Source organism: Amborella trichopoda, chromosome 3 (genome assembly GCF_054954075.1).
Source record: "Amborella trichopoda isolate Santa Cruz 75 chromosome 3, AtrichopodaSantaCruz75HAP2 v2.0, whole genome shotgun sequence".
Lineage (NCBI taxonomy): Eukaryota > Viridiplantae > Streptophyta > Magnoliopsida > Amborellales > Amborellaceae > Amborella > Amborella trichopoda.
In genome coordinates, this window is record NC_142338.1 from 1,064,903 (window position 1) to 1,319,397 (window position 254,495).

At 35.0% G+C, this 254,495-nt stretch overlaps 15 protein-coding genes and 1 long non-coding RNA gene across 33 annotated transcripts; 7 read left to right on the plus strand and 9 right to left on the minus strand.

The window, feature by feature from the left end:
* Positions 1 to 1,201: 1,201 nt before the first annotated feature.
* LOC110007752 (uncharacterized) lies at positions 1,202 to 10,215 on the plus strand. Of its 5 annotated transcripts, XM_088862708.1 has the most exons (5): positions 1,213 to 1,546; positions 3,091 to 3,251; positions 3,783 to 3,987; positions 4,806 to 4,915; positions 9,134 to 10,215. In XM_088862708.1, exons 1-5 carry the CDS (start codon positions 1,448 to 1,450, stop codon positions 9,147 to 9,149), a joined length of 591 nt encoding a protein of 196 aa, XP_088718834.1. In that variant the 5' UTR covers positions 1,213 to 1,447; the 3' UTR covers positions 9,150 to 10,215. The 5 variants fall into 5 exon arrangements, 4 of the variants coding, with proteins under 4 accessions (XP_088718836.1, XP_088718834.1, XP_088718833.1 ...); XM_088862707.1 differs by lacking the exon at positions 9,134 to 10,215 and having other exon boundaries at positions 1,215 to 1,546; positions 4,806 to 5,032; XM_088862709.1 differs by lacking the exon at positions 9,134 to 10,215 and having other exon boundaries at positions 1,216 to 1,546; positions 3,091 to 3,192; positions 3,784 to 3,987; positions 4,806 to 5,032.
* On the minus strand, positions 9,171 to 22,414 carry LOC18439668 (neurofilament light protein). Its single transcript, XM_006849826.4, has 4 exons — positions 21,029 to 22,414; positions 11,632 to 12,318; positions 10,597 to 11,200; positions 9,171 to 9,942 (listed from the first exon to the last, which is right to left on the minus strand). The coding sequence occupies exons 1-3, from the start codon at positions 22,181 to 22,183 to the stop codon at positions 10,613 to 10,615; spliced, it is 2,430 nt and encodes an 809-aa protein (XP_006849889.4). The 5' UTR covers positions 22,184 to 22,414; the 3' UTR covers positions 9,171 to 9,942; positions 10,597 to 10,612.
* A 20,965-nt stretch (positions 22,415 to 43,379) lies between these two features.
* On the minus strand, positions 43,380 to 50,662 carry LOC18439671 (UDP-rhamnose/UDP-galactose transporter 2). 6 transcript variants are annotated; one of them, XM_020670813.2, is made up of 7 exons: positions 50,602 to 50,662; positions 50,333 to 50,388; positions 49,882 to 50,184; positions 49,575 to 49,759; positions 48,866 to 49,066; positions 44,286 to 44,447; positions 43,380 to 44,106 (listed from the first exon to the last, which is right to left on the minus strand). In XM_020670813.2, exons 3-7 carry the CDS (start codon positions 50,009 to 50,011, stop codon positions 43,738 to 43,740), a joined length of 1,047 nt encoding a protein of 348 aa, XP_020526472.1. In that variant the 5' UTR covers positions 50,012 to 50,184; positions 50,333 to 50,388; positions 50,602 to 50,662; the 3' UTR covers positions 43,380 to 43,737. The 6 variants fall into 6 exon arrangements, 5 of the variants coding, with proteins under 5 accessions (XP_020526472.1, XP_088718837.1, XP_088718839.1 ...); XM_088862715.1 differs by lacking the exons at positions 43,380 to 44,106; positions 44,286 to 44,447 and adding an exon at positions 45,802 to 48,773; XM_088862711.1 differs by having other exon boundaries at positions 49,882 to 50,662.
* A 54,083-nt stretch (positions 50,663 to 104,745) lies between these two features.
* Positions 104,746 to 110,663, plus strand: LOC18439672 (potassium transporter 26). The gene is made up of 9 exons (XM_006849830.4): positions 104,746 to 104,865; positions 105,338 to 105,453; positions 105,565 to 105,787; positions 106,901 to 107,149; positions 107,270 to 107,320; positions 107,939 to 108,199; positions 108,519 to 108,571; positions 108,691 to 109,060; positions 109,486 to 110,663. Exons 2-9 carry the CDS (start codon positions 105,340 to 105,342, stop codon positions 110,328 to 110,330), a joined length of 2,166 nt encoding a protein of 721 aa, XP_006849893.1. The 5' UTR covers positions 104,746 to 104,865; positions 105,338 to 105,339; the 3' UTR covers positions 110,331 to 110,663.
* Positions 110,664 to 118,782: 8,119 nt separating this feature from the next.
* On the plus strand, positions 118,783 to 124,314 carry LOC18439673 (NAC domain-containing protein 16). Its single transcript, XM_006849831.4, has 5 exons — positions 118,783 to 119,370; positions 120,503 to 120,780; positions 120,917 to 121,279; positions 122,483 to 123,107; positions 123,633 to 124,314. Exons 1-5 carry the CDS (start codon positions 119,214 to 119,216, stop codon positions 124,049 to 124,051), a joined length of 1,842 nt encoding a protein of 613 aa, XP_006849894.1. The 5' UTR covers positions 118,783 to 119,213; the 3' UTR covers positions 124,052 to 124,314.
* An 8,820-nt stretch (positions 124,315 to 133,134) lies between these two features.
* On the plus strand, positions 133,135 to 138,876 carry LOC18439674 (uncharacterized). Its single transcript, XM_006849832.4, has 5 exons — positions 133,135 to 134,095; positions 136,026 to 136,068; positions 136,153 to 136,404; positions 137,896 to 138,005; positions 138,373 to 138,876. Exons 1-5 carry the CDS (start codon positions 133,946 to 133,948, stop codon positions 138,397 to 138,399), a joined length of 582 nt encoding a protein of 193 aa, XP_006849895.2. The 5' UTR covers positions 133,135 to 133,945; the 3' UTR covers positions 138,400 to 138,876.
* Positions 138,862 to 141,123, minus strand: LOC18439675 (UPF0496 protein At3g19330). The gene has a single exon (XM_006849833.4). The coding sequence runs from the start codon at positions 140,641 to 140,643 to the stop codon at positions 139,252 to 139,254; it is 1,392 nt and encodes a 463-aa protein (XP_006849896.2). The 5' UTR covers positions 140,644 to 141,123; the 3' UTR covers positions 138,862 to 139,251.
* Positions 141,124 to 144,399: 3,276 nt separating this feature from the next.
* LOC148782666 (uncharacterized) lies at positions 144,400 to 144,728 on the plus strand. Its single transcript, XR_016052672.1, has 2 exons — positions 144,400 to 144,478; positions 144,562 to 144,728. It is a non-coding gene; the product is annotated as an uncharacterized LOC148782666 (long non-coding RNA).
* Positions 144,729 to 145,808: 1,080 nt separating this feature from the next.
* On the minus strand, positions 145,809 to 147,575 carry LOC18439677 (UPF0496 protein At3g19330). The gene has a single exon (XM_006849835.4). The coding sequence runs from the start codon at positions 147,208 to 147,210 to the stop codon at positions 146,062 to 146,064; it is 1,149 nt and encodes a 382-aa protein (XP_006849898.1). The 5' UTR covers positions 147,211 to 147,575; the 3' UTR covers positions 145,809 to 146,061.
* Positions 147,576 to 152,035: 4,460 nt separating this feature from the next.
* Positions 152,036 to 154,987, minus strand: LOC18439678 (chitinase-like protein 1). 2 transcript variants are annotated; one of them, XM_088862716.1, is made up of 4 exons: positions 154,898 to 154,987; positions 154,054 to 154,406; positions 152,799 to 152,952; positions 152,036 to 152,688 (listed from the first exon to the last, which is right to left on the minus strand). In XM_088862716.1, exons 2-4 carry the CDS (start codon positions 154,391 to 154,393, stop codon positions 152,283 to 152,285), a joined length of 900 nt encoding a protein of 299 aa, XP_088718842.1. In that variant the 5' UTR covers positions 154,394 to 154,406; positions 154,898 to 154,987; the 3' UTR covers positions 152,036 to 152,282. The 2 variants fall into 2 exon arrangements, with proteins under 2 accessions (XP_088718842.1, XP_020526404.2); XM_020670745.2 differs by having other exon boundaries at positions 154,670 to 154,987.
* Positions 154,988 to 159,456: 4,469 nt separating this feature from the next.
* LOC18439679 (chaperone protein dnaJ 10) lies at positions 159,457 to 167,810 on the minus strand. 2 transcript variants are annotated; one of them, XR_016052673.1, is made up of 10 exons: positions 167,450 to 167,810; positions 165,329 to 165,388; positions 163,990 to 164,072; positions 163,385 to 163,544; positions 161,964 to 162,093; positions 161,467 to 161,625; positions 160,989 to 161,334; positions 160,731 to 160,811; positions 160,406 to 160,552; positions 159,457 to 159,905 (listed from the first exon to the last, which is right to left on the minus strand). XR_016052673.1 is itself a non-coding variant. In XM_006849837.4 (10 exons), the coding sequence occupies exons 1-10, from the start codon at positions 167,534 to 167,536 to the stop codon at positions 159,798 to 159,800; spliced, it is 1,194 nt and encodes a 397-aa protein (XP_006849900.1). In that variant the 5' UTR covers positions 167,537 to 167,810; the 3' UTR covers positions 159,457 to 159,797. The 2 variants fall into 2 exon arrangements, 1 of the variants encoding a protein (XP_006849900.1); XM_006849837.4 differs by having other exon boundaries at positions 161,156 to 161,334.
* Positions 167,811 to 178,798: 10,988 nt separating this feature from the next.
* Positions 178,799 to 191,842, plus strand: LOC18439680 (peroxisomal nicotinamide adenine dinucleotide carrier). Of its 3 annotated transcripts, XM_088862718.1 has the most exons (16): positions 178,799 to 178,895; positions 179,228 to 179,344; positions 179,491 to 179,565; positions 180,529 to 180,659; positions 180,916 to 180,970; positions 182,294 to 182,449; positions 183,091 to 183,159; positions 183,264 to 183,371; positions 184,031 to 184,099; positions 185,096 to 185,150; positions 185,541 to 185,722; positions 186,096 to 186,239; positions 186,329 to 186,438; positions 186,609 to 186,700; positions 189,371 to 189,498; positions 189,697 to 191,842. In XM_088862718.1, exons 1-12 carry the CDS (start codon positions 178,815 to 178,817, stop codon positions 186,135 to 186,137), a joined length of 1,140 nt encoding a protein of 379 aa, XP_088718844.1. In that variant the 5' UTR covers positions 178,799 to 178,814; the 3' UTR covers positions 186,138 to 186,239; positions 186,329 to 186,438; positions 186,609 to 186,700; positions 189,371 to 189,498; positions 189,697 to 191,842. The 3 variants fall into 3 exon arrangements, with proteins under 3 accessions (XP_088718844.1, XP_088718846.1, XP_088718845.1); XM_088862720.1 differs by lacking the exon at positions 180,916 to 180,970; XM_088862719.1 differs by lacking the exons at positions 178,799 to 178,895; positions 179,228 to 179,344; positions 179,491 to 179,565 and adding an exon at positions 180,119 to 180,415.
* Positions 187,179 to 191,797, minus strand: LOC110007750 (protein STICHEL-like 4). 3 transcript variants are annotated; one of them, XM_020670632.2, is made up of 6 exons: positions 189,950 to 191,797; positions 189,643 to 189,865; positions 189,365 to 189,544; positions 188,910 to 189,242; positions 188,059 to 188,773; positions 187,179 to 187,602 (listed from the first exon to the last, which is right to left on the minus strand). In XM_020670632.2, exons 1-6 carry the CDS (start codon positions 191,378 to 191,380, stop codon positions 187,542 to 187,544), a joined length of 2,943 nt encoding a protein of 980 aa, XP_020526291.2. In that variant the 5' UTR covers positions 191,381 to 191,797; the 3' UTR covers positions 187,179 to 187,541. The 3 variants fall into 3 exon arrangements, 2 of the variants coding, with proteins under 2 accessions (XP_020526291.2, XP_020526290.2); XR_016052674.1 differs by having other exon boundaries at positions 187,770 to 188,773; positions 189,643 to 191,380; XM_020670631.2 differs by having other exon boundaries at positions 189,643 to 191,380.
* Positions 191,843 to 196,578: 4,736 nt separating the features above from the next.
* LOC110007761 (wall-associated receptor kinase 2) lies at positions 196,579 to 203,485 on the minus strand. Of its 3 annotated transcripts, none has more exons than XM_020670852.2 (3): positions 202,165 to 203,485; positions 198,901 to 199,074; positions 196,579 to 198,146 (listed from the first exon to the last, which is right to left on the minus strand). In XM_020670852.2, the coding sequence occupies exons 1-3, from the start codon at positions 203,057 to 203,059 to the stop codon at positions 197,398 to 197,400; spliced, it is 1,818 nt and encodes a 605-aa protein (XP_020526511.2). In that variant the 5' UTR covers positions 203,060 to 203,485; the 3' UTR covers positions 196,579 to 197,397. The 3 variants fall into 3 exon arrangements, with proteins under 3 accessions (XP_020526511.2, XP_088718847.1, XP_088718848.1); XM_088862721.1 differs by having other exon boundaries at positions 196,579 to 198,207; XM_088862722.1 differs by having other exon boundaries at positions 196,579 to 198,254.
* Positions 203,486 to 214,843: 11,358 nt separating this feature from the next.
* Positions 214,844 to 220,574, plus strand: LOC18439686 (wall-associated receptor kinase 5). The gene is given in 6 exon segments (XM_006849844.4): positions 214,844 to 215,135; positions 215,137 to 215,977; positions 216,325 to 216,343; positions 219,328 to 219,658; positions 219,660 to 219,808; positions 219,811 to 220,574. Coding segments are annotated over 6 exon segments (1,911 nt in total). The 5' UTR covers positions 214,844 to 215,076; the 3' UTR covers positions 220,323 to 220,574.
* A 12,160-nt stretch (positions 220,575 to 232,734) lies between these two features.
* Positions 232,735 to 238,865, minus strand: LOC18439688 (wall-associated receptor kinase 2). Its single transcript, XM_006849846.4, has 3 exons — positions 237,813 to 238,865; positions 235,055 to 235,228; positions 232,735 to 234,301 (listed from the first exon to the last, which is right to left on the minus strand). Exons 1-3 carry the CDS (start codon positions 238,705 to 238,707, stop codon positions 233,130 to 233,132), a joined length of 2,241 nt encoding a protein of 746 aa, XP_006849909.4. The 5' UTR covers positions 238,708 to 238,865; the 3' UTR covers positions 232,735 to 233,129.
* Positions 238,866 to 254,495: the final 15,630 nt, after the last annotated feature.

Consider the following 254,495-nt stretch of genomic DNA (forward strand, 5'->3'; position numbering starts at 1 on the left):
TGCACCAAATTTAATTTTCATATTGAAAGGTCAATCTATGATTTTCAACAGACTTAAATATAGGAAAAGGTACCTCTTTGCAAAATTGAAAATTTTTGGATATTTTTTAATTTAGAAAAGGCAACATATATGTTAATATTTTATAAAATTTGACGCACCAAAAAGTGTAGGTCACACGTATATATAAAAAAAAATTGTTTCATACAGGCTAGACCACATTTCTACAATATGTCCAGAGGTATAAAGCATCTATTTGAAAGATGGATGCCAGTAGGTGGCCTATATAAAAACAAATGTAACTAATAGCCCAAATGTTTTTTTAATATAATTATTATTTCTAGTTTTATATATATATATATATATATATATAGAGAGAGAGAGAGAGAGAGAGAGAGAGAGAGAGAGAGAGAGAGAGAGAGAGAGAGAGAGGGTTTGTCTAGAGTAGTCAACCCTTCAAAATACCAAAGTTCATGTTAGAAGGGGTTGTGATGAGTTTATTTATCAAAACAATCATTATTTTTTTATTAAAAAATTATTTAAATATATAACTTTACTATTAAGCAAGGAAAATTTGAAAATTTAATAAAAATACAATGACATTTTGGAAGTTGGTGTCTTGGAACTTTATTTGTAGAGTGCTCTTATCTTTTAGTTAAAATTTCAATTTTATTCTTTATGGAGATGACAAAAGTACTATTTGTCTTGTACTAATATTTACAAAATTGCCTCACAAAAATAATTTTTTTTAAAAAATAGATTACAAAATTAATAAATCCACCCTTCATAACTCTCTCTATCTTGAACCTTTATAATTTGAAGGGTTGTGAAATTGAGAATATCATATATATATATATATATATATATATATATATATATATATATATATATTCATAATCTCCGCATTAAAGATATACATTATCTAAAAATTAGGATCAAAATATATATTAATGGCCAAGCCCGCATTTCTACCATATGCTAGCTGGCTGCATAGATACCGTGTCCATATATAAATATTTGAAAATAAAAACTCTAGATAACGCGTTACAAGATACACTAGTTTTGAAATTTATTAAGAGTATTCAAAAAGCGTTACAAGATACACTAGTTTTGAAATTTATTAAGAGTATTCAAAACTCTAGTTGCTCCATTTAGAGATTTCCTCGATTATTACTTTCAAAGAGGAAGAATTTAACACCAAAGGGAGAAAAAAGAGAGAAAAAGAGGGGGAAGGAACACAGGTGTGCAGCTGCACCAAATTTGCCTCCTGCATCTCAACAGATATCATGTTAGAGAGAGATAGACTCGGTCTCTCCAGATCTGGTCTTCATGGGACTCTCCATCATTTGTAGTCGAGTAATAGATTTGTTTGTAGTAGTTTCAGGGGAGAGAGAGAGAGTTCAACAATGGAAGCACCTCCTCTTTAGAAACCCAACAACAAATAGAACCCATGGACTTCAGGGTTCCCTACAGTTTGGATGGCTTGCACCAATCACCATCGTACCCCCATCTCTCCATTCTTGCTAGACTTGAGAGCCTTGATCTCAAGGTGAATCCTTCTTATTTCAAACTCAAATCTCTCTCTGGTTCCTCTGAATTATTATTTTTATTGTGTTTGTTTGTTGGTTCCTTTGCATTATTTTGTACTCTCTCTTTAGTCAATGACATACTTACAATCATTTTGATTTGAAATTTGACGGACAAGAATGATTGTGAACTTCTTGTAATAAAAATAAATGGTTTATACATATATATATATATATATAGTAATGATCTCCCTCCTACACCTATGTGTGAAGGATCTCAAAGGATCACCATTAAATTTGATACAAAAATCAAGTCCCACACCTATGTAAAAACTTTTCTAAAGATCTGTACTAAATTTAATGGTGATATTTTGAGGTCCTATACACGTGGGTGTGGGAGGGTCTCAAAGGATCATTACCCATATATATATATATAGGAAAACTCTTAAAAACACCATAGGGCGATCCGCCTGCAATAGCTCTTGCAGAGCCGTTGTGGTTTCGCGTGAAAATTGACTGCCTAGGATATACTATATCATAATATGCCTCGTGTGGTCAACTTATCCGTACCGTCTAAAAAAATTGGATGTTGCCTAGCCTATAGGCGAAATCACTATTCATTTCACACATAGGTATTGTGTAGTAGAAAAAAGTTTATGTAACATATCAACCTTATACTGTATAAGTAAGGTGCACCTAAAAATCCCACTAGAGAACGATGTTCCTATGATAGAAAACCCTCAAATCGATCATCTCGACCTCGAGATTTATCGATCATCTTGACCTCGAGATTTATCGATCATCTCGACTTCAAGATTTATCGATCATCTCGACTTCGAGATTTGTCGATCATCTCAACCTCGAGATTCATAGACATAAAAAAAAAAAAGGCTTTCTAGTACTAAAAATAGTTCATCTTCTAACACATTATTTGGACCATCCATTTTCAATATTTTCAAATTTTTATTGACTTGATCCTCACCATTTCAAGAACTTTAAATTTCATAATTGGGGGGACAACAATAGATTGTTATATCACCGAAACTACATTTTCAACATAGTTTTTGAGTTGCACCTTATTTTAATAGTATAAGGTTGACACTTTATATAAACCTCACCTCACATATATGGAAAATGTTTATATAAGGTTGCAACATTATACTATAGAAGTAAGGTGCACCTTAAAAATCCAATGGAAAATAGTATTTCAAAGTTAAAAAACTATCCAATTGATCATCATGACCTCGAGATGTAGAGATATAAAGAAAAAAAAAAGATGTAAGTCCTAAAAATAGTTCATCTTATGACAAATGATCTGAGCTGTCTATTTTCAAGATTTTCAAGTATTTATAGATCCATTCAATTTGCATCATTTTTCATATTTTGAATTTCATAATTAGGGTTGAACATAAATTTTCAAGTCAACAAAATGTTTCGGACACCAAAACTGCATCTTTCAATAAAATTTAGAGGTGCACCTTACGCGTATAGTACAAGGTCGGTGGCATCTTATAGAAGCCTCACCCTATATATATTGGATTACTGTTAATGATGGTGTATTGTGCAGCTGAATAGGATAGAAGAGAAGCGTAGCCTGTTAGAGAGGGAGAGTTGCTCAGAGGAGGTCTTGAATGGAAGATGCAGACCTTTGGCTTCAGTCTTACAAGAAGTTTGTTACCAAGGAACACTCATGGATCGGCTCCAAATGCTAGAAAACAGGATTTTAATGATGAAAATCATACTTAGATTATAAATCCAAGTTCATGCATTAAAGTCATAGTGTCCTTTCACCGGATTACATTGTACATTTACTCCTTTGGGAAAAAGAGCTACTTGGTCTGGCTTTTTGGATGACATTTACTCCCTTGGGTAAAAGACTTACTCAGTGGGACTTTTTCAATCTGAATTCTGGGGATCCACTGAAACACCGATTATTTAAACATAATTGGATTTTGACTTATTAAACAACCCGGGATTCAAAAATTTGGTAGGGCCTTTTTTTTTTTAATCTTACAACATAAAAACCCTTTTTTTTTTTCTTTTTTTTTTCTTTTTTTTTTGGAAATTGGTTGCGAGGTTGAGGAAGTCATTTTGCCCAAATTTGATGTCCTAAAAATACTCCTAGATAGTCGAACCAGAGGGAGTGAATGGTGAATGTGATCCCACAAGAGCATATGATACTTACCAAAAAAAAAGAAAAAGAGAGCATATGTTCTTTCCACTTTATTCTAAGTTATTTATTTCTTTTGATGTTTATTAGCTGAGCTATGAGATGGAGAATGATGGCTTGTTTCCCTCTCAAGAAGTGCCAAATTACCAATTAGCCCCTAATTATGGGCTAGGTGATGAGAAGAAGGACCTTGTAGTTTCACAATGGTTGAATAAGAGGAGAGAAAAAGAGGGTGAAGAAGAGCTTCCCATTTGTTCGCACGAACAATTCGATGGCAATGAGCCCACACCACAGGTTGGTCATGATATATTGTATATGAAAAAATTGCCAATCTGACTCAGAATCAAATTAGAGTTATTCAAAAGTCATCGATCTGACTTATAACTAAGTAGGATTGGAATAAAAATGGGGCATCGGTGGTCAAGGAAGCGGGTGTCTCAACATAACATCTCACTCTATAATCCTGCTATTACCATTTTAAAAAAAGGAAAATGTTGAGTCAACCACTTCAATGATTTTTTGAGGTGGTTTGACTATTAAATGATATTTACTCTACTTCCAAACATTAGCCCACCAATTGAGGCTCAATGTGAAGCTCTTGTTTGAGTGATTTACACAAAAAAAAATTTCCTCATAAAGTTTGATATATTATTCATACTTATTTTTTGAGATTTTTATTTTTAACATTGTTTTTTTTTTCTGATCATGAAAGTCTAAAGTTACTTTTATTTTATTTGATTTTATATCAAATCCTCAATGTCCCAAATTACTTCTTTTTTTGTCCTTGAAGGTCCAAAGTTTAAAACAAGTTTTGAAACCTTTTTTTTTTTCGAGCACGAGTCCATCAAGGTCCCAAATTGTGAAGGTCTCTCAGTGAAAAGAAAAAAGATTTTGGTCACTTCGGACCTTGAAGGGCTCATGTGCGAAAAAATAAAAAACAAAAATCAGATCTTTAAATTTCGAAATAGAAATAACTTACAAAAAAAAAGAAAACCAAAAACTAGATATGAACCGATTGCAATGGGGTTTTAAGATAAGGAAATGGGGATCTTAAATTTCTCTTTGGATCTTCCTTTTCTTAAAAAAATTTCTTCTTCCTTTTCTATTTGCAGGAAAAGAGTGTGAAAGAAGTGATTAATGGAAAGGGAGCAGAGAGTGGAAGAAAAGGGAGAAATGAGAAGAAGAGAAGGCATCATTATGGAAAGTGGCCTCATTATAGAAGGTGGTTCTCATTTGGGTGTTAAATACATCTTGTTTCCCAGTATTTTCTCACTAACATGCCTCAATTTTCTTGAATGACCAAGGAAAATCTATTGCAATAATCTCTCTCTTTCTCAAATTTATTTTTCTATTTGCTATAATCTTTCTCTCACTTATATTCATTTTCTATTTTGTAGAACAAAAAAATAGAACTTGTTGCAACCTTAAACAATCCAAATAAGGTGCAACCTCAAATTTTATCATGAGCTATTATTTTGGTGCCAAAAGTTTTTAGGATGGTCTTATGATCCATTTTTATCTCTACTTATAAATTTTTGAACTCCAATAAATAGTTCAAATCAAGTGAAATCAGACGGTCTAGATAATGTGTTATATGATTCACTATTTTTTGGAGTCGAAATCTTTAACTTTTCACATATTCATATATCTTAGTATCGAGATTATCAGTTAGAGGGTTTTCCAACATCAAAACTATATTTTCCAATGAATTTTTGATGTGCACCTTCATTCTATATTTTAAGGTTGCGACCTTATATAAGCTTTTTCAATAGTTAATAATCCCTCTCTCAAATTTAATTTTGTATTTGGCTGAATAAAATTAACTGCTTTACTAACTTTTATGTTGAGCTAAAAAAGGAATCACACCAAAACTTGAAACTTCAAAAAGGGCATAATAAAATATGAAAAAAGTTTATATGAGGATGCTACCTTATAACGTAGAACTACAAATGTCTTAAGAATCGATCAGAAAAGGTAGTTTTAATGTTGAAAAACCCTTTCATTGATCATCTCGACATCGAGATGTATGATCATGAAAAAAGAAGGTTTTAAGTCTAAAAAATAGTGCATTTTACAACGTATTATCTATACAGTCCATTTTCAAGATTTTTATATGTTTATAGATCTACTTGATTTTAACCATTTTTGAAATTTAAAATTTTACAATTAGATATAAAAATAGATTTTGAGATAATCCTAAAAACATTTTACATCAAAGTTATATACCTGATAAAATTTGAAAGTGCACCTTATCTCTACACCTATGGATGCATTTGTATGCAAAATTGCACCCATATATCTCTCTCAATCTCAAATTTAATTTTGTTATCTCTACTCCTATGGATGCATTTGTATGCAAAATTGCACCCATATATCTCTCTCAATCTCAAATTTAATTTTGTATTTGGTTGAATAAAATAACTGCAATGAAAAATTCAGACTTCCAAAAAGATATTGAAAAAATTCAGACTCTCTCAATCTCAAATTTAATTTTGTATTTGGTTGAATAAAATAACTGCAATGAAAAATTCAGACTTCCAAAAAGATATTGAAAAATTCAGACTCTCTCAATCTCAAATTTAATTTTGTATTTGGTTGAATAAAATAACCGCAATGAAAAATTCAGACTTCCAATAAGATATTGAAAAAATTCAGACTCTCTCAATCTCAAATTTAATTTTGTATTTGGTTGAATAAAATAACTGCAATGAAAAATTCAGACTTCCAAAAAGATATTGAAAAATTCAGACTCTCTCAATCTCAAATTTAATTTTGTATTTGGTTGAATAAAATAACCGCAATGAAAAATTCAGACTTCCAATAAGATATTGAAAAAATTCAGACTCTCTCAATCTCAAATTTAATTTTGTATTTGGTTGAATAAAATAACTGCAATGAAAAATTCAGACTTCCAATAAGATATTGAAAAAACTCAAATTTAATTTTGTATTTGGTTGAATAAAATAATTGCAATGAAAAATTCAGACTTTCATGAAATAATTGCCATGAAAAATTCAGACTTCCATAAAATAAAAAATTCAGACTTCCCAAAAGATATTGAAAAAATTCAGAAGTCCTTCCAAAAAGATATTGAAAAAAATTCAGACTTCCAAAACGATATTGAAAACGCCGTTGCCGTGATCGAAACTGGGTCACCCGCGTAACAGGCAGGAATACTCACCACTGTACTACAACGACTAGATGTGGTAGTGTAATGGATATTTTTAATTTATTAAAATATAATAAAATTTGCTTGAATCTTCTTAATGGGTGTTGTTTGCAAGAGGTTCCAACGATCGTATTACGGTACCCAAAACCTTTGTCATGATATGCAAATTTCGTGTCAAAATGTTTAAAGATTGTGCGAGAATATATGTTTATCTCTCGTTATAAAATTTTAAACTTCAAAAAAAGTTCAAAATATAAATACATGAAAATATTGAAAATAGACCGTACACATAATGTGTTGCAAGATGTAGACTTGAAATGTCTCATTTTTTTCATATCTATACATCTCGATGTCGAGATGATTAATTAATTTTTTTCACCAACAAAACAACATTTTTCAAAGGATTTTAGTGGTGCACCTTAATTCAACATTTGAAGGTGTCAACCTTATATAATTTCCTTTTCTTTATAAAATTTTTTGAGCTGAAATTTTTGGGAAGGGTTCACTGAACCTCATAGCACATGGAAAAAATATAAATATAACTATGTAAACTAATCAAACTGTGAGGTTTGCACACCTTATACTTTTTCCATACAAGTAAGGCGCACCTCTAATTTTTGGTCGAATGTGGTTCATGTATCAAAAACCTTAAGATGACTTGAAAATCTATGTTAAACTCTTATTATGAAATCCAAATTTCTAAAAACAATGCAGATAAAAAAGATATATAAATATTTGAAAATCATGAAAATAAATACTCTAGATAACCTTGTACAAGATGCATTATTTTTAAGAATTAATTAATTTTTTTTTTTTTATCTATATCCATACATCTCGAGGTCAAGATAATCAATTTGAAGATTTCCCAACTTCAAAACGTTCTTTTTTACTGGATTTTTAAGGTGCACATTACTTTTGTCGTGCATGGTTGCACCGTTATATAAACTTTTTTCTTTATCAAAATACATATAACATATCAATATTTAATGGGTGCAGCTTGTATAGAGCCTAGGCTTTAAACAATCAAATTAGAGCCTACATTCAAATAGTGTCAAGAAATGTGGTTTCAATACCGGAAATCTTTTTGATAGCCTTCAAATATAAGGAAATGTTTATGTAGAGCCGAGGCTCTAAACAATCAAATTAGAGCTTGCCTCAAAAATTTCATTAGAAGAGATTGGTTTGATGTCGAAATATCCTCAAATTGATTATCTCGACACTATTTTTGAAGCTTTAAACTTTATAAATAAAGATCAAAATATATTTTAAGGCTATCGCAAAGATTTTCAGAGTTGAAACCATATTTCTCGAAACTATTTGAAGGTAAGCTCTAATTTGATTGTTTAAAGCCTAAGCTCTATACAAACCGCACCCTAAAATATATCTTCATCTTTATTTATATAGTTTTAAAAACTAGTGTAAATTGAGAGACCTATAAAAACTTGAAAATCTTGAAAATTGACGATCCAAAAATGCGTTACAAAATACACTATTTCTAAAACTTGAAATCCATTTTTTCTCATGTCCATGCATCTTGATATCGAGATGATCAATTTGAAGAAATTTAGGTATCAAAATGACTTCTTTCAGTGAAATGTTTGAGGTAGGCTCTAATTTGATTTATTAGAACCTCAGCTCTATATAAACTTTTCCCATATTTAATATTTTATTTATATGTTTTGATTTAATTAAGAATACCCATCAAAATACATATCACCATGAGTTGCAATAGTTTAGAAAGGGAAAATTGTTAAGTTGTTAAAAAGTTCGATGAATTTTGATAAATGTTATAAAAAACTATACGCATGAAACAAAGATGAAAGCGCCACTGTCAATGAATGTGGGGCATGCATGAGATACTTCAGTTTGAGCCATTAGGCTTACTAACGGTTCTGGGGCAGGGGGACTCATATACCCTAATTACTGCGCGCACACACACACCTTGTTTAGGCACTCCAAATAATAAAAAAAAAAATTTGTTTCACATAAAAATGTAGGGTCAAATGAGCCTTACCCTAGAAGCTCTGTCTGTTCCCTCTAGTACAAAAAATTCATAATCACCTTCATCAGATAGATGTAAAATTAGGTGGCAAAAGATATACCACTACAGGCTCAAAGTCGAAACTCTTTTTCTCTCAAACTATACGAAGCTCCTAAATACTAATTTCACATCTGATGGTTAGAGGTAATTGTAACCTTCTTTGCGTTAAAAAGATGCCTCTTTGCATTATAGTGAGTTGGTCTCATTGATCTTTTCACATTTCTTACCAGGCTTGATGAGTGCTGAGGCCAAAGCGCAATCCACCAATTCAAAATTTAATATTTATTTACCACAAAAAAGAGGTTGTGCTTAGGTAGTACATGTTTCCTTATTACTTTCATTGTTCACAAGACTTACATCTTTACCTGTACATAAATCTCATCCATCACTATTATCATCATTTGAGCTTTATCCCAACTATTTGGAGTCAAGAATCTTATTTCGCCATTTCACTATATCAAAAATCGTACTCTTAATCAGACCATAAATCGCCATATCTCTTATCATCACTTCTATCCATTGTTCTTTTGAGCCTTCTCCTGACACTTTAAGAGCCTTCCACGTCATCCATCATGAGGGAACTTTTAGGGCACTCCCGTGCACAATTTAGTAGTGTTCAAAGAGTCACCTTCAACAATTAATCTTTCTTGAGCTCTTTGTATCAATCTTAATCCCAAAAAGCAAAACTTTTACCTCCGGATCGTTTGGCATATATATATCCCTCACTGGTCCTGAGTAGGTTAGTAGGAGCCCCATTTAGATCTCTCACCAACTGGGTTTTGTGCACTACCATCAAAGTTCAGTTTTTCTCTTTCCTAGTGGTGGTGTTTGTGGCCATCTCCATCGTCTTCTGGTCTCTTTCATTGTAGCAACCTTCCATCGTCTTCTGGTCTCCTTCATTGTAGCAACCTCCCTGAAGATATAAATAATGCCTCTAGCAGTGCCACATAATTCTTTCATCATTGATGCCCATTCTGCAGCAGTTGCTATTATCCTCAATTTCGGGTTTTCCCGATAGACAGAGATGCCCTCCAAGCTCCTGCAATTTCTCTCATTTGGTAAGTGCTAAAGTAAGGCAGTCATCGTGGTCCTCTGCAGCATTCTACCTGACTTAGGCAGCTAGGGGGTCTTTCGGTACTCATGTAGCTGACATGTAGACTGAGCTGCAAGCCAAAATCTCTCTCTCTCTCTCTCTCACACACAAACAAACATACACACACACAAGCCAATCTCTCTCACTCTCTGACCATGTACTGGCCCTTGAGATAAGTGCCAACATTTATGGATAGTATAAAATATGAACTTTACACAATCAAGTTTTGGTTGGAAGATAACATAAAATAATGTGCTCTGCTTTGTTGCTCAAAGTCTAAATCTCTGGTATTCTAAAAAACAGTCGCTCTATAATTAAACTTTTTTGAATACATGACTTGCAACCTTTTTTTTTTTTCCTTAAAAAAGAAAAAAGAAAGAAAATGATAAAGCTTTATTTCATCTCATGCACAACGCAGCTCTAAATCATACAAATAAAATACAATAGAGAACCCAAAAAAGGCCTGTACTATTTGAACTCAGGAGCAACCAAAAGAAAACAGCTCAAAGAGAAAAAAAAACGTATCCTACAAAAATGACGAAAGAGAAAGGGAGAGAGAAAAAACACCAAAAAAACAGGAAAGAGGAAACAAATACAAACCCGAATATTTTTTCTGTCACGATGAGAGAGAAGGCTGTATTGATATGGCTTTCTCAGCCAGTTGTTTGCCTGCAAGGCTTGTGATAACAGCCATGGAAACCAGGTGCTTTGAAACCTTCTCAAACTTCTCCCCTTCCAAATTAAATGTTTGTAGAAGCTCTGAAGCTTCAGAATCAGCAGCCTTTGCCTCTGCAAATAAGCTCTCAGCTTCTTCGATGTCTCCAAGCTCAAGTGCTGCTTCTCTCTCCACCATTGATGAAGCAGCGACAAGCCTTAGTCTCTCGCACCTGGACATGGCTGCCTCTCTCTCCTTTGATAGGACCAACACTTCCTTCTCATGCAATTTCTCAATTGTGTTTTGGATCTCCTCCTCCATCTTATCAAGCTCTGAAGAGGCTTCCTCCACTCTTGCTTGAATGGTTTCTCTCTCTAGACTAAGTGCCTTGGATTCAGCGGAGATTCGGCCTGCTTCCTTGAAGTTTCTAGCAGTGGCTGCGACTTTCTTCTCAGCTTCAAGATCTGGGATCCTTTGGTCAACAAAACTTAGTCTCTGATTGGATGAAGTGATCTCTTGTTGGATGCTTGCCCTTGAAGAAGAAAGTTCCTAAAGGAATTCTTGTAAATCAGTATCTAATGGATGTAGTGACTCTCCTGAACAATAAATGTTGTGGCATAAAATTCATAATAACTATTGGAAGTCAGATGAAAGCTGTAGAACGAACCCGGCAATACTTAGAAGTTAAAAGAAATATGCTCTCTCTCTCTCTGCTCCTGGGTATCTCTCTCGCTCTCTCTCTGCCCCCGGGTATCTCTCTCTATCTCTTTCTCTCTCTGTGACGCACAGAGACACAGAAACACGCATGCCGCTGAAGTCAAAACATTCTTAAGACGTGCAAATATCTTTCATTTACCCAAAACACAAAAACCAAGAACGAAAAAAAGAAGAAACCCCATTAACCACAAGTATTGCTGCAGGATATACAATTGTGTGAAAAAAGGAAGAATGATCACAAGGTCAAGCACCAGGTTACTAACCTGAAGAGAGGCCCTTGCAGCAGAAACCTCTTGTCTGAGTAATTGGATTTCCTCTGATATCTTCTCTTCAGTTTTTGCAAGCCTCAATTTGTCGTCCCTTGACTTCAAAATGGATGAAGCTAGTGCCTTTCGCAACCCAACCAACTCTTCACATGCTCTTGCCTCTCCAGCAGCCATACTTGCTATCTCACTAAGCTTCAACCTATTTTCCTCTGCAAGACACAGAAAGTCATCGACTTCCTTCTTTTTCTTGGTTAAAACTTCACTCTGGGATGATAACTCAGATAATGATGACTGCAACTCATCATACTTCACATTGATTTTTGGATGTGACACATGAAACTCGGAAACAACATTGACAATCCTTCTATCAACTTCTTGGATATGGGAATTATTTTTGGCAATCTCAGCTTCTTTCAGCCTCACTAATTCAAGTAGATTTTCGAGGTCTTTGAGAAGTGAGTTTCTCTTTTGTTGCAAAAGCTCTTTCTCTTTCCTGTCAATTTCAGTTAATTGATCTATGGAATTGCTCAATCCTGAGCGTGCCTCATCAATTAGATGAGATTCGAGGTCGAGTTCCATTTTTTTCATCTCTAAACACTCCATTTTAGAAAGCCATTCCTCCATTTCCTTTGATGAAAGTTCTTCTGCATCCTTCATAATGATATCTGCATTCTCTGAAGCATCCTAAGATAACAAGATTTGTTGTTATTAGATGGTCTTATTCTTTTTTTTTTTGGATGATTACCAAATAGAATATGAGAGAGAGAGAGATTTTGCCATGGTAACCAAAGAAAGAGAAGACAAAGACATGGTACGAAAATTCCCTATGGGTGTTGAGATTCAAGGTAGAGTCATTTGGGTTCTTCATGCATCCATAATAACTGAAAGATCAGGAACTATAAACAATGTTTTAAAAAACGGTCCGCCCGGCGCCCGCTTAGGCAGCCTGAACAAAAAGACTGAACAGCTCTACACAGGCGGTTGTACCTAGGTGGGCACCCAAGCAGGCTGAGCGGGCGCCCAGGACCATAAAGCCTTTTTCGATTTTTAAAATCGCCCAAAAGGGCAAAGGGGGTCATTTTGACCCCCAAGTTTATATGAAAACATTAGGGGGTTTATTTTTAACCCCCAAAGTGGACAAAAAAAAAAAAAAAGAATCCCTCAATCTCTAAACTTATTTATGATAATCTAAAGTAATTTTTAAGAATCGAAAGTAATTTTTGTGGATTGAAAAAAATTTCTTTTCTCATTGAAATTATTTTTAGGGTGCTATTGGTGGCATTATAAGATTTTTGAGTTGATTAGTAGCTCGATTGAGGTAACCAACATCGAAGATCAGAGATTGGGCAGAAAATGTCAGTTTGTAATCTTTATTTGAGTTTTATTTTTCCAATTTGAGATGGTCTTTTGCAGGGTCTACTAAGGGTGGAGATCCAGGATGGAAATATTGTGTTAACCCGGATAAGAATGATAGGAATAAAATTTATGTGCAATTTATGTGGACATGTTTCTAATGCCGGCCTAAATAGATTTAAAAAACATCTTGTCGGTATTAGAGGTGATGTTGCCCCATGTAAGAAAGTCCCAGAGCTTGTAAAGAAAGAAAATTTTGAATACATTGAAGGTGAAAAGAGTAAAAAAAATTTTTTAAAAAAAAGCTATAGCAGAATTAAAGTCAGGGGTCAATGTTTTTTATAACAATATTGACACTGAAGAAGAGGATGAAGAGGGGAAAGAAGAGGTAGCCATGGTTGGTACTCAGAGCTCTAAGAGCAAGAGGGCTTTTGGGTCTAAGTAGCCTTGTATGAGATGACCTATAAATAGTTTTTTTACACCTAGTCCTGAGACAGTAATTGAGAAAGAAAAGCGAGGAAAGGGGAAAAAATAAGTGACAATTGAAAATAGATTTAAGAAGGAAGCTAGAGGCAGGGTGATTCAATATATTGCTCGGTGGTTTTACCATGCGGGAATTTCTTTTAACACCGCTCGCTTGAATAGCTTCCATACGAAGCGATTGGGTAATTTGGGCCAAGTTTGAAAGCTCCAATTCCTTATGAGATTGGAGAGCCACTATTGAAGAAAGAAGTTGAGTATACTAACGAATCTCTCAAGACCCATAAGGAGGGATGGGCTAAATTTGAGGTTTCTTTAATGACAGATATGTAGAGTGATAGGAGAAGGAGGAGTAACATGAATTAGTTGGTAAATTGTCCCTCGGGTACAGTTTTTTTGCGATCAATTGATGCTTCCAATGATATTCATGATGCTCATTATATATATTTTTTAATTGATAAGGGCATTGAGGAGGTTGGGGAGAAACTTGTAATTCAAGTGGTCACAGATAATGCTGCTCTCAATCTAGCTGCAAGTCATTTGCTTCGACAGAAGAGGCCTCGCATATTTTAGACTCCTTGCGCTGCACATTGCGTAGATCTTATGCTTGAAGCCATTGGTGTTTAAAGGAATTCTTTTTAAGGCTAAGAAGGTTACAATCTTCATATACAATCACATATTTACCTTTAGCATGATGCGCAAGTTGACAAAAAAGAGAGAGCTAGTGAGGCCTGGGGTCACTAGATTTGCCACTGCTTACCTTAGTCTACAGAGCATGTATAGGAGAAGGATCGCATTAAAGTCTATGTTTGCTTAAGAGGAGTGGAGTAGGTGTAAGTGGTCTAGAGATGCCAAGGGAAAGAAAGCACAAGATATTGTTTTTTCGAAATATTTTTGTCGTGAGGTGAAGCATGCGATTTTAGTATTTTTTCCCTTGGTGAAGGTCTTGCGCTTGGTTGATGCTGATAAGCCCTCCATGGGTTTTATATATGATGTAATGGAAAGGGCTAAGAATGAGATTGCAGAGAATTTGAGCAATGATGTAGCCAAGTACGACCCAATTTGGGAGATTATAGCTGACAAATGGGATAGGCAGCTCCATTGACCAATGCATGCAGTGGGGTACTACTTGAACCACAAATTCTTTTATACAGATGTGCATATTGCGTCAAAAGGGATAATTATGGAAAGTTTTAATGAGTGCCTTGAGAAATTAGTTCTCGATCCACATATCCAAGATAAGATATCAACTGAAGATCTTATATCGTACAAGTATTCTTTGATGTCATTTGGGAAAGATATGGCATTAAGACAGAGAAATAAAGATGAACCAAGTAATATACTTTGGACTTTTGTTTTATAAATTGTAATTTTCTTTCAAGTTTCAACTTTTAAGTTCTGATAATATTAAATACAATTAATTATAAAGGTTGCCCACATATTGCAGCCCAATGGTGGAGACAACATGGGAGTAGCGCTCCAAACCTCCAGAAGATGGCTATACGGATCTTGAGTTTGACAACTACCTCTTCTGGTTGTGAGTGCAATTGGAGTTCATTTGAGATGATATTTTACTATTTTACAATTTTATATGCTTTTCTTTTTTATAAGTTCATTTTTCTAATATAGATTCATAGAAGGTAAGAAGATCATAGACTCATAGTAGTTAGTAGTTACTTATGCATTTTTTCATATAGGTGCATACAAAGAGAAGAAATAGGCTTGAGCAAAAGAAGCTCAATGACTTGGTTTTTGTTAAGGAGAATCAAAGGCTAAAGGAGAAGAAAAACCAGCCAAAGAAGGATCCTATCTCTTCGAAAGACATAGAGAATGCTTCAGATTGGTTAGTTGGTGACCCTGATACTAAGGAGGTCTTCCCTGGGGAGGGTTTGACATGGGAAATGGTCGAGGAGGCTTCAGGGCAAAACCTTCTGATCCTAGGAGGGCCACTCGAGCAACTTCTTCTGCTGGTACTTCACACTCACGGAGGGACATAGAGGAAGAGGAGGCAGATTTGAAAGAATCTTTGGAAGAAGAAGAATATGTTGAAGAGGGTGATGATTCTGATGATGACGGCCTCGATTTTGATGCAGATGGAAGCAATGAAAATGATGATTTTGATTCTTATTGATGTCTTCTCTCTTATTTTGTAGTAACTTTATTGCACCATCTTGGTTTGGGCTTTAGACATTTGGACTATTTTGTTATGTGCTTTATACTTTTTTTGCCTTTTTGGACTGTTTTGTTGTGTGGTTTAATGGTTTTTTATAGTTTTGGAAGCTAGTTTGTTGAAGGCTTGGAGAGTTGGAGACTTGGATGTTATTATGGTTTATTTTATGGATATGGAACATGGAGAATATGAGAGTTGGAGACCTTACAATAGCTTATTATACTTTTAAATGTTTTGTATGGTTTGAAATTTTGAATAAGTTTATTCTCAACCTGAGATATGTGATATGTTTGTATATAAAAACATATGTTGCGAACTTGCGATATGGAATAAATTACAAAATTTGACACAAATATATGCATATATGTGCATTTGGATAACAAATATATAAAAAAATGCTAAGAATTTATACTACAGGGCACCCAAGGTTCTAGGCGCCCGCCTAGGCGCTGGGTGCCAGGCAGGCCGCCTAGGGGCCGCCTGTTTTTTGAAACCTTGACTGTAAGCAAGCTGAAAACTGAATCTCTCAACTGAGTTTTGTGCAGGAAAATCCAAAATAACATACACCAACAACTCCCAGGGAAATGAGAAAATGTTCATGTTATTGAACATTTAGGCATTTTGATGGATAAGCAGCAATGTAAATCAAAATGCAGCATTGTCTACCTTCAGATGAATATTTGCAGAGGATCAAAAGATTCAAGACCTTATTTGTGAAATTCTGAACCAAAGAGAAAACCTAGCATAACAGTAACCAGATCTATTCAAAAGCCTTCCTCCAAGATATGGTCAAGAATAGTGTCAAGAAAATCTTTCTCTAACTCTAAATGCTATTCACAAAGCCTAGAAAACACTATATAGATTGCTTTCAGGTGGTTGACATTCCAAAATTAGGTCTACTTTGATTTTCTCTAATGTTCAATTATAGTTAGAAAGGCCACCTTCTGTACAGCAATTACTTCGAAATTGCTTGAAGAATATAATTACAACAGAAAAGGTTTAAAAGGAAACCTATACAATGGTAAGAACAAAATCAGCAATTCTCTTCTCCACATCCTTTCCTGGATTTGAAGTCTTCGACTGAACGAGAAGAATACATGACAAGAGTGACCAGCAGAAATTGTTATCCTATTCCTCAAAAAAAAGAGTGACCAGCAGAAATACCTGCCAAGAAAACACTTTCCCTCCCTCCTAGTAAGTGTGTATTATATATAGTTTATATGGTCAACTGAAACAAGACGCGAGTTAAGGTGCCAAAAATTCCCAATCAGCTATATTTAAGATTACTTTTCAGGGAATGTCAGTGGGGTTCACACCCTTGCCTTCAAGTCGCTGTGGGCTTGAACCCTAACAGTCTTCCTTAGGTACATTAAAACTCCCAGGCCTATCAGTAGTTTGATCTTTCTCTAAAGATATGGCATATATTCACCATGCACAAATCCTACATGAGGTATGGCACTTCATGAGAAATACCATCCAGCTTTCAGGGGATTTCTGCATCTCCTCTATACCCATTTAATGATGATCATAGAGTTCCCTTTCAACAAAAAGACACATTCTAGGAAAGACTTCTAGGGTTCTAATGTGAAGAACCTAGAAATCAATACAAGTAATTCACCGGCAAAAAGGAGCGAGGTCGACTTAAAATTAGGTCCAACTTAACAATACTACCCTTCTTCCAATAACCTGCATCAGACCAAGTTTGAATTCTATGTAGAACCCACTAAAAGTGTCAGGGGAGATTAAGAAATCACATATAAGATTGATTAACCAATCGAAATGCAGCTCACGTTGGGAAGAATGCAATGACGAACTCAGAACCCTAGGTGATTCATGAGGGGCCCCCAAGTGAAATGAATACCATATCAGATTTGCTTTTATCCATTTTGAACATTTTTGTCCTGAAACATTCTAGGAGCGAGGTCGACTGAAACACATGGCATGTGGAAAATCAATAAGAAAAGGACACTTGGCATATAAGATAGCAAAACGTTCACTTTCATTAAAAAAAAAAGGATGCTCAGTATGCACCATAAATACAAGGCAAGAGTCCATCTTTGAAATCCATAATGTGTTTCTGTCATTCCCAAATAGCACCACACAACTATAACATGAAAAGCTTGCAGTGCTGGAGTCCTCATAAAGACATCCCACAGCTAATAAGAAACATTTTACCAGAACCCTTACAAAGCCTCAAATGTTCCTAACTCAATTAAAGAATTGCACCAAGATGTACATCACAACTTATGGTGTTGAGAGAGTCAATGGACAAAAATAACGAGCTGCAACTCATAGCCAACACACTGTTGAGTTAGTATAACAAAATAGTGGCTCACGTTATATGCCTAAGGTGGGCTCATCTGCAGGCTATAAAAATGTCATATAAAAGCATATAGCATTTTCAACTTCAAAATTGCAATATGTAAATCCAACCCAATGCAAAACCCTCATGAAAATCCTATTCAATTCTTTCAATAAAATATTCAATAAAAGATGAAAGGCTGAAACGTCAGAATTCACCAGGAGTTCCTAATGGGGTAATAATAAGGGGCATGATTAAGTAACAATTTTTTTATAAATCTAAGAGAATGAGTCCTAAGTAGAGGTGGTCAGGGTCGCGGGTGCCACAACGCGATGTCTAGAGTTCCATTATAACCAGGTCCCAAGTTAATGTTAAAAAAAAAGGTTTGTAAATCTAAAGTTTGTTGGTCGCGGGGTTATGAGACAAAAGAATGGTGATAAGGACTTCAAGTAAGGGATAAGAGTTCCACACAGGTTTTTCAATGTCTCTACCATCTTTCATCTAAGCTAGAACTCCAGAGAGCAACCCTGGAACACAGTTCTGCATACCTGGAGCGGGAACAAGTTCTTGTCGCGCTTCTGTACTGTTGGGAACACATTCCCCATCTCCTTGGAAATTCTTTCTACGGACTTGTTCAGAAAGAGTCCCTTGTCATTTGACAGGCTCCACATTGGGATGCACAAGATGGATCTCAAGGTAAAATTTGGGTTTTTAATAAGGGGCATAAAATTTAAAAGAGAACTTGAGTATAAAGAGTTTGACAATTATATCTTTAATTCTGCCTAATATCACTTCAGCTCCCAAAAACTATGGTCTCTACAGCTTTGGAGGGGTAATTGTGCCAGGTTAGAGGCCAATAGGGATATTTGGTTCAGGATTGGGGATGGTTGAAGGGTTAGGATGATGTCTAAGATGTTAACAAGGCATTTCATATTTTTCCTAAAGGCTTTAGGGTTTGTTTTCCAATTCTGAACTGAACTCCTGGGGATTGGTACGCTGGTGTCCTTAATTAAGGCAGGTTCACAGAACCTAGAAGTTTTTTGAGTTGAGTAGCTTCTTAGCTGGGTTAGAAGAATCCCTTTGTAGTTATTGATGCTTAAAGTCAGAAGGATCTTTCATTCCAATAATTGGCAGAATTCTAGGTCATCGTAGTCAAATCATCAATAGTAAAGGTCTTGATAATCAAATCTTACAAATCCCAAGCCAAGCACTCTTCAAGTTGCTTGGTTTTTACCAGTGATTAAAAATCGCTGATCCATATCGGAAATCACCTATCCAGACTGAGGAATTGCTCCACACCGTGCCGATTCGTAGTCGAAATCGGCAATTCGTTGTATATACAATAATATAGACGTTTTTAATTAAACTAAGACGTCTGGTGGCTGCTTGCAGACTTTAACATCTAGGTCTGAGGTTCGAAGCCAGTAAAAAATCATTTTACCATACCAAAATCATATGCAAAAGAGCATATAATATATAGACGTATTTAACATAAAAAACTAGGCCGCTTGGTGACCAGAGCTTAACTTTAATCTCTATGTTCCAGGTCCAAACCCTGTCAAAATTTTCTTAATGTACCAAATGATTTATATACCATGTGAAAAAAAAAGGAAGATGGGGGTACATACATTTAACCTCAATGTCAATAACCACCACATTAACCGACTAGGCTATTTAAGGTATTTGCTATAAAATAGCTACAGTATTTATTATAAAATTTAATGTTTGCTTTGTTTTTTTCTAAATTTGTTGGATCGACGATCCAGTTTGGTGATCCAAATCAAGATCAGTGGGTAGGCGATCTGCCCCAATGATCCATTTTTTAAAACACTGGTTTCAGACCATCATGGCTAAAGCCTTTGGCTTGCTAATGAGACAAAGAACATTAAGTTTTAGATAAAGGTGTATTTTGTGCTGATATCAAAGAAAGCTCAAGGATTCAATCTCGTAGTTGCCTCGGTAAGGAGAGTTTCAAGGTGTGAGGGGGGAAACTATGATATAGGTAGACAGGAGAGTTACTTCCACAAAACCAATGATCTCTGGACCAGGCATGATGTTACAAGCCACCAAAGGAGTTTGAAGTTGGGTCTTGATGACACTTTATTTTTTAAAAGATCTTGATAAAAGAGTCTATTAGAAACCCTAATACATCCAGGGTGTGATACCTCTTCATAGATGGTGATGAGTGCCTCTTTATCTTTTTATGGGACCATTGTTCATTGCAACACCATTGAGTTAGTGGTTCTTGTGCTTCAATAAGGGCAAATCATGAAAAGGTGACTCACTGAAATTGCACAGATGGGTGAGCCACAAGTTTCCAATCTCCTGGAGTAATTCAGACAACATTCAAAAGAGATTTCTGAGCTTTGCGATCTATTAAAAGCTTATATGTTCACCACATACTTAGGGCAATGAAACTGCTCTCGCAGCAGTGGAGGTACATCTCATCCCACTTCCACAATGGGTGTTGACTAGTATTTGGTCTTGCACCCTTCAGTGCCTCTACTTGCAGGGTGTACAAGCCGGATGCCTTACGTGACCGACATCTATCACACCTCTCAAATATCTCTACTTTGTGTCAAAAACCAAATTCTACATTTCAACATGCTTTTGATATGGACTGTTCTAGTCAACAGTGAACATAATTGTAATATCACTAAAAGAATGTGCAATAAAAGCACAAAGGCAGGTCAAACTAAGAGGGTCAATTGTAAAACATGGATGCCTAGAACCACAACAGAAACTACAATTTAAAGAGCACGATGGAATTATTGATCGTTAGTTTCTTAACAAAGCAAAACGTCATATAATTCATAAGAAGAAGACCACTCCAATCACTGGATATTCTCTTAGGGGCCTAAATTACAAATACAATGAAGAAATGTGAAGCAAATTGCGAAATGGAAGTCTCAATTCATGTTTCCACTTCAAAGTTCCCTTCTTAACATGGAGTACAGAAATTCTTAAAGATGACTTATCACAAAATTTATAAAGAGGAATAGACGAAATATCATAAAACAAAACTATTAACTACTAATTTACTCATCAAATGCAGAAGGGGCTAGAGAGAGTAGGGGGATTAAGCTCACCTTTGCAAACTGTTGTAGCAGTAAGACACCCTCTTCCTCAGCAGCAACCTGAGACTCCAAAACCTCTTGCATTCTCAAATCCACTGAATCACACTCTGCCTCTGCTTCCCTCAAAGAAGTCAAAGCTGCCTCCTTTGCCTTCTCTGCAGCTGCTAGACTCTCACTAACTCTCTCTGCCCTCTCAAAATCCTCACTTTCACAGGCCTCCTCAAGCTCTGTCTCCATTTCCTTGTACTTCATCGAAGCCAAGTACACTTCCTCGGCTGCTTCTCTCCTCTTCCTAACAACTTCTTTTCGAGATGCTGACACAGAGGCAGCCATAGCCCTCATCCTCTCTAGCTTATCAGAAATCGTACCCTTAATGGACTCGAGTTTCTCCATGGCTGAAGCATCACCGGGTTTCGAGTTTTCAGTGACACACTCTTTCTTTGAACTGAATTCTTCTGGTTCCCCAATCGCCTGATCATCAAAAACTCCTTTTTCTTTGGAATCCAAAACCTCATCATTTGCGTCGACTGGTTTGTCCTCTGCAAAACTCGAGTGAACAGGTGTAAAACTCAATTGATTGCGGCTATCATTCAAGCTCGTGCTCGCATGATTCAACGAATCATCATCCAGAGCCCTAATTTCTTGATAATCAATAGCTTCACTTAATCGATCAGAATCCAGCGAATTCTCAATTGAATTTTCTGTGGAGAATTTGTCCAATTGATCTATGTCTAGCGAATTCACAGTAGACAAATCATGGAAAGAGATCGAAGAGCTCGATCGCGAATACGATTCGGAGGAGTTTGGAGGGGCAGAATAATCGAGGGCGGAGCTTTCTCTGGCATAACCGATCCTTATCCCTCTCTTCTTCTTCCGAGGGGCCTGCCTTGTCGTGGAGCTCTCATGTCCGTTGGATTTCAGGGGCTCGGGATCAATCGGGCGGACTGGATTTAGAGTGAGATCAGAGAAGAGGTTCTCATCAAGAGCCTGAGAGGAAGTGGAGGTCTCAGTAGGAGGAGAGAGAGAGGGTGGTTTCGACAGGGAAGGGGATGTTATCGTTGAGTCCTTCTGGTTATTGCTATCTTCTAGGTTTTCGAATTGAGAAATGGAAGAGGGAGTAATGAGAACCATTCCTTCGAAGAGAGATCCAAAGTCTTCCTCCGCCATGGCTACTGCTGGTTTTTGTGAGAGAAAGTCACATTAGTCAGTGATGATTGCAGTAATGGTTATTCACAAAGTGATGCTAGAGAGAGAGAGAGAGAGAGAGAGAGAGAGAGAGAGAGGCACCCCCAAGATGACAAACTTGTTCTGGACTCCCAGTGAGACAAATGTTTTCTGAGAAAGAGAGAGAAAATTAAAATTGGTCGCGAGATCATAACCTCTTATCTTTACGTGTTTGCAAGGACTCTACCGCGCGGTTTATTCTTTTTAAATATAAATTTAATAAAATAATACATAAAGGGCAAAGTTTATATAGAGCCGCGGCTCTAAACAATCAAATTTGAGCCTACCACAAAAATTGCACTTGAAGAGGTTGTGTTGATGCTGAAATATCTTCAAAGTGATCATCTCGACATCAAGATGCACGAACATGAGAAAAAAAATGGATCTCAAGTTTTGGAAATAGTGTATTTTGTGACGCATTTTTGGATCGTCAATTTTCAAGATTTTTAAGTTTTCATAGAAATGTCCATCTACATTATTTTTTAATCTTTAAACTTTATAAATGAATATAAAAATATATTTTAAAGCTTTCACAAACATTTCTAGTATTGAAACTACATTTCTCAATACTATTTGAAGGTAGGCTCTAATTTGATTGTTTAGAGCCTAGGCTCCTCTATATAAACCGCACCCATAAATAAATTAAAAAAAAAAAAAAACTACCTCTCTTATCTCTTAAAAACAAGTTTAACATATCATAATCAATCCAATCAATGCTAATCTCTATTTATATCCAGCTTCCTTAAAAAAAGTTAAATTTCTAATTCTATCTCCTGAATCTCTAAAACTAAGTAGAAAAAGTTTATATAGAGCCGAGGCTCTAAACAATCAAATTAGAGCCTTTCTCAAAATTTTACTAGAAAAGGTTGTTTGATACCCAAATATCCTCAAATTGATCATCTCCACATCAATATGTCTGGACAAGAGAGAAAAATAGATTTCAAGTAGTGCATCTTGTAATGCATTTTAGACCGTCAATTTTCAAGTTTTTCAAATTTTCATCGATAAGCTCTATCTACACTATTTTTTATGCTTTAAATTTTATAATTAAAAATAAAAATATATCTTAAGGATAACAAAAGGATTTCCATTATTGAAACCACATTTCTTGATACTATTTGAAGGTGGGCTCTACTTTGATTGTTTCGAGCCACGGCTTTATACAAACTGCACCAATTCTAAATTTGAAGGAATTTACGTGGAAATTTGTACACTTACGCCTGCAGGCAGACGAGCCCCTAACTTTTCAACAATTTTGTGAGAAATTTTTCATGGAGCCAAACGAGCCCCTAATTTTTCAACAATTTAACAATTTGTTGTTTTCCAACTATTCTAACTGAAGGTCATGCATTTTTTGATGCTTATTCTGAATTCAATCAAAAGATATGGGTAAGATGTTGAATATTTGATCTCTTAGGTGTATTTTGACAAAATTTTTCCGAGAAAGAAAAAAAAATCTCAAGGAAAAACATTACAAAATATTCCATGTCGAGTAGTTGAATAATCTCTTAAGGAAAAACATTAAAAAATGCAGAATAATCCAAGAAAAACAAAAAGGAATGCATAAAGAAAGAAACGATGTTGGTGTTTATGGTGAAATGTTTAGGACTTGATTTACTACAGTGTGAAAGTCATGTGTACATGATGAATGCACACCAAGACAAATATCCAAGCGGTCCTCAAGGTTCACTTTTGATTGCCCTTTCCCACCACTACCAACTTGTTAAGGAAAAAGTATATAGAAGGGTGAGGCCCTAAACAATCAATGTTAAATATTTCAAATATTAAGTATAATTTGATAAATTTCTCTTCTTTTTTTTTAGCAAAATAAAAAAGAAATCGTCCAAATTTCTATGTGGAAGGCCAAGGGTTGGGAGTTTCAATCTTTGAATTGCATTTTACTTAACTTAAGAAGAAAGAAAGCACAATAAACAATAGCTGACAATCCTAAATATTTTTCAAATGGGACTTGAAATAATATGATCATGTCAAATAAGTAAATCACGAATAGAGCTAATCAAAATTCTCATTGTACGTCTGTTTTTTATTTCTTCTATACAAGGTTTTAAAAATGGATCGTAACCCGGATCACCAATCCAGAAAATAGGTGTGGATCGGTGAATTGCCAGATCGGAGATCCAGCCAATAAAAAATTTAAAATAATTAGAGAACAGAAAATCGGAAAAGTTTACAAATTAAGGGTGGGGCAAGTTCTTTGAGGGACTATGCCAATTCTAGATATTTTGCGGCAAGCGGACCAGCCCCTCTCGCTCCCAATCGTCCGGTTCCGATATTTGTAAATCAAACACTAGCTAGAAGTTTTCATCTTTACAAGCATTATAACCTGTACAATATTTTTATGCCAAAGCAATATTTTAAAACCTAGTGATTTCGGATCCAGATTGCCAATTTGACTGGGAATTAGTAGGGACTGACGAAGTTACGAGATTGTATAGGTCGTGAACCGGTTCCCCCTTAAAACCCCTTTCATATATTTTTCCTTTTTTTTTAAGCTTATTTAACACTTTCATTGGTCACTTCTGAACCTACCCCTATATATCCCTACTTTAATTTTTATTTTATTTTATTCATTTTTAATATTTCTTGAATCATTGATTGGGACCGATCCAAACCCTATCTGAATCGCGATCCAGCAATCCGACCGGATCCGGATCAATTGGTGAACGATCTACGCCACCAATAAAAATTTTGAAACATTACGCAAAAGTATATATTTAGATTGTTTTCTTTTACTATAAAGAGGTCGAATCGCCGACAGGTATCGGATATGGAATCCATGGTACACTCGAAGTTTAATAAATTTTTCTCAAACTTTGTATCACACCCCTAGCCTTTTAATTTCGTATCAAACGGTTATGACCTCTTTATATTTAATATAAATTATCCTAAATCATCTTACAATTACATTCCCTAATGTTATAAGCTAGAAAAAGTTATGTACACTAATATTAAACAAAGGAAAATGAAAGACTAAGCAACCAGCAAATAATTCTAAACATGGTTGGGCACATGTTCATTGGGCATGCACAGGCATTCCTTTGGGAGTACCACACCTAACTTCTCTCTCTAAAAGATAATATGTCTCTATTCACAATCACAAGCTTCCTCAAATGGGGTTAATTGTTTGGTCTTTTATAGACCTACTCCATGATTTACAGGACACAAGTTTGTCTACGTATGTCTTCAAAATTATTTATTTTGGTAGGGTAATTTGGGTGGTTAACACCTCTAGTGGGACTCTAATGTTTTAATTTTTATTTTTATTTTTAGTCAAATGAGAGAATATGAACTATGAACTTAGTTTCATGTAGTTTTAAAAATTTTCACTTTTGAGATCCCTTGTAATTCCAAATTTCAGCTAATATAAGTCGATAACTATTTAACTTGGCTGCATTTGCATATGGTTTTTAGCGCTTGTTCACACGCTAATGACACGACATGTTTGATATTTAAAAAACTTAGAACAATTTTTTGCAACTTTTTTCTTGTTAACTTTTGTGTTGAAATAAGGCTATATAGATATATTAATGTCACTTGAGACCGCACCTCCGTTTTTATATAAAGGAAAAAGTTTATGTAAAGATGCTACTTTAACTACGGATGCCCCTCAAAAATCCATCGGAAAAGATTTTAATGTTGAAAAACCCTTTGATTGATCATCTCGACATCGAGATGCATGAATATAAAAAATAAAAAGATTTTGAAGTCTCAAAAATGGTGCATTTTACAATATATTATCTACACCGTCCATTTTCAAGATTTTCATATGTTTATATATCTACTTGATTTTAACCATTTTTGAAATTTAAAATTTTATAATTAGATATAAAAATAAATTTTGAGATAATCCTAAGAACATTTTACATCAAAATTATATATCATGATAAAATTTGAAGGTGCACCTTACCTCTACAATTATGGATGCATCTGTATGCCAGCTGCACCCTTACATAAATGATTTACAACATTTTGCCCAAAGGAAAAAGTTTATATAAGGATATAACCTTATAATGTAGAACTATGGATGCACCTAAAAAATCCATTGGAAAAAGTAGTTTTAATGTTGAAAAACCCTTTGATTGATCATCTCAACATCGAGATTTGTGACCATGAAAAATAAAAAGATTTTAAGTCTAAAAAATAATGCATTTTACAATATATTATCTACACCGTCCATTTTCAAGATTTTCATATGTTTATAGATCTACTTGATTTTAACCATTTTTAAAATTTAAAATTTTATAATTAGATATAAAAATAGATTTTGAGATAATGATATAAACATTTTACATCAAAATTATATACCATGATAAAATTTGAAGGTGCACCTTACCTCTACAACTATGGATGCATCTGTATGCCAGCTGCACCCTTACATAAATGATTTACAGCATTTTGCCCAAAGGAAAAAGTTTATATAAGGATACAACCTTATAATGTAGAACTATGGATGCACCTAAAAAATCCATTGGAAAAAGTAGTTTTAATGTTGAAAAACCCTTTGATTGATCATCTCAACATCGAGATTTGTGGCCATGAAAAATAAAAAGATTTTAAGTCTAAAAAATAGTGCATTTTACAATATATTATCTACATCGTCCATTTTCAAGATTTTCATATGTTTATAGATCTACTTGATTTTAACCATTTTTTAAATTTAAAATTTTATAATTAGAGATAAAAATAGATTTTGAGATAATGATAAAAACATTTTACATCAAAATTATATACCATGATAAAATTTGAAGGTGCACCTTACCTCTACAACTACATCTGCATCCGTATGCCAACTGCACCCTTGCCTAAAATGTCGATTTAAGAGTTGGCTTTTCTGACACTGACACTTCTGTCTAAGACTCTTATGTGTCCTTGTAACATACCTAAATAATGAAGTTACTGAGAGAGTTGGTTGGCACCCATTGTTAAGACTTGTCTGATGAAGATTATCTTACCCATTGATCCAACTAATGATTGAAAATTTTGTGATGTTGACGCAGGCTCGTCCGAGTTAATCAAACTTATTAGCTTATCACTTCTGGAGTTTGAAGCCAAATGTGAAAAACACATGACGAGTCCGGCAAATACCCATTATTTCACTTTTTTCTTGTTTAGATTTGGCCAAGTTTATCACAACCTACTCGAGTTCTAATTTTTAAGCACTCGATCCAACCATGGATAGCGCATAATGGGCTCCTCAACCAAAATTTGAAAATTCATGCCATTAACACAAACATTTGGCCAGTTAATATCAAGCTTTTCTCTCATTTATCTATCTATTTTGAAAGTCTTGAATTCTCCCCAAACTGCAAATGACATATACCATTAAAAGGCAGGGTTTCCAACCAATGTTCACTGTCATGGTTTTCTTTCATATTGTTCCTTATGGCTCATCTTTCTTCCACTTTTTCTTGTTTATGATCCTTTACAATTCTTTATCCATCAATTGGTAGACACTTGGATACATCAACATACCGGCAGGGAGACTCTCATATATTGATACATGTATAAGTGTTTTTGGCATAGATACAGAACGTCAAAAAAGCTAATACAAAAATTTACCTCTTAAACATGTTTATACACTATTTGAATTTAAATAAGATAGAGGTGGGATTTTAATGATATAGCAGAGTCCCTTGCTAAGAGGGGTGCGGTTGTATCGTAGATTGCTATATTTGAAAATATAATATCCACGTTTCATTAATAAAGTTTTGGATATTGTCAAAAAAAAGAAAAAAGTATCTTTAAATGAGACTTTAAGAAGTGTCTCAATTTCTAACCGATGTAGTAACATATCCTTGGTGTGTATACCTGTAAAAAAGAGTATCGTAGCCTTGGTGTGTATAAACGTAAAAAAGAGTATTGTAACCCTGGTGTATCGGCATATAAAGAAACCATCAAGACAGTTGCTACGTTGCAAAGATTTGGTAGTGCTCCCTTAGATCTACATGTACGAGTGCGTGCACACATGCATTCGTGCGCACACACACGCATATATATATATATATATATATATATATATATATATATATATATATATATATATATATATATATATATATATAAAAACACTACGTAACACCTATAGATGAAAATAAACAGTGATTTCGCCTACCCGCATCACCGTCCAAAGTTCATCGCGCGATTATGATTGTCCGGTAGTATTTTATTTTTTATTTTTTTCTACAAATCGGAATGACCTAAAATTTGGAGTGTGTATTAATCAAAAATAGAGGAATCTTTGAAAAATATAAAAAAAATATTTTACATTAAAACAATTGACTAAAATACCCCCAAAATTTTTCGAGGGTATTTTGGTAAAAAAAAATTTGTAGATAATTTTTATTAGATGCGCCTCAGTAATATACACAAACTCTCCAAATTTCAGGTCATTCTGATTTATAAAAAAAAATGAAAAATAAAATACTACTGGACAATCGTGACCGCGCGATGAAACTTGAACGGTGATGAGGGTAGGTGAATTCACTATTCATTTTCGCCTATAGGCATCAGGAATACTTTTATATATATATATGGAAGATACTAAGGTGAGCCCACTAGTTCATAGGAAAAAATAAGTCCAACGGGCCTGATTAAATCTAGGCTGATCTAACGTTCATTGATGTCTGATAGTGTTTGAATTTTTAATTTATTTTATACAAATTCAAATCACTTAAAATTTGGAGCTTGTCTACATCAAAAATAGGTGAATCTTTGAAAAATATCAAAAAAATATTTTACATGAAATAAATTAACCAAAATATTCCTGAAATGTTTCGAGGGAATTTTGGTCAATTTTCTTTTTCATGAATTATTATTTTTTTATATTTTTATTAGCTTCGGCTTGATGAGAAGAACATACACCTAAAATTTCAAGTGATTTAGATTTATAGAAAAATAATTAAAATTTAAACACTATCAAACATCTGTGTTCGTCAGATCAGCCCATTTTCAATCTGGGCTGTTGGGCTTATTCCATGAGCATAGCTCATATGAAAATATGAGTCCAACGCCCCAAATTGATTCTGGGTCGATCTGATGATCACAGATGTCTGGTAGTGTTTGAATTTTAATTTTTTTTTCTACAAATGCAAATGACTTAAAATTATAGACGTGTGTTCATAAAAAATAGGTGAATCTTCGAAAAATATTAAAGAAATATTTTACATGAAATAAATTGACCAACATACCTCTGAAAAGTTTCGGGAGTATTTTGGTTTTTTTTTTCAGGGATAATTGTTTTTATATTTTTATTAGGTACACCTTGATGGGAAAAACACACACCTAAAATTTCAAATAATTTGGATATGTAGAAAGATAAAATAAAATTCAAGTACTACCTGACATCCGTGATCGTCAGATTGGCCTTAGTAAGATATACATTCCTTCTAATTTCAAATCATTCCAATTTGTAGAAAATAAATGAAAAATAAAATACTAGCGGACAATCGTGACCACACGATAAATTTTAAACGGTGATGATGGTGGGCAAAATCACAATTCATTTTCACCTATAGGCGTTGGAAAAACTTTTCCTTTATATATATATATATATATATATATAGGTAATGATTTCATGCAACCTTTGTAAAATAATATGATGCAACAACCTTAAAATACCATCTTATGCCCATTTGTTTGATCCAAGTTTTAAAAGATACACTCTTTTTATTCTAATGAACAATCACAAAAAAAGAAAAAATTGAAAACACAACTTAGAAAGTATTTTTTAGCCCAATTGACATATGTCGTTCATTTTGGTGAGATGCTTAGATCTAGGCTTTAGAAAGATTTTTTTTTTCCCAATTTTTTTGAATGGTTTTATTATCATTAGATGAACAATGTTTAAAAAGAAAAAAATGATTTTGAGTTCATAAAAGCTAAGATATTGAAATTCACAAAATAAATGGTCAAGATTTGTTTTTGGAGGGGATTCATTTTGACCATATCTAGGGTACAAATTGAACTTTTTTTTTGGTGGGGGGTAGGGGATTGATTATTGAGATGAAGAGAGTGTGTGTGCAAAATTTGGGGTCATACAAATACCACAAACATGGTTTTCTAAAAGTGTCGTTGCATTATACTATCATACAACCATTGCATTGGATCATTGTTATATATATATATATATATATAAAAGTAATGATATTATGAGACCCTCCCATACCCATGTAAGTAGGACCCAAAAGACCACCATTAAATTTTGACACAGATCTCTAAAAAAGTTATCAATAAACCCATTCATCCAAGTCCCACACCCACGTCATAACTTTTCTATAGATCTGTGTCAATTTAATGATGATTCTTTGGAGTCCTACTCACATGAGTATGGAAGGTCTCATAGTGTCATTACTATATATATATATGGGGCAAGCTTTCTATTATTCCCCTACATCATAGAAGTTGTATCCACCCTCTTTTCCAACCATCCATTTTGAATAGAGGGTTAAGATTGCCCAATTAGAATGTCACGTCTTTACATTATTTTATTTTTTAATTTTTTTCTATAAACTATTTTGACACCAAATTTTGGACGTACATTCCTTTATTAAACTTGCGATAGGGTAAAATATATATAAAAAAATATTTTCAATAAAATAAAATAACCAAAATACCCCTAAAATTTTCAAGGGGTATTTTGGTTATTATATTTAATCGAAAAATTATGTTTAATATTTTTATAGGTGTGCCCCAATGAAAAAAAGGCACGTACTAAATTTTATATTCATACAATTTGTATAAAAAAACTAAAAATAAAATTCTTTGAGACGTCGAATCTAAGATCAAACGGTGAGTAGCTCTCTTAATCAAAATTGAACGGCTGGATGGTAGGGGGAGGATAGAACTTCTATGCTGTAGGGGAAGCATATAAACTTTTTTCATATATATATATATATACTTCACAACCCTTCAAATTACAAAGGTTGAAGAAAGATAGAGTTGTAAAGGGTGAATTTATTAATTTTATAGTCTATTTTTTTAAAAAAATTATTTTTATGGGCCAATTTTGTAAATATTACTACAAGACAAATGATACTTTGTCATCTCCATAGGGGGTAAAGTTGATATTTTTACTAAAAAAAGACAAAAACACTCAACACACCAGGGATAAAGTTGAAATTTTTATTTTTACTAAAAGATAAAGGCACTCCTCAAATAAAGTTCTAGAAAACTAAATTTTAAAATGTCATTATATTTTTGTGAAAATTTTAAATTTGCTATTTGATGATAAAATTACATATTTAAATAATTTTTTAATTAAAAATTAATGATTGTTTTAATAAATACACCCCTTCTAACTTGAAGTTTTTGTATTTTGAGGTGTTGTTATAAGCCCCTATATATATATATATATATATATATATATATATATATATATATATTTTTTTTTTTTTTTTTTTTTTTTTTTTTTTTTTTTTTTTTTTTTTTTTTTTGAGAGAGAACTTCCCATAAATCACCTTCCATCAATTCCATCCTATTACTAAAACAAATCACCTTGCCAATACCATCTTTTTATCAATTCCATCTTATTACTAAAACAAATCACCTTGCCAATACATGAACTCTCCCATTTTGGAGGATCACACAAATTAAAGAATTTTAAATCTGCTAAAAGAATGTGCCCAGCCTTTGTACAAAAATTCCAAGGACCAAGAACCCCACCAATCCCATCTCTCAATCTATACAATCTCTCTCTAAAAGGAAAGGAAAAAATGTCAGAATTTTGTGATGGGATGCTACAGGCTTTCTTTGGGGCCAGGACTACCAGGCTTGAACTTAGAGAGAAGGTCAGAGAGCTCCATGTAATGTGCAGATGGGTTCCTGGTCTTGAGAAGCTCTATCAAATAGACAAACACCTCCACTTCACAATCAATCCTCAGAGCTCCGTCATACGAGTACCCGTATTCTTCGACCGACAAATCGAGCAAGTTCTCAACGAGGGGGTGGTTCAGATAATTAGCCTCCAACACAAACTTGAAGGGGACCTGTTTCCCGACACAAACGTTGATGTATCCCTTGGGGATATCGATCGGAAAGCTCTTCCTCCTACAGCACCATAACTTCTTCACAAGGTTGGCCATGGGTCTAGGAACTACAGAACTCTCTCTCTCTCAAGAACACGCACTCTCTCTCGTGGAATGATAAGAGTGGAGATTGCTATTCTCTCGTCTTGGGGGTTGATGTGGTGCGAAGATATGACTCTTATCCCTTTCTCTTTCTTGGGTTGATAAGGACAGGGAAGTTGAAAGGCATGAAGAGCTTTGGGCTGAGAGAAGGGGTTAATATAGGGGGATGAAGGCAATAGAAAAATGAAGGTGAGGAATGGGAAGTTGCAGAGATATTAAAGAATTGAGGTGTTATTTAATATGGAATGAAGTTTGGGGAAGACTTTTTGGAGTGTACGGGAAGCGTGTTGAAGGGGATGGAATGTGGGGGGTCACATGGGAAGTGGAATCCTCTCAAAGTTAGAGAGAGAAAGTAGAGAGGAGAATTGATTGCATGGCAAGGGAATACAGCTAATGAAGCGCGTATAAGTGGGCGGTGCGGGTAAGGCTATGGATTCTCTTCCTTTCTTTTTCTCTCTCTCTCTCTCTCTCTCTCTATCTCTATATCGAAGCTTGTGGTGATGGCAAGAAGAAGGGGAAGAGCCTAAAAGATGGCTATTTCGTGAACAGGCAAAAGATGTTACATGGGGAAATAATCCCCAAGGGAAAATAAAGAAAGAAGAAGAGATTTCTCTCTGTTGTCGTTGATACCTTTCCTTAGTTATTGGGATGTTAACTTAAGGAGTTTGATTAATTTTTTTTTAATTAAAATTTTGGATAATTACTTAACCTTAATATGTGGGAAATTGAAGGGAAAGGTTTTTATACTTCCCCTACCGCATAAAAGTTCTATCTTCCCCCCACCATCCAGCCATTTAATTTTGATCAAGAGAGCTACTCACCGTTTGATCTTGGATCCGATGTCTCAAAGTATTTTATTTTTTAATTTTTTTTATATAAATTATATGAATATTAAATTTGGTACATGTCATCTTCTCATTGAGGCACACCTATAAAAAAGATTAAAAATAGTTTTTCAATAAAATATAAGGACCAAAATACCCCTTGAAACTTTCAAGGTATTTTGATCATTTTATTTTATTAAAAAATATTTTATTTATATTTTTTAGCTAGTGCGAGTTTAATAGAGGAATGAACGTCTAAAATTTGGTGTCAAAATATTTTACAAAAAAAACATTAAAAATAAAATAGTGCAGAGACGTGACATTGTGATTGGGGCAATTTTAGCCCTCCATTCAGAATGGACGGTTGGATAAGAAGAATGATAGTACTTCTATGTTGTAGGAAAAGCATAGAAAGCTTGCTCTTATCTGAGTATATGTGCACATAATTTATGTATGTTTGAGCGTAGATAACCATCTCATTTTGATTGGATGGCGGGTAGCAGGTAGACAATAATATAAAAAATGAGCATGTGTTAGTTTTAGGGTAAAGTTTATATAGAGCTTAGGCTGTAAACAACCATTAGAGCCTACATCAAAATTTTCACTAGAAGAGGTCGTTTTGATGCCCAAATATCATCAAATTGATCATCTCGACATCAAGATATATGGACATCAGAAAAAATAGATTTTAAGTTTTAAAAATAATATATCTTGTAAAGCATTTTTAGACCATTAATTTTCAAGATTTTCAAGTTTTCATAGATCGGCTCGATCTGTACTATTTTTAAATCTTTAAGTTTTATAATTAAAGATGAAAATATAATTTAAGGCTATCACAAAACTTTCTAGTATTAAAATTATATTTTTTAATACTATTTAAAAATGGGATCTAATTTGATTGTTTAGAGCCTCGGCTTTATACAAACCGCACGCTTATTTTTATTAGAAGGAAAAGTGTGCAATGAGACCATTTATTTTTGGTACAAAATAATCACAATTAATTTTGACCATGGGTGGTGAAATTGGATAGCTGCATTTATTCCATTGACCAAACTCAAAGTTTAAAAGATATTTTCGCGTACTTTGTGACACTCTCAAACTATCAAATTTCACATCATATGGTTATAAATAATTGTGATATATTTGTATCAAAGGTAAATGATCTCAATGTATACAATCTCTTATTAGAATGCAATTAACATGTATAATATTAATGACAATTTGTTGTCATTTATTCAATCAATGATTAGATGGTTATTGTTTTAAAAAGACATGTAAAATAAACATATACTATACAGGGACCCATGGAAATATGTATATACGTGTGTGTTTGTTCTTTTCATCATCATCATTTGAGCCTTATCCAAACTATTTGAGGTCAACTACATGAATCATATTATGTCATTCCACTCTATCAAGGCCTATATTTTTAGTCAAACTATTATATTATTTTTTTATGAAATAAAATAAGTTGGATTAGTAAATACAAATTCAAATTATACACAATTTAACAAATTAATATATTTAAAGGTTTGTAATTTATAAAGTTGACAAATTTTAATGTATAACAAAATTAAATTTTAAAAAATAATATCCACTAACGTCCTTTAACTTACATATCCATCATCAATTTATAGCAAATTGCTTCCATATGTCTAATTGATATTTTAGAATAATTTGTAGGCGAGTGAGACATGTTTCTTATCAAATTCAAATTGCCAATTATGCTGTCAAACTACATACAAGTTACTACCGTGAGAGTACTTAATTATGACAATAAAATATCATTAAAATCAAAACTAAAAAAAGAGGAAAAAATTCCTAATAGATTTGTATAAACCTTAGTAGCTTGAATAGTTATTTCTCTTTATTTCTTTATTTCATATGCAATAATTCATAATGTACTTGTGGGGAATAAAACTATGAGTATGTAGTACTCTCTAGTCCAAGTCCAGAGAGTAAGGAATTCAATTCATTTTTATTTTATTTCATAACAATTTAAAAAGAAAATCCCTGCTGTCATGTTGTAAGATTTTGACACGTGTCAAGGCCTACAGGGATTTCGTTGCGCGTTCTGTGGACTGCACATGCATGCAATTACTTTGGTTTTGAAAATTTTAATTTTTGTTCACACCACAAATGATGAGTGAACCATAAATAAATCCATGCAAAAATTGTTTTAAGTCGCATATCAAAATAATGAAAATTATTGCCAATGTAATTTAAACTGCAATAATAATGAGGGGAAGTCTAGATATCTTTCTCAAAATTAGGATGAGTGGGTGCAGTGTGCTCCTGTGGGAGTACACTCTGGACATGTGGTCACTTCGGTAAAGGATCTGCTCAGGAGTAGTTATCTATCTCAAATCGCATGATCCACTTGAGAATTACTAGATCAGTATTTTTTTTAAAAAAAAATAAATTACAAGAATTACCTGATGAGCACTTTTTTAAAAAAAAACTAGATTTTTGAGTTTCTAAACGCTTAAAATCTAAAGGTCCAATTGGGTGGTCTTTATTCAATCTTCTGGTGTTATTGAAATTTGTATTTGTGTCAAACACTGACATGTATAAGATGCTAACATACGTATCCATATTGTATAATATAGCCATGCATGTATAGGAGCTCGGCTTGTAGAAGCATCCCCAAGATATAGAAAGGTTTGCTTGTTTGATATGAAATTTATGCCACTTGCCACCTCTATTTCTATGAGACATGCACGCGCGCGCACACGCATAGGGCACATAGTTCAAAACATTTTTTTTTGAATTTTGAGTTTAGTCGATCACACACTTACAACCACCAAATTTAAAATCTAATGGAGTGCTTGTGACATCCTTATACTAAAAGTAAATAGTCTCTTTGTATACTTTTAATTGTTTATGTTGGTAAAATGTGAGGCCCCTTCTTATTGTTTTGGATAGCATAGTAGCCACACCAGAGAGTTATCTTCACTTTGCTTTAAGGTAGTCATGAAAATAGAAACTCTTAAATGCCATAAATATATGGAACAATGAATAGTTTTGGTCAATGCTAGGGAAAGAGCTTCTTTTTCTTGCTATCAACAAAAAATGACAATTTCACTAATAAATATGATCCATTTTAAAAGTGGCACACATGAATAGGAACATACCAAGTTAGCAAGCCGCCCATTTAAGCACAATATTAGAGTTTTTTTTTTTACCAATGAAAATGTTGGCATCTAGATGATGCCTAACCCTACATATACGATATGATTCTATTGAGGACTTATTTTACATAGAAGTGTCTAAAAATTCAGACCTAGGCTCCAATTTGCCAAGGTATTAAGCCCAAATCAGTCACAGAATGACCCAGTCAGTTTTCTAAGAAAATAGCAATAGGGACAGACTCAAGAGAAATCACTCAATTTTCCGACGATTCCTTTTCAAATGCATAGGGTCCTGAACTCACGATGACATGGGCGATTCCAAATCAACTGAGCAATTCTATATATATATATATATATATATATATATATATATATATAGAGAGAGAGAGAGAGAGAGAGAGAGAGAGAGAGAAAAGTTTATATATGTGTGTGTGGCTGAGAGTTTTAAGTTCTAGCATGACTTGACCTCAGTACTCAGGTAAACTTTGGGAAATAACAACAAATGGAGTCTCTAATGAGAAGAGTATATTGAAGCCTTCATTTATTTGTGCAACTGAAAGCACATGATATGCTTGACCAGAAAATTATAAGAATTCTTATGTACAATAAATATTAATGTGGCATGACATATAGTTCCAACTCCAAGAAAATTCTCTATCATTTTCAAGTGTTTATCGCTATTTATATGCTTAGTATTTTAATCTGCAATGATTGCTATTTTGGTTAGGGTTGTACCAAATATTTTATTGTTTTAATTTTAAAGAATGCTCTATAGGCTTGCACTTTATTTTTCACATCTAAAAAGGCCTTCTCTTTGTCAATAGGCATGACTCCTCTTCAGTTATGTATAAGTAATCACTTTAAGATAGGAACCACTCAAATAAATAAAAAAAAAAAAAAATCATATATTTTTTTGGGTGAAAAAAACAGTCAAGTTAAGATAGGAATATATGGGATGGGTTCACACTCTTGAACATGGTTTGCATGTAGTGCAAATCATTGTGACATTAAAAAGCATACGCAATAAATAATTATCAGAGGGGAAAAAAAAAAATTTAAGAGAGGGGGAAGGGGAAGAAGGTCATGACTAAGAGGATATCTTCATGGAATGCCTAGTTTGGGATGAGAATTTACTCGGTTCTGATCATAAACCCAAATTTTGAATCTGGGTATGGAACCAAGATTTAGATCCAACCATGTTATATATATATATATATATATATATATATATATATATATATATATATATATATATATATATATATATATATATATATATATATAGGGTGCAGTTGGCATTCAGATGCATCCGCAGCTGTAGAGGTAAGGTGCATCATCAAATTTGATCATGGTATATAATTTTGATGTAAAATGTTCTTAGGATTATCTCAAAATCTATTTTTATATCTAATTATAAAATTTAAAATTTTAAAAATGGTTAAAATCAAGTAGATCTATAAACATATGAAAATCTTGAAAATGGACGGTGTAGATAATATGTTGTAAAATGCACTATTTATGGGACTTAAAATCCTTTTTTTTTTCATGATCATATATCTTGATGTTGAGATGATCAATCAAAGGGTTTTTTCAGCATTAAAACTACATTTTCCGATGGATTTTTTACGTGCATCTGTAGTTCTACATTAGAAGGTTGCATCCTTATATAAACTTTTTCCATTAATTTATGTATATAATGTATACAATACTTTTAACTTTTAAAAACCTAATCCCCATTCTGGATCGGATTGTGGAACTGATTGGATCCGAATCCAAATCAGATTTGAATCCGGATCTTATGGATAATTTTTGGATTCAATTGGATACGAAGGATCTGGATCCGAGGTATACTTTCGGATCCAGATCCGAATGTGGATCCGGACTCGATCCGAAAAATTATCAGCCCTAGTCCTAGTCCCTTGGGGTTGGTTATGGTTAAGATAGACCAGATTTAGGTCTGGATCTAGGTCCCTCTTTTTGGACTTGTTGGTCAGGTCGGGTCTCGGTCTTAGTTTCTCTATTCAATTAGAAAAAAGGAGTTTATATCTCCTTTTCACTGCATCAGTTTTCTGTATAAGTGATATGTTTACTATTTCTATAATTTTAAGGCTAAAGAAATTTGCGCGTGCAAAACATACACCCATAGTGGCAAATTGTACATTTATTGCATGGGGCAAAACACCCACTTAGAAGGATTTGTTTGGTCTAGAATTTTGGAAATAACTTTAAAATCATTAGCTGAATATTTTCAAAAAAGAAAAAAAATGAGTTCCTATACATAGAATTGTCGATCAAGAAAATGGACGATCTCTAATCTATCTATCACTGTGATTTTCTCTCAGACAGATTTAGAGTGTGGGTTCAACTTCTTCTTTAAATTAGTGTTTTAAAACCTGGATCATCTAGGTGGATTCGCCCCTCCACTGTATTAATTTAAAAGAAGTTGGTTAAAAAACTAAAGAAAGTAAAACTAAGGGAATTCACAGGGGAGGGGACTCAGATTGTTCACCCACTGGTTTCAATCTAGATTGGCCATTCCCAATCCAGATTGCAGAGTTTTTGAAACTCTCCATGTAATTTTTTATGGAGTAAAAGAACAGTTCCATATTAACATTAAAAAGGAAACAATAGTTCCAGGATAGAATGCCACAGTTAACTACCTAAAGACAGCTCCTTGAATAGAGATGTAAAGCAAAACAAGAGATGACCTACAAGTAAATAGGAGAAAATGACAAGCAGTTTTGAAAAGTGTTTACTACATAGAATGGGATCATGACGAATTAAGTTCATAGAGATAGTCACCAGCCAATGAGATCGAGAGTGATCGATAGAGAGAGTGGGATCCTTCATTTGGCCTTGTCCCTCTCTCCAAGAGCATCTAACATTCTGCAACAATAGGTAGGCTTTTCTATTTTTAAAAATTATCTTATGTGCTTCTACATATATATAATTTATAGAAAAGTTTAAGCTCATGTTCCCTTAAATTATTATTGTTAAAAATATTATTTAATTTTTATTTTCATTTTTTGCTCTCATACTTCTTTTCTTTTCTTTTTTCAGAGTAGCCCCCTTCAGACCTAGAAGGTCCGAAATGGTAATTATACTGAACTGAAGTCCAGAAGAATTTTTTTCATTGTGACTTTGGATCTTCGAAGTTCGAAGTCTTTCACTTCGACAATTGAAAATCCAAAGTCCAAGCATTTTAGAAGTGAGAAGCTCCGAAGTTAGTGTACTTTGGACTTTAAAGATATAATGTGCTTGCTGGAGTAGTTTTAACCTTCAAAGTCCTAAGCGGGGGCAATTTGGAATAATAAATAAATAAATAAATAATAAGAAGAAAAAAAGTTGTACATGTGAAATACAAAATATTGAGGGGACTTCTGTAATAACAATACATGGGGACATGAGTGTTGATCTATCCATAATGCATATGTATTTGTAGATTAGTAGCCATTCTAATTTATTCAGATGGTGAGAATGAGTTGACAACAATATTACATATTAGTCATAACTCATAACATGATAATCTTTTTTTTTTTTTGGGTAATTCATTGGGAAGACAAGCCCTTATCATTTTTTTCAAAGATTTTAGGAGTTAGTTTTTTTAACGTGTTAGTATGGTGGTGTCAGTGAGAACAAAACCACAATATGGTAACTAAGGTGTGGAGGTGCTACTACCATGTGGAGGTGCTACTACACGACCCCAGCCCCTTTCCCAATATGATAAAATATAATTAGTAGAAGCTATAATATTATTCTTAACTCATTGTGATACAGTTTCCAAGTCACTCTCAGCAATCTCATCAAGATTGGACGAAAACCACCCACTATAGAAATGTACATCATGAAGTCATAGAAAGCTTTTCTTTTAATAAGCAAGTAATAGCTTCTCCCATTACAAAAAAAATCTATTTCTCCAACATCTTTATTGGTCCATAAGTCGGTCCAAATCAAATAGATAAGTGCGAGCATCATGCATGGTCAATTTTAAGAAGTTATCAATAGAGATATAGGGGTCAATTTTAATAAGATTGAGCGAGAGTAGGAGAGAGAAATGCAGCTTTTTAATGAGAGGTCATCCATCTTCATCCAACCACTAAGATAAAGGGATGAAATTTAATACCCTTATCACCCATATTAAACCCAAAGTAAGATCGTTTTACCCTTTTGTCTTTAAGTCAATATTTTTATTCCAAGTGAATTCAATTTGCACTTACACAAAAGCCCTTAATTTTAAATAATCAAATAGTATAAAGATCCATTAGGGCAATGAGCAATAAAGTAAATGGTAAAACTCACACAGGTGAAAACATACATTTTTATGAAAGTCAATTATTTTATAGATCTAATATTTCAAAGCAACTACAATGAGCGTAATGTCCTCTTCACATATGTGTGAATATATTTTTAAAATTCAAATGTATATAAACCATATTTTGTAGGCTGAAATATATGTATTATGATTTTTATATTGAGATATTCATGTATATAAACCCTTGAGTTTTAATACAATCAATTTTTTTTAAAAGATATGTTTCTACCATGGTGACGTATATGAACTTTAGTGAGAAGTGCACCTGTAGTACAACAACGGGGAAATAATTTGATAACAGGGAAATGCTTTTGACAGTGAGAAATAGAGACCTCAAATATGACATTTTGGGAAAGGGGTCAGGGTTACTGCATTCTGATTTTCATTCTTAAAGACGCTATACACCTTAAAAAAAACTAACTTCTAAATTATTTGAAGGAACGGATAGGGTTTGTCCCCACTGAATTACTTAAAATAAATAAATAAAAAAAAATATATATATATATATATATATATATATATATATATATATAGAGAGTTGTGTGGGCCAGGTGCATATACGTATGCGATGCTTTGGTGGGAGTATACTGTACAACGACTCCCTCATACAAAGAAACTACTTGGAAGGAACTTTTTGCTCCAAAATTTAGGAAGCCATCTAAATATCACTAAATGATTATTTTTAAGAAAAAAAAATTGGAGTTTTGAGTTCTAGAACATCTAGAAATTACCTTCCAAAAATTGGACGGTTCCTAATAAATCTTGAGACTTTATTTATTGGCCATTTATATCATGTTCATGCGGGAACATACTATACAACAACTCCCTCGGGAAAAAGAGTAAAATAGGAGGATTATTTTATCCAAAATTTTGAAATCCATCAAACTATCATCAGATGATTATTTTTAAAATAAAATTGCATTTCAAGTTCTTGAACACCTAGATCTTACCGTCTAAAAATTGAACAGTTCTTGCTCCACCTTAGGACATTAATTTTTTTTAGACACTCTAGAATGATTGTTAAGTTCTAGAGGCTACATCCCCCAAAATTGGGGTCTAAAAAAATATTCGTGGGTTGTCCCCTGAGGAGCAAATGCACAATATGTCCTTACAGCGTAGTAAATCAGTTTACTTTTTTTGTGGCAAATAGAGATTGAGATTTATTGATTTATTTATTTTCCTTTGGGTTTGGTTATTTGTTCCTAGAGGTTATATTCCTATAGTTTGGGTTCCAAAAAATGTGATTGAGCTTGAGTTTTACCCAAGAGAGAGAGAATGCACAGTACTTGCTCCCGTAAGATCATAAAATATTTTGAGTATATATCTATATATGTGTGTTGGTCTAATAAGGATGAGTACCTTAAACTTTCCTTTAACTTGTTCTAAGCCCATGTAAAGAGGTGAGTTGTGTTAAGTAGCTAGCCAACATAAAGCTTTGTCCCATCTTATCATGAATCTTGACAAAAAAAAATAGAGAAAAAAAATTCATGTAGCCAATCCTAAATCATTGAAATAAAACTTGGATGATGATGATGATAATATTTATATATGTGTGCGTGTTATTCTAAAAGATCACTCGAATGGCGAGCTTAAGAGAGAGGTTGCGAGAGAGATAGAGAGAATTGTGTTTGGGTTCCAAAAACTGCACTTGAACTTGAGTTTTATCCAAAAGAGAAAATGTTATCCAAGAGAGAAAATGCAGTAAATGCTCCTACAGGATCATCAAATATTTTTGATAAACTTTATATATGTGTGGGAAATTCCACTTTAAGGGTGAAATTAGAGAGAGAGACAGAGATTGTGTTGTTGTGATGGGCCAGAGAGAGAGAAAGAGATTGCTTGTTGTGATGGGCGAGAGAGAGAGAGAGAGAGAGAGAGAGAGAGCTGTGTGCTGCTGGACCGGCATGTATTAGGACCACACTGTCCACTCGTCATATGGTGGGAGACTTAAAAAGCAACAACAAAAAAATCTCCACCACATGTTTGATGAGGACGGGGGATCGCATCTATATACCAAACAATTATATACCAAAATGTGCATGCACATTATTCATTTCCCTTCAGACTTTCCTCCCCTGCTATTCTTTCTCAAATAAAGTCACAAACACCTAAAGCCATTGGATATAAAATCCGATGACCATTAGATATAAATCCGATGGCTAGAGTGTTATTTCTGCAAAGGTCACAACAATCACTTCAAGTTGTTAGATATGGCTGGAATCAGCCATTTCTCGAAAGGCCGTCGAAAAGATTAAAGTGAAGCCCACCATGTCTATATAAAATCAAAAACACCTCAAAAACTGTTAGATGTAAAATTAGATGTGAAATCCAATGGTCTAATATATCTTTATCCACACAATCTAAGGAACAATTTTGCAGACTGTCTTAGTACAGTCTATAATACACATTCCACCCACCCACTTGCAAATATGTGGAGAAAGTCATTCTTCTTAAAAAAAAAATTCTCAAACTTAGCCGTACAAGTTTGAATCAGTTGGATGTGTCAATTTTCTTGAGTAGGACATGATGCCTTTGAACACAATTGCAAATTTCAAATCTAACCGTCTTGGGTGATTGTAAATTTTTTTGTAAAACGATTTATTATACATCTTTCCTATATCGGTTCAGTGGGTAGATCGGATCTATTTGACCCACTCGTAAGTATGCAAATAAATGGTAATACAAGGAAGCATTAAACTGAACATTCATGGGGAACATGCAACGCCCTTGGCCTTCAAAAACGAATTATACCACATTTATGTAATGAAACAACCGTTATCATGAATGAAGCGAATACAATTTGGGCCCCCTGATATCCAACGCAAGGGAAACAAATCTAGGAGTTAAGAATCAGCTAAATGCCTTGTACAAATCTAGTAGCTTATAACTTCTAAGACCCCCATTACTGTCAAATCTTCACCACCTCTTGTGATTGTGACAAGTGGATCCATCTCCCTGAAAACCCCATTTCCAGTAAAGAATCCAATCAGATGCTCCTTGATCCTCAACAGAATCCATTTTCTCATTCAACTGGGGCAAGACTGTAAAGAGATATGATTTCAAAAGTCACCCAATTTCGAAAGCCTTAACTTTTCGACTCTCCGAGCTCGATATCCTTCAATGATGTTTTCTCGACTCCGTCTTTCCCCAGAAGCATTACTGCTTCTTCCTCTGTTAAACTATCTTTGGCATGGGGTGGTTTAACTGGAGCTTGTTTTTGCTTCTCGATTTCAACTGCCCAACTATAAATGACCATTCCAAGCACCGCAAGCATCATGCCCATTATATTCTTCGGGGTGAGGGCAGAGTCAAAAAGAACCCACCCTAAAATGAGAACACACACAGTTTTCATGTGACCCAACACTTGAAATGAGACAGCTGAGAAGCGTCCGATGCAAAGGTACTGGCTCATGTTGCAGAACACGGCCAGAGCACACGATAGCATAATGAAGAACTGCAATGTTTTCACAAAGAAAATCAATGAATTACATGTTTAAATATCATCAGTGCACAAAAATGGATACCATATTTTATTAAGGATTCATAACATGCTTTAAGAGAGATGGATGACGAAATGTGATTCTGAAATAGTAGAGCCATAGGCTCCATGATGAGAGAGAGAGAGAGTCTTACAATTGCACCAGAAGACAATGTGTAGTTCAGTATGAATCGACCATTGAGGTAATAATCAGCAAAGGGACCAAGGATGAGAAGGGAGAGAGCCTGAATGGGAGCAGTCTTGCTCAGCAACTCGAAAGACCCTATGGAGTACTTCTTCTGCAAGGAGCCAATTGACTGCATACCAAGACAAATGTCAGGATTGCAACATTGAGAGCTTTGGTAAAGCCATGGGAAACAAGAACACGAAGAATATGAGTAAAATCAAATCCTCAGGCACACTCTTGGGAGCTTCATTTCTGATAAATCCAGCAGAAAATACATATCAAATACAAAAGAAAAAATTTCATCAAGAGGGGCAATATTGGTACGCAAACTATTATAAAGATAAGTTTTAATAGTAGATTTTATTATTCAAATTAGTTACAAGCCTGTAGGTCCGGAAGCAATAAACTGGATGATGAGAAGTGCACTAACAAAACGAAATGGTCCTTGTTACTTAAAAGGAGAATCAATGGCAAGCTCAAAGCTCTATCGTTAAGAGCTGTGGTCTCACCATGATCAGTCCAAAAAGCATTATTTGAACCAACTGCATGTTCCTATCCATTTTTTGGCGTCCAGTCAAATCTTAATCCTTGATAACTTTGCAGCCAAAAAGTTATTTACAAATACCCCTTCCATAAAATAAATCGAAGAAGATGTTCCCGTCTTAAATACTTCCTATTTCATAAGATATGGGATCACTCTGCCCTTGAGTTATAAATAATGCTGCTAGTCTAGCATTTAAAGAACTCTATTACGTGCACCAAGACGATGCAATCCTGTCATTTTTCATTTATTTATGGGTATGACTACTGTCTATGCCATTGTGTGAAGATTTCACCACCCACAAAATGTATTATCCACTGGTTCTCAAGAAAAACCATTCTGTAAATTTGAACACATATCTTAAATTTGAACACATATCTTACACGGCTCAACCGATTTCAAGCAAACAGGACAAACCCTTTATTAAGATTATGGCATCTTCGGCAAGAGTTCATAAGTTGGGATAGAATATCAATGCCACCCACTTATTTAATTTTGATCAGCATCTGGTTCAAGGCAGTTGGGATAGAATATCATTGCCACCCACTTATTTAATTTTGATCAGATCTGGTTTGAGGCTATTCCACACCATAACTCAAACCGGTGCTAAGTTTAGTCTAAAAGTCCGGTCTTGTCATCTTTAAACAAAGCAGTATAATTTTCTACCATTATACCTCATTTTGAAAAAGGGATGCGCTATTCACGCTATTGGTGTATGACCTGAGCATTAGATCAGTCTTGCTCAGAATTAAGTGTTGACATGGAAGAAGGGTCTGGATTAAGAAGGGCTTCAATCCATCCTAGACTGGGTTCACCAAGAGTACCTGTGATAATACATATATAGGACACAATAAAGGCAAGTGTCACTTTCATACACAATCACAGAATAGAAGAGACAGTAAGTGGCTTGGGTAACCAGTATGTGTGAATATACCAAATTAAATTTCTTTTCTTTTTTTTCAAAATTTCTGACAAACTTTGTAGATTTTTTCCGCAAAACATCGAGTTATATTGTGCTCTTTGGAAGGGTTCAGGGCAAAGATTCTACGTTAGAATCTTTAGTGTTTGGCTATATGCTACAATGCGCTTTGTTGCTAAATGTTAGTTTATTTTGAAGTGCTTAGCTGTATAGTACATATTCTTGTGTTTTATTGAATTCAATGAATGAATTGGATCATTTTATTTTATATATTTATTATATTGGATAATAGCCCTAAATAGAGCAGAATGGCGGACCAGGATTTATGTAACCGACCGCAATTAGTTGGGAAAAGGCTCTGATGATGATGATGATGATGATGATGAAGACGATGATGATTATTATTATATTGGATAATAGAGAGAGAAAACGTCAATGTTACTCAATATCAGCAACTCAGATAATGCACGCATTAGGGACAAATACTAAATTAAAATGCCTGTAATCACTAAAATCACATGTTCTTATTATTATTTGTATAAATTCTACTATTTTTTTATAATTTTTAATAATTTTTGTCAGTATTGGAAGTGATGACACAATTAAGGTAACTAGTGATAATAGCCCTAAATAGAGCAAAATGGCGGACCAGGATTTGTGTAGCCGACCCCAATTAGTTGGGAAAAAGCTCTGATGATGATGATTATATTGGATAATAGAGAGAGAAAACGTCTATGTTACTAAATATCAGCAACTCCGATAATGCACGCATTAGGGACAAATACTAAATTAAAATGCATGTCATCACTAAAATCACATGTTCTTATTATTATTTGTATAAATTCTACTATTTTTTATAATTTTTGTTTGCATTGGAAGTGATGGCACAATTAAGGTAACCAGGTGCTTTCACATGGCACCTGATTTTGGGTTACGAAGCAGGTAGCATGACACTGTATTGTGTGACTCTAATTAGTTAACTGTCGGCATGTCAAAAAAACATGGTGATAATTAGTGCATGCGCTTCCATATTAACCACATGCTTCCATATCTCTATGATGTCTTGTAAACTCATTACAGAATACTTCTAACTTCTCCAGCTTCTAAAGATAAACTGAATCACCATGAAGAATAACAGAGTGGAAAATCATCAACTTGTAATTTCACAACCCAATTAATCCAAGCGCATAATGCCACTATGCAATGCACCTTCTCCAAACAATTTTTTTTTAAAATTGGTTTCCTTGTTATAAGGGATACATAAAACCAAATTAATACAAAAGAGGTTAATCATTTTAAGCCTCATCATGTGACCACATCCCAACACATTGACATCTTAAAGTATCCCCTCTTCAAAAATCAAGACTCAATAGACATCTTAAAATTATGAATAATCAATCAAACCTTCACAGCATTGGGAAAAAACAATCTAAAGATCATTGAAGCCACAAGAGTAAGAATAAATGATGCTTCCGGCTAGGAGAATAGGAGAATAATGGAAGATTGGCTATTCTTGTTTGGTAATAACTCAATTTCTGTAACTCATGTGATAAACAGTTCAGCTACAAGAGTTGATTGAGACAAGATTCGTGCTCAACCTGACAAGTAATTATACTTTGTAGTACCATGGAAAGCAACAAAAAAGTTACTTTCTTAAGAAAAACTGATGCAATAGATGTGAGATGGGTAGGCTTGTCACAAGTTTGGAAATCATGGATGGGAGACTGGTTGGCCTTACGAAGAAATAATTATAGGATGAATGAGGCGAGGCATGTTGGAGGCTCTTAAACAGTAATTGTTATACTGCTATGGACCTTTGTTACCAGTCCATAAAAATAAAAAATGAGAATCAATTATAAGGGACAAATGCCCATGAAATGAATAAATCTTCAAGATGTCTAAATAAAACATTAATAGGCCACATGGATCAAAGGTAAAATATCCTACAACAAATCATATGCCGACCAAACATCCTATTGATTTTTTACCATCCAACAATCTTGCATGACCTGAATAACAGAAGAAAATGAAGAGAACACTAGGAAATCAAATTAATAACAATGGGATGCAATTAACAATGAACTTTCAAATAGACAGTCCAAATACATGGTACTCAGTGACACAGTAGAGAGCAGTGTGACAAGTAAATGTCCTAAAAATTAGCGGAATATCAAGCTTCCAATAAATTTTGATAGCAGAGACTTATGGTCAATGAAGGACAAAATGTGAAACTCAAATTAGAGGCGCACATAATCTAGAACAGAGAGTAAATACCTTATCCAGAACAGAGAGTAAATACCTTATCCGAAACACAGACCAACCACCACCCACCTAAATCACCTACCCCACTAGAGAGAATAAGAATAGGAAGGGTGTCAAAGTTTTACCCCACAACATAAAAGATGCAACATATAAACTGAGTTCAGAAAGATTAAGAATACCTGAACATCCTCAAGCCAGAAAATCATAAAATAAGCGGTCTTAATCCAATTTTGGTTTATCAAATTAGCTTGTAGATATGACCCAACCAGCAGACCCCAAATAGGTGGGATAAGGTTCAAATGATGATGAGATAAACCCAATCCAAAAGCAAAAATGCCTGAAAGCAACATGCCACCCACATGATATGAAGAAATGCTTTGACTACAAGATCTTTCATTTTCTTGTAGTGTATAACCATCAACTGAGATCTATATTGTTTTCCCCTTCATCCAAACCTTTTGTCATTTGGTTAGCCATTTAATCATAATACCATATCATCAAAATCAGAATTGGCGGGGCACAACAGATACCCCCAACAAGCATATAATCAGAACAGCAAATACGGTAAGCAATGGAAGAAAACCCAGAATGCTTTTTAGGGAATAAAAACCCCAGAATTAGAACAAGAAAATGAGAATGCTCAATAGTAAGGACCCACAAATAAATAAATGAAGTGTAAAACCATGCTAGATACACATCAAGGATAGCAGACTTCATCAGCGTGCAGCATATACCTAAAAGTTAATAAAAAAACGAAATTAAGAAAAAAGCAATCACAAAACGAAAACAAAAGAGATATTGAGAAGAGAGGAATCAAATTACTCACAATTTGCTGCAAGGAGGTGGATATCACAGCGACACACGCACAAACGAAACCCTTGGCGTTAACCTTAACATCTGTGACCGTGCAAACCCCCACGCCCAACACGACAACAAAGACAGACATCTTCACCTCTCGGCTAAAATGCTTGCTGTGAAGAATCCATTCCATTACACACACTACTGGAATCATGCTCAACTTAGAAATCTGCATCACGCAATAGAACAATAAATCCTTCTACTTCACCAGATCTCAATTTCAAGATCGACCAACCCAATTTCTAAAAGAAAAAGAATTCGTAAAGCTTATTAAAATCTATAGCTACCACGGATAAAACCCTACAACGTTTCCATAAAAAAAAACCGGGGTAGTAATAATTTGAAGTAAATTTTTGAAATCAAATGGTGCCTGGTAAAATCCAACCAGTTATGCAGAAAAGAGAATTGTGGGTATGTTTTTCTTTTCTTTATTTTTTTGTTTCTTTGGGAGGGGGGGGGGGGGGGGGGGGGACGGGGGTGTTAGAGTTCAAAGAAAAAAAGAAGAAATATCTTGAAATCAATCGGTACCAATGATAAAAAGGCATCAACGATTTCCAAAAGGAAAAGTTGGGGAGCAATAACTCAGAGTAACTTTTTTTCAAATTTCAAGTTGAAATCAAACGGTCTCCGATGAATCCAGCAAGTAATTTCAGAGAAAAATATCTTGACAATGTTACCTGATAAAATCCGACAGAATTAAGCATTAGGCTCAAATTCATTCCTGTGATAGAAGTGTTAGCAACAATTGAGAACCAGAGAAGCTCCCACAAAGGCACATGCTTAGAAGTAGAGTAACCAGTCGCATTTGAGACGATTCCAACCAGTGCAGTAACCGCAAAATGAAATCCAGTTAAAGTGGTGGCTGCAAAAATGGCGGAAAAATGGATAAACCAGAGGAAAAACAGGGACCCAATGAACAAGATCAAGGATCAGAGAGCAGAATTGAGCAGATCTGTCAAAGAAGAGAGAGAAATGAAGACTCACCAAACCTGAAATCGTATCCACTTGATGACATGAGCTGCTTGTTCGCCATGATTATACCAACAGAGCTCACAACGTTCATGGCCCAAGCCCCAACATCTGAAACAGCGGATGCCTTCTTCTCCTGCTCCATTGAATAGCTTCTGTCTTTCCAGAAGACACCGTAGAAAAACCAGTCCCTTCTACAAGAACCCACAAAAAACCCCAGCAAGAACCGGCCTCTGTATCCGAAATCCGAAGAACTCAAGAAAACCAGTCCGTTGCCTTAAACCCAATTGGAAAGCTTAATCTTTTTCTTTGGAAAACCTAAAAAAGACAGAGCTTGGGTATCATTCTTTGCGGTCGGAGCATGTAAGGCATATCATGCAGGAAAAGAGATTTTTAAACAAAAAGAAAAAAAAAGAAAAGGAGCAGAAAGAGCGTGTATAGAGAGAGAGAGTTGTAGAGGCAGCACCCTGTAAAATGCAGGATAGAGAGAGAGTATGAATGAGTTGTGAAAGGGCAGGCCCCCTGTAAAACGCAAATGCAGAGAGAGAGAGTATGAATGAGAGTTATGGGGATGCAGTCCCCTGTGAAATACAGGGGTGCTTGTAAAGCAAAATGTGGAGAGAGAGATCGCCTTTCAGAAAGAGAGATAGAGGAGAGAGAGAGAGAGAGAGAGAGAGAGAGAGAGAGAGAGATAGAGTTATTTCCAGAAATAACAGAGAAAGAATGGAAAAGAACAACGGAATCCTCGTTGAGAGAAAGTTAACAGAAGAGGGCCTCGGTGACGTTTGAACGGAGCAAACCAGCAAAAAGGCAACACCCCTCGTTATCATCAGAGAGAGAGAGAGAGAGAGAGAGAGCTAGAGAGAGAAACGTTTCCTAGCGATGGGAGAGCGAGAGAGAGAGGGGAGTGTCGAGTGTGAAAGGGGTTTAGAATGATATGAAATGGGCTCGAAATACGGGCTGGGCCCAAATGGGGAGAGCCAGAGAAAGAACAAGGAGATCCGTGATTATAGTAAGGTTATGGTGTAAAAGAATTACATTATTCAACTAAAATAAATGAGGTGCGGTTTGTATAGAGCCTAGGCTCTAAATAATTAAATTAAAGCCTACCTTCAAATAGTATCGAGAAATGTGGTTTCAATATTGAAAATCATTGTGACAAGCTTAAAATATATTTCATATTTATTTATAAAGTTTAAAGCTTCAAAAATAATGTAGATCAATAGATCTATGAAAACTTGAAACTCTTACAAACTGATGGTCAAAAAATGCGTTACAAAATACATTACTTTGAAAACATGAAATCTATTTTTTTCCTTATATCCATATACCTTGATATCGAGATGATCAATTTGAAAATATTTGGGCATCAAAACAACATCTTCTAGTAAAATTTTTGAGGTAGGCTCAAATTTGATTGTTTAAAACCTCGGCTCTATAAAAACTTTTCCCAAATAAATAGTGTACAATATTAGGAAAAAGTTTATATAGAGCTTAAGCAATAAACAATTAAATTAGAGCCCACCGCAAAAATTTCACTAAGATGCCCAAAGATTCACAAATTGATCATCTTGACATCAAGATGCATGTCATAAAAAAAAATGGATTTCAAAATTTGAAAATAGTGCGTCTTGAAATACATTTTTGGACGGTCAATTTTTTAGATTTTAAAGTTTTCATAAATATGCACGATCTACATTATTTTTAAAGCTTTAAATTTTATAACTAAATATAAAATATATTTTAAGACTATCACAAAGTTTCCAGCATTGAAACCACAATTCTCGATACTATTTGAAGGTACGCTTTATTGTGATGGTTTAGAGCCTCAGTCTATACAATACTCTTTATGTATAAAAATTTTACCATCTAGTTAAAACGGACTTGTGTATAACATTGACATCTTACTTCTACAAATAAGATTGCAACCTTATACAAACTATAGTTTTTTTTATAAATTTTAAAAAATTAATATTTATCAACGTAAGCCTAACTTTACTCTATGGGGCGAAACATTGGGTGGTCAAAAAAAAAATACCCATAGAATAATTGTAGCGAAGAAGAGGACGTTGAGATGGATGAGTGACAACACAATAATGGATAAAATTCAAATTAACCCATTGGAAAGAAAATTAGGTACGGTACCAATAAGCGATAAGATAAGAGAGAGAGTAGACTTATATGGGCTGACCATATGTGGTGCAGACCCAATATAATACCTATTAAGAGGTGTAACTTAATTCAAGAGTAAGGCCGAAGAAAAACAAAGAGTAGCCCCAAAATGACATGGTTGATAGTAACGAGAAAAGATATAGAGACTTATGATATCACTAAAGATATGACATTTACTAGAGAAAAATGACGAATAAAGGGATTTATATAGCTGATCCAATTATTAAAAAAATATTATCATGATGATGATGAATTAACATTTTATTAGCCTAACCATGTTGATCAACACGAATAAGAAATTTGCATTGTGCCACTTTGATCAAAAGAGTACACCAGACTTGTCCCAAAACTTTGGCCCAAACTAAACTAGGCCAAAGCTTCACAAGTGGACCTAAGCTAGCAGACTGGCCCAGGCCCGATCCCTTGCCACATTTGCAGCATAGTTAGCAAGTCGTCGATTTAATCGTGACTTTTTAAAAAAATCGGCATGTTTTAAAAAAAAAACAATTTAGTTTGTGACTTTTTTAATAGATTGGTAAGAAAACGTGATTCTTTCAAGAAGAAGTTTAAAAGGTGAATTTTACAAAATTTGAAAAAATCATTTCAAAAAAACTTTTCTATTAATATACTCTTTTTTTTTAAAAAAAACTTTAATATCTTTTTCGTGTTTTATGAAATTTCTATTTCTATTATCCTGAAAACTTTATGTGGTTTTTTGCTATAGATATGGTGCATATATTTTTCGGGTGGTTATGAGTAGACCATAGTTAGCATGATAGGCTATTTCTTTCTAAAAAGATAAAAATTGAATTCACCTACCCAATATTTATCTTGACAAATAGAATAGATAATCATCTTATGATTTAAAGATATATCACATTGAATATTTGAAATTTATATTTATAAAGAGATCATTTTTATAGTAAGTGATATGTATGGAGTGAAAGCATTATTCCTCACTACTATTAATTTTTTTTATATTGAGTGAATACATATTTAGAGTTTCAAAATTTCTAATATTTTAAATATATATATTTTTTAATTTAATTGTTTTGAGTTTAATCCACTATATTCGTGATCTCTTTACCTGAACTATTTTTATCGATCTATATTTTTTACTTGATTTTTTCTTTTGTTTTTTCAAAATAAGAATGATTGGATTCCGATTTCATGCTGAACTGATTGATTGATATTCTCCGACTTGCTAAGTATGGTTTGGACTTTGGAGTGCCACCTGACTGGAAGGGTCGTGTACGTGTTGATACTGAGGTTAGAGAGGAGAGAGAAGAGAGGAGAGAGAATATTTTGTAGAGATTCATTGTTTTTAACTTTGTATTGATGCTGGGGTTAGAGAGAGAGAGAGAGAGAGATTAAGCGTGTATAGTTTCTGTGTAGTTGATGGGCATTTGTAGAGTGACGTGGCGATGGGAGGAAAGCCGACGAGACGCGTCACATGAAAAATCATCAAGCGGCGGAGAAGCCGAAATTTGGGGACACGGCAAAAAGAGTGAACATCACAAACTCCAGCGGGAGCATACGGTACATTTGCTCCCTCAGATAAAATTATCAGCTTTTTTTTTTTCTTTAGTAAATTCTAATTCTATGTTATGGGCCCCTGCTAGAGCATTGTCGGTAAGCCACTTACTATAATGGCACTTAAATACAGTGAAAAATAAGTATACATTAGTTAAGATATTGAACGGGGATAGTTTTTAAATAGTGGAACAACATTCACATAGTTAACCTTGAAAGATTAGGATAAAGGCCAGACGAAGATGATGAATTAAAAATTTGATATCATATTAGAATCATGAGATAGGTATTTAAAAGATATTTTTAAATTGCTAAACAGTTAACTCTCACCAAAAAATTAACTATCTTTGTTCAATTATACTAAAAATTTTTAAGGGTTTATTATTATTATTATTATTATTATTATAAGATCACTTACTTTTAATATAGAAAGGTCATAGGATATAAACTATGATAGATTGAAGTGCCTCAAAATATCGTAAATTTTTTATTTTAGACTCTGTACCTGAGATATCTTAATTACTTGATTTCACATCTAATGATCATTAATGCTTATATTCTCTTTGTACAAAAAATAAACGATATTTTTTATTTATTTTTATATTTTAAAACATGTCTAGAGTTTTATTTTAAAATTTTAAAGGTAAGTGTAAGTTGAAGAACTACATGCGGTAACATAAAATCTTTTGGCTCGAAAAGAGCTGGCAGAAAAAACCAAAATGGAAATAGATATTGGGTAAAATTGTTGTCTTTGCTATTAAAGTAATTGAGGGCTTATGCATGCATGAGAGGAAAATATGGTCTCTTTTAAGTCGTCATTACTCCTTTCTTTTCCTATATACCCCTCTCTGACCTTTTTCATTCCTCTTCGTCTTTTTCTTAATAAGTTAGTTACAGTTTGTCTCTCTCAAAGTGATCCTCTCTAAGTGAACCACGCACATGGTAATAAAAATAATATCCAATTTTAGTTTTTGGAAATACCACAATAGATTTTTTTTTTTTTTTTTGAGATGACAATGTAACAAGATAGGAAAGTGTATATTACATGGAACAAAATAAAAAAATGTTTATTACATAATTGTATTACCATTATATATACAATGAAAGAACCACTACAAATTATTTTTCTTAAAAGAGTTCATCTCTCTCTAAAAATTTCTATTTGGTATCAGAACATCACGATCCTCTCAGCAATTCATCTTGAAGTAGTTTCTCAATCTAAACCGGGCAACAACCTCATATTGACCACACAGTACTTAATTTCTTCCCCATCTTTTATTTTTATTAAGTCATTATCCATTTTTTACACCACTTTTCCTTCTCACATTGTAATTTTTTCCTTCTAGCCATTAAAAAGTCTCTCTTCACTTCATCGTTTCACCTTCTTGGCTTCTCTTGCATGCTTAAGCTTCATTCCTATGCCCAACTCGCTCTCTCTTTATCTCTCACATATTCAAACCTCACGTCCTTAATTATCCCACTCCCTCCATCACCATTAAAACCGACTCCACTCTCCATATTATTTCTTATCCTAATAACCAAGTCACGCACAACTCATATCACCCTCTCTTGCATACCAAATTTCTCCAACAAACCCTCAAATCCACTCTCTCACCCTCTGCCTTCAAAAACCTACTCCGCTCCAATAGATACTTTATCCTCTCTATCCCTCCACCTTTAATATAGGAAACTTTGTGTATATTAAATTGACATAGAACAACTATCTCTTATGGGAAACTCAAATGCTCTCTTTCATTGAGAATCATGAACTTTTTGGATTTATTAATGGTGATTGCCCTACACTAAGTCAAAAGATTTCATCTCCTGATGGTAAGAATGAAATTGAAAACTCAAATTACAAATCATAGTTAAAGTTCGACCGACTTCTTAAAGCCTGGATCACATGGACATTATCAGAAGAGCATTTTGTCCTTGTTGTTAGCTTTCAAACTTATGCAGAAATTTGAAAATACCTGAAAAATACCTATGCAGGTAATTCTTAAGTAGGGAGTTCCAACTTACCCAACAAGTCCAACTCTACAAGAAAGGGAATTCAACCCTATTAAAATACATATGCAAATTCAATAGTATATGTGATGATGTGGCGGCTATTGGAAAACCTGTACTAGATGAAAATAAGGTTTTTTGGCTTATTAATGGACTTGGTAAAAAATATGAGAATTTTGCTACCACTATGCTTATGCCTCCGGTTCCTTCTTATTCTGAAATTATATCACTTCTTCAAAACCATGAGATTAGAAATCAATCTCATGTCTTTAAAGAACACTCAAATCCAAATCGAAGTATGACCTTTGTGGGCAACAAATTTTTTTTGGACCCAACAGAGGTAGATGGAGGAACAAGTTTGCTGGTCAACGTTTCTTCAACTCTCAAGCATGTGGATTTGTTCAAACTAGCTAGATCAGTAATGGAGGTCGTGGGATGCCCCGAAAAAAATCAAGAAAGTGGTTGTACACTTCCTATGCGAGACATGGATCAAGGCTTCCAACAAGATTCTTAGATACAACAGTCAGCTCAGACACCTCGGGAAAATTGCCAAATTTGTGGGAAACTTGGACATATTGCATTGAAATGTTGGCATCGATTCAACCACATGAACTAAGGAGAAGATATTCCTCAAGCCCTTGCTGCAATGACTATAGTTGATTCACAAGATTCAGAATGGTCCCAAACACAGGTGCCGATCTAGGTAAGTTACAAAATCTTCGTCCCTATAGAAGCACATATAGAGTCATGATTGAGAATGATGAACAATTAACTATTTCATATGTTTGTGATACAAATATTGCTATTATCTCTGAAAAATTAAATGTTTCTAATGTCATCTTAGTGCCTGAAATGAAAAAGAACCTATTATGTGTTAGTCAATTTACAACAGATTTCTCTGGTATTTTTGAGTTCTCATCAAATAATTTTCTAATTAAGGAAATGAGTACAAGGGGAACTTTGGTCATCGAGAGTAGAAAGGGAGGATTGTATGCACTTGAAGAAGTAAAACAAACTTTATAATCTAATTGAAATAAAAGAACGTCTTGGAAATATATGGCATCAACGTCTTGAACATCTTCAAAATAAAGTTGTTAATTACTTAGAATCTAAATAATTGATTAATGTTGATGCATGAAATAAATCTCATTCTGCTTGTACTAGTTGTCAGATAAGAAAAAGTTGTAAGCTTCATTTCAGTGGTGTTAATAAAACCTCTATTGAAGCTTTCTTTAAGATTCATTCAGACTTATGGGATCTTGTTACAATTTTATCTAATCAGAGCTATCGATTTTATGTGGTATTTGTTGATTATTATACTCTTTTTACTTGGATTTATCCTTTCAAACGAAAATTTAAATTTTTCGATGCATTTATGAAATTTCATTGCATGGTTGAAAGGAGGTTTGATAAAAGAATTCAAGTTTTTCAATGTGATGGATGTAGTGATTTTGCTAAGAAAGAATTTATTGCTCATCTTAATGACAATGGAATCATGCAACGATTATTATGTCCGGAAACCCCTGAGCAAAATGGAATAGCTGAAAGGAAACATAGAAATATTATAGAATTGGGCCTTACAATGATGTTTCATGTAGGAAATCCTAAACATTTTTGGGTTGAAACATTTCATACTACAGTATTTGTTATTAATAGAATTCCTTCTAGCAATTTAAATAAGGATTCATTATACTCATTATTGTTTGAATGGTTACCAGACTACTCATCTCTTCGAGTATTTGGTTGTCGGTGTTTTCTATATCTTCGAGACTATGCTGGAAACAAAATTCATCGCTCTCTTCCATGTGTATTCTTGGGTTATAGTATCCAACATAATGGCTACAAATGTTTACATCCACCCATCGGCCGAGTCTATATCTCTAGACATGTCGTATTTGATGAAAATATTTAGCCTTATGTTAACCCAATTCTTTGTTTAATAATGCTCAGGTTCAGGGGGAGCTATCTACCTATGCAGAATGGTCAGATTGTTATGAGTCTGACATACAAATTCCTTCATCTTCTAATTCATCACCTCCACATAAACCACCTATGCAGGATGTCCTTGATGGATCTGGCTCTTCAAATCCTACTGTGCCCATCACCAATGATAGTCCTCCAACTTATCTTGAAGATGAAGATATGACTACTGCAACACCAATCCAAATTTTCTTGGATGATGCAACACACAATCATGGTGATGAACATGTTGCCACTAATGAAACCAACCAATCGAATCATATGGTCACAATATCTCAAGATAGTACTCGAAGACCTCGGATTCTCCCATCCATGGAAACAATTTCAAGTGTTTATACTTTTGAAGCTATCCATTCAGAGCTTAAAACTATTAAGTCTGCCTTGGGTCATCCAGGTTGGCATCATGCGATGGAAGTGAGAAATTGAAGCCCTACATGTTAATTCAACTTGGGAGCTAGTTCCACATCTTCCACGTATGAATGTTGTTGGTTATCGTTGGGTCTATAAGACTAAATGAAAATTTGATGGAAGTCTAAAGAGACTTAAGGCCAGATAAGTTGCTAAAGGATACAATCAAGTTTATGGAATTGATTTATCTGAAACATTAAGTCCTGTTATTATGCCTGTTAGTATTCTAATTGTGATCACTATAGCTACGGTGCACCACTGGCCTATCAAACAGCCTGATAGAAAAAATGCTTTCCTAGATGGCTTTCTTAAATAATCTTTATTTATAGAACAACCCCTGGATTTGTGAGCTCAAAACTATCCAAATCATGTTTGCCGATTAAAAAGAGCTTTATATGGTCTAAAGTATACATCTCGAGCCTGGTTTGATTGATTTAGTGCCTATTTATTATCATTGGTTTTTATTACAGCATAGGTGATTCATCTCTGTTTGTTTCTCGCACTATTCAAAGCACTATTATCCTTCTTCTTTATGCTGATGATACTATTGTTACTGGTGATGTTCAGATCTTCTAGAATTGTTTATTTCCCAACTTGGAAGGGAATTTGCAATGAAAGATCTTGGACGTCTTCACTACTTTCTTGGCATAGAGGTATCTTATTTTTTAGGTGGGATTTTTCTCTCACAAAGTAAATATGCTCGAGATCTTCTTGATCGTGCTCAAATGCTCGGTGTCAAACCTATTTCAACAACAATAGCAATAAAGAATAATATTTTTGGGAATTCTGATTCATTTCCTGATCATTCTCTTTATCGAAACATTGTTGGTGCACTCTAGTATAACACTATAACACAGCCAGACATTTCTATAGTGTTAATACAATGTGTCAATTTTTGCATGACCCTACGATTGCACATTTTCATGCAGTTAAGCGGATTCTTCGTTATCTCAATGGTACACAATCTTGTGGTTTATGAATATTATCTGCCAGTTCCCTTGAGTCATATGCCTTCTCTGATGTAGATTGGGCTGGGTGTCTAACCACTCGTTATTCAACTACTAGTTTATGCACCTATCTTAGTTTAATTGTATATCTTGGAGTGCTAAGAAACATTCGACTATGGCTCATTTTAATGCTGAAGCGGAATATCCTGTTGCAGAAGTAACATGGTTTTTTTTTATTCTTCGAGATATTGGGTTGCCTCTTCCTCAACTACTAATACTTTTTTGTGATAATATTAGTGCTTTAATCCTATTTTTCATGCACGGACAAATCACATTGAGTTAGACTATCATTTTATACATGAAAGGTCACTCTTGGATTACTTGTCACTCGTTTTGTTTGTTCTCGCAATCAAGTAGCCGATATCTTCACCAAGCCTTTGCCATGAGATGTTTTTCAAGATATTTGCTTCAAACTTAGGCTTAAAATTCCGCTTCAGCCGAGTTTGAGGGGGAGTAACACAAACAATAACCAATTCCAGTCTTTCCTTTTGAGATGAGAATGTAACAAGATAGGAAAATGTATATTGCATGTAACAAAATAGAAAAGTGTGTATTACACAATTGTGTTACCATTATATATACAATGAAAGAACCACCATAAAATAGAGTGGGGAACAATTATTTTCTTAAAAGAGTTCCTCTCCCTCTAAAAAATTTCTATACATAGATGTGGTTTCTTTTCACGTCCTTTTAGAAGAACCTCTCTACTCCCCTGTCTATCAATGTCTCCAATTTTTTAAAGCAATATTTCTTTTTTCATATTTTATTGGAGATAGGATTTCCACTCGAATCAAACAGCTAACCTAATCGAAAAGGGAAAAGATAGAAAAAGGCGTTGCACTCTCTCTTGTCTGAAACGGGACCATTGAAAAATCGGTTTAAAATTGTACGAGCTATGGCAAAATCGTTTGAGTTGTTTTTTATTATAAGATAATATCGAACTCAAGAGCCATATATATATGGGTGCAATTTGCATACGGATGCATCCATAATTGTAGAGGTAAGATGCACCTTTAAATTTTATCATGGTATATAATTTTGATATAAAATGTTCTTAAGATTATCTCAAAATCTATTTTTATATTTAATTATAAAATTTTAAATTTAAAAAATGATTAAAATCAATCTATTTTTATATTTAATTATAAAATTTTAAATTTAAAAAATGATTAAAATCAAGTAGTTCTATAAACATATGAAATTCTTGAAAATGGACGGTGCAGATAATATGTTGTAAAATGCACTATTTTTTAGATTTAAAATCTTTTTATTTTTCTTGTTCATACATCTCGATGTCGAGATGATCAATCAAAGAGTTTTTCAACATTAAAACTACCTTTTCAGATGGATTTTTGAGGTATATCCGTAGTTCTACATTATAAGGTTGCATCCTTATATAAACTTTTTCCCATAATCCGAAACTGGGCCAACCGCCAATTCATTGCAGGGATTGGCTAGAATTATTTTCGAGTCATCGTCTGAACTTTTTGTTTTCTATGCCTTTTTTCACTATACAAATCATCCCGCCCAATACGAACAACCCAACTTCACATGCGGTGAGCAAGTGCCTAAGTGAGTTTACAGCAATTCAAAAAACAAGGGTACAGAAGATAAATGGTCGACGATCTACTTCACTGATCCGTTTTTTTAATTGCTATATGATTATAATTTATCACCTTTCCTAAAAAGAGACGGTTTGTATGTAGCCAGCCCGCGTATTGTAGAAATGCGGGCTTGGTAATAAATATGTTTTTTAAATATGATTTGTTCTTAATTTTTAGAGAATGCATAATCTTTAACATGGAGATCATGGATATGAAGAAAAAAGCTTTTCTGAAAATGAAAAATAACAATTATATTAAGAAAACATTTGGACTGTTAATTACCATTGTTTTTAGATGGACCACCTTTTTGCGTCTATTTTTAAGATAAATGCTTTATACTTCTGGACAGCATATTGTAGAAATCCAATCCAGCCGGCATGATACAATTTTCCTTCTTTAAATGCACATTGCATTTTCATTTATTAACAAATGTACTTCTCGATACATTTTAGAGATAGATTTTGGATTCAAATTTTTGAGGAATGTGCATGACAGACGACTCATAAATTTTTGAGAAATGTATAATCTCAAGACATTCTATGTCTATGGCCATGCTTTGTAAATAAGAAAGAGTACTTGAGAACCCAAGGGTACAATATTCACAAAATATCGAGATCTGTGTCAAAATTTAATAATGATCCTTTAAAGTCCTATTCACATGGATGTGGGATGGTCTCATAGTGTTATTTCTCATGTTTTTAATGCCGAAAAGGGGACCAATTTATAAAGTTGAGAATAGTTCTGCACCAACGTGTTTTTAGCAATCCACCCAACGTTTTCCGGTTGACTAACGTTTGGGTGGATTATTGAAGACATTGGTGGGCCATTAGACCTTAATTTTTTTTAGATATTCGAAAGTATTAGCCAATAATTTTGTAGTTCAATTCCAACATTATTCAATTAGGATGAAGTTTCTATAAGGTTTGGGCTTTATGAAATCCAAATAAAGCCTCACCTTAAATCTGGAAGGCACTTTTGGTAACAAAAATCTTGGCTCTAAAATCAATTTTCGACACCGAAATTTGAAACAAAAAGAAGCGTATAGATCTTGCAAATCTTTGAACACTTATTTTTAGAGTGAAATAGATGATCTAGATCATTTGTTAAAATATACACCATTTTGTACTGTTTGAAATCCTTCTTTTTTTTTCACAACTATAATGTTCAAGTCGAGATGATCGATGTAAATTTTTTAATGCTCGAATTACAATTTTTCATGAATGGCTAGGTGAGATATTATTTATTTTGATAGGACGGCATCCCTATTAAACCATTTTCCTCCAACTATACCATAAACTTAAGCTCTTTTTTTTTTTTTCCGTTTTATAACAATACCCACAGCCCAACACTCATCCATCCAATTCAGACGCATATGATTCACAAACTCATCTCTTAAATCAACGGCCTGGATTTTAGTGATGGATGTCGCAACTAAAACGAAGGGCAAAGCCTAGGTCCACTATGATATTTTTTAAATTTATATTATTTTGTTTCTTGAATTCAGATATTTTAATTTCTCAATAAATTTTGTATTTTGTTTACACTATCTGGACTGGAGTCAATCAATGGGGTTCATAGAGAACGTGCACGCATGCCACTTGGATCCTTTCCAACTCCTTCTCTGTTCTACATATTTCGTTTTTATTTTTATAAAGAAATGGAGTTTATACAAGGTTGCAATCTCCCACATCAATAATGCTATTTTTCTATTATTTGGACAATTATTTATACGAATCGTCATATGATGTACAATTTTTATGCATGATTTTGAGGTTATTAAGGGTTGCAATGGATCCGGACCAAACCCAGAACCTAGGGGTAGACCCGATCCGGCCATGTGTAGGTCTAAAAAGGACCCAGCGGGTCGGGTCTAGATACAAATCTTGGACCTAACACTATTTGGGTTTGGGTCTAGGTTCGAGTCTGATAATATTTGTTCGGTCCTAATATATCAAATATATCTAGATATAGTTAAATACATAGATATTTTAATTTTTGGGTTGGGTTAGAGTCCTATATATTTTTTCAGGTTTGGGTCCGACTGAACCCAAGCCCGACACGACTCGATCCCACGCCTAGAGTTTATTAGCTATTGGGTTTTGATATGACAGGTAGTATTGAGATGTAACTAATGGTTTAATTTAGTATTAAACACTCTTATCATAATACTGTAAATAGTTAAAATGTAATATTGTTGTCAACTCACTATGAACTTATGAAATGGATATTAATATCAAGACATATATATAACGTTAAAAAACAATGTCCTAAAAAATAATACATACATTATATGTGCATGGCAAAAAAAAAAGAAAATCATTCAAATGGATTAGCACTCCAATGTATCGATCCAGATCAACCATATCAGGTGATTTGCATTGATTGAATCACTGATCCAATAAAAAAAAGCAAATAAGAAAGAGTTGAATGGAGCTTCTTCTCCATCCATATTATGCTTCTTCGGTGATTTAAATCATGAAACAAACACGAAGGAACCGATCTAGTGAATTACCAAATCCAATCCAAATACACGATTTTAATCACAATTTTTAAGGTTGTGATGTTAAACTTTAGTTGGAAATAGTGTTTCAAAACCCGAATTGGTGGGTGGATCGTCTAACCCTTATGTCCATGTCGGGTCGATATGGATCAATGATCCAGAAAAGTATTAAACAATAAAAGTGTCAAAATGGGGTTTATAAGGGATTTTGTTTTTGGGTGGGTTGGAAAAGTTTAAAAAAAAGAATTGATCCGGTACCAATACCTTCCTGGAACAGATTATATCTCGATTGATTTCCAATATGAATGGGAGTCTCCCTGTTAGATTCCAATTCTAGATCGGTAATTTTCAATCCGACTTGATGGGTATTAAAAAAATTGGTAGAAAAGAAAAACAATCACATGAATTGGGCTGCAATTTAATTCAATAAATTTACAAATGAAGCAGGAAATTTATGTGGAGCTTCTATGAATGACGGATTGCCTGCCCATGAAAAAGATAGGGGTTTGAATGTGGAATCTTCAGAGGCGTCCCTGGTACGTGGCACTGTGTGGATCGTTGGATATTGTGGTAGCGGTAGAATGCTCTGAACCATGGGCTGTCAACATGACAAGGCATTTCTGTCGGCCGATTTTGACGAAATTTTTGGAACTTTCGACGGAATTTAGCAACGCCACGAAACTTCGTTGCGATTACATTTCCCCAGCCAGGTACAGGCTAAGAAACTTCAGACATCGAGATGGCTCCACCCCGACTACATCATAGGGTTGGTGAGTCTGTTAGGGAGTTGATTGATCTAATTTTATTTATTTATTATTATTATTTATTTATTTTTAATTTTTTTGTAATTTTAAGATTGGTTCTTATAATGGAGAATCGATTTGATCCGGCAAGGATCGGCTATCAAGATAGATCTAATGGGCTCCCTTAAAAAAAAAAAAATTTGATTTAGTGGGCGACTGATTTACTAAGATAAACTTGTTAATATATCCAACTTGGTCTAATTTCTGGTTCCAATTATCAACAATCGATCCTCAATCTAAATCAAAGATTTTTTGACTGTGGCACGGAGAGAGAAGAGCTAACCCAATTCCTTATGTGAATTAACTGGAGAGATGAATTAATAGAGAGCAAAAAAAAATAGACTACGAGATTAACTAATGGAAAAAGTTCATATAAGGTTAGACCTCATAAACCCATTGAAAAAAAGCTATTTTAACATTATAAAAACTATACATGGAGATCGAAAAAAAAAAAAAGAAAAACCCATTTGAAAAAAGCTGTTTTAACATTATAAAAACTATCCGATTGAGATGTATGGAGATTGAGATGTATGGAGATTGAGAAAAAAGAAGAAGAGAGGTTGTCATTTGCATAAGGTTGTAACCTTAAACAATCAAAAAAAGGTTGAATCGATGGCTCTTTAAAAACTATGCATTTTTAGCTTTTGCTTTTGTCTTTTTGAAATTAAATAATACATAATTAACTGGTCCACTCTCTAGCCTTTTCAAATGTAAGAAACTCGGTTGTCCCTTCCACGTGTAAGAAAACTTGGCATAATTGACCTTGACCCCACTTTACCCACGTGTAAGAAACTTGGTTTTCCCTTCCACGTGTATAATAAACTTGGCTAAATAAAACTCTTCGTCTCGACTTTACCCCAAAATGTCCAAGGAATCCATGCGCAACAATGACGTGCAAAGGACAATCAATGTCTTTTATAGAACCCAATATTTCTCCAAATTTATAACGTGGGATAATTTTTTCTCTTCTTAACAAAAGCATATTATTTCACGTAGAACATTGTGATTGATATTTGCTAAAAGTATCAAATAAAAAACTATATAAAAGTAATAAATAATATACAAAATAAATAAATAATATATAAATATAAAAAAATCTTGATGTATTTAAATTTCTAAACTTGAAAAAACAACATTTAAATTTTCATGAAACTCAAACCGTTTTCAATATTACTTGGAGCTTGCAACCGCACATGTTTCTCTACTAAGGGCTATAACCAAACTTGATAGAGAGATTCTTTTCAATAGGAATTTTAGAGTTTGAGAACCTTAGAATATTCAATAATCAATAGACATCCAAACAAGCAACAATCTTTGACATAAGTAAGTCTTACCGCATCGGCCCAAAACCTCAATCATTGATCTTTATGGTGCTTACTCTATCAATTAGATCTTTTATCCATAAAATTGGTATATATGCCACATCCATTTCTTCATATCTCGATGTCATGCTCCTCCACATGTAGAAAATAAATAAATAAATGGATCAAATTATGGAAATTTTCGTAAAGTACCTCTTAGAATATCGAGAAACTCTATAATCTAATTTAGAATAGAACATCCTAAAGGTTCGGCAGATCACTTAGCCTCGTTCATCTTTGGCGCAAGAGGTCTTGATCAGTAATATTTTTACAAAAATAATGAAAGTACATAATACACTATCCCTAATATTTATTGAAAACTTAAAAAAAATACGATTTTTAGAGCTGTTTTAGTGATTTTTTTGAAAAAAAATTTATATGTCAAAACCGACTTATATAGCCAATTTTAAATCCGGATCACCGATCCAACCTGGTTTTTGAGATGACCGATCCAGGTCACCAATCCATTTTTTTTAAACCTTGACTGCAACATTACTTCTACCTACTACAAATAATATTGCAATCTTATATAATTTCAGTAAGTATTCAAATAAATAGAAATGTGGTATCATCCGAAGAGAAAATTCAAAAAAGTGGGCGGCTTTGAAGAACCCCCGTTCCCTCTCTTGGTTCCTCAATATAGTAAACAAATATGACTCAAAGTAATAAATACATTTATTATTGTCAAATATTCCCCAAGGCTATTTAAATGTATAAGTATAGGACCGAACACCCTATTGGTTATTTAAACAAGGTCAGTCTTTCTTTGATGTAATATTCAAAGAAATTCTTGATCTAGGGGTTTGATCTTGATTCACAAGACCTAGGGGTTTGAACCATACAAGCTCGAGAGAGAGAGAGAGAGAGAGAGAGAGAGAGAGAGAGAGAGAGATTTGGTTCAAGTCAATTATGTTAAAAAAAAAAAGAGAAGTCGATCTCTAATACTTGGATCTCACGATTCTGAATTAATTAAGATTTGAGTAGTATCTAAGCACTCTTTGCTTTGGACAGCTTATAGCAAGTTCCTCTAGGATCGCATTGTACACTTATTCCTTCAAGTAGAAGATTCAACAATATTTTCTCGATCATAAATATTGAGGTCCCTGTAGATTCAGATAAGTATTTTTATAAGGAAAAAGTTTATATACTTCCCCTATAGCATAGAAGATCTATGCTTCCCCGACCATCCAGCAGTCCAATTTTGATCAAGATAACCACTCACCATTTGATCTTAGATCCGATGTCTCAAAATATTTTATTTTTAATTTTTTTATACAAATTGTATAAATATGAAATTTGGTACGTGCCATATTCTCATTGGGGTGCACCTACAAAAAAATATTAAAAATAATTTATCGATAAAATATAATGACCAAAATACCCCTTGAAACTTTCAAGGGTATTTTGGTCATTTTATTTTATTGGAAATATTAGTTTTATATTTTTATCTGGTGCGAGTTTAATAGAGGATTGGACATACAAAATGTAGTGTCAAAATAGTTTAGAGAAAAAAAATTAAATATAAAATAGTGTAGAGACGTGACATTGTAATTGGGGCAATCTTAGCCCTCCATTCGGAATGAAGGGTGGATACAGAGAAGTATATAAGTTTTATGTTGTAGAGAAAGCATAGAAAGCCTGCCCTTTTCATAAAAGTAGAAAAGTTTCAGAGAAATTTATGCTAATATGCTCCAAATTAGTGCTATTAAAAAAATTTCTCTTTTTTCGTTTTTTCTTTATTTTTTTATTTTTATTTTTTACGAGTTTACCTTTTTTTGTATCTCTCTTTTTTTTCTTTTTTATTCTTAAATTGCTACCACTTTGAATCCTCAAAACTTAAAGTGGCAGAGCCATTTTATGACGTTGCATTCAAATGTGACACTTTTGCTCAAGGTCTTCAACATTGGAAATGAAAAAATCCTTCTAAGACCTAGATCTAAGCATCTCACCAAAATGAATGGCCTATGTTAATTGGGCTAAAAAAATACTTTCTAGGTGTTTTCAATTTTGTCTTTGTTTGTGATTGTTCATAAGAATGAAAAGAGTATATATTTCAAAACTTGGATCAAACAAATGGCCATAAGATGGTATTTTAAGGTTGTTGTATTATATTACTATACAACAGTTGCATGAAATCATTGCAATGTATATATAGGGTTTGTCTAGGTGTATTTATCAAAACAATCATTATTGTTTTATTAAAAAATTATTTAACTAAGTAAGTTTACCATCAAACAAAAGCAAATTTGAAATTTTCACAAAAGTATAATGGTATTTTAGAAGTTAGTGCCGTGGAACTTTATTTATAGATTGCCATTGTCCTTTAGTTAAACTTTCAACTTTATTCCTTATGGAGACGATAAAAGTACCATTTGTCTCGTAATATTTACAAAATTGCTCAACGAAAGTAAATTTTTTTAAAAAATAGACTACAAAATTAATAAATCCACCCTACACAACTCTCCCTATCTTGAACCTTTGTAATTTGAAGGGTTGATATATATATATGGTGCAGTTTGTATAGTCCCTAGGCTCTAAACAATCAATTTAGAGCCTACATTCAAATAGTGTTGAGAAATGCAATTTCAATATTGGAAATCTATGTGATAGCATTAAAATATATTTTTATATTTATTTATAAAATTTTAAAAATTCGAAAATAATGTAAATCGACATATCTATGAAAACTTGAAAAATGACGATCCAAAAATACGTTACAAAAAACACTATTTTCAAACTTGCAATCCATTCTTTTTCTCATGTCCATGCATCTTGATGTTGAGATGATTAATTTGAAGATATTTGAGCATCAAAACAATCACTTCTAGTGAAATTTTTGAGGTAGGCTCAAATTTGAATTTTTCCCATATATATAATAGATACCTACTTCTGTCATTATTAATCAAATAATGTATTGTTAAAAGCATATGGTTTTTTTTGAAAGGTTTTGGTATCAAATCCTGTTTATTCTAAGATGGCTTTTTTTTTTTTTGGCTCTTTAATAAAATGAAAAACGTTCATTTTTATTAAAAAAATTAGATTGCATAGGACAAGACTTGAACCCATGACGTGAGAGTGTAGTGGTATGCAAGATAACAAAAAAGCCACACCCATTTCATGATGAGATTTATTTTCTTGCTTTTTAATAAAATAAAAACATCTATTTTTTATTTTAAAAAATTAGATTGCTCATGAAAGGACTCAAACGCTTGATGTGAAAGTGGACATACTTGTATGATAACCAAAAGTTTAATTCAACTATGTTTAAGTACTTGGACATATATAATATTGATATTTAAAAAAAATCAGTTTTTAAAATCCGATTTTTCAAAAATCGAAAAAAAGTAATTTTATTTTTTAAAAAAAAAAAAAAATTGTGACGAAGTTGAAAAAATGAACGTTTGCGTGATATCATAAAGTTTGAAATATTTTCGTATATTTGCGTAACTTTTCTTTCTTTTAAAGTGGCATTAAAAACCACAACTTGCTAATTATGCTCTAGATGTCTTATTGTGCAACGCTGCCAATCCTCTCATTACTGGATGCGAACCGTACTACTGCATTAAGTTCAAAATATCAGCTCCTTACAACAAATTATGATAGTTGTCATGGTCTGGACCAGTACATTAAGTTCAAAATGTCAGCTCCTTACAACAAATTATGATAGTTGTCATGGTCCGGACTAGTACATTAAGTTCAAAATATCAGCTCCTTAAACAAAATATGATCGTTGTCATGGTCCGGACTTGTACATTAAGCTCAAAATATCAGCTCCTTACAACAAATTATGATACTTGTCAATGTCCGAACCTTCAATGGCTGTGTCACCCAAAGAGCTCTCTCCGTTATTGGAAAAGGAAAAGTCTTGCGTGTTGTGCATCTCCCAACAAAATATTATTTTCAATCTAAAATATTAGGAGTTCAATGATCTCAGCCATGGAAATGATATAAATTTGGAATATTTTTTTTCACAAAATATATATGTTATATTTTTTAATTCCTTTCTTCACCATCCATTTTGACTGTTAGTGGATGTAATATTTTTTTGACATCCAACGTAGAGATGTGCGTTAGATAGATAAGGGACCGTACCATAATAGGTGAGTTGGCGGACTCACCAAAACTATGCCATCGGAAAATTGGGGCCAAAAGGTTGTCTAGTTGTTTGGTGCAGTACGGTTACATGGACCACCCTAGCATGGGTGACCCTAGCATGGGTGGTTGATGAGCATACAGAAACATTGCTAAGAAGCTCAAGGAACAGTTACAGACAATGAAGTGTTTGCGGTTGTTATAGACATGGAAAGATAGAGGGGGTGACCTTTGTGATGGGAACAACTTGATATGAGGTTGAGGACCTAACAATCAAACTAAAGCACAACTAAAAAAGTCACTAGAAAAAGTAGTTTCAAGGCAAAAAAAAACCCTCAAATCTGATCATCTAGACCTTGAGATACATGAATGTAAAAAAAAAATGAGAACTTCAAGTCTTTGAAATATTGTATCTTGTAATGTATTACCTAGATCGTCAAATTTCAATAATATCAAATGGTCATAGATCTGTTGAATCCATGCTATTTTAAAATTTATGATTAGAGATGAAAATAAATTTTCAGACCATTATAAATATTTTCGCCTCTAAAATATATTTCAATAGTATTGGAAGGTGCGCTTTACTTTGATTATTTAGGGCATCAGCCTTATACAAGCCACACCCTTTGTGATGGGGAGGACAAGTGAAAAGACTGGTTTGTTTTAGCAGCTGGAGATTATGAAAGAAAGACCTATATGATCTTTTATCGGGGAATACATTTTTTTTTTTCCACCCCTTTTTTTGGGCAAAAGATCACTTATAGGTGGTCTTTATTATAATAAGATAAATTTCAAAATAAAATCAACATAACACTAAAACCAAGATCTTAACAACTTGGTGCCATTGAAACAACTATGCACTATGTTTGAGAATAAACGATAAGATTGCAAGAAACAAAAGGAAGAGTGTCGGCTTCGATCGGGCTTATTACACCCCACACTTAGTCACTACCATCCGATGGCACAGGATCAACGGTCCAGCTTCAATCTCGAACCGGGAAAGCAAATTTCGGCCAGGCCACACTAATGGAATATGAACCCCTTTGATCACAAACTCAAACCCTAGGTGAATTCTCTTAGCAACCTAGTTTGAAACAGATGAATTCTCTTCTGGCTAAACCCTAAAACCCTTAGCCATAAATCCATATTTGAGAGATGGGATAAAATAACTCCATAAGCTAAACCCTTAAGTTCTTTCACAATGTGTGAGAAAGAGATTAAATATGAGAGAGAGATGCGTGCCCCTTGTTGAGATATGAGAGAGAAAGATGAGAATTAGGTACAAGAGATAAGGTGTAAAGATTTTTGGGTAGAAACAATCCTTTTTTATAGGCTTTGAATAAGATTAGGATTTCTTAGGGTTTTCTTTGGTTTGTCTCTTCTTGTGAGATTGAACATAGACCGTCGATCAAGGGTGACTTGTGGGGTGAGAGATCTAAGCCATTTCTTAGGGTTTTTTTGGCTTGTCTCTTCTTGTGAGATTAAACATAGACCGTCGATCAAGGGTGACTTGTGGGGTGAGAGATCTGAGCCATCCATTCCATAGATGGGCCATGAATATTATGGAAGGTGCTTGGACCATTATCCCCATTTCCTTAAACCATTTTCCCATCAATATATTTAAATAAAATAAATATCATGCATTCTATAAAATTGCACGATCCATGTCACATTTTCCATAAGGATATGTCAAATAATATCAAATAGATAAATACTATCAAATATAAATAAGATAAGATCCATATTAATTCACATTGACATATCGCTTTAAAACAAACTTGCTACAAAATAGATAAAGCCATGGTCAATATATCCCGTTCAAGATTTGACCACATGCCACAAATCAAACTAACCTTATCTTAAAAGCAAACAAGAGAATCCAAAGAGGGTGGGGCATGCCACCCTTTTGTGACACATGTGGGCCCCCACCCACATGCTACATGGTGGACCCATGTGCACTATGGGCCCCCAAGGAAAAAAAATATTATTTTAACAATTTAATATATATATATATATATATATATATATATATATATATATATATATATATGTATATGAATTTTTTTTATACCTTTGTAAGAACAATAACTGTCTTTTTTTAAGTCCAAAAATCACAAATAAAATATTGAGAGATTCATAAAAATTCAAATAATAAAACTAAAATCATTTCAATAAAATGAACACAATTAAATTAATATGATGGGAAAATGATCCATATGGTTTTAGGAATCAAATCTATAATAACAGGGTACTCCACCTTCAACTGTGGACTACAGATCACACTAGCTTTATCGAACCGACCTAGTGTTTTCCATGACCCTTAGTTAAGCAGGGGCTCATTAGCAGGTCACCTAAGTCAGGTCGATGAATCAAGAAGTCGCAGTCCAAGCCTGTGGATTACAGGTCCTCCCCTAGAGACGCGTCAAGGTCATCACGACCTGATGCCACCACAGCTCTATGGCGCATAGGGGTATCTCTCGTACATGCATACGCTTCACACAAAGGTGGATATCTGGCTTTCCCGAACGATCTATCAATATGCAGGCCGTGTGATGGAACATGGATGAGGTTTTGACCCCCGTCTCAGTAGGCCACCATCACACACAAGGGTCACACAGTCCCTCGGCTTACTCATCCGCGCATGTTCTCTGACCTCATCAAGGGGTAACCCATAAACCCTCATCGATTTGTACTTCATGCCCAGGTAATATGGGTTTTTCCCAACCGACTGGCCTAGATCGTTAACCACAGATCGGTATCAGCAAACCATCGTTTGCTTAGTATGGTCCACGATAGACCACACTCCCACTGAGTTCATGTTCCACTACATCATTTCATTTTACAAGCACTCATAAGGCCTTTAAAGGCCACATAAACCTAACATCTCCCACTTCGCCTTTTAAGGCCTTACATTCTCATTCCCATCTCTCTCTCCCAATTACAATCACTCTCAAACATTTTTACTTATTCTTTCAATACATTAATCATGGCTTTCGCCATCAATCCTTTCACAAAAAGATTTATAGAGGCAACAATTTTCCTCTTTTCTGCTCGGATCTCATCCCAAAATTGGTCGTAGCGCATCTTTCACATCGCATAGCGAATTATGGACCTGTTGTTGTAAAAGACCATCACGTACCCTCATCGCATGGGGTCGTTTGTTCATGGGCTCAAAAGAGTTATTCAAATAAGCTGTTCCCTTTTGTAGCCATACAACCAGCACCAAACATTTGGGTTCCATGGGTGAACAACATTATAGTCTGTTGTTCCATTTGGTATGTCAAATACTAGCTGGTGCTCCAACTTGAATATTTATTTTATCTGAATCTCGATCTTTCTCAATATCACCTCATTCCTCAGGTGATAAAAATATGGTTTTATATGGTTGCAGTTGTTATGGAGTCGTGGCTCATTTGACACGCATATCATCACTGTGCTGTGGCAGAAAATTCTTACTGGTTCACAATGCACGGGGTGAAAGTTAAGTCGATTAAGAAATTTTTTAATCCATACGGCCTCCTCAATCACCAAACAGCACGTCACGTACTCTGCCTTCAAGGTGGACAATTTCGTCGCCTCTTTGATTTCATAAGAAACTGCATCCCCTCTAAGCATGAACACATATCCAGATGTAGATTTCACATTATTTAGATTTGTGAGATAGTTTGCACCTGTATATCTGAATATCCAAGGAACTAAAAAATGTGGGACTTTAGCAGCTCCCACTCAATTATTGCACATATAACATATCATTCTCAACATTCTTATGCATATATCATGAGATAGCATATTAAGTCTCATGCAATATGTAGTTCAATACCTATTGGTTTTACAATATGCAAAAACCTTCATGAACTACAAAGGTTCAACCACACTAGACATCTTGGTAGTAAATTCATACAAATCAAGTTATCTAATCAACACAACATGTGTCAGGGAAGCCCAGCATGATGGCATTCCTACAACATTCCCTATGATTTAAAGTCTTAGGTAATCGATGATTCTAAATAACTAGAAACATAGGTCAAAGTATGTAGGTATTTTAAAAAAAACATGACAGTTTTTCTCTCACTTTTATAAATACCTTCAAGACACAATGTTTTTCTTTTTAATAAAAAAAAAATTGACTTGGTATATATATATATATATATATATATATATATATATATATATTTGTATCCACAAGCAATAGTTATATAATAGTATGAAAGTTTAAAATGATCTTCATAAAGACTTAATGGACCTTGCAAGACTATGTGGTTTTCTCAAAACCATATCCATAGACTTAGGCCTTTTTTCAAATCATCCAATTTAATTTTAACATACATGCTTAGCCTTCATAAATCACTTTATCACATTCACCTTTAATTTCTTACCAAGTCAAGTTCATGGCCACAAAAACAAATTATATATACCATCTTATAATTTTATCCAAAATAAAGCATGACTAAATAATGTATATTAAAGCTTTGACAAAATATTTCTTTTTTGGCAATTATGGAGAATTTATCAAAAGATCATCATCACATGCAACACACCATATTATAGACATTATTGAGAGGATGGTCACCAAGACCAATTTCCATCAGAACACTCTATTTGTGCTTACATATTTGAATGAGCCACACCCATCTCTCATGTTTCATCCTTAGGGCTCAAAGCTTTTGATAAAATCACATCTCCATGTGTATCATTACCTTAACTAGTTCATACTCAAGCACAAGGAGGCACAAAAACACAAGGTATTCAAAACCGATACTTTCAAATTTATTAGCACTTATCACTTAATGTGTATACTCTTCATACATATTCATAAAACAATTAGCCAAAATATAACCAAAGCACATTAAAGAAAGTTATTGAATCATCTTTCCCTATATGACCTTAACATATAATGTGGGATAGATTTCATACCTTAAAACCATCTAGTGCAGTACCTGGGCTTTCTTGATTCATCGTTTTTATTTGTTTGACAAGCTTTTGTGATCTTGGAAGTGCACATAACTGATGGAGAATATATTGGTCATCGGTTTCACATGTCACGAAGTGTCCATCTGTTCGGCATTTGGATTCTTCTATCTTATATCATGAAAAAAATATTTTCTTCATCTCATTATTTCAAATATCACAATTTTGATTCTCCCACTGATCATTAGCGTTTCTATGCTACCACCAGGTTTCTCTATATATCCATTCATTTTGAAGAAACTAAGATGCTTTTATAGGTATTGTATTTCTTCTTCTTTCTGCTATTTTCAGATCGAATACTCTTCACATAGAGTCTCTTATCTTGCTAACTCTGCATTACATCTCTCTGAAGTTGTACTATAATAAACCATACTCATGGCACAGTATAAAACCTTTTAAAATGAGTCTTAAAGGTCTCCATAATTGGAAATTCAAGGACGTGTCTTAACATGTCACATCTTTTAATTTAGTGCAGCATAGAACATGAGCATCCATGATAAAATATGATATATGTCAACTCATAAAAAGTTTATCTCTGAATCCTTTTGAGTATTGAAATATACTCAAAAATATAAAATAATGATCAGTTCCATTCCTAAATCATACCATATAGTGAGTCTTCGTTTAAGTGACATTTAGGTTACAATGCAATTTTCTCAGCAGAAAATCAGATTGAGCACCTCGCAATAAAAAATTCTCTCTCAATTCTCAAAGAATTTCTTATTGAAATCCTTTGTGTTGAGAACTAGACTTAAAACAAAATCATAACATCATAGTTTAAGTCCTAAATAATACTTTCATTCAGAGAAATAAATAAGTGACATTCACGTCACAAAATAAATCATACTGCATAATTCCAAGATGAACATTATCTAGTAAAATTATCTTTTCTCTCTACCATCATGGAGTTTCTCTTTCAAACCAACTTTGTTTGAAATTAGACACATAATAGTCACACATATATTTCACAAGCCTTATATCACTCTCTTAAGTAGGCTTGATAAATATAGATAGTCATGTCTTTAATGAGTAACATACCAAATTACAGAAAATTCAGGATGACCTCTCTTCAATCCAAAATTTTTATTCTCCTTGTCCCCTAGATATTTCTCTTTCAAATAACTTTTATTAGAAAATAGACTCAGAATAGAAGTCTAAAAATTTAGTGTGGACCATAAAACATTATGTTAAGGATAGAAATAAAATCATGACTTCCAAGTCATGGAAATAGTTTTCGTTGCAGAAAACAGCACTTACGCTCCTTTTAATAAATTGATCATATCTTTTAAACCACAGGGAATTCTTGATAAAACATTTTTTGCTTGAAAGTAGACTCAATTTTGTGTGTTGCAATAAAATTTCAGCAAAAAATAAAATCATATGATCGGTCGAAATAATCACGGAACTCAGTGGACAGTTCTTAGATTTTGCAAGGTCAGAACTGACACCCTTCATTGATGAATCCATAACTCTCAATTCCCTTAGGATCTCCCACTGAAATTTTTCATGTAGATCCTACTCTTAAAGAAAAATACCTCATTATCTTATTCATATCACTACTCCAAAATAGTATAGAATATTTATTCTGCAGAGTGCCTTTTTGATGTTGGAGTATTTCAATAATTCTTAACCATGGGTATATTTTTTGACCACAAAGGTCATTAACTTTCTTATATCTCATTTCCAAGCTTCATCTAAACTCAATAAAGAGAAAAGATAACTAATGACATCAAGTATCAATAGCTCTGATACTAATGAAAGAAAGACCTATGTGATCTTTTACCGGGGAATACATTTTTTTTTTCCACCCATTTTTTTAGGCAAAAGATCACTCACAGGTGGTTTTTATTATAATAAGATAAATTTCAAAATAAAATCAACATAACAATAAAACCAAGAACTTAACAACTTGGTGTCATTGAAACAACTATGCATTATGCTTGAGAATAAACGATAAGATTGTAAGAAAGAAAAGAAAGAGTGTCGGAGATTACCTCAACTGGGCTTATTACACCCCACACTGAGTCACCACCATCCGATGGCTCGGGATCAACGGTCTAGCTTTAATCTCGAACCGAGAACGCAAATTTCGGCCAAGCCACACCAATGGAACATGAACCCCTTTGATCACAAACTCAAACCCTAGGTGAATTCTCTAAGCAACCTGGTTTGAGAGAGATGAATTCTCTTTTTGCTAAACCCTAAGGTTCTTTCACAATGTGGGAGAGAGAGATCAAACATGAGAGAGAGGTGCGTGCCCCCTTTTTGGGATATGAGAGGGAAAGATGAGAATTAGGTACAAGAGATAAGGTGTAGAGATTTTTGGGTAGAGACAATCCTTTTTTATGGACTTTGAATAAGATTAGGATTCTTAAGGTTTTCTTTAGCTTGCCTCTTCTTGTGAGATTGAACATAGATCGTCAATCAAGGGTGACTTGTGGGGTGAGAGACCTAAGTTATCCATTCCATAGATGGGTCATCAACATCTATCGCCCTGCATGTCGAGGCCCATCTATGGAATGGATAACTCAGATCTCTCACCCCACAAGTCACCCTTGATTGACGATCTATGTTCAATCTGAGTTATCCATTTCATAGATGGGTCATATGGGAAAATGATCCATATGGTTTTAGGAATCCAATCTATAATAATGGGGTAATCCACCTTCAACTATGGACTACAGACCACATTAGTTTTATCGAACTGACCCAGTGGTTTTCATGACCAACAGTCCAAGCAGGAGCTCATTAACGGGGCACCAAAGTCAGGTCGATGAATCAAGAGGTCGCAGTCCAAGCCTGTAGATTACAGGTCCTCCCCTAGAGACGAGTCAAGGTCACCACGACCTGATCCGACCACAGCTCTATGGCGCATAGGGGTATCTCTCGCACATGCATTGTTTTTCACCCAAAGGTGGATATCTGGTTTTCCCGAACGATCTATCAATATGCATACCGTGTGATGGAACATGGATCAGGTTTTGGCCCCCGTCTCAGTAGGCCACCATCACACACAAGGGTCACACAGTCCCTTGGCTCACTCATCCAGGCATGTTCTCTGACCTCATCAAGGGCTAACCCATAAACCCTTATCGATTTGTTCTTCATGCCCAGGTAGCATGGGGTTTTTCCAACCGATTGGCCTAGATCGTTAAGCACAGATCGGTATCAGCAAACCATCGTTTGTTTAGTATGGTCCATGAGGGACCACACTCCCACTGAGTTCATGTTCCACTATATCATTTTATTTTACAAGCACTCGTAAAGCCTTTAAAGGCCACATAAACCCAACAATTAATTGGATCTAATGATTGCAAATCTGCAGTCTTGACTTCGAGGATCTTGCAATCATTGGGGATGCAATATGAGATTTGAGAAGATGATGCTCAGTTTAGCTGTTTTGGTTATTAACTTGAAGCCTAAGCCTAAAATTTTGCTCCTTTTCCAAATTTAGGCTTTTTTTAATAGTAAATAATGCAAATTAAATGAAGTTTTTCCTAGTGGTAATAGACCTGATTTTAACTTGTTTGTCTCCCTATTTTGTTTTATTTTCTTTTAGTGGAATTTGTTTCTCAATTTTAAGTAGCAAAGTATGTCTATATCCCTTGTATGGTATTGGGGCACGTAACTTGAATGGAAGGAGCTCCTGTTACAACCTACATGTTGTGGGTGTTCACATAGAGGAAGTTAATGGTTGGCCCAATTAAAGTAAGGGACAAAAGTTTATATAAGGTAATAATGTTTGCTCACTATAGTAATGGTTGGCCCTTTTCTCTCCTCAAGTTGTATGGGCGGTCCGACAGTGTGCAGTTTCGGTTCGGTAGGTCTCTGTGGCGGTACGGCAGTAGAAGTTATTGGATCAAAAAGGGATCCGGTGATCATAGAGCCACTCCGGCAGTTTACATGTACGGTCTGCGATTGGGATGCTCGATCCAGTAGATGTTTTCTTGTCAATATGGGGTTCGACTGTTGACAAGTTCGGTCAGGCAGAAATGGCATGGGTCCGACAGTTTACTGGTGCGGTCTGACAATGTGCTACTGGGGTCGGTAAATCAATGTTAATATCAGGTCAAAATGCCTTTTTTTGTATACAAGAAGGATATTTTCGTCTAAGAAAATTAACTTTTTGACTTGGGGGGTATTTGTATAGAAAGTATAATTTGGGGAAAAAAGTTACGTTGGGGGTAAGTTGCATAGAGTGTAGTCTTGGAGTTTTTTTGTAATTTTCCCAAAAGAACTTCAAAAAAAGGGCAGAGACCTACTGGGGCTCTCAATTCCCTGGTTCATGTTGACCTCCTTCTGACAAAATCCTCACCGTCCAAAATAGTGGTCGGTGAGAAGGCTGCAGCTTTAGTTATTTTCATTGGGCTGCAGCCCTATCAAATCATTTTCCTTTATTTAATTATTATGTCATTTATACCTTTTTAACTTCTCACATTTAGTTTGGTACAAGGTGGTCACAATGAATCTTGACCATTGGATGGTTGCATATATTCCATTGACAATGCACAAGCTTCAAAAGAAATTTTTTTGAATTTTGTGACACATCCAAATTATCATATTTCACATCAGATGGTTATAAATAATTGTGACCTCCGTGCATCAAAGGTAATGGTCTCATTGTATACAATCCTTTCCGCATTTATTGAGATATTTAGTTTTGGGTTTTGTTATGATATACCCTTCATGGTGCATTCTTTTAAGGGTGCGGTTTATATAGAGCCTAGGCTCTAAACAATCAAATTAGAGCCTACATTTAAATGGTGTCGAGAAACGTGGTTTCAATACTAAAAATCTTTGTGATAGCCTTAAAATATATTTTCATCTTTATCTATAAAGTTTAATGCTTAAAAAATAGTATAGATCGACAAATCTATGAAAACTTGAAAATCTTGAAAATTGACGGTCAAAAAATGCGTTACAAAATACACTATTTCCAAAACTTGAAATCTATTTTTTTCCCGTGTCCATGCATCATGATGTCAAGATGATCAATTTGAGGTTATTTGGACATCAAAACAACATCTTTTAGTGAAATTTTTGAGGTAGGCTCTAGTTGATTGTTAGAGCCTTGGCTCTATAAAAACTTTTCCCTTCTTTTAAACCTACTCAAACATTTCTTAGGGGTGTAAGTCGGCCGGGATAGATTTGGGTCAACCCTGACCCTATTACTCGGTGTAGGGTCGGAGTGAGACTTGGACCCAGACTAGGACTAGGCCATCTAGACCCAATTGTTTAATGCTTACATGCATGCATTCATAGTGCTTGCATTAGTAAAAGGGGAATAGAGAGGGAAAAATAAATAAATATGAAGTTTTACATGTGTGATTTGGACAGGGGCTGCTGCGATTTAGGTCATCTCATAACCACATGCTTCATGACAATGGTGATGCTGCTTATAACAGGTCCTTTTGGGTCTTCATCTTCATTGAGAGTGTGTATATGACTCTCTTCTCGACAAGGTGGCCCAAGCTGGTCGGGTTCCTGTGCTATCTCTGTATTTGTCCTCATAATCATGCTCTTTTGGACCTAAGGGAAGAGCGAGAAGTACAATTATGAGGTTGAGCATAAGCTGAGCTTGGGCGATCTCCAACAACTTGTCTCTAACTCCAATGTCTCTTGTGTTCTCGTATTTGTTTCGTTTGCACTAATCTCATAAGTGGAATTTTGTCATTTACTTTACTTTTCTGGAATGTGGACTCGGATCATCGGTAGAAATAGAACTCTAGACTTCATGTTGTAGCACCCTGCCACTCTAACCACCCAGGTCTAGAGGTCATTGCTCTTGTTAGTGGAATCCCAAGCATAATTCGACATTACGTTCAAAATGTTGGCTCCTTGCACCAAATTATTACAGTAGTCACGGTCGAAACTCACCCTTAAACAAGGGTCTTACCCAAATAGCTCTCCCATATTGGAAAATTAGGGCCAAAATGGGGATGTATGTGCTATATAGATATATGGACCATCCTTACAAGCGGGATGATGAGTTTGAGAAAACTTGAGAAGCTTATGGAACACTTAAGAGATCAATGAGGAGTTGCAATTGTTACAGACATGGAAAGATGAAGGGGTGGCCTCTGTGATTGGATGGAGAATGTTGAGGTTGGTTTTGAGCAGCTGGTTTGATTGGATTTATTAATTCCTTAAGAAGAATTTCGCGTCAACGATTTCGACTTCGAGGTTCCTCCAATAAAAAATGTTGCAGGTTGGGAATGCAATAAAAGATATGAGAAGATGATGCTCAGTTCCTTGTTGTCTGCTCTCTTGGTTATCAACTTGATTACTTGAAGCCTAAAACCTAAATCTTTGCTCCTTTCCCAAACTTGGGTTTTTTTTTTTTTTTTGTTCTTTCCTTGTAGTAATTGATACAAGTTAAATGTAGTTTCTCCTGCTGGTAATAAACCTGATTTTATTATTGTTTGTCTCCCTTTTTAGATTTTTTTTTGTAGAATTTTTTTCTCAATTTTAAGTAGCTTAGTATATCTATATCACTTGGTTGGGGCACATAACTTAAAAAGTGCTCCTATTGCAACCTACATGAACTTATATATAAAAGAGACTTGTGACGCACTCACTCAGGGACTTGGTAATTTCATAAATTTAACATATTTATCATTTATTCTTATACACATTTTTATTCCAATTTTAAAAAATCTGGCCAACTTTTTAGAATCTTTTTCAGGCTAGGTACGTTGAAGGGGGCAAATTTGGTTGGTTCATCAAGCCTACTAGGAACCAGTGTTCACAAAATCGAACCAGAAAGGTTAACCGGATATGGGCCAGGAAGCGGCTTAACCGGCCTAACCAGTAAACCAGCCGATTCAACCGTTTTAACCGGGCAAGTCCCGAAAGGTCAAAAAAGTATTGAAAAAGTAAAAGAAGATACAAAAAAAATCTACTAAAATAAGAAAAGCATATAAAGAATGGTTAAAACGAAACACATTCCAATGAAGTTGAAAATTTTTTTTAAAAAATGGATTTTAACGAATTGATTTCTGGATTAAAATGAATATTAATGACCAAAACAATTTTTAATCTTTACAATAATGTAAAGAATATTAAAAAATATATTACAAATCAAATTCTTTATTTTTGAGAATTTATATACATTTTTTTATTTTTTTTAAAATATAGGTCAATCACTATTAAAAAAGATCGTCAGGTTTTTCCAACAGTGCTAGGAACTAGCAGGATACCGGTTCAATCGCTAGAGCTGATTTTTTAAACAGTTGTAACATCTGCCCTTTGATGTACACAGATACATACATACATATAATATGTGTATACATACATATAATGTGTGTACGTGTGTGTATGTGTGTTTGTAAATAGACGATCTTCTTTTGGTGTAAGGAAGTTACTCTTGTCTTTCAAATTTTAATTGGGTGGTTGTACAAGGGTTATTAACTAGACTCAAAATTGAGAAAACATTCTCGAAATTCGTTTTACACCATAAATGGTCTTGTAGTAAACAATCCCTTACTTTGGATATGTTAAAGAGAAGAGGAAATACTTTGGTAAACTGATGCATTATTTGTAAAGGTAATGAGGAAAACATTGATCATTTGTTTCTTGGATGTATGTTAAATCTGTTTGGAAATGTGCTATGGAAGAAACTGGTTTTTGTTAGTTAATTCCTACAAATATGGATGATTTACTTGGGGAATGGTTGCTTGGAGGTTTAAGTGAAAAAGGTAGAATTATATGGAAGATTATGAAAGCTGTTGTACTATGGGAAGTATGGAAGGAAAGAAATAGACGATGCTTTGATAATAAGAGGAAAACAGTGTTTGAGCTTAATGATAAAATGGGGAATGTGGTGGCTGATTGGTTATTGATTAAAGATAAATGGACGGGTGTTTCTCTGGTGGATTTGATGTACAATATGTATTCATTAAAGAAAAGTCTCACAGGAAAATTAGAATGGGTATATGGTCTAAACCAGAGATAGGGTGGATTAAGTTGAACTTTGATGAAAGTTTTATGGAAATCTTAGTTTAGCAGGGGTTGCAAATATATAGGGACGAAAAATGGTAGAATTTTACTGAAGCGTTTGGTCCCATTGGACACGCTACTTCCAATGAAGCTGAGTTATGTTCTGGCTGGCATAAAGTTGTTAAGAAGGTTTGAGAAACCAATTATTATTGAGGGTGATTCATTGAATATAATTAACTGGATTATGGGGAAAGCTAACTATCCATGGAGATTTCACAGCCTTATAAGTGAATTGATGGATTGTAGTAAAGCTTTGAATTGCAGATTTCTTCATGTGTTTAGAGAATGTAATATGTAAGCGGATGGTCTTGCAAAGAACATGGCTCATGCAACAGAGATGATTGTTTTGTAATGGTATAAGATGTGGATTTGTATTAGTTTAGTTTGTTTTTTTGTTTTTGTTTTTGTGTTTTTAATGCAGAGATGATTGTAATATGACTCTTTATGACTGAAATGAAAAACTAGTGACTGTTTCTAAAAAAAAAAAGAGTATATAATCCCGATATAATATGAGATTGTATACAATGAGACAATTTACTTTTTGATACAAGGTGGTCACAATTACTTACAACTATACGATGTGAAATTTGATAGCTTGAATTTATCATAAAGTTTAAGAATTTTTTTTTTGAAGTTTGAGCTTGGTCAATGGTTTAGATTAATGTAACCTCCTTATACTGAAGGTAAATGGTCTCATTCTTTACTTTTATCACCCTTCCAACAAAGTGAAGGGTGATAGTGTAGATCAATGTATTAACTGCATGACTTTTGTCAACTACATTTTCTTGGACCTGTCCAGGACTGACATCAGTTTTAATAATCCGTTGTTTAGTAGTATTTAGGCTTTGATACCATAACAATAACAACGGAGTAGAAATAACTAACTAATAGTAACAATAAAATGCAAAGCAACAAGAATATAATAAACAATGCAACATGAACAATAGAACCACGGCTAATAAAACATAGGAACATAAAACCTATACAAGATAAGCTTGATACATATAAGATAAGCTTGATACACCACCAAGGTAGTTCACTTCTACTCAAGCCAATAAATTCAACACACAAGTACTCAAACCAATACTGAAACTCTCGTACTCAAACTTACAACACTCTAACTCTTACTTAGGCAAACACTCAAATACTCAGACTCGCATTCCACGACTCAGCTTGCCTTCTAAGGTATGTGGCTTCCTCCTTTTATAGATGGGAAGTAACTAGATTTGAAATCCGCACCGACCTCTTTAATAATGCACCGACACCTTTTGAAAAAGTAAGATTCCATTTTTATAGTGGAAAGGTGCCACATATTCATGCTAGAATATAAAGCTTGTCGATAGATATAGTAAGATTCCATTTGCATAGTGGAAAGGTGCCACGTATTCTTGCTATAGTAGAAAGTTTATCGGTAGCTATAATACCCTTGTATTTTGTTGATGTTTTAGGAACACGTGTTTTGAGTAGATTTGGAGTCGTACCGTCCTTGCTTAAGAATTTATTTTAGTTCATTGGAGGAAAATTGATCCATGCACAATCATCACCATTTATGAGGCTATAATCTTCAATCTCTTCTTCTTCTTTTGTTGATGTAGACATTTTATCAACACCTTCTTCAAGTAATAATAGTAGCTTCCTTTTAAGTTATGCTTTTGATAATTTTGGATTCTTCTGTTGTATTATTTCAACATATTCTATTACATCGATGTTAGAATTTTGTGAGGAGGAAGGTATTGATTTCATATAAAATTTTTCCAGATCCAGGGAGTTATTTATAGCTATCCCACCATTTTATCGATATTTGTAGGCTTAACTCTAGGATATAATCCCATCTGTCCATATCGTCTTCTGAGAACTGAGATGTCCATTTAAGAATCCAAGGGACCTGATATAAGGCCATGAAGTATAATGATAGTATCTTTTTAAACAATGTTTATTGTAGTCTTAGAACTTTCTCTGTGATACTTGCATTTTTGTAGGAAGTATTTGGCTGCATAATCCCCATAAAAATAACCAATTTTTTAACCAGTTAGGGAATTCTACAAGCTCAGTTATTTTAAACTACACATACCAAACTATGTGAATTCTTGGTATTTGATAGGTAAATATTTCATTCTAAGCTTTTATATATTTGAAATAATGGCAGAATTTATTTTTAAATCCTCTGGTATTTAACATACTTGGTTTTAAAGGATCAAGTCCCCAATATTTATAAGAGATGATCTCATGAATTTGGAATCTTGAGTACGCAATTTCTGCGTCATTATTTCTATAGTGGTGAACTATAGTCACTGATCATGTTCCCATGAGTATGGCTTCATACCATTCTCTACATTTTTCTCCCATATTGGGATGCATATGGTTTTGTAAATATATTGCTACTATTGGTAGGATTTTTTGTTTTGTAATCATTTTCAACGACTATGAGTGGTATATAAGTCGTCTCAAGAAAAGAAGTTCTATTGGCACTCTGACCAGGACTACTAGTGCTTAAAGGAGATTGCTGGGGAGATATATCAATCTCTTGAACTTGCTTTCTTATTAAAGCCCTTGGAGATGTTGATGGTGTAGCCAGGCCTTTACCCGAACTGAGAACTATATCCATTGGGTGATTTTAATTTTGCTTTCTCATGCCTTCCCTGCAAAAATTCTCGGGTCAAAAAGTCAGGAAGATGGTTGCTTTTACCATTAATGTGTTCAATTGTAAATTCAAACGCTGAAAGGGTACCTTGCCATCGAGCAAATATTTGTTTTGAGCCGATATTTTTTACATCTTTTCCGGGATATCTTTAGCTGCCTTACAATCAGTACGAATAAGAAAACATTGATTTAGCAGGTCGCTTTGGAATTTAGTTACACAATGAACAATGGCAAGAATTTCTTTTTTAACAGTGGAATAGTTTTGTTGAGCTGGTTTCCAGGTTTTTGAAATATATCGAACCAATTGTTCTTGCTCATGAACGTTTTGTTTAAATACGCCACTAGACCTTGTTCAAAGGCTTTAGTTTCAATGATTTTAAAAGTTGTAGGATTAGATAATGTCAAGCAAGGTAATTTTTTGGCTTTCAATTTTAGTTTTCTGACTGCTCTACTAATTCTTTGGCTTTTTTAAACGTTGAAACAAAGGTTTAGCGTCTATAGCAATGTCCTTATAAAAATCAGAGATATAATTTAGGCAACCAAGAAATCGTTGAAGTTCGGTTTTATCCTTAATGATACCTGGGAATTTGACCCAAATTCAATTGCCCTATCAATGGGAATAATCCTTCCTTGATAAATGTTATGTCCAAGAAATCTTATTTTGTTTGGAAAAAAATTATCTTTTTTGTTGATACCACCAAACCCAGCATTTTTAACAGCTTTTAAAAATGTGCTTAGATGTTTCCAATGTTGATCAATGGATTTGGAAAAATCGAGAACATCATCAATGTATACAATCATGAATTTGGTATAGGGATTGAATATATCATTCATAATATTTTGAAATTCAGATTGTGTATTTTTTAAACCAAAAAGCATAACGTACCATTCATAATGTCTGAAACGGACATTAAATGTTGTTTTATACCTATCCTTTTCTATTATTTAGATTTGTTAATATCCAGATTTTAAGTCAAATTTTGAAAATACGCAGGCATTTACCAATCTATCTAAGAGATCTATTTTATTTAGAATTGGATACCGAATCCATCTTAATGCTTTATTTAATGGTTTATAATTTATAACCAATCTAGGGGCTCCTCTTTCTATTTCAGAAGCCTTCTCAACATAAAAGGCTGAGCAACTTCAGGGTGAGGAGTTTTTTCTGATAAGTTTTTTATCAAGTAATTCTTGTATTTCTTTTTTACAAATTTCAAGGAGCCTACTATTCATTTGAATAGGCATTGCTTTCGTAGGTATTTTTTGCTCATCGAAACCTGATGCATAGGGAAGTTCAACTATATGTTGTTTTCTATTCTAAAAAGTGCTAGGGACATCTGAGCGTATTTCTTTTTCAATGATTGTTTTGAAAGTACTGGAGATAGTAATTTTTTTTCAATGGTTTTATACTATCACCTCTTTTAGATAAAAAATGAATTTTTCCTTAGTAGAGACTTTATTCTTAATGTTATTTATTTCATGAACTCTAGGCTTATCTATGAAGGTAAATTTTACCTCATGTCCCTCAATGTTAGCCTCAATACTGGTACCATCAATTTTGATAGGGTAATGCATATTTAGGACTGGGTTCCAATAATAACTGGTTGGCTTTATCCTTTAACCATAATAAAAAACAAATTTAAAACATGCTCCATTATTGCAAATTGCCGTAGCAGATAGTTTATAGTCTATTAACATTTTACTTCCGTCAGCAGTGTTTAAAACTTTGGTAGTTTTACTAAAGTATTTTGTAGGGGCTAGGCCCTCATTTATACAATTTAGATCTGCTCCAGAGTCAATAAGAGCAGTGCTTTGGAAACTATATTCCTTTTGTACTACTGTTTTAACGATAGTAAACCATCATTGAGTTATGAATTTGTCTAAAAGGTTGACATATTCACAGTTTTGAAGTTTGCTTTTTTCCAGCATGTTACATTGGTTGAAGTTTCAGTGTCATTATTTTCTAGAACTTTAGGAAGTGTATCTTCCACTTCAGGTGGTAGAAGATTATGGTGATTTCATTCATCAAGTCATTGAATTCTACTTCAATATTTTCATCATAAATACCTTATGTTCTATTAAAAGTAGCAGTTGCCATTTCCAAGATTTGAACTCTAGTTTTCAGGGTTATCAATTCATTGCGAACTTCATTTATCTCATGTTTTAACTCAAGAATTGAAAGTTCCTTGATAGTTTGAGTTTTGTTTTGAACCATTTTTAGGATGTCGTGGAAACTGTATTATTCTCTTGTTGGTACGAGAGAAGGTTTTGGAGTAGTAAGTCTAGATGAATTTTTTGCCACGTCGATATATTAAACCAAGGCTTCCTTTTTAGCCTCTGGGTTACTAATTTTATCAATCAGGTCAATGATTAAACTTTCCTCTTTTGTAAGAGTCTTTAGATTTAAACCATTCATATTAATGATAGCCTTATAAAACTTACATTCGCAGGCATTACTAGGATTATCATCATCATCTAAATCAGAGTCAAAGCTAGTGAGGATCAAATCCTCATCATTTATTTCTCCAATTAAAATTTCTTCATCAGAGTTAGAAGAACTATCAGAATCATCTCTATTCACTAAGAGAATATGAAATAATTATTTTTTGATATCGTCGTTGATTTCGAGCACATTGATTTTCTTTTTAACTCTGCATTTATTTTTATAATGACCTACCTTCCCGCAGTTATAATAATAGGTATATTTCTTTTCCCTTTTGTTTGAAAGAGTGATCTTGCATAAATCTTTTAGGAAATATTTGTTTTCTTCTCTGCGATTGTTTAAATTTTGACTTTTGTAAATTCTTGTATTTTTCTTTGTGAGAGGATTTAAAAGAGGGTAAAGTATTATACCCAAATTATTCACAAAAGTCTCCTAGTTCTTTCTTCCCTGTCATTCTTTGTTTTTTTAATTGTCTTCCTAGTTCTTTCTTTCCTGTCATTCTTTGTTTTTCTAATTGTCTTCAGAGTTTCAGGTCTGTGCACAAAAAAAGACATTCAGCACAGATTTCTGCTGATCATTCGCCTAAGGTATAAAGGGAATAGGGAATAATTCCTCCATGCTTATTTTTCACCCCTGTTTTAACCTTTTCAGCAAAAGATGGGGAAGTCTAGCTATGAATTTTTACTTTTAATGATCTGCCTTACTATCTTTTCTATATAATAATCTAGAGTAGAAAACATCTTTATACCATTTAAAATGAGAAAGTATTGGGCAATGTAAATTTGAAAACAGATCTTCTGATTTATTGGCTAAGAGAGTCGTACTTCCAACAAAGTAAAGGGTGATAGTGTAGATCAATGTATTAACTGCATCACCCTCGTCGACCTGTCCAGGACCGACTTCAGTTTTAATAATCCATTGTTTAGTAACATTTAGGATTTGATCATTTGCAGTCTCATCCTAAGCCATCCTGTAAGGCCACATATGATAGTTTTGGCAATTTCATGATCTTTGTTTCACTTGCTTTACAAGCGGTGGCATACATTGTCATGTGTTTCATAAGATCAAGGATCTGATTTTCAGACAAGCCATCTATATTCCAATTTACAATTGACCTTCCTGAATATGACACAGAACTAGAAATAAGATCTTCTTCTATTTGGAGATCAACAGGAGTGGGTCTAGGATAACACATTCTAGTTTGGGCAACTGGCCTAGTTTTCCTCCCATAATCTATTCTGTTAAGATCGAAGCTTTCTATTTTAAAAGCATTTTCGATCTTAGAAATTTATTGGTTTGTATAATTCTGATCTTTTTTTAAGACTTGTAGCTCCTCGATGAGAGGTTTTCCCTTCTCATTAATATTCAGTTTTGCAAGTCTTTTGACTAACTCATCAACCAATTCTTTATTATCTTCTTTTTTCTTTATTCCTTGCAGACTGAATTTTCTTGCTTCTATACTGGGTGGTGGTTTGAATAATACTGCTTCCTTTTGAGATCCAGAATCCATATCAAAATATTGAGTTTTTAGATTCAAAGTTAAAACTTTCAAAAGATTTGGATCAGATAAGACTACCGAAAAAATCGAAAAGCAATTAAAATATATAAGACCACTTTAAATAGTTGATTCGACGATTCCTAATAAAGAATCGGTGAACCTTCTATGTCTGTTATCCCTTAAGCAAAGCAAAACATAGTTGTTTAACCATGTTTTGGTTAAGAGTTTGACAGTTATCTAGACTAAGTCACTATGTAGATAGTTAAAATATTTTCTTTTATGTTTTGCAACCATCCTTGATGATAGGAGATGGAAACTCTCTTGAGTTTCCATGACATAAATAAGTTTCTCAATAGTTTTAATTGAGAAGCTACTTTTGAAATCAAGAGTCCCCTTTTTATAAACATCTGTTATACAAACTTTTGGGATGTTTCAATTTTTGATTTGTTTTTCGATAATATCAATAGTAACTTCTTTTTTATTATTTACACGAAGTGTGCTGGTAGAAGCTATTTTATATATATATATATATATATATATATATATATGAATGGTAAAATATCCCTTTATCCCCTATTTTTAACTTTTATATCTAATAAGATCCAAGAAATGAAGATATTACTTGTAAATAAAAAGTCTTCATCTTTTCTTTCTTACAACTCCGTAGACCCTTTTAACCATAAATTTTTTATAAAAAAGAAATTAAAATGACACCCTATCCGATCTTTTTTTTCTCTCTCAAAACTCCATTTCTCTCTATCAATCCTAAAGTTACATAGAAATTCCCCTATGCATGATTTCTCTCATCTCTCTCTCCACTCCCTTGGAAATAGCCGTCTCTTTCTCCTCACTCTCTCTCTCCACTGGCTTGGAAGCACTAACTACTTCAATTCAGTACATGCGAACGTCGTGAGCTCTTAGGACCAGCAAGTCAATGATTCCATCACCACGTGTGAGACGGAGATCCTCTCTCTAAATACATGTGTGTTTTAAAGAGAGAAGAAACGCTAATCGAGTTGGTTTTGGAGAGAGAGAATATTTGTTGTTCTGGATAGAGAAAGAAGGTGTGACGCCAGCGCATTGGTGCAGACAGAAATTTTCGATTTTTAAAATTTTGGGGGTGAAAAAATGAGAACAGGGCAAAACCGGTAAGCCTCGCTGTTAAATCCGTAACTGAGATAAATTTCCCTACTTTTGATTTGTATCCATCCCCTTTGTTTATTTTGAAAGCCATGAGAGAGAAATTCGATTTTTTTGGGTGTAAGGTGGTAGGAAGGAATATCTAACCAATTTGTGCTTATGGTTAGGCATAGAGGAAGTTGCGGAGTGATGAGCTTCTACAACCCATTCCCACCAATAGAGAGAGTGGAACACTGGTGTCGTACAACTTCAAGAGAATTACGGCTGTGCCCTCTTCTCGACATCATCATCTTCCCTACCCAAAACCACCAATTTCCCATCTCTCAAACTTTTACCTTTTTTCTAGCATATGTGCCCAATGGTCCAGATTGAATATGGGCCGTAACGATCACAGAGGGCTAGATTGAATCAAGACCAATTTGACGATCACTGATGTCCAGTAGTACTTAAATTATTATTTTTTCTACAAATCCAAATCACTTAAAATTTTAGGTGTGTGTTCTTCTCATCGAGGCACACCTAATAAAAATATAAAAAAAATTATTCACGAAAATAACTAAAATACCCCCGAATCTTTTCGGGGGTATTTTGATCCATTTATTTCATGTAAAATATTTTTTTTATATTTTTCAAAGATTCACTTATTTTTTATAAACGCACACCTAAAATTTCAAGTGATTTAGATATGTAGAAAAATAAAATAAAATTCAAACACTACCGGACATCTGTGATCATCAAATCGGCCCAGATTGAATCTGGGTTGTATATATATATATATATATATATATATATATATATATATATATATATATATATATATATGAGAAAAGATGGGATTAGCCTTCTATCTCATATAAACATATGAGTCCAACGTCCCAGATTGATTCTGGGCCGATCTAACGATCATGGATGTCCAATAGTATTTTAATTTTAGTTTTTTTTATACAAATACAAATCAATTGAAATTTTAGGCGTATGTTCATCAAAATGGGTGAATTTTCAAAAAATATCAAACAAATATTTTACCTAAAATACCCTTGAAAAGATTCTAGGGGTATTTTGATCATTTTATTTTTCATGGATAATTTTTTTTTATATTTTTTATTAAGTGCGCCTTTATGAGAAGAACACAAACTTAAAATTTCAAGTAATTTGGATCTGTAGAAAAAAAAAAACTAAAATTTAAACACTATCAGATATCCGTGATCGTCAAATCGGTCCAGATTCAATCTGGATCTTTGAGCTCTTTTGTTCATATAAGCTAGAGGGCTAATCCTATCTTTTCCCTATATATATATATATATATATATATATATATATATATATATATATATATATATATATATATATATATATAAGTTAAAAATAAGGGGTATGGGGATATAGAAGTTAAAAATTGTTTGATGCGGCGAGGACTACATTTCTACATTTGCGGTCCCTGAGGTATAAGGCATCCATCTTAAAGATGGATGCAAATTGGTGGTCCATCTAAAACCAATTGAAACTACCGGTCCAAATGTTTTCTTAATAGAATAATTATTTTTAATTTTCATAATTTATGTATTTATTCATATTCATGATCTCCACGTTAGAGATTACATGTCCTTAAAAATTAGGTCAAAAAATCCATCTCAAAAATAGATTTTTAAGAGGTGACTCATTTCTACATGGACTCATAGAAACCGTGTCTTACACACACACTAGTGGTAGAAAGTGTGACTCGGACCGAGTAATCGGTCCTAGCCCAAGTCAATTACTCGGGACAAGTTTGAGTAACTCGGCCGATTAGTTTAGAAAACTGAAGCAGCAAAAAAAAAAAAAAACGGCTAAAAAACTTATTAAAAAACCAAAAAAAAAAGGAAATGTATGTTTAAAATAAGATTAAGGAAAACACTTCAAAATGATATTAAAAAAGTGGTAAAGAAATAGATTTCAAAAAAAATCAACTTCTAACTGGGGGATATTTTTGAAATAATCTAAGAAAAGGATGGAAAAATATAAAAATAAGGGCAAAATACTGTCTAATCTTTGCCAAAATGATATAAAACATTAAAAAATATCTAAAATAAATTCTTTTTAGTTTTTAAAATTTTTATGATTTTTTAAAATTTTGTTTAATATCTCCGTGTTGGATACCCAACTCGGAACTATTCGGCTCGGCAAGGGCCCGAGCCCAAGTAACTCGGGCAAGTAATTTGACTGCTATAGACACACGGACTTATAGACTCGTAATGATCATCCCATCTTTCCATGGCGAACAAGAATGGTATCAACTGACAATGCCATGGACTATATGGTGTACAAAGGGAACAAATACATCCACCATCCTTTCTTGACAATCAATAGTGGAGGATAAACGTAACATGTGGACCTCCATGGTATCCCATCGACCATGCGCGCTGTAAAATACTTCCACTCTATCATTCTTCTAAAAATCGCCACTACGGATCAGTCTAGTGGAGGCCGGACACTTAAACACTTCTCCTCTATTATTCAAACAGTGTTTTAAAAATGGGTGTGGTTTCTATAAGGTTGGAACCTTAAACAATTCAATTAAGCTAAATTTTATCACATCACATAATTTTGGGGTAAAAAATTCTTATGATTATTTCAGAATCTATTTTCATATCTAAATATAAAATTTTAAACTTCAATAAAATCAAGTAGATCTATAAACATATGAAATCCTTGAAAATGGATGATCTAGATAATGTGTTGCAAGATGCACGATTTCAGGTACTCAAAATCTTATATATGTATGGAAAATTATTCCCAACGACTAGGCGAAAATGAACAGTGATTTCGTTTACCATCATTACCGTCCAAAGTTTATCGCACGGTTACCATTGTTCGGTAGTATTTCATTTTCATTTTTTTTTTCTACAAATCAAAATGAACTGAAATTTAGAGTGTTGTACATCTTAGTTAGGCGCACCTAATAAAAATATATAAAAATAATAATTCATGAAAAAATTGACCAAAATACCTCCGAAACTTTTTAGGGGTATTTTGGTCAGTTTATTTTATGTAAATTATTTTTCTGATATTTTTCGTAGATTCACCTATTTTTGATGAACACACGCTCCAAAATCCAAATTTTTGATATATGGAAGATACTAAAAAAAGCCTATAGGTGAAAATGAATAGTGATTTCACCTACCCTAATCACAATCAAAGTTCATCGCATGGTCACGATTGTCTGGTAGTGTTTTATTTTTTATTGTTTTTCTATAAATCGGAATGATCTTAAATTTTGAGCGTGTGTTCATCAAAAATAGGTGAATCTATTAAAAATATCAAAAAAAATATTTTACGTGAAATAAATTAAAATACCCCCAAAAAGTTTCAGGGGTATTTTGGTTAATTTTTTTTTGGAATTATTATGTTTTTATGTTTTTATATTTTTATTAGGTGCGCCTCACTAAGATGTATACACGCTCCAAATTTTAGATCATTCTAATTTGTAGAAAAAAATAAAAAATTAAACACTACCGGACAATCGTGACCGTGCGATCAACTTTAGACGGTGATGAGGGTAAGCGAAATCACTATTTATTTTCGCCTATAGCCGTTGGGAAGACTTTTTCATATATATAGATAAATGGTCCTATAGGACCCTCTCCCACCCATGTGTGTAGGACCCCAAAAGATCACTATTAAATTAGTACGGATCTATAGAAAAGTGAAGTCCAACACCCATGTGATAACTTTTTTAGAGATCCGTGCCAACTTTAATGATGATTCTTTGAAGTCCTACACACATAGGTGGGAGAGGGTCCAATAGGATCATTACTTAAATATATATATATATTCATACATGTTAGAGGGTTTTTCAACATTAAAACAATATTTTCCGATGGATTTTTTATGTGCATCCTTAATTCTATATTTTTAAGGTTGCAATCTTATATAAACTTTTTCCTTTAAAAAATTGTTGATCCTTATTAGTCTAGTGGGCCAACGATCCAGCCTCCAATCCGAGTTATAAAACATTACATCTAGGATTTTAAAAAGTTAACTGGATTGAGAATATTACCTCAAATAGTTGGAATAAAGTTTAAAACACTGTTTTGAGATTCAACCATGACTATTCGGACTCGCCGAATGGGCAAGACGAGTTTGCCTTGAATACATTGTACACGCATTACTAATATGCCAATTTTTAACATGAACATTCAAGTAAGCTTTGGTTTGTATGCATTCTTATGGTTTATGATGGTGAGAGTTCGGATCCCTCTTTAATTATTTGCCTTCCCTTTGTCTAAAACTTTTTCTCTTTTTTTTTTTTGTTCTTTTTTTTTAAAAAGAAAAGAAAAACTGGGAGTCAAATGCATCTGCCTTCTTATTGTTTAAACTTAACATGAACATTCAAGTAAACTTTGGTTTGTGTGCATTCTTATGGTTCATGTTGGTCGGGGTTAGATCCCTCTTTAATCATCTACCTTCCATTTATTTAAACATTTTTTCTTTTTTTTTTCTTTTTTTCTTTTTTAAGAAAATCGGGAGATAAAAAGCATATGCCTTCCTTTGGTTTAAACAATTTATTTTTTTCCTAAGCCTGCTTACAAAATGGCATTTTAAGAGCTTACCACTTTAACCAACACACCACCAAAATTTATTTGTAAATAAAAGTATATTCTATTCCTGTATTATCTTTTTAAAAAGAAAAAATTTTGTATAAGTGTGAGGCTCTAAACAATCAAATTAGGGCACAACTCAAAAAATTGTACTAGAAAATGTCGTTTTGATGCTCAAATACCCTCATATTGACCATACCTCAAGATGCATGGACATAAGAAAAAAATGGATTTCAAGTTTTGGAAATAATGCATTTTGTAATGTATTTTTGGACCGTCAATTTTCAAGATTTTTATAGATCCACTCGATTTATACTATTTTCGAATTTTTAAATTTTATAATTAAAAATGAAAATATATTTTAAGGCTATCACAAGGTTTTTCAGCATTGAAACCATATTTCTCGATACTATTTGAAGGTGCTGTTTACTTTGATTGTTTTGAACAAAAATCGAAAATGAGAGGCTAAGGATTTGAACAAAAATCATCAATGTCGTAAAAACAAAAAAGCAAATATATATATATATATATATATATATATTTATTTATTTTATTTTATGTTGATTTTTTTTTTTTTAATTTAAACTGTACTAAAGCGAGTTATTCGCATTAGCCTGAATAACTCGGCTCGTATAAAGGCCGAGTAACGTGGCGAAGTGGATTTTTTTAACACCGGCTCAAAACGGATGACGAAGACGATGACCACGATGATGACGAAGATGAATATTTGCCGACCATTAAATGGGCACATGTCCCTTAATTTTCCACTCTCCCAAGACATAAGGGACTTCTAGTTTTGGCAGTCAAAATTGTTGGGCTTCAAGGGACGTGCTGGACACGAATGTTAAGTTTTTCATTTGATGGGATGGTAAGACTACGAGAGAGTGCTTGAAGTGGGCCTAGGAACAAGAGAAGCGCAAGGGGAGAAAAATGCTTTCACACTCAACACTCATTACAAAGAAAGAGAGGGAGAGAGAGTCTTTCTAAGTATGTGAGGACTGGGATCAGGTTTTTGAGTGTGTAGTGGTAGCAACGGGTCAGCTATGGATCAGGTCCGGCTAGACTCAGATCTGGATTCAGGCCTGAATAGATTTGAGTCTAGGTTTTGGACCTGAAATTTATATTTGTACCCATCGAGTCTCAGGTCCATTGTCACACTCACTATGAGTTCATTTTTTTTTTTTTTTATCATCATATACCTAAATTATTGGGAACAATGTCACAATCACCTGCTATTAGATTTCAAGCCATATGATTTGTCGTTTAATAGCTAAAGATGAATACTAGTTTTAATTATATACGACTTAGTACACCCAAATTAATAGGGCTTAAGTAAAGTATTTTATCTATAATGGTTTATGGGTACGAGTTGGGTCCAGTTGGACCGAGACCCATATAGTATTCTATTCGGGTTCAAGTTTTGAACCCTAACCCAACCTATCGGATCCAAATGCTAGACTCATACTCCCTGACGGGTTCAGGTTTGAGTCCATTGCCACCGCTGTGAGTGTGCGTTGTGTGCATGTGCGTGTGTGTGAGAAAGAGGAGAGAGAGATTTTCATTTGAAAGCTGGTTTTAGAGAGAGAGAGAGAGCTTTTCACTCCAAAAAATGTAAAGAGTTGAAAACTGGTTCTCAAGAGAGGTTTTCATTGCAAGAATGTGAGCATTGAAAAGTGGTGTGAGAGCTAGAGGGTTAGAGAGTCAAATAATTCCACTTTTCGAATCTCAAGAATACATGGTACCCGCCGAAGGAGGGCGAGGGCGGGATTTGGACCTACTATATAAGTCAACAATCAATAATGGAACAAAAATTAAATACAATTTTTTAAAATTCTACTAACCAATAATAATTTACTTAGGAAAATCATAACTACAATGAAAAACAATTCACGTGTTACAAGATAACAATAAAAGAGAGTAATAATTCACCTATAAGTTACTACAAAATAATCAGGATAAAATTTTGACGGTGTTTAGATGTGTTGATTATTATTGATAATATGTTGTTTCAATGAAGTTAATCAAGAATGAATTCATCTATGATAATGACAGATTTATACAATGAGATCGATTTATTTTTTATATAAGATGGTCACAATTAATCTTAACCATGGGATGTAAAATAAGGCAGCTGTATTTATTTTATTGATCAAGCTCAAAGTTCTTTTTTTTTTTTTAATTTTGTGATACACTAAGTTATCAAATTTCACATTGGATGGTTACGAGTAATCACATTTGATGGTTACAAGTAATTGTGACCTCGTTGTATCAAAGGTAAATAGTCTTATGTTATACAATCTCTTTAAATATTAGTTCATCTTTTCAAAATTTGTTTTTACTATATTCAAAGTAATTTTTTGAAAATCCTATATTTTAAAAATAGCCAAAAAAATACAAGAAAATTTTCAAAAAATTTAAAATATTCCTTGGAATTTATTTGTAAAATAATATATGCACCAAATAATTGTTATCTAGAGTATATTGATTTTAAACAAGACCATCAATATCAGATAAAATTAATTGTCATCCAAATAGATCTTTATTTGTAAAGTAATGAGAATAATAGATAAAAAATATCTCATATATTATTTTTTGAAGTCAGATAGAAATTACTGCCGCCAAGATGTCTTTTTCCATTTATATGCCAAATTATAGGCAAATTTGGTGATTTATTTGGGTTGAACAGGTAATTATTTTTTAGGTTTACATTATTTAAGGATCAAACTTCAGTCATTAAACATTTTTTATAATTATCTTTGGATAGTTCCAAATCATTCCTTTCTCTATTTGTTTGAGAAAATTCGAGCAATCCACCTAACCAACAATCCAAGTCGAAGTAAGCTCTCTCTCTCTCTCTCTCTCTAGTATTCGCCTATGTGTGTGATGATAAATCCAAGTCCAATTAGTTTAAAATGTGTCAAGATTAACTTTAAAATAATATAAGACATGCTTTCTTCTTCTTCTTTTTTGGCTAACTTTCTGAGTACAAGATATATGTATCAATCGGGGTGGTATATTATAAAACTATTCACTTTTGATATCATTAAATCTGACAACACAAAAGTTATATAGTTTGAGAAATTTTATTTCGGGCTTTATGCTAAGTGTATGACCTGTTCCTAACCAATCAATCTCACATTTAATAGTCTGTGACTTCCTTATATCAAATATCAAAATTGAATGATTTTATTATGTACATTTCTATATCAATTATTATTATTAATTTTGTCTTCATCAAAGATTAGAATACATCCCCTTCCCTCATTCTGTCTCCAATAATTGTCAAATCAAAGAACCTCTTCTATAAACAAATTATAAGAGCGATTATTTCTAAGCCAATTCATTGTACATAATATATTCTTAGTCGTTAAAGAATAGAAAAAAAACTATTAGCTTAAATATATAAGCGAGTCAACGTATCTTTAGATAATATTAGTGATCATGATGCTATCACTTTATTATGCAAGATCACCTGGACCATGCGAGAAAATGTTATAGTTGGTGAATAATAGATGTGTTTTAGCATCACTTTTTATAAACGTTGTACCTTTTTCTTTTTTCTTTTTTTTTTTTTTTTAATTTTTTAATTTTTTAATTTTATTTATTTTTTTAATTTATTATTATTATTATTTTTTAAGCTGACCCCAATTAATTGAAAAAATATTTTGGTGGTGATGTTGATGTATTTTTTTAAAAATAAAAATAAAAAGAGAAAAGTATCTCATGAGTCCGCACTCGTTTCAAGGGATTTAGGGCCTAAAACACATTTCAAATAAATGTGAATCCATTTTTTGCTTCAGTTCCATGATTTTGGAGTTCCAAAAATTGTGCATGTATAGTGATATTAGAAGAATTGAAATTCACAATCTTAAGAAAACTACAAAATAATGCACCTTCGGTCTTGAGAATTTTTTTTCTCTTTTAGATTGATGAGTGTAGTGATACATATGATATACATCTATAATTTTAGATCCAAAGTCCATCTTTGAGTTGATTTTTAAGAGGGGTGGACTTCAATAGTTGCCTCCTCATATGCACCTAAACCCTACTTAAAAAAATATTTTACAAAATAAACACTAAGGTTATCTTGCAAATAATGCCTCTATACTAAGGTTATCTTGCCAATAATGCCTCTATAGGGGTACTGTCAATTGTGGTTGTTTATGGGTGGACTTCAATAGTTGCCTCCTCATATACACCCAAACCCTACTTACAAAAATATTTTATGAAATAAACACAAAGGTTACCTAGCAAATAATGTAATGAGTGTAGCTAAATTTGTCTTTAGTCTAGTAATGACTCACATAGTAGGATGTTGTCCAAGAATTTTTATAATTTTATAAAAGATATTTAAAAATTAAATAAACTTTGTATATCTATACTATAGGAAAAACAATTTAAATAAGAAATCCAAACACAACAATGAGTGTTCCCTCTAATAACACTGGGTTTTCCCTCAGTGCAACATCCTAATAAAGCTTAAAATGATCCAAGTATATGGTTTTTGTATCATTATTGAAAAATAAATTTTCATAAAAAAATGGCTCGATAGGTCATATTTCTAACAAATAATGTCTCTATAGGGGAAATGCCATTTGTGGTTGTTTATTAATTTATTAGGGTTGATAATAGTCTCTTTTTTTATCTTCCTTTATAACCTAATCATTTATTTTTCTTCTTCTGCTTCTTGTTCTTCTTTAAATCATTTCTTTATCTTCATTTATAACTTATTATTTTGTAACAATTATATATACAAATCATATGTGAAAGAGAATTTTCTACAAAGCAAAGAGAGAAAAGACAATAAAAAAGTCAAATATGTCACGCCCTTTGCAGCTCAGCAACAAAAGCAAAGTCAAACCTTCTTTCTTTCCCCTTCAAGAGTTTTTAGTCAAGTTCACAGTTTCTTCACAATTTTGATTTTTGCAATTGATAAATTCCTTTACTTGCAGGGAAAATTTTATTAGAGGCCTAGGCTCTATAATCAAAAGCAAAACTAAGTATCAAAAAGCTCTCAAATGAATCATTTTTGCCTCGATAATTAGATTTGAAAAAAAAAAAGACATAAAGGCGTAATAATATATTTTATAACACTTTATTTGAACTATCTATTTTCAAGTGTTTATAGATCCACCAAATCCCCACCCTTTCTAGAACTTCAAAATATCATTATATGAAACAAACTTAGTTTTTTTAGAAAGTAGAGATTTATAATGTTGAAACTGCATTTACAACTCAGACGAATAGACACAAAAAATATTTCTCGGACTTCATGACTCACCCCAAGGTATTCGATTTGATATCTAATGAGTGAGAATGACTCCTCACTTTCATGCACAAGAGCTAAATGGTCTTTTTGTACACAACCCCTTTTTAATATGAGGCTTCAATCTTATGCTAACTGCCTTCTCTCTCTCTCCCTCTTCTCTCTCTACCCCTCTTCTTGTATAAACTTGGAACTTGGCAAGCATGGATTGTCAACTCATCGGCTCAAAAGGACTTGGCAACTTGCATGCTAATGGGCGGGTGGACCGCCCTAAAAAAGTAGGGCTAAATTGTGGCCTGAGGGCTGGGCTAGGCTTGTGCTGGTGTGATACCGATACAGCCGATTTGACCCTCTTTTTCTTTTTATTTTTTCTTTTCTTTTTTGAACGTCGGCTCAGCCATATTCGTCTGGGCCAGCCCGATGGGGATAAAGGCTGTGCCGGTATGACAATGTGCCTACTAATGATATGAATTTGTAAGGCTAAAAATGGGTTGGTTGGCCCAGCCCGGTCTTAAAAAACAAGGGTTTGGCCCACAAAATATGATTCAATGGCTAACCTGGGACCAGGCTACCACAACTCGAGGGCAAGGTCGAGTTGGGCTAGACCAAGGATTTGATAGGTTCGGCAAGTCTTTGCCTTTTTTTTTTTTTTTCTTTTGTTGTATTTAACCTAGCATTGAGCAAAGCTGAGCCTTGGCCAAGTCCAAACATGGATGGCCCTAAGATGACAAAGGCTGGGGCCTACCCAGCCCAACAGGGTGGCAACAGGTCGGGCCTACCCACCCTTTCTAATCTTAGACGTTGGGTCTCTTTCTTTTATGTGTTGACTATCTTTCTCTCTTGCATGGAATAATAATATAGCTTTGAATGGAAATTTACATTCAAATCCCGAAAGAGGGGGGCGTAATGTATGAGGAGAAACTCCTTGAAATGTTCACCTTCTATTTAAGGGGTGAAAAGAAGAAAAACCTTAAAAATCGAGGTCTAAATACGGCGTCTTAATCCTTAAAAAACGAGTTCTAAATGCAGTTTATTGTCTGCCTTAAACATTTAAAAAAATGAGTTATAAATGAGGTTAGACCGTTTTAAACTTAAAAAAAATGAGGTCTAAATAGGCAATTGATATTACCAAACCGTCTAATGATTAAAAAATTGGAACGGGGGTAAATTTTTCAACAAATAAAAAATTCAAGGGACTTGCCCTTCTGAGTAATAACAGCCTATCTTAGGCCCTTTTCGTTATAATAGTTTAAAGACAAAAATTTATACAAAAAAAAAAAGAAAAGAAAAAAGACTTTCTTGAGTCATAATATTTAAAAATAATACCATAAACTTGCAGTTTCAAATTGTTCCTAAATGAACAAAGTACGTAGATAACTGAAGAATAAGTAGAACTTTAGAACCCTTTGTTAATTGGATTAAAAAATTAAAAATAGAACCATCCACAATGCTATGTAATGGCCATTCTTAACATACGTGATTTGAACGTTTGGACCTTCAATCCGCTCAAAACCCCAAGAAAAATATGTTGATTAAGTTGTTCGAGGAAATAGCTTTTGAGTTCCTTACCACACTTTCTTTTGGGGTAGTTAAAGCGGTTTGAAGGTTGAGCGGTTCGAAAGTCGAAACTTTCAAACCGTTTTACAAGGTAGTTTATCTCTAAAGAGTCCTTTCTACAAAAAAAAAAAAAAAAAAGTCCCAAGTTTTAATTCGGATAAAAAAAAAAAGAAAAAAAAGTCCCTTTCACAAAAAAAAAAAAAAAAGTTTGAAAGTTTTTTTTTAGAGAAAAAAAAAAGGAAAAAGTAGTAGGTCGAGATTAAACCTTTTGAATAATGGTTAAAGATATAAATATAAAAACTCGATTTTGTACTATATAATGCCCTGAGATATAAACAAATTTTAACCATCCTATAAATACAAAATAAATAGGTAAATAAATAACTAGTTATTTCAAGTCTCTATATAAATTTTCTCTTTTATTATTAATTATCCTATAAATAAATACTAAATAAATCAAAAAAATATATACGATGAGATAATTTCTTTTCAACAAGAAAGTCACAATCTCTATTTACTATTAGATATAAAATCACGTGGTTGAAGATGTATCATTAATTGGGCACAAAGTTCATTATAAAATTTATTGATTGTTGTGAGACACTTCAATTTATGTTATTTTTTTTTTTAAGAGATTCCACATAACAAACTCACCCTTGCTCTCTCACGGATCTCTACTTTTTAGCGCCTTCCCACGCTCACACTTCCTCTCTTGAACTTTGCTGCTTTCTCTCTCTCAAATTTTTCTTTCTCATGTATTTCCCTCTCTACTCTAATGCAAATTCTTCAAAAATTTTGCTAAGAAACAAGGTTGTAACCTAATATAAACTTTAAAGAGGTCAGAACTCTAATTCCAATTTTTTCTATGTATCTGTTCATGACTTGAAATTTTGAACCATTTTTTAGAAATTAAAGCCATTTTGAACCCGAAAAATACACACACGGCCATGAAGCCAAAAGATATCATGCTCTTGTAGATGTGTACTGTGAATTTACTCCCTTGAATAAAACCCGATGTGAGAGTAATTTTAGCATCCAAAATTTTGGGAATGTAATATCTTCAACTATTCACTAACCTTAATAAGAAACTATTGGCTAACCATAATCGGAAAGTTTCCAAATTTTACTCTTTATGTACTGGAAAAAAAGGAATAAATTACACACGGACCCTAAATAATTATTTAAAATACGAAATGATTCGATTATAGGTGAAAATTATAAAGAGGGTCGGTCAACTGTATTTTTTTATTTTTTTTCAAAATTGCTCCTTAGTCAAAGTATTCCATCATCAGAAAGCATTTTATTTTTTTTTAATTTGTTTAATTTTTTCATTAGTAGTCCAGTACTTGAAGCTTTAGGGGCGGTGCACAGGTGGTCCGAGGTTAAAATCCTAAGACCGACCTATGAACACAACAAAACCTTAATAGAGCAGTCCGATGTCCCCATCATCAGCCATTGTTTTTCTTAAAAATAAGAAATAAAGAGCGGTTTGAGGAAGAGGACCTCGGATTGCCATGGAACTAAGTTTCTGCTCTGTCTAGAGAGCAGTCTGAGGTCCCCATCCTCATACTGATGTTTTTCTTAATAAATAATAAATACTTTGCGGTTCGAGGATGGGACCTCAAACCACTCAAGAACTGAGGCCTACTTATAGTCCACAGGGCGGTCCGAGGATTCTAATCTTAGAACAATCCTAAGATCGTGTGGATGTTGGTCCTAAAGCTTGGGGCATTAGCCTACTAACAAAAAAAATTAAAATTAAAATTAAAATAGGGTTTGAAGATGCCATTCTCATGAGAGGTATTGAAAAAATAAAAAAACGAGGGTCGACCGATCTTCTGTATAATTGCATTCCAAAATAGCATTATTTTGTATTTTAGATAAAGTTTCAGGATTTATTCACTCAAAATTAATAATGGTCCATAAAAATCAAGAGCCATTAATGTTAATTAATAACTTGATAAACAAGTACGAGTTCTGCTGCTATGCCGCTTTATTCTACAATATAAGACGAGTAAAACAAACGGTGTGTTTTAGCGTCGCGAAGCTAGAAGTAGGAACATGAAGTCCAAAGATTATGCGAAGCCGCTGATTAATTTTTTATCTTATCACGTGCAAGTACAATTTACATATATAATATATATCATTAAGATTATGCCGCTGATTAATTTTCTATCTTATCATGTACACTTAATTTTCTATCTTATCATGTACACGAACAATTTACATATATAATATTTATCATTATCATGTTATTATTGAAAACTCAAATAAAAGGATCAGAATCGGAATTTCCCTTCCAACTCGTCCTAGAATCGACGTTATGTCAAAGAACGTGAAGAAAACTACTTGAGGAATTTGTCCAATAGTAAAAAATGGACTTAGTAGTAAACGATCCGCTAAAAGCATTAAGTGAAAGAAAAACACACATTCTTTTTCTTTTTGATGAAGGAGAAAATAAAACCCAAAAAAAAAAAAAATTTGAAAAAATATACCATCTCTTTTCGGGAGAAAAAAAAAAAAACAAAAAAAATCATCTCTCAAGGTGTAAAAAAGAATCCATCTCAAAAATATTCTTTTCATCAACCCAAATTCTATTCAACTCATTCACTATTTTACCATGAAGTGACTTCTTCCCTTTAAATAAACTTTACAAAAAAATAAACAAATAAAAAACCCATAATAAATAAACCATCTTATCTCTCTAAAAAGTTTTATACCATTGTCCCTTATCTCTTTCTCTTTTCAACTTCTACATAAATCTCATCCCCTTATCTCCCTATTTTTTTTCTAAATCTCAACAACCTCTCCAAAACATCTATCTCATTTTTACATAATCTTTGATTATTCCTGATCTATTTTATAAAATCCGCACGCTTAACAATACGTACCAAAATCTTCCATCCCTTTAATTATCCTAGTTAATTTTTTATTTTTTAGAAAAAATAAATTAAAATAATAAAAAATTAAAAAAACTCTAATATTATTTGCATATTCGACGATGGTGAAAGAGAAGATGTTTTCTCTACCTCGAAAAGAGGGATGAGTTGGCCGTAATAGTGGTTGCCCGGGTAAGATTTATTACCATTGACGGCCGAATTTAGCGTATCTCTTTCTTGTCCGACTCTAAGAAACGAGAATATCTTTCTCTTTCTAAGGGAAAGAGAGATATCTTTATCTTGGAAAACCGTAAATAGATAAGGTTGAAACGCGGCAAACGAGAATATATCTCTCTCTAGGAAAACCATAAATAGAAGGTTGAAACGCGGCAAAGGAGAACATCTCTCTCTTGGAAAACCATAAATAGAAGGTCGAAACGCTGCAAGGGCAGGGTATTAGAATTAGAAGACGGTTTGAAAGAGAGTCGGAAGAGTTGGCGCTTGAGAGAAGTTTGAGGATCTTGGGGGTTGGACCAGGCCTCTCTCTCCTCGTTTCTCTCAACCAGGTGACTATCTCTCTCCCCATTCTGTGTGCCTTCATTGTTTGTGAAATTCTTAAGTTTTTTTTTTTTATGATTTTGATTGTTTGGGAGGGGGAGAGAGACACAGAGAAAAGGTTTTCAGTAGGAACCTTTGCTTATTTACTCACTCCTTCTTCCTTGTGCTTTCATTCTTGGTGAAGTGCTTGGCTTATTTCCTTAGTGTTTGTTCAGGCTTTGTTACTGTTTTGAGAGAGAGAGAGAGAGAGAGAGAGAGAGAGAGTTTTGAAGAATTATAGGTTGGTTTTTTCATTCTTGACAGTTTCGTAATTGGTATTTATCCTCTTGTTGTGTGTGTAAGAGAGAGAAGGTTTTGAAGAAGAGATTCGATGGTTTACTCGCTCTTGAGAGCTTCATATTTTGTGTTCATCTTTTCTTTGAGAGAGAGAGAGAGAGAGAGACAGGGGTTTGGGTTCATGAGTTTTTGATGGTGTAGCAGATATGGCGTCGGACTCAGAGGACTTGGAAGCAGGAGAAACCAATGTCACGGACAAAGCTGTAGGCCGTACGTTGAGCTTCTCAAATGATTATAAACCTCATCCAAGAAAACCCAAGGTATTTTCAAATCTCACTCTCTAGGGTTTTAAGGATTGGCCCTGTTTGTTCCTTAGATCATTAAGGAATTGTGTGGTAATTATTAAATGAAGTATTTGTTTAAAATTACAGGAGTTCGCGTCCTTGCAACACCTGTTCTTGGCTTATCAATCACTTGGGGTGGTGTACGGAGATATCGGAACTTCTCCTCTTTATGTTTTCTCATCTGTTTCTCTCTCGAACCCTGGAGAGAAGGACATCTTGGGTATCTTCAGCCTGATTTTCTGGACCTTAACCATGATCGGTTTGCTCAAATACGTGTTCATCGTTCTCCATGCGGACGACCATGGAGAAGGTAAGAGATTGAGAGAGAGGGCAGAGGTCCACCAGACCCAATTTGTACCCTTAGATAACACGAATTTGGGTTGGGTCCCAGGACAATTGGGTCCAGGTCATTGGGTTAACAAGTCGATTTTCGGTCCCGGGCCCCAACTCCTGCCCTATTGGGCTGCCGAACACTTGCCCTATAGCTCGGGTCCGAGCCCAGTAGGGTGAGAATTGACCCACGCCGGATGCCAAACTCAAATTTTGTATCTGTTTTGTACCCAAAACGTCCGAATTAAAATTTGGATTGGATTTGGATAATCGATCCAAATCCAGATCGGGATCCTACCTGGATTCAGATCCAGATCCAATCCAATTTTTTAAATAGTAATCTGAATCCCAATCTGATGTTACTATTTGGATCTAGATCCAATTTGGATCCAGATCCAATTGATATAATTCAGATCCAGATTGAATTTAGATCCAGATCCAATTGGTATTATTTGGATCCAGATCCGGATTTGATCCGATCCACTCACCCCTAGAGCCTTGGTCCCTACCGGGTGCATTGGCCTTAACCCAACACCTTGCCTAGGCCGAGGGCAAGCCCGAGCCCGCAAACCACAAGACCCAGGCCCAGCACATAGTTAGCTCCAACAATTGGTTCATTTGAATCTAATCTTATTTTTGTGGGTGTGGTTTGTATGAGGCTGAGGCCTGAAACAATTTCTTTAAAGCTCATCTTCAAATAGTACCGTAATATGTTGTTTCAATATCAGAAATTCTTGTGATAGCCTTAAAATTTTATTTATTCTCTAATTATAAAATTTAAGAATAAAAATAATGTAGATCGAGCAGATCTATGAACACTTGAAAAATTTTGAAACTTGACGATTTAGATAATATATTACAAGACGTGCTATTTTCAAGGATTAAAATTTATTTTTGCTCATGTTCGTACATATTGAGGCCGAGATGTTCGGATTTAAGGTTTTTCAACATTGAAAGAACCTCCTATGATGAATTTTTTATATGCGCCTTAATCTGATTGTTTAGGGCTGCACCCTTATAAGCTTTTTCCTATTTTTATTTCATTTTGGAGCATCTAATTATTGCGCCTTCTTTTTTTTTGTGATTTTTGTAGGAGGAACGTTTGCTCTGTATTCCTTGTTGAACCAGCACATTAACTTCAAGAACAGGAGGATCAGTGGCCAAACCCAGAGGCTTGATACTGATTCCAATTTGAAGTATTACAGTGGAGGATCGTTGCAGTCCAAGATGGCCAAGAAGTTGTTGGAGAAGAGCTCCATGGCTCAATCCTTTCTCACATTCATTGTCTTGCTCGGTACCTGCATGGTGATCGGTGATGGAGCGCTAACTCCCGCAATTTCTGGTTCGAGACTTCTCTTACTAAACCTCTACAAATTTAACCAAGTCATATGTCTCTTATTTCTCTGTTTAAATTTTCAACAATTTGACTGTCATCTATTAACACATTGTGTTTACCTTGCAGTGCTCTCTGCTGTGCAAGGCATACAGTTAAGGTCTCCAAAGATTGATACAAGTGAGTTTTTCTCTTTAATTTGGTATTTAGTATTATCTGCACAACTATTTGCTTTTAAGAGAGATATTCAATTTCAAAACAAGGGAAAAAGATTATATAAACCTTTGGTGTTTAGTATTATCTACACAACTCTGTGTTTTTTAATGAGATTTTCAGTTTTAAAACAAGCGAAAAAGATTATAGCCAACTGGCCTATAGTGCAGCATAAGCCACTTTGAAACAGTAGTGATTCTTCTCAATAAACTAGAATAGAAGTTAAAGAAGGTATTTATCCTCGTCATGTCCTTTCTTTTATTGAAAAGAGAAATAAGAGATACTTTATCTTGACTCATACCTATGAAATTTCACTCCACGAGAAATTGAGAAGAATGGCTGATTGGACAGTGGATCTAGGCAGTCATGAACTTGAAATCAAATTTTGTTAAAGTATTATTTTTTCAGCCGAAATAGTGTCAACTCAGAGATTATTTTCCTAGAATAACTAATCTTGAGTCTTTTACAACGAAATAAATACATGTATGAAATTCAAAATTTGTTTGACACAAACTCTTAAGATTGTGGATTAAAATAAAACTCGTCATGTTATTTAATTTGATTTTTTTTTTCCTGGTTTGGCAGATGATGTGGTCCTCCTCTCTGTGGTCATCTTGGTTTTGCTCTTTTTGTTCCAAAGGTTTGGGACAAGCAAAGTTAGCATCTCTTTCTCACCCATCATGCTTTTGTGGTTTGGATCAACGGCTGCAATTGGAGTTTACAATATAGTCACATACTATCCTATGGTATTCAAGGCTTTGTCTCCACACTACATTTACTATTTCTTTACTAGAAACCATAAGCATGGATGGGAGATGCTTGGAGGAGCTGTCTTGTGTATAACAGGTCAGTGAAACTTCCCTTGTGATAGAGAGAGAGAGATTGACTTCGCAGTAGAGGTGGTTTTGCATTTTATTAGAAAAGTATAAGTTAAGTGCCAGGGTTATGTGCTGTAACTTTTGTTTGATTAAAGCTTCCAAGTTCACTTTTTCACCCATTTATCTTAAAAAACTGGAGAAACAAATGAAAAAATAAAAATAAATTGAATTCAGAGGTTTCATCACATTTATCTGAGTTAATTGCATACTGTCTAATACCCAAATAATTAGGAAAGAGGGAATTCAAAAAAAAAAATGTTCTTATGTTTACTCAATTTTGCCCCTAGGTGCTGAGGCTATGTTTGCTGATCTGGGTCACTTCAACAAACGAGGAATTCAGGTAAGAATAACACCAAGCTTAAGTATGTGTGTATGAGAGAGAGAGAGAGAGAGAGAGAGAGTGAGAGAGAGAGTTTAAGGTTTCGTTCTTGGGGTTTGATTGATGGTTGATTTATGCAGATTGCCTTCTCTTGCATTGTGTATCCTTGCCTCCTCCTAACTTACGGAGGAGAGGCAGCGTATTTGATAAAGAACCCACAGAACTTAAGCACCACCTTCTACAGTTCCGTGCCAAGCCCTGTGTTTTGGCCCATGTTTGTGATAGGGACGTTGGCGGCTATAGTGGCGAGCCAGGCCTTGATATCAGCCAGCTTCTCCATCATAAGGCAATCCATGGCTCTAGGGTGCTTCCCTCGAGTTAACATGTTCCACACTTCTTCAAAGCACGAGGGGCAGGTCTACTCCCCTGAGGTGAACTACTTCCTCATGGTCATCTGCATCCTAATCGTCGTTGGATTCAAGGGAGGTGTCGAAATAGGAAATGCATACGGTAATTCATCTCGTTCTCTCTATCTCTTTGTTTCTAACCTTGTAATACAGTTTTTCTTCTCTTTTGCCTTAAATTTTTTTATTCCTTTCTAATTCTTATGTTTTGTTTCTCAAGATATTTGTTAAAATTGAAAAATTGTGTAATTGATAGAAGGATTTTTTTAATTCTCACTTTCCCATATTGTAAATTGTGTAATTTGATAGGAAGCCTTTTTTATTTTGAAATTCCCCATTTTCCCATATTGTCTAAGTATTTTGACGTGATATCTCACTTAATTCACTTCACTTCAGGGGAATCCAAATAAATCCGTTTCCCTTCCTCTTCTTACTGCTTTACTTCTATAACAATTAACAAAAACAAAAAAGAGAAGGAAAAAAAAGGTTGAATTGTATCTATAGATTATGAATTTCTTGTATTTTTTGCAGGGGTTGCTGTGATTTGGGTCATGCTCATCACCACATGCTTGATGACAGTGGTGATGTTGGTCATATGGGACACCAACATCATGCTCATCAGCATCTTTTTCTTTGTCTTTGTTTCCATTGAGGGTGTCTACATGACATCTCTTCTCAACAAGGTGCCGCAGGGCGGTTGGGTTCCTTTTGCTGTATCTGCATTTTTTCTCATAATCATGTTGTCATGGACCTATGGGAGGAGCAAAAAACATGAATATGAGGTTGAGCACAAGTTGAGCTTGGTCGATCTCCAAGAACTCGCCTCCAATCTCAATAGTTCTCGTGTTTCGGGTGTCTGTTTCTTTTGCACGGATCTCATGAATGGTATCCCACCCATAATTCGACACTACGTTCAAAATGTAGGCTCTTTGCACCAAATCATGGTATTAGTCACGGTCCGAATTCTCCCTATAACTACAGTCTTACCTGAGGAGCGCTTCCTTATTGGAAAGTTAGGGCCAAAAGGGGTTTATAGGTGCTTGGTGCAATATGGATACATGGACCATCCTAACATGGAGGGTGATGAGTATGTGGCAACCGTCCTTGAGAAGCTCAAGGACCTGGCAGAGAGCCATGAGGAGTTACAATTGTTAGAGTCAGGAAAAGATAGAGCAGTGACCTTTGTGATGGGGAGGACAATTTTGAGGACAAGTGAGAAGACGGGTTGGTTTCAGCAGCTCGTGATTGGTTGGTGTCAACGGCTTGTGATTGATGGGATTTATCGATTCCTTCAGAATAACTTCAGGTCCTCAATCTCAACTCTGAGGATACCGCCATCGAAGACGCTGCAAGTTGGGATGCAATATGAGATATGAGAAGATGATGCTTAGTTTCCTTGTGGATATTTCCTTCTACATTGGCTTCCACTTGAAGCCTAAGCCTATGCTCTTTTTTCAAACTTGGGTTTTTGTTGTTATTTTTTTTTTTTTTTTTTCTGTTTTTGGATCTTCCTTGCAGTATTGCCTTCTACATTTGCTGTCCACTTGAAGCCTAAGCCTAAAGTATTGCTCTTTTACCGAACTTGGGTTTTTGTTATTCTTTTTTTTTTTTCTATTTTTGTTTCTTCCTTGTAGTAAGTTGTGGTAGAATGGAACTGGTTAATTGTAGTTTTTCCTTTTGGTAATAGCATAGCTTATTTTTCTTCTTTTTATCCCCCCTTTTTTTAAATTTTGTGCACGAATTATTTTTCTTAATTTTCAGTGGCAAAGTTTATACATATCGCTTATTTGGGATTGGGGGGCATCACATAAAGGAACGCACTCCAATTGCAACCTGCAAGATATGTAAAAGAAGTTCATGGTTGATCTTATGCAATTGCAGCCAGCCATTGAAGTTGACATGACAGTCGGGGTGCTGTGTTTTCATATAGTAGATTCACAACTCTCATTCCCTCTTTGCATTAGACTTTGGGTGCTATAACCCCAAAGATTAATATAATTGATTGGTTGTTGGAGCTACAATATTCAAAAGTTGTTAGCTAAGATGTCAAATTTTAGCAACCTAAAGGAAAAAGAAAAGAAAAGAAAAAAGTCAAATTTTAGCAATTTAACACTTTAAACATTGAGGATGTGAAAAATTAGACATATGTATCTTTTCTCTCTAAACTTCATCGGGAATAAGTTTCCAATTTAACTCTACCAAAAAAATACTATTTAAAAAAAAATTCTATGTTAAAGTAAAAGTTATGCTCTCCCCCACCCCAAAAAAAAGCATCCCCTGTTTTGTTTTAAAACCTGAATTGGTTGCATGAACTGGCCATCTGGGAATCTAATCCAGATCGGGAAATCACCAATTTAGATTGGCCGTCCAATTGATTCTCCTCGGAATCAGTAAAAAAAAAAACAGAAGGATAAAATATATGCATGGGAATACCAAAAAATGAAAATATGTGCGAACCAGGTGACCTTGCTACTTCGGATCGCTTAGTTCCCTGATAGAATCGGCCGGTTCTATGGGAATTGAACCAATTCTTAGTTCCAATTGGGAATTTGTTTGGTTACCAATGGTTCTTGGTTCAGATCGGGCTATTCCCATCATCCAATCTAGATCACTGGTTTTTAAATCCTTCATTTGAAAAACATCGATGAAGGAAAAGAGCCCGGGCTTACTTGGCTACCGCTTAGACGATCCCTATAAAGCAAAGCCGGTCCACTGCTGTCCAATAAAACTTCTCATTCAGCTTCATTTGTATGTGGTGAACACATAAAACTTCGGTCCAACTCTAATTCTAAGTGCAACATCTTCCTCAATCTCTCCATTTTCCAAGACTATTGTCTAAAGATATCAAAAGTGTGCTCTTTTTTATTTTTTATTTATTGTTAATCTTAATTACTTCCTTGTCTCTACTTTTATTATTATTAAACTTGCATTCCATGTGATTGGTATATAGTTTACATAAATGAAACAGATGTTTAAATATCTCCTAATTTAACAAAACTTAGTATTTTTAACTATTTTATTATTATGAATTTATTCCTTTTTAATATCTATTATTTATTTATTCTTGAGAATTGTGAAAATTCAAAGTAGCATTTGATAGAAGTCCTTAATTTGCATTGCCACTATTCCATATAGAAGGGTTTTCACACGGTAGTTTCAATGGGGATTGAAAATAAAATAAATTGTTTACTTAATTGGCATTGTAGTTTCAATAATTATGGATTTGCTCTCTTGTAGTGTTTAATAAATTTTTCATATAGAAGTATTTTCTTTCCATGGCTTGCTTGTACTCTTTTCTTTCCATTGCTCAATAAAAAATAATAGATCAATTTAGCATGTGGATATAGTGATATAGTCACATCTGTGATGGACCGTATAAAATATTGTCGTTGTTTCCATTATTTCTTGCATTGCTCTATTTGCTCGTTGTTTGTTTGTGACAGAGTTTTAGAGCTTCCGCGACTACAAGTGGTATTGGAGCTTGGTTTCGGGTTGTCATGATGGCGGTAAAAGTCTTGAATGCGAGGTTTGAGGTGGAGAAATTCGATGATGGAAACAATTTTGGAATTTGTCATGTCAATGTTCAGATTTGCTAATGCAACAAGGATTTACACAAATTGTTTAAAGCTAATGTGATGAAACTAGAGTCTATGTCGAATTAATCCTGGGAAGACTTTGATCTGAGCGCTATGAGCACTATTCAATTGTGCCTATCAAGTGAAATGCTATTTGATATCATCAATGAAGATTCAACAAGAAGCCTTTCGTCAAAGCTTGAGAACTTGTATACAACAAGGACCTTCACAAATAAGTTGTTTTGGAAGTCATGGCTATAGTCCCTATAGCGGAATGAAGGCATAGATATTCATAAGCGCTTGAATGTAATAAAATTATTTATCAATTATTGAGCATCAATGTTAAGATGAAAGATGAGGTTAAGGCGATGATCTTGTAGTCCCTGCTCTCTCATTTATAGGAGCATCTTATCATGATATTGCTCTGTGAAAAAGTTATCATAGAGATGGATGATACGGTTTCTCTCGAATGATTTGCAGAAGAGGCAATGTGATGCTCTGGCACATGCTGAAGATTCAGTGGCTAGAGGGAGGTTGCTTGATAGAAATAAAAAGGAGTTTGAAAGTCAAGGCAAGTCTAGATTGAAATCCAAATTAAGAAAAATGAGCACATCAAGAATGATTTTCAAAAGCTCAAAAAAAGGGAAAATAAATCCTCTTATGGAGCTTGTTCATAAAAGCTTGAAAAGTTGAACGTATAATGTATTATTAGTCTTGACAAGTGTTGATTAATCTAAATACCCATGGATTCTTGACTCATGATATTTATATCATATGTGCCATCATCGATATTGACTCACCACATATAAGGGCCTTGATGGTGGCTCAATTTGATGGGGAATGACTCAACTTATAAAACCACCATTGTAGGGATAATTAACATTAGGATGTAGGATGGAGTTTGAGAATATTGACCGATGCAAAACACATTCTAGATCTGAAAAGTAATCTTATCTCTTTATGTGCCTTAGATTCCAAAGGCTGCAAATTTGTTAGAGAATGTAAAGTCTTGAAAGTTCTCAAGGATGCTTGGTTGTGTTGAAAGGCAAGAAGATTTGACCAAATAAATATGCTACTCCGTAGTATTGTCACATATAGAGTAGTGATTTTTATATTTGAGAGTGGTAATTGTGACTTGACTTTGTTGTGGCATATGTGGGTGGGTCACATGAGTGAGCGAGGTTTAGCAGAAATAAGCAAATATCTGATGACCTTTGGCTTGAAGAAGTGCAAGTTTAACTTTTATGAGCAATGTGTTTATGGCAAGCAATGCATATAAAGTTTTATATGTTAGTATATAATACAAAAGATATCCTTGAGTATGTTCATTCAAATTTATAGGGCTCTGCGTTGGTTGTCTCAAAGGAAGATCTCTTTACTTTATTTCCTTCATATATTTTTTATCAAACGATGTGTGGATTTACATATTAAAGAAGAAATAATGTGTATTTAACGCATTCAACATTAAAAAAAACCTAAAGGTGAAAGATAGACCAAAATGAAGGTATAGCGTTTGAGGATTGATGAAGGCAGATAGTACATTTAAATGGAGTTTCTGAATTATAGCAACAACAGAAGAATTAATTGGCCGTACACCACCCGGAAGATGCCACAACATTAATGAAGTTGCCGATTGCATGAACACTATATTACTAGAGAAAGCCCGTAACATGTTGAATAACACTTGTTTGTCAAAGGTCTTTTGAGCAACAGCCGGTCAATACGTTGCATTACCTTATCAAATATTAACATCCAAGGCAATAGAGTGCAAAACACTATAAGAGGCATGGAACAGTTCGAAGTTTTAAGTTCCAAATATATTAAAATTACATAACTCCACCTTAAAAAGGTACAATATAATAGTTTAATCCGCTCATATAAATGGCTTGTTTGCATTCAAAATCTATCTTTTAAAGAGGTACAATTTGTATAAGATGGCAACCTTAAACGATCAAGGTAGCGCATGCCTCCAAAGTCCAAACTATGCCTAAAAGATGTTAGTACAAACACTGAAAACCCTGTGATGTCCTGAAATTCTATTTTCATCCCTATTATGAAATTTGAAGCTTTGACAATAATGTAGACAGAATGGTGCTATAAACAGTGAATATCTTGAACATAGGGTGGTCCGAATAATATGTTATAAGATGTATTATTTCATGACTTAAAATCTTTCTTCTAAATTGGGAAAATGATGATGATGATGATGATGATATATCCAGACATCTCGAGATTGAAATAATTAATTGAAAGGTTTTCCAGCATCAAAACTTCTTGTTTTTTTTTTTTTTTGGGTTTTTGAGATGCACCTTACTACTAAAGTTCCTTATTCAGACTTTTTCGTTTTAAAAAAATGATGCATTATATATAAAGTGGAAAGATTGTAATGTTCTACACCATCTATTTTAATTGGATATTGCCGACTTGTGATTTTTTAAAACAAGGTCAGAAAATAACACATCTTTCAAGATAACATCAAATTTATATCGTTTAAATAAAATAGATAGTACATATTAATACGACTTATTTCTACAAAAAAAGATTGCAACCTTATATGAACTTCTTCCTTAATAAAAATACAGTGGATACTGAAAACTTCAAAAAACTTAAAAAAAAAAAAGTTTATATAGAGCCGAGGCTCTAAACAATCATATTAGAACTCACCACAAAATCTTCACTAGAAGAGGTTATTTTGGTGCCTAAATATTTTCAGATTGACCATCTTGACATCAGAATGCATGATGGACATGAGAAAAAGATAGATTTCAAGTTTTGAAAATAGTGCATCTTGGAACGCATTTTTGAACCGTCAATTTTCAAAATTTTCAAACTTTCATAGATCTAGTTTATCTAAACTATTTTTGAAGCTTTAACTTTTATAATTGAAGATGAAAATATATTTTAAGGCTATAACAAAGATTTTCAGTATTGAAACCACATTTCTTGACACTATTCGAAGGTGGGCTCTAATTTGATTGTTTAGAGCCTCGGCTCTATACAAACTGCACCCAAAGATTAATGCCTAAGGTAACCGTTTACAGTATGCACCTAGAGGAGCACAGAAGTTAAAAAGTAAGATTGCAGTAGGGTCTCCTTTCTTCGGCTATTCTTCGCTAAAGTGCGATCCCTAAGGTGCATAGTGCACATTGCGCACCTGACTTTATGGGTATTCGCATTCTAATTTTCAAACTGAATAAAAAATTATTTCACTTCCAAATTAAGCCAAAAATAGAAAAATTACAAACAAAACCCAAATAAGTTTGGGTATTAATAAAGAGTGGTCAATATTTTTTGACATTTTAAATGGTAAGGCCCCAAACTTTTGAAGTTTTATACTTCATTTTACCCTATTTTGAAACTCCCAAATTTTAAATCACCCAAAACCCTAAAAAACTAAAATGATGGACCCATTTGATCCAATTTCTTTTTCCAGTTTCAAACTCTCTCTCTCACTTAATTAGAGAATAAGGAATCACAGTCAAATGGGGAAGGTGAACAGGAGATCTCACCTGCTCATGCTACTCACCCAATCCGATTCTCCCACGTATACCACTGACCGGTTCATCCAGTAGAAATCGTACGGTCAACCGGTTCCACCCTACTTCCTCAATTTTTTTTTGTCTGTTTGATGAGATGTTGAATGGATGAAGGGTTAGGTTTGTGTAGGCCTCAACCTAAACGTATAAACAAGACACAGAAGTAATTCTTAATTATTTTTTTTTCGAAAGATGTAGTTCCGGTGTTGAAAATTTTAGTATGGCGAAAAATTTATGGTCAATCTCATTCTTAAATTTTAAAATTTAAAAAATATTGAAGATTAAGCAAATTTATAAATATTTAAAAATCTTGAAAATATAGTCTAGATAATTTGTTACAAAATATATTATTTTTAATATTTGAATTTATTTTATTTTATTTTTTATCGACCCATCTTAAAGTCGGGATGATCAATTGGAAAATTTTGAAATTTTGAAAACCTATTTTCCAATGGATTTTTGAGGTATGGAAGTTACTTCTAACGTGAGGTCGCGACCTTGTTTTGACTTTTTCAACGAATAAAAAGTAGGGAAATAAATAAATCAATAGTAGGCATTTTTTTGTTTTTTTTTATTATTTTACAAAAGGGTGATATGATCTCAGAATAAAGGCGCCCAATTGCGGACTGAGACCAGTGGGAAGATGTTGTGAAGGTTCCAAATTTATTATTTACCATTACTCCCTCAGTTGCCTAAACTTTGGATTAGTCATATGAAAGAGAGTCCTATCTCTTTCTTTCTCCATATGACTTAACTCAACTATACTTATCAATTACTAACTACTGTTCTTTTAACAACAAAGTTCAGGACTAATTGAATGTAAAGCAATACAAAGGAAAATGAACTTTGATTCAGCATGAAATTTTTGGAGTTAACTTTTATCTCGGGTGACATTTCCAAAAACAAAATAATAAAATTGAGTTTTGAGTTTTAAACACTTATAATTGACTATCCAAAAATTGATAATACCTTTGTTTGGTTTTAATTCAAAAAATGGAGAAAATAAACCCCTCCTTATTTTTTTATATGGTTTAAGAGTTAGTTTTTAAAAGATATTAGTAGGGCGGTGTCAGTAAAAATAAAAATCGCAATGTGGTGATTAGGGTGTAGGGGTGTTACTAACCCCAACCCAATTCCCAAAATGCAGAAAGTGTTTGGGAACGGGCAATGAGTAGGACAAATAAGTGGTGAGCAACTCTGGACAACAATAAATTTTCTTGTTTTTAGACACTCTAAATGTAATATCTCGAGAAGATATCTACTTCAATTGATAATAATCAAAGTGCATTGAGGTTAACACGGCATATTTATCGTTGGGATGCTTGAAAACAAACATTCAAATGCTTTTTAATACTTTCCAATGTCCTGGAACATCAAGATTTCACATCATCAAAATTACATTCTTCTTTAAATAGGGAAAGTGACATGTGCTTATCGAGTTAAAAGCACCTCCACGGTAATGCGAGCATGTAAAGTGTAATGTTGGAGATAAATTTTTTTTTTTTTTTATTCTATGAATCAAGGTTTTAAAAAGAGGATAGGCAACTCGAATTGGTCACACCCATACTTATGTCGGATCGGAGGAAACGGTGGATCGGATTAGAAGAATCGGCAGAATCAATAATTTTTATTTCAATTTTTTTAAAAAAATAATTCGAGTAAAAACTGTTCATCGTTTTTTTTTCGCTTGACATGGTGAAGAATTGGTCAGACTCAGTGAAGAATCGTCGAAATCGGTAGTTCCCGAAAAAAATCGGAGATTCTACTATTTCAAACGGCTTGAATCCTAGTTTTGGCCTAATCTAAAAGATCTTGAATGATTTTCGATCCGGATCGCCTAATTCGGAATTGGGTCACCGATTTTTTAAACCTTGACATGAACATAATAAGGGTGTCCTAGTCACTCTTTCGTGTTCTTCAATGCCTTACAAAACCCACATATTTTTCTTTCCAAAACATGACAAAAAATCAGATTTTACAGCCAATGACATTTGTTTTTCAAAGACAAAAATAGTGAATTAATTTTGGAAATCATACGCTCGTGCATCTGCTCACAAAAAAAAAATATCCTGTATTTGTTAGTACAAAAATATTCTTAAAGAACTTCAAATATCTCATCTGTATCAGCTCACAAAAAATGTCCTTTTTTTTTAGTGTAAAAATATTCTTAAATTTTCATGTTCATACATGAAAATTTTCCAACATCAAAACAATACCCTGATTTCTACATTTTAACGTTGCAACCTTATATAAACTCTCTTTTTTTTCTTTTTCTTTCTGTTTCTTTTTTCTTTTTTTTTTAAACACTATTAAGCGGATCACTTGGCCAAAAAGAAAACCTCTAATATGGCTAATCTGCTTGTGAGTTTGATCCCTCAGGACTACCTTATACACATTTTTAATTGTTAGAGTGAGGTTGCGAGCGATTTCCATGGGCGAAATTTTCACTCCGAATGCCGAAAAGCAATGACTGAAATTTCAGCGCGTGATAGTTAGTGGTAACGCCAAGCTAACCATGGTTAAGTCAACTTAGAGATTAGAGAGAGAAACCTCTCTCTCTCTAGACGATACCCTTTGATTTTGATTCTAGTCTAGACTCTAGAGAGAGAAACACGGAAGGTCTCTTTTGGTCTAGAGAGAGAAACACAGAAGTTCTCTCTCTCTCTTCTCTCTCTCTAACTTGCTTTATAGACCTAAGGACAACCCGACGCGTTTCTGCTATCATTTGTGATTTTACGCGGAGGTGAGAGTGGGGTGCGGCTCCTTCTCTCTCTACGTTTTCCGATCTTTGATCGTTCTTTGTTATTGCTGATATCTCCGGCATATGAGGCTCAATTCCGGCGACTATTCAATCTGTCTTGGAATCGATCGAACCCTCCCCGTTCCTTTTTCTTTTAATCGCCACTTTCGTGAAATTTTCTCGATTCCTTTTTCAGGTCGATTCCCTGAACGGTGAAGTTCACTGTAATTCACTTTTGAGGGTCCATTTTTGGGGCTTATTACTCCTCAATTTGATTGGTTTTTGGGGGTTCCTTTTTGGGTATAATTCTTCTCATCCCGCTTAGAGATTTGTGGCTTTTTGGGGTTTAGGGTTTATTCTAGTCCGTGATTCATTCTTCAAATTGGGGGAATTTTTGATCAGTTCGAGATGGGTCCTGTTTCTTTGCCACCTGGTTTTCGATTCCACCCCACAGATGAGGAGCTCGTCCTTTTCTATCTGAAAAGGAGAATCTGCGGTCGCCCTGTTCCGCTTGATGTCATTGCAGATATTGATATCTATAAATGCGAGCCATGGGATCTTCCTGGTATGAAAAAATCCACTCCTTTTCAACCCTTTAATTTTAGCTGTTCCGTTTGTGTAAATTTTATCTCTATTTATTCCTAATTCCTATTTAAGCTGGATATTATCAGCTCCGATCTTAGGCTCGTAGCTTTGTTATTTCTTTATCGTCATGCTGCCTTTTTTGTTGGTGAACTCGTTATTCAGTATATATTATCTGAATTATTGGTATTTTGTACTCTTTTTTAATGGTTTCATTTTCTGTGAAAGCTGTTTAATTTTGTGTTCATATATTTTTATCATTCATTTTGTTGGTAACTTATTTGTGGGGCGCTCTTTGGTCTCATTTAATTAAATTATTTGTTGGCCTCTTTAACTATTTGACCTGCTGATATTACTGGGTTTTATGCATTTGTTGATAAGAGGGAAATTGTTTGCTTCTTCTAGATCCGATACATTCTCCATATTTTGGTCAATTGAGTCATGATATTGATGATCGCCTTGCAGTTTCATAATTCATCTGTATGTGGATTGAACCTAGTGCTTACATTTTCTAATTTTTCTTCTCTCCACTACTTTTGATCCTTAGATCCTTTTATAGTTGAATTTTGTACGGGAAAAGTGGTCATTTCTTTGTAGACATTCATATTATTGATTCTTTGCATGATATTGCCCGTGATATTGATGATCATCATGCTTCTCTTCACTAAAAATAAACTCTTCTGTCCTTTTCTCTTTTCTAAAATGAGTTTTATATTTTTGTAGCAATGCATGGGCTTCATACTTCGCCTGTCTCAACCCTTTACATCTACTATTTTGTCGATGAATCACTGTTTAAGTACTTGTAAATTTTTTTTGGCGTTGTTACATTAATTGCTTATGGATATTATATACCTCAGCTTACTGGTATCCAAAAAAATATATATATACCGCAGCATACGTATTGTAAGTATTTGACTGTTTTTCTATATGAAACTGATGATTTCGATGCATTCATTTGGTGAGAGATATGTATGTTTAACCCCGTCGCTGACGTTAGTTGGACAATGAAACTATTTACCAGCACATGTGGTGTTATTGATCCTGCTTTTTAATTAGCTTATTTAGTATGGTATTGTATTAGAGTTCTGATTTGATTGTCTTAATTTGTGTAACAGATAAATCTCTGTTACAGAGCAGAGATAGAGAGTGGTATTTCTTCAGTCCAAAAGATAGGAAATACCCAAAAGGAGTTCGAATAAATAGGGCTACTCAAGCTGGGTATTGGAAAGCAACAGGAAAGGATCGGTGTATTTGTTCAAACTCCCACACTGTGGGCATTAAGAAAACATTGATATATCACATGGGCAGAGCGCCAAGAGGGGAGCGTACTGATTGGGTGATGCATGAGTATAGGTTAGAAGATGATGAGCTTAAGAAGGATAACATTGCACAGGTATGTCAAGGAATCGGTCTTTTTTCCTCCAAGATTCATTAAACCAAATGAGGAAAACAAAGTTACTCTGCTTTTATGCTGCCCATGTTTCTTTTATGCTTTCCTTTTCACTGAATACTGATTACATTGCTTGCAGGATTCATATGCGCTGTGCAAAGTATACAGAAAGAGTGGACCTGGTCCCAAAAATGGGGAGCAGTATGGTGCCCCCTTCAAGGAGGAGGAGTGGTCCGAAGAAGCAAATGATGAGAGGCTGGAAGGTCTTATGGATGGTGCTGGTGCATGTCTTAAAGAGCAGATCACGCCTGAGGTCACAGTTAGAGGTAGCAGTGATTCTTTTGAAAACTTATTGTGCCATGTCCCAGATCAAACGACACCTGTGGAGCCTCCTTCAGACCCAGACCAGGGGGCTAAAGATTTGGATCATATCTTGAGGTGCATTTTAGGTGACGATGAAGAGGATAAACAATATTTGCAAGATCATGCTAATGGATCCAAGGTATCCAGGCTTTATTTTATTTATTAAAGCATATTTGTAGGGAAGCAATTGTGCAAATCCTGTTGCATTGAGACTGCTATGAGCATGCTACCTACATCATGTGGACATGATCTTTTATTCTCTTCATGGCTAAGTAATAACAGTAGTTATACATTTATATCTGTATTGTTCTCCATCATATTCAATATATCAAACAAGCACATCACTGTATTTGGTTGAACAAGTTAAAAGAAGTTTCTCTATAATTGAGTAACCTGTGTTTATTAGAAGTGATCACTGCATAAAAAAAGGAAAGCAAAAGAATCTGTTCCAGTTTGTTTATCACAAATTCTTCATGCTATAACATATACCCAGCTTGCTTTCTCAGCAAATAGTTTGTTAAAAAATGATCATAAAGAGTATTATGTAGCTTTATTTTATAGTTTATAAATACAATACAGACAACTTTAGAATCACAAAGAAGAGTAAAGATACAAATCTTTATGCAGGCCTATAATATGGCACATGGAAACCTCCCTGTTTGCATGAGTATCTAATACCCTTTAGTCCTTTACATGAAATCCCTTTTTTAGTGTGGATCTTATATGCTTATAATTTCAGGTGTGCTTGTCCCAGATTTGATTCGTATTTCAGTTTGATGGTCATTGTTCAAACTCCACAAGGTATAGGACTTGGGTTCTTAATGCTTTGTCCTTGGGGTCTATCATGTTTGGTTGGCTCTTCATTTATGCCTTATGCATGCTTGACCTAGTTAAAGAATGATTTTACTGGATGGTTCTTCATTCTTTCTATTGCATTGTCTGGGTATAGAATTATGTAGCCCAAAAAACAAAGAGGTGGTTTGGTTATAGAATCAGTTCTCTTCATTATTTACAGAAGCAAGGTGTCTAGATATCCCCTACTAAATGTTAAGTTTGGAATTTTATTCGCTATGTTCTTATCTTAAACTTCAATTCCCAAGCATGGCACTTTCTCATTTCATTTAGGATTACATAAAATATCTGATCTTGGGATATATCATTTCTTTTATACGGTGTCTTCCCATATTCGTTGCATTGAGATTCCTGAAATTGCATTAATAGATCACGTGAGTTTTATTTGAGAACTTGATGCATCTCTTTCCCCCTCCCTTCTCTCTCTCTCTCTATCTCACACACACACACTAAACAGAATATCTCACTCTCTTTCTCCCCCTATGTTCAGGTTGTTGGTGAAGATGAAAGCCATGGTCATGTAGTGGATCCATCTGGCAACGAAGATTGGCTCCTGTGTGACTTACGGGATGGAACCGAGACAAGCTTTCAGAGCGAGCATTCGGTTCCAGGGCCCTGTCAACCTTCCCAATATCCAGTGGCGACCGAAGTCCAAGGCTTTGAACCAGACATCCAAATACATGATGAAGATTTCTTGGAAATTAGAGATCTAATTGATCCAGAGTATCCAGAGCCCAGCATCCCAGTCCAACAATTCAACATCACAGAAAACCCATATCCTCCGTTGGATGGATTAAATGATCTTGATCTTTATTTCGACCCATCTTTGTTATTGCATGAAGTAGGTAATCCAGACAACTCTCATTGGACGACACCACTTGTTAACCAAATCGACCCACAAAATGTCCAATTTAATGGCTCTAATTTGGAGAACCAGTTGGATTTCTACCCACCATCTTCCTTTGTAAATGAGTATAGAGAGCCTGCCACTAACTTGGGATGTGACTTATGGGATGGGGAGCTAGAGCAGCATCAAGTTCTGGATAGTAGTAGATTGAGCGTGTTTGCATCCACCGAGCTTAGCCAACAAATGGTCATGGATCCGCCTTCTTCAGGTAAGCTCAGATTCTCAGGGTGGTGACTAGTTCCTGTTCTTTCCTTGTCTATAAGAGTGCACAACTTTCTGTTTGATGAAAAATTGTAACTTTTTATGTGCACGCCAAAGGGAAATGTGAATGTAATTTGTGGTGCCATAAGTATTATTGCGGCAGTTGGTTGCGTGAAAACTAATCTGGTATCCAACAACAAAAACCCGTATGCGTGCTTCTGAATATACAAAAATTATCAATATGGCATCTTGGAGGCTTTTAAGATGGGCCATGATGACTGCTTTCAGTGTGCAAAATCAGTCATTTTGGCCCTTCGTATGTGTCTTAGCAGATGCAGTACGATGTGGGATGATTAATGTTTTCATGGACTCAGGCATCAGGCAAAAGTCACGTTTGTATCTTCGCAAGACCCCAACAATAACATATATTTACTTTCTTGTGTCTCTATCTTTCTTGGATCTTAACAGTAACTACATACCTCTCCAGCGACTTATTCTCACTCTTTTAATTCATTTATGGTTGTATATATAGGCATTGTGTATAATAGTGGCTCTTCTATCAATCCAAGTGGTGGTATGGTGGTGGTGCAAGGGGGTGGAGGAGGGTCATCTTCTTGGATCATGTCAAGGGTTTCAAACATGTTAGAATCAGTGCCGGCTTTAAATGCATCGGCAGCTGAGCACCCATTGATAGAGAAGGCCATAAAGCGCATGTCGAGCTTTGGAGGAAGGGCTTCAACCCCTTCACAGCATGCTTCTTGCTCCTCTTCGAGCAAATGCAGCGAGTGTGGTGGCCGAGCTTTGGGAGGGAGGAGGAGAGAGGAGAGAGCAAGTGGGGGTCTGGTGTTTGTCTTCTCATTGGGGGCCATGTGGGCTGCTCTCTGGGTGTTACTGATTGCTGTCTTTGTGAAGTTCTTGAAGGTGCTCTTTGATCGATTCCTGAGACATTAGGGATTGTGTATTAACTTTATTTTGATAGGTCTAGGTGAGATCAAATATAGTATATGCATATATAATTATATATATAAATATGTTGGTTTAAATAGCAAAACATGGTAATGTGTTTATATTAAGTATAGCTTATCATGGTAGTCAAAATTGAAAGGGCCCTTCAAGCACCCAATGTGTAATTTTGTATAGATTGTAGATGATTATTGGAATTCATTGATATGATAATATAATCGCACGCTTGTATTTGAGGTTGCTTTGACAAATCTCTCTCTCTCTCTCTCTCTCAGTGTTTCACAAGGTGGAATTGGGTGCTGACATGCACGTTTGATTGTGATCCTATCGAAGTCGGCGATTTTGAGCCCGAAGTCAATATGTAATGAAAAATTTAAAAATAAGAAATTAGGTAATCGGGGAATTCTGTGGTCCTAGAACTGAAATTAGCTTCTGTTGATTATGATTTGATTCAGTGTCGGATGAACAATTTTTAAAACCCTGTTGTGTGCCCAATGTTGATCAAAGTCAGCCTCCGGACTTATTAGTAATTCGCAGGCTATTGTTTCAAGGGGAAGGGTTTCTATACTTTCCCTATAGCTTAGAAGAACTATGGTTTTCTTTTCATCAAGCCGCTCAATTTTGATCAAGAAAGCTACTCACCGTTTGATTTTAGATCCGATGTTTTAAAGTAGTTTATTTTTAATTTTTTTTATGCAAATTATATGAATATAAAATTTAATGTTGTCATTTTATCATTAAGGTGCATTTATAAAAAATATTAAATATAATTTTTGGATAAAATGTAATGATCAAAATACCTCTTGAAACTTTTAAGGGTATTCTGGTTATTTTATTTTATTGGAAATAGTTTTTTTTATATGTTTTGTTAGTGCAAGTTTAATAGAGGGTTGGAGGTCCTAAATTTAGTGTAAAAATGGTTTATAGAAAAAATATTAAAAATAAAATAGTGTTAGTGTCAAAATGGTTTATAAAAAAAAATATTAAAAATAAAATAGTGTAGAGAGGTGACATTCTGATTGAGACAATCTTAACTTTTCATTCAGAATGGACGGTTGGATAAGGGAAAGTATATAAGTTTTATGCTATAGACGAAGCATAAAAAGCTTGCCTTTGTTTTAGTTACCACATATATAACCAAAACAAGTATAATTTAGGCATAAGTTTTGTGCTGTAGGGGCAGCATAGAAAGCTTGCCTTTGTTCCACATTTGTAACCAAAACAGGTGTAACTTAGGCATACTCCTCTTAAAGTCCCATCATTTATAGGGTGCGGTTTTTATAGAGCCTAGGCTCTAAATAATCAAATTAGAGCCGACTTTCAAGTAGTGTTGAGAAATGTGGTTTCAATATTGAAAATCTTTGTGATAGCCTCAAAATATATATTCATCTTTATTTATGAAGTTTAAAGCTTCAAAAATAGTGTGGATCGATAGATCTATAAAAACGTGAAAATCTTGAAAATTGACGGCCCAAAAATGCGTTACAAAATACACTATTGCCAAAACTTGAAATCTAGTTTTTTCTTATGTCCATGCATCTTGATGGCGAGATGATCAATTTGATGATAGTTAGACATCAAAACAACCTCTTCTATTTAAATTTTTGAGGTAGGCTATATAAAAACTTTTCCCTTCTCTAAAAGGTCTCCAATTTTTAAGGGTTGTGGTTTCTTTAAGGTTGCAACTTTAAACCATCCACACCTCCAATTTTTATTATAAGATGTAATTTTGGTGTAAAGAAGTTTTAAAATTATCTCAAAATCTTTTTAAACGCCAAAAATGGTTAAAATCAATTAGATCTATAAATATATGAAAATCTTGAAATGAACGGTGTATATGATGTACTCCAAGATGTACTATTTCTAGAACTTAAAGACTTTTTATATATATATATATTCATACATATCGATGTCAAGATGATCAATTAGAGGGCTTTTTAACATTAAAACAACTTTTTTCTATGAATTTTTTAGGTGCATCTATAATCCTACATTTTAAGGTTGCAATCTTATATAAACTTTTTTTGTTTTTAAGTTATTATGTTTTGACCCAATTTTTTGTATGTTTTTAAAATGACGATGTTGCCCCTATTGTGCAATGTGAGAATGTGAAGTTCAATATTTATATCAAGGTTAGATAGTCAAGACGATGGGCCGCCACAATGTAACACCTTTGAGCTTTATTTCTACAACGCGTAGGGAACCATTTGCCCACTGAACCACTTAAAATAAAATATATATACTAAAGAAAAAAAAAGGAGGCCTAAAATACTTTGGCTTTAAATTTTGAAGAATTTTAATTGAGCAATTACTTTGAAACTTGAAAATTTGAAGTATTTTAGAGGAGCAAATACTTTGGAATTATTTAAGTTTGATAAAGAATCCTTGAGAATTTCTTCAAAATATTTGTTCAATTAAAATACTTTGAATTTTCAAATTTCAAAATATTCTTCGGCCTCATTGCTGGCATGGTTTATATGGATGTTAAAGTTCAGATTCTTAACATCTAAAGCAGGGGCAATATTGTCTTTTAAAAAATTCAAGGACAAATTAGATACATATGTAATAATATTGAAGGTTTGAGAAATTTCAAATGACGGTTTAGGGTATATACACGTGAATTAATTATAGGATTGATACATGAGACCATCTATCTTTGTTATTAAAAGTTCGTAATTACTCCTAACCATTAGATGTTAGATTGGATGGCTTGAGATGTGTCACGAAGTTCAAATTTTTTTTTTTTTTAACCGTCAATCTACTCAATAATACTCTTACAACCACTAGATTTGAAATCTGACAAATAAAAATAACTGCCATCTCTTCGTACTAAAAATAAATGGCCTTTTTATATACTTCTCGATTAAGTAAACCAATCAGGGTCTCTCACACATCCATTCCCCTAAAGATTGTTTGGGCCAATGCAGTTCCAGTATAACATTTTTGTCTTCTGTACACAACGCGAACATGAATACTGTGCAATCTTGGCATAAATTACTTTGAACTTTCGTAGATTAATAGAGTAATTTGATAATAATTTGATAATGCTTGACTTGGAACCATTCCAAATAGACTCGAGAATATTGTTTTTTACATGATTAAATCCTTTTTAGTGTTAATAAGTACGACTTTCTATGTGCCTCAAAAATTCAACATCCAAACATTGAATAAGAACCGACCAACTTTTGGAAGTCAAGATCTATGTGTTCAAGAACTATAAAACCTTTTTTTTTTTCTCTTGAAAATAACTATTTTGTAATATTTAGATTTCAAATTTTTGGATAAAAAAAAATTCTTTTGTCCGAGGAAAGTTACTCCTCTTTTGTCCGAGGGAAGTTACTCTTTTTCCTAAGGGAGTTGTTGTACAATACCAGAGCATGCTGCTATACGTGTTGGCTAATGCATTAACCAAGTTTTAAAAATCATCAATTCAGATCAAAATCGCCTCGTTCCGGATTGAAAATAAGAGGAACCGTTCCAGATAAAGCCGCCAATTTGTTAGTGACCGGACATTACTGTCAAAAATGAACTGGTAGGTTCTAAGGTGAATCGGGCCATGTTTATTTTAGTTCTAAAAATAAATAAATTTCACTTGGCCCGACCCTGCTAGTGCACAGGGTTCCTTTGGTCACACGAGTTCACCACTCATTTTACAAATATTTCATTTCGTCAAAATCGATTTAAAGCTTTTTGGGTCCTGGTTCTTGGGTATATCAACTATCAAGTTGGATTTATGCTCCTAAATCTCCATCTATTTTGGGATTCCTAGTTACCATTTTTGTTTACTTATACCATTGATTTCAAAAGAAACATTTTGAAATTTGAGTTTTCCAATATTTAGATCTCACCATTTGAAAATTGCACGTTTCCTATTCGATCTCAATACATCATTTTTCAAGTGCATAGAGAGGTCATTTAGGAAATTATTTTGATTGAGGTTAATCTATAAGCTGAAGGGTTCTAAAATTAGTTCTAAGTAAGGTTTTACATGATGGAGTAAATGGACACTATACTCCCATAGAAGAATAATATCTTTTAGTTTTGAATAAATTTAAATAATATGATTTACCTTTAACATTCAAAAAGAAGAAAAAAAAAAAACTTCAAATGATATTATTATTGTTATTATTTTTTTTTTTTGAAAGACGTCCAAAATTTTTATTAATCACAAGAAAGAGAGATCACATCATTAAAAATAGTAAGAGAGGCAAGAAAAACTTCAAATGATATGATTTGGTGAGTGTGTCATGAGTCCCTCCATCAAAAGAATAATATACATTCGAAATATGCATAAAACAAAATCATGCTCTACAGTATATGAATAATATACATTCGAAACATGCATAAAACAAAATCATGCTCTACAATATATGGAACATCATGATTGTGTGTGAGAGAGATACGTTGCTAATTCTTGTCTCTCTCATATCTTTCTTAATTTGATAAATCTCTTTCCATTAAGTTCGAAAATGGATATATGGTAATTCAAATTACCACATTGTACCAAAATAGAAAGTACCAATACGTATCCTAAATTTAAATTATATAACCTTGACAGATATTTATAAAGAGAGACTAGATCTATACCAATTCAAATTAGAATATGTCTCCAATTATCTCTCGAATCTCTTTTCTGAGATATCTCCTCAATTTTCTCGTTTCCCAGATTTTATGAGATTTTAAAAAAAGAAAATTCCCTCTCTCTCATGTCCTCTCTCTATACCATATATATCTTCCGTTGTCATCATAAGAGCCTTATCCCATACCATATCTCTCTCTTCCTATTAAATTTAAGAGTTTATGTTATTTTTTTAGTAACTTTTCTTAATAGGGTCTTTTATTTTCTATTTGAAAAGCACCAATACCGTATAATCTCTTTAGATATAAAGTCCCTTCTTATTCTTACAAGACATGTCTACCCCTTAATTCTACTTTAATAATATAGTATAGTATAGATAAATATAAATAATAAAATAGAAACATGAAATTTAATTTAATAATCTAGTATAGTATAGATAAATATAGATAATAAAATAGAAACATGAAAATTAAGAGAGAGATAACTGGTAAGATTCGAGAGAGCAAATATGAGAATGAAAAAAAAAAAGAGAAGAGAAAACATGAGAATGGAATAAAGAAAGAAGAAGAGAGATAACACAAGATTCTTATATCCAAAGCCCAATAACTACATCTTCACTATTTGGATAAAGATTACACAAATATGTGCCTCTATATATATATAGAAAACAATCACAATGAATCTTGCAGATGATTTACAGATCCAAAGCCCAATAGCTACATCTTCACTATTTGGATAAATATTACATAAATATGTGCCTCTATATATATATATATATGAAAAACAATCACAATAGCTACATCTTCATTATTTAGATAAAAATTACATAAATATGTGCTTCTATATATATATATATATATAGAAAACAATCGCAATGAATCTTAGAAATAAAAGTAAAGCCCAATAGCTGCATCTTCACTATTTGGATAAAGATTATATATATATATATATATATGAAAAACAATCACAATGAATCTTGGGTATAAAAATAAATCGTAAGAGGTTTATCACCAATAACAAACTTGATGAATATGACTAAGCAATTTAACTGATCTCTTCTTATCTTTAAGGCTGAAATTGGAACTAAGACCCTCAATTGCTTGGTCTAAGACCCTCAATTGCTTGGTCTATTCCTCTCAAGTTAGGCTCACTCTTGCCAAAGAGAAATTGGAACTAGATGAAATTGGAAGTGGAAGGTTTTTTTTTTTTTCTGGGAGGTTTTCTTTTTTGGAAGTAAAGAAAACAAAATGCCCAACTTGCCCACTCGAAAGAACGAAACTGAAATTAGAACTGAAATGTTTTTTTGCTTGGCTCTTTAGAGCGGGCCAAACTGAACTGAAATTAGATGCTTTTTAGCTCTGAAATTAGATGTTTTTTTCCTCAGCTCTTTCAAGCCGCTTTTACGGCGCACTAGGGCCGGAGGTTTTCTTGCACGCAAAAGAACTCTGCGCGGTTGCTATGCTCTTTTGAGCAGGCCAAACTGAAATTAGAACATAAATGTTTTTATGCTCGGCTCGATGGCCAAACTGAAATTACAATTGAATTGTCTTTCGAGCGGGCCAAACTGAAATTAGAACTAAAATATTTTTTTGCTCGGCTTGATGGCCAAACTGAAATTAGAATTGAAATGTTTTTTGCTCGGCTCTCTGCTTTTGCGGAGGAGCTGTGCGTCGGAGGTTGGTTTTCTTGTGCGCCGGAGGTTTTCTTCTGCACAGCACTTAGGCCGGAGGGAGGTTTTCTTTTGCACGGGTCGGAGGTTTTCTAGTCTCTAGTCTCACAGGTTGGCCGGAGGGAGGCTTTCTTTTGCAAGGGTCGGAGGTTTTCTAGTCTCTAGTCCCACAGGTGGCCTCACAGGTTTTCTTTTATGGCCGGAGGGAGGCTTTCTTTTGCACGGGTCGGAGGTTTTCTAGTCTCTCGTCTCACAGATTTCTGGCCTCACAGGTTTTCTTTTATGCCTCTTTGCGCGTCACAGCACTTGAGGCTGGAGTCTCTTTGCGCGTCACAGCACTTGAGGCTGGAGGTTTTCTGCACGGTACGTACATAGATCGAAAGCCCAATAACTACCTCTTCACTATTTGGATAAAGATTACACAAAATAAAATTACACATGCATCTATATATATATATATATAGAACAATCACAATGAATATTGAAGATAAAAGTAATATATATAGAACAATCCCAATGAATGTTAGAGATAAAAGTAAATCTAAGTAAATCGTAAAAGTCTTTATCACCAATAACAAACTTAATGATAACAAACTTGATGACTAAGCAATTGGATTTGGTTACTTCTTATCTTGACGACTTCCAATTGCTTGGTTCATTCTTATCTTTATGAATAACTCATGAAAATATAAAATATGTTGACCAATAATAACCTAAAATAATCCATAAAAGAAGGGATGATCTAAGAACCCTAGACTTGCTAAAATAAAATTTTAAATACATTAAAAAGAAAAAATATGAAGAAAAGTTGAAAAATGCCATTCATTCTTCCCAATTTGTAAATATGCAAAAATCTCAATTTTAATATCTTCATGTTTCACTTTTAAAGCGCTTCCTTGGATTTCATCAGTCTTCTAAATCATAGGGAGCTTAGAACAATAAAAAACTAAAAAAGACAGAAAATTACCAATACACCCTTCCCCTTCTCTATTTTGGACCCCCAAAACCACCACAATACCAAAATGAAAACCAGAGAATAGACTTGATTTATTCATCAATTAATTTAATGATATTATAATAAAGGAAAATTAACATAGAAACAAGGCGATTTGGAAAGGTATTTTGAAAAAATAATAAAAGAGATACTGATCAATTTTAGGAACTAAGGGACTTGAAATCTTTTTCTTTCCATATCGAGATAATGAATTAGATGGTTTTTCAACATCAAAATAGTTTTACAATGCACTTTAATTCTATCATTATCAACCTTGTATAAACTTTAAAAAAACAAAAGACCAAAAAAAAAAAAAAAAGCATTCCAAACCAAGGCCTTTAAGAAGAAATAAAATAAAAAAGAGACGTTGGAAATTTTGGGGACTCTTCAATGCCCTAAAAAACAAAAAGGTATTTACAAATTAAAAAATAAAAACATCTTTACATTGGGTAATTTTGGTTATTTTATTTTATTGAATATTATATATATAGTTGGAGTGGCCGCTCAAAATTTGATGTCAAAATATTTTGCAGAAAAAACTTTAAAACAAAACAGTATGGCATTGTGATTGGGTACATTTGATCAGTCCATCAAGATAAAGAGGAATATATAATTCCTATATTGTAGGAGAATGATAAAGAGGAATATATAATTCCTATATTGTAGGAGAATTATGGAAGTATATAATTCCCATATTCCATTGTAGAAATTTTATCGAATATGATATCTAATTTATCGGTTTTTGGGAAAATAAATAGCCATAGTTTAATGTAAATATGCTCGATAGTTCATTATATAAATTAACGATCTATTAAATACTTCATGGCAATAGTTAATCCCAACTCTCGCCGGAAATCTGAAGACCACAGAGTGTCAGGTGCGTTATATTCCCCGGGAATGTTTTAACATTCTAACTTTCCGGCCGGTTATCGCCGGAAAACCTTTTAAGCTTTTAAAAATCCGGTCACTTTGGCCGGGAAAATTTCGTTTCAGAATGGAAAGTAGGTTACAGTGACAGTTCGAGATGGCATTCCCATTATGAACAGTGTTTTGATACTTTTCTTTGTTATTGGGTTCTTAAAACCGGTCTTTTTATTGTGGGTTTTGTACCTTATTTGGCATCGTGTGCTGAGTTTTTGTAGAGAATCTGATCCTGCTTTATCTATAGTCTTTTTCAGTTATTTGGGTTTCAAATTCTGAATCCAAATTCGTTTACCACCTTCTCTGTTTCGCTTTTCTATAATGGCTCTCTACCCCCTCTCTCTCTCGGCAAGTGGTTTTTTAAATAGAACAAACATGGGTTTTTTTATGCATCAAGTGTTTCAGTTTTTATTTTTTTATTTTTTATTTTGAGAAAAGGAGGTGTTTTTTATGCATTGCAAAGTTGAATGAAAGCTCTCTTTCTCTCTTACTAAAATAGGTTTTTAATGCGTTTGAGTGTTTCTGGTTTTTTTTTTTTGTGAGAGAGAAAGAGAGAGGTTTTCTTTGCATGGAAAACTTGAACGAAATCTGTCTCTCTAGAGTGTTTTTTTATAGAAAAAACATGTTTTTTATGTGTCGATTGTTTCTGTTTTTGTTCTTTACTTTGTAGAGGGAAAGACATGGGTTTTTGATGCATTGCAAAATTGAATGATTTATCTCTCTCTCTCGCTAAAGTTAAAATATCTCCAAGCTTTGCCCGTTTCTCTCTCTTCTCCGGTTTATTCGAGGCGCAGGAATGAAGCTAGAGAGAGATAGAGAGAAACTAGGCACCGAAAAACAAAAGAGGTTGGGTTGAGTTAGGCGGCCAATAAAAAGTAAAAAACAAAAAGAGTCATATTCCATTACTTGTTGCGTTGGGAGTTGGGACTTCTACTTAGTCCCTCTCTCATCTTTACTTCCCCAATCCATATCTTTTTGAAAACTATAAATTCTTCTATTTTTATTAGATTTTTCAATTCCTTTCAGACTTGGGTCCCTTTAAAATATACTCACCCTTCTGTTTTTGTTTGTTTGATTCTTTGGTCTACTGAAAATATAAACTCACCCCTCTGTTTTTGTTTGATTTTTTATGGAATTGGGTTTCCTCCCTTTTAACTTATTTCAAGCTACAGTAAATCATGGGTTTCCATCAATTGGGGTCTCTTTAAATGGGGCTTATTTCTGGTTATTTGCAGGTTAGAAGTTGATCGCAGATGTTTGGTGGGTTTCCATCACTTGGGGCTCTTTCATATTTGAATTGTTGGTGAGGTTGTCGTTTGCTGAATTTTAAGTAGGTTTTGTGGAAATTTGGATGGGATTTATGGTGGGTTTTTGTTGAGATATGGATGGGATTTTTGGTGGATTTTTTCCTGAAATTTGGATGGGATGCTCAGAAGAAGCCTAGAAATCGTTTAGGCTGAGAAGAAGCATAGAAATCAAAGCAAGTTATTTTCTTTTTTTAATTATAAAGGAGCTTGGTTAAGAAGCATGGATTTTAGGCTCTGAGAAGAAGCATGGAGATTGCAGCGATTTAAGTCTGAAAAACAAGAAAATTCAGCAAGATTCTCTTCTTTTTTTTTGAAAGAGTTAAAAGAAGCTATTCGATTGTTTTGAGTTAAGACTGACAAACAAGATAATTAAGCAAGTTAAAGAAGCCTGGTTATTTGGGTTTTTTGAGTAATGGGGTCTTTTTGTTGCTGCTTCCGAAGAGGTGGCTGCTTCGGAGGAGGTGACGAAAGCAGCTACCCTGATGTGTCAACTGCTACTTTGGGAGCTACTTTGGGAGGCTTCTCTTCCCTTCAATTTCGAGAATCAACAAGCTCAACACTGGTAAATAAAAATAAGAATATTGGTAACTGAATATAAGAATATTTCTTTCACGCGTAGTAGTTGCATAGTCACTCTATTTCAATCATTTTTTTTAAAATGGATGACAATCTACGTTTGTTTACTCAAAATGAGGTTTTCTCAAAAGGATTTTTCTCTTCCTTTTCACTTTTTTTAGTTGCATACTCACTGCTTTATTCAATTATTATTATTATTATTTATTATGGATGTTATATTCACTAACTTTCTTAGACCAATTGATAAACTTTGTTTTAGATGAATATCAATTACCAATTGTGTTCCTCTTCATCATCTCTTCTTCATTTCCTGTTATTGGGTTTGTTTTGTTAATTATTATTATTATTATTATTTATTATGGATGTTATATTCACTAAAATTTACTACTTTACAGGCTGAATCATCCTGTTATTGGGCTGTTATTTCATTTCCTGTTATTGGGTTTAGTTTGTAAATTTTTGAGGGGGGAGAGCCTGATTGAATCATCCTGTTATTGGGTTTATTTTGTTAATTTTTGAGGGGGCAGAGCCTGATTCTTTACGGTACTGTTGTGGTAATCCGTTTTTAGTTCTGATCATGTATCCTAGCATTTTAAAATTGTTAGTGTAAATTAGTTCTAATTTACACTAACAACCTGTTTACAATAATTTGAATTTCAGTTAATTGGCTACTGAGCTTGTTAACTATAGCAGGCTCTAAGAACTGGTGAGAATGCTAGAAATAATGACTGGACTATGGATATTCGCTCTTTTCTTTCAGCATGTATTAAGAAATGTGAAGCCTTCTGAGCACATCTGCACATGAGGCTTTTAATAACAGGGATCTTCAAAATTACCAATAAGTACTAAGAACTACAGAACTCAAAATATGATAAGAAAATACATATTGCTTGCACAAGTTGGCTTCAAGCTAATACCTAAGCATCCTGATGTCAACATGCAAACCCATAAATAGAAATTGGTAGATAACACTTGCAGAGAAGAAAAAGAGATAAGATACTGTTTCAGTCACTAGTCAAATTTCTTCAATAAAGAGTTGCAACATTGTTAATCTTAACATGAATTTTGTTGCCATTTACATATTCCTTCTTTCATCTGTGGGACTCCGTTCGCTCCATAAATCTTTTGACTTGACTTGCTTCACTGAAATTCAAGAAAGCGTTCCATTTCACAGAATTATCATCTGCTTCACTTGGTATAGAGGTAAGGGAAAGCTCAAAAGAACTGTGATATGACTCCTTGGATGGTCATAGAAGTTGCCTTCTTCCATAGACACCTCTAAAAATCCTTAGTGTTCCAGTTTATCCCTGCTTTTTCTGTTGTCTGGAAAATTAAGGATTCAAGAAATTCCAATTTCAACTCAACGAACCACGTGTTTGGGTTGTTCTGCTGCATAGCCTATCTATTGGAACTTCAGTATCAAATCACGCGCTCAAATCAACGGTTATTAATAAAAAATGAAAAAAAAAATTCATATCAGATGCCTTGAACGTGTAACAGCACAAACCATCACTTACTGAAAATTTGAGAATTTTTTTTTTTTTTTATAGTACTTTTTGGTGGTAATTTCTTTGTGAGTAGTGCTGAGTAGAGTCTACTTTTTTGAAGTTCACAACTCTTGGCATGGCATAAGCCTTGAAAGAAACAACTATGGACACGTTTTGTGCTTTCTTTTCTTTCCTTCGTAACTCTTCCATTCTCTAGTGATTGAATCATGTGCAAATACTTTGCTATTTCAAATACATGGCTGGTATTTCATATTGAGTGGTGGATTTTAGTATCATTGTTTTTTATGATTTTCTCTGGTTGAACAGTGTATGAGTTCTTTGGTACTCTGGTTTTAGGAACTCATGCCTGTGTAACCATCAGTATTCAAGTCATTTTCTCTTGATCATTCAACCTGAATCTTTGTGCAGTCTTCTCAAGCAGCAGTGAATCAGCTCATACCACCTAGCAGAGGTTTGTAGTTCTTAGCCTTTAATACTTTGATACTTTAGACCGAAGCTTTCAGGAATTAAAACTCAGATAAATAGTATGTTACAGATTTTCAGCCCATGCAAAGAAGAAGAAGGAAGTCACAGATAAATGACACTAATGAAGCTAGGGTGGCAGAAAATACTGGTATGGAAGCTCCTCTAGGAGTTGACTCGTTTCAGGTTCTCAAAGTTCAAGGAGATAAGAATTCATTGGGAGATGGCAAATTTCAACATCATAATGCATGCAAAGAACCAAGGAAAATCAATGCACTTTTGCTGGCAGATGAGGATGAGGACTGCTGCCCTACCTGCCTTGAAGGTAAGTATAGGGACTTCTGTTTCACATCTTTTTTCATTTTGATATTTGTGTCTTTTTGTTTTAACCTGGCAGCTTTGCCAACTGAACTCGCACACCTGCTTTTGGTTATCTTGATAAACAATTCTTTAGAGCCAGTAATATGTCAATATCGAAGGTTCAGTGCATAAATCATGATGCCCTTGTTTCCAAAAGAGTCAAATTTCATGACCTTATAACAGATATGAACATATTAGTTGGCTAAGTATCATCATCATCCAAGCCTCATTCGAACTATGGAACATATCAGTTGGCCAAGTATAAACAAATTCGAACACCATCTCTAGTGTTGTTTCTAACAGGTTTGTTGCATGAAAATTGCAGAAATACGTAAAAGAAGTGAGTGAAAAAAATAAATAAATTAGGAGATACAGAGATTAGAAAAACAAAAAATTAGAAAAACTATAAAGAAAATCATCATCATCATCGTCATCAGAGCCTTATCCCAACTATTTGGGGTTAGATAAAAATTATCGAGAAAATAAAAGACATAATACAATAAATAAAGCTGAAAGATAAGCTTAAGTGAAACCAAACAGGACATACATAGAGGAAAATAATCTATGATTACCTGGAGAATATAAGAGTAAGAAAATAAGGGGGTGAGAGAGAGAGAGAGAGAGAGAGAGATATTTCTTGAGTCAACCTGTGGTTGTTGGTTAGTTATGTTGATACTGTTTGCTGCATTTTATGAAAGGAAGTTTCACTTGGATAGCACATTTCATGTGTCCCAAATATGACAATGTAGTTTCCGTAATCCAGAAGATTCTAGTGCGCATGAATTCAGAAAGCATCAAGGGTTATGATTAGAAGTTTCATGTTGAATCTTCTGATTGGCCAGGTTTATAAGCTTCAAAAGAAGACCATTTTTTATGCAAGTGAATTGCTAAAAACTCTTGCAGAAACCACCAGTGATATGAGGATCTTATCTTTATATCATAATATCAGTACAACATAACAGAAGCGAGAAAAAAAGAGATCTCTTCTTACACTCAAGAATAGTTTGCAGATACTACTAACAAGCGGAACCAATCAGAATATATTTCTCTTTTTTTTTGTTAACTGTATTGTATTAAGATAAGTGAATTACAAGTAACGACTGTAATCCAAAAAATAAGCCCCCCAAAACAGTGGGGGGGCCAATACAAACCCACAGGGGGCCCAAAAATCCAATCAGAATATATTTCTGTATATTGTTAAAGGTTGTTGTTGCATTGAGCTTTCTTTCTTTGGGACTACATTCATGAAAATTTACTTCCCCCAATCATGGGGTCTGTGATGATTCAGGTCTCTTAACTTCCTTCCCTGTTAGTGCTTGAATTTTCTTATGCGAACAAAGAAACAACTCAATGCAAGCAACCCATTTCGGTGTCATTTTTCTTTTCTTTGCCTATACGTTTATGGCTAACAAGGTCTGGTCCTAACTTTATGACTAACAAGGTCTGGTCATAGCAGGCTATAATGCAGATAATCCCAAGATTATGACCAAATGCAAGCACCATTATCACCTTTCCTGCATATATGAATGGATGGAGAGAAGCAATACATGCCCCTTATGTGAACAGGTTTCGGCCTTCTCCTTCCCCCTGTGATAATTGGGATTTAGTTTGTATTTGGTTGAATTGTTTGACATTGATCAGCTATACAACCTTTTGTTAAAACATGTAATGATGGAACCTTTTTAAACAATGGAAAAAAACAAGGACTCGACAAGGTCCCAAGCATCCTGAGTCAGGAAACTCGGACTGGGCCAAGTCTCCCAGAGAATTGGCCCAGTCCTGAAAAAGAAATAAAGATAATATTGGGAACCTGCGAGACTTGGCCAGTTTCCATGGTTTTGGTTCAGGACTTAGCAGCCTGCCAGGTCTGAGTACTGGTTTATGGTCTTTCAACAAGTTACTTCATGTGATCTCTTTGATGTTGGTCATGCAGGTAATGGAATTCAATGAGACATCTTGACACATAGGATGAGCAAACAATGCAAAGCTTGAGCTTGGCAAAGGACAGGAGGGATTCACCTTCGAGTGCTCTCGAACCTTTTTTTGGTTTCTGTGAAAGCATCGCATTCACTCCATCATGGAGAAGACCCAAATTTTGTTAAATGCTTGCGAGGAGAAACTCAGGTCGTTGTGCAGGAAGAGTGTGTCATTTTCTTTTTGGTTTTTTATTTCTTCTTCTTTTATGTTGTTTTCTCTTTCCTTCTTGATTGATGATCATGCAACATTCTAATCCAGGTCCTTGTGAAGGAAGAGAGTGTCATTTTCTTTTTGGTTTCTTATTTCTTCTTCTTTTATGTTGTTTTCTCTTTCCTTCTTGATTGATGATCATGCAACATTTTAATGTGTGCAAGTTATTTTTGTTCTGGGTTCATGTAGTACTGCAAAATTTTAAAGACTGAAATGTATGCAATGGAAAATATCCTTTTGAGAACGTTAACATCGAATTGCTATAATTTTTTAATACAAGCAGTACCCCCTAATCAAGGGTAAACAACTGGATAGATACAGCCAGAACTAAAGCAAAAGGCTCCCATCAGGTAAGAGAGCCAAGGGGACCCCCCACCTCTAGGGGCCAGGGCCAATTCATCTCAATGGAAAATATCAATGCATCGGATTTAAATACTGGGAAAAAATGACTAATACAATACATCTCAATTAGAATTGCATGGAATTTTGGGGGGAGATAGAGGTGTCTAATTGTAGGTAGGGGTTTGATGATTTGGATAGAGAAGCAACTTGTATACCTCATTTTCATTTGAGCCTCTCTTTCATTGTTTGTGTGAGAGAGAGAAATGCGTTTGAGTCAAGTTAGTCAGAGTGAGGAAGGAGAATGAGGTGGTCTGGTATTGGAGGAGGGTGAGGGTGCATTGAGGGAGATTTGGTGGAGGAGCTGGGACCTTGCCCTGTTGAGGGTGGCGAGGCAGAGGCAGAGGTGCTCCTCCAGGTCCCTCAGCTGCTGTGTTAGCTTAGGCTGGCTCCTTCTCAGCTGCCTCACCACCTCTCCAACCACCACAGTAGAGTTCTCCCCCCTCTCCACCCCCATTCTCACGAGTGCCGTGTCACTCTCCACTGTCTCGTGAACCCTCGTCACCAGCCTCTCTATGGTGTCGAGATCGCTGCTGAGGACATAGACTCCTTTGGCGGTGGTGTCGAGCTGGGCCACACGCCACCTAACCATCCGAAAGGATGTCTTTGCAAAGTTGGCCGGCAGTAGAGAGAAGAAGCAAGATGGCCCTGTTGATGCAGCAGCGGCCATCACTGTGGCACCTCCAATAACGTGAGTGAAGAGCACGATGGCAGTTGCCGTGACGGCCAAGGTGGCGCCAACGAGGCAGAGGGCGGCGGTTCTGGTGGTTCGGCGGAGGAAGCTGAGCTTGCGGCGGGTCCTGTGCAGGTTGCGGTCGAGGTCACGGCGTAGGTTGGAGAAATGCTGACGGAGTTGGGAGAAGGGCTCAACTGGAGGGTGTGGGAACGGGTTTTCAAATGATTCGTGGAAGGCGAGGAATTGGCGATTGGCGAATTTGAGTTGTGGGGGAGAGAGGTGGACGTGGTTGCTGCTGTTGTTATCAAGAGTAGGATGAGGCAAAATTTCAAGGAGTTGGCGGAGGGGGGAGTAGAGCTGGAAAGTGCACGTCGTCGAGGAATGGAGGGAGAGGCAGAGGGAGGAGGCTTCTTCACTGACGTTAAAGTAGTGGGAGGCGAGGGTGGCTGCAGAGGAGGACGAGGGCTTGGCGTTGTGCAGGGCCTCCGCTATGGCGTCATGGCCTGGCTGGAGGAGCTCGGAGTGGGTCGCGACGTGGGTGGGGGAATGGATCTTCGTCCATATGTCGTTGTAGGAGTTGGTCTGCGTGGCGATGGTGAACTCTCGCTTGAGGTTGATGGTGGTGGTGGTGGTGGTGGTGGCGGTGGGGGTCGAGAGAGGCGTGTGGTTCGTTGAGGTAGAATTGGAGCGAGGCGTGTTATCTCTTGTCGTCGAAGTCGACGTCAGGTGGCCGTCGGATTTAATGAATGGTCGAGGAGGAGGGTGGAGGGGCGGCGGAGGCAGAAACCGCTTTCTATTGCTCTTATTCTTATTGTTGTGGCTGGCATCAACAGAATTAGCCATGGTGGAAGCAGTGACATGAGAAGGAGAAGTAGGAGATGATGATGAAGAAGAAGCAAGTTGCTGGTCCACTGTGGATTTGGATTTGAGAGAGAAACGCATCTTTTCTCTCGGAGAGTGGAAGTGAGAGGGAGGCGCTGATCATGGCTTTATATTTAAGTCAACAGATAGATGGGTCTCTATATATAGAGATTTATTTTGAGGAGACACCTGCCAACTGCTTGATTTTATTTTTGTACACAATGGAGACTGGATTCTTGGTGGGGTGGGGTGGGGTTGGGTTGGGGGAGAGAGAGATAAGGGGGAGTGAACAAAAATGCGGATACCGCAGCCGACCTCGGCACCATTTCTCTTCTCCCAAATTAGAAATTGAACCATTTTATCTCCACTTCTCACACGCATTCTAATAGGCCCTAGCAGGTTGGCCTCGGGCTCGAGCTCGAGCTCACTTGACCTGGACTCAACCGGATACCATGTGTGTGAGAACCTGGGGCTTATGGAACACTTCTGATTTCAAAAGCCTAAATTGATCTAGAGGATAGGTATCGTCCACCGAAGAGGATATCTTGTTCAACTTTATCTAGTGTATTATTTTAAATTTAGTTTAAAAGTTTTATCTTTGGTCAACTGTATCTAGTGTATTTTTTTGTGCACTTAGTATTTTTACTTATCTTGCCACATTTTTGTTAAAAAGTTTTATTGAAGAAAATATTTTAAGGTGCACATCAAAAATTCACTAGAAGATGTTATTTCGATGTCCAAAAATGTTCAAATTGATCATCTCGACTTCAAGATGCATGGATACGAAAAAAAAAAAAAGATTTCAAGTCCTGGGAATAGCGTACTTGTAATGGATTTTTTGGCTGCCAATTTTCAAAATTTTCAAGTGTTCGTGCTTGATCTATACTATTTTTGAGTTTTTAAATTCTATATTATTTAGGCCATTGCAAAGATTTTCGGTATTGAAACAACATCTTTTGACACTATTTGAAGGTGCACCTTACGATAGTTGTTTAGGGCCTCACCTTATACAAACCACACCTTTAAGAATAATATAAAGCACGGATATTAGATGTGCCTATGTTGTTCCATAGACGGAGGGGCTCACAAATATACGTGTCTGTAGCTAACAACCCTTCAAAATATAAAAGTTAGTATTTGATTAGGTTGTGATTTGTTAAAAAATCATTATATTTTAAATTTTATTTTTTATAGGTAATTTAATTCTTAAAGATTGGTATATTTGAAAATCTCACAAAAATACAATAGTATTTTGGAAGATAGTGTTCAAAAATTTTATTAATATAATACCCTTATCTTTTAGTAAAATTTCAACAATATGACAAAAGTATCCATTATCTTTTAACGGTAATTATACATACATCATTATTTAATGAGCAAATAACCATAAAAAATAACTTTTTTAAGAAAAACATTTCATATTCAATAAATCTACCCTTCACAACCCTTTCTAACATTAAGACTTATATTTTTAAGAGTTATATGAATGACATTGCTTGCAAGAAGCTGTGCTTCTTCAAGTTTTGGGTCATCAAGAAATTGATTATTGATAACCCTCTATGAATATAAACATATCGTTTTTGTCATTTTATTTGCTTCTAAATCATTGTGTCATTATAATATAGTGAAACCACACTAGTAGAAAATTATTTATATGACCCCAGATTTTGCGTATACACTCTCATCGTCATCATTCAAGTTTTATTCCAACTATTTGGTATTAGCTACATGAGTCTTGTTTTTCCATTCTTCTAAATCAATGGTCATGTCCTCATAGCATATGTTTAGGATTCATGGTAATATGTGGCAAAATTTTAAGCTTATTAGCTATCTAACACAACCCACCTTGTTTACCCAGACTTAAGATGGGAAAGTTCAAGGCCCTCAATAATTAACCCCAATAAAAGAAAATATTAGTTTGCACCTTAGATCAGATCAAAATGAGGCCCCAATAATGAATTTAGACCTTTAGAATTCAATTTTTTTTTAACATTGTACATTTCATAATAATAAAGCAGCTTACATGGACACCAATACGAGTGTTCGAATTTAGTACTAGTACAAGAGGCTAAAAACCCAATACTTTAAGATACATCCATACAATAAATATTTTAAAATATATATAATATAAGGGATTGTTTAGAAAAAGACCATTTATCCGTTTTAAAAGGATGTTACAATCACTCGCCCCTCAAATTTCAAAATGGGTAGTTGTAAGGTTGTCAATAAATAGACACAAGGTTCTAAAAAAAATTCTCGAACTTTGTGACATCTCAAACTATCCAATTTGACATCTAATGAGTGGGAATGATTGTGACTTGCAAGTACAAAAGATAATTAGCCTCTTTGTAGACAATCTCATAATATAAAGGGTGTGGATTGTAAAAGATTGCAACCTTAAACAATCAAAGTAAGACGCTCCTCAAAACTCTATTATAAGATGTAATTTTGGCATCAAAAAATTTTAGGATGGTCCAAGAATCTATTTTTATCTCTAATTATAAAATTTTACATTCCAAAATGGTTTAAAGCAAACATATCTATAAATACATAAAAATCTTAAAAGTGAACAATCCAAATAATGTGTTGCAAGATACACTATGTACTCGAAACATTTTTTTGCATACATCTCCATGTTGAGATGATCAATTATAAGGTTTTCCAACATCAAGAGAACCTTTATCCATAGATTTTTTAGGTGCCCCTTAATTCTACAATTTAAGATTGCAACCTTATATAAACTTTTTTCTACTATAAATCCTAATACACGAGTTGCCTAAAACATAATGGTGTATTGGTAGCGCTGAAGGCAGAGAGAGAGAGAGAGAGAGAGAGAGAAACTACTGAATTCAAAATATGATAACAAAATACATATTGCTTGCACAAGTTGGTTTCAAGCTAATATCCATGCAGCCTGATGTCAACATACAAACCCAAAAATAGAAATTTGTAGAAAACACTTGCACAGAAGAAAAACAGAACAGATAAGATACTGGTTCAGTAACCAGTCAAATTTCTTCAATAAAGAGTTGCAACATTGTCAATCTTAACGTGGATTTTATTGCCAATTACATATCAATAGGACTCCATTCGCTCCATAAATCTTTTGACTTGACTTGCTCCGCTGAAATTCAAGAAAGCGTTCCATTTCATAGAATTGTCATCTGCTTCACTTGGTATACGGATATGGGTAAGCTCCAAAGACCTGAGATACGACTCCTTGGAGGATCATAGAAATTGCCTTCTATCCATAGACTACAACCTCTTAAAATCCTTAGTGTTTCAGTTTATCCATGCTTTTGGAAAATTGAGGATTCATGAAATTGAAATTTAAACTCAACAGACCACGTGTTTGGGTTGTTCTGTTGCATAACCTGTCTATTGGAGGTCAAGTATCAAATCATAGGCTCAAATTTGACTCTTATTCAAATTCAGATGGCTTGAACATGTTACAGCACGAACCATCACTTACAGGAAAATAGAAAGTTTTTCTTCTTTTTATATTACTAATTTAGTGGTAATTTCTTTGTGATTTGTGCTGAATAAGGTCTATTTTTTTTAGGTCGACAACTCTTGGCACGCCATGAGCCTTAGAAGAAAGAAATATGGGCACGTTTTCTGCTTTATTTTCTTTCCTTCTTAACTCTTCCATTCTCTAGTGTGATTGAATCATGTGCAAATACTTTGCTAATTCAAATACATTGCTGGTATTACATATTGGGTGTTGAATTTTAGTATCATTGTTTTTGATGATTTACCCAGGTTGAACACTGTACGAGTCCTTTGGTACGCTTGTTTTAGGAACTAATGCATGTGTAACCATCAGAATTCAAGTCCTTTTCTCCTGAACATTCAACCTGAATCTTTGTGCAGTATTATCAAGCAGCAGTGAATCAGCTTGTACCACCTAGCAGAGGTCTGTAGTGCTTAGCGGATAATACTTTGGTACTTTAGACCGAAGCTTTCAGGAATAAAACTCAGATAAATAGCATCTTACAGATTTTCAGCCCATACAAAGAACAACAAGGAAGTCGCAGAAAAATGAAACTACGGAAGCTAGGGCGGCAGCAAGTACTGGTATGGAAGCTCCTCAAGGAGTTGACTTATTTCAGGTTCTCAAAGCTCAAGGAGAGAAGAATTCATTGGGAGATGGCAAACTACAATATTAGAATGCATGCGAAGAACGAAGTAAAAGCAATGCACTTTTGCCGGCTGATGAGGATGAGGACTGCTGCCCTACCTGTCTTGAAGGTAAGTATAGGGTTGAGAAGAATTCATTGGGAGATGGCAAACTTCAATATCATAATGCATGCGAAGAATGAAGTAAGCGCAATGCACTTTTGCTGGCTGATGAGGATGAGGACTGCTGCCCTAGCTGACTTGAAGGTAAGTATAGGGGCTTCTGTTTCATTTTTTTTTTTTCTTTTTCTTTTTTAATTTTCATTGTGATATTTGTATCATTTTTGTTTTAACCTGGCAGCTTTGCAAACTGAACTCAATGCTTGATATGGTGCACACCTGTTTTTGACAATTCTTCAGAAACAGTAACAAGTTAATATCGAAGGGTCAGTGCATAAATCGAGATGCTCCTGTTTCCAAATGAGTAAAATTTCATGGCCTTATAACAGATACGAAACGTATAGTTTGCTAAGAATCATCATCATTCAAGCCTCATCCCAAATATGGAACATATTAGTTGGCTAAGTATAAATAAATAAATAAATTGGAACACCATAAATTGGATCACCACCTGTAGTGTTGTTTGCTGACAGGTTTGTTGCATGAAAATTGCAGAAATAAGTAAAAGAAGTGGGTGGAAAAAATAAATAAATTACGCGATATAGATATTACAAAAACAGAAAATTATAAAAATATCAAGAAAAATTAGGAAGAAAGTTATAAAAATATCACCACCTGTAGGGTTGTTTGCTGACAGGTTTGTTGCATGAAAATTGCAGAAATAAGTAAAAGAAGTGGGTGGAAAAAATAAATAAATTACGCGATATAGATATTACAAAAACAGAAAATTATAAAAATATCAAGAAAAATTAGGAAGAAAGTTATAAAAATATCACCACCTGTAGTGTTGTTTGCTGACAGGTTTGTTGCATGAAAATTGCAGAAATAAGTAAAAGAAGTGGGTGGAAAAAATAAATAAATTACGCGATATAGATATTACAAAAACAGAAAATTATAAAAATATCAAGAAAAATTAGGAAGAAAGTCAACATCATCATTATCCAAGCTTTATCCCAACTATTTGGGGTCAGGTAAAAATTATCAAAAAAATGAGAGACATAATACAATAAGAAAGAAAAGCATAAGTGAAACCAAACAGGGTATACATGGAGGGGGGGGGGGGAGGAAGGAGAGAGAGAGAGAGAGAGAGAGAGAGAGAGAAAGAGAGCTATTTCTTGAATCAACCTATGGTTGATAGTCAGTTATGTTGATACTGTTTGCTGCATTTTATGAAAGGTAGTTTCACCTGGATAGCACATGTCACGTGTCCCAAATATGACAATGTTGATACTGTAATCCAGAAGATTTTAGTGCGCATGAATTCACCAAGTCACAGAGTGAGGACCTTGCCCTATTGAGGGTGGCCATGAAGAGGCAGAGGTGCTCCTCCAGGTCCCTCAGCTGCTGTGTTAGCTTGCGCTGGCTCCTCCTCAGCCGCCTCACCACCTCTCCAATCACCATGGAAGAGTGCTCCCCCCTCTCCACCCCCATTCTGACGAGCGTCCTGTCGCCTTCCACAGTCTCATAAACCCCTATCACCAACCTCTCTATGGTGTGGAGGTCGTAGCTGAGGACGTAGACCCCTTTGGCGGCAGTGTCGAGCTGGGCCACGTTCCGCCTCACCGTCCAGAACGATCTATTTGCAAAGCTGGCTGACCGTCGAGAGAAGCAAGACGGTCCTGTGGATGCAGCAGCAGCCGTCAATGCGGCACCTCCAATTACGTGAGTGAAGAGCACGACGGCGGCTGCCGTGACCGCCAAGGTGATGCCAATGAGGCAGAGGGCAGAGGTTCGGGTAGTTCGGTGGATGAGGCTGAGCTTGCGGCGTGCCCTGCGTAGGTCACGGTCGAGGTCACGACGTAGGTCGGAGAAATGCTGACAGAGGCAGGAGAAGGGCTTGGTCCCAGGGTGCGGGAATGGGTTCTCGAATGATTCACGGAAGGCGAGGAATTGGCAATTGGCGAATATGAGTTGTGGGGGAGAGAGGTTAATGCTGTTGTTGTCAAGAGCAGGATGAGGCAAAATGTCGAGGAGTTGGCGGAGGGGAGCGTAGAGCAGGGCAGTGCAGGTGGCCGAGGACTGGAGGGAAAGGCAGAGGGAGAAGGCTTCTTCAGTGACGCGAAAGTAGTGGGAGGCAAGGGTGGCCATGGAGGAGGATAAGGGCTTGGTGTTGTGCAGGGCCTCGTTGATGGCGTCGCGGCCTGGCTGGAGGAGCTCAGAGGGGGTCGCAACGTGGGTGGCGGAATGTATCTTTGTCCATATGTCATGGTAGGAGCTGGTCTGGGTGGCAAGTGCGAACTCTCGCTTGAGGTTGATGGTGGTGGTGCCAGCCACGGATGCAGTGGGTGTGGAGAGAGGCGTATGGTTCGTGGAGGTGGAATTGGAGCGAGGCGTGGTATCTCTCGTCATCGAAGTCGGGTGGCTGTCGGGTTTAGATGATGATAATGATGAAGCAAATTGCCGGTCCGGTGTGGATTTAAGAGAGGACGGCAGTCTTCTCTCCCTGAGAGTGGCAGTGAGAGGGGGTCGCTGGTCGTGGCATCAGAACAGGGTTCTATACATATCTCAACCAGCTAGAGAGAGAAGAGGTGTGTTTACAGAGAGAGAGAGAGAGAGAGAGGTGTATAGATTTATGTTCAGCCGAAACCTGCCAACTGCTTGATTTTTTGACACAATGGAAACTGGATTTTTTGGTGGGGGCAACCTGCGTGCAGTGTTATAAAATGCGAAATGGAACGAGTAATCGGTCGTGGCCAGAGCTGAGTAACTTTTGGTCAATTAGTGCTCACCAGTAAATAAAATAAAATTTTTTATAGAATAAAAAATATATGTTTAAAAATAAATTATGTAAAATATTTCAAAATAATATTATGAAATAGTAAAAATAAATTCTAAAAAATAAACTTGTGACTGGAGATATTTCTTATGCGGGCTGGACCACATTTCTACGTATGCAAATTAGAAAGTGTAGGGATGCAAGTAGGTGTTCCATCTAAAAAAAAGAAACTAACCGTTCAAATGTTTTTTTACTAAAATTATTATTCCTAGCTTTTAAAAATTATTTATTTTTTCATATTCTTGATCTCCATGTTAGAGATTACATGTCTTTAAAAATTAAGTCTTAAAATCCATCCAAATAGATTTATTAAGAGGCCGACATTTCTACATATGTGAGCTTAACCGCATGGAAACCGGATCCATTTTTAAAAAAGGATTGTATATTACTATGAGACCGTTTATTTTTGTTACAAGGAGGTCGCAACTATTTCTAGTCATTAGATGTCAAATTCAATGGTTTGAAATGTTTCACAAAGTTTCGAGATTTTATTTTTTTTTGAATTTTGAGTCTAGTCAATGACACTTTTACAACTATTCGATTTGAGATCTGATGGACAAGAATAATTGTGACCTATTTGTATGAAAAGTAAATTGTCTTTTTGTATACTTTTTAATTTAAAATAATCTAAAAAATATCAAAATATTATTTACAACCAAAATACTTTTTAATTTATGTCAAAATAATTTAAAATATAAAACTATATATTCTAAATAAATTTATTTATTTAAAAAAAAATTATTACCTTTCATATCTTTTTTAACATTTACGACTTAGACAAACTCAACCGACTTAAAACTACGAGGCCGATTTTGGTAATAAAGAAAGTGGCTGGGCGGTCGACATGGGCCAATGAGAGGGAAGATTCGGCCTCCGTTTAATTTGGAGCGGTAGGACCCGAGCCTGTAGAGAGAGCAGAAATACCTACGAGCGATGGAGTATTTTATATTTTATCATAGTTTATACGAGTAAAGAATTATTTTATATTTGAAAAATATTTATAAAAAATTGTAATTTTATTTAAAAATAATATATTGCAACACATCATCTAGAAAGTCTATTTTCAAGATTTTCATATGCTTATAGACCTACTTAATTTGAGCTAGTTTTGTAGTCTATAATTAGAGATAAATATAAATTCTCAAGTCATCTTGGAATTTGTTTTAGCAATTTTAGGATAAAATTTGAAAGTACACCTTATTTTGATTGTTTAAAGTTGCATCCTTGTACAAATTGCACCCCTAACATTTTACTTATATTGATTGATGTAATTTCAAAATACAGATCTAAATGCACATGATCACCTGTTGAATAATACATCTCTCATGAATATCTTCTTGATAAATTTTCTAAAGAAAGAGACTAGACCAGTAGGTTGGGTTCGAGTCCACTTGACCCAAGATATCTCTATTGATATCAAAAAGATTTGCTAAAATATTGTTACATGGGTTCGAGTCCACTTTAGGCCAGGTACTTATCTCGCCAAGAAATTCTAAGTCAAAAAGATTTGCCAAAAAAATATCAAAAATAATATAAAGCGCAGATATTAGATATTAACTATTGAGTTGTCAGGCCTATGTTTGGCCAATAAATATATATTTGTTTGTAGTTAACAACTCTTCAAAATACAAAAGTTAGTATTTGAATAAGTTACAAAAGTTAGTATTTGAATAGGTTGTGATTCATCAAAAAAAGTCATTATGTTTAAAAATTTATTTCCTAGGGGTAACTTGGTTATTAAGGGTGTATTTGAAATTCTCACATAAGTATAATGCTAATTTGAAAATCAGTGTCCAAGAACTTTATCAGTATAATACCGTTATCTTTCAGTAAAATTTCATCATAAAGATGACAAAATCACTCAATGTCTCTTAATTATAATAATGTGTACACCATTTTTTAGTTAGAAAGTTGCTAAAAAAGCAAGCTTTTTTAAATCTACCTTTTACATTACTTTTTCACATGAACTTTTATAAATTCAAGGGTTGGGCTTGCAGATTATATATTTATATATATGAATATCATTGCCTGCTAGAGGCTGTGCCTCAAGTTTCAGGTCATCTAGAAATAGATTATTGCTAACCTTTTATAAATCTAAGCATATGTTTTATTTGCTTTCGACTAATTCATGTCATTATAATATAATAAAACCATATTTTTAGAAAACTATATTTATAGTATTTTTATAAGATCAAATTTTGTATATACACTCTTTTCATCTTAATAATTAATCAAAAAAAAAAAATCAGTTCGTACTTTAGATATGGTCAAAATGAGGCACCTTGGACAATGAATTTAGACAGTCCATTTGATAAATATTAAATTTTAAGTATTCAGGAATTCAAAATTACTTTTTATTTTTTAATATTATTCATCTAATGCTAGCAAGACCCTCCAAAACTTTGGAAAAGAAAAAAGATTCCCTTTTAAGGTCTATCTCACCAAATAGATGACCTATGTACAGTGAGTCACAAAATCACTTTTTGGGGTGCCTTTTTCTTATCTTCAAAATGAAAAGTATTTAAAAATTGAACCCAAACAAATGACCCTAATATTTTTTCGTTATATTACTATAGAACTGTTTTGTAAAATCACTCTCCATGCATATACAACAATCATTTTTTTTTGATGATCCGAACTTGAAGATGCACGGCCCATGACATGCATTGGCGTTCATTGATTTGACAAAGAGGGTAAAGAAGCAATCAGAGCTTAACCTTGGTTTCTCCATGGATGTTACTTGTGAAGGAAGAGTGATTTATTTATTTTTAATTTATTGTCCTTCTTCTTTTCTCTTTTCTCTTTCAGGCTGCATTGATGATCATGCACCATTTTTATGTGTAAAAAGTATTTCTTGATATGGGGTTCTTTCGCAATGTTAAGGAGTGAGCAATGGCAAGAATGAGTGTTTCTCATTTAAACCTGGGTAAAATTGGACAATATATCTCGTTTAGAATTGCATAGAATTTTTAATAGAGAGAATAGGCATCAACCATATACTTTTGAAGTAAGGGGTGCCTAAAAAATTTATCTTAAAAAATATAAAAAAATAAAAAGGGATTTCAAGTCCTAAACATAGCCCCTCTTTTAATATTTTATATGGCCCCTCTTTTAACATTCTATACGGTAAGTGTTTATAGATCCACTTGATCAGCATCCACTTTTAAGCTTTAAATTTCATAATTAGCGTTGTAAATAGGTTTTCAATCCGCCATAAGTTTTCACCAGACATAACTGCATTTGAAGTGCACTTTAATTTGATTATTTAATGGATTCCGTCAGCCCACGGGCTGACAGCTACAGTATCAATCAATGGTCCTGATTGAATCTGGACCGATAAAACAGTACAACCTCATTTTCGTATTTGAAATTTTTTTTTTTTTTTCTACAAATCCAAATCACTTGAAATTTAGACGTTCATTTTTCTCATCAAGACACACCTAAATAATTTGTAAAATAATAATTGATCACAATGCCCCAAAACGTTTTGGAGGTATTTTGGTCAATTTATATTTTACAAATTATTTGTTTTATATTTTTATTAGATTATCCTATCTTTAAAACAAAGATGCTCAAAATTTCAAGTGATTTAAATTTGTATAAAAATTAAAACACGAAATGAAGTCGTAACTATTGGATCGGGCCCAAATTTGATCTAGGCCGTTGGCTAACACATTGTCAGCTCGTGGGCTGATAGGATCCTTTCCCTATATATATATATATATATATATATATATATATACACTAAAAAGCAAATAGAATGAAATGTTAGGTATTTTATTAATATAAATGCTATTGTCTTTTAATAAAAATTTCAAAAATTTTAACGAGATAATAAAAATTTATCTTTTAATACAAATATCAACGATGCCCTTTCTAATGACAAATATGCCCTTAATTATTTTGCAACCACATAATATTGAAAGGGGCAATTAAAACAATTTTGATGGTTCACAAGTTCTAAAATATAATTTATAGAATTCTATGGGATGTTAACAATAGAAAAATCCATATATACACAATATATGTACAACCCGGACCTGACTCAATAGGTCTAATCTAGGTCCAATCAACAAATGGTGTCCGGATCAAGGCCGAGTCTACTATGGACCAGACGGACCCGTCTAGCTTACACCCCAGAAGGGCAGAGGAAATAACAAAGCCCACATTCGGGATTTAGAGATGATCAGCATTAGTCCGGTTTCTCGAAGACTAGAGACGCGAAGATGCAGATCCTCCCCATCATTCTAATATACCAATTCAGAAGTCTTAATATAAAAAAGACAGTATTGAGGCAAAAACTTTTCATGCCACAGCACAATAACAGATCCACAGGACAAACATTTTTCTACACAAGGCAAAACAGCAAATTTCCCAACATAGAGAGAGAGAAGGGGAGGGCTCATAAAAAACTATAAATTTAAAGAGTCTTTTTCCATATCCAACAATCTGGCAATGGACATGGTAATCACCATTCCATAGCACAGAAAATAAATCCTATGAACACACAAACTACTACATACAAAACAACACTGACATCAAACTGATATGCATCCAGAGAGAGTGTATCCAATATAGCATACAGAAACCAATAATTTGCATGTATCCAATTGCTCACTGCTTATTGCCCATGCACGAGGTATGCTTAAGAAGTTGCAGATTTGACGGATGGATTGAAAGGAACCTGCTCTGCACAGTCGAGATTTTCACCAGAGTATTGCTGGCCAACACCCATGAGATCGAGGTAATAGAGATTGTGGGAGACAATATTGTTCATGGAATCAACTGACCCCTGCCCACAAACCTGATCGCCATAGAGAATGTTCATGGTGATCCCAAGACCCGGAAGCCTTTTGGACAATGTATCGTTCTTGGTTGGCTTCCAGTTCCCGACGTAAGCATCATGGGCTGAAGGCTGGTTCTTCTTCTTTGGGGTCATCCATTCATGCATAGCGGCCATGAAGGCAAGGGTGGCATTCTGTTCCAAATACTCAGGGTGGTTCAATATATCTACCTTCAATGCATCACCAATGCGCCCATAGTTGTAGTTCCTGGTTGTCAAAATAAAATGTCATCACAACACATACACAACCCATTAACAAAATTCATCGCATACAATTCATGTTCAAAATTTTTCAGATTTGTGATGTTGCTCGCATACCAGTAGACAGGAATGGCACCTCGGCCATAATAATCGACTCCAGGTGCACAAGGATAGAGGTAGTTTGGATCACAGTAGGACTGGCTCGGGCTCATTTCGTGGTTATAACAAAGGCCCCAAGCATATGGACCTCCTGTCGCCACATTGTACCCACCTGAAAGGATTTGAAATGGTAATAGGCTGCTAGCTTTTAAAACTAGGACTGATAACTGTTTCTAATCTCCGGAGGAGAAGGAAACAATTCCACGATTATTTTCCTCTTTGCATAGTTCAGTGGTAGGAATTGAACTTGGGATGTAGCATTGCAATCATCAACATCAAGCCTAGGCCCAATTCTTAATTTCGAGTTCCGTCCATAAAAAAAAAATTCAATACCAAGCCCCATTCCTAATTTCAGCAACAATTCCAAAGACTGGATATACAAATATTGGAGCAGAATATGAGTGAACAAATTTACAAGATAATTAAGATCTAGAATTCGACCATGGATACTAGGCTTGGGTTTATTGCACATTCACCATTATGCCAATATCCCAAATACCTTAAGGGCAACAGGGTTTCGTGATTCTTGATCCGATCAAAACCAGGTCAAATTTTCTTATGATTAGTGCGACAAAATTAAGTGCAAGTGACAAACTAAATAATTTGAGAAAGTAAATAATTTGGTTTCAATAAAGCCAATCGTGAAAAGAATACAAGACATTTCTAATCTCTTAATTGTGAAAGAGCAGCCAGAGCATATGCATAAGCCAGAGAAAATACAGATCACGGAGCAGAAAGATCCCTAAAACATAAAATATCACATTTGCGATCTCTTGCACAGTTAAAAAAGCCAAAAGAACGATTCATTCTACATCCCCATCCCAAATCTCTTTAGGAAAATGTCAAGGAGCAAATAGATTAGAAAGCAATCCTACACATTCCTTCCCCACTCCAATCCTTGGAGATTTTCAAAAGAATAAAGAAGAATGAGAGATGCAGTCTGGTTGCATATGGGTCTCTGAACTTCAGTCAGAGAAAGGTGAAGCCTCAGGCTGCAAACCGGCAGTGGGGGTCCCCTTGCAGTGCAAATCCCATCATGCGGAAAGCATAATCGTTTGCAGAAGACTTGAATACAGGTTATACAACTTAAATACAGATTAATGTTAAGTGTAAAATTAGCATTGCTGCCACAATTTACTGAGATCCAGCCCCACATCGCACCGATTCATAATTATTAAAAAATTGAATGGAGGAAGGGAGAAATTTTACATACAGGAAGTCTTGCTGCCAACATGGCTGAGAAAAGCAGAGACCTCTTTCATCTGCATTTTCTTGCCGCCAGAGGTGCCGAAGCCGAGGGGCTGGTACTGGGTCGACGCCAGAATGAATGATTTGTAATCCCAGAATCCAACAGCATGGGCAACGGGGGCATTCCTCTTGGAGAAGAGGTTCTCAAACTGGTACGCTTGAAAGAAGTCTGAGATGGTATCATTGCAGCAATATATGGAGCCCTTGCACTCCCACCCCTTATCACATGTCTTCTTCTTAGCGCCTGAGCTCAGGCCCAACAATAAGCCCAAAGTGACTAAAACAAGCATCCATTTCATCCCCATTCCAATTCTCTCCCTGTCAAAAATACCAAAACAAGAAGAAGAAGGAATTTAGTTATAAGATGGGGAGAGAGAGAGAGGGGGTGGAAAAACTTAAAACTCTTGGAAAGGGAAATGTGGGGGTTGCTAGATTAGAAGATAACAGACTATGGACATGTAATGGAGATTTTTTATGCTATGAATCTGGTAAATCAGGAGAGAAAATGGGAATTTTCAAAGGTAATAATGGGGTTCAAAATGTCTGGGAGAGAGAGGCGATGAGGTCCTGATATGGCTTACCTTGCAGAAATTTACAATTGGGCAAGCTTAATGAGAGAGAAACTAGAAAATGGGGTTCAAGAGTTTTAGAGAGAGAAGAATGAGAATATGGGGTTCAATAGATTGGTTCAGTAAAGAAAGAAATTGGCCCAAAAGCTCAAAAGAAAAAGCTGAAATGTGACTGTGGGATGAGAGAGAGTGAGGGAGGGGGTTGATATAAAGACCAGAGAGATCTAGGCAACAGCTTACCTTCAATGAAGAGATTTGAGAAGAGAGAGAGATGATGAAAGATCCGAAAGACCACCCCACTGGTGCGTGGATTACAAGGCAAGCCCTCCCTCCTCTCTACCTCCTTCACAGGCAAGATGTTGCTTTCTCTCTAGATCCAACGGCTCAGAATGCACGTGGTGGGTGGATATATGGGTCCATAAAGATGCCTCCTCTCTCCCTCTCTCTCTTGTTTTTGGGGTTCACAAGCAAAAGAACTCAGCTCAACTCTCAACTCTCAACTCAACACAGGCTGGACAGGCCCACAGTCACCATTATTATTATTATTATTATTATTATTTTTTTTTTTTTTTTTTTGAATGTTACAATCACTATTAATTGTTCATTTTAATTTCATTTTATTTACAGATGGCTTATTTTATTTGTCTGTTAGGTCTAATTCCTTGTCATGAGCTCCTTCTCATTACTTAATGACACAATTGAAGACTCATTGAGCAAATTACACACTAAGAAAAAATAAGTAACTCAGTGATCAATACCCAAGCTTTCCAAAAGCTCTTTCTCTCTCTAAACTTTTACTCTGATTTTGTCAAGGACCCGGTTTTCATGCGACCAAGCCCGCATATGTAAAAATGTGGGCCTATTAATAAATCTACTTTTTGAGATGGATTTTAAGATTTAATTTCTAAGAATATGTAATCATTAACACGGAAATAATAAATTTGAAAATATAAATAAATTTTAAAAGCTAAAAATAATAATTTTAATAAAAAAACATTTAGACAGTTAGTTTTTATTGTTTTTAGATAGAACACCCGCTTGCATTCATCTTTAAGATGGATGCTTTACGCTTTCTAGACTGCTTATGTAGAAATGCAATCCAACCCTCATCAAACAATTTACCTTTTGTCAACGTTCAATCTTCATAGCTTTTATTTATGGGTAAAAGATTTTTTAAATCTGAAATTTTGGATTTTATTTAAGAATAGCTACATGTTATATAGAAAAAAAGCTAGGTTTTGAGCTCTTTGATACTTAGATCTTACTGTCAAAAATTTGGGCAATGATTGGACATTAGTTTTTTGAAATACATAAAAAATATGGTTTAAACTTTCTTTTAATGGTTGGGTTTGAGAAGTTACATCCTTGAAATGGTCTTAGCTTGAGTTTTATCTGAAAGAGTAGATAGATATTATACTCCTGTAGGAGCAAGAAATCATTTGAAATATCTTATTTGTTTTTGAGGTTAGGGGTTCTCTTGAATAAAGGCATGAATGAGAGAGAGAAGGTGAGAGGGCAAAATCATGGCAGGTGGGGACATGGAACCCTCGACCGACAACCCAATTTGAGTGTCGGTAGAGAGAGAGAGTCTCTCTCTCTATACTTCACAAATGTTCTATTCAAAACCCACCTCTTACACATTCGGTAGGGAGATTTATTTATTTATTTATTTATTTATTTATTTATTTATTTATTTACGGTAGTGAAACTCATACGGAAGTTTTTGCTATTTGGGAAATTTGCTATAGGATGGAATTTTTATCTTAAATTACCTAAAAAATAAAAATAAAAATTCGGTAGATATAAAGAGAAACAGTGAACTTGATTTTCCTTATGTAAAGTCACCGCTTAGTTTTTTCGGGAAATTTATGCTCATGTCCTTCTAAACTTTGTGTTATTGGAAAAAAAAATTCCCACATAATATTATGTTTACCTCTTTTTTGAATTTTTAATTTTAAATTTTTGTTTTAAAATACGAATCACTTCAGATATTCAAAATTTGAAGCCATAACTTATGTGATGACTTTAGATCTTGAATACTAAAAGTACATATTTTAAAATTATGACTTCAAACTTTCATGATCTGAAGTCATCTCCTGGCTTCAAATCTTTTTTTCGCGATATAATTCTCAGCTCCAAAACTAGTGGTCCAAAGCCAAAGATTCAAAAAAAGACTTTGGTTGTTCTAGGATAGAGGTCAATGTTATTGAAGTCTTTGATTTAAAACTTTATTGTTTGAAGCTTAGAGATGACTTTAGATCTTGAAGATCGATTGTCGTAGTTTGGAAAATAAAATAAAATGCCTCAGATCTTCAATATCCGAAATCATCATATAAATTATGGCTTCAAATTTAGATCTTGTAAAAAAGGCACACATCTTAGAAAAAATAAAAAATTGTAGTTTGATATGTATAATGTTTCAAAGAGATTTTCCACGACCAGTTACCACATCGTGGTATCTACTCCTTCCGCTTACACCCCCAATTAACACCTTCAAAATGTAACTCCCTAATTTATTAAAAAAACGGACAGGGTCTGTCTTCCCCACTTAATTACCCAAGAAAAAAAAAATATATTCAATAATATTTTTTAAAAAATAAAAATTAGGAGGATATGAATATACATTTCTCTTCTTTTTTTTTTGTCTTTTTTCCTAATTTTAAATCTTGGACTTTCCCATGGTGGGTCAATAAACAAATTACCAGAGGAGACATATTTCAAAGTTTCCCGTGTCTAATGAAAGCATTCCCTTGCTTGTCAATATCTCACGCTAAACACTTACAATACATTCTCATTTCTAAACAACACTTCAAAAGGATTCTATTATTTTTAACGTAAATGTCTCACCTTAGCCTTCCCCACAACCCTCATATTCCCTCCCGGAATCTACCGTTTAATCAATTTTTATATAATGTTACACCTCATAGAATTAAAATGCACTAATCTACAATATTTAGACACGTCACTTGACACTTTCTTAAAAGACATATCAAATTTACACTATCCAATTAAAATAGATGATGTAGAACATCTCAATCATACTTCTACAAATAAAGTTGTAACTTTATATAAACAACACATTCTATATATTTTTGGCTTGTTTGTGTGAAAAGAAAGTGTATATTATGTATCGGGTTAATATAGAAAGTATATATTGCAATCAGTATTTATGAAAAGGGTTGATAGAGTATCTATACTTTATTATAAGTTTAGGTATGGTTTAGGTATCTACGATTTAGTTTCTATTATTGTCAATTTTCAAGACGAATATGTTACTCATCTAGTCGGTGCAATTTATGTCTGAGTCGTGTTTCGACTCTATGATCTGTCATCTCTACTTAGTCATGTTTCGACTCTCTGATCTGTCATCTCTACCGAGTCGTGTTTCGGCTCTCTGATTTGTCTCTCTATCGAGTCGTATTTCAATTCTCTTATCTGTCTCTATGCTAAGTTGTATTTCGACTCTCTGATCTGCTTGATCTTTTCCAAAAGTTCCTAAAGCCATCTGTTCTCGAGGCTTGTTGATTCGGCTTTTGATGCTTATTGATCAAGCAATCTGTGTATGCACTTGAAGATCCAACTGCTAATTTCCGCAATTAGTGTTCAAACTCTAGCTGCTCTGCTAGTTTCCGCAATTAGTGTTCAAACTCCAACTGCTCTCTACATCTTGAATTTGAAGGGGAGTGTGAAAAAAAAGTGTATATTGTGTATCGGGTTAAAATAAAAAGCATATATTGCGATCAGTATTTATGGGAAGGTTTGATAGAGTATCTATGAAGAGACTCAGGTTTTTCTAAAAAGACTCTTTATGTCCATTAATAAAATAATGATACTCTATCAACCCTTCCCATGAAGGGAAAAGTTTACATAAAGCCGAAGCTCTAAACAATCAAATTTGAACCTACCTCAAATATTTCATTAGAAGAGGTTGTTTGATGCTCAAATATCCTCAAATTGATCATCTCGACATCAAGATGCATGGACATGAAAAAAAAATAGATTTTCAGTTTTGAAAATAAAATATTTTGTAACACATTTTTGGACCATCAAATTTCAAGATTATCAAGTTTTCATAGATCTATCGATCTACACTGTTTTTTGAACTTTAAACTTTGTTAATAAAGATGAAAATAAATTTTAAGGCTATTACAAATATTCTCAATATTGAAACTACATTTCTTGATACTATTTGAAGGCAAACTCTAATTTGATTGTTTAGAGCCTAAGCTCTCTATACAAACCGCACCCTCCCATAAATAATAATTGCAATATATACTTTCTATATTACTTTCCTTTCACAGTTTGGTCGTTATATTAATTTCTTAAGATATTATTTTCCTATAAATAAGACATCTCTATACATTTCCAATTGAAGGTTAAATCTTCCCCTCGTCCTCTTTTTTACCTCAAGTTTTAAAAAAATTATTCCAACTAAACGCGTAAAAAATTCTCTTGGAGAGAATCTTCACCCCCCAATCATCTCTCTCCTGCAATCCCATGTTCTCTGTACCCCACAAACCCTTACTCATCTCTATGGACTTCTCAAGAAATTTTTCACTTAATAAAATTGAAGCACTGAAGATCTACTGCAGGCCCTCTCTCTCTCTCTCTCTCTCTCTCTCTCTCTCTCTCACATATTGACTGTATTGTCCTTCTTGACAAATCCCATTTTCTTCTCCCAATTAATTTCGTTCTTGAGTAAGAAATGGAAAATGGGAAAAATGACTCTTCAAACACTTCTTATGCTCTTTAGACATATGCATAGGAAAAAGGTGTCAAATGAGAACAGACAATACTTATAAACAAAAATCACATGAGAACCTAAATAGTCAATAAATGTACAAATATATGGACTGAATGCTAGCTAATAAAATACACATATAAATATGAAGCCCCTGCTCTACCAAAAGGCCAACCATACATCTCAAATGTCATGCATTTCTTCACAAAATGTGCTCCAACTCAAAACTCTCTCTCTCTCTCTCTTACATACACATTACCCCACGGGAAGAGCAATCTCACCTAATTTTCTCAAAAAACCAACACATAACGAATATACATACACATCAAACAGGGCCCCATGAGGAAGCTGAGGTATCATTATGAGAAGGAAGAAGAAGAACCCTTGCACTCAGCTCACTCAAGACGGTTGCTGCTGCCTCTGAGCACCGTGTGGCGCCACTGGCCTTGGGAAGTTCGGGAACTCATTGGGCATGCTTGTAAACTGCGGCACCTCCACATATGGGCTCTGAAAATATAGCACATTAATCACTCTAGAGGTCCCCGGACTTCATAATGAACAATAAAGGGAAATATAAAATATCTATAGAACTTCCAAAGATGCATTATGTGAAGGTAAAATAGAAAATTGAATGCCAAAAAGAAACAAAAAAACAACACGAGAGGGGAGAGGGGAGAGGAGCGGCGAGGTGGATCGATCCTAGCTATGAAATCAAGACATTCATCAGGATAGAAAAGTAACCAAAATACATTCAATATTATTTCCAAAGTATCACAATTAAGTTGAGTATATTGACACAAGGTGGTCATAATTAATCTTGACCATTGGATGGGTGCATTTATTCCATTGACAAAGCTCAAACTTCAAACGAAATTTTCTCGAACTTTGTGACATACCCAAGCTATCAGATTTCACATCAGATAGTTGTAACTAATTGTGACCTTGTATTAAAGATAACTGGTCTCATTGTATACAATCCTTTTAAGTTACTTAGAAAGGAGCAATACCTGGGACGTAAGAGGAGATGCAAAAGTTCCAGGTGGAGACTTTGGTGATGTATCGGGGGAACTGCCCTCATTGGTGTGTCCGTTCAGCTTAGGGACACTATTACTCAGTGTAGCATCTCCATCGCTTCCACTGGCTGATTTTGCCCCCTGAAAAGTAGAACATCTTTAGAGGTTCCATAAAAGTACATTAGTATAAAAAGCACATAACTACAGGAGAGAAAAGTTTCTTATTTGTAAGGTCTTTCTTCTTTGGGTGAAAAGCTATGGGATGGGGCCAGTTAATTAGTTTGTCAAAAAGACAACATAAAAGTTAGGGAAAAGACACCTGAAATATCTTTCCAAGAGTTTTCAAGCCCTTTGCACGAGCTCGAAGGTCCTCTTTCTTGACCGAGTTGTCTTGAAGCACCTGCAATCAGACAATACTTTTTTATTTTGCTTTTTTTTCTTTTATTTTAGTTCATTTCGCGCAATCCAACAATATTCACTGCCACATTTAGCAACAATCTGCTCAACTCAGAATGGGGAAGAATACCACAACCCAAGAGAGTATTATGGCATATCGAACTCCAAAAGAGCCATTTACCGCTTATGATGGTGGACAGTGGAGATTAACTTTAGTGGTGCCCATGAGAACAGTCGAAAAGGCCCATTTAATCTGGACTGGAGTACCTTGACTCTAAATCAAACGCGGTATAATTTCCCTTTTAAGCAATTTGCTGCAAAAGTAAAAGAATGAAGAATGAGACACACCATTTGACAAACACGGGATAGAGTAGCTTCTATATCAGCAACATTGAGCTTCCACAAAGAATCTATCATCAGTTTCTTATTAGACTGCAAATATGCTTCGAGTTCTTCCTCCGTATAGTTCCCTTCTGCACTAAGCTGCCGCTTCATGTCCTCTTGAAGCTGAAGCAGAGCAAAGGCACCTGTACCAATGCCACACACCAAAGCTCTTTGATATCAGAATAAGCTTCGTGCTGATCATTTGGTCATCATGATCCAGTACTGCAGCCTCTTCCTACACACCATTCTGAAACAAATGAGCAACACAAGCATACCTGTTGCAGCTGTCACTTGAGATTTGATGAAGTGGCCCTTATTTCTGAACCATTCAGCAACAAATGGAACCCCTAAATATATGGCTTTCTTCCCAAGTTCTTTTGCTGCCTGTCTGACATATATGTAGCCAATTGTGTTCAACATATCACCGCCATAAGCTGTTTAAAGAATGAATTTATATTATTCGATTATACCAGTAAGGGACAGAACATGTGAAACCATGTAAAACGATAATAAATGGCACGAGAATATTGACAAACTGTTAAAACAGATATGACAGCGAAGTGCCAAATCGGGTGAGGAATACACCACAATAGGAAGAGCCCATCTACTATGTTTTTAGAAATGAACTATCCATCTTCTGAATTAGGTCAAACTAGAAGAACTCAGATCCCAGATCTCCAAATATGTACATAAACTCTCTGCAACTACTAGGATATCAGGCTGATTGACAACCATCCATCATAACATAGTGAAAGGAAGATGTGTATTTTACCTGCATTAGAGAGCCTTGTTACTTCAGACTGGGCATGACTAATAAAACCATCCTTGTCACCTTGGACATACTGATTAAGTCGGTCTTTCAATATTTGTGCAAGTTTTTCTTCTCTTTCTTTTTGTACAACCTGATTTGCAAAAAGAAATAGTCAAGACAAACAAAAGGACTGAGAAACAAAAGAAGATGCAATGCACTTCCAAAACCTAAAATAAAAGAGCAAAGCAATAAAACAACCAGCAGGATGACCAAAAAAAATATGATAGAATCTGTCGTTGATTTCCTTAAAGATCCATGTTGAAGTAAAGGGGTCTCAAAGCTGTGTTCCGGGTATTTCTTTCAAAAATTTATTTAAAAGAGAGAGAGAGAGAGAGAGAGAGAGAGAGAGAGAGAGAGAGAGACGAGGAAAAAAGTGGACGGTTCTAACCCTCACCATCAATTCGGTGAAAGAATTACATACAAGATTTCAGGTTACAACATTCATCAGCAGAAGAAGATAATAAAAAAGAATAGATCTGTTGCTTCCGATTTTGCTCGTGATAAAAGACAACAACACATAATTTCATAATAATTTTGCTCGTGATAAAAGACAACACAGAATTTCATAATAAGCCACCCATGCTGCAATAGAATATTGAATATGTTTCACAAAAAAAAAGACAAATATACGAAGTTTTTCATTCCTAACACAAAAATTCAGTATGTTTATCAGTTGGGCCTCCAAAACATTACATTGCCAAGTTTGGTCCATTCATCAATGCTGTTTTTGAGTCATAACAGCATATGAAGGGACATAAAAATAAAACAAGCAAAGATAAAAGCAATAAGCAACTATATTTAATCAAATGCAAGATAAAAGCCAGGAAAAACTGGAATTTTAAAAGCCCTGTGGTACTAATACAGCAATTTGTAGGGTCAAGTTTCAAAAAACCACAAATCCGAGGAATCAAGGAATCATTCTAATGAACCAGGGCAAACGGTTCAACTCCTTACTGTCATAAATGAGCAACTATTATCAGATCTTCAACATTTGATCTAAGGGAGAAGACTTATATTGCGAGTGCTCAAACAGAGCATATACACATGTATCACATGCATATGTATATCAATATATGTGCATATATCAATATGCACTGCATGCACAAGGTGAAATAACATAGAAAAAGAAAACACCAAACTCCTATATGTGCATGTGGGTGCATAGTTATTCTCAAATGGTATCATTATAGCACAAAACAAATGCTATCAACACTAAATCCATGTACATGAACATCTATTGATATAAACTCACAGTCTAATACATCAATTAATCCCTGAAACATCCAAACTGTGCTTCCAACTATAAAAGCCAATGAATGACACTAAATCAAGTCAGATGACAAAATGACATATTAAAAGGAGAAAATCCCCAAGAACAATACCCTCATTTTCTCTTGAATTTTTTTGGCATCGACTTGTTCACCCTCTACGAACAGATCAAGTGAGGCCATTGAAGCCATTGCAAGCTGCCCTATGTAGTCCTCAAAAAGCTCACTCCCAAAGAGCATCGCAAACACTGCTGCCGGATCAATAATTGCTTCCCTGTATCACAAGAAGACAATATCTGAGGTCTTTTATAATCCTTGTAATCAGAAGAACATTGGGCATACTTCCAAATGTCAAAATTTCACAAAACGTCACACACACATGTGACTAACCATCGTCATCATCATGCAAGCCCGCCCTATCCCAACTATTTGGGGTCGGCTTCACAAATCTTGTTACGCCAATCCGCTCTATCAAGGGCCATGCCTCAATCAGACCCTTAAGGACACATGCCCTTGCATGTCCATAATGCATTAGTTTAAAGTTTTGAACAAGATCTCCATTTAATTGGGATAAGGCTTGGATGATGATGATGATGGTACTCTGTTTAAAATTTTGAACAAGAAAATAGTAGTTCATAATCCAAAATAAAAAGAAGGGATATTAAGTTCCTTAAAAGACCAGTTTGCCAGAAACAATCAAATAAGAGCAGAAGACTTACTGTGAAATGCCTGATTTCCCATAAGCATCATAAGCTACTCTCTGATTTGGATCACTGAGAACTTGGTAAGCCTCGCCCAGAACCTGAATCCACAACATGGCCAGTTAGCTTGAGCCTTTTAAAATAGAGCTTCTATATGAATGTTAGTGTGAGAAGACCAATGCTTCACTACACATATGTAAAGAATCATAACATTGTAAACATACACCCTCAATCAAATCATACCTTCCTGTAAACCAAAGAAGAAATTTTTTAAAATATATATTGTTAACCCAAAAAAACCATATGTATAAATCTTATTCATAACTATATGAAATGCAAGATTTTCGCTTTCATTTTTCACTTCATTCAGCTGACTTTCATTAAAAATGAAAATAACCAGCCACATTTAACAATTCCTCTAGTCATATTGTCTTCTCCAACCGAGCAAAGATAGTTTAAGGCAGTAAAAATTAGAATAGTATCTCCAATTCCTCTAGTCATATTGTCTTCTCCAACCGAAAGGCAGCAAAAATTAGAATATTATTCCAACTTGAGATAATTACACATGGTAATTTTGCTATTAAAGACACAATGCCAAAAACATTCAAAACTAAAACTAAACAGTTTGTTCATGACCCAAAGAAGAGATCATCTTTTTGCTCACAATTAAAATTCACAAAGAATGGGAGAATCCATGAAACAGAACAAGGATAGTTGCATGCTACCAGCAATGGAATTAAATGGTACAATGGTATTTGATATAAATTTGGGAACCAAATAAGAGGTCCTTTATGGTGACTCATACTACAACTGCATGAAGGTGCCCAAAAATATGTAAGTTGACAGTGGCAAAACATGAATAATGAAATTGGCAACCAACCATAGATCATGTGCATGATAGTGACTCCACATTTAAGAGAATCCGTAAATGATCAATCACCAATATCCAACAAAGAAGGTTTCTTTTTATTCCACAAAAATATCAAATATAGAAAATTTCAGCATTTTAAGCTAGAAACAGGTTCATCACAAAGAAAATATCAAGGAAACAAAAGTATCATTTCAAGTGCTTCCAATTATACCAATATTATATCAGGCATGAATAAAACTGGAACAATTAGATTTCCCAATTTAAAAACAAAAAAAAAACAAAATGCAGATTCCATAAGTTGGAACAAAATGAAATTAAGGATGAGATACTTTACTGCAGGGCATTAAAAGTTCTAAGCAAGTTCTAGTGCTAACCATTCAGACCTCAGACTAGTGCTAAACCATTCAGAAGTCATTCGCTCAAGTTATATGATAATTATTGCATATACTCGTTTAATTAGCACAATATTTTAAAAGCGAGATATACCTGAAAGTTTTGTGCAGAGAGAGGATCATTTGGATTTTTATCTGGATGGACCTGCCTTGCCTGCACAAAGAAAAATGAGCTCATGTACAAGATAAATCGAGACTATAATAAGCATGAAATCACAATGATAGCAAGTAGATACAACTTTGAAATGCAGATAGAGAATCCTTTAGATATACCAAAAAAAAAATCCTACATCAGTCCCTGAGGGTTTAATACCCAAATATTGCACTAACCTAAACCTGCTAAACTTCTAGTCATGGGTACTTGCATATGCCTAATGTATTGGTGTCGTAGTGTGTTGATACCGATAGTAATACTGGATACTGTTAGGATACTTGAAAATATAAACTGTATAACTATAAAGGATATAGCACATAAAATAAATAATATGCATTCTGCTATAGCATATCGATGTACATCCACATGTTGGATGCATATATTTCTGTATCATACAAGCTATAATATGTAGTTATATTCATATCACATGCTACACTTTGAGAAAGGTAGAGTTCTATCCCTGCTCTCCATATCCATCGCCACATCCACATCTCTATCAGGTCACCAGTGCTTCTAATACTAAAGAACTTGGAATTGATCTCAAAAAGTATTCCAAAACATCATTTAAAAAGTATGAAGGCCATTTTAGCAATTGGATTTAATGTATCATCAATGTAAATCAGAGAGGCTTATGGTATCTGAAAATTTCTCATCCAGTCAACTAAGTATCCAACCAAAATCATGTAAGATCACTTACCATATTCTACTACTTTTGAAATTTTAATTTAACATCTTGAATCAAACAGGTCCTAGACCATGAAGGTCACTCCCAAATTTGAAGCTGCCCATACTCTGCCAGATTTTTACAGTAATTCTTCAACCAGTTCAATTGCTACTCCACAAAAACCATACTGTTCAACAAATTCTGTAATGCTAGCATTAAAACCAAACGAACTCATTGAACTTCTCTAAAATAGAACATCTCGTCAACCCATATTTTTTACCAGGAGAAAAAACAAAAACTAGCATAAGACAAAAAAGTAGTTTCTTAAATTGTAAAACCATTAAATCACTGAACATATTCAGTAGATGCCAGAGAATATATCAAATTAATCAGGATCAGGGCTCTTGGCACAGTGATGAGGGTGGCGGGGCCATAACGTTATCTCAAGAATTCCAGTCCTACACCGTTAACATTGAAGTAATTTAGAAACTAATCAGAATCATAACCATCTTGGCCGAATTCAACCAGAGATATAGAGCAACTAGTAATTTTATAAATAGTTTTACACTTTTACTGCTCCATTGGGGAAAAAATATATACATAAAAACACCTAACCAAATTGCTTTTAACACACATAACTACCACCATCAAACAGGTGGACCCATCCTAGCTGTTCCTGATCAACACAGATACCTGCTCCATGTTCCATGGGCTCCAATACTCCATCATAAATTAGGGAAAAAAATTAATTTGACGTAGTCTTAATGCCCTAAGGGATCCAATGCTTCATCTTAAATTTAAAAAGTAAATAAATAAATAAAACGAAAGCAAAATAAATAAATAAAAAAGCAAATTTGACAGAGCATCAGACCATCCAGAAAAGAAAAATACCGTCTTTCCTCCACCAAATAATCTCAATGGTTTAGTTATCACTACTGGACCAGTTCTAGTCGTAATCCCTAACCCTAGGGGTTCAATATCCTCTTTCTCTATCGATATATAATGAATTGCTCATCTAACACAATAGAATTATGGATTACTCCAATAAGCTCAAGATCCTTTAAAATTAAGTTGAAATATAACTTGTGCCAAAATAAATAAGGAGAGAAACTTGCATAAAAGTTTACTGAGTCTCTATCGATAGACAATGAATTGCTCATATAACAAAATAGAATTACAAATTACTCGAACAAGCTCAAGATCCCTTAAAATTAAGATGAAATTTAACTTGTGCCAAAATAAGTAAGGAGAGAATCTGGCCTAAAAGACTACTGACTCATTCTAATTGAAAATGGAACCAGAAAAAGACGAATTTGAAATCCCCCGGTATTTCACGATCTGGAACTATTAGGAGAAATGAGAGAGAAAATTCACAGAAACTGAGTAGGCATTGATACCTTGATGTAGTAAGCTTTCTTGATATCTGCTTCTGTAGCGGTTGGGCTAATTCCCAGCACATCGTAATACTCTGTTTCCTTTACCATTTCTCTAAGATGCCCTTCCCTTTCAATCCCTGAATCGAAACCCTAAACCACAGAGTAACCCTAGAAGAAGAGGAAGAAGAAATGGTTCAAAGAAGAGAGAGGCAACGGACTAGTTGATGATTCGAAGCTAGCCGTTCCTGTGCCGCAGGTAAAAATAGGCGTAGAATTTAGAGAGAGAGAGAGAGAGAGAGAGAGAGAGACGAGAAAGAGAGAAAATAAAAGGATTAAAAAGAAGAGCCGCGTTTCATTTATCGGCGCTCTCCACGCTGACGACCCGTGCCGCCTCTCTCTCTCCCCTTCTCTCTCTGAACATATTCCAGATGTTCATTTGATTTGATATTTTATGAAATGAGTTTATGCTTTCACGGTGGAGCATATTGTTCATTTCGGCGATATTCATAGGTTCTCAAATTTTCAGGACGTACTAAAGGTTTATATATATGCGTTCTCGATTGGAGATGGTTTGATGGGCATGCAGCCCTATCAAAATAAGTAAAGCCCCACTACAAAACTCTTTCGAAATCGAATAGAAAACCTTTAAATCGATCCTGGCTTGGTCGTAAAAAAAAAAAAATAGTATTATTCCAAACTCTAAAAAATGTATATATTTTAACAAATTCTTTAGAATGTTTATTTTTTCTTAAAAATAAGTATTCAAAGATCCACAAGATCTGTTATTTTTTTTAGTCTTAAATTTATTGCCGGACTTAAAAATTGATTTTAGAGCCTAAATATTTATGTTAGTGAAAGTGCGTTGTGGACAAGAATTTGAGATGAGATTTTATTTGGTTTTTATAAAACTTGGGTCTTATAGAGACTTCATCTTTTAAAAAAATGTGAAATGATATCATGCTCTAAGGGGTATGCTTCTTATAATAAATGCTAAGCTAGGAGTATTTTTGGAACTTAGGAATTTCAGGGATGCAATCTCTTGAACCTAGCAACTAGCCGCGACAGAAAAATAAATAAATCAAATTGCTAGTTTAATGGCTGCAAAAATAACCCATGATTGCGCAAGGAGCACATAACTCTTGGAGAGTAAGATCCAAGTATTCCACAACTCAAAAGCCAAATTCCTTTCTGAAAAGGGAAATAATTATAATTTCCCGTTAGATGAACTGTTTTTTGAAATACTCATCAAACGCTAGATGATCGTATGTTGGTATAGTTCCACGTAAAATGTTGAATAGATCATCTCTTACAAGTATTTTCATAAATTTTCAAAAATTTTTCTTTTTGAACATAACCATTCCGACATGGATCTCAAAAAAAATAAGAAAGAAGGGGAATCTCCCACTTGGCTCTTTTGCCCAAGGGGGTTAATGTACAGTTTGCTCCTGCAAGAGCGATATATGCCAATCCTCAAAAAAGTGAAGGGAGATGCACATACGTTGCCGACCTTTTATCAAATACACGCAACTTTTAAATAATTTAACATTCATCAGTTTTCAACATTTTTTTTTTTTTTTTCTTTTGACAAATACTGATAATTGAAAAAGGTTCACGGCTAAATCATTCAAAAGTCCGGTACATTTTCAACTCTTTCCAACCCATGGTCGTGTATATTTTGACAGGTATTTAAAAATTACGTCATAAGAGAAAGTAAAATGTTAAAGGACATAGGTTTCTGTAAGTCCATGTAGAAATGAGTCACCTATTAAAAATCTATTTTTGAGATGGCTTTTTGGATTTTACGACATGTAATTTGTTACATCGAGATCATGAATATGAAAAAACAAATAAATTTTATAAATTTAAAATAATAATTCTGTTAAAAAAACATTTGGACAGTTGATTTCAACTATTTTTAGATTGACCACCTATTTGCACCCATCTTACAAAATGGATGCTTTACACCTCGGGACCGCAAATGTAGAAATGTGGTCCCGCTGCATGAAATAATTTTCCAAATGTTACATAGGGTGGACCGCATCTTAAAAATGAGAAATTTATAGTTATTTTGTGAAGAAGCAAATGTGCAATATGATCCTGATTGAGGTGATAACACGATTTGTATTTGAAGAGGTGTGGACCCACCATAGAGTTCTTCTTTTATTTATTTAAGTTCTTGTACTTTTTTTCCTTAAAAGAAAAATCTTGCTTATTATGTTGTGCTTTTTACGACCCAAGTGCCGGGTCAATGGCATAATATATGATATACCCTCTATAATCTTATGCCTTGCTCTTCGAATACAAAATTTAAATGGCTTAATATATCTTCTATAGTCTATCATTGTTATTATTATTATCGTTGTAGTTGTTGTTGTTTTTTTATTATTTTTTATCTATTAACGTTGGGAGTGGAGTGTGGGACGTTATGTTGAGGCATCAGCTCCAACTACCCAAAATAAGTTAAGGCCAGTTAAATAAGACTAAGACACCACTCACAAATGTAGACTATTATAGATTCTAGGTCATAAAATAGAAGACTTAACTAAGAAGCATTTTAAAAAAGATGAGCGGCTCGGAATTGCTGAAATAGCTCGGAACTGGTGGGGTACTTGTCTGGGCTTGAAGCCTCCCCGGTTTTGCCCAAATTGTTGCTAGTATTTCTATTTTTTATAATGTTTTTTCTTTTGTGGAATAAAACTTACAGAATTGGCGAACTGGCTCTCGCAGTTCTAAACTTATAGAACTGACAAACTGGCTCTCGCAGTTCTAAACCTGCTTAAAACTTGTGGTGACCGGTTCATCCCACTAATCCGGTTTCTAAAACACTATAACTAAAAAACTAGAAAGGCCTTTACAATATGGTGCATTTTTTGTATTTAAGGTGGTTTCACGATATTCAATAAAACTACATACGATAACCATGTCAGAAAATTCAGCCTTAGCATCACATACCCTTGTACTGGACTGGCCAAAAGTAGTGCAGATTTGATAAATATGTAAATATTTCAAATGAATGGTAACCTAATTTTTTGAGTTTTGCTTCAAAAACATTCTCTGGATCTCATGGATTTGATTTTTATCACAAAAAATAATTGAATTTCTTTTTTTTTTTAGAGTATTTGGATTGATATATACTAATCATCTTCTAAATAAATTATTATTGCTATTCAAGTCGGACTTTTGTCAGACTCACAGTTAATCAGGGACTCTCAATTTGGGTCTGGCTTTTCGAATTCTTGTTCCATCAAACTGGGTTTCATCATGCAAACATTTACAAAATGTTTATTTTGATTGATGGATTTTATCGTCATATCTCATATGGAAATTTATTAAAAATACGTAACTTCTAAAAAATTCAACATTTTACCCATTTTCAACTATTCCAACTTGTTATCATGTGTATTTTGATGAGTATTTTGTAATTAAATCAAACGATATGATGAACATGTTAAATAGTTGATATCTTTGGTGTATTTTGATACCCTTATAAGATATGTTAATATTTTCAAAATCATTCACGGTTTCAAAAATTCAACGGATACGTAGATTCGTTTAAGTATGCATGTACATGGATGCCCTGCATCATCCTCTTAACCAATTTATCCAGCATTTGGCTTAAAAGTAGAAACCCTACCCATAATAAGGTCATTTACCTTTGATAAAAGGTGGTCACAATTATTTACAACCATCGGAAGTGAAATTTGATACAAATTCGAAAAAATTTCTATTGAAGTTTTAGCTTAGTCAATAGAACAATTTGCAGCCTCCCAATTTCATATCCAATGGTAAAGATTTATGTGACCATATTGTACTCAAGGTAAATGGTATCAGTCTATACTTTCTTGTTGATTATTGTATCATAATAGGAATTTATACTTTTGCCGATTTTAAGGTTTATGGATAGTTGGGATGTCTCTTTTCCTCAATGGGTGTGCCATCGTGGGTAAGTAATTTTCATTTGGGAAAATTATTGACTTCGATACAAACTATTTAATATTTTTACCAAATTGTTTGTTTTTATTCAAAATACACATGAAAAGGCACATGATCACGAGTTGAAATAGTTGCAATTGTGTGAAATGTTAAATAACGTATCCCTCATGGATATTTTGATAATTTTTCCTTTTTATTTTATAAAATAAAGTAACTGGCAGAAAAATATTACTTACATGATTTTAAAAACTGTCGATCAGGATTAGAATAATCGCTCCACATCACGATCGCCAGTTGACTCATTTGTTTCCCTCCTAGAATCAATAATCCTCCTTCATCTCTCTAATTTTTCAAATATTCCATGCGTGATGCGTAATTAATTTTTTGATGATTTAGAGTTCATTTCACCAAAGAAATATGTGAAAGGTTGTTTTATACAAATTATTTTTTTCTTTCGTTTTAAAAAATTGCGCTGGATCACCGATTTGGCCCAACTGAATCACCTTATTCGGTCTATCGGAACCTGTCCAGACCAGGCCGATCCGAGTTAAAACGTTGGGTTTTGATAAATCATTGCCTAATGAGATTTTAATAAGCAGTACGAACCTTACAAACATTTAAATTTATGGAATGTGTATCCAAATCAATATCTGTCCTTTTTTTTTATTACTAAAAGAACATTGGGTTTCACTCATTTGACTTCTTGTTCTTATTTTCCATTTTCCCGTGTTTTATGTGGACTCTTCATGCTTGGACTGTAACTTCATATTTGGAGTCATCATACTTCGTGTTTCCTGTGTAAATTCCACTTGGAATCTTAACTTTGGACTATGATGGATTAGGTGAGAGGGACATGAAGGACTTCCTCTTCTTTCTCTTTTTTTTTTTTTTTTTTTAAGGTAATTCAGTGGGGGAGAGCGGCCCCTACCCCTTTTTCTTCGTCCCTTCTCTTTGAATTTATGTAAAAAGATATTATGCTTTTGGTGGATCATATTGTCCATTCATTTGTTCGAGTAAAAATCGGGATGTGTATTCCTCACCTAAAAAAAATAAAAAAATCGTTCGTACTTGGTAAAATATTTTGTACCCAGTTAGTATTTTGAAAGTCATAGATTTGGATTGGGAATCATTGATCTGGATTGGGAATCACTGATCTGGATAAGAAATTGGTGGAGACTTACCCTTTTCCTAGTTGGAACTAGGAATCAATCCTATTTTGATAGAACCCCTCTGTTTTGTTAGAGAACAAGCTAGTCTGTATGGGAATCAGGAGATCTAGATTGGCTGAATTATTGAACACCACCTATTTTATTTATCTAATATTATCTTTGTAATTTTTAATGTTTTCAATTTTTATTATTTAACTTTTTTTTGAAGCGATTCTCACACTAGAGAATTGGTCCAATCTGATTTGAATCAACAATCGGGATCAGTCGAGCAGGCCACCCCCCCGCCCACGCCCCCGCCCCCGCCCCCGCCCCCAATTTTTTGTTTAAAATATGATTATCAACCGATAACAATAAGCGATTGTATACAATGAGAGTATTTACCATTGGTACAAAGAGGTCACAATTACTTGTAAGTTGTAACCAACTAATGTGAAATCTGATAGCTTGCATGTGTCACAATATTTGCAAAAAAATATTTTAACCTTTGAAATTGGTCAATGAAATAAATGAAGCCACCCAATTTCAAATAGTCAAGCTTAATGGTGACTACCCTTGTATAAAAAATAAACGGTCTCATTGTATAATTATTTCCCTAATAATAAACCATTTAAGAATGAACATAGTTCAATTTTTGGATGGTGTGATTTAAAATCAGTTTTTTTTTGGACATAACCGCCAAACTTTTAATATGGATTCTGAAATTTGTGATTGAAAAAAGTGAGCTCTAGCTCCTTTGACTAAGGAAATACGTGCACAGTATGCTCCCCGGAACACGCATAGTCGTGACTTTAACTGTCCCTGGTGCACATAGCTCATGAGTCATGAGAACAAAATTCCAAACCCTAACCACCAACACAAAACATGACCCGCTCCATATAATGGTGTCATCCCATCGAAGGCCCACCCATGGAACTGTCTTTTAAAAAGACACATCCACGACATATATAATGGATCCCCCAGAATAAATGGTTATTTAGTGTGATAAAATCTTCTTCCTTTTTTTTTTTTTTTTAAGGAGTGTTCTCGTAATAGTTTCACAACTTGATCGAACAGTTGGTCTAAATGTTTCATTTGCTAGTATGAACAAAAGAAAAAGTTGAAAATTGCTCAAGATATTTGATTAATTTTGATTTATCTGATGAGCCAGTGTTTACCGATATGTTTGGTGAATAAAGTTGGGCAAATTTTTAAATTGTATTATATATGTTTTTATACTTTTAAGATCTAGTCCGATTAGTTTGATTAGCAGTCCGGCCGATTTCAATTGAATTAAATCCCTCACCAATTTGTCCGGCCGATTTCAATTGAACTAAATCCCTCATTGGTTTGATTGCCGCTTTATCCGGCCGATTTCAATTGAACTAAATCCCTCACTGGTTCGATTGCCGATTTCAATTGAACTAAGAGTCTTGGTTCTTAATTGCTCGGTCTTTGTACAATCTTAAAACATTATTTTTTCACGTGTTTTTGTCTAAATTGAGGTATTAGTTTTTCACCTGTTTTTTCTAATTGGGGTTGGTACACTGGTATGAGGAGGCCATGTCCCTGAAATTTGGAGTCTTCATGGTACTCCAAAAAAAAATACTCTTGCCGATCTACCAAAGGGACTGAATACCGGACCCGCGGGAGCATATAGCTTTTTACTACATAAGTTACGAAGCGTTAAGGGAAATTATTCCTTCATTTGGTTAACATGAAATTACCTCAATAGTCTGGATGGCAATGGACCGGGTAGCCCGGGTCTAAAAATGTAGGGCTTGGGCTACAAACTGCGGCCCAAAAGTTAGACTAGGGCTAGTATTGACCCGAAGCCCAGCCTCATCTTCTTTTTTTATTATTTTTTCTTCATTTTGTTTTGGCCTGGACCTATGAGGACAAGGGCTGGGCTTGGGCCAAGGTCCCCGGCCATTGCCGCCCTTGCTGGATGGGCCATTTCCCACCATTTATAAGCAGGTAGAGCGCTTATTACATGTCATCAAACTAAGATAATATTTATAGATAAAATATTTTATGCCCCTATGGGAGCATACTGTCCAATTACTCCATCAAGTAAAACCCACTCTAAAAGTGTTTTTCGGACCCTAAATTTTGGGTGTGAAATTTCTTAATAGGATAATCTCAATTGAAAGAATCTCCAAGTAAAATTATTTGTGGGTCTTAAAAAGCTAATGTTATGAGATTCAATAGAGACGATTTAATTTTTGAACGGTGAGATTAAAATGTTGAAAAACTCAAAATCCAAATTATTTTATTTAAAAAAAAATTACTTTTCCCTAGTAAGTGTTCTGTTCGAGGGAGTAAGTATATGTATGCTCCTAGGGGATCACCACATACAAACTCATATTTATATTCTCAAGTAAAAAAAAAAAGATCTGCTCGAACTTCGAACTGGCTTGAGGCAATGGATGTACTAAAAGCCTTTTGTTGTACGTGGAAAGTGCAGGTTCCAAGTCATACAAGATAAACCAAACACAAAGGAACCAACACATATACCCCCTCCACTGAAAAATAAAAAGGACTATAATTAACTTAGGCGTGTCTACTACAATGTGGGACCCTTAAATGTTGGAGAAATAGCAATACTCTTTCCAAGAGATAGAAATGGGGAGGGGAAGAGTTTGGTTTTAACTTGTTTGATTTATGGACGATGTGGTTTTAGAACTCATGTCTTCTATGGAAGTGGATATGCCGAGTTCTATGCTCCCCTATGAAATTCACTGATATCCACTTTTTAGTCTTAAATGTAAAAGCAAGTGGATAGTGCGATATACAGTTTATGATAAAATTTCCTTGTTATCAAACAAGGAGGTGTTTCATTATTGAAAGATGCGACTTCTGAAATCGTATCTTCTAGAAATAAAAAATGCTCATCAAATTCTCTCCCTGGTTAGAAATAGAGAATTTTTGTTATCCATAGCATTGTATGAAAAATCAGTGTTGTCTTGAGTTGGGGGTACAACTTGAGGATATTAAAAAATTTAAAAAAATCTGTAAAAAAGCACAAAAAATAAGAAATCTATTTGTAATATCTTTTTTTATATTTTCTATCATTTTGACAAATATTAGAAAGTATTTTAGCCATGAATATTTATTTTTTATATTTTGTCATCTTTTTTGAAAAATATTGAAAATACGTTTAGTCACAAACTGATTTTTGGAAATCTATTTTGTTTTCGTATCACATAAGTAGATTAAGGAGTTACATTTTGAAAGTGTTAATTGAAAGATGTCAGCAGTAGAAATGGTTCTTCAGCGGTAGAAATGGATACCACGACGTGGTAACTGGGTGTGGGGATGCTACCACCAAGACCCCAACCCTTTTTCTAAAAAAATCTGTGGTATGTCAGTGGGGATTTGAGCCTTTTTGATGAAAGGGGAAGTACTTCATCTTTAGAATATAATGAATTGAGAAATAAGAAAGTGTTTTTGATATTGCGAAAAAATCTTTAAGACATGTGGTAGATTGACAGACGGGAAAAAGAGGATGAAGATAGTGCCTGTAGGACTCTTGCTTTATGTTTGTGTTATGTCGAGCAACAACAGGGTCCAGAGTCGCATATACAGAGGAGATTTGCAGCGGAGTTCATCGTATGATGCAGAGCTCGGAGGAACCCACAAGCCTTTTACCCAACGAGAAGAAGTCATGAAGGGAAAAGCCATTGGATTGAATGAAGCCCACAAATCTATAACTAGCCTTTTTTTTCTTTTATTCTTATGGAAATGATTTGTTTCCCGGAACAATTAAAAAATTTGGTCATGGAGAATCACACCCTTGAAGACTGTATTTTTGTTTTTGAATGTTAACTTCAAATTTTATACAACTCTAGAAAATATAAAAAGGGTTTGAGTGATGAAGGAAAGGAGAAGAGAGGAATTCCATGGGGCCAGAGCAGCCTACGTGAGGAAACACATACTTCGGTTAGAGAAGAAGTATAAAAAGAAATAGGGGAGAATGAGTAGAGATCGGTGTTCAATAAAAATCGAACCGGATTTTGGAAACTGACCAAGAGCCGGGTCCAAGTAACTGATAAATTGGCAGGTTCATACTGGGCAAGATCAAAAAGTATTAAAAAAGTAAAAGAAAAATATATAAAATTTTATAAAAAATGTAAAAATTATATTTGAAGCATAATTAAATAAAACACATCCAAATGAAATTAGAAAGTAGTGAAGAATGTATTTTAAAAAATTGAATGCGCCCAGGGGTATCTTAGAAATAATTCCAAAAACAATAAAAAATCTCGGTCGGACCACCTAATCCGACCAAAACCTGATCGACCAGTGCCCGGTTCCAGTTTGACTGGCCGGTTTCGAGTTGGACCAGCCGAATTTGTCAACACTTATAGAGATATCGATTTTCTTTCTGAAAGAAAAAGTTTGAGATAGGCCTTTACACTCCTTGCTTGGCTAATAAATCTACATCTGAGTTTCATTCTCTGTTGAAACTTGAAAGTATAGTCTTTAGAGGTCAATGCTCTTGAGATCCCATTAAGAATAGGCCCAAATCTATAATGAGGCCTCCAATTCTGGAGGCTAGGGTTCTTTTGGACTCCCATCAAAATTCAATTTGCACGTGGTGGAAACCAATTGCGAGGCTTCTAGATTTACTTGGGATTGAGTCATTTGAGCCCACTTTCGTGTAAGGGCCACACTAGATTCAATTCTAATCTAGTGAGGCGCCCAAATTGGAAACTAATATTCTTTCTTAATACTTTAAGAAAAACATTTTTCCAAACTGTTTTCATTGCAGAAATTCAAAATCTATGTTCCCATTTATTCATTTACAATTGGAAAATCAAATAAGTTGTCAATTTTGTACTGTAGAGATGAGTTGCACCTAAAAAATCCACTCGAAAATGTTTTTTTGATGTCAACAAACTTTACATTTGATCATGTCTATCTCCAAATATACGGATATGAGAAAAAAAGATTTTAAGTCTTAAAAATAATGTATATTGTAACATATTATCTTCAAGTTCGTATGCAAATTTTTCAAATGTTCATGGATCTATTTGATCTACACTGGTAGAGTTTTAAATTTTAATTAAAAATAAAATTTTAAGTCATCATAAATTTTTTTAATACCAAAACAATATAAGAGTTTAAAATTTTATAATCAGAGGTAAAAATTAAATTTTAAGTCATCGTAAAGTTTTTCAACACCAAACAATATCTTTTACCAAGATTAATAGGTGTGCCTTACATTGCCTCTATCTAAAACAACACCCTTCACAATTTAAACTAAAGAAGTCAACAAACAAAATAAAAGCGTTTCTTACAAACAGAATGCAAAAATTTATCAAATTTACTATTTGATCTATATGTTTGGTAATTTTACCATGTGGTCTAATTCTGCTTTTTTTTTTTAATATATACATATATAGAAAAAATATCTTTATACCTTCTATTTTTAGGTTTCATTTCATAATAGACACAAGGTTTTGAAAAATATCTTCGAATATAAAAATTGTTTCTTAAACTTATTTTTTTAAACCAAACAAATCTAACAAGATATACTTTTTTCTAAAAACCATCCTCTCAAAACTTCTATAGAGAGAATGGCTTCGTGGAGGTGAGAGGTGGAGGTGAGAGGTTATTGGGCATAGAGAGAGATGCGATTGGAGAAATATGAGAAGAGAGAGAGAGTGAGAGACTCACGAAGAGAAAGAAAGAGAAAAATTTGCTGCGTACATAAGTGAAGAAAGAGAAACGATTAGGTTTAAAAAAAAAATGTATTTCTCACATTTGTTAAAGTTAAAAAATATGTTTAAAGTGACCAATGAGTTAAAAAATATATTTTGAAATTTTAGGTTTAACTAGAAATAAAATTTTAAAACAAGAGATATAAAGATTTTTTTTTTTTCTTGATTTTGCCCATTTTGATATTTTGGGTAGCCCGATGTTTTATGCATCAAACTGCTATTTGTAGGGTGGTCTTGTACAAGGAACATCATATAGTCCTATTTTTGACTAATGTTGTCTATGTAAACAAAAAATTAAAATTTTGGATGGCATGTTTAAAACGTCAAACTAAAAAAGATAATAATAATAACGTCAAACTAAAGGCAAAATTAGAAAAAATAAGTACCGGAAGGATAACACCTTGCAGTGAAATTACGGAACTTACAGACAAAAAATTAATTTCTATAACTTTAAATGAACAAAAAAATGCACCCATGGCCACATATATCATGTGTTTAATTCACAATTTCATAATCGCAAAGTTTTATTTTTCTAATATTAAAAGTTTGTGGTGCGAAATTATAATGTGAAAGTAGCTCACAATGTCGAATGCGCTCCTCAATGGCTTGGCCGGAGCCGGAGGAGGCATCATAGCTCAGATCATCACTTATCCTTTGCAGACCGTACTCTCTCTCTATCTTGATTTTCTCTCTCTTCATTTTAATTTTGCAGAAAAGTTCTCTCTCGCCACCTTTATTTTTCTCTTTTTTATTTCAGTGTGATTATTTTTGCAGAAATGTTCTCTCTCTTCGACTTGATTTTCTTTCTTTTCATTTCAATGTGTTTATTTTTGCCGTTCTTCTCATCTTGGTTTTCTCTCTCTTCATTTCAAGGTGATTATTGTTGCCGATTGCATAAATGCTCTCTCTCTATTCATCTTGGTTTTCTCTCTCTTCATTTCAATGTGGTAATTGTTGCTAGTTGATAACAGTGTTTGGGTGGTTTTCTTTCGCAGGTGAACACGCGGCAACAGACTGAGAGAATTGCCAAAAATAGGAAGAATAGTGATTCTGCCTCAGAAAGCAAACCACCTAAGAGGGTTTCACCTGGAACTCTATATCAGATTATTGAGGTAATTTTACTTTTTTTTTTTTGGGTCAAAATTTTGTCTTCTAATTTCTAAACTTATGAAGATTGGGTTTCTTAAAATTACTCTTTCGAAACCGAATTTCAAGTTTATTTGTTTATTGATTTATATGAACAGGCATTTATTTGTAGGTTATAAGAAATGAAGGGTGGGGAGGGCTATACAGTGGCCTTAAGCCTTCGCTGCTCGGAACCGCGGCATCTCAGGTCATTGCCATTTTATTCTCTTTTTCTGTTTGTTTTAAGAATTTGTAAAATTGGGGCTTTGATTTTCTCTTAGTAAACTTACATGGGCTAGAAAATTTGTTATTGATTGCAACTTGCAAGTGACCTACACTAAAATGGATGGAGGAGCTCATCACCAAATTTAAAGGGATGGTTTTGCGTGTAGGGATGTTACAGTAAACTCATTCATTGATGTAGGGAAGGAAACCAATGTTCTTGGACTTTTTTTTTAGTGGGTTGGGGCTTCAATGGTTAGTGTACATGGATACTAGTCACTATTGCTTTTTAAGTGGGTTGGGCTTCAATGGTTAGTGCGCATGCATCACTACAAGCACTACTCTCCACCACTACCACCACCATCATCACTACAAGCACTACTCTCCACCACTACCACCACCACTACCACCATTACTATCGTATCACCACCACCACCACCACCACCACCGTCACATCACTGCCACCATCACCACCTCTACTCACCCACTTCAGCAGAACTACTACTATCCTTACCCCTGTCACCACACCATCAGAATTCACACCACATAGTCACATTATAGTTTAGAACTTCAGATTGGAACAATCAAATACCCCTTGAGAGCAAATGCAATTGACTAAATTGCCATTTGGTTAATTACAAATCAAAAAAAGGGATTGTGTACTATGAGACTATTTTACTCCTAGCCATTAGATGTCAAATTGGATGGCCTGGGGTGTATTACGAAGTTTGAGAAGATTTTTTTTATTGACTTTTGAGTTTAGTCAATGACATGCTTACAACCACCCAATTTGAAATCTAAAGAACAAGAGTGATTGCGACCTCTTTGTGCTAAAAGTAAATGGCCTCGTTGTATACATTTCCTAGAAAAAAACACCATTTGACAAAAATTGCTGCTAGTTTGATTGTGGTTAAGATTCCATACGTAATTATTTGATTTGTTTGTGCAGGGCATATATTACTATTTCTATCAGTTTTTCAGGAACAAAGCAGAGGCTATTGCGGTGGCCCGTAAAAAGAAAGGAGTAGGTGATGGAACACCTGGAATGTTTTCTTGGCTTGTGGTGGCAGCTATTGCTGGGTACGTTTTGTGGTTAGCAGAAGAACTGCAATGTCCGTGAATTTGCATTTCTTGAAACATAGATTGTGAGCATATGTTTATAGTGATTAAATTTACTCTTACTTTTAAATTTATCTGAATATGTTATGTTGTTGTTAAGGAAATTTACGATATAGTGTATCATCTTTTTGAGGTTTGGGCATGGGGGTGCTATACTTCTCATCTGTTCATTTCCTGCCGAGTTCCATTTAATTATTCCACCTATCTCTTGATGCAGGTGCCTGAATGTGTTGTTTACGAATCCAATATGGGTTATTGTGACGCGTATGCAGGTATTCTGGAAATGAGAATCAAGAGATGCATTTTAGTTGTTCTATTTGATGTTAATAACTGTCATGTGAAGTTTTCTGTACATGGATCCACACCCACTTACCTGCCCGTGCGCATGCATGAGTATGCGCAGTCACACACGGGAATGACGTGCAGTAGAGCCATTTCACAGTAACTTGGGGTGTTTCTACTCAACCATTCGATCTCCTTATTATCTCCATTCTATGGGTTCTTTAAGCTTCCATCCCTAAACATGAGAGTCACTCTCAATGGAACTCACATTTGAACTCAAAATTTGGGACATTGACCCTATCTGATGGAGAGTTTGATATGCATCCATTAGAACCTATTCCGAATTTCATTTTAGGTCCAAGAGGAATTGATCTGTTTCTCGAACTGAAAGGCTGAGAAACAAGCAATATGTCAATTGTTCAGCGAGTTGGATTCATCTGATGCATTTAACATTCTTGACGAACTCTCGTGCTTAAGTCTTAGGATAAGCGGACATGCTTTAGACTGTGATAACCAAGAACCTAAGCATCTAATAGAAGGTTGAGAAAGGATCTGTGCCTTGTAAGTAGCATCATAAATGATAAGTTGACACAAGATAAAATTGTCACGATACAAGGATGGGTGCTAATGTGCAACCTATGTCGCCTCACTTTTACTGCTCTGTATATCTGTTACATTCTTCCTGGACCTTGCTAATAATGATTCCTGATTTCATTCTATTTGAAATTCCTATCCTTCAGCTTGAACTATGCAAAAAATACGAATATTTCTGGCGTGTGTTATGTTCTAGCTTACAGTAAATCATACCAATGGTATGTGGAAGGAGAGAAGTCTTTTGTGGACAACTGGACATCGAAACAACTGCCATGCAGTGTACATTAATTTCTGTTCTGATTCTTTTGGAATTTCTAGATTCATCTAAAGATTGACTTTGTTGGTCCATGAATAGTTCTTTAGAGCCTTGTGCTTTAGAGGGTCTCCATCCTCATTTTATTTAATTTTGCAAAATAGAATTCCTGGTTAACACTAATCAAGACTTACAACTGTCCTACAGCAACCAGTATATCTGCCCAGGATAAATTCTTACCTAGAAATAGCAGCCTGATTTGGTGATCATCCTCTTGATGTACAGTCAGATGTCTTCTTGTTTACTGACTTAGAAATTTAGTTGTTTCGATTCGGACACCTTGCCACTTTTGCTGATGCTCTGCTTTCACTGCTGCAATAATTGGAATTGACTTAAGCATTTTTTTTACATCCAAGGAAATTGGCAATAGACCTGTTAATTTTTTACTATATTGTTGCTTTTGTAGACACATACTCAAGCACAAAGAAAAATCATGGAGGCAAGGAGGGATGCTATAATAAGTGAGTATTCTGGGAGTAGTTCTACTGATCAGACTATTCTCCAAAAGAAGTTGGCAGAAATTGAGTTGATGAAACCTTGTCCTTATGGAGCACGGAATGCGGTTTGTATAAATGGCTCTTATTCTCAACTTTCTACACTTGATGCATGCATATAAAAGTCTTTCTTAATTCTAGATGCTGGTTGAAATGTTGTATTGGGTGGTGGGCACGCCTTTATATGCTGGCATGTTTGGGCATGGGTATATATTTTCTTGAAGTTTGTTTTTGCATGGAATTCGTATAAAGCGTGCATTGATTGGGTGTCATGGAATGTCAAAGCTTTCCCATTCTTTTCTTTCTGGGTGAGTAGAGGGGTCTTTTCTATTATGTAACAGAGCATGCGGGCTACCCTGCATATGAATGGAAAATTAGGAATTTACTTCCTTTGGCTCACTTGGATTATGAAGACTTATGTCTAGAGATTTGATCATATGAGCACTGGCCACCATAATTTAACTTATTCTTTTCATTCAATCGGATATGCTTTAACTTAGGTTAAATAGTACTTCATGATGCTAAATACTATTTGTGGTCCTTCTGTTAAAGTTTTCATTTTCTTAATTTTTTTTCCCTTTTCCTTTTGCTTTACATTTCTTGTTTTTGTTTCCTTGGATTTGGTTTACCCCAATGTTTTTTTTCCGATATGTTTACCCATTTGTTTACCCATATGTTCTCAACCCTCAGTGCCATCTCTCTTTGATAGGTAGGAGAGGTTTATAGGGAAGCAGGCATATCAGGTTTCTGGAAAGGCATCATTCCAACACTTATCATGGTTTGTGTATTCTTCATTGATAATTAGGACTATCCATTAAAAACTTTGTTGAAGTGAATCTTTACAGAAGGTGATAATATTATTTCATATTGCTGGGGTGGCAGGTGTGCAATCCATCAATTCAATTTATGATTTATGAAAGTTCATTGAAACATCTTAGAGCCAAGCGTGCCACAAATAAGCATGGGTTGAAAAATGCGACTGCATTGGAGGTATATCAGCTTTTTCCATGGCAAACCTTTGCAAGGCTCTTGAGGCGTAGTTTGTTGTAGCATACCTCATACCCTCGCTGCTTTTTTCCGATTCATGTTTAGGTTGTGTGTGTGTGTGTGTGTGTGTGTGTGTGTGGTATATCAGCTTTTTGCATGGGCAAGCATTTGCAAGGCTCTTGCGGCGTAGGTTGTTTCAGCATACTTCATATCCTTGCTGTTTTATCCGATTCATGTTTAGTTTGTGCGCTTGCGCATATGTGTATGCCCAACAGTTTAAAATGGAGAAAAATGGAAACCTACTGCTTTTTTTCTATGAATTGGATTTACATGAAAATTTGAGGGTGTGTTCACCCCCCATGGGTGCACCTGAAAAAATATAAAAAAATATTTTACATGAGGTAAATTGACCAAAATACCCCTGAATGTTTGGTATATTGGTCAATTTATTTTGTGTAAAGATGTTTTTTTTATATTTTTAGGCATGCCTCATTTAGTGGATGAAGTTCATTGGATTTGTAGGAAAAATTTAAAATTCAAATTTTAAATTTTGTGGATTTGTGGAGAGAGAGAGAGAGAGAGAGAGAGAGAGAGAGAGAGAGAGAGAGAGAGAGAGAGAGAGAGAATCATCTCTTTCTTTTACATTTGTTTTTGGCCTCCAGGTCTTTTTATTTGGTGCCTTGGCTAAACTGGGAGCAACTATTTCTACATATCCGTTGTTGGTTGTTAAGGTAAGCAACTGGTCTGGCTGTGCATTAAATATGTTCTCAGACACTTGGACTTTACTGTGGCTCCAACTCTTTTCGACCTCTTAGTTGTGATATTGCTGTTTTTCAAACAATCATGGTTAGCCCTTGATTTTTCTTTCTTTTAATTGCTGTATGTGGACATGTTTTTGGTTGAAAAGGTCTGTGGAAAAAAGGACCTCGCAATATCTACTGTAGAACCCAAAATTTGATTAGGATCTAAACCACACACAGAGCAGCCTAAGTGCAGAATGCAATGAAAAATGGGCTTTAGTTTGATAATCAGTTTATTTGTGCTGGGAACAACTAATTCACATCAATGTGTGCATGTGACCAACTTCCTGATATTAGTCTTCTTAGATGAATATATCATCTTATGATGCCACTATACCACCATAGTAATACCGAAATCAATGCTAAAAAAGATCAATACAAGGAACATGATATTAGTGGGTGTCAATCAATTCCAACCGCCCCTGATGAGAGAAAGTAAACGTAATCAGTTACTGAGATATTCAAAACGTTGAAGTGGAGAAAACCATCTCCCATTGGAAATAAGGATGTTTGCTCCATCCTTGGGCTGAAAATGGCAGGATTTACAAGAAAAACATGCTATCGTTTTCTGTGGTATGATAGTTCTTGGTTATGCTCCTGGTTGACATTAGTTACTTGCAGATAAAATCTGAAGTAACTCTAAAATGTGGTCTCGACGGCTGTTGACATTAGTTACTTGCAGATAAAATCTGAAGTAACTCTAAAATGTGGTCTTAGAGGCTAGAACAAATTTCCTAGCAGTCTATCAGTGTTCTTTATCTGTTCTATACTTTTGTCTATAACAGTTATTTCTATGTATATGCAGTGCTTAAAAAAAAAAAAAAAAGCTCCTTTTGTGAAGTTTAAAAATCTTGTTCTGAACTTCTCCTACTTGTTTATCTCTATAGTGACAGTTCAACTAAATCATTGGTTGCATTGCCATTGCAGTCAAGGCTTCAAGCGAAGCAGGAAATTGGTGGTAACATTGCATTTAGATATACAGGTAGTTATTTGGGAGTATCTGAATGTTTGTTTTTCAAGTTTAAATTTGTATCTACATTGTGCATTTACTTGATAAGTAATCAGCACTTTTTGTTTAGACTTAGAATTTCATGAATGATTTCTGAAGTTCTTATTGACCGATGCTGGCAAGATGGCACACAAACGCGCACATATTTTTGAGAGCATGTGTGCAACAAGCATGGGGATTTTTAGGAGTTGCTCGTCAAGAAAAAAAGGAACTGATAAAATAGCAGAAAGCTTAAATATTAGGGAATGTTCTAATCTGGGAAGTTAAGCAATCTGCATGGCTATTGCTGGATGTAATGCTTTATTGTCATTGTTGGAACATATAAGCATGACATTCTCATAATTGGCATTTCTTACTGTGCAGGTACTTTGGATGCTATTGTGAAGATGATACGTTATGAAGGATTGCCTGGTTTTTATAAGGGCATGGGAACAAAGATAGTGCAGAGCGTTTTTGCAGCCTCAGTCCTTTTCATGGTGAAGGAAGAACTGGTTAAGGCATATGTCTTGATAGCACACCAGAGCAAAAGAGTTCTGAGAAATGTGGTAAAATAGTATTCTTCATGATCAACAAGGGGGCATTGAGTTACCAATATTTATGATCTATTATTTGAAAGTGGTGTAACTGGCACTGTGTGTGCCCCTAGATGGACCTCGATATGTATATTGAATTTTTATATACCTTAATATCTCCTGTTTCCTGCCTATTTGTCTTGCATAAATTGAGAAACTTTGGTATGCTACATAGGGGGTTCATATATTAATTCATGTTGGTTCATGACAGGACTTGCTTTGTATTTGGGTTTGATTATCAGCCATCATTTCAACTGTATTAAGTCAAACGCTAATTTCCTTTTAATTTTTAAGTAATTTGTTGGATCGTGTGATTATGTTCATGGTTTGTTGGGTCCTCGCATAGGTGACTTTTGAAGAGAAGGATCTTTTGGGGTTTGTGCTCTAGGATCCTATGGGATAACAGCATAGCTGTGTGTTGATCACAAGTTGAGTTTATGTGGCTGATGGAAAAACCTTGATTCATTCAGGTTGCAGCAATATAATAATGGTCAGACGAAGGGAAGGTTTTGAATTCCATTTTATGTTCCTGAATCTGCAGTTGCTTTCTTCTCATGTTTGGGTTACCTATCTGTGCAGAAAAAAGATTGTCAATCACTTGAGAATTCAGATGATATGTGCATTCTTTTTAGTCCATTGATCCACTTGGATGAGCACAGATGTACAGCTTCCTAACCTGTCCTTTAAAGGTACATCATTTTTTTTGTTTTGAAATGCTGGACATTATTGGTTTTATTTCTTTGGCAGATGGCCTTTCTATTCTTTTCATTTTCTGTCTGACAGATTTAATTTTCTATCTGACTATTTCTTTACTATGTTTCATGTGGATATAATAAATATGTTGTTGGTTGGCATCCAGGGGGCAAGTCATGTTGGGGCTTCGATAAAATTGCAGTCCAGCCCAGAAAAAAACATTCCCTGTTGAGAAACCACATTTGTGGTCAATCACAGGTAGTGACCCATTAAGTATCTGCAGTTTCAGATTGTTCCATTTATTTTCCCTTGTTGGAAAGATCATGTACATTTAGTGGCAAGAAAGGTTAACTGTGGGAACCAGTTTGCTTTGAAAACTTGCTATTGCTTCAGTGCTTGCTATTACTATGAAAGTTTCCTATCTTTTGCTTGCTTGCTTGCTTTGGCGAAGAATGTGGAGGCATTGGATCCGCATGCATTATAGTCTATTTGGAAGGTCATTGGAATAATTGAGTGCAATCAAATGTGTCTTGAGTGGATTTCATGTGTATCATCAACAACCCGGTATCTTCCATATATTTGTCCGTCAACTTTTCGTAACTTTATGCTTCAAAGTAATCAGCTTTAATAGATGAAAAACAAATTGAGTAACAACAATTGTGGGGTTTTAGGATCTTAAGGGCAGATGGTATTGGCTTTTCTATATCTAGTATAGACTTGAAGTGGGGAAACAATCTTCTGTTTGAGTAGGCGTTTTTTCTTATTATGGAATCTGAACAAGGTGCTGCCTTAATAGACAGTTTAAATGAACAGAATGGGACCGGGGCTCACCATAGCCCTGAGCCAAGTAGGCTTGTTGAGACTCATATGAGTCTTTTAAAAAAACTACATAACGGATATAATACTTGTGCAAGTCCCTTCAGGCTTGTCTGAAACTTGGAGGCTACCGCAGCCAGGTCGACTCCGGTCTTAGGCGAGTCTTACATCAGTCTCCTTGCATCCATGCATCATTTTGCTTCAACTTCATTGCTATCTAGCTGGTTAGATGTCGAGATTGAGATGGAGATGGATATTCATCATTGTCTTGGGCTACATAACATTAGGGGTTGACCCTTGCCTCTCCACCACAGAACAATTCAGTACAGCTGGAAGAGATTTCCCTGCATGATAAAGAAATGTAGTTAGTCGCCTGAAACAAAAATTAAGTATTTGTGTATGCCGACCTAAGCAATTTTATCATTATCATCATCATCATCTGAGTCTTATTCCAACTATTTGGGGTTGACTATGAATCCTCTCCGCTATTCTGCTCTATCAAGGGTCATACCCTCAGTAAGATCATATGTCACCATATCTTTTCTCACTACTTTCATCAATGTTCTTTTGAGCCTTCCTTTTTCCCTTTTTGAGCCTTCTACTTGTACCAAATTGCGCTCTTAACGGGTGTTGTATCAGGTCTATGCCGCACATGGTCAGCCTACTAAGTCAACTTTCTCTCATCTTATCACCCCTTGAAGCTACACATAAATTCCCTTGACCTAAGCAATTTCATGTCAACAATTCGTTAGGCAAATATGGGTATTTCCACTTCTGTTTGCAGGTGGGTTGTTACTTACAGGCATGCTCGATGTTGCTGATGATCTCTTGTTTTGGGTGAGTCGGCCTGAAGGTTTGAAGTTCTTCTCTTTAGTAGTGTTATGTCTTGATTTTTGTTTTCAAACATTAAATCTTGGCTATAAGGCTCTATGCTTGCATCTGCCTGCTGAATTGAAGTAAGAGAGAGCATGCCCAAAGATCTACGCTTGAGCTGAGTATTTGTGTTCATTGTGATCATATCCAGAGCTCTGTCTTTTGGATCTGGATCCTTTAAGGCTCTATCTTGCCTGTTTCTTTGAAGCAAACTACCAGAGAAATCTTGGCTATGTCTGTGATGCCCATCTCTCCTTTCATGTTCTTCAGAGAGTATATCTCTGACTTGAACTTTCTTCACAGATTCCCGAGAACTTGTGGATCTAAGGAGCATTTCAGATGTACCAGTTGTTTTGGAGCTTCGACTGTGGTTGAGAACCACTTCTCTTGCATTTGTGTTCTGTTGCTCCTCAGTCTTTGAGTTAAACCTTCTGTGTTGTCTTTGCTTAGTGTGCCCTAGTTGTTCATCAGTCAATGGGACACTGGTCCTGAAAATACTAAATTCGGATGGTTCCAAGCTCATTGTCACTGTCACTGGGCAGCCAAGGGCAGCTTCGAATGCTTTGGAGATGGTTGCCTCGGAAGTTTCAGCTGTTAGTTTGTCTTCTGGAGTTTTAAACATCAGATGAACGATTGCATTGGCTGTAGAAATCATCCAAGATCACTGATCAGTTATCTATCAAACACAAATGGACCAAATACGCTTTGTATGATTATACAAATGTAGCACTGGTAGGAATGAGCTAAAAGGAATTAAATCATTAAGTTGGGGTTTTACCTTTGGACACAGTCAGTGACATGAGCTTTCCATTCTGGTTCAAAAATTCCTTGAGATACTTATTCTGAATCCTTTCTACTATGTTATTCCAGACTTCCTCCATATTTCTCATCTGTGCTAAGTTGGGTTTCATCTCAACCATCGCAAGACAACCTATTCCAGATTTTGTACCATTATCACCACTAATAGCAGTTGCGTCTATATCATTCACTTTGACATCAAGTTTCTCCAGATTTCCTACACTGAAATGGGTTCTTTCGTCAGTGTACTCAGTAAATGTCTTCCAATTTGTAACTGATGGAGCTGGTCTTGCTCCATTTGTGGATTTGTTTCCTGCAAGAATTAAAGTCAGACTTGTTGGTACAATGTTGAATTCTATCAAGTGCTTTTTCTGATATTCATCTACCTGTTACACAAATATTCTTCTCACCCATTCTTTTTCTCTTCTGGAATACCTGTAGAGATGATTCCTTTGGGCAAGACAACATTCGTGGAATGTGAATCGGAGACTGGTGGTGCAAGCTGCAGAAGAGCAGCCACAACCCATGTGGCATGCTCAGTGGATGACCTCAACTGCTTCTCTGTTTCAGTGAGTATCGTTAATGCTTGGCACAATCTCTCAGGGCGATTCTTTGCTGGCAGTACGGTAGGACAAAAATGTTATTTTATTAGCTATTACTATCATCGACAACCATTAGGAACGGTCATTTGAGTTTGAATCATGAGGACTTACTTAGTGATTGGCTTCTTAATAATAACTCATCTTTGGAAGGTGTGGTTGTTGCAGATTTTCCTGCTAGGATATCTGTGATGAGAGATGCTAATTGGGATATTAGTGCAACTGGTTCGACACCTGAGCCGATGAGCTCCCTCGTGCAGCACACTGTCCTGGCGGTATCTCCAGCTAGGGCCATATTGAGTAACTCCGTAAGTTTACTGTCTGGCACAAGACCCACCTGTAAATTAATGACTGTAAGAAGTTGGTGAATGCAATTGCAATGCATAATTAATGGGATAAGGTTGTAGAGAGGAGCACAAACCAGTTGTTGAACCATTGCATTTGTGATTCTTGACCCAAGGAGAGATAACTGGTCGAGTATGTTCTCGGCGTCTCTCAAGGAGCCATCAGCTTTCACTGTTATCAATTTAAGTGCCTCCCCATCAATCCTAATGTTCTCTAAAGTGACAATTCGTGTCAGTTTTGAGGCTATGTCTTGGTCTCTGAGCTTTGTGAAGCAGAACTTATGACATCTCGAAGATACCACTCTTGGCACCATGCTTGCGTCCTCTGTTATCATGACAAAAACCACCGACTTAGGTACTCTTTGCACCATGCTCAGAAGCTCATACCATGCTTCGTCAGTGAGCGTATGTGACTCCTCTATGATGAACACTTTGTAACCCGGAACAGTCTGAGAGAATGCGGTGCTCTGAATTAGAGTTCTGATCCTCTCAAACCCAGTCCTCCTACTCCCCGAACACAACTCTGCGATGTATAGGCTCCTCGAACATCCTCTGCAACTCCAACAGGGCTTGTTGGCTGAAGCAATTTCACAGTTGGAAGCCATTGCAAATATCCTTGCAGTGGACGTCTTTCCTGTACCTCTTGATCCATGGAAGAGATACAGGGGTGCTACCTTCTTCTTCCCGATCGCATTTTCTAGAGCTTGAACTGTGATTTCATGGCCGATGATGTCCTGGAAAAGCTTCGGTTGATACTTGAGCGACAAGCTTCTGCATGTAGACGACTCCTTGGTTCTATGGTATCTCTCATTCTCACCTTCCTGTTTGGAGCCATGGTGATTTGCTTCATGGGTAAAGTGTGGGAAGTAGCATTGCCCTTCTACCGGAGCGGAGTTGAAGCTCAAGTCCATGATCTCATAGCTGGTGGGTTCTGCTTCTTCTATTGAATATTCATCGGAGGAGAGCGATTCACCATCACTAGACACTTGGGTCCCGAAAATTTTGCGAGCTGTTCTCGTGTTAAGACTTGAGGACTTTCTACCTGTGAAGTCCTTAATTTGTCCTCTCAGGTGCCTCTTGTGTTTCTTTGACCAGCGCCAAGGAATGCCACAGCCATTCCTCCGAGGTTTTGATCGGCTTGTACCTTCCTCTCCTTGAATATTGGTCCTCTCTTTATTTGGGTCTGGAATTGCGAGAGTATAGAGTGACTCACCTTGAGAATCAAGCTGCAAAGATTCATTCTCTTGCTCCAAAACTTCTTTCAGGGCCTTGTCAAGCTCAGCAAGAGAGTAAGCCAGGGACATGGATGAGCAGCGTTTGGAAATTCTTCTGCTTCGGATTTTTTTTTTCCTATTGGGTTGCTCAGAAAATGTGCCGAAAGGGTACTGTATCGTATTCTCGTTAGCTGCACAATTTGCACTCTCACTGCTTTGTAGCTTATCTCTAGAGAGGGTTCTCTCTGGGCCAATGCCTAGTTGGGGCATTGCTGCTCCTTTATGCGTCGCCATTTTCTCTGCAAAACAAGGGAACTTTCTTCAGCAGGCCAAAGAATGAAAACCAGGATTGTTATTCAGTGTTGGAGATGACTCAGATCGTGATCACTTTTAAGGAAACAAGGGCATCTCAAGGGTGATCAAATTTTGGTTCACCTTTTATTCTCCACCCAAAATTAGTTGATTTATGCCTTGAGCGAAGAGAGATGACCAGCCGGCCTGTTGCTATGCCCAAGGTTTCTGCCGGCCGAGCGAAAAGGAAGGTTTTCTATGAGTTTAGTATTGAAACTTCTTTGATTTATAATTTGTTCTGTGTCAACCCAGTTTTGGTTGAACTCTGATGGGGATTGCTTTACCTTTTTTTTGGGTAATTTATTTCAGCTGGGGCCAGTACCTATTTTTCAAAGAATGTAAAGGGAGCATTTTTGCAAGGAAAAGAAGAGTGAGGAAAGAGAGAGTTGTTTGGTTGTATGATTATGAAGTGGGCCACTACAAACAGGAGGATGATGCTTTTGGATTATCTGAGGGAGAATCAAGAGGAGCTGGAAACTCAATGAGAGATACTACTTATACTCCCAAAAAAAAACAAAAAAGAAAAAATAACTCTTTATTTTTTTTTTTGTGGAATATAACATAAAATATACAATGGGTTGCTGCAATGACACCCTCATTTTGGATTGTGCAATTTGTCTTGTCCTCCCTTATCTTGACTTGCTATAAACAAACCATGGAGTGACAAAGTACCAGTAAACTATATACGAGGGAGCTTACTGCACATGAACTCCCTCTGGTGAAAGAGCTGAGGAGTATATTTTTTATCATGAGTTTTGGGATCTACCTAACAATCACGAGATATGGTTCTTTCCAAGAAAAAATATTGGTGGATTTACTGCTCTTCGACACTTGATCTTGTCTGGGCAAATGAACAGCATGCTCCTTTGGGAGCAGTAAATGTTTTTGCACCAAAAGTAAGCATGCTTGTGCCCGCAGCGGTGCAAACAAAGTCTGTTAATAGTTTGTTATTGAAAGAAGAATGCTTGTACTACTGTGAGAAGTTGAAATTGAAGAGAGACTGATATCACATGCTATACTATTATATCCAGAGGTCCAATTTTCAATATCTGGTAGATCAGGTTTGGGCCGGGCCGGGGCCTTTTAATGAGCTGCTAGACCTGAGCCATGAGTTGCGTGGCTCAGACTTGGCAAGAAGGGCAAGTACTTGCTTATCTGGGTTATCATCCATGGTTTACTCACCCTGAGCCTGCCATATGTTGGTCCTGACCCATTAGCAACTAATGCCATAATTTGCATGGCCTGGCCCTAGCGGCATATAGTCGTTGGCCCGAGCTAACAGTCTGGCCCAGCCCATTGCCACCCCTAATTTTAAATTGGCTTGTAGCCGTGCTGACTGTCTGGCCCGTTGTCTCCCCTAATTTTAAATTGGCCTGTGTGATGATGTACAACTAAGATCATGAATTCCAAATCTATGTGGTGCCGGCTACGGCGTACATAGGAGTGGCATGTGGCATTGGCATTGGCATTGGCATTGGCATTAGGCTCTAGGAAATGGGAGATCACTATCTAATTATGCAAATGCCATTGCTCTGATGCATCAATGCAACCTTTAAAAATCTCATTTGTGGGTGATTTAATTTGACTGATTATTTATCGCTTAATATGGATTTAAGGTTGCATAATTCGATTTTTTTTACCCACTAATGCCATAATCCCAAAGAAAAAGAAGGTAGCTTACTCGGATTTTCAGGTCTGAGACTAGTGGATTATGGGATATGCCTTAAGGTGAGGCCTATGAGTTCTTATTAGCCTATTTTGGCTAAGTGAAGAGGGATAAAAGAAATTTAAATGAATAGCTATTGATGTACTTATTGGTGAAATTTGAAGATCACCTTCTAAATTGTTCCATCAAAGTACTTGATAAAGTCAGGGATTATAAAGCTGCACCTCATGTGTCATTAGAAAATATAGTTCTTGCATCATAAAATTTACCAAATGATAATCTCGATCTCGACAATCATATATTTGAAAAGATAATTGATTTCAAGCTTAAAAAAAAAAAAGTCTACCTTGCAACACTTACGGACTGTCCATTTCAACTTTTCAGATCCACAAATTTTTTACCACTTTAAGAACGTCAAATTCCACTTGTTTCTGAACATCGATATGTAGTACTGCTGAATAACTAAAAATAAATACAACTAAACACAAATCTATCAAATTCTTTCTAATTTTTTTTTTTTAAAAAGCTATTTTTATCAAATTTTTTAATTAGAACATTGTCAAAGCAAAGGACGGGCATCAACTAGTTGTACGAAATAAGTAAACAATTTCTAGTTGCAAGTATCAATCTTTTAGTTAGAGGTATAGAGGACACGCATCAGCCTTATAAACCTTTCATATAACAATTTATCGTTTCAAATTGCAAGATTTTTAAGTGTTTATATATTTCAATTTGAAGCTTTAAATCTCATAATTAGAAATAGAAGTAACAGAAGGATTTCAAGCCATTTTAGGGGTTTATGATGCCTGGAGTACATCTTTCCATGGGATTTGAATGCCCTTTACATTAATTATTTACATTAATTATTTAAGATTGACACCTTATATAAACCTCACCCATATGTGTATTGGCTACTCAAGAAGGTCAGGGGCACTGAGAGAGCAACTTGTGTATTGAACTTACCACGCAATCAACATGCGTATAAGTAATTAGTAACTCCAATTCTTTGTTCCTCATGAAGGTATTTATTTGGTGGTTCTAAAGTGTATTTCAATTATTTTTTTAAAAAATCCTCTTAATTAGGTCTTTTTCCTCTATTGAATAAGTGTATAGTATGCTCCTATAGGAATACACACTCATAATATTAACATCCAAATGTTAACAGTTAACTCCCTTTTAGAGCGAAATATTAATATCAATTTATTAGTTACTACTAATATTTTGAACTAATATTCATTGTTTCAGTGGAAAGTTAATATAATCAAGTCTTTTCCTCTTGCACATATGTACACACTACACACCAAATTGTATGCATAATATTATTTATGTTTGGTACCAGGTCACAATCACTTTTTGTCGTTGAAGTAAAACATGGTACTTATAGTTTCGAATATGTCAAAAAAAAGAGAGTAAGTCAGCAGGTCAGTAGGGATTTGGGACCCTACCTTTTAGTGAGAATGGATTCCATGACTTCATCATGGGGCTCAACGGTACCACTACCAAGGTTTCTGCCTATTTTCTTGAGGTGTGTCACAAAGTAGGATAATTCTTTTTAAGACTGTGAGCCGAGTAAAAGGGGTCACTCTTGGCTATTCGAGTTCATATTTATAGTTGCTAAATGTGATGATGACTTTCCTGCAATGAAGACAATCTTAATGTAAATTTTGTATATAAAATTAGGGATTGTAAGCTATGAAACCATTTACCTACAAGGAGGTCACAAATATCTTTAGCCATTCAATTTTAAATTGGACAAACTTGAATTGTGTCATGAAGTTCGAGAAATTTCTATTTGAATTTTTGAACCAAGTAAATGGCACATTCACAATCACCCAATTTAAAATCGAACAAACAAGAATGATTGTGACATCCTTGTACCAAAAATAATAGTCTCTTTATATACTTTCTCATGTATTATACATGTACACACTTATTTGTAGATGCGATTTTGATGTGTTAGCCGGGCACCTATTCAAACGTAGTCTCCTTTAAAAATAATCCCAGTGATGGACTTTGAAAAAAACTTTGAATCTTACGAGTAGGTTATTTCAAATATTATTTTCGAACAGTTCATCACTATGCATTTTATATTATAACATGTACTTCTTGGACCTTCACTATGAAACCACAGAGCCTCAAATATGACATAAATATGCATGTCCATGGTTTTTTGGACTGTCGACGCAACTGATCTCTTTGGGCGCTGCTTTATCGATCTACTAGCTAACTTCTTTTAAGAAAGATAAAAGTCTGATTCTATTATATACAACAAAAGAAGTCAAAATCCGAATATCTGCGAAAGCCAACCAAATCGGAGCTGCAAGTTTACCCCGACCCCCCTTTACCACCCAATGGAATGGCACGGGAGGTCTATGAAACCGACCACCTCCTAGGTTCCTTACTTCGACAGGGTGCAAATATATCAATTTCATGGAAGCCTTCAGGGAATTGGTTCAAAAGTGTTTCACGCATTAGAAACCTAGACACTTGTTCTTAACCATGAAATCTTTGAAAAGATCAATTTTTAGTTTGATATTCATGAAACGTGACATACATATAACTTGTCTGTATAACATTATTCATAATTTATTCGAAACCGCTCAAAACTTCATCATGGTTTTTTGCAATGTCTGTATAATTTTTCTTTGTTTCAAGATCATCAGGTAATGAAATGAGAAGCTGCTGTGGACAATACCGTCTGGGCTATGAGATGCCACGAAAAGTGCATATCATTCTAGATATTGTTAACAATATTTGATGGACCTGATTTTTTTCACCAAACACTCGAGAACAAGAGCAATGCCTTCGAAATTGGCTCGGACCTCTGCCCTGGCCTGAACCAAGTTACTCAGGTGTGTCAGAGTGAACTTGGCTGAGCAGCATATAGGGTCACAAAATCTCTAAAAAAACAACCTAAACCAAAAACAATATAAAACGTCCAAATAAGCTGAAAAATATATAAAAATACATCGATTTACAAAAATTTAATATACAAATGGAGGAATTTTGGAAAATCCAAAAAAAAAAAGGGAGGAAAACATAAAACAGTGCGTATTACAAGAAAACTCATAAGCCATTGACAAAAACATCCAAATTACATTGATTCTACAATTTTATGATATTTTTGTGATTTTTTATCTTTTCGATTGGCCGGAGTTTTGCTCGAGTACTCTTCTTGAAAAATACACCGAGTCTGAGTAACTCGGCCAGGTCCAAATGGAATCGACCTAGTTTCCAAATATTAAAGGCACTAACAGACTTACTAAAACTTAACAATAAGCAATGTTATCAAATTCTCTTCGGACATAGCATCATTTCAAATGATTTTCAATTGCCGGTGTAATCCGGTTCATCCATTAATAGAATTCATAGCAGTTTACAAAATATTTTGTGGCTGGCAACAGCTTTTTTAGGAGAACGTCGAAAAGTCTCTCTGATATATGGATGCATACATTGAGGTAATTGAAGAAACAAATTTAAGCAAATCGTATATCTTATTCGCAAGAGGAACCCTATCTACAGGCTAAAGAAGATACAAGTAGTCACCTGTTTCCATGAATTTAGTATTTCAACAACATGAGAATTAGAGAGATTCTTATGACTGCAAACTGCAAACTGAAAAACTGCAAAACTGCAAATAGGGAAATCGTAGAATCATGAATTTCATACCTTGCAAGGTATGAAGCTGTTTTCCCATGAAACCAAATATTTTGTACAACTGTGAAAAAATTTCATATTTTCTGATCGCTGTTTTTCCATGAAACAAACATGAGATAGCAGCTTGGACAATGGAATCTCTCTAGGAGAGAAATTTCCCATGAACCAAACCTGGCCGTAGTCATTTCCATCAACAGTAAGATGCAAGTGAGTCTCAACGGCCGGATTCTAAGGCAAGGACCCCTACATTGATGTGCAAGCTTCCTGTTACTTCGTCGCTCGGAAAGGGTGGATCGTGTCCGAGTAAATGCTCTGTCTCTTCGATGTTTTTCTGTAGCCATGCATGTTGCGTTGAACCTTTGAGCCACATAAGCTCTTGCACTACCTCTTTCATTGTAGGCCTTTTCTCCCCATTCAGTCTCTGGCATTTCACAGCCAGGTCCGCAACACCTCGCAGTTGCTGAATGTTGCCTTCTCTTAGAACATCTTTCTCCAAAATCTCCTCAAGATGCCCATTTTTCACAGTCATTAGGAAGTAATTCGCGAGGTTGGCTTCCTCTTTGGACCTTTCAAAGGAAAATGGCCGCTCCCCAGTAAGGAGTTCGAGTAAAATGACCCCAAAACTATAAACGTCACTCTATGCTGTCAGTTGTCCAGTTTGAAAGTATTCCGGATCTAGGTACCCTAAAGTCCCTTGTACCAATGTGGATAATTGGGTTTTATCTATGGGAACCATACGGGAGATCCCGAAATCTCCAACTTTTGCAGTGCCGTTATTGTCCAGCAAAATGTTTGCAGACTTAACGTCCCTATGGAAAATCGGCATGGAAGCAGCCGAGTGTAGGTAGGCAAGTGCTTCTGCAGTTTCTAGGGCTATCCTTAAGCGGTCCGGCCATGAAATTCGTTTCAAAAGATCCTTACCATGGATATGATGCTCGAGTGTGCCATTGGGGATATACTCGTAGATCAACATTGGAACAGAGGTTTCCAAACAACAACCCAATAGCTTCACTACATTCCTGTGATTGACTTGTGTGAGTATGAGTACCTCATTTATGAACTGATCAATTTGGACTTTATCCACCACATTAGCCTTCTTAATAGCAACCACTGTGCTGTCTTCCAGTGTTCCCTTGTAAACAGTTCCATAGCCACCTGCACCCAAGATTTTCGATTTGTCGTAGTTGTTTGTGGCCTTTTTGAGGTCATCGCTGGTGAATATCCGTGCGGCAGTGCTGTCTTCGTGAGAAGAGATCTGTCGCCTTAGCAATAAGCCACCATTTTGCTTGAAGTAGTGCTCTCTAAGTTTTACCAGCTTTATCTTCTTCATTGATAGGTAGCTTCCGAAACCGAATGCAAGAAGAAAGCCCAGACCCAAACCAGCACCTGCCCATTAGGTTGCATCTGCGTAATTAGATATGATATTTCGTTGCAGGTGTTGTGTCGTCTGTTGAAAAAATTATCACCTTATGATTTTGTTGATTGGGTTATCTCCTATATTTTCGACAATAACAGAAATAAGAATCATTAAAACTTTTGACTTAAAAGTTTGAGAAAGAACAAGAAATTTATTTACTATCTAAGGCCATTGGCTTGGGTGGTCTGAGTGGAGCTCATGTCAAGAACTCTATTCCTACCCCTTAACATGGAAAAAAGAAAAAGAAATAAGAAGATACCAACCCAAAGACCATCTCTCCCGTACATATATACAATTCATTAAAGGAGTGAGATTTTGGGGCCTTAATTGTTCATGAGAAAGGGCCATGTCTCTTCCCCACTTATTAGGAAAGTACCAAATTTAAATTTGAGTTCTTACATAAGGGAAGACATATTCAATTACAAGTGACCCAACTTATCAGCCAATCGATCTGAACGAACAGATCGCACGTGTCACACCAAAATATTCTGTAATGAAAATGACCAGAATTTTCTTGAAAGTTCTAGATGCATGCATGTTCTAAATTTTGTTGCAAAAATAATTTACAGGATAAAAATTAGAAATAGCACACTCTGAGCCGTTGGATCAAGATCTGATACTTGAAAAGCAGCTCTACTATGTGGGGTCACACGTATAACCTTTCCCCTATATAAACTGTTTGTAATCTTTTGAGAGAGAGAGAGAGAGAGTATTATTTCGAACCTAGAATAAGTTTGAAGATAGGAAATGCGTCGGGTCTGCATTGGCTTCCATTTTGAAGTCCATCTCCTCTGTGTCCCTTTGGACAAATGCAACTATAGTTTCCACCAATGTTTTCACATGTGGCTTCCTGAAAGCATTTGTAGTCCGGGCCTCTGCTCAAGCACTCATTGATATCTGCCATCCATTTGGGGGTCAGTAGGGTAAATACAAAGTTCTAAAACTCAGCTCAGGCAACTCGGACTCGGCCCATGGGCACGACGAGTTTTGGATGAGTTAGTTGTACACAATATTTTCAAACTTCAAACGTTAAGTATAACATTACCGTAAATTCATATATGCTTTGTTAGAATAGTTCATTGCATTTTTTTTTCAAAAAAGTTGTATAACATTACCACATTCATATTGGATTTGTATTCATTACCCATTTGAATCTTGCCCATGACATTTTTTTCAAAAAAAGCTGCCGTTGATACCTTTGATGAAGAGGTCATATTTATTATATAAGGTGCACTAACCATCACAGCCTCAATCAGTTTATTGATAAAAGAGACACCTATAATATATATAAAAGGGAGCTGGACTTAGGGGTTAATTTGACTCCCATGTGTAACTCGTGCTCGACCAAGTCGCAAACACTTTGTCCAAGTTGATGTTTTTAATATTGGCTAAATTAAAATTCCCATTAGAAGTCTAAATAGTCTCCATTAATGGTTTAAAAAGCGGATCGGTACAGATCGGGCACTTCAAAAACCAATCCGGATCGACGAATCGGCTATCCGGATCGGGAAATTGATTGAATCGGTCGGATTAAAGCTTCAAAAAAATCCGAAAAAATTATTAAAATTAATTATAAATGTTAATTTTTAGGAATCCAATAAGAAATGAGGTTACTACATTATTAACTTTTATTTTTTTCATCAATTTATGAATATTGAGATGCTCGTGTATAAACTTAAGTATTAAATTTGCATCACATAAAAGAAAAATCATAGAATTATCATGGATAAAATATATAATTATACATGGACTATAGTAAAGAGTAGACTAAATCAATGAAAGAATGGCCATTAAAATCTCGTTTTGGCGAAAAACGCTAATCCGCTAAAAAAACCCAAATTATTACAGCCTAACTAACTATAATCCAAAATTAGTACAACCTAACTAATTATAATATTATATATTGAAATTATAATTATTAGTTTACATTTTATAATTATTTTATTAGACAAATAATATAAAATTAAAAATATTTTATAATATTATCTAATTTAAAATGTATTATTGACAACTGTAAGAAAAATAGTACATTACATGATTTATAATGTAAAATTTAATAAATAAAATAAAAGATTTGGTTATCAATGTAAAAATTAATAAAATGCGTACAAATTTTGGAAATAACATTTCAATATTTCAAAAATTTATTTTTTTAGGTTTTTATAATAAATTTAGTGAAAGAGATTGTTAGTAGAAAGATGGAGATTTCAAATAGAATAAAATTTTTATTTTTTATTTTTTTATGCCTTTCATATTATTTACAAAAATAATTATACCACTATATACAACAAAAATTAACTGCTATACAAAAAATTAACTTTTTTATTTTTCATTTTTTTATGCCTTTTATATTAAAATATTTTTTTATGCCTTTTATATTATTTAAAAAATTATTTATACCACTATATACATCAAAAATGCAACGCCCATGGGGATTCGACCTTGGGAGGTCAAGTGAAGTAGCAAATGTCATAATCATCCCGTTATCTCGCCGCATGTGATCATAAGTTGCTGATTAATAGAATATATTTACATTCCGTTTTCGTTTAATGATGTTTGGGAATTATCCCATATCGAAAGATGAGTATTTAACTTTGGTCTATAAATACCTATGTAAAATGAACTAAGGTATTCGTGCGGAAATATTGGGGCAACCTCACACGTGTCTGCTTGTTGCACGTGTCAGAGTGGTGACGTCAGAACTGCCGGTTGATGACGTCAGAACTTGACATCAGAACCGCCAATTGATGATGTCATAACTGTCGGTTTACTGTTTAAAACCGCCCGATTCTCTCTAAACACGGGCGGGATGTGCAACCGGCGGTTGATGATGTCATTGGGCGGTTTACGGTTTAAAACCTCCCGTTTCTCTCTAAACACGAGCGGAAAACGGTAAATCGTCTGTTTCTCTCTAAACACGGGCGAGATGTGTCGGAGTGGTGAAGTCAGAACCGCCGATTGATGATGTCATCGGGCGGTTTATTGTTTAAAACCGCCCGTTTCTCTCTAAACACGGGCGGGATGTGTCGGAGTGGTGACGTCAAAACCGCCGGTTGATGATGTCATCGGGCGGTTTACTGTTTAAACCGTCCGGTTCTCTCTAAACACGGGCAGGATGTGCAACCGGCGGTTGATGATGTCATCGGGCGGTTTATCGTTTAAAACCGCTCGTTTCTCTCTGAACACTGGCGGGAAACGATAAACCGCCCGTTTCTCTCTAAACACGGGCGGGATGTGTCGGAGTGGTGATGTCAGAACCGCCGGTTGATGATGTCATCGGGATGTTTACTATTTAAAACCGCCTGGTTCTCTCTGAATACGGGCGATTCCCGTTTTATGTGTGGAAGAGGATCGTTCTCTCTAAACACGAGCGGTTCCCGTTTTATATGTGGAACCGGCTCGTTCTGTGGCGATTCTCAAGTCGAACCGAGCGAGTCCGGCTCGATTCGACGTTTTTTAAAACCCTAGTCTCCACATTTACTTTCTTAGTCTCCTAATACAAAACAAGATCAATAGCGACATTTTTTGATCTAAAATATATTTTTGGAAAATTTGGGCTATTATCTGGTGATGGCTGAGGTGAATTCTAGGGCACCCTAGAACTTTTTCTCCCTCTCTCACTAGAAGGGGGTAGATCCACCCTATTTTTCCCTCTCTTTAAAAGAGGGGCAGATCTGCCCCTCCTTTCATCTCTCTCTAAGGGTCCAATTCTACGCAATTTTTTTCGTCTCTATTCATATCTTTCTCTCTAAAGCGAGTGGAAATTCACTCTTCCCGAATGCTCTCTCCCCAACCTAATTTATCTTTTACCAATTTTTTTTCCCATTTGTTGGGATTTTTTTGCAGTTTTTCTTAAAAATAATCTATTAGGCCGAGTCCACTTAGACTCGACCAAGTATCTGAGATTCGGGCTTAGCCGCGGGTCGAGCAGAGTTGGGTTTTAGTTTGGAAAGGGAGGGGGAGGAGGAAGAGAGAGTGAGTCCATACCTTGGCATCCTCCACTGAGGTATGGGTTCCCCTCATAGCCCCTGATGCAACGACACACATACCCGATGCCCCTCTCGGAATCAAAGCACTCCGCATTCTCCCCACACACATGTGGAATACTTGAAGAATTCGCAGTCGACAGGCAGCTTCCGTTCCTTATTTCCCAATCCAGCACAATTGCAAGATCTGCTTTGCTCAGGAATAGTCGAAGATCCGTTCCTCTGAAATTGTAGCTCTCTCGCTCTGCGAGGAAGGCATAGGAGCACCAACTGTACTCCTTACTCAATGTGTAGTCGTCCAAACTAGTAGCAGACACACGGAGGTAGTTCTTGTGCTTGGGCAACGTTGTTTGGCAACACCCGATTCCATTACACGACCCGTTCACCACGGTGCTTTGGTTCATACACTTAGAAACGCACCCGCTGGTGAAGCTATCATTATCTGTAACATAGCCCACGGTGTCGCACCCGATGGCTGTGAACACAGTCTTATTTGAAAAAGTGTATGGTCCACTTTTCGAGAGTGTCACATAGCCGCTATCTCTGTTTCCATTGCGACAGCTGTAGGAAAGTGACATAGTGTTGTTCACTCGGACCTCAGCGTTCGCGAGCGATATGTTGAGCACTTGAAGGTTTCCTTTTCCTAAGAGGACCTTTGGGGGCACGACGGAGCGATTGCAGGTTATGTCGAGGCCCTCCACGAAGCAACCCTCGTCACCCATCCCGAAAGGGTATGGAATTTCCATATCTCCACATCGCTCCTCGCAGCCCGGCTTTGCCATGCTCGCCAACGCAAAGAGACCAAAGGCTCTGAGATGAAGCACCACCACGGCCCACAGCCACACACCATTTTTCGAATGCTCCCTCCATGTGCAGCTGCAGCCTAGAGACTTCATATTTAGTGGGCACCCGCACTTTAAATCCGCTTGGAATCTGTAATAACTTTTGCCTGCTAAAACTGGTTTGCTTTTAGCAAAATAAAATTTTTGTTGAGCGGTAGGAATGCTACTAACTACTCATGCCCAATTCTCATTTACCATCAAAGCTTCCCATGTTCTTGATCCTGCAATGGGTCTATTTATAGGGCGACTAGCAAGTCAATTGTGCTCTTGCTAAAAGAGAGAATGAGTCGGTCAAGAAGACAGGGTCTCTCTCTCTCTGTTACTTTTCCACACGTTTTGTTCTTGTCCTTTTTCGTTTTTTTTTTCCTTCACCTGCTAGTTATCATGCGTACGAGTTTTTCCTCTTTGCTTTTGAGAATCGCCCTTTCATCATCATCGCCATCCAACCACGTGTGTGGGCACAAAAATGAAGGACTATATTTATTTTATGCTTTTAATGATCAACTAAGTCAAATTTGACAAACCATATAAGTCTTGATAATTTTCAGTATTATTTTTTTTTCCTTAAGATTATTGTTCGTCCGGGTATTTCTGTATAGAGTAATGATCCTATGAGACATTTCTATACCCATGTGTGTAGGATCTCAAAAGATCACCATTAAATATTGCACAGATCTTTAGAAAAGTTATCACGGGTGTGAGACTTGACTTTTCTAGAGATCTTAACCAAATTTAATGGGATGGGATCATTTGAGATCCTACACACATGGGTTTGGGAGGGTCTCATAGGATCATTACTCTTTCTGTATATGCCAGCTCGATGCAAATGCTTCAAACACTGCCATCGACTGTTGCAGTAAACACACCGAGCCTAAGCAGACCCAATCTCGGCACCTTAACCTAGCAGGCCTTGGACACTAGTGAGATCCAATAGGACCCGGGTTGGTTTAGGTAAACCGGGTCTTAAGAATTATTATCTACAGAGAAGGAACGAGAACGAGAACGAGAAGACAAATTACTTTTCAACATTATGAACCCTATTTACATGCTAAAGAAATACAAGTAGTCACCTGTTTCCATGAATTTAGTTTTTCAACAAACATGAGATAGCAGGTTGGTTAATGAAATCTGTCTCGGAGAGAAATTTCCCATGAACCAAACCTGGCCGTAGTCATTTCCATCAACAGTAAGATGGTCATCGGCCAGATTCTATGGCAAGGGCCCCTACATTGATGTGCAAGCATCCTGTTACTCCGTCGCACGGGAAGGATGGATCGTATCCGAGTAAATGCTCTGTCTCTTGGACGTTTTGTTGTAGCCATGCATGCATGTTGTGTTGAACCTTTGAGCCAGAGAAGCTCTTGCACTACCTCTTTCATTGTAGGCCTTTTTTCCCACTTCAGTCTCAGGCATTTCACAGCCAGGTCTGCAACACCTCGCAGTTGCTGAATGTTGCCTTCTCTTAGAACATCGTTCTCCAAAATCTCCTCAAGATGCCCATTTTTCACAGTCATTAGGAAGTAATTCGCAAGGTTGGCTTCCGCTTTTTGATCTTTCAAAGGAAATCGGCCGCTCCCCAGTAAGGAGTGCGAGTAAAATGACCCCAAAACTATAAACGTCACTCTTTGCTGTCAGTTGGGTCCTGGAAATAAAGGTTAGGTTTCACTCGAGGGAGTAAATATATATAGTATGCTCCTATGGAAATAAAGAACAATATTATTTTAACTTCTACCCAACCCATGAGAAAAATCACTCCACCTCTTTATGTTCTTCACCTATAAATATTGGGTAAGTTTGGTATAAAAAAATTGGGCATGATGTAGAAAAATTTCACTATTGCATGCATGTATGGAAGCCTCATAACGCCCTCCCATTCCGAGTAGGTGGAATGAATGCATCAAGGAGAAGTTGCACAGTCTCAAGTTTTTATCACTTTTTCTCCTTTTTATGGATCAGGAAGTCAATGAAAAGTCATTTACATTTCATTTAAATTACTTTAATTGAGTATATGCCAAAAACTATTACACTTCATGAGAAGTATACTGTTCATTTACTCCCACAGATAAAATTTGCCTTAGGATTAGTCTTAGGACCAAGTATTTTGGGGTTGTCACCTTTTTTACCACAGAGTAACCTCAATAAATATAAAAAGAATACCGAATTGCACCCGTTTGTATTTGAAAAAAATAATGTCTCAAGATTGAATAGGAACCATTAAGTTTTTAGAGGATGAGATCTAAGTGCTATAGAAAAAAAATAGTCTGGAGTTGGTTTGACCAAGGGAGTAGATTTATACTATCTTCTCGAGGGAGCATAATATTAGCATTTTATGTACTTAACATTTGGAGTGGGGCAACATAAGGCAACCAAGGGTTGCACGCCCCACTCAAGGCTACCAACTCTTTCTATTTTATTCAAACCAACATTGGCTTGATAATCAAGATAGTGTTTTGGTAATGTTTTTAAGATTTAAGGAATTTTGATTATTCAATTTGAATAAATAAGGAATGGACATTTTCATGAAGAAAGTATGAGCGATATTTTTCTTATTTAAATATTTGATAGGAAATTGAGAATAAGGTTTTAGCACTTTTTTTTTAATTTTGATGGTGAATCAAAAGAATGGATGACTTACATCTCTCACCCCACAAGTCTCCCTAAATCGACGGTCAATATTTGATCATAAAAATCATGGCAAACCCTAAGGCACAGAAAATCTATAAAATGAGGCTCTTCCACTTCATAAATCTTACACCAATTCTCTTTTCTCTATCTAAGAATTATCTCTCTCTCTCTCTCTCTCTCTCAGAATTCTAAAAAAGGCACGCCCCAACCTAGGACTTCATCTCTCTCTCTCCCTAAGTTTCAAGAGGAGGCATGCCCCAACCAAGACTACTCTCTTCGAATTCCCAAGGGGCCACACCCAAGCTATCTTCTCTCTCTCTCTTGTGGGTCCTAAGGGGCACGCTCTAACTTGGGATTGGTTATTGATTTATGAATGGCTAAGGGGAGCACCTCCTAGCTAATAGATCCCTCCCTTTCTATTTGATTTTTATTTCTCATCTCTCTAAAGATCAAGCCAAAGTGGCTTGAGTAAGACTAAAGCATTGAAACCTTAGGTTGTTGGTTCTAGATCAAGATCTATATGCTTTTGAGAGGGTTTTCCCACGAATAGGAGAATCAAGAGACCGATCATTAATCTCAAGCACTAAAGAAGAAGACTCGACGTGGGTTGTACTAAGCCCAGTTGAGATAATCTCCGGCAATTTTACTTCGTTAAATTTTACTTTGTGTTGAGCTCTTCTATTCGCATAAAGCAATGAGTTAAAGTTTTGATTTAATGAGTTGTATTCAATAGTGGTAGCAAAGTGAGAACTGTGTTTCTATTTTGTTTTATTTATTCGAGTTATTTATTTGTAATTAGACATTGTGAGTGGTTTTGCCGGTGTAAGAATAAGAAAAATAAGAAAAATTTTAATTTACAGACACCGTACTTGATCACATAGTCCAACTTTCAGTCCAACCCATCCTTGAGTAGCACCTCGGAGCTGGGGGAAGCTGAACTCGGCCAATGCCTGATTTTGGTTAACTTGGTCGGTTTCGAGTTCGACCAGCCAATTCTTCCTATACTACTACAAAACCTTCTCATTATTCAAATGAATTATAGATAAAAAACATTTATTTCTGATATTTACAGCCTGGTTGGATGTATTCGTTTTTACCGATAGTTCACAGTTTCAGTAAAATTAATTATGATATTGCGTTACGTGTTGCTTGGCTATGTCGATCATAAAATTATGTGAGGTAAATTCATAGGTAGTTTTATATAGAGGTTAATTATTTTGAGAAGCAATTTTTACTTTATACGGAGTAATTTGTGAAACATTACGCATTTTTTGCTAAAAGTATCTAAAAATAGTTGAAAATCATTAAAAATAAAATACTTATATTTAAATAATATTATATGTAATATAGAATACATACCAAATAAATAATAAAATAATATTATTCATAAGATATTAATTTAAAAGATAAAATTAATTGTCAGGAGGCCCTAAGCATATCAAGATGTGGGAGTTAATTAATGCACTTTTGTTTGGTGGCTACCACATTCCCCACATATTAATTTTGGAAGAAATTCATGCATGATGAATAATGCAAGTGGCAAAGTAATGCCGGTAGCCGGGCCCAATCTTTATGAGTCCAACAACCATTCTAGGAATCAATAATAGTCATATTTTAAATGTTAATGTTAATGAACTTAATTTTTTGCACCAATGTTGTGCTCCCATGGGAGCATGCTGTTCTCTTTCATTCTCAGGTGAAAAAAAACTATTTAGAAAGATTCTAGATGTGGAGCACATGGATCCTCTTAAGACTCAAAAGCAGATTATTTTTCTAAAAAAAAAAAACGAAAAAGAAAAAGAAAATAAAATTTGAGTTATTTAATAATTAGATCTGAAAATCCATGTTCAATTTTAGGACATTATTTCGTTTAGGCTTTGAAAAAATTTCCCCTCCCCACCTCTTTTAAATTGGTTACTAGGTCGAATAGGATGCATCAACAAAATTGGGTCACGGAAATAAAGGCTTGGTTTTTTACTCGAGGAGGTAAATAGATAGTATGCTCCTGTGGAAATAAAGAACAATATTATTTTAACTTCTACCCAACCCATGAGAAAAATCACTCCACCTCTTTATGTTCTTGTGGTTTTTTTATCAAAGTAAAACTTTGAAGCAACCCTTCTGATTTTGTGAGAGTTTGCTTTTTGTACAGGTTGGCCAAGGAAACACAGGTTTACACTGAGGAGGACTTTTTTTTAATTTATAGGGAGTATATAGGTAGACCATTTATCTTTTATACAAGTATTTATCATTTGGTAAGAAATTGGGTAGACCGAGCTTAAAGTTCAAAAGTATTTTTTTCGAACTTTGTGATACATGCAAATTATCAAAATTTACGTCGGATGGTTGTAAGTAATTGTGACCTCTCTATACCAAAAATAAACAGTCTCATTTTATACATTTTATACAATTTCATTTTGATATAGTTTTAACACCAGCTATTTTAAATTTTGATGGGATTACCATTTTTTGACATCCAATTTCAAGATGGATGTTCAATGCGCCAGGGTCTAGCTGACCATGCAGGTACCCAAGCCTCTCCAGATAGGTTTAAGCTGGGCTCAGGCGAAGCCCTATAGGTACCCAAGCATGGCTGGCCTGGCCCGGGCCAAAACCCACTGCCGGCCCTAGACATTGCGCTCAATGAAAGACACACCTAGCCACTCAATTTCATCGAATGGCCAGAACTGATTGTAACCTCCTGTATTCCACGCTAAACCTTTTTTCTGGTCTTCTAAACTTGGTCAATAACACATTTAGCTGCCCGATTTCGTAATGAAATGGACCGTAACCACCGTGTATTACATGGAAAGAGCCCAGCCCCATTTCATTTCCCTGTCTCTTTCCACGTCTTCACCTCGTTGTCAAGAAAAATACCCAATTCCATTTGCGTATATAAAAAAGGCCAAGTTCATTTCCCAGGGGAGCATTCTCTCTCTTTTTATGCATTAAATAAATCTCAAAATTTTTTATTTTCCAGTAGGAGTATACTGTCTAGTTACTCCTTCAGACAAAATCCAATCTAGCCATAATTTTATGACCCCAAACTTTGGTGTTGTAAACTCTTTAGCCAATAGACTAACATCAATGAAATACATTTCCAAATTCCATTCTTTATGCACCTAAAAAAGAATGTCCATGCACTTGACTATGTGGGTGATGTCACCGCCTGTGTAAATCACATCACATCTCTCAAAGTGACCAAAAATATCTTTACTAAAAAAATGATCTATATACAAAACAAAGGTATATAAATATCCAAAATTTTATTAAGTACAATAATAAATTACTTCATAGTATGAGTACCCTATATATATATAATGTTTATATAAGGCTGATGCCTTAAACAATCAAAGTATGGCGCACTTCAAAAATTGATGGTCTAGACATAGGAAAAAGTCAAGCACAATGATTTCTAGCACTGAAACAACATATTAAGGTACCCAATATATTTATGGCTAGGTCCTAAAGAGTCACGTTTAGGCACACCTCAAAAATTCACTAGAAGAGGTTGTTTCGATATTGAAAAACCTCAAATAGATCATCTCGACCTCAAGATATATAAGTATGAAAAAAAAATAGATTCAAAGTATGAGATATAATGCATCTTGTAATGCATCATCTGGGCCATCAGTTTTCAATAGATTCAAGTGTTTATAGATCCGCTCGATCTACACTATTTTTTTAAGTTCTAAATTTTATAATTAGAGATGAGAGTAAAATTTCATGCTATCACAAAGATTTTGGCTACTGAAAAATCATCTCTTGACACTATCTAGAAATATACCTTGCTATGATTGTTTAAGGCCTCAACCTTATACAAATCACTCCCATGTATAGATATTTTCTTGTAGGAAAAAGCTTATATAACTGTGAGGCTCTAAACAATCAAATTAAGGTGCACCTCAAAAATTTCACTGGAAGAGGTAGTTTTGATGCCAAAAAATTCTCAAATTGATCATCTCAACCTCAAGATGCATGGACGTGAGAAAAAATAGATTTCTAGTTCTGTAAGTAGTGCATCTTGTAATGTATTTTTGGACCGTCCATTTTCAAGATTTTCAAGTTTTTACAGATCTGCTAGATGTACACTATTTTTTAAGCTTTAAGTTTTATAATTGGATATGAAATTCAATTTTAAGGATATCACAAAGATTTTCGAGATTGAAATCATATTTTTCGATACTTTTTGAAGGTGCGCCTTACTTTGATTGTTTAGAACCACGGCCATATACAAACCGCACCCCTATCCTGTACTAGAACAGTCATCGACCGCAAAGTTTGTAACCTCTCTCTCTCATGTGTTTATGCGAAAGACAGATCTCTCTCTCTATCTCTCTCGCTCCCCTGTTACTAAAAACATGCCATGAATTGAAATTTTCAACACACCAATTATAGGAGCAGAAATTACTTGGTGATAGTTATGATTAAGGATCATCCACCATCATGCCAAATATTGTCTATGTTGGATAAAATAAAACAAAATGTGGTTTCTATGACCCTCAGCCCTAGTAGTGACCCTAGATCCTAAGCTCTAGACCCTATATCATAAACCTGAAACCATAGTTAATAAATGAAGAACTTATGATCTGAATTACCTATTTTATTAGTCCTATTTGTTGGGTTTATGTGGCCTTTAAAGGCCTTATGAGTGTATAATGAAAAACATTTATTATAGTGGAACATAAACTCAATGGGAGTATGGTCCCTCGGGTATCATACTAAGCAAATGATGTTTGCTAATATGCTTGACGATTTAAGCCAGTCGGTTAGAAAACCCTAGATACCTGGGCATAGAAAATAAACCGTGAAGGGTTCTGGGTTATCCCTTAATGAGATCGGAGCTTATGCCTGGATGAGTGAGGCGAGGGACTGTGTGACCTTTGTATGTAATGGTAGGCCTCCAGAGACGGGGGCTAAAACCTCATCTATGATCCATCACATGAGATGCATATCGATAGATCATTCGGGAAAGTCAGATATCCACCTTTGGGTGAAGTGTATGTATGTGCGATAAATACCCCTATGCACCAAAGAGTTATAGTCGCTTCAGGTCGTAGTGACCTTGACTCGTCTCTAGGGGAGGACCTGTAATTTACAGATTGGGATTGTGACCCTTTGGCTCATCGGTCAGACTTTGAACTATGGGTTATGGGAAACACTGGGTTGGTTCGATAAAGCAAGTGTGGTCTGTAGTCTATAGTTGAAGGTGGAGCACCCCATTATTGCAGATTGAATTCCTAAACTATATGGATCCATTTCCGATCAGATTAATTTAATTGTATTTATTTTATTATATAAATAATTTTAAAACATTATTTGAATTTTATAACTTTGTAAAATCAATTATTTCATTTTTATAAGTTCAAAAACATAAATAAAATATTAAAAAATTCATAAAAAATCTTTCATTGAACAAATATTAAACTCTAATCGATGTAAATTTTAACGAAATGGTTAAGTATGCTACTTTCCTGATATTTAAGCAAAGTGGTCACCCAAATAGCTTATCAAACAAAGGAAATCGTTTTATATTTTGATGATATCGGGTATACTATGCTTCTATATTGTCCCTCCATTGGAGCTTGGTTTGGATTTCATCTATCAAGAGAGGTAATCTATTCTTTCTCATTAAAAAAAAAGGGGCAAAGAGGTCTTTTATTTTGTACCCTTTTGTTGAATGGTCAACAAGGATTTGTTTTGTTGGAAAAAATAAAGGACAACGTTTCTATAAATACTAGGACTCAGATGTAGATATGAGTCGCATCTTAAAAATCGGATTTTGGACCTAATTTATAAGGAATATGTAAAATATCTAACATAGAAATCATGAAAATGTACAAAAAAATAAAAATTTTAGAAACTGAAAATAATAATTTTATGAAGAAAATATTTAGACCCTTGGTTTTAACTTATTTTTGTGGGACCAAACATTTGCATCCATCTTTAAGATATTTTATATCTCGAGGGAAGCACATGTAGGAATGCAGCCTCAGACACGCAAAAAAACAATTTTCTAGAGAAAAAAAAATTTAATTCAAAGATGGATGGTGGGCTTCCTAGTCATGAGCTGCTCCTTAAATAGGAAGTAGGGTACCATCGCATTTTCTTCGGATGTTTTGGACTTAGGGCCCCACCGAGTAATGCAGATGATGTGAACCGTCCCTTTTATAATGGACGGCAGATGTCAAATGCAATCGACAAGATGTGCATGGTTTATTTTCAAAACCGCTACTCTATTGAGCATTAGTGGGATTATCTATAAAGAGACCATTTATCTTTTGTATATGGAGGTTACAAATATTCTCACCCATCAGATGGCGAATTGGATGGCTTAGGGTGAGTCATGAAGTCTAAATTTTTTTTTATTTTTTGATACTTTGTGTCAAGAATTAGTTTGATACTTTGATACTTTTTTTATGTATCCACGATTCAGAATTAGTTGATCTTAAATTCCCTTATCTATCCTCTATCACGTCACGTACTATATCCGGTGTATATGAAGAAAGACAGATAGATACACATGCCATCTTAAACTACGATACATGATACGGATTTAGTGATGCATCAATTGGATCTAGGAATGAATCGACATGATATTTTGAGTTCCAAATTCTTCTCTTTCATATTTCCTTTCTTTTGTGTCCAAATCAATCAATTTTAGTTATTAATTTGCTCGAAAAAAATATTTGAAACAAATTATTGAGTGCATTAGATCAAGATGACTGGCATTATTCTTCATGATTGAAAAGTCATATATGCATCCATCTCTGTGGAAAAGTACGAAGGAAAAAGAGAATGAAGACTTTTATAGTCATAAATTCGTTTATATCATCTATTTCAAAACAAGAAAAAAAAGGGTCAGTTGAATTTCAAGTATTCTGTTTCACCGATAAGATACGGAAACTTACTTCACATTTGGAACTGCACAAAAAGGACTTTTTATCCCAAAGAGGTATGCGTAAAATTCTGGAAAACGTCAACGGATGCTGGCATATTTGTCAAAGAAAAATAAAGTACGTTATAAGAAATTAATCGGTCAGTTGAATATTCGGGAGCCAAAGACTCGTTAATTTGAAAATCTATTTTGGAGTAAAAAATTCTTATGATTATCTGAATATCTATTTTCATATCTAATTATAAAATTTTAAACTCCAAAGATGATTAAAATCAAGTAGATCTATAAACATATGAAAATCTTGAAAATAGACGGTCTAGATGATGTATTACAAAATACACTATTTGCGGGACTCAAATTTTTTATTTTTTATTTATATTCGTACATCTCGATGTCGAGATGAACAATTAGATGGTTTTTCACATTAAAAAAACCTTTTCCAATAGAGTTTTGAGGTCCAACTTTAATTCTACATTTTAAGGTTGCAACCTTATATAAACTTTTCCCTTTAAAATTTAGCTATCTTTTTTACGTTATTATATCTGTATCTGTTTTCTTCACAATTTTCGTTTAAAAAGACTAAATTACTCATATATTGAATTTTCAAGATTCGAAAATAGATTATCAAAATGAATTGTTTATTAGATTTTCAAAATCCTAAAAATAAGAAATTTAGCTTTTTCTAAATTTTGGATTGTCAAGATCTGACAGTGGATGAATTGAATTTAGTTGTTTTTTAAACTATTTGGATTTTCAAAATCCAAAATTTGAAATTTATTTAATTTTTAAAATTTACAGATTTTGAAAATTCAAAATTCTAGAAAATAAGGTTATGTGCAATTTCAGACTAATTTTTGGATTTTGATCATCCGAAATATATAAGCATTTTATTTATTCTTAATTTCTCAAAATTATTTAATCCAAAATTTACTAAATTTTTAGTAAAATATGGACTTTCAAGATCCGAATTTTTTTGTGATATATATATAAGATCACGAACTTATGATGCCTATCGGCGGAGAGTTTTGCTTTAAAAAAAGCTAAGTTTGTGGATTTTGAAAATCAAAAAATAAAGTTAATTTTGGATTTTGGAAATTTAAAAAAGGGGTAGTTTGGGAACAAATAAAAAACCGAGGCATTAGTAATGAATGCAAATTTTAAAATTTAAAGAAGGTTTTTATAATAATGGGGACAATTGGGGACATGCATGCAATTTTCTTGGATTTATATTGCATGGTTGTTCAAAGGTCGCATCTTAGGCCCACAACTTTACGAAAGAAGAAAAGTTATGTCTAATCTCCTTTTCTCAACACAACTTTAAAAAAGAAAAAGCGCATTGTCCTTTGCCTTATCTGGAAAAATGTGGACACAATGAATAGCATCAAAACCAGTTAATTTAATTTAGTTTTTTTTTTTTTTTTTGTTCTTTGGCTTTTTTCTCTTTTGAGCAGTGGCGTTGTTGTGTTTCGTTAACTCATTAAGTAGATGTACAAATTGGCAACCATAACATTTATAGAATCCCCTTCGGCTATAATTGCCTCTAGTCTTATCCACCTTTGTTACTATGCAAATCTAAAAATTTGTTGTATTGTTTTCAGCCAAAATATTTCATGCTCCTACAGGAGCATTTATTGTCCATCTACTCCCTCGAGCAAAGCTCATGCTGTGCATAGTTTTCATAAAGATTGTATCTTTTGTATATGAATGTTACATTCTTGCTCATTAGATATCAAATTGGATGGTTTCAAGATTTTTTTTTTTTGGAACTTTGTGTCTATTCAATAGCACTTTTACAACTATCAATTTTGAAATTTAAAAGATAAAAATGATTATGACTACCATATACAAAAGATAAATGGTCTCTTTATAGACAACCCCATTTTCATACCCCAAATTTTGGGGATGTAAACTCAAGAACCTCTCTCTAAATGATTCTTGTCCCATTCTTTTAGAAAGAAAGTTCTAGACGTTCAAGAACTCAAAATTCAATGTTTTCTTTGAAAATTATTATATAGTGGAATTTACGTATCTCAAAATTTTGGATAAAAAAACTCCTCCCCAGCAACTATCTTGCCCAAGGGAGTTGTGCAGTATGCTCCCACATGAGCATATGCTATAAGCGCGCCTGGTATTTTTATGTGGTAGTAAACAACAAGCTTCCAAAAAAAAAAAATCTAACTCTAACGGTTTATATTGTAATAGTAAACACATTGACAGTGTTTTTTTTTGTGGGGAAAAAAGTGTAACTCAACAGTTTATATTGTAATAGTAACTCACTAAGGAAATATATCCTTTGCTTAGTCTAAAAAGTAAGTTGCAGCCCGCAGCTGAACTCAAAATCAATAATTGTTGCCACCTTGAAGTTGATGATTCAAGTCCATATCTTCTTTAAAAAGAAACTAGAAAACTGAATCATTCAGGCTTTGTTGAGAACAGGCAATGAGAATCTGGAAATTGGTTTGCGCTTGATTGGTTAGTTGTTGACGATTGCAACACCACATTTCAGTTTCGAATCTTCTGGCTGAACTACCAAGAAAACGTGAAAACAATGACGATGGTATCGATTTTGTCGGCTTTCACAGCACTCCTCTTGGGGATCTCGCAGGCTCAGTGGGTCAAGACACGGATGCGAGACAAAGTGTGGAAACATCGAAATCCCTTACCCGTTTGGCATGAGGGACCAAGAGGGTTGTTTCATGGAGGGATTTGAGATAACCTGCAATCAATCCTCTGCTCCTCCAAAGCCGTTCTTAGGCATCACTAATATAGAGCTTCTAAGCGTCACATACAAGGACATTCAGGTTAACAGCATGCCATTCATCGCCGGTTATTGTAGTGATACTGACCATATCGATAGTACCGTAAGTCTCCCAGAACGAGGACCCTACTCTATTTCGAATCAGAAGACAGTGCTCGTAGGCATCGGTTGTGATACACGCGTGACTGGGCAGTATGAGTTCTATGGATCTTCATGTTCGTCTACATGTGCCAATGAAAGCAGTATCGACAGTGGTTCATGTAAAGGGTCTGGTTGCTGTGAAGTTGAAGTCCCCAATAATATGACACAGGCTAATGTTTCAGCTAGAAGTCTGATGAACTTCAATGAGACCACGAGCTTCAGTAATTGAAGTTATGCATTCTTGTCTGAGGACGAGGGATACACTTTCAATAGGTCTTTGCTTAAAGGTTTGGAGGGCTTGGGGATTCTTGCAATGGTGGTGGATTGGGCTATAGGGACCGAGACGTGTTCTACTGCGACGTCATCTCATATTCCCTGTGCCTGTGGTGAGAATTCAATAAGTCTTGATTCGGAGAGGGGATATGGTTACGTCTGTAACTGCACTAAAGGCTACGAGGGGAACCCTTACCTTAAGGGTAACCCCTATACACATACACACGCGTGCGCACACACATATACGACCCTGTTCAATAGTATCAGAAGATGCCATGCATGATTTTTCCAAGTTCAAATCCTATCACTGAACTACCCAAGAAAGAGGGCCAGCTTTTTGTTGGGCATCACTGTGTGATGGTCGGTTATGGAGAGTATTGGCCAGCCATTCGAGTCATGTTTCATATTTGGTTTAGGAAAAATATTTTTATAGTTAAAAAGAGTATTGAAGAGGATACCCAGACCACCATCTGCCGTCCATGTGCATCCAAGGACGTTGATGCTAGGCACCCATGCCAGGCCTGCGACTACAAAACATTTCACTAAATTCACCTTTTAGAGTTATCCCACTATGCACAGAAGGTAACTTTTGTCTTTAAATTGTCCATCCATCAAAATGAACAGTTCAAGTGTTTAGAGGGAGGTGAAGTAATTCGGAGTAGTTTTTGGTTCCAAGTCTTTATTTTCTTAACCAATATATCATGGAAAACGTTTGTATAGAGTCGAAGCTCTAAACAATCAAATTAAAACCCACCTCAAAAAAAATTCACTAGAAAAGGTGATTTTGATACTCAAATATTCTCAAATTGATCGTTTGGATATCAAGGCGCATGGGCATGAGAAAAAAAATGGATTTCAAGTTTTGGAAATAGTGCATATTGTAACGCATTTTTTGGACCGTCAATTTTCATGATTTTCAAGTTTTCAAAGATTAGCTTGATCTACACTATTTTTTATGTTTTAAATTTTATAATTAAAAATGAAAATATATTTTAAGGCTATTGCAAAAATTTTCAATATTGAAACCACATTTCGTGGTACTATTTGAAGGTGTGCTTTACTTTGATTGTTTAGAGCCTTGGCTCTATACAAACCGCACCATTATATCATAGCCTTGATTGGAGAGTTTGGAATCAAACAAGTCTCCCTAACTCCATGGTTGCTTCCCAAATGTCCACATCAAAGTCAGGATTTGAGAGTTTCGAAAAAACTTATTTTGGACATTCAGCTTGGTCAATAGAATAAATGCAGCAACCAATTTCACATTCAATGGTTAAGATTAATTGTGACCATTTGTAACAAAGGTAAAAAGTCTCATTGTAAACTATTCTTAAATTCTAGGATCCCATTTTTGAGATTTTAACTCTTCAGCCTCTTGATTAACTTTAATAATAAAAAATTTCCTAATTTCACCTTCTATGCCGGGAAAAAATATTTAATGTCTCGAGATTGAATAGAGAACTTCCAGTTTTTAGAGGGCAATATCTGAGTCTCATAAAAGTTAATTTTCATAAATTTTATTTTTTTTGGTTTTCTTTTGAGAATAATCATCTCCTCAGTGGTTTTCAAATTTTCATATTGAAAACATCCTCCCAAATATGTTTTTTTTACTGAGAGAGTAGCTGTAAACTATGCTCCTGCAGGAGCATAGTATTTGTGTTCATCCTTAAATCAGTGGATCACCTAATCATACTAACCTTAATGGATGGCGGACATTGACGAGTGCTCGAAGTTAGATCACAAAGATCCAAATTACAAATGTGTCCCCCAAGCAACATGCCGTAACACAATTGGTAGCTACACGTGCAAATGTCCCACATGCAGACCAGGTGATGGAAAGAAGCAAGCAAGCCTTAGGATGCAGACTCACATTTTCTTCTCAAAATTGTACTCGGTTAAAAAGATCTCTCTCTCTCTCTCTCTCTCTCTCTCTCTCTCTCTCTCTCTCTCTCATTCTCATTTTGCTATGTCATTTATTTTAGAGGATTTTAAGAAAAAATAACCTTATAAAATATTGTTTTTAAGATATTAGCTTTTTAAAATTTTATTTTTGACTTTCGCTCTCTTATCTTTTTTTTTTTTTTTTTTTTTTAATAAAGAGGTAAGTCATAAATGGACTATTTTTCCCTGCTAACAAAAAAATTAAAAAAATAAAAAATAAAAATCAAATTCGGATTGATCGAGAGCAATTTTGAAAAAAAATACAAAAAACAGGTTGACCAACCTTCTATATAATAAATTTAAAATCCGTATGTAAATCACTTTTAAAAATGAAACATTAGAGTTTTCTCTCATTATACACATTTCTTTCTCATGTCTCTTTCTTCCCTCTTGGGACTCTCTTTAAAAACCCAATGCTTTAAACTCTTTCCCTCTCTCTTACACACTCATTATTCCTTCCTCTCACATTATCTCTTTAAACACCTCGTTTGTTCTTCTCCATTCTCACATTCTCTCTAGAAAAACCAGCCTTATTTTTCCCTCCTTTTACATTTTCTCTCTAAGAATAAAATCAGAAAAGTAAAAGAGAGAAATTGCATCCTTGGAGTCTCTAAAGATCTGAAAAAAGAAATTTACGTTTCTTTGGTTTCCCTCTATTCTTCTTTGATTTCAATTTTAGACAGATAATATAAGAGGATGCAAAAATATGTATATTGTTAAAGAGATAATGTGAGAGGAATAGAGACCGGACTGGGTTTTCGGAGAAAATTTGAGCATGAGTTGGATTTTTAGGGAGAGAATGTGAGAATAAGGGATAATGTGTGGGTTTCAAAGGGATATTGTGAGAGGAGGAAAGAACCATGGGGAAACAATGAGAGATAAGAGAAGAGAAGGCTTTAGGATTTAGATTTTTAAATAGGGACAAATCGGTCCATCTGCCTCTCTATAAAAAGTGGGACGGCTAGAGTCAAAAACAAAATCTTAAGAGAGGTCTACTTTCTTAAACTTTGGGAAAAGTTTATATAGAGCCGAGGCTCTAAAAAATCAAATTCGAGCCTACCTCAAAAATTTTATTAAAAGAGGTTGTTTTGATACCCCAATATCTTCAACTTGAACATCTCGACATCAAGATGCATGGACATGAGAAAAACATGGATTTCAAGTTTTGAAAATAATGAATTTTGTAACGTAATTTTGGACTGTCAATTTTCAAGATTTTCAACTTTTCATAGATCTGTCGATCTACACTATTTTTGAAGCTTTAAACTTTATAAATAAAGACGAAATTATATTTCAAAGTTATCACAAAGATTTCAGGCATTAAAATTGCATTTCTCGACACTATTTGAAAGTAGGCTCTAATTTGATTGTTTAGAGCCTAAGCCCTTTACAAACTGCAACTTTTATCTTTTGTACAAGAGGTCATAAATATTCTCACTCATCACATGTGAAATTGGATGGCTTGGGGTGAGTCATGAAGTTCAAGAATTTTTTTTTTTGGAATTTTGTGTCTAATTAATGACACTCATACACCTATCAATTTTGAAATCGAAGGGACAAAAATAATTGTGAACTTCTTGTACAAAAGGTAAATGGTCTCTTTTTAAACAATCCCTTTCTTAACATTCTCATGATAGCTACATAAAATATCCTAACCTTAACGTTTATGCGAAACATTGAGAGCAGGTGGAATCGGCCCGGCGCTTCTAACCGCAATTATCATATGGACGTACCTAGCAATGAAGAAGATGAAGCTCCAAAAGCTTTACTTTGAGCAAAATGGAGGTCTATTGTTACTTCAAAAAGTGTCCAGTCAACAAGGCATCACGGCCCCAAGGATATTCACAACCAAAGAGCTAAACAAGGCCACCAACAACTTCGAAGAATCAAATGTGTTGGGTAGTGGAGGCTATGGCACTGTGTACAAGGGAACCTTAGAGGACCACACAATTGTAGCCATTAAAAAGGCTAAAGTGGTGGATCAAACCCAAATACATCAGTTTATAAATGAAGTCCTCACTCACTCAAATCAACCACAGGAATGTGGTGAAGCTCTTGGGTTGTTGCTTTGAAACTCCTGTTCCCATGTTGGTTTATGAGTACATCCCCAATGGGACACTCCACCAACACATCCATGAAAATGACCCAAAAAATCGAATAACATGGCCGGGCAGCTTAAGAAAGCCCTAGAAACAGCCGAAGCACTAGCTTACCTGCACACTGCAGCTTGCATGCCCATCTTCCACAGAGATGTTAAGTCATCCAACATACAGTTAGACCATAACTATACTGCAAAAGTAGCCGATTTCGGGGTCTCACGACTTGCCCCCATGGACCAAAACCAGATATCTACATTGGTGCAAGGGACTTTTGGGTACCTAGATCCCGAATACTTTCGAACCGGGCACCTGACAGCTAAGAGCGATGTTTATAGTTTTGGGATTGTTTTATTAGAGCTTTTAACCGGAGAAAAGCCTGTTTCCTCAGAGAGATCTCAAGATGATGCAAATATAGCTTTGTACTTTACATCCCATTTGAAAGGGAACCATCTTGAAGAGATTTTGGAGGAGAATGTTCTAAGGGAGGGCAGCATTGAGCAATTGCAAGATGTTGCAGAGTTGGCTATGAAATGCTTGAGATTGAGAGGAGAGAAAAGACCTACAATGAAGAATGTAGTGTAAGAACTAAATTGGATTAGAGGGTCTTCACAAGATGCATGGATGGACCAAAATGAGGAACTTATCGAGGCCTCACTAAGTCACAATACTTCCTTCCCTAGTGATGGAAATCCTAACAGTTCTTAGATCAACTCAACAATATTGTGTAAAGTCAGTTGTTGGGAATCCCTACTGTATCCATGGCTATTAATGTAAATTATTGTCTCTGGGGATTGTCACTTTTCAAGAACTTGAATGATTATTAGCTTTGAGAAATTCTGTTGTTTTCTAAAGTTCAAGAATTGAATCAAGATAAAGATTCTGCTACCAATAAAGAGACGATTTTAAATGATTTAGAATTGCCTGATTCAAGAATGAATTAGTTTCATTTCATTCAGTGTTCTAATAAATCATTTGAATCAATGTTTCAAACCTATCAAACTTTGAAAGTAGCATTTCGATGGTTGAACGCAGAGAAAGATTCAAAATCGTTGAATTAGTAATTCAATCTCATTGAAACGGAAAAAAAATGATTCAAAATGGTTTGAATCAATCTTTTCACCGGAAGTCTAGAACTCCTAAAAGCATATCCACCCCCAAATAGTTTACCAAAAAATCCATGTTTTCCTAAGTTTTATTGATGGTTTATAACAATAAAAATTGAAATATAAATATAGGAAAGATTACTCTATACAACTATTTGCTTTTTTTTTTAGCCCAATTGGGGTGGGTCCAATGAACAGCAGATCCATCTTGCCCATCTGGATTTTAAAACACTAGAAAGACTCAAGCTAAAATAGCAAGGGGAAACTCCACTTTGGCAATCCATTTCTGTGTAATACAAAATTTAGCATAGAAAAGTATCATGTGTCAAACTTTTCACATTTCAGATTTACCACCCAGGCAATAAAAGAAACTTGTGCCCACGTTGACAGTATTCTTTTAATTCAAAATTTAGCATTAAAAAATTTCTGCTGACTCTGGCCAATTATTTAGAACTCTCATGGAGGGAGCATTCCCTCAAGACAACAATGTCCTTAATAGTGTTGTATTATATGGGGGTATGTGGAGCATTTTCGGTTCCATTGCCAGTCCCAAGACCGGATGAGAAAGGAGCATTTAATAGAAACAAAATTCAAGAATCCTAGTGTTTTACAAAGATTGCAGGATGGAAGTTTCAATCCAAAGTTGTTTAGGAATTCCTACATGAAACACGATTGTAAGACGTAATTCTACAATATTTTTATGTTTCCTTTCAGCTATCTCATTTTGTTCTGGAACACCTGGACATGATATCTAATGCATAATTCCATTATCACTAAGATGAGGAATGAATTCTTTCTTAGCAAACTCACCACCTTCATTACATTGAAAATTTTGAATTCATTTTTTCAAATTTCCTTTCCACCATATACGATGAAATTTCACAAATGCTAAAAAATATTCAGATTTTCTTTTCAAATGATGGATCTAAGAAAAACCGAGTATAATCTTTCACAAACATCACATAAAAGTGATAACTTTGATTAGATAAATTGGAGCAGGACCCCATAAATATGAATGAATTGTAAAAAGAAGTAATGTAGAGGTCTTATCAATAATACTAAATAAGAATTTACAACTTTTCCCATCTAACATCTAGCAAAAACAGAATGAGATTTATTACATTCATCCACGCTAATCAACTGTGTAGATTGTATATAACAACTAATTTATTTTGAGGATTTCTGAGCCGTTGATGTCATACATCTTCTGATATTATCTTATTATGACGAGAAAACAAAACTTGCTTCACATCCCCAAGTGCATACAGTCCGCTCTTGCTACTCCTACTTATTAGAATTATCCTTATGTTTCTTTCATTTATCAGAAAATCATTTGATTGGAACTCAAAAATACAAAGGAAAATATTTTGTAAACTAGCTTACATATAATAACTTCTTTTTTATCTCTGGCACCAAAAGAACATTAGAAATATTAAAATTTTCAAACTCAACATAAATATTTACATCACCAACATGTAAAATAGTCAATTGCTCATCATTGCCTACCATAAATGTATGTGTACCACTATAAAAGTGAAGGTTTTGCACTTTACCTAGGTCTCCTATCGTATGAGTTGAGGCACCAATGTCCATAAACTATTTTGGGTTTTGAGAATCATCTACTTGGTATGTATGATTGAATTGATGCCAACAATTTAATGCAGTATGACCAAATTTTCTACAAATTTGACATTTTTCCTAGGGTTTTTTAGACGAAGATTGTTTCTAGGGATCTTGTTGACAACTTTGATTTGGAGATGCATCATCACCTCCTTGGTTTTTCTGGGGTACACCCTATTCCTCATTATTATTGTGGCCTATTTGAACAAACCCACATCCTCTGCCTCTGCCTCTGCCTCTACCTCTATTAGTTACAAAATTTCTCTATTGTCCAGGAAAGCCATATTTTAATTTGGATATGAGTGTTCTTCAGAGAAATGAAGTTGGTTTCTAATTTCATGGCTCTGAAGAAGAGCTATAATCTCATAATATAAAGGAATATGAGACTTACGCATTGTGGTAGCAAAACTCTCATCTTTCGGTCCAAGTCCATTAAATAGCCAAAATACATTATTTTCACCTGATACAGGTTTGCCAAAAACTTCCAAATCACTACAAATACCCTTGAATTTGCGTATGCACTCCGATAGTCAAAATCGTTTTCTTATAATATTGGAGTTGTTGGGTAAGTTGGAACTCTCTAGTTTGAGAATTACATGTATATGCATTAGTCATGCATTTCCAAACTTCTATGGAAGTTGTAAAGCCAACAATGAGGCCAATACATTCTTCTGATAGTGTCCCTGTTATCCAAGCTTTAAGAAGTCGGTCGGTTTGTAACCATGATTTGTAGTTTGGATTTTCAATTGCACTCTTACGATCAGGAGAGGAAATATTTTGATTTGGTTTAAAAAAGTCATCATTAATTAATCATAAAAGTTGTTGAGTCTCAATCAGTGAAAGCATTTCAGTTTCTCATAACAAATAATTATTCTATGTCAATTTAATAAACACAAAATTTCCTGCACTTACCATATAGGGATAGAGATCGTTGTTTGATGAGGATGAAGTGTCCATTGAAAACGAAGAGCTTTTTGATGAGAGAGGATAAGAGACAATGGGTTTAGATATTTAGAGTGAGAGAATATAGGAAAGAATATGTCAGCAAGGAAAGAATATATGGAGTGTGTTTTTAAAAAGCACCTGAATGAAATGTCTTAAAATTGAACATAAATTGTCCAATTTTAGATGTTAGATCTAAGCGTTGAACTCAAATCTTTTTTCTTTTTTTGTGAAAATAATCCCATTATGTATGTTAAGTGGAACCCGAGCTTCATAAATGTTTTTAAATGACTTTTTTACTCGAGAAAAAAAAGTCGATAATCAACTCTCGTGGACATGCGCCAAAATTAAAACTATCCACAAATAAAATTTAAACTAGAAAAGATGGCTTGGCCCAAGTGAATTATTTTGCCGGACAAAAGGCCTGGGAAAATGGTACGTGGAAAAATGGGTAGCTGCAAAAGGAAAGTCCAAAAGCAAAAAGCCAATATTGTTCAAACCATTTGTATCGTGCTAGTAATTTTATATTACCTTTGCAAATTGGAAGCCCTCGTGTGTTGAGTGAGACCATGCAAACGGGTCCTCAACGCTATTTTGCTGGTTCTTATAGGTGCATTTTACCTCAATAATTTTTGTATCTGGTTCCTTTTTTTTTTTTTCTACATGAAATTTTTATTAAAAATAATATGTCAGCTAACTATAATCATGTTGTCAATAGGATCCCACAAAGCCCTTTACATTATCAACATAGCAAAAAAAAAACACACTTTTTGGATTTTTCATCTCCTTCGAAATCAAAGAATATGTGTTACAACCAAAACCATCAAGGAAAGAATAATCAACATGTTTACCTGTCCGAACGTCTTCTGGTGTCTTACAGTTAATAGAAAAACTGAGAGAATTATTAATTAGGAAAAAAGTTGTATGAATTGCTTCTGCTCAAAAACACTGCTCTAACCTAACAGCACTCAACATATACATGACACACTCCATAATGATATGATTCATCTTCTTCATAACACTGTTTTGCTTAGGTGTTTCAGGAACTGTCAACGGTCTTGCAATCTCATGTCACTACAAATTATTAAAGTCACCATAACAAAATTATCCTTCATTTTCAGTTTTTAGACATTTGATGCAAGACATTTTTTATTTTGTAATAAGGCTTTAAATTTTAGAAACAACTGAAGGCATCTTATTTCTTTTTCAACATATAAACCCACGCTTTTATTAAAAAATCATTAATTAAAGTGACAAAATCTGCAGTACCCCCCATAGAAACAACAGGTGATTCCCAAGCCTCCAAATGATTCTATTCCAAAAAATCCTTATTTTTAGCGACGAATAAAGCAAAATACAATTTGTTCTGCTTTCCAAATAAGCATGACTCACAAAAATCTAAATAAAAAGATTTTAAACCAGGGTGAAAGTTTTTATCGAGAAGTACCTGGAGTCCACACTCACTCATGTGACCCAAATGTGCATGCCATGTCGTGATAGAGTCCACCTCTGCAATATCGGCATCTCCCAAAACTATTTCGCCAACAAGTCTATACAAATTGTCTACTAACTCTCCTTTTGAAATTTTTCGACATCTATTTCCACCAATAAATCTGAAACCTTGCTTATCAAATTTTTCCAGGGATAGGAGACTCCTTTTAAGACCTAAAACATATCTTGACCCTCGGGATTATTTATGTATGTCCCTCGATTGAACATCTTGATTCTCATATCTCCAACTCCTACTATTTTATATGATTCATTATTTTTCATGTAAAAAATACTTCCATCACATGGTTGATATTAATAGAACCATCCCTATTTGCGGTCATGTGAAAGGAATAAAAGAATACAACGATTTCGCGATTGCATCTATGAACGAAGTCCATTATGGCAGCATATAGTGTATATTGCACATCATATCATATTTGCACCAACACACTTGTGTCCATATGGTGGTCTTACTTCTTCTGGTGAGAATTGTGGAGGAAAGTACTTAACCCATTAATAAATTTAAATTCCCTCTAGGAAACAATGTATAATTTGGTTCAATAATTTAGCATGATATTAATATTTTACTTTCCTATATAGGCATAAAAAGCGACTCTCAAAAGCAAAGTCTAGGATAATGAGGGAAACTTTTGTGCATAATAAAAGTAAAAAAAAAAAAAAAGGTTGAATGCAACAACAAATGTGGAAAAAAAGTGGCAATTTCCTGAGTCACACAAAAACCACTGCATGCCCATATCTTTCCTCCCTCTTTCTCCCTGGAGAGAGCACAATTGCCCTATAAAATAGACCCCAATGTGGTTTCGACAACGTGGAAACCTTTGTTTCTAATACGAAACTTGTTTGGATTTGGGTAGTCAGCAGTTGATATTAGCAAAGCTATATCTTAAGTTTGATTCTCATAACTAAACCACCCTTCAAAAAAAAAAAAAAAAAAAAAAAGAAGAAGAAGCAAAGCTTTGTAAGTACTGAAACTTAGTGGGGAAAATTTATTAGACTCTAAGAGGAGTCAACCACTCAAAGCACCGGTGCCTCCAAAATAAGAGGTATTTAGGATATTATAGAGGGACCACGGATGCGAAAAATGGTCTATGGCTATGGACTGTGGGGGTGCTTCATCTCAAAGTCTTTGGTGTCTTTGCATTGGCGAGCATGGCAAAGCCTGGCTGCGAGGAGAGATGTGGAGACATAGAAATTCCATACCCTTTCGGGATGGGCCACGAGGGTTGCTTCATGGAGGGGTTCGACATAACCTGCAATCGCTCCTTCATACCACCAAAGCCCTTCATTGGAAAGGGAAACCTCCAAGTACTCAACATCTCGCTCGCGAAGGCTGAGGAGGTCCGAGTAAACACCACTCAGACACTTGCCTACAGTTGGACTAATGGAAACAACAATGGCGCCTATGTGAAACTCAGGGGAAACGGACCTTACACTATTTCAAATAAGACAGTGTTCACAGCCATCGGGTGCGAAGCTGTGGGCTACGTTAAAGACGGTGAGCTTCACAAGCGGGTGTGTGTCACTGTGTGCGAACCACAGCACCGTGGTGAACGGGTCATGTGCTGGAATCGGGTGCTGCCAAACAACGTTGCCCAAGCATAAGAAGCACCTCCGTGTGTTTGCTAGTAGTTTGAAGAACCACACATTGAGTGGGAACTACAGCTGGTGCTCGTATGACTTCCTTGCAGAGCTTGAGAACTGCAAATTCATTGAAACGGATCTTCGCCATTTTCTGGACAAAGCTGATCTGGCGATTGTGCTGGAGAGGGCGATAGGGAAGGGAAGGGGAGGTGCCCGCGACTGCAAATTCCACCGGCATTCGATATGTATGTGGGCAGAACACGGAGTATTCTGAGAGGGGCTTCGGGTATCCGTGTCCTTGCATCAGGGGCTATGAGGGGAACCCATACCTGAATGGAGGATGCCAAGGTAAGTGCGCTCTCTCTCATGGTCCTCTCTCTTCTCTCCTCAGTTTGTGTAGATAATTATTAGAGAAAATTATAGATATTCTCTTAAATGAACGATGTTGACAGTCTACTTCCTCCGATACTTTTAGCATCACACCCTGAATATTTTTTTTTACTTTTAACTCCCTAATCAAATAGTACATATTCTAAAAACTAAACTACCCTTTCACACTCTCTCTACCCCACACTCTCTGTTTCTCTTTCTATCCACCCTCTCTATCTTTCTCTCTCTACCTGCAGTCTCTCTCTAACTACTCTCTCCACCCAATATTAGAGAGAGAAAAGGGGTTGGGTACAAAGAGAGAGACTGATATTGAGTGGAGAAAGAGAGAGGTGGGCGGATAGAGAGAGAAGGTGAGTAGAGAAAGAAAGAAAGAGATGGCAAGTACAAAGAGAGAAAGACGGAGGGAGAGGGTAGTTTAATATTTGAAATATTTATTTTTTTATTGGGGGTTAAACAAGAAATAACAGTGATTGAGTTGTCGGTGTGGTACTAAAAGTATTCGGGATAGAATGTCTATCAAGTTTATTTTGGGGGGTATTCATAATTTTCCCTATTTATTATCCATGTGAAACATTTCATGTCCAGTTAGGCCCGGCAATAAGCCTGGCAGCTCTATGCGGCCCTAAAAACTTAGCGTTGGGCCACAAGGTGCGGCTTGAGGGCCCGGTCAGGCAAGGACAGCCTAGGTTAGGGACACGACAATGCCTATACAAACCAGCCCTTCTCTTGGCCTAGCCTAGCCCAACCCAACCCTCTTTTCTTACTTTTTTTCTTTTTTTCCTTTTTTTTTTTTACTATATCGTGATCACTTTTAAGGAAACAAGGGCATCTCAAGGGTGATCAAATTTTGGTTCACCTTTTATTCTCCACCCAAAATTAGTTGATTTATGCCTTGAGCGAAGAGAGATGACCAGCCGGCCTGTTGCTATGCTCAAGGTTTCTGCCGGCCGGGCGAAAAGGAAGGTTTTCTATGAGTTTAGTATTGAAACTTCTTTGATTTATAATTTGTTCTGTGTCAACCCAGTTTTGGTTGAACACTGATGGGGATTGCTTTACCTTTTTTTTTGGGTAATTTATTTCAGCTGGGGCCAGTACCTATTTTTCAAAGAATGTAAAGGGAGCATTTTTGCAAGAAGAGAGTGAGGAAAGGGAGCATTATGAAGTGGGCCACTACAAACAGGAGGATGATGCTTTTGGATTATCTGAGGGAGAATCGAGAGGAGCTGGAAACTCAATGAGAGATACTACTTATACTCCCAAAAAAAAAAAAAATAATAATAATTCTTTATTTTATTTTTTGTGGAATATAACATAAAGTATACAATGGGTTGCTGCAATGACACCCTCATTTTGGATTGTGCAATTTGTCTTGTCCTCCCTTATCTTGACTTGCTATAAACAAACCATGGAGTGACAAAGTACAAGTAAACTGTATACGAGGGAGCATACTGCACATGAACTCCCTCTGATGAAAGAGCTGAGGAGTATATTTTTTATCATGAGTTTTGGGATCTACCTAACAATCACGAGATATGGTTCTTTCCAAGAAAAAATATTGGTGGATTTACTGCTCTTCGACACTTGATCTTGTCTGGGCAAATGAACAGCATGCTCCTTTGGGAACAGTAAATGTTTTTGCACCAAAAGTAAACATGCTTGTGCCCGCAGCGGTGCAAACAAAGTCTGTTAATGGTTTGTTATTGAAAGAAGAATGCTTGTACTACTGTGAGAAGTTGAAATTGAAGAGAGACTGATATCACATGCTATACTATTATATCCAGAGATCCAATTTGCAATATCTGGTAGATCGGGTTTGGGCCGGGCCAGGGCCTTTTAATGAGCTGCTAGACCTGAGCCATGAGTTGCGTGGCTCAGACTTGGCAAGAAGGGCAAGTACTTGTTTATCTGGGTTATCATCCATGGTTTACTCACCCTGAGCCTGCCATATGTTGGTCCTGACCCATTAGCAACTAATGCCATAATTTGCATGGCCTGGCCCTAGCGGCATATATTGGCTCTAGGTCGTTGGCCCGAGCTAACAGTCTGGCCCAGCCCATTGCCACCCCTAATTTTAAATTGGCTTGTAGCCGAGCTGACTGTCTGGCCCGTTGTCTCCCCTAATTTTAAATTGGCTTGTGTGATGATGTACAACTAAGATCATGAAATCCAGATCTATGTGGTGCCGGCTACGGCGTACATAGGAGTGGCATGTGGCATTGGCATTAGGCTCTAGGAAATGGGAGGTCACTATCTAATTATGCAAATGCCATTGCTCTGATGTTTCAATGCAACCTTTAAAAATCTCATTTGCGGGTGATTTTAATTTGACTGATTATTTATCGCTTAATATGGATTTAAGGTTGCATAATTCGATTTTTTTTACCCACTAATGCCATAATCCCAAATAAAAAGAAGGTAGCTTACTTGGATTTTCAGGTCTGAGACTAGTGGATTATGGGATATGCCTTGAAGGTGAGGCCTATGAGTTCTTATTAGCCTATTTTGGCTAAGTGAAGAGGGATAAAAGAAATTTAAATGAATAGCTATTGATGTACTAATTGGTGAAATTTGAAGATCACCTTCTAAATTGTTCCATCAAAGTACTTGATCAAGTCAGGGATTATAAAGCTGCACCTCATGTGTCATTAGAAAATATAGTTCTTGCATTATAAAATTTACCAAATGATAATCTCGATCTCGACAATCATATATTTGAAAAGATAATTGATTTCAAGCTTAAAAAAAAAAAGGTCTACCTTGCAACACTTACGGACTGTCCATTTCAACTTTTCAGATCCACAAATTTTTTACCACTTTAAGAACGTCAAATTCCACTTGTTTCTAAACATCGATATGTAGTACTGCTGAATAACTAAAAATAAATACAACTAAAAACAAATCTATCAAATTCTTTCTAATTTTTTTTTTTAAAAAGCTATTTTTATCAAATTTTTTAATTAGAACATTGTCAAAGCAAAGGACGGGCATCAACTAGTTGTACCAATTAAGTAAACAATTTCTAGTTGCATGTATCAATCTTATAGTTAAAGGTATAGAGGATACGCATCAGCCTTATAAACCTTTCATATAACAATTTATCGTTTCAAATTGCAAGATTTTTAAGTATTTATATATTTCAATTTGAAGCTTTAAATCTCATAATTAGAAATAGAAGTAACAGAAGGATTTCAGGCCATTTTAGGGATTATGATGCCTGGAGTACATCTTTCCATGGGATTTGAATGCTCTTTACATTAATTATTTAAGATTGACACCTTATATAAACCTCACCCATATGTCTATTGGCTACTCAAGAAGGTCAGGGGCACTGAGAGAGCAACTTGTGTATTGAACTTACCACGCAATCAACATGCGTATAAGTAATTAGTAACTCCAATTCTTTGTTCCTCATGAAGTTATTTATTTGGTGGTTCTAAAGTGTATTTCAATTTTTTTTAAAAAAAATCCTCTTAATTAGGTCTTTTTCCTCTATTGAATAAGTGTATAGTATGCTCCTATAGGAATACACACTCATAATATTAACATCCAAATGTTAACCGTTAACTCCCTTTTTGAGCGAAATATTAATATCAATTTATTAGTTACTACTAATATTTTGAACTAATATTCATTGTTTCAGTGGAAAGTTAATATAATCAAGACTTTTCCTCTTGCACATATGTACACACTACACACCAAATTGTATGCATAATATTATTTATGTTTGGTACCAGGTCACAATCACCTTTAGTCGTTGAAGTAAAACATGGTACTTCTAGTTTCGAATATGTTCAAAAAAAGAAAAAAGAAAAAAAAAAGAGAGTAAGTCAGCAGGTCAGTAGGGATTTGGGACCCTACCTTTTAGTGAGAATGGACTCCATGACTTCATCATGGAGCTCAACGGTACCACTACCAAGGTTTCTGCCCATTTTCTTGAGGTGTGTCACAAAGTAGGATAATTCTTTTTAGGACTGTGAGTCGAGTAAAAGGGGTCACTCTTGGCTATTCGATTTCATATTTATTGCGGCTAAATGTGATGATGACTTTCCTGCAATGAAGGCAATCTTAATGTAAATTTTGTATATAAAATTAGGGATTGTAAGCTATGAAACCATTTACCTACAAGGAGGATCTCTAGCCATTCAATTTTAAATTGGACAAACTTGAATTGTGTCATGAAGTTCGAGAAATTTCTATTTGAATTTTTGAAACAAGTAAATGGCACATTCACAATCACCCAATTTAAAATCGAACAAACAAAAGTGATTGTATACTTTCTCATGTATTATACATGTACACACTTATTTGTAGATGCGATTTTGATGTGTTAGCAGGGCACCTATTCAAACGTAGTCTCCTTTAAAAATCATCCCAGTGATGGACTTTGAAAAAAACTTTGAATCTTACGAGTAGGTTATTTCAAATATTATTTTCGAACAGTTCATCACTATGCATTTCATATTATAACATGTACTTCTTGGACCTTCACTATGAAACCATAGAGCCGCAAATATGACATAAATATGCATGTCCATGGTTTTTTGGACTGTCGACGCAACTGATCTCTTTGGGAACTGCTTTATCGATCTACTAGTTAACTTCTTTTAAGAAAGATAAAAGTCTGATTCTATTATATACAACAAAAGAAGTCAAAATCCGAATATCTGCGAAAGCCAACCAAATCGGAGCTGCAAGTTTACCCCCACCCCCCTTTACCACCCAATGGAATGGCACGGGAGGTCTATGAAACCGACCACCTCCTAGGTTCCTTACTTCGATAGGGTGCAAATATATCAATTTCATGGAAGCCTTCAGGGAATTGGTTCAAAAGTGTTTCACACCTTAGAAACCTAGACACTTGTTCTTAACCATGAAATCTTTGAAAAGATCAATTTTTAGTTTGATATTCATGAAACGTGACATACATATAACTTGTCTGTATAACATTATTCATAATTTATTCGAAACCGCTCAAAACTTCATCATGGTTTTTTGCAATGTCTGTATAATTTTTTCTTTGTTTCAAGATCATCAGGTAATGAAATGAGAAGCTGCTGTGGACAATACAGTCTGGGCTATGAGATGCCACGAAAATTGCATATCATTCTAGATATTGTTAACTATATTTGATGCACCTGATTTTTTTCACCAAACACTCGAGAACAAAAGCAATGCCTTCGAAATTGGCTCGCACCTCTGCCCTGGCCTGAACCAAGTTACTCAGGTGTGTCAGAGTGAACTTGGCTGAGCAGCATATAGGGTCACAAAATCTCTAAAAAAAGAACCTAAACCAAAAACAATATAAAACGTCCAAATAAGCTGAAAAATATAAAAAAATACATCCATTTAAAAAATTTAATATACAAATGGAGGAATTTTGGAAAATCCAAAAAAAAAAAAGGAGGAAAACATAAAACAGTGCGTATTACAAGAAAACTCATAAGCCATTGACAAAAACATCCAAATTACATTGATTCTACAATTTTATGATATTTTTGTGATTTTTTATCTTTTCGATTAGCCGGAGTTTTGCTCGAGTACTCTTCTTGAAAAATACACCGAGTCTGAGTAACTCGGCCAGGTCCAAATGGAATCGGCCGAGTTTCCAAATATTAAAGACACCAACAGACTTACTAAAACTTAACAATAAGCAATGTTATCAAATTCTCTTCGGACATAGCATCATTTCAAATGATTTTCAATTGCCGGTGTAATCCGGTTCATCCATTAATAGAATTCATAGCAGTTTACAAAATATTTTGTGGCTGGTAACAGCTTTTTTAGGAGAACGTCGAAAAGTGTCTCTGACATATGGATGCATACATTGAGGTAATTGAAGAAACAAATTTAAGCAAATCATATATCTTATTCGCAAGAGGAACCCTATCTACAGGCTAAAGAAGATACAAGTAGTCACCTGTTTCCATGAATTTAGTATTTCAACAACATGAGAATTAGAGAGATTCTTATGACTGCAAACTGCAAACTGCAAAACTGCAAAACTGCAAATAGGGAAATCGTAGAATCATGAATTTCATACCTTGAAAGGTATGAAGCTGTTTTCCCATGAAACCAAATATTTTGTACAACTGTGACAAAATTTCATATTTCCTGGTCGCTGTTTTCCCATGAAACAAACATGAGATAGCAGCTTGAACAATGGAATCTCTCTCGGAGAGAATTTCCCATGAACCAAACCTGGCCGTAGTCATTTCCATCAACAGTAAGATGCAAGTGAGTCTCAACGGCCGGATTCTAAGGCAAGGACCCCTACATTGATGTGCAAGCTTCCTGTTACTCCGTCGCTCGGAAAGGGTGGATCGTGTCCGATTAAATGCTGTGTCTCTTCAATGTTTTTCTGTAGCCATGCATGTTGCGTTGAACCTTTGAGCCACATAAGCTCTTGCACTACCTCTTTCATTGTAGGCCTTTTCTCCCCCTTCAGTCTCAGGCATTTCACAGCCAGGTCTGCAACACCTCGCAGTTGCTGAATGTTGCCTTCTCTTAGAACATCTTTCTCCAAAATCTCCTCAAGATGCCCATTTTTCACAGTCATTAAGAAGTAATTCGCGAGGTTGGCTTCCTCTTTGGACCTTTCAAAGGAAATTGGCCGCTCCCCAGTAAGGAGTTCGAGTAAAATGACCCCAAAACTATAAACGTCACTCTTTGCTGTCAGTTGTCCAGTTTGAAAGTATTCCGGATCTAGGTACCCTAAAGTCCCTTGTACCAATGTGGATAATTGGGTTTTATCTATGGGAACCATACGGGAGATCCCGAAATCTCCAACTTTTGCAGTGCCGTTATCTTCCAGCAAAATGTTTGCAGACTTAACGTCCCTGTGGAAAATCGGCATGGAAGCAGCCGAGTGTAGGTAGGCAAGTGCTTCTGCAGTTTCTAGGGCTATCCTTAAGCGGTCCGGCCATGAAATTCGTTTCAAAAGATCCTTAACATGGATATGATGCTCGAGTGTGCTATTGGGGATATACTCGTAGATCAACATTGGAACAGAGGTTTCCAAACAACAACCCAATAGCTTCACTACATTCCTGTGATTGACTTGTGTGAGTATGAGTACCTCATTTATGAACTGATCAATTTGGACTTTATCCACCACATTAGCCTTCTTAATAGCAACCACTGTGCTGTCTTCCAGTGTTCCCTTGTAAACAGTTCCATAGCCACCTGCACCCAAGATTTTCGATTTGTCGTAGTTGTTTGTGGCCTTTTTGAGGTCATCGCTGGTGAATATCCGTGTGGCGGTGCTGTCTTCGCGAGAAGAAATCTGTTGCCTTAGCAATAAGCCACCATTTTGCTTGAAGTAGTGCTCTCTAAGTTTTACCAGCTTTATCTTCTTCATTGATAGGTAGCTTCCGAAACCGAATGCAAGAAGAAAGCCCAGACCCAAACCAGCACCTGCCCATTAGGTTGCATCTGCGTAATTAGATATGATATTTTGTTGCAGGTGTAGTGTTATCTGTTGAAAAAATTATCACCTTATGATTTTGTTGATTGAGTTACCTCTTTATATTTTCGACAATAAAAGAAATAAGAATCATTAAAACTTTTGAGTTAAAAGTTTGAGAAAGAATAAGAAATTTATTTACTATCTAAAGCCATTGGCTTGGGTGGTCTGAGTGGAGCTCATGTCAAGAACTCTATTCCTACCCCTTAACATGGAAAAAAGAAAAAGAAATAAGAAGATACCAACCCAAAGACCATCTCTCCCGTACATATATACAATTCATTAAAGGAGTGAGATTTTGGGGCCTTAATTGTTCATGAGAAAGGGCCATGTCTCTTCCCCACTTATTAGGAAAGTACCAAATTTAAATTTGAGTTCTTACATAAGGGAAGACATATTCAATTACAAGTGACCCAACTTATCAGCCAATCGATCTGAACGAACAGATCGCTCGTGTCACACCAAAATATTCCGTAATGAAAATGACCAGAATTTTCTTGAAAGTTCTAGATGCATGCATGTTCTAAATTTTGTTGCAAAAATAATTTACAGGATAAAAATTAGAAATAGCACACTCTGAGCCGTTGGATCAAGATCTGATACTTGAAAAGCAGCTCTACTATGTGGGGTCACACGTATAACCTTTCCCCTATATAAACTGTTTGTAATCTTTTGAGAGAGAGAGAGAGAGTATTATTTCGAACCTAGAATAAGTTTGAAGATAGGAAATGCGTCGGGTCTGCATTGGCTTCCATTTTGAAGTCCATCTCCTCTGTGTCCCTTTGGACAAATGCAACTATAGTTTCCACCAATGTTTTCACATGTGGCTTCCTGAAAGCATTTGTAGTCCGGGCCTCTGCTCGAGCACTCATTGATATCTGCCGTCCATTTGGGGGTCAGTAGGGTAAATACAAAGTTCTAAAACTCAGCTCAGGCAACTCGGACTCGGCCCATGGGCACGACGAGTTTTGGATGAGTTGGTTGTACACAATATTATCAAACTTCAAACGTTAATTATAACATTACCGTAAATTAAAATTCCTATTAGAAGTCTAAATAGTCTCCACTAATGGTTTAAAAAGCGGATCGGTACAGATCGGGCACTTCAAAAACCAATCCGGATCGACGAATCGGCTATCCGGATCGGGAATTGACTGAATCGGTCGGATTAAAGCTTCAAAAAAATCCGAAAAAATTATTAAAATTAATTATAAATGTTAATTTTTAGGAATCCAATAAGAAATGAGGGTAGTACATTATTAAATTTTATTTTTTTCATCAATTTATGAATATTGAGATGCTCTTGTATAAACTTAAGTATTAAATTTGCATCACATAAAAGAAAAATCATAGAATTATCATGGATAAAATATATAATTATACATGGACTACAGTAAAGAGCAGACTAAATCAATGAAAGAATGGCCATTAAAATCTTGTTGTGGCGAAAAACCCTAATCCGCTAAAAAAACCCAAATTATTACAGCCTAACTAACTATAATCAGAAATTAGTACAACCTAACTAATTATAATATTATATATTGAAATTATAATTATTAGTTTACATTTTATAATTATTTTATTAGACAAATAATATAAAATTAAAAATATTTTATAATATTATCTAATTTAAAATGTATTATTGACAACTGTAAGAAAAATAGTATATTACATGATTTATAATGTAAAATTTAATAAATAAAATAAAAGATTTGGTTATCAATGTAAAAATTAATAAACTGCGTACAAATTTTGGAAATAACATTTCAATTTTTCAAAAATTTATTTTTTTAGGTTTCTATAATAAATTTAGTGAAAGAGATTGTTAGTAGAAAGATGGAGATTTCAAATAGAATAAACTTTTTATTTTTTATTTTTTTATGCCTTTCATATTATTTACAAAAATAATTATACCATTATATACAACAAAAATTAACTGCTATACAAAAAATTAACTTTTTTATTTTTCACTTTTTTGTGCCTTTTATATTATTTACAAAAATATTTATACCACTCTATATACAATGCCCAAGGAGATTCGACCTTGGGAGGTCAAGTGAAATAACAAAGGTCATAACCATCCCACTGTCTCGCCGAATGTGATTATAAGTTGTTAATCAATAGAATATATTTACATTCCGTTTTCGTTTAATGATAGTTGGGAATTATCCCACATCGAAAGATGGGTATTTAACTTTGATCTATAAATACCTATATAATATGAACTAAGGTATTCGTGCGGAAATATTGGGGCAACCTCACACGTGATTTTGTCGCACGTGTCCGCTTGTTGCACGTGTCAGAGTGGTGACGTCAGAACTGCCGGTTGATGACGTCAAAACCGGCGATTGATGTGTGGTGACGTCAGAACCGCCGGTTGATGACGTCAGAACCACCGGTTTACTGTTTAAAACCGCCCGGTTCTCTCTAAACACGGGAGGGATGTGCAACCGGCGGTTGATGATGTCATCGGGCCGTTTACCGTTTAAAATAGCCCGTTTCTCTCTAAACACGTGCGGGAAACGGTAAACCTCCCGTTTCTCTCTAAACACGGGCGGTATGTGTCGGAGTGGTGACATCAGAACCGCCGGTTGATGATGTCATCGGGCGGTTTACTGTCTAAAACCGCCCGTTCCTCTCTAAACAAGGGCGGGATGTGTCGGAGTGGTGACGTCAGAACTGCCAGTTGATGATGTCATCGGGCAGTTTACTATTTAAAACCGCTCGGTTCTCTCTAAACAAGGGCGGTTCCCGTTTTATGTGTGGAACTCGTTCTCTCTAAACACGAACGGTTCCCGTTTTATATGTGGAACCGGCTCGTTCTGTGACAATTCCCGAGTCGAACGGCGCGAGTCCGGCTCGACTCGGCGTTTTTTAAAACCCTAGTCTCCACATTTACTTTCTTAGTCTCCTAATACAAAACAAGATCAATAGCGACATTTTTTTTATCTAAAATATATTTTTGGGAAATTTAGGCTATTATCTCGTAACTAGGCATCTGGTGATGGCTGAGGTGAATTCTAGGGCACCCTAGAACTTTTTCACCCTCTCTCACTAGAAGAGGGTAGATCCACACTATTTTTCCCTCTCTTTAAAAGAGGGGCAGATCTGCCCCTCCTTTCATCTCTCTCTAAGGGGCCCAATTCTACGTAATTTTTTTCGTCTCTATTCGTATCTCTCTCTCTAAAGCGAGTGGAAATTCACTCTCATTCTCTCTTCCGGAATGCTCTCTCCCCAACCTATTTTGTCGTTTACCATTGTTTTTTGGGATTTTTTTACAGGTTTTTTTAAATATAATCTATTAGGCCGAGTCCACTTAGACTCGGCCAAGTATCTCAGATTGGGGCCTAGCCGTGGGTCGAGCCGAGTTGTGAAGCATTGATTAACAGAAATATATACGCATACAAACACATTGGGTTTTAGTTTGGAAAGGGAGGGGAGGGAGAGAGAGTGAGTCCATACCTTGGCATCCTCCACTGAGGTATGGGTTCCCCTCGTAGCCCCTGATGCAACGACACACATACCCGATGCCCCTCTCCGAATCAATGCACTCCGCATTCTCCCCACACACATGTGGAATACTTGAAGAATTCGCAGTCGACAGGCAGCTTCCGTTCCTTATTTCCCAATCCAGCACAATTGCAAGATCTGCTTTGCTCAGGAATAGTCGAAGATCCGTTCCTCTGAAATTGTAGCTCTCTCGCTCTGCGAGGAAGGCATAGGAGCACCAACTGTACTTCTTACTCGATGTGTAGTTGCTCAAACTAGTAGCAGACACAAGGAGGTACTTCTTGTGCTTGGGCAACGTTGTTTGGCAACACCCGATTCCATTACACGACCCGTTCACCACGGTGCTTTGGTTCATACACTTAGAAACGCACCCGCTGGTGAAGCTATCATTATCTGTAACATAGCCCACGGTGTCGCACCCGATGGCTGTGAACACAGTCTTATTTGAAAAAGTGTATGGTCCACTTTTCGAGAGTGTCACATAGCCGCTATCTCTGTTTCCATTGCGACAGCTGTAGGAAAGTGATCGAGTGTTGTTCACTCGGACCTCAGCGTTCGCGAGCGATATGTTGATCACTTGAAGGTTTCCTTTTCCTAAGAGGGCCTTTGAGGGCACGACGGAGCGATTGCAGGTTATGCCGAAGCCCTCCACGAAGCAACCCTCGTCACCCATCCCGAAAGGGTATGGAATTTCCATATCTCCACATCGCTCCTCGCAGCCCGGCTTTGCCATGCTCGCCAACGCAAAGAGACCAAAGGCTCTGAGATGAAGCACCACCACGGCCCACAGCCACACACCATTTTTCGAATGCTCCCTCCATGTGCAGCTGCAGCCTAGAGACTTCATATTTAGTGGGCACCCGCACTTTAAATCCGCTTGGAATCTTTAATAACTTTTGCCTGCTAAAACTGGTTTGCTTTTAGCAAAATAAAATTTTTGCTGAGCGGTAGGAATGCTACTAACTACTCAAGCCCAATTCTCATTTACCATCAAAGCTTCCCATGTTCTTGATCCTGCAATGGGTCTATTTATAGGGCGACTAGCAAGTTAATTGTGCTCTTGCTAAAAGAGAGAATGAGTCGGTCAAGAAGACAGAGTCTCTGTGTTACTTTTCCACACGTTTTGTTCTTTTCCTTTTCTTTTTTCTTTTTTTCCCTTCAGCTGCTAGTTATCATGCGCACGAGTTTTTCCCCTTTCCTCTTTCCCTCATTTTTACATGTTATTTTTATATTTTGGGTTGGTGGAGGGAAGTTTAGCTTTAGTAATCCAACATGGGATTAAATAAATAGTTAAAATCATTCAATCTGAGCTATTGGCCGAAACTATAAATGGATTCAACCCCTTATTATTATTGAGTTATAAATTTGAGGCTTTTAGAGCCTTTCACTTGAAACAAATCATCCCTCCTAACAAGTGCTATTTTAGGGCGATAGTATACACGACCAAACTACTTAAGTCTACTTTTCTTCATTTTATCGTCAATTGAAGATAATCCGACCCATAAAACATCATTTGAAGAGTTATCCATGGAATCTTCATTTTATCGTCAATTGAAGATAACCCGACCCATAAAACATCATTTGAAAAGTTATCCATGGATCATTGCTCCATTATTTGAGTATTTAAATCCAATTGTGAGAACGTTAAAGGGGTCTTGTGGAGCACACATATTATATGCTCCCGTAGGAGCATATTATACAACAGGAAAAGAGCCACATGATATGTTTTAACCCAAATTCTAGGATATATCTAAGGAAAAAAGTTTGATAGGGCTGCAGCCCGATCAAAACAAGCAAAGCCTAACTAATCGAAACATCTTGAACATTATGGTTGTGAAAAAATAAGAAGAAAGGATTTCAGGCTCTAAAAATAGTGTATATTGTAACAAATTATCTAGATTGGCTACTTCACCTTAAAATAAGTGTTTATAAATCCAATAAATCTATACCATTTTTTGAGTTTTGAATTTTATTGTCCTTGTTGGAAATTGATTTTAAAACCATCATGGAAATTTCTATTGCCGAAAATGCTTTTTGAACAATAATTTGAGTTAACTTTATTTTGTTTTCATAAAGCGTAGGGTTTTTTTTTGAGTTCTTGAACACCTTAATCTTGCCTTCCGAAAATCATATAGTTTTTAGTCACACAACCATTTGAATATTTGTTTTCTTTGAGGCTATTGTCAAGTTTTCGTTGTACATCTCCAAAAATTAAGGTCCAAAAAGAACAAATGTACAATTTGCTCCCACAAGGTTCACTTGTGTTAAAATGGTGCATAATATTGTAAGTTGGGGCAACCTGGTTTGGGACGGATTTGGCATTTAACAAGGATGCCGATTGTTTGGTGGGGACTACTTTTTTAGTTGATGGTGAGTGGCGTCATTGAATAATACACTTAGATGATGATGTAAGTGACTTTTTACAAAACTTCTTTCTTCTTTTTTTCTTGTCTTATATATATATATATATATATATATATATATATATATATATATATATATATATAAATTATATATTTTAATGGTTTCTCTTATGCATTTTAATCTTTTCTTTAACTTTGTTCATGATGTCTCTTAAATGAAAATTTTTTGACTCTTGGAGAGAGATTGTATACTATAAGACCATTTGTCTTTGTTAACCTTTGTTATAAGGAGGTCACAAGTATCTCCAGCCATCCAATTTCAAAATGGATGAAATTACAAGAAAAATTATTTGAATTTTGAACCAGTCAATGGCACATTTACAACCACCTGAATTGAAATTCAACGGACAAGAATGATGGTGACTTCCTTGTACCAAAAGTAAATAGTCTCTTTTATATACTTTTCCATAAATTATACATGTACACGTCTGTTTGTAGATGAGATTTTGGTGTGTCAACAGGGCACTTACTCAAACGTAGTCTCATTTAGGAATCCATCCTAGTGATGGATTTTGAAGCAATAAATTTTTATAAGCCAATAGTTTCAACCACCATACTTCATAATCTAAAAAAATGAACTTTGAACATTACAAATAGGTTATTTCAAATTTTATTTTTCGAACAGTTCATCACTATACATTTCAGAATATAACATGTACTTCTTGCAACGTCACTAGACTAAAATATGCACGAACATTATATAATATACCTAGACACTTATTCTTACTATTGAAATCATTGAAAAGATCAATTTTGAGATTGATATTCATGATACTTGACACACATATTGTTCCTATCTGCCTACATGACATTCTTCATAATTTTTTCTAAGCCGCTCAAAACTTCATCATGGTGCTCTACATTTCCTAAGTGTAAGTTGCATGTTTTTTCTTTGTTTCATGGTCATCAGGCAATGAAATTAGAGGCTGCTGTGGACATACACTCACTCTGGGTAATGAGATACCAGGATAATTGCATATCCTTCTAGATATTCTTAACTATTTTGGATGGACCTGATTTTTTTCACGAATACATCAGAGTAGAAGAGCAATGTCTTGGAAATTGGCTTGGGCCTCTGCCCTGGCCTGAGCCAAGTTACTCAGGCGTGTCTGTAAGTAGCATAGAGGGCCAAAAAAGCCCTAAAAAAAGAATAATTCACAAAAGATGTTCAAAATAAAATAAAAACTGTAAAAATCAACATAAACCAAAAGCAATATAAAAAGTCCAAATAAGTTGCCAAATACATAAAAAGCATCTATTTACAGAAATTTAATTTACAATTGGAGGTATTTTGGAAAATCTAGAAAAGGAGGAAAACACTCACAAATCGTTGTCAATAACACATCCAAATCACATTAATATACTTATACATTGATTATGCAATTTTATAAAATTTTTGTGATTTTTTATCTTTTCGATTAGCCAGAGTTTTACTCAAGTACTCTACTAAAAATATACACCGAGTTTGAGTTACTCGGCCAAGTCCGAATGAAATTGGTCGGGTTTCTAAACATTGAAGATATCTAACAATTTACCAAAACTTAAGACAATAATAAACAATGTTATCAGATTCTCTTCGGACTAATCCGGTTCATCCATTAATAGAATTCATAGCACTTTGCAAAGTATTTTGTGGCTCGTAACAGTTTATTTTGAGGGTTGTCGAAAAGTATCTGTAATATATAGATGTATATGTTGAGGTAATTGAAGAAACAAATTTAAGCAAATCATATATCTTATGCGATAGAAATTTGTTGTGACAAAAAAAATGCAAAATATAGAATAAAAGTTTCGACACAAAAAATATATAAGAAGCTTGGATTGAATCAACGGCACTTTCATTATTGCATCTGATATGCAGGACCTCACATGAGTGATCTGTTTTTTTTTGTTCTTCTAACTCACTCTATGGGCTGGTCTCTTAATAAAATATCAACTCAACTACTCGTTTTTTTTACATACGCCCTACCTCGCCCATTCTATCCCGCTTAACACTCACAAATATCTATTATCTATATAGACTCAACTAACCGCCATCCAGTACATGGCGGTCATATTGTTGGCTATGGAGTGACCCCGTAAACATCAATTCACCTAGCACTGAGTCGGTTTAGGTAAACCGGGTCTTAAGAATTATTATCTACAGAGAAGGAACGAGAACGAGAACGAGAAGACAAATTACTTTTCAACATTATAAACCCTATCTACATGCTAAAGAAATACAAGTAGTCACCTGTTTCCATGAATTTAGTTTTTCAACAAACATGAGATAGCAGGTTGGTTAATGAAATCTGTCTCGGAGAGAAATTTCCCATGAACCAAACCTGGCCGTAGTCATTTCCATCAACAGTAAGATGGTCATCGGCCAGATTCTATGGCAAGGGCCCCTACATTGATGTGCAATCATCCTGTTACTCCGTCGCACGGGAAGGATGGATCGTATCCGAATAAATGCCCTGTCTCTTGGACGTTTTGTTGTAGCCATGCATGCATGTTGTGTTGAACCTTTGAGCCACAGAAGCTCTTGCACTACCTCTTTCATTGTAGGCCTTTTTCCCCACTTCAGTCTCAGGCATTTCACAGCCAGGTCTGCAACACCTCGCAGTTGCTGAATGTTGCCTTCTCTTAGAACATCTTTCTCCAAAATCTCCTCAAGATGCCCATTTTTCACAGTCATTAGGAAGTAATTCGCAAGGTTGGCTTCCGCTTTGGATCTTTCAAAGGAAATCGGCCGCTCCCCTGTAAGGAGTTCGAGTAAAAATGACCCCAAAACTATAAACGTCACTCTTTGCTGTCAGTTCGGTCCTGGAAATAAAGGTTAGGTTTCACTCGAGGGAGTAAATATATATAGTATGCTCCTATGGAAATAAAGAACAATATTATTTTAACTTCTACCCAACCCATTAGAAAAATCACTCCACCTCTTTATGTTCTTCACCTGTAAATATTGGGTAAGTTTGGTATAAAAAAATTGGGCATGATGTAGAAAAATTTCACTATTGCATGCATGTATGGAAGCCTCATAACACCCTCCCATTCCAAGTAGGTGGAATGAATGCATCAAGGAGAAGTTGCACAGTCTCAAGTTTTTATCACTTTTTCTCCTTTTTATGGATCAGGAAGTCAATGAAAAGTCATTTACATTTCATTTAAATTACCTTATTTGAGTATATGCCAAAAACTATTATACTTCATGAGAAATATACTGTTCATTTACTCCCTCACACAAAATTTGCCTTAGGATTAGTTTTAGGACCAAGTATTTTGGGGTTGTCACCTTTTTTACCACAGAGTAACCTCAATAAAAATAAAAAGAATACCGAATTGCACCCTTTTGTATTTGAAAAAAATAATGTCTCAAGATTGAATAGGAACCATTAAGTTTTTAGAGGGTGAGATCTAAGTGCTATAGAACTCAAACTTCACATTTGTTTTCTTCTTCTAAGAGTAACCATGTAGTGATTTTTAGGTGGTTCCCAGAATTTTAGATTGAAAAAAATAGTCTGGAGTTGGTTTCACCAAGGGAGTAGATTTATACTATGCTCTCGAGGGAGCATAATATTAGCATTTTATGTACTTAATATTTGGAGTGGGGCAACATAAGGCAACCAAGGGTTGCACGCCCCACTCAAGGCTACCAACTCTTTCTATTTTATTCAAACGAACATTGGCTTGATAATCAAGATAGTGTTTTGGTAATGTTTTTAAGATTTAAGGAATTTTGACACACACACACACACACATATATATATATATATATATATATATATATATATATATATATATATATATATATATATATATATATATATATATATATATATATATATATATATATATATATATATATATATATATTTGGTAATGTTTTTAAGATTTAAGAAATTTTGACACACATATATATATATATATATATATATATATATATATATAATCATTTTATTAAATACTATGGGGGGCCGCTATGAGGAACCACTTAAGAGTGGTACGACCCTTAACATTTGGAGTGCATAAGGCAACCAAGGGTTGCACGCCCCCACTCAAGGCTACCAACTCTTTCTATTTTATTCAAACCAACATTGGCTTGATAATCAAGATAGTGTTTTGGTAATGTTTTTAAGATTTAAGGAATTTTGATTATTCAATTTGAATAAATAAGGAATGGACATTTTCATGAAGAAAGTATGAGCGATATTTTTCTTATTTAAATATTTGATAGGAAATTGAGGATAAGGTTCTAGCACTTTCTTTTGAATTTTGATGGTGAATCAAAAGAATGGATGACTCACAACTCTCACCCCACAAGTCTCCCTAAATCAACGGTCAATATTTGATCATACAAATCACGGCAAACCTTAAGGCACAGAAAATCTATAAAATGAGGCTCTTCCACCTCATAAGTCTTACACCAATTCTCTCTTTTCTCTCTAAGAATTATCTCTCTCTCTCTCTCCGAGAATCCTAAAAGGGGCACGCCCCAACCTAGGACTTCATCTCTCTCTCCCTAAGTTTCAAGAGGAGGCATGCCCCAACCAAGACTACTCTCTTCGAATTCCCAAAGGGACACAACCAAGCTATCTTCTTTGTCTCTCTTGTGGGTCCTAAGGGGCACGCTCTAACTTGGGATTGGTTATTGATTTATGAATGGCTAAGGAGAGCACCTCCTAGCTAATAGATCTCTCCCTTTCTATTTGATTTTTATCTCTCATCTCTCTAAAGATCAAGCCAAAGTGGCTTGAGTAAGACTAAAGCATTGAAGCCTTAGGTTGTTGGTTCTAGATCAAGATCTATATGTATTTTTAAAAGGTTTTCCCACGAATAGGAGAATCAAGAGACCGATCATTAATCTCAAGCACTAAAGAAGTAGACTCGGCGTGGGGCGTACTAAGCCCAGTTGAGATAATCTCCGACAATTTTACTTCGTTAAATTTTACTTTGTGTTGAGCTCTTCTATTCGCATAAAGCAATAAGTTAAGGTTTTGATTTAACGAGTTATATTCAATAGGGGTAGCAAAGTGAGAATTGTGTTTCCATTTTGTTTTATCTATTCGAGTTATTTATTTGTAATTAGACATTGTGAGTGGTTTTGCTGGTGTAAAAATAAGAAAAACTTTAATTTACAGACACCGTACTTGATCACATAGTCCAACTTTCAGTCCAACCCACCCCTGAGTAGCACCTCGAAGCTGGGGGAAGCTGAACTCGGCCAATGCCTGATTTTGGTTAACTTGGTCGGTTTCGAGTTCGACCAGCCAATTCTTCCTATACTAATACAAAACCTTCTCATTATTCAAATGAATTATAGATAAAAAACATTTATTTCTGATATTTACAGCCTGGTTGGATGTATTCGTTTTTACTGATAGTTCACAGTTTCAGTAAAATTAATTATGATATTGCGTTACGTGTTGTTTGGCTATGTCCATCATAAAATTATGTGAGGTAAATTCATAGGTAGTTTTATATAAAGGTTAATTATCTTGAGAAGCAATTTTTACTTTATACGAAGTAATTTGTGAAACATTACGCATTCTTTGCTAGAAGTATCTAAAAATAGTTGAAAATCATTAAAAATAAAATACTTATATTTAAATAATATTATATGTAATATAGAATACATACCAAATAAATAATAAAATAATATTATCCATAATATATTAATTTAAGAGATAAAATTAATTGTCGTGAGGCCCTAAGCATATCAAGATGTGGGAGTTAATTAATGCACTTTTATTTGGTGGCTACCACATTCCCCACATATTAATTTTGGAAGAAATTCATACATGATGAATAATGCAAGTGGCAAAGTAATGCCGGTAGCCGGGCCCAATCCTTACGAGTCCAACAACCATTCTAGGAATCAATAATAGTCATATGTTAAATGTTAATGTTAATGAACTTAATTTTTTGCACCAATGTTGTGCTCCCATGGGAGCATGCTGTTCACTTTCACTGTCAGGTGAAAAAAAACTATTTAGAAAGATTCTAGATGTGGAGCACATGGATCCTCTTAAGACTCAAAAGCAGATTATTTTTCTAAAAAAAAAAAACGAAAAAGAAAAAGAAAATAAAATTTGAGTTATTTAATAATTAGATCTGAAAATCCATGTTCAATTTTAGGACATTATTTCGTTTAGGCTTTGAAAAAATTTCCCCTCCCCACCTCTTTTAAATTGGTTACTAGGTCGAATAGGATGCATCAACAAAATTGGGTCACGGAAATAAAGGCTTGGTTTTTTACTCGAGGAGGTAAATAGATAGTATGCTCCTGTGGAAATAAAGAACAATATTATTTTAACTTCTACCCAACCCATTAAAAAAATCACTCCACCCCTTGATGTTTTGCACTTGTAAATATTGGGTAAGTTTGGTAACAAAATGATGTTGAAAAGTTTCAGTATTGCATGCATGTATAGAAGACTAAGTCTAAGTGGCTGCGTGTATTCTTCATTGCCGTGGAATGGAAAATGATGTAACATGAAAGCCAAAAGAAATAACACCTCCCCTCCTCCACAGGTGGCAACAAGAATTTAACAATACAGTCACAAGTTTTTATGACTTCTTTTCTCCTTTTTATGGATTAGGAGGTCTGCCATTGTGAGTGAAAAGTCATTTACATTTCATTTAAATTACTTTAATTGAGTATATGTCAAAAGCTATTATACTTCATGAGTAGTATGATGTTGATTTACTCCCTCACGTAAAATTTTATCTATGATTAGTTTTAGAAAAATTATAGACAGACGGTTGTTTTTTACCGTTATAACAGTATGATACAAAAATAACTCGTTATTATCTAGAATGACAGATACACGGTTTATTTTTTTTTTGTCAAGTTTGTCCTGATCCGCTTTATTAACCCCAAAATTTAATCTCTTATCTCTTCTGTCCTGCGTGCTCTTGGTCCTCTCTCTTTCTCCCTAGTTGAATCTCGCTCTCTCTCTCTCTCTCTTATAGATTTGGTATTATTTTTTTTGAAAAAATATTTTGTGGGTTGTTTTCATGTAGAATCTCTCTCTCGAAAACCAATTAGAAATGGAAAATTTTCAGGCCTCGGATGAGGCATTTACTGGCAATACAGGGGAGCTGGACAAGAGAATCAAGCAGCGTATCAATGGAGAGAACTGCTACCTTGATTGCAAAACTTTCGTCAAAAAATCGTGCGCTTCTATCTCTAGACTTTTCATTATTTTGGACTTATTCTTGTGGTTTTTTTATCAAAGTAAAACTTTGAAGCAACCCTTCTGATTTTGTGAGAGTTTGCTTTTTGTACAGGTTGGCCAAGGAAACACAGGTTTACACTGAGGAGGACTTTTTTTTAATTTATAGGGAGTATATAGGTAGACTATTTATCTTTTATACAAGTTGGTTACAATTAATATTGATCATTTGGTAAGAAATTGGGTAGACCGAACTTAAAGTTCAAAAGTATTTTTTTCGAACTTTGTGATATATGCAAACTATCAAAATTTACGTCGGATAGTTGTAAGTAATTGTGACCTCTCTATACCAAAAATAAACAGCCTCATTTTATACGATCTCATTTTGATATAGTTTTAACACCAGCTATTTTAAATTTTGATGGGATTACCATTTTTTGACATCCAATTTCAAGATGGATGTTCAATGCGCCAGGGTCGAGCTGACCATGCAGGTACCCAAGCCTCTCCAGATAGGTTTAAGCTGGGCTCAGGCGAAGCCCTATAGGTACCCAAGCATGGCTGGCCTGGCTCGGGCCAAAACCCACTGCCGGCCCTAGACATTGCGCTCAATGAAAGACACACCTAGCCACTCAATTTCATCGAATGGCCAGAACTGATTGTAACCTCCTGTATTCCACGCTAAACCTTTTTTCTGGTCTTCTAAACTTGGTCAATAACACATTTAGCTGCCCGATTTCGTAATGAAATGGACCGTAACCACCGTGTATTATATGGAAAGAGCCCAGCCCCATTTCATTTCCCTGTCTCTTTCCACGTCTTCACCTCGTTGTCAAGAAAAATACCCAATTCCATTTGCGTATATAAAAAAGGCCAAGTTCATTTCCCAGGGGAGCATTCTCTCTCTTTTTATGCATTAAATAAATCTCAAAATTTTTTATTTTCCAGTAGGAGTATACTGTCTAGTAACTCCCTTAGACAAAATCCAATCTAGCCATAATTTTATGACCCCAAACTTTGGTGTTGTAAACTCTTCAGCCAATAGACTAACATCAATGAAAAACATTTCCAAATTCCATTCTTTATGCACCTAAAAAAGAATGTCCATGCACTTGACTATGTGGGTGATGTCTCCGCCTGTGTAAATCAGATAGAATCTCTCAAAATGACCAAAACTATCTTTATTAAAAAAACGGTCTATATACAAAATAAATGTATATAAATATCCAAAATTTTATTAAGTACAATAATAAATTACTTCATAGTATGAGTACCCTATATATATATATAATGTTTATATAAGGCTGATGCCCTAAACAATCAAAGTATGGCGCACTTCAAAAATTGATGGTCTAGACATAGGAAAAAGTCCGGCACAATGATTTCTAGCACTGAAACAACATATTAAGGTACCCAATATATTTATGGCTAAGGTCCTAAAGAGTCACGTTTAGGCACACCTCAAAAATTCACGAGAAGAGGTTGTTTCGATATTGAAAAACCTCAAATAGATCATCTCGACCTCAAGATATATAAGTATGAAAAAAAAATAGATTCAAAGTATGAGATATAATGCATCTTGTAATGCATCATCTGGGCCATCAGTTTTCAATAGATTCAAGTGTTTATAGATCCGCTCGATCTACACTATTTTTTTAAGTTCTAAATTTTATAATTAGAGATGAGAGTAAAATTTCATGCTATCACAAAGATTTTGGCTACTGAAAAATCATCTCTTGACACTATCTAGAAATATACCTTGCTATGATTGTTTAAGGCCTCAACCTTATACAAATCACTCCCATGTATAGATATTATCTTGTAGGAAAAAGCTTATATAACTGTGAGGCTCTAAACAATCACACCTCAAAAATTTCACTGGAAGAGGTAGTTTTGATGCCAAAAAATTCTCAAATTGATCATCTCAACCTCAAGATGCATGGACGTGAGAAAAAATAGATTTCTAGTTTTGTAAGTAGTGCATCCTGTAATGTATTTTTGGACCGTCCATTTTCAAGATTTTCAAGTTTTTACAGATCTGCTAGATGTACACTATTTTTTAAGCTTTAAGTTTTATAATTGGATATGAAATTCAATTTTAAGGATATCACAAAGATTTTCGAGATTGAAATCATATTTTTCGATACTTTTTGAAGGTGCGCCTTACTTTGATTGTTTAGAGCCACGGCCATATACAAACCACACCCCTATCCTGTACTAGAACAGTCATCGACCGCAAAGTTTGTAACCTCTCTCTCTCATGTGTTTATGCGAAAGACAGATCTCTCTCTCTATCTTTCTCGCTCCCCTGTTACTAAAAACATGCCATGAATTGAAATTTTCAACACACCAATTATAGGAGCAGAAATTACTTGGTGATAGTTATGATTAAGGATCATCCACCATCATGCCAAATATCGTCTATGTTGGATAAAATAAAACAAAATGTGGTTTCTATGACCCTCAGCCCTAGTAGTGACCCTAGATCCTAAGCTCTAGACCCTATATCATAAACCTGAAACCATAGTTAATAAATGAAGAACTTATGATCTGAATTACCTATTATATTAGTCCTATTTGTTGGGTTTATGTGGCCTTTAAAGGCCTTATGAGTGTATAATGAAAAACATTTATTATAGTGGAACATAAACTCAATGGGAGTATGGTCCCTCGGGTATCATACTAAGCAAATGATGTTTGCTAATATGCTTGACGATTTAAGCCAGTCGGTTAGAAAACCCTAGATACCTGGGCATAGAGAATAAACCGTGAAGGATTCTGGGTTATCCCTTAATGAGATCGGAGCTTATGCCTGGATGAGTGAGGCGAGGGACTGTGTGACCTTTGTATGTGATGATAGGCCTCCAGAGACTGAGGCTAAAACCTCATCTATGATCCATCACATGAGATGCATATCGATAGATCATTCGGGAAAGCCAGATATCCACCTTTGGGTGAAGTGTAAGCATGTGCGATAAATACCCCTATGCACCAAAGAGTTATAGTCGCTTCAAGTCGTAGTGACCTTGACTCGTCTCTAAGGGAGGACCTGTAATTTACAGATTGGGATTGTGACCCCTTGGCTCATCGGCCAGACTTTGGACTATGGGTTATGGAAAACACTGGGTTGGTTCGATAAAGCAAGTGTGGTCTGTAGTCTATAGTTGAAGGTGGAGCACCCCATTATTGCAGATTGAATTCCTAAACTATATGGATCCATTTCCAATCAGATTAATTTAATTGTGTTTATTTTTTTATATAAATAATTTTAAAACACTATTTGAATTTTATAACCTTATAAAATCAATTATTTCATTTTTATAAGTTCAAAAACATAAATAAAATATTAAAAAATTCATAAAAAAAATGTTTCATTGAACAAATATTAAACTCTAATCGATGTTAAATTTTAACGAAATGGTTAAGTATGCTACTTTCCTGATATTTAAGCAAAGTGGTCACCCAAATAGCTTATCAAACAAAGGAAATCGTTTTATATTTTGATGATATCGGGTATACTATGCTTCTATATTGTCCCTCCATTGGAGCTTGGTTTGGATTTCATCTATCAAGAGAGGTAATCTATTCTATCTCATTAAAAAAAGGGGGCAAAGAGGTCTTTTATTTTGGACCCTTTTGTTGAATGGTCAACAAGGATTTGTTTTGTTGGAAAAAATAAAGGACAACGTTTCTATAAATACTAGGACTCAGATGTAGATATGAGTCGCATCTTGAAAATCGGATTTTGGACCTAATTTATAAGGAATATGTAAAATATCTAACATAGAAATCATGAAAATGTACAAAAAAATAAAAATTTTAGAAACTGAAAATAATAATTTTATGAAGAAAATATTTAGACCCTTGGTTTTAACTTATTTTTGTTGGACCAAACATTTGCATCCATCTTTAAGATATTTTATATCTCGAGGGAAGCACATACAGGAATGCAGCCTCAGACACGCAAAAAACAATTTTCTAGAGAAAAAAAATTTAATTCAAAGATGGATGGTGGGCTTCCTAGTCATGAGCTGCTCCTTAAATAGGAAGTAGGGTACCATCGCATTTTCTTCGGATGTTTTGGACTTAGGGCCCCACCGAGTAATGCAGATGATGTGAACCGTCCCTTTTATAATGGACGGCAGATGTCAAATGCAATCGACAAGATGTGCATGGTTTATTTTCAAAACCGCTACTCTATTGAGTGCATTAGATCAAGATGACTGGCATTATTCTTTCTGATTGAAAAGTCATATATCCATCCATTTATGTGGAAAAGTAAGAAGGAAAAGGAGAATGAAGACTTTTATGGTCATAAAATCGTTTATATCATCTATTTCAAAAGAAGAAAAAAAGGGGTTAGTTGTATTTCAAGTATTCTGTTTCACCGATAAGATACGGAAACTTACTTCACATTTGGAACTGGACAAAAAGCACTTTTTATCCCAAAGAGGTATGCGTAAAATTCGGGAAAACGTCAACGGATGCTGGCATATTTGTCAAAGAAAAATAAAGTACGTTATAAGAAATTAATCAGTCAGTTGAATATTCGGGAGCCAAAGACTCGTTAATTTGAAAATCTATATTTAAGTTGAATTATTGGGTTCATTAGATCTTGGTTTTTGATGAACTTCGTTTCATTTTCAGCAATTAATGAAATATTGAATCGGGGAAAGCAAATATGTGACTGTACCAGCTACAAGAAACGACCTCATGATAGTCAATATGGGTCCTCACCATCCATCAATGCTTGTATATACAAAAAATAAATGATCTCTTTGGAGATAGCCCCTAGCATATAATGGCTTTTCCACAAAATTTCAATAAAATACTGTCATCATCTTCTTCATTATTATCTCCGCGTATCATTCAAATTGGGGCCGGTTCATTCCCTTTGAGTACAATCGTTTTATAATTTGAAGCGTAAATGAGACTGCATATGAAACTTCTAAAAGAATATATATTAGATCATAGTTATAGGTAAGGGGAGCAAGAATGGCTCCGGTTCTGAGAGCAGGAGTTTGCCCAAAGCTCTAAAGTGCGGGGAACGAGTTCCCGTCAGAGTAAAAGTTGGGGATCAAGATCCCATATAAAGAGGAAGTGTGTTCCCAATACAACGAGATCTACATCCTTACTTAACGGGTACACGGTCCTTAATCATGTGGATTGTGGACGTCATCATCGTCCAATCATTCGATGGAGAGTGCCCAATCGAGTGGAATCCACCACTGCCTCTTATTGAGCGCTTGTGGGTTCCGTTGTCTTCCGATCACTGTTACTCTATTGATAACTCAAGGGACTATTAATTTCCAAAGTTGGTTGAATTTAAAGTAATTATATGCATGTCCTCTTTAATTTACATTATTTAAAATTGGTTGGGGTTTCTATAAGGTTGTAACCTTAAACAATCCAATTAAGGCATACCTCCAAATTTTATCATAATATGTAATTTTGGAGTAAAAAATTCTTATGATTATCTGAATATCTATTTTCATATCTAATTATAAAATTTTAAACTCCAAAGATGATTAAAATCAAGTAGATCTATAAACATATGAAAATCTTGAAAATAGACGGTCTAGATGATGTATTACAAAATACACTATTTGTGGGACTCAAATTTTTTATTTTTTATTTATATTCGTACATCTCGATGTCGAGATGAACAATTAGATGGTTTTTCACATAAAAAAAACCTTTTCCGATAGAGTTTTGAGGTGCAACTTTAATTCTACATTTTAAGGTTGCAACCTTATATAAATTTTTCCCTTTAAAATTTAGCTATCTTTTTTACGTTATTATATCTGTATCAGTTTTCTTCACAATTTCGTTTAAAAAGACTAAATTACTCATATATTGAATTTTCAAGATTCGAAAATAGATTATCAAAATGAATTGTTTATTAGATTTTCAAAATCCTAAAAATGAGAAATTTAGCTTTTTCTAAATTTTGGATTGTCAAGATCTGACAGTGGATGTATTGAATTTAGTTGTTTTTTAAACTATTTGGATTTTCAAAATCAAAATTTTGAAATTTATTTAATTTTTAAAATTTTCAGATTTTGAAAATTCAAAATTCTAGAAAATAAGGTTATGTGCAATTTCAGACTAATTTTTGGATTTTGATCATCCGAAATATATAAGCATTTTATTTATTCTCAATTTCTCAAAATTATTTAATCCAAAATTTACTAAATTTTTAGTAAAATATGGACTTTCAAGATCCGAATTTTTTTGTGATATATATATAAGATCACGAACTTATGACGCCAATGGGCGGAGAGTAAAAAGCTAAGTTTGTGGATTTTGAAAATCCAAAAATAAATTAAATTTTGGATTTTGGAAATTTAAAAAAGGGGTAGTTTGGGAACAAATAAGAAACCGAGGCATTAGTAATGAATGCAAATTTTAAAATTCAAAGAAGGTTTTTATCATAATGGGGACAATTGGGGACATGCATGTAATTTTCTTGGATATATATTGCATGGTTGTTCAAAGGTCGTATCTTATGCCCACAACTTTAAGAGAGAAGAAAAGTTATATCAAATCCCCTTGTCTCAACACAACTTTAAAAAAGAAAAAGCGCATTGTCCTTTGCCTTATCTGGAAAAATGTGGACACAATGAATAGCATCAAAACCAGTTAATTTAATTTAGTTTTTTTTTTTTTTTTTTTTTTTTTTTTGGCCTTTTTCTCTTTTGAACAGTGGCGTTGTTGTGTTTCGTTAACTCATTAAGTAGATGTACAAATTGGCAACCATAACATTTATAGAATCCCCTTCGGCTATAATTGCTGATGGGATCATTCCGAGCACCTTGAATTCAGTTTCATTGTTGAAGTACATCCCACATGACCAGAGAAATTTATTATATTAGTTCTATGATGGTCGTAAACCGATCCTGCAAATTCGATACTTAAATAGCATATAGGTCTCAGTATAGCCCGAAACTCCTATGTTACTGATAACTAATCTCTATTGTGCTTCTTAATTCTCTTCTTCTTCTTTCTTTTCTTCCCTCTAGTCTTATCCACCTTTGTTACTATGTAAATCT

Coding starts and splice junctions, on each gene's coding strand:
- LOC18439674 (XM_006849832.4), top strand. CDS start 133,946: ATGGGGTCTTTTTGTTGCTGCTTCCGAAGAGGTGGCTGCTTCGGAGGA. Junction 136,069..136,152: donor GCTCATACCACCTAGCAGAG/GTTTGTAGTTCT, acceptor AGTATGTTACAG/ATTTTCAGCCCATGCAAAGA. Junction 136,405..137,895: donor CTGCCCTACCTGCCTTGAAG/GTAAGTATAGGG, acceptor TGGTCATAGCAG/GCTATAATGCAGATAATCCC.
- LOC18439675 (XM_006849833.4), bottom strand. CDS start 140,643: ATGCGTTTCTCTCTCAAATCCAAATCCACAGTGGACCAGCAACTTGCT.
- LOC18439678 (XM_088862716.1), bottom strand. CDS start 154,393: ATGGGGATGAAATGGATGCTTGTTTTAGTCACTTTGGGCTTATTGTTG. Junction 152,953..154,053: donor TGTTGGCAGCAAGACTTCCT/GTATGTAAAATT, acceptor AAATCCTTTCAG/GTGGGTACAATGTGGCGACA. Junction 152,689..152,798: donor GGTGCCATTCCTGTCTACTG/GTATGCGAGCAA, acceptor TTTGACAACCAG/GAACTACAACTATGGGCGCA.
- LOC110007752 (XM_088862707.1), top strand. CDS start 1,448: ATGGACTTCAGGGTTCCCTACAGTTTGGATGGCTTGCACCAATCACCA. Junction 1,547..3,090: donor TTGAGAGCCTTGATCTCAAG/GTGAATCCTTCT, acceptor TGTATTGTGCAG/CTGAATAGGATAGAAGAGAA. Junction 3,988..4,805: donor GCAATGAGCCCACACCACAG/GTTGGTCATGAT, acceptor TTCTATTTGCAG/GAAAAGAGTGTGAAAGAAGT.
- LOC18439673 (XM_006849831.4), top strand. CDS start 119,214: ATGGGTCCTGTTTCTTTGCCACCTGGTTTTCGATTCCACCCCACAGAT. Junction 119,371..120,502: donor CGAGCCATGGGATCTTCCTG/GTATGAAAAAAT, acceptor TTTGTGTAACAG/ATAAATCTCTGTTACAGAGC. Junction 120,781..120,916: donor AGAAGGATAACATTGCACAG/GTATGTCAAGGA, acceptor CATTGCTTGCAG/GATTCATATGCGCTGTGCAA.
- LOC18439679 (XM_006849837.4), bottom strand. CDS start 167,536: ATGGTAAAGGAAACAGAGTATTACGATGTGCTGGGAATTAGCCCAACC. Junction 164,073..165,328: donor TCTCTGCACAAAACTTTCAG/GTATATCTCGCT, acceptor TTGTGGATTCAG/GTTCTGGGCGAGGCTTACCA. Junction 162,094..163,384: donor AAATTCAAGAGAAAATGAGG/GTATTGTTCTTG, acceptor TTTGCAAATCAG/GTTGTACAAAAAGAAAGAGA.
- LOC18439677 (XM_006849835.4), bottom strand. CDS start 147,210: ATGACGAGAGATACCACGCCTCGCTCCAATTCCACCTCCACGAACCAT.
- LOC110007761 (XM_020670852.2), bottom strand. CDS start 203,059: ATGAAGTCTCTAGGCTGCAGCTGCACATGGAGGGAGCATTCGAAAAAT. Junction 199,075..202,164: donor CCTCAGTGGAGGATGCCAAG/GTATGGACTCAC, acceptor AATGGATGGCAG/ATATCAATGAGTGCTTGAGC. Junction 198,147..198,900: donor TATCTTCAAACTTATTCTAG/GTTCGAAATAAT, acceptor CCTAATGGGCAG/GTGCTGGTTTGGGTCTGGGC.
- LOC18439688 (XM_006849846.4), bottom strand. CDS start 238,707: ATGAAGTCTCTAGGCTGCAGCTGCACATGGAGGGAGCATTCGAAAAAT. Junction 235,229..237,812: donor CCTCAGTGGAGGATGCCAAG/GTATGGACTCAC, acceptor AATGGACGGCAG/ATATCAATGAGTGCTCGAGC. Junction 234,302..235,054: donor TATCTTCAAACTTATTCTAG/GTTCGAAATAAT, acceptor CCTAATGGGCAG/GTGCTGGTTTGGGTCTGGGC.
- LOC18439672 (XM_006849830.4), top strand. CDS start 105,340: ATGGCGTCGGACTCAGAGGACTTGGAAGCAGGAGAAACCAATGTCACG. Junction 107,150..107,269: donor GCTAACTCCCGCAATTTCTG/GTTCGAGACTTC, acceptor TTTACCTTGCAG/TGCTCTCTGCTGTGCAAGGC. Junction 108,572..108,690: donor TCAACAAACGAGGAATTCAG/GTAAGAATAACA, acceptor TGATTTATGCAG/ATTGCCTTCTCTTGCATTGT.
- LOC18439680 (XM_088862718.1), top strand. CDS start 178,815: ATGTCGAATGCGCTCCTCAATGGCTTGGCCGGAGCCGGAGGAGGCATC. Junction 179,345..179,490: donor CTCTATATCAGATTATTGAG/GTAATTTTACTT, acceptor ATTTATTTGTAG/GTTATAAGAAATGAAGGGTG. Junction 185,723..186,095: donor AAAGAGTTCTGAGAAATGTG/GTAAAATAGTAT, acceptor GTCCTCGCATAG/GTGACTTTTGAAGAGAAGGA.
- LOC18439668 (XM_006849826.4), bottom strand. CDS start 22,183: ATGGCGGAGGAAGACTTTGGATCTCTCTTCGAAGGAATGGTTCTCATT. Junction 12,319..21,028: donor TGCTACAACAGTTTGCAAAG/GTGAGCTTAATC, acceptor TTGTTATCTTAG/GATGCTTCAGAGAATGCAGA. Junction 11,201..11,631: donor CTGCAAGGGCCTCTCTTCAG/GTTAGTAACCTG, acceptor GAATTCCTTTAG/GAACTTTCTTCTTCAAGGGC.
- LOC18439671 (XM_020670813.2), bottom strand. CDS start 50,011: ATGGAGCAGGAGAAGAAGGCATCCGCTGTTTCAGATGTTGGGGCTTGG. Junction 49,760..49,881: donor TGGATACGATTTCAGGTTTG/GTGAGTCTTCAT, acceptor CCATTTTTGCAG/CCACCACTTTAACTGGATTT. Junction 44,448..48,865: donor CCACCTCCTTGCAGCAAATT/GTGAGTAATTTG, acceptor CTTGGTATGCAG/TCAATTGGCTCCTTGCAGAA.
- LOC110007750 (XM_020670631.2), bottom strand. CDS start 191,380: ATGGCGACGCATAAAGGAGCAGCAATGCCCCAACTAGGCATTGGCCCA. Junction 189,545..189,642: donor ATTAAGAAGCCAATCACTAA/GTAAGTCCTCAT, acceptor CCGTACTGCCAG/CAAAGAATCGCCCTGAGAGA. Junction 188,774..188,909: donor GTCACTGACTGTGTCCAAAG/GTAAAACCCCAA, acceptor TGATTTCTACAG/CCAATGCAATCGTTCATCTG.